The 276,345-nt window shown below is 43.8% G+C and overlaps 28 protein-coding genes, 2 long non-coding RNA genes and 1 other non-coding gene across 57 annotated transcripts in view; 10 read left to right on the top strand and 21 right to left on the bottom strand.

Moving 5' to 3' along the window:
• The window catches only part of fam91a1 (family with sequence similarity 91 member A1), a 13,956-nt gene extending 5,790 nt beyond the window's left edge, over positions 1-8,166 (bottom strand). The window contains exons 1-12 of one of the 2 annotated variants that reach the window (XM_003968935.3): positions 7,863-8,166; positions 6,776-6,860; positions 5,555-5,706; positions 4,426-4,483; positions 3,279-3,346; positions 2,792-2,905; positions 2,405-2,495; positions 1,575-1,637; positions 1,191-1,297; positions 995-1,033; positions 264-376; positions 1-78 (exon numbers count right to left, since the gene is read on the bottom strand). The exon at positions 1-78 is cut by the window's left edge and continues 32 nt beyond it. In XM_003968935.3, the coding sequence (XP_003968984.1) occupies positions 1-78; positions 264-376; positions 995-1,033; positions 1,191-1,297; positions 1,575-1,637; positions 2,405-2,495; positions 2,792-2,905; positions 3,279-3,346; positions 4,426-4,483; positions 5,555-5,706; positions 6,776-6,860; positions 7,863-7,934 (1,040 nt within the window). In that variant the 5' untranslated portion in view covers positions 7,935-8,166. The remainder of the gene's footprint in view (positions 79-263; positions 377-994; positions 1,034-1,190; positions 1,298-1,574; positions 1,638-2,404; positions 2,496-2,791; positions 2,906-3,278; positions 3,347-4,425; positions 4,484-5,554; positions 5,707-6,775; positions 6,861-7,862) is intronic. The other variant, XM_029845413.1, reaches the window with a different exon arrangement.
• Positions 8,167-10,864: 2,698 nt separating this feature from the next.
• spire1a (spire-type actin nucleation factor 1a) lies at positions 10,865-28,089 on the bottom strand. 7 transcript variants are annotated; one of them, XM_029845422.1, is made up of 19 exons: positions 27,577-28,089; positions 24,846-24,877; positions 20,952-21,212; positions 18,937-19,062; positions 17,864-17,935; positions 17,612-17,776; positions 17,428-17,514; positions 17,202-17,331; positions 15,747-15,794; positions 15,313-15,467; positions 15,085-15,145; positions 14,864-15,006; positions 14,147-14,170; positions 13,805-13,834; positions 13,171-13,308; positions 13,020-13,090; positions 12,886-12,913; positions 12,602-12,765; positions 10,865-12,528 (listed from the first exon to the last, which is right to left on the bottom strand). In XM_029845422.1, the coding sequence occupies exons 1-19, from the start codon at positions 27,920-27,922 to the stop codon at positions 12,270-12,272; spliced, it is 2,340 nt and encodes a 779-aa protein (XP_029701282.1). In that variant the 5' UTR covers positions 27,923-28,089; the 3' UTR covers positions 10,865-12,269. The 7 variants fall into 7 exon arrangements, with proteins under 7 accessions (XP_029701282.1, XP_029701279.1, XP_029701278.1 ...); XM_029845419.1 differs by having other exon boundaries at positions 17,612-17,788; XM_029845418.1 differs by having other exon boundaries at positions 20,952-21,236.
• Positions 28,090-30,480: 2,391 nt separating this feature from the next.
• On the bottom strand, positions 30,481-33,392 carry LOC115251828 (homeodomain-interacting protein kinase 2-like). The gene is made up of 9 exons (XM_029845494.1): positions 33,382-33,392; positions 32,432-32,651; positions 32,161-32,352; positions 31,892-32,073; positions 31,687-31,810; positions 31,449-31,577; positions 31,288-31,344; positions 31,027-31,163; positions 30,481-30,915 (listed from the first exon to the last, which is right to left on the bottom strand). Exons 1-9 carry the CDS (start codon positions 33,390-33,392, stop codon positions 30,543-30,545), a joined length of 1,425 nt encoding a protein of 474 aa, XP_029701354.1. The 3' UTR covers positions 30,481-30,542.
• A 5,876-nt stretch (positions 33,393-39,268) lies between these two features.
• On the bottom strand, positions 39,269-40,820 carry LOC105417138 (brain and acute leukemia cytoplasmic protein). The gene is made up of 3 exons (XM_011608979.2): positions 40,557-40,820; positions 40,243-40,367; positions 39,269-39,508 (listed from the first exon to the last, which is right to left on the bottom strand). Exons 1-3 carry the CDS (start codon positions 40,687-40,689, stop codon positions 39,392-39,394), a joined length of 375 nt encoding a protein of 124 aa, XP_011607281.1. The 5' UTR covers positions 40,690-40,820; the 3' UTR covers positions 39,269-39,391.
• A 386-nt stretch (positions 40,821-41,206) lies between these two features.
• Positions 41,207-47,104, bottom strand: LOC101076816 (V-type proton ATPase subunit C 1-A). Of its 2 annotated transcripts, XM_003968937.3 has the most exons (13): positions 46,926-47,104; positions 45,980-46,155; positions 45,836-45,903; positions 45,625-45,710; positions 45,423-45,517; positions 45,224-45,315; positions 44,914-45,012; positions 44,716-44,784; positions 43,183-43,275; positions 42,772-42,865; positions 42,579-42,676; positions 42,371-42,494; positions 41,821-41,959 (listed from the first exon to the last, which is right to left on the bottom strand). In XM_003968937.3, the coding sequence occupies exons 2-13, from the start codon at positions 46,109-46,111 to the stop codon at positions 41,861-41,863; spliced, it is 1,149 nt and encodes a 382-aa protein (XP_003968986.1). In that variant the 5' UTR covers positions 46,112-46,155; positions 46,926-47,104; the 3' UTR covers positions 41,821-41,860. The 2 variants fall into 2 exon arrangements, with proteins under 2 accessions (XP_029701326.1, XP_003968986.1); XM_029845466.1 differs by lacking the exon at positions 46,926-47,104 and having other exon boundaries at positions 41,207-41,959; positions 45,980-46,149.
• Positions 47,105-47,937: 833 nt separating this feature from the next.
• On the top strand, positions 47,938-53,917 carry azin1b (antizyme inhibitor 1b). Its single transcript, NM_001308260.2, has 11 exons — positions 47,938-48,127; positions 48,878-49,021; positions 49,431-49,621; positions 49,747-49,920; positions 50,137-50,309; positions 50,455-50,668; positions 50,779-50,853; positions 51,131-51,296; positions 51,380-51,489; positions 52,277-52,482; positions 52,571-53,917. Exons 3-11 carry the CDS (start codon positions 49,520-49,522, stop codon positions 52,644-52,646), a joined length of 1,296 nt encoding a protein of 431 aa, NP_001295189.2. The 5' UTR covers positions 47,938-48,127; positions 48,878-49,021; positions 49,431-49,519; the 3' UTR covers positions 52,647-53,917.
• A 1,437-nt stretch (positions 53,918-55,354) lies between these two features.
• On the top strand, positions 55,355-60,769 carry adnp2b (ADNP homeobox 2b). Its single transcript, XM_003968939.3, has 4 exons — positions 55,355-55,905; positions 56,688-56,810; positions 57,068-57,172; positions 57,261-60,769. Exons 2-4 carry the CDS (start codon positions 56,703-56,705, stop codon positions 59,886-59,888), a joined length of 2,841 nt encoding a protein of 946 aa, XP_003968988.2. The 5' UTR covers positions 55,355-55,905; positions 56,688-56,702; the 3' UTR covers positions 59,889-60,769.
• ggcta (gamma-glutamylcyclotransferase a) lies at positions 60,765-62,522 on the bottom strand. Of its 3 annotated transcripts, none has more exons than XM_003968940.3 (5): positions 62,347-62,522; positions 61,937-62,061; positions 61,552-61,697; positions 61,342-61,474; positions 60,765-61,269 (listed from the first exon to the last, which is right to left on the bottom strand). In XM_003968940.3, exons 2-5 carry the CDS (start codon positions 62,045-62,047, stop codon positions 61,147-61,149), a joined length of 513 nt encoding a protein of 170 aa, XP_003968989.1. In that variant the 5' UTR covers positions 62,048-62,061; positions 62,347-62,522; the 3' UTR covers positions 60,765-61,146. The 3 variants fall into 3 exon arrangements, with proteins under 3 accessions (XP_003968989.1, XP_011607282.1, XP_029700709.1); XM_011608980.2 differs by having other exon boundaries at positions 62,390-62,518; XM_029844849.1 differs by lacking the exon at positions 62,347-62,522 and having other exon boundaries at positions 61,937-62,152.
• A 435-nt stretch (positions 62,523-62,957) lies between these two features.
• snrpd1 (small nuclear ribonucleoprotein D1 polypeptide) lies at positions 62,958-65,099 on the bottom strand. The gene is made up of 4 exons (XM_003968915.3): positions 64,944-65,099; positions 64,295-64,371; positions 63,650-63,841; positions 62,958-63,196 (listed from the first exon to the last, which is right to left on the bottom strand). The coding sequence occupies exons 1-4, from the start codon at positions 64,955-64,957 to the stop codon at positions 63,120-63,122; spliced, it is 360 nt and encodes a 119-aa protein (XP_003968964.1). The 5' UTR covers positions 64,958-65,099; the 3' UTR covers positions 62,958-63,119.
• Positions 65,100-65,259: 160 nt separating this feature from the next.
• Positions 65,260-80,486, bottom strand: LOC101077719 (ankyrin repeat and IBR domain-containing protein 1-like). 5 transcript variants are annotated; one of them, XM_029844843.1, is made up of 21 exons: positions 80,278-80,486; positions 76,939-77,021; positions 76,533-76,855; positions 74,641-74,812; positions 74,397-74,528; positions 73,838-74,029; positions 73,116-73,233; positions 72,801-73,021; positions 72,097-72,330; positions 71,822-71,982; positions 71,588-71,676; positions 71,293-71,423; positions 71,031-71,165; positions 70,842-70,928; positions 70,663-70,747; positions 70,422-70,567; positions 69,958-70,136; positions 69,823-69,874; positions 69,669-69,722; positions 69,253-69,361; positions 65,260-69,140 (listed from the first exon to the last, which is right to left on the bottom strand). In XM_029844843.1, exons 3-21 carry the CDS (start codon positions 76,718-76,720, stop codon positions 67,669-67,671), a joined length of 3,957 nt encoding a protein of 1,318 aa, XP_029700703.1. In that variant the 5' UTR covers positions 76,721-76,855; positions 76,939-77,021; positions 80,278-80,486; the 3' UTR covers positions 65,260-67,668. The 5 variants fall into 5 exon arrangements, with proteins under 5 accessions (XP_029700703.1, XP_029700702.1, XP_029700701.1 ...); XM_029844842.1 differs by lacking the exon at positions 76,939-77,021 and adding an exon at positions 77,279-77,584; XM_029844841.1 differs by having other exon boundaries at positions 77,279-80,486.
• A 222-nt stretch (positions 80,487-80,708) lies between these two features.
• LOC101077947 (receptor-transporting protein 3-like) lies at positions 80,709-82,079 on the bottom strand. The gene is made up of 3 exons (XM_003968942.3): positions 81,949-82,079; positions 81,592-81,766; positions 80,709-81,157 (listed from the first exon to the last, which is right to left on the bottom strand). The coding sequence occupies exons 1-3, from the start codon at positions 81,962-81,964 to the stop codon at positions 80,806-80,808; spliced, it is 543 nt and encodes a 180-aa protein (XP_003968991.2). The 5' UTR covers positions 81,965-82,079; the 3' UTR covers positions 80,709-80,805.
• A 3,240-nt stretch (positions 82,080-85,319) lies between these two features.
• On the top strand, positions 85,320-94,378 carry fam83hb (family with sequence similarity 83 member Hb). Its single transcript, XM_003968943.3, has 8 exons — positions 85,320-85,562; positions 88,794-88,952; positions 89,045-89,371; positions 89,474-89,638; positions 89,746-89,870; positions 90,239-90,793; positions 90,895-93,223; positions 93,666-94,378. Exons 2-8 carry the CDS (start codon positions 88,830-88,832, stop codon positions 93,684-93,686), a joined length of 3,645 nt encoding a protein of 1,214 aa, XP_003968992.2. The 5' UTR covers positions 85,320-85,562; positions 88,794-88,829; the 3' UTR covers positions 93,687-94,378.
• Positions 94,379-95,201: 823 nt separating this feature from the next.
• LOC105417139 (synaptonemal complex central element protein 1) lies at positions 95,202-99,115 on the bottom strand. 3 transcript variants are annotated; one of them, XM_029844847.1, is made up of 10 exons: positions 98,338-99,115; positions 97,713-97,758; positions 97,559-97,621; positions 96,637-96,711; positions 96,503-96,550; positions 96,273-96,327; positions 95,748-95,837; positions 95,596-95,659; positions 95,457-95,523; positions 95,202-95,384 (listed from the first exon to the last, which is right to left on the bottom strand). In XM_029844847.1, the coding sequence occupies exons 1-10, from the start codon at positions 98,407-98,409 to the stop codon at positions 95,293-95,295; spliced, it is 672 nt and encodes a 223-aa protein (XP_029700707.1). In that variant the 5' UTR covers positions 98,410-99,115; the 3' UTR covers positions 95,202-95,292. The 3 variants fall into 3 exon arrangements, with proteins under 3 accessions (XP_029700707.1, XP_011607285.1, XP_029700708.1); XM_011608983.2 differs by having other exon boundaries at positions 97,713-97,757; positions 98,335-99,115; XM_029844848.1 differs by lacking the exon at positions 98,338-99,115 and adding an exon at positions 98,124-98,295 and having other exon boundaries at positions 97,713-97,757.
• On the bottom strand, positions 96,797-96,932 carry LOC115251869 (U8 small nucleolar RNA). The gene has a single exon (XR_003890383.1). It is a non-coding gene; the product is annotated as a U8 small nucleolar RNA (small nucleolar RNA).
• Positions 99,116-99,225: 110 nt separating the features above from the next.
• On the bottom strand, positions 99,226-105,876 carry grinaa (glutamate receptor, ionotropic, N-methyl D-aspartate-associated protein 1a (glutamate binding)). 4 transcript variants are annotated; one of them, XR_964933.2, is made up of 8 exons: positions 105,691-105,841; positions 102,055-102,374; positions 101,403-101,518; positions 101,017-101,217; positions 100,811-100,939; positions 100,535-100,678; positions 100,065-100,270; positions 99,226-99,503 (listed from the first exon to the last, which is right to left on the bottom strand). XR_964933.2 is itself a non-coding variant. In XM_029844846.1 (8 exons), the coding sequence occupies exons 3-8, from the start codon at positions 102,134-102,136 to the stop codon at positions 100,121-100,123; spliced, it is 822 nt and encodes a 273-aa protein (XP_029700706.1). In that variant the 5' UTR covers positions 102,137-102,233; positions 102,310-102,374; positions 105,691-105,876; the 3' UTR covers positions 99,226-100,120. The 4 variants fall into 4 exon arrangements, 3 of the variants coding, with proteins under 3 accessions (XP_029700706.1, XP_011607286.1, XP_029700704.1); XM_029844846.1 differs by having other exon boundaries at positions 99,226-100,270; positions 102,055-102,233; positions 102,310-102,374; positions 105,691-105,876; XM_011608984.2 differs by having other exon boundaries at positions 99,226-100,270.
• Positions 105,877-106,144: 268 nt separating this feature from the next.
• mapk15 (mitogen-activated protein kinase 15) lies at positions 106,145-112,269 on the bottom strand. Its single transcript, XM_011608985.2, has 14 exons — positions 111,785-112,269; positions 110,808-110,906; positions 110,530-110,559; positions 110,179-110,269; positions 109,526-109,656; positions 109,225-109,388; positions 109,002-109,141; positions 108,857-108,914; positions 108,598-108,735; positions 108,373-108,478; positions 107,984-108,269; positions 107,722-107,846; positions 107,019-107,171; positions 106,145-106,915 (listed from the first exon to the last, which is right to left on the bottom strand). Exons 1-14 carry the CDS (start codon positions 111,872-111,874, stop codon positions 106,730-106,732), a joined length of 1,797 nt encoding a protein of 598 aa, XP_011607287.1. The 5' UTR covers positions 111,875-112,269; the 3' UTR covers positions 106,145-106,729.
• A 525-nt stretch (positions 112,270-112,794) lies between these two features.
• Positions 112,795-116,479, bottom strand: vps28 (VPS28 subunit of ESCRT-I). 2 transcript variants are annotated; one of them, XM_003968917.3, is made up of 10 exons: positions 116,394-116,479; positions 115,649-115,709; positions 115,508-115,536; positions 115,325-115,362; positions 115,156-115,245; positions 114,970-115,075; positions 114,791-114,892; positions 114,410-114,463; positions 114,240-114,331; positions 112,795-113,756 (listed from the first exon to the last, which is right to left on the bottom strand). In XM_003968917.3, the coding sequence occupies exons 2-10, from the start codon at positions 115,692-115,694 to the stop codon at positions 113,636-113,638; spliced, it is 678 nt and encodes a 225-aa protein (XP_003968966.2). In that variant the 5' UTR covers positions 115,695-115,709; positions 116,394-116,479; the 3' UTR covers positions 112,795-113,635. The 2 variants fall into 2 exon arrangements, with proteins under 2 accessions (XP_003968966.2, XP_011607288.1); XM_011608986.2 differs by lacking the exon at positions 116,394-116,479 and adding an exon at positions 115,957-116,340 and having other exon boundaries at positions 113,197-113,756.
• Positions 116,480-116,641: 162 nt separating this feature from the next.
• aunip (aurora kinase A and ninein interacting protein) lies at positions 116,642-118,540 on the top strand. The gene is made up of 3 exons (XM_011608989.2): positions 116,642-117,017; positions 117,166-117,322; positions 117,410-118,540. Exons 1-3 carry the CDS (start codon positions 116,925-116,927, stop codon positions 118,303-118,305), a joined length of 1,146 nt encoding a protein of 381 aa, XP_011607291.1. The 5' UTR covers positions 116,642-116,924; the 3' UTR covers positions 118,306-118,540.
• On the bottom strand, positions 118,437-129,936 carry cap2 (cyclase associated actin cytoskeleton regulatory protein 2). Its single transcript, XM_011608987.2, has 13 exons — positions 129,377-129,936; positions 127,638-127,765; positions 127,441-127,541; positions 126,673-126,750; positions 123,480-123,623; positions 123,076-123,161; positions 122,608-122,713; positions 120,599-120,785; positions 120,324-120,487; positions 120,115-120,238; positions 119,946-120,028; positions 119,296-119,439; positions 118,437-119,219 (listed from the first exon to the last, which is right to left on the bottom strand). The coding sequence occupies exons 2-13, from the start codon at positions 127,753-127,755 to the stop codon at positions 119,136-119,138; spliced, it is 1,419 nt and encodes a 472-aa protein (XP_011607289.2). The 5' UTR covers positions 127,756-127,765; positions 129,377-129,936; the 3' UTR covers positions 118,437-119,135.
• A 939-nt stretch (positions 129,937-130,875) lies between these two features.
• On the bottom strand, positions 130,876-138,248 carry rbm24a (RNA binding motif protein 24a). The gene is made up of 4 exons (XM_003968919.3): positions 137,802-138,248; positions 136,892-137,015; positions 136,674-136,728; positions 130,876-133,456 (listed from the first exon to the last, which is right to left on the bottom strand). Exons 1-4 carry the CDS (start codon positions 137,967-137,969, stop codon positions 133,105-133,107), a joined length of 699 nt encoding a protein of 232 aa, XP_003968968.1. The 5' UTR covers positions 137,970-138,248; the 3' UTR covers positions 130,876-133,104.
• A 1,435-nt stretch (positions 138,249-139,683) lies between these two features.
• stmnd1 (stathmin domain containing 1) lies at positions 139,684-142,233 on the bottom strand. The gene is made up of 5 exons (XM_011608990.2): positions 141,817-142,233; positions 140,962-141,136; positions 140,777-140,880; positions 140,547-140,678; positions 139,684-140,476 (listed from the first exon to the last, which is right to left on the bottom strand). The coding sequence occupies exons 1-5, from the start codon at positions 141,895-141,897 to the stop codon at positions 140,141-140,143; spliced, it is 828 nt and encodes a 275-aa protein (XP_011607292.2). The 5' UTR covers positions 141,898-142,233; the 3' UTR covers positions 139,684-140,140.
• Positions 142,234-142,349: 116 nt separating this feature from the next.
• On the bottom strand, positions 142,350-153,785 carry nup153 (nucleoporin 153). 4 transcript variants are annotated; one of them, XM_029844929.1, is made up of 22 exons: positions 153,664-153,785; positions 151,033-151,258; positions 150,667-150,942; positions 150,415-150,554; positions 150,207-150,335; positions 149,885-150,001; positions 149,739-149,783; positions 149,538-149,591; positions 148,845-148,985; positions 148,694-148,746; positions 148,459-148,594; positions 148,106-148,255; positions 147,481-147,576; positions 147,309-147,387; positions 147,077-147,178; positions 146,366-146,998; positions 146,088-146,285; positions 145,088-145,996; positions 144,547-144,987; positions 144,245-144,469; positions 143,991-144,171; positions 142,350-143,898 (listed from the first exon to the last, which is right to left on the bottom strand). In XM_029844929.1, the coding sequence occupies exons 1-22, from the start codon at positions 153,739-153,741 to the stop codon at positions 143,811-143,813; spliced, it is 4,497 nt and encodes a 1,498-aa protein (XP_029700789.1). In that variant the 5' UTR covers positions 153,742-153,785; the 3' UTR covers positions 142,350-143,810. The 4 variants fall into 4 exon arrangements, with proteins under 4 accessions (XP_029700789.1, XP_029700788.1, XP_029700787.1 ...); XM_029844928.1 differs by having other exon boundaries at positions 148,106-148,258; XM_029844927.1 differs by having other exon boundaries at positions 151,033-151,261.
• A 400-nt stretch (positions 153,786-154,185) lies between these two features.
• Positions 154,186-159,335, bottom strand: ptdss1b (phosphatidylserine synthase 1b). Its single transcript, XM_003968946.3, has 13 exons — positions 158,987-159,335; positions 158,752-158,843; positions 158,355-158,399; positions 158,132-158,256; positions 157,888-158,046; positions 157,593-157,744; positions 157,323-157,464; positions 157,043-157,155; positions 156,784-156,849; positions 156,031-156,130; positions 155,891-155,950; positions 155,702-155,780; positions 154,186-155,616 (listed from the first exon to the last, which is right to left on the bottom strand). Exons 1-13 carry the CDS (start codon positions 159,163-159,165, stop codon positions 155,519-155,521), a joined length of 1,410 nt encoding a protein of 469 aa, XP_003968995.2. The 5' UTR covers positions 159,166-159,335; the 3' UTR covers positions 154,186-155,518.
• Positions 159,336-159,479: 144 nt separating this feature from the next.
• mterf3 (mitochondrial transcription termination factor 3) lies at positions 159,480-162,068 on the top strand. Of its 4 annotated transcripts, none has more exons than XM_011608993.2 (8): positions 159,480-159,573; positions 160,077-160,434; positions 160,545-160,694; positions 160,788-160,977; positions 161,106-161,253; positions 161,333-161,404; positions 161,486-161,647; positions 161,740-162,068. In XM_011608993.2, exons 2-8 carry the CDS (start codon positions 160,098-160,100, stop codon positions 161,932-161,934), a joined length of 1,254 nt encoding a protein of 417 aa, XP_011607295.2. In that variant the 5' UTR covers positions 159,480-159,573; positions 160,077-160,097; the 3' UTR covers positions 161,935-162,068. The 4 variants fall into 4 exon arrangements, with proteins under 4 accessions (XP_011607295.2, XP_003968996.2, XP_011607296.2 ...); XM_003968947.3 differs by having other exon boundaries at positions 160,091-160,434; XM_011608994.2 differs by lacking the exon at positions 159,480-159,573 and adding an exon at positions 159,601-159,684.
• A 458-nt stretch (positions 162,069-162,526) lies between these two features.
• On the top strand, positions 162,527-164,284 carry uqcrb (ubiquinol-cytochrome c reductase binding protein). The gene is made up of 4 exons (XM_003968920.3): positions 162,527-162,611; positions 163,215-163,283; positions 163,407-163,573; positions 164,073-164,284. The coding sequence occupies exons 1-4, from the start codon at positions 162,593-162,595 to the stop codon at positions 164,148-164,150; spliced, it is 333 nt and encodes a 110-aa protein (XP_003968969.1). The 5' UTR covers positions 162,527-162,592; the 3' UTR covers positions 164,151-164,284.
• Positions 164,159-166,439, bottom strand: lrrc14b (leucine rich repeat containing 14B). The gene is made up of 3 exons (XM_003968948.3): positions 166,077-166,439; positions 165,332-165,957; positions 164,159-165,244 (listed from the first exon to the last, which is right to left on the bottom strand). Exons 1-3 carry the CDS (start codon positions 166,350-166,352, stop codon positions 164,566-164,568), a joined length of 1,581 nt encoding a protein of 526 aa, XP_003968997.2. The 5' UTR covers positions 166,353-166,439; the 3' UTR covers positions 164,159-164,565.
• A 1,106-nt stretch (positions 166,440-167,545) lies between these two features.
• LOC115251741 (uncharacterized) lies at positions 167,546-172,158 on the top strand. The gene is made up of 2 exons (XM_029845182.1): positions 167,546-170,049; positions 170,467-172,158. The coding sequence occupies exons 1-2, from the start codon at positions 168,241-168,243 to the stop codon at positions 171,076-171,078; spliced, it is 2,421 nt and encodes an 806-aa protein (XP_029701042.1). The 5' UTR covers positions 167,546-168,240; the 3' UTR covers positions 171,079-172,158.
• Positions 172,159-188,351: 16,193 nt separating this feature from the next.
• Positions 188,352-191,218, top strand: LOC115251829 (homeodomain-interacting protein kinase 2-like). Its single transcript, XM_029845495.1, has 9 exons — positions 188,352-188,362; positions 189,052-189,271; positions 189,350-189,541; positions 189,629-189,810; positions 189,892-190,015; positions 190,125-190,244; positions 190,357-190,413; positions 190,539-190,675; positions 190,788-191,218. The coding sequence occupies exons 1-9, from the start codon at positions 188,352-188,354 to the stop codon at positions 191,134-191,136; spliced, it is 1,392 nt and encodes a 463-aa protein (XP_029701355.1). The 3' UTR covers positions 191,137-191,218.
• An 8,564-nt stretch (positions 191,219-199,782) lies between these two features.
• LOC115251804 (uncharacterized) lies at positions 199,783-200,964 on the top strand. The gene is made up of 3 exons (XR_003890343.1): positions 199,783-200,038; positions 200,216-200,304; positions 200,838-200,964. It is a non-coding gene; the product is annotated as an uncharacterized lncRNA (long non-coding RNA).
• An 8,991-nt stretch (positions 200,965-209,955) lies between these two features.
• On the bottom strand, positions 209,956-232,609 carry LOC101079525 (teashirt homolog 1-like). Its single transcript, XM_011608996.2, has 3 exons — positions 232,309-232,609; positions 231,520-232,138; positions 209,956-214,479 (listed from the first exon to the last, which is right to left on the bottom strand). Exons 2-3 carry the CDS (start codon positions 231,557-231,559, stop codon positions 211,145-211,147), a joined length of 3,375 nt encoding a protein of 1,124 aa, XP_011607298.1. The 5' UTR covers positions 231,560-232,138; positions 232,309-232,609; the 3' UTR covers positions 209,956-211,144.
• Positions 232,610-232,713: 104 nt separating this feature from the next.
• LOC105417142 (uncharacterized) lies at positions 232,714-235,053 on the top strand. Its single transcript, XR_964934.2, has 3 exons — positions 232,714-233,441; positions 234,661-234,728; positions 234,881-235,053. It is a non-coding gene; the product is annotated as an uncharacterized lncRNA (long non-coding RNA).
• The last annotated feature ends 41,292 nt before the right edge of the window (positions 235,054-276,345 follow it).

Here is a 276,345-nt window from a genome sequence, read left to right on the forward strand (position 1 = left end):
GTGGCTGAGGAGCCGCCTTCCATGACAGGGCTTCCCTGTTCCCAGGACAGCAGCATCTTTTGAGGGTCCATAGTGCTCCTAACCCAGGAGGTAAAACAAAAGCGGTTTCATACGGTCTGAAAATGAGTTAGCGTAAGGACAGTTCCAGGAAAAGTGTGATTGTTTCCCCCTGAGCTGAAACAAGACTGAGAATCTTTAAGTAGGACATTCAATCACGAGATGGCAGATAGCTGATGCTGGGTGCTGGAGCAGGCAGCACATACTTGAGCCTGTTGACAGATGGAGCATTCTTCCAGGTCGGGTGGAGCTGGTCTGAGCTGAACACCTGACCCTTCTTCACGGCGAAGCCGAGGCGGCAGTACATGGAGACAGCATTCTGTTCCAACACAGGAGAAACCAAGTGACTTTCACCATGGTGCTACCTGAGGCACTCCACATTTCTGTATCATAGGAAGCACAGTAAGTGACTTTCAGAAGGCCTAAAGACATTGTTACAAGAAAAAGTTCAACTCCAATCCAATGAACAATGCTCCGAGTTCCCTCACGCGTCTCAATCACCTCTGAATGCTTTCGCCTGGTGAATTATGCTTTCAGTGAGTCCTTTCAAGTGCTGCTTTTCAGTGGCAAGAATGAGACGCGGTTGAGTGAAGAGAGTTCAGCTATTTACACTGCAGGTCATAAAAGTTAGAAGGATTTTGTGTCTATGATGGAGATTTAGAAACTGCAGAAAACTGGGTCAAGCCTGAGCACCAGTTCACCAAGAACGGTACTGCTAAGCACTCTTGTGGAGCCATGGGTATAACCAGCCATGGGTGAATCTGAGCTGTGTGTGGGTGAGTGTGTGTGTGTGTGTGTGACAGAGAGAGCGTGAGAGAGAATCTACCTCTGAACACATTTTGGTCTGTGTCCTTTTTCCAGGCATTCCTCATACATTCTTTTTTTTTTTAATCAATCTTAAACTTTAGAATTGTACCTCAGTCCAATAAAGACTCACCTTCACTAAATCCAGGTCAATCTCCAGCACATTTGCAAGCTAGAAATAGGGAAAAGGGTGATAAAAATCAGGAAAAAGGACAAACAAACAACACAGGAGCTATGATGAACTAAACAACACCGTGTTTTCTAGTGTCAATAATAATCCCACAGCATTCCGGTGCAGGAGCCCATTAAGGCACATTTGTAGCACTTACCTCTGCAACATTTGTCTGCTCGTCAATAGACACGAATATTTTGTATAGAAGCGTCTCGAAGTAGTCTCCCTGCACACGGTTCATGACAAAGCCTTCCAGTGGGGGGACTGAAGGACAAAAACAATGAGGACAAACAGCAAACACTCAGAAGAGGATGCGCTTTACACTGCAATCAATTCTGTTCCCTTCTTCTAATGGAATTTTAATAACTAGATTAGGCACTGCTCCAGAACTGATCACTCTTTTTTCCCCCCCAACTAATGACGCCAGCTTGTATTTCCCCAAGTTATAATTTAGCTCCATGCAGCGTTTAATTGTTAAAGTAATAACTCTATCTACATCACACACAAACATAAACACACACACACACACACAATGATGTACCTGAGATGCAGCTATCGTCAGATATGGGAACATCCACGTAGATAAATCCTCGGTTGTACAAACCTTGGGCACAAAAGCAGGCAGATAATTAATCCCTGTCTCGGTAATCCACATAATTACTATAGCAACAAAATCCAATAGCATCACAGCGGCCATGTGGAGAAATCAAATTGTATCTTACGAAACAAACAATTTAGTTACTGAACATCTTGTTGTGCAAGACAGGAAATGTATGAGCAGCAGCAGCGGGTGGAAAAAATGAAATCAATAGACTCATTAGAACAACTTGGACTCAAATTGCTCCGAGCTGCCACTTTAACTGGTGTTTGTTCCCCCTGCAGCAGCTCCAGCTCCACAGACGGAGGTTCATCACAGTCAAACCTTCCTCTAATTAATATTTAAACTGCATGCACACAGCCTCCACCCCCCTGCTTCATCTTTCATAACGCAAGCTGATGAAAATCTATCAGCTCTGGAGTCAGCTTTGTGATTTCTTCAACTTATATCAAAATCCCTTCATTGCTGTTTAGAAATGAGAGCTTCAGACATCAGCTCAAGCCGTATAAAACTTGTGATCAAGGTGATCAAGCTACCTTACGCGCACCTGAAGTGACAGCAAAGGTTGTTCTAAGAAGCGAGAAGGTCCTCGCTATGGGTGCTTTTATTGCGTCACTTGTTGTGATGACACAATTCCACCATTTTTAAATCTAATTTATTCATCCGTATGTTGGGGGAAAACGGTAAAATAAAATAAGCGATATAATAAACTGTAATTTTAACACGCCTGTTCGTGGCTTGACACCGTCTGAGTACGTGTGACAGACACTCACTTAAGACAACGTTGTACTCCATCGATCCAGCCAGCTGGGGACCAGAATCGATCATCTTATCGATGGCTTTCTTCTCTGCCGGAGAGCAGATCTGCAGTGACACAAATCCAACGCATCAGAGCCCACATGTGGTTGATTCCGTGGATTTTAGAACAGTTAAATGATACCATAATTAGAATTTCAGTGTGTTTTGTAGCCAGTTGAATTTGACAGCTGTTTGCTGTTTGTGAGATGACGTCTGCACGTGTAGCGTAGCAGAAGCTAATGAGATGGTCAGATGTTGAGTCTGTTTGGGAACTTTGATAAAACATCTCGGCCGAATTAGATAAAATAATAACTTGAAAGTTCCTCCAATCTGAAAAGGAAGTGATCAAATGTATCACTCACCCTGATGTCATCCTCAGTTATGAAGCCTGCCTGTGCAACCCACCACGGCTCCACCGAGATTTCCACCGGTTTGGCTGGTAGAAGGTCCCTTGCTGTCTTTCTGCGGAAGAATTTCTAAGAAAGACACAAATCATCAGGGTCAACTTCATTTATTCATATCTGTCTTTTTCAATCAATATTCTCTGTTGGTGCTCTACAGAAAACCAGAAAATGAAGCCTTGAACAACCACCAGCAGCATGAAAAACTCCCTTTTAAACAGGAAGAAACCTGTTAAAAACATGAGCGGAACCTCCTGCTGATGGCTCCTGGACATAACTGTTGGATATTTATGAAAGTCACGATGGCAAAACATTCTATTAACAATTAAGGGTCGATCTCAGCAAGAGGCAGGACTGGACCCATACTCACACCCCAGAACAATTCTCTTATTTATGGCCATGAAGTTTTTAGCAAGTTGGTTGATGAGAAAAGAGAGAACTAGCTTACTTTGGAGGACCTGCACTGGTTCATCAGGTCAATATACTGGTTTCTTCCGATCCCAAGCAAGCGCAGGCCTGTAGATGTAGTGGAAATAAACAAGCCTCAGTAACTGGTCATCTATACTTAACCTCCAAAATGGTGATGAGGAGAGGGAACACTGCCTGTATGTAGTAATCAAGAGCCAAAACAATAATAAATGATCACGAAAAGTCCAATTTTAGCATCATTAGTGGAAATGTGTGAAAAATTCAGCCCCAGTTCCCACTGTGTCATCTTCTCCAGCCTGTGACTTGCAGCCATGGAGCAGACAGAGCAAAAGGTTCTGGGCTGGCAGCCAGAGCAGTCTCGGCCCAAATCGGATTTTTTTGGATTGAACGCAGCAGAGCCGTGCACGGGCAGAATACGTTTCACCGAGACATGGCGTGCAAAACATCCACCCACATAAACGCCTCTCTCACATCTACCACGCATTCAAAGCTCCGGTGGAGGAGAAAGACGTGCACCCTGCGTGCGTGCCAGCCTGCCGGCAGCCTTCTGTCCCCACAGCGTGAGGGTCCTGTACTGACTGGACACAAATATAAATATCTCATCATGAGAAATGAGAAACAGGATTCAAGGAAAAAAGCAATAAAAAGGTGATTTTCCTTATTTCCCCCCTAATAATCTGTCAAAAGTAAGATGTTTATTTAAAAACTGAAGTGGGTCCTCTGCTGTGGATGCCAGCATGTTGCTCTGCCATGTTTCTGAGGTAGCCTGGATGCAGGAGAAGCCTCACACAAGTGTTGGTAAAAGACAAATAAAGGAGAGCAGGAAAGGCTGAAGCCTTATAAAGCTTTAGATGGCTTCCCCTGTTTGTCCCACCATTAAAGTTTAGCTTGGAGGGTTTGTTTTCAGAAGGAACAGTCGCCTCTGGTGACAAACAAGGTGACTTTTTCAAACTGCTGAAAGTCTCTCGCTGCACACACGCCTGTAAAAGGCTGTGCTAATGCACCGTGTCTGTGGTGCGAGTGCAAAAATACTATCCAATTGCAATCCCATGACAAACGCACATCCACTTTTATGGTGTAAGTGTAAATGACAGTGAGCGAGAACGCCAGAGTTAGGTTACAGACAACCTCGGGGAGAGAATAGAACTGCAAGAGGTGAAACTCACAGTCAGCAGCCGTGAAGTTTGGCAGGGAGTCGTAACTCTTCTCACTGTTCATTATGTCCTGGAGGTTAAAACACACACAGATCATATCTCACATGTCACACTATATCGAATCATACACACATATTATATCACATGTCCATGAGGGAGACAGAGAAGGAAAAGGCAGAATTAACCTATTTTCTGCTTTTGCTCCTTTCTACACGCTTGCTTTTAATTTATAATAGGATTAGAGGAACTTGGCATCCAGACTGATTCCTACTCCCCGTTTTCATTAAGTGCTTAAAATGGATTAATATAACATGCAATAGCCTTCAGCAATTTAGTGGCCACAATTAAAGCTCATTCAGAGGAAAAATAAAGTGAGCTTAAAAAGCTTAAAAGAGCTCAGCATGAAGTAAAAATGGTGTTAAAATAAAACAGGATGTATGCAACAAAATTAAAAATGGAGGCTAGCAACACAACAATGTGATTTCTAAAAGTTTGGAATATGATTTTTTTTTGGCATAATCAAGCAGCAAAAGAAATGCAGCAAATGACTCATTTTTAGCAAATAAATAAATAAATGAATGAACAGATGGGCTCGGTAACATAGCTGAGTATGTCAGACGTTTGAAGAACCTCCTGCTAACGTTCAAAAAAAGAAAAGGAAAACTGACAGACTGGTTCTGCGTGAGCTCCGCTGTGTCAGCAGCAAACACACCAAGTTCATCAAACTGAGGCCAAACTGGCCACTGAGTAAGCAGCAACGCCTTTTTCTGTCCTGGGATCAGTTTCCCAGTGGAACACAGGCTTCCAAACTGCAGATCAACCTACATACAATGACTGAATATACCTATACGTTTGTTTCAAACGCCGCTGACCTTCAGTTTCTAGTGCATGACTCACTCATGCTGTTAACACTAAGCATACTGACGACATAATGACAGTACGGCTGGACAAAATGAGAGATTCACAATCATTCCATTCAGTGATACTGAATATTGATGAGCTAAAGCCCACAGCCCAATGATTAAACAGCTCAGTGGTATGAGAGCGCTATCGGTTTTTCCACTCAGGTTTATGAAAAGTTGCTTTCAGGCTTCTATTGCAAGACCTCCATCCTCATTCTGTTGTTCGATGCGGTGCTCACCTCCATTATTCCTACATAATATGAGAACGGAGTGACTCGCAGTCCTTTGACCATGATGTCAGAGAGGTGGTAGGGGTACAGCATCAGGTGGTCTCGGCTGTACTTCAGGAGCTCCTCGTAATACTTGCGCTCGTCCTTCCTCACATGGCGGACTGTTCAAGAGACACACAAAACCAGGGCAGATGTTTATGGTTTATGGTTTACATAATGGTTTACAATCCAGGTTTTTGGGGATTTTTTTTAAAGAATATTGGGTCACATGTTGACATAGTAATAATAGAATCACATTTATAGTAAATTTAGACAAGTGCCACTAGGAACAGAGTCATAAAAAATTATTTTTACGTGATTAGAGCTTAATATACCTTCTCCTTTAATGGGATAAGAGAGAAAACCAAGCCCACACAAGAACATGCAAACTCCACACTGCAAAGCAGCAAAACACTCCATATTTATGTTGCTGTTAGCTACCGCTTCTGATAAACCCAACACGACCAATTTAAAAAAAATAATCTTTAATTACCTTTAAAGGCCTCCAGGATGGGTATTAGCGACATCTAGTGGTGGGAACTGGGATTGAAAGACCTGTATATGTGACCTCAACTATTTTTTCCCCCCAATAATATCAGAGAATCTATGGCGGCTTATGGTGAAGGAAATATGTTCCTATATTTTTGATGTATACATGTTAAAGAGGTGCTCGAATTTAATTGGAGAACCTGCAGGCTGGTCAATAGCAGCATTGCCTATTTATTGAAGGAACCTCTGACACACTCCAGCAGGCATAATTAATCACCCAGGCTCCCTGCACCAACATAGGGTCTAACAGTGGGTCTGAGGAGATCATCCTGGTACCTCACCACAGTCAAGGTACCCTTTGGCATCTAAGTAGAGGTCCGTGTGGTTCTCCAAGGACAATGCCTCCCCAGATCATGGTGTGTATTGATATGCCATCCTGGAAGAGTTTCACTACTTCTGTCACTTGTGTCAGCAGCACACACTTTCTCGTGCTACCAGTGGCAAAATCCAAAATGAGGCATTCATCATCCAGAAAGGATGTGAAGGAGGTTTGTGGCAACCACCTGCAAAACGTTGTCTTGCCCCTTTTGTCACATGTTGTCTGTCCTATTTGCATAGGACCAAATGTAACCGATTCACATTCAGCAATAAAATGTTTGAGGAGTCCAATAAAAAATGTGTCTTTGAAATAACCATTCTCACCTAAGTTATTGCGGAATCGCAGCTGATTACGGATGCTGTACAACAGCACATGCTTCTCATATTCACGCTGGGAGTTTCCCAAACTCTGGAAGAAAAAAAACACAGCGTATATGAAAGGTGACAAAACTAGTGAAATTTAGATTTTAAGGAGAATCTATTTGAGTATATGCAAAAGAAACAGCAAAACTATCACATGACAATTGCACTGATGGGACCTAGATATGGGAAGGAAGACTGGGTGGGATCTGAATAAGTCAGCAAAACTGTTGAGAAACAACATTTATTTCCCAAGTTACTTCCCAAGAACACACAGCAGCTATTTCACCAGAGGTGCACCCGGTATTAGATGTGGATAATTCTCACTGTTATTAAATTAGATTTCTCTAATATCAGTTCCAATAAATTGGACTAGGGATGCAAGTCCCACATCTCTCCTCTTTCTTCTGGAATCTGCAGATACAGAACGTGTGTAAAGCGTTGGAACAGCACATGCATGACACTGAAATCAGTGTCAAGAGAAGAAAAACTACAACTTGAAGCATCATCCACCCAATGCACGACTATTTGCACAAACCAGGTGACACACAGATTCTCAGGCTTAATATGACTCCGGTCCACTGTTTTCAGTGAGGACAGGCGGGTTATTGTGCTGTATTTGCAATGACCCACGTCGGCTGCAGCACACACGCGGGGGAGGGGGGAATGGCATGACCAATTTACGCTGCAGGCTATTAAATTGGTTTGTATCTTAGGTTTCAGACCCTGCTGCATGCTCTGCTCCTGGATTTAAATGCACTATTTGAGGGGAGCATCCAGCCGCTAACATCATGTGGATGCGCCTATCGCACAATGAGTCATGTGACCGCAGTGAGGTTAGGCAGGGGCGGTATAGCTTCATGGGCTCCAACGCTGATGGTCGGTAACGACTCGAAAGCCGTTATGGCTGAAAGGTAAAATCTCTGCGACCCTGACAGCTGCCTGTCAAAGACAGACGGCACTGCGGTGACATTGACACATTCCTTCTCCGCTCCACCTCCCGGGACACAGCTGTGCCCCCCCCTGTCTGTCCCCCATTAAGCCCCCGTACCTGTTTGACATTAGCTGGGAGCTTGTTCCATGGATAATTCTGCCTGATGTGAAATTCCACGTCCGTGTTCATCGCTAGCTAGCTAGCAGGCTAAAAGCCGAATCCCTCGAGACGATCAGAAACGGGCCTGTGGGCAAGTCCTCGGTGACTTCACCCTCCCGAGACCCAACAGCGGAGAAGGGTGGCCCCTGAAACTAACGAATCTTTTCTCCGCGGATAATTTTCTTTTACAATTAACGACCACTTCCTTGTTGTATTTTCGAACCACCCGTTCGTCACGCTCGTGGCTACATTCGTCACTTCCGGCGGGGGCGTGGTCATGGATGTGAATGGAAGGTGGGCAAATGAGAAGTGATGGATTCTCATGTTGTCTCATTGTCATGGCGAATGGGGGGTTTATCATCATCTACAGCCAGCTCTGTAGACATCACCAGCCTCCTAAAATAATGGCCAGTTATTCTATTAATTAGTTTGTTATTTATTTAGGGGAGTTACACATGAGCTCTACCATAACTCTCACTCACAATTTAAGAATAAATAAATGTCACACTGGCCAATTCTGCGAATTAGTGCTTTATTTAGATGCATCGTGATCTTTTTAAAATTCTGTTGCCATATCTCTGCTACCTCATGAATACAATGCACGATATATACAGTACAATAAATATTTGAAATTATTTGGTGAATAGTTTACATAAGGGCTTCTCATTTGTTGCCTGAAATACTAACATATATAAATATTGAGCAGGCTAGTGCAAAGATAATGCTAGTATGACCATATAATAAGATTTGATATCAAGCAATATTTAAAAATGACTCAACTTTTCATTTTGGTGTGTGGTTTTGATGCAGTTTGTCATCAGAAAATCTTGATTTATTTATGATCTAATTGACTATTTATACTCTATATGAAATGTCAATCATTTCATGGCATTTCAGAACATGCAGTAGTGACTGATTGTATGCCGAGCCCCAAATTGGTTGCAAATAAGAAGCTGTCACCCGGGTGATTAGTAGACTTAGCGTTAATAATAGCTCACAGCGGGATCATTACAAAATTCAGGTGGATGTAGATTGGGGGGGGGGTACAGTGGAAAAATAACTCCAGGTGTTACCAAATGAAGCAAATGGAGAGACGAATACAGCAGCGGCGACAGAGATGTTGCTACATGTTTCCATCACGACCGCTGAGAATTTGTAAAAATAGATACTTATGAGTCATAAAACAGCTACTTAACAACAGGTGCTTTGCAAGTTTGACTTGCTTGTATAAAACTGTATCTTGTTTGAATGCAAATGAGATATGTTTTAATTTAAGTGCTATAGCTTCTGTAAGTTAGTTCCAAATCTAAGCCCATGGTCCTCAGCTGGAAAATGATGGACTACAGCACAGTAGAGACCACAGTATGTTATTATCAGAGCCTTTCCCCTATATAAAAGGCAACAAGAATCCATCTTCTCCTTGTTTTCCTGGTGTCCAGCAGGATTTTTTCCAATCGATTTCTGAAACTGGGACCTGAGGGAAGCTGAAGGAGATTGTGGACTGTGTCTCCTCAGGCTCTATTTCTGCCACCGTGGGGTCTGTCGCACTCTCTTTGAGGTCACTTCCACCTTTCCATGTTTCTCCACATCAGATATGGCGGCTGAATTTGTGGCTGTGCCCCAAAAAAATCTCCATTTTTATGACACAGTTGTGATTTTAAGGACAGCCTGGAGTTTTAATTATCCGATCACTTTGTTGACAGCAGTCGTTGTTTATGTTTAATGTTTGAAAAACCCCTCACCCTAACCCAAAGGCAAAAGGAAACCAAGAAATGCCTGTTCTCAGCTCAGGATGGAGTATTCTCACTATAGGAGTCAATTTTAGTTTTCATTATGGGGGAAATGTTATGACACTCATGGCAGATTTCACCAGTGCGCTAGAATCCATGAAGCAAGGAAACGGGTTCATCCAGAGGGGAATTTCAGCGCTCTTCATTGGTGGGTCCTGACTGTCAGTGACATATATGACACCTTATTAGCCTTCCCACACACAACTGGGACACCAGACATATTGTATAGGACCACTATGGAGACTGACACTGCCATGAGGAGAATGTATTATCTATAGTGTCATACAGTTAACCTCATAGAATATATATATATCTTTAATGTTTCTAGTATTTTAATGTTTTTTTTTTATATCTAGTCACACAGAATTGTCTGATAAATTAGCTACCTAATTAACATAGACTAGGTAAAATCTAAAACTATGTTGCAACGTGTCATAAAACTTTTGACCAATGAGAGAATATTTTATCATTACTGTACACAGGTGTGACTCAGTTACTCTGCAAGACTGGTGAAGCAAAAGCTTTTTAAAGGAGCAGCCCGTGTCCAATGTGTACTGACTGGTGTTTGCTGATTGTCTTTCCATAGAAACCAGTAAGTGAGGGTCAGAGAGGCTGCGACCAGGCCGAATTATTATTCAGCATCTATTACCAGCCTGCCCAGAGACATGGTTCATGTCAAGCTCAATATTGTATTGCACATGATTATATTTTATAATATAATCTCTCTCTCGCTCTCATATATATACTGGTATACAGTATATACAATTCTAAAATTGAAAAGTAAATTGACCTAAAAATTTTAATGAATTAAAAAAAAATTAAAACAATTTAAGTGACAGGGTTTATATTCTGTTTTTGATCACTCTCTTTTTTTAATGACTTTTTTGACAATTTAAGGTAGATCCTACAGATTGGTAGATAGTTTCAAGTACATAGTGCGCTTAGTAAAAAAAAAGTTTCATAAATTCTCAAGAAAATAAATCTAGCAATATTACTTTATATAATCTTCTTTGAAAAAAGACAGGACTGTTTAAAATGTTCTAATAACCCTAAATATCAAATATGTTTATTTACCTGTAATACACAAGTTCCTCCACACGGCGTCACTAAGAACACAAACAGCCAAACAGAAAGTCACATCTAATCTAAATCAAATAATATCAGCAAAAGTAAGAATTATGATCATTTTATTAGAATGTCTTTAAAAACAAACAGATCACAGGAAAGCATGCACACATTCCTTACAAACTGGTCATTATCAACAGGATTTCCCTGGAAACCAGGATCAGCGATCATTCGACTATCACAAAACTGTCATTAAGAATGTGCATTTGGGGATATTCATCTCATTCAAGGGAATAAACAGTTGATAAAGCCTAGTGGATAACGGCTGTATTTTAGAAATAACCCTACATTCAAGCAGTGTTTTGTTTTGGCCATATTTGTTCAATTCTCAAGACCAACCTGCAGTCATTCAGGACTATTTTCCTTTCAAAAGGTACCCTGAAAGATGGCACTATGGATGCTTCCCCTTGAAAAACAGTTACTTTCTATTATTTCTCATTAAGACAAAACCAAACATTAACAATAAATTGGTCCAACAAAAGTGCAATCTGATCTTTGAAGCACAAATTAATACTGAGGTTTTTATAAACTTTACAGAACAGAGATAAAACCATAGACAAGAAACACAACATTAATAAAAAATTTCAAATAAAGAAATTCCAGTGGCAAATATTCTCAGAACATGATAAAATAATAATATACCTCTATACTTTTAGAGAATAATTTAAATTTAGAACAATATCTGTATAATATACAGTGTGTACAGATCTGTAACCCTGTATCTGGCTGCTTTGATTGCCCATCTTAGCAAGACACCGAACACTGGATTACATTAATATGTCTTCCACTGAGTTTATTGTAAATATGTACAAGAGCTCCATAACTACGAAGGCATTCAAAGAAAGAAAATACATTTTGGCACAGGCACCGATTTAAATGTACAATAAAACTAGCCGCAGAAACCCACCCAGAAAAATAATGTGACTTCTCTCACCCCTCGGTGTTCTGTTCATGACAGAACAGAAAAATATCCATATAAAGTGGCTAAAAAGTGGAGTAAAATTTGGCTTAATCATTGCTGGAAGAGTAAGAGAGGGAAAGGAGGGATCTGCCTCTACAGACCTGACAGCAGGGACTACAGTGCATTTCTGTCAAATGATAATCCGCTGTTTGATGTTTTTCTTCCTGAGCGCTAAGTAAACAGGAACTGGAAACGCTACTAACAAGAAGTTTGGAGTTGGACAACTTATAATACCAACTGTTAGCTTACTGGACGGCCCAAGCTCTTGAAACAATAGTAATTTTGACAGTTTAACTGATCAATTCCAATTTATAGAAACATGGATCTCGGCCTCGAGTGATCCTCTTGTGCCAACTCTTCCTGAGACGAAGTGCCAGACCCTCGACTGACCGGACCGGCTCTGCCGTCCCTGCGGACCAGTCGGCGTCAAAACTAGAGTTTGCTGGGGATGTTCTTGCCTTTCACGGAAGTGCTAAACGATGGCGCTCCCTATACCTCGTTGATGGTGCGCTCAGATGGCATGAAGTTGACGGAGTGTGACGACGACATGTAGAAGGACTGGGTCTTCCGGTTGAGACGAGCGCGCTTGCTGGCTACGCACAGGCTGCGCTTGCTGGAGGAGATGATTTCTGTGATGAACTTCTTGCAGTCCACGCAGATCTCCATGGCGACCCAGTCCTCAGTCATCTCCTTGGGCAGCTCGAGCTCGTCCTGTGAACCGGCGTCCTTGCTGCCATGCTTAGACAACCTGCGGACAGAAGGGGGGGGACTCAGAACAGAATATTTGATTTTATCAGTGTATAAAAGGGGAAGGGACTTACTTGGAAACGCTTCTGCGGAGGCTGTGTCGGCTCTGAGAGGATCCAAACGGGTGCTTGTCCTGCTCGGCAGGTGCAGGTGCTCCACTCGCTCCTTCTTTAGCTGCAGTAACGGGTCCCAACGAATAAATGGGCAATGTTGAGTAGGGTTTGGACGGCAGTCGCATCTGAGGGTACACATATATGGAGCACGGTAGGGTGTTAATGGAGGAGCAGAGGGGGCGTAAGAGGCAGCAACGATCACAAAAGATGGTTTAAAAGAAGGAGTTTGGTAAACAGCCTCTTACCTTTTTCGAGCACTGGGAGCAAACAGGCCTGGAAATGATAAAAAGAAACTGCTAAGCTTAATGTTTATTAAGAGATGATACTTTAAGACATTTTAATTGAATCCCCCCCTTGAAGTCAAGCGGGTGATTTTTACCTTTTGCAGAACTGACAGGTGTACGACCAGGTGAAAAGGGAAAACTTCTTGTTTCGACATGAAAAGCAAAGCTGGAAAAGGAGAAAAGATGAGGAGGTGTCAGTCTGAATGTGAGACCGTGAGTGACAGCTGAGAATTGTCCTGACGGCACCTTTCCCTTCTTGAGCGCAGTGTAGATGTCTTTATACTGCTGAAACTTCTCCAGCTCGGCCTTGACCAGGACCTGTCTGATGTGCATCACCTCCTCCACGGTGAGAGCCAGGCACTCCACAGGGTAGCAGAACTCCTCCTGCAGGACCAACCAGCATCAACCAACTACATCTTATACTTCAGTCCAGGAAACTCAAACAGTGACAACTGCGAGAAATGAATGAGATCTGCTGCCAAGGAGACAAACACCCGGTGAATATGGTCGTGTTAAAGATTCCAAAAATACCACTAGAGAGAGATCATTGTAAAAACCAAGAGACCAAGCATGCAGAGAGGTGATGGAGGTGAAAACAGCAGCCTTTAACGTGCCATGGATGCTCTCCATCATCAGGAAGACTCCAATGGCGTTAAAATGCATGTTAATGCAACCCACCCACGCCGCTGCTGGCGCGCAGCCTTTGTTTTGGTCATTTTACTCAATTTTTCTACTAAATCGGTTCTGCGCACCAGCAGCCTGATGTTTTTGACCGGTTTAGAAATACTGAGCTGTTAGTTCTTGCAGAATATTTCTAGAGCGGTCCATTTTGAGTTTAGGATATAGTGGCTTGTTTTTACGCCCCCACAGAACGACGTACCGTTCCCCACGGACCGCTGGTGGGATCCACCTGACCAGCACACAGAAGGCAACAACGCATTCAAACGCATTCCACAAGCCAATGACACGTAGCATGTTAGCTTCACAATCATTTCTTCAGAGACTTAAAATTACAAGCATGGCATGAAATCTAATTTCACAATAGAAGAGCTCATAACAGGAAGTCCCATGACAGGGAAGCATCAGATGGCATCCTTTTCAAAAACTGCACTATGACACGGCATCCTTCATCCCGTGACTTCTGCCCACTTGGTCGCAGACACAATGGATCTTACACAGTGCCCTTATTAAATCCAGAAATGGACAGAGGGAACCACTTTACCTTGGAGCTGGGATCCGTCCTCAGCTGCAGCATTATAGAAAAACATTAAGCAGTGCAGATCAGATGCTCGATCATTGTCAGCAATAAGAAATCAACAGAAATACTGAATATAACACTTCAATTCATGTAAGAAATGAACATGAATAATGAACCCATCAGTGATATCTGTGCGCTAGTGTTACCTTTTCTGTTCTTTAAAAAGTGTAGTTTGTGAAAAATATCTAGATCTGACTCCCCTCTGGAGTGGTAATTCTGGTCCTGTCCACCATTAAGCAGGCCAGTAGTAAAAATTGACCAATTTCTTTCTGAGTCCTCCTGTCCTGTGCCTTCAATTACATCCCTCAACCTCAGTGGAATCACAGGACCGTGCAGAGCACCAGTGACCTCATGCTAAACAAATGAGCAGTCACAGGACCAGAGGACATGCTCGAGGTGTAGTGTCATCAGTCTGAAGCTTGCTGCATTCACTTTGGCATATAGAGACTTTAACATATGGTCTGATTGCTGCACTCATTCTATTCCCACCAAAATTAAATCATGCATCATTAAAGCTTGTTGTTTTCAGCTGTACTGTATCAGTGACGTTAGCACATACGAGGCGTTTCCTTGTGATTAGAGGAATGTTGACATCATCGGGTCACTCAACAGGTCTGATGTTTGGCTGTTTAACTGGTTTAAAAAGTATTTTAATAAAAATGGTTTCTCTAGTGAACATACCAAAGATTTGGAGGTTTGTCTCGATGGCCGCGAAAAGGGGAGAACAACAGTAGGGGCCTCCTTCTCGATAGAATGCCGCCTCTGTGAGGACTGACGCCTGTCTGACTGAGGTGGACCGGACATGGGCAGGAAGTTTGGAGGAGCTTGAGAGAGAAATCAAACCAAAATGAACTGCGATGGACTGCGAGTTGAGCATTCAGTGCGGGCTGGAGAGCTCTTACTTCGCTTCCCTATCATGGACTCGGGTGATGTGTCATCCCTGCTGCTCCGCGTCCCGTCCTCCTGTCAGTCAGAGCACACCCAAAATTAGCCGCACGAATCACGGCTGCTAAAAATCCCTCTGGTTCACGCCTATCAAATGGAGACTGAAGCTCCATCTCAACAAAATTAAAGATTTTACAGAAGAAAGCAAAGCTGACATCAACAGTTCTACAAGTCCCACATCTCACATCAGATTCTGAGCTGTCCAGCTCCGCCAGGGTCGGTGCTTTGAGAAGCCTCTTCCTCTGGCTCAGGGGCAGCGCGCCACCTGGACTCGGGCCCGTGGTCCCACTGGCCAAGGACTGGGTACTGACGGCCAACTTCCTGGACGCATCTGGAGTGTCTGCAGATGAAATGAATGAACTTGATCTTTCCATGGAAGGCTGGAAGGTGAGCGTACATGAAGTGAGCGAGGGCAAAACTTTCCTTCTTAGCTACATTAATTTAAAAATCTTAAGATTAACATTTGATGGTTTTTACAGCGACGTCGCAAAATATGGCGACAACATTGGGCATTCATTGATGACAATCAACACTAAGAAACATAAATGGCGGAAGGTTTTGTCGATTACAATCTTCAACTCAAAGTAAATACCCATGAGTCACTGCTCAGTGGCATTACCTGAGCTGCGGAACAGGTCCTGAGGAGTGCTGATGCTTTTTCCAGCGCCTGTAAAACAACGTAACTTGAAATAAAACCATTCACACGGATAAAACACGCCCACACACAGAAACCAATGGGAGAGTTTGACTATATGAGGCATCTGGCAGAGCAGGTGTGAGTCAAAGGAGTGATGTGCAAAAGGAAATAATTCACACATAATAATAGGAAAATGGAGGAACGCACTAAGTGAGGAGAGGAGTATTAATGCGAGGTCACGGAGATGAAGATTATTCCCCTACATCGGTCTACAGTGTGGCTGTTGTGCAAGAATGCAGAGCAACCTTTTCTTTTAGTGACATAATCATTTTTAATATTTGACGGATTATGGTGACAATGCAGGACAGACTGGCTGCAGGGATGATCGCTAATCTCACCTAAACCATAAACCTCGTCGCCATACGCTCACTGCCAGCTGCGATACCCACAAATTTATACCATTCCAATCAATCTAGACATGCAGAAAAGTGGAAAATTACAGATTAAGATAACTGTTTCACACTGTGTGAGATTCAGCGCCAGTCTGGGAACTCTTTGCCATCTTAATCTGTAAAAGTCACAGTGGTGCCTCACAAACAAAAAAACAGAGGTGTGCCTGTGTGCTTGTGCTAGCTGTAAAATAGCCGGGGATGGGAAACTGGCTACAACAACGGGAACAATGGGTGACGACAGACGTTACCTGATGAGTCAAAACTCTGCGACATGCTAAGAGGTCGCACGACTGACAGATATGCCGAAGTTTGGAGAAAAAAGAAAGAATATGTAAAAAACAAAGAGAAATATGAGGAGAAAAGAGTTAAAATGGACAGTAATGATAGGGAATAGTCCAAGGTCAGAGCTAAATAATCAGTACAAAACAATAATTTTCATGCATGATTATGAAATAACTCCTCCTTGTAACCATCATTCATTTCTATAATAATGACTGTTACAAAATGGCACCTGTAACAAGACTATAATTGAGTGTGGTGAATCAGATAACTATGCATTTCAGAGGGATTATTCCTTCATTCTTTCATTTTCTTTAGCGGAGGATGTAACCTTTCCCTTTCACCACCACCCACATTCTCACGCTCACGCTGGACTCTACCACCGTGGTGCCTGAGACAGGTCAACTGCTTCCTGTGTAACCACAGATCATTCATTTGTGGAGTGTAACTGCATTTGTTGTGGCAAACAACTGAGCACTGAGAGCTGCTCTGATAGTAATCCTTGTTCAAACATTATGACGCTTTTACGTGATTGGATCAATACAGGAAGAGGGCTGTTAGGGTAATTCTGATGGATGTGGTTGAAGGAGAGGACGTTAGTGGTTTTTGAACTCTGAAGTGCTCGGGATCATAAAGTGCAGGCGCAGGAGATAAGATTGCGTCTCTGGTAATATTGCCAGTGTAGCATTAACACCTCTGCACGTACCCAGGCGGCTCCTGCGAATCAGGTCTGGCGAGACAGGCCTCAGCTTCCTCTCGGCTTTGATGCCCTCCAGCAGGCGCTCGTGAAGGCTCTGCGGACGCGGCGGGTGGGGTTTCAGCTTACGAGCCGAGACCTGGCGGCCACAGGAGATCGTCGCCGTGAGCGAGCGAAGCCTTTTTTTTTGGCAACAATGAGAATTTCCCGCTAAATGACGGTAGCAGATACTCACGGGGTTAAGGGGCGGCCGTGATCTGATGAACTCCAGAATGATCTCATGGGCGCTTTTCTTTAACCGGGGTGGGATGTCTCCGTTCACCTGAAAGGACAACGTGCACAGCCGCCCAAAATCAAGATCTCGCTGTCACTGCAGCGAGATCAGTTGATCAGAACAGTTGATCCGGTTACATACTTACCATGACTTTTCGCAGCTTATAGCGTTTGGAGCGGATGTCGTCCATCAGCATTTCGTAGGGCGTCAGCTGGTACTCGATGGGCAGCGGGTTATACTGACGCTCCTGGACCTTCTTCAGCTTGACCCCGTCACGCAGGTTGCGCATCACCTGCACCCAGAACCTGGCCTGGGGTGGATGCTTTTATCAGCGTTATTGTAGAGATTCATCGCAGTTACAGAGCTCATTTATGTGCTCATTTAAGGTTCCTCTCACCCAGTCTGCGTTTTGAAGCTCGTCAAGATCTTTAACAGGTTCCTTCATGTCGCCTTCCATCCGACGCAGGTTCTGAAACACACACACATGAATAAGCCGGGCCAATATGACAGAATATTGTTTCTTAGGGTTAAGGTTAATTAAGGTTAATGGGAACCTGCTCACTGGACAGTGATCCAAACGGATTTTTAAACATCATGCTTTTCTGTTTATTTCCTCAGAACAAACATGAGAAGCTGAGAGGGATGTGGAAAAACGAGAACAGTGAAAGTCATTGACCGGCGTAATTTGCAAACATGTGTGCTTTACTGTGTATGGCTCCTCATTAGCAATTATCCGTAACATCGAGCGGTAGGGCCGAGCGGCCCCTACAACTGGAGGTCTCCACCCATAAGCTGCTTAAACCGCTGTAATACGCTTTTACCGCATTCTGTACATTACATAACCATCTTTGCATGAACCACGGCTGCCTGCACGCTTGCACTGGTGTGGCTGTGGTGGGATAAAGAAACGGTAACTCAGAGGCAGTAAATATAAAAAAGATGTGGCTGCATAGACTCAACTGAATTAGAGATGAAACGAGCCCAGAAAGAGTCCAAAAATATAGACCATCTAGAGGTTTTTCACCAGCTCTGCATTTTCTCTGACTGTAACTAAATATCGTACGTAATGAACCAAATAAACGAATCTTCTTGTTTGTGTGCCCCCATGTGAGCTTGTGCCCATGTAGAATATCATTTATTTGGAGTCTGATCGGTGCCGACTGCCTAACAGGCCGCGTGTGCACAGTCGCTGCAGTTCTGGACCGTTGCTAGTTTCTATAGCGCAGATTGGTTTGCATCCCCGATTTTAATCTAACTAACTGGCTATAGGACCCAAACCCAGGCTGACACTTCCTCATAGCTGCTCCGCGTCACCAAACCTTATCATTTCCTGCAAATCTCCAAATTCCTTTCATGGGTAGTTCCGTACTGATTGATCGGCCTTGTCGGCTGTGACTCTTCAGCAGGCAGTAATCGGTTACCACGGTCATTAATCACAGCCCGCTGGTGTCATATGACAGAATGTCTCACCTCTTTTGCAGTCTTGATCTTCTCTAAAAAGGTGCATAGTTCCCTGGCTTCTGCAAAGAGGGCGCGACACACAGCCTGGTAATGGTTGGGGGCGTCTGATGGGCTGGGCAGGTGTGAAGAACATATCTGAGGAAGAAGAAAGGGAGGGAACCGCCTGATATATATTATGGCTTAAATTTTAGTCAACATTGCATATAGCAGCTTCCATCTGAAACACGTGCTTGGCATATTTCAGGGAAGCTGTGTAAACCAGGATGATGAACAGCATGAACCTGATTGTCAAGTCTGAGGGACAACAGCATAACAATCCATTTAAAGCCCTGTCAACAATGGAATTTGACTACAAACCTAATAAAGCATGTCAGAGCATTAATACCATGAAAAGGAAACCAGTTGCAATTTTGCACATTCTTCTGTTGGGTTTGGGTGACACAGCAGAAATGTCACCTTCCCTGTCCGGTTTACACCTAGTAGTACATTTATGGAGCCTGAGTGTTGATATTATGGTTATTCTGCTGCCTCAGCAGTTTCCATTGTTTCTGATAAACACGAGAAAAAAGGGAAACTAGAGGATGAATTCAAGAGGGAGATCTTTGGTGGGTGGATGGCAGCTCACACGGCTTCCTCGCTTCCATCGCTCCATTTTGCACAAGTAAAGAGCAATCCCAGTCGGCACATTCAGCACCAGAACTCTGGTGCCTCGGCGACCTCAGTGAATCCGAATTCTACCCCTTAGACCTTGGTTTTCATTGGTGATGAGTGAAGGGTTGTCCCAGTTCTTCATATGGTGGAAACAAAGACAAAGCAAGACCTTACTTGAAACAAAGGGGTTGTTGCGTTTGCAAAGTAAAGGCAATACAACTTAGATTACCATTGACACACAATCGTGTGTGCCTTTTATTGAAGCCACAACAACAAGTAGTAGAAAAAATCAAATCAGAGCGGGAAAAACCACACCCCCGCCCCTCAACTCCCACGGTCCGTTAAAGGGGCCGTGCCAAATTACCCGACTTAGTTGTCGGCAAATAGTGCGAGCGAATGAGGAACTCATACATAGCAAAATGCTCAACAGGACTATGGCAATGGAACAGATATGAACAATTATGGTGAATTATGATATACAAGTGACCGCTACAGGTAGACATTTTCCCGCTACACCACAGAGAAAGCACAATTATTGATTTTCACACTAATGACACTCAAATTTCTTTCATCACATATTGAATGGTTTGCTACTGCATTTTAATATTTAGCCACGTTTTCAATTGTTCTTTCCAATGAGCTAATGCATCTGCAGCTAAATATAGCTACACCGAAGGCAAATTGACTGCAAATTCCACCAGAACCCTGGCAACTATCGCTATTGGCGACGGCATGTTGACGGTGAGGCGTCGCTTCACTACTGCGACGTAGCGGTAGTCAAGTCCCCTTTCCTGAGGGGAATGTTTTGTCCCTCAGAGTGGCACGGGGAAGGGAGGAAAACATTCAGCCTTCAGGATTCAGCCTTCATCGCCTCACCCTTATCTTAGTGACCCCCTGCAATGACCCACGTGTCCTCGGCCTGACAGCGTGGACGGAAGATCAAGGAGGTGAGTTGACCAAAAGGGCAGTGGTAGCTTGGTCTGTTGGGGACTGAGGTGAGGCGCGGAGGGTTATGGGTTCAAGCCCCAGTGCAGACAAAACACAGAAGTTGGGGGGAGGTGCCAGAACACCTTTAGAGCCCTGCTGAGGTACCCTTGACAAAGGTACCGGACCCACAAATGCTCACATAGGGCACTGCAATGAAGTGATGACTTCGCCCATATGTGCACCCCTCCAATGACCCCAAAAGGGATAAAATGGTCTAGAAGAAGACGACAAATCGGCCAATTTAACCCCATCACAGCAACAGATGCTGTTTACATTCAGCAAAGTAGAAAGGAAGGACTTTGGTCACCTTTGATGAAGAAAGTAATGCCATGAAAATACGGAGAAGGGCCTTTACAAGATGGCCTCACTTTGGTGTGGGAGCTTACCGTGAGGATGTCCCGGTAGCTGCGGACGCTGCTGACCGAGCTGCCGGTGGTGGCGAGTACAGGTTCCTCTTCCTCTTCACACTCATCCTCCTCCTCCGTGGCCTCGTAGCCTTCATCGGGGCAGGGGTCGCTCTCGGTGTCTCCGGTGTTTGTCATCAGGTCTATCAGGCGCTCCAGGGGCGGACTCAGTTCCCGCTCTTCATTTTCCTTGAGGCCGTAATCCAGAGCTTTGTAGATCATGACCCCCAGTGAGTCAATGACCTGACGGAGAGGGACAATATAAGACTGCAGATTTTTAACATTATCGTATCATGAGATAAATCCCATTCATGTGAAGGCCATAGGAAGGGCTGTATGACAAGGAACCCACGTCACAAAGCAAGAATTGCCGGGGTAAAAAACAGATGAAGTCATAGTCATGTGACCTGAGGGTAGGAAGGTCTAAGCCTACGCTGGACTTTTTTACCTTTTTAACCTTTAATGAACAGCTTTTTATTGCAATTTCACTTGGTTTCCAATAAGGCCATAGAACCTGATTATTATCATAATCGGAGGACAATTTAATTTTGTTGGCTAAATCCAATTCATTTTGGACCTGAACTTGGTGGGAAAGGTAATAAAGACGCTTTGAGCTAAAGTGGGACACAAACTAACTTCCCTCAAAGATCACACGTGTCAGCACACGGGAAGAGCACGCAAGTCTGGAACATGTAGTGCAACCTTGTTTCTGCTGCGATGAAATGATAACCTGGACGTCTCGCTACAGGTGCTGCGTATTGTGAGCCGTTACTGAACAGAGTGTTCTTATCCTGAGAGGAATGTTGAAAAAGGGAGGCGTCCAAATAAAGGGCTGATGGGCACGGCTGCCTGTGGTAAAGGAGTGGCGCCACGGGAGGCCACCTGACATCTCTGACGGAGGCTGAGTATCTCAGTGAAAAACCACCACAGACCAGCGTGACACAATCTGAAACACTGTCCTCCCATGTCCCCTCTATAGGGACCCTAAAGCACTCCTGTTCACCGTTCTGTAAGTGTCAGACACTACACCAGTCCCCCGACACTAACCCACTGCTCCTAATCTCTCATGACTGTGTGAGTGTGTGCTTGCGTGAGTTGTACCACAGTTTTGCCAGCTAACTCCGTGTGCAGTTGATAATCCCGTCCTAGGACAGAGGCGGAAAAAATCCCATTCTTCTCTCTCGTTACGTAACCTTATAATCTGTGTGAAAACACCCCACGGAGGGTGGAGAACGCTGCAGTTTCATTCATGGTGGACGTGGGTGCAAAGGTTCGCAGCCGACCATGAATATTAACAACAAAGGCATCATCACCCAGGGTCCAACCATTACTCTTCGGAAACATGGGCAAGTTGTCATTTAGCAGATTTTAATTAAGCACCTGAACATGGCATCTTCCCCCAGGGTCTGGCTCTGGTGACACTATTATGGGATGCTGTTCATTAAGGGAACATGGCCGCAGACATGTGACACCTTGTTTTGCCATCATACAAAGCTGAGAAGCAGGAATGAGGAAGGGCACAAATGCAGATAAACAGTTAAGCAAGAAGAAGATCCAGAAAATCTACCATACGTCTGGTTGGGAAAAACATTTGGTACATTACAGCTGAGCAAAACTCGGCACCGCCCATGAAATCAAACGTAGCTGCAACGGCTGACACACGTTTTCCTACACCAACGGTGGGGAAGCATCAACCTCAAATATTTTTGGGGCAGATGAATCATGTAGGTGTCAAAATATGTGTAATATGAAGTCATGCTTTTATGATTGCACCCCATCTGACCTCACAATTGGCTTTTCTCATGCCCTGCAAACAAATAGTAACACTAGGCTCTTGCCTGACATCATTTCCCAGGCCATGAAGTGCTTCAGGCGTGTTTTTTCCAACAATGGCTCCTTTCATTGTCAAGCATCTCCATCTCCCATTATGTCCAGTGACGAATAAGCAGATGAATGTGTTGCTTCTGATTGCGAATAACCTCCAGTCTCCTGCAGGAACAATGTTGTTTTATACTAAATCAAGAAACCTGCTGGACGTCCTGCTGGTCCTGCTCATGGTTTCCCCCAGTTAAAAGCATGGTTTTCCTCCTGCCATCAACTGAAAATGCTTGATTAATGAGAAAATCTCGGTTGTGACTGATGTTGTTGAGGCCTATTTATGTGTAGGCCTCACATACGGTTTGGCTCCGAATTGTGCTCATCACAGTTTTTGGCAGAGTTCAGGGCACGGCAAAATCTGTCAGCTAAACAGTCTTTCCGCATTTGCCGCAGCACATAGCACAGACTGTTACATAACTTGGGCTAAACGCTAGAGGTCTTCCAAGGCAGGATCTTTCAGAAACTCCAAGGGAAAAAAAAACCTGTGTTTTTATTTATGAGCAGTGAGCTGGAAGTGGTAGTATAAAGGTCGGTGGTGGTCAGTTGGGGACATTTCTTAAGAAAAAAAACCAAAAAAACAGCATCTCAAGATAGAAATCAAAACTGGCACAAGCTGAGACAACATGCTATATGGACCCAAGATCCCTGTTTTGCTATTTATTAGCGACCAAAGTTACTTTGCTGGGGTTTTAATGCAATAACACGCTGGAATTTCCAGCGCTCAACGACAGATTTGACAGCTGAAAGAGGAAACTCAATTCATTTGTTCGCTGATAGATTTATTCTGTGGTGTGTGTAAATGGAGCTCAATAGTCGGTGAAGTGCATTCCTGTGGATTCGCGCAGGTTGTGAAATGTGTCTGTGTCCAGAAACGGAGCCCTCAGGGGCTGCAGAACCAGACACATAGATTCTTTTAAATGAAGCCGCCACTATCAGATAGTTCAGCCGATTGACCGAATCAAAGTGGGTCAAAATTGAGTCCTCGGTGACTTTTAGGCTCGTGCAGCTGTCTACGATGACTCAATATGCTTTCCTTTGACGAGCATGACATTTCCAGACCTAACTGACACAAACGGTGCGAGCAGAGGGTGAAACTTTTGAAACAGTTAGATTCCCTCTTTAGGGAATTGGCTCGTGTGCGTGCTGGGGGAAAAAATGAGCAACTGGAACCTGAACAGAACTAACTGGAAATCTGTAATAGGATGCTACGACTAATCTCAGCGTAATCTTCACCTGCCGACAAAGTGGGTCAAGCTTATTCTGAAGGTTAAAAACAGAAGGCGAACTCCTGTTTGCAACTGCATCTCGTAAAATGAAGTTAGGAGAAGATTTAGGCTCTGACTAACAAGTTTAATGGAAAGGAACTAATTAAAATGCAGTTTGATCTCACTGACGACTAGATGGGCTTCTCTGAGGTAAACCAGAGGAAATGGGTCGACCCAAGCTGGCGATTAACGCCAAAAGGTTCAGTTGTGGAGACATATGGAGGGGAGGCTGACTGGGACACGCACTGGTGACAGTGAATAAATGGTAGCATACAAGCCTGTTAGCTCGTAGAGGTGTGGGGTGAACATGGCTCAGAGAGCGGCCATGAATCTCCATCAATGTCCAGGCTGTTTGCCGCCTGGTGCAACAAACACATGCATACTGTGCATGATCACATGAAGGGCAAAACAAACATAGGGAAGGCTCAGGCGTGCCCTGTTGACAGAGGTCTTTTTCTCTGTACACATAATAAAGCTGCACGTGCGATTACTCCTCCTAGTTTTATATAATCACCTCAGCTTTTTAAACCTCACCCCCCCCATGATCTCTTCAAGTGGTTTAATCATTATGGTGTTTGAAGTGTTGCACCATGCACTTCATCAGTCAAGGTGCAGTCCAGCTTACAGTTGTCGGAGAGTTGAAAAGGTTTGGATGCATATGCATTAAATGTCACAGAATACAAGCGGGTGGTTGATGGTTTCAAACTGAAGGAAAGGCTGGCACAAAACTCACCTCTAGTGACGTCGGCGGTGATGTGTGTGTATCTGTAGAGACAGAAGAAAGACAGAGACGGTCAGCACAGCAAACAAGATGTAGCAATGGAGGCCCAAAAGAGAGAAGACTGAAACTAAAAAGGCAGCGAAAGCATATGAGACTGTTAAAATGGCTGAAAAACACACCAGTGAATGAAATTAGTCAGCAGCTACTGCTTAAGGAAGCGATCAACACCAGCCGCTCCATAAAACCTTCCTTAACTGGAATAAAGAAGGCAACGTTTCCTTGCCTGCTGGAGCTTCCCCCACAGAGGTAAAAGTACAATCAGCCAGTGCATATAAACGGGTCCTGTAATGCTAATGCCTAGTGCTAATGCTGCACTGAGCGACACAGTTCCAGGGTCGAAACGTAATTACTCGTGGAAAAAAAAACGAAAAGCGTTTAATAGGATGTTTTCCCCAAACCCAACTTAGAAAGAGGAGGAGAAAAACATACACAGTCATCTACCAACGTTCATCAGAGAAACACTGGGCCCTCTGTTCTGTCCTGCAAAGGGGAGAAGGCTCAGTTACTTTTCTCTCCAAGGGAAAGTCTCAAGAGTGTATTTATTGATGGATTTAGAGTAAACAGCAGCCCCGCCGCTGAGAGAAATATCAACCCCCTCTGCTGCTGTTAAGGCTGCACAGACTGAGACACGTAGGACACCCGAATAAAACTCATTTTTGTATATTTTCCCACACCGCCATCCTCCAGTCCAATGCACAAAAACAGAAGGTTGTGTTCCGATTCGAGCTAATCGAATGACGTGTTAAACGGGTTAGGCTTTTTGAATAACATTACAGTTAAAAATACCAGGCGCTCTGAATTCCTCCCTACTGTAGGCATGACTCACTGAAAATCAGCCCGTCCTCCGATGCAGCATTTAGAAGCATTTAGGGGTGAGTATTGGAGGCCAGGTTGATTTAATAGCAGCATGTGCCTCACATCAGTTCGGCCGGGTTTAATTCTGTGCCCTGTGCATAACAAAATACAAATACCTGACATTCTAGAAGTAGTCAAGAGTCCACAAAGACACAAGCAGCAAAACAGGAAGAGTGTAAACGAAGGAATGTACCCACATCGTGTCTTCTCGTCCTGGACTTTTGTCTTTACTTCACGCATTAGCTCTGTGTCAGTCTTTGTCTGAGAAATGTGTATGTTTTTAAAAGAGGAAAAAAAACCTTATTTGTTGAGCTACTGTTTTCCACATGGGCTCATAGGGGTAAATATAGACAGTGTCAATCATTGGATCATTCAAAAGTGACCAGGGTATTCTGATGGGCCAAAATTTAGGGCAGTCTCCCAAAATACCCGAGTCAGTCAGGAGCATCACACTCCCCGTGACCTCCCGACAGACTTCCAGGCTCCGCGATCATCGCAGTCAGTCTATTTCTGGGATTTGAGGTGTTTTGGGTTTTTTTTAGCAACGTTGACTGAATGTGGCGTTCACACACCCAGTTAACACTTGTGTTGTAAACATAAGCCAGGATTATGGAGAAGGGCGCTGCAGGGCCGGTTTGAGACATAGATATGGAAGGAATGGCATGAAACAGGATGGAAGAGAAAGAAAGGGACCAATAAGCTGCAAGGAGGAAGAAGACAAGACCTGGAGTCATAGGGCATCCACACCAAAGCCTCCTCCTCCTCCTGCTCCTCCTCACACCCAACCTTGTCATTTAAATATCAGTGGAATGTACTGATGTCCTCTGAAAAACATTCTACAGACCTCAAAACCAGCCCTGCTGAAAACACCTCTGCATGATGAAGGCATGATAGACAACCCACTACCCACACTCTGCTATGTCCAGATCCACCCAGGTTGCCATGGAATCCTGCAGTTTCTTCAGCAGTTAAAACAGTTATGGAGTATATACGGGTCATATTAGTTGATATAAAACAGCTTTGTTTCCCAAAACACCCCCGAAATGCTCAGTATTAGTGGAATTTTGCCAAGTATTACTGTCAATCTTCTGTCGACTGAATAATCACTTAATCTATTCATCAGATCTTGGTACATATGAAACTCGGTGATGTCAAATCTCCCTCATATGTAAGCCACACGAGCACCTGCTCTCCGCCCCAGGACCCTCCACGATATAACACACGTCACACGGAGGTGAACAGCCATATCTGACCACCCTCTGGCTGTTGATTTTGCTGAGGTGGTTGGTTGCGGGTGGATTGATTTGGACCTGGTTGCCTCTCAGGTGCTCTGCAGCCTGGAGGCATCTCATGGTTTCATGTTTACTGTAGCAGGCGCGGCTGCATCATCACCATCATCATCATCATCATCATCATCATCATCATCATCATCATCACCACCATCATCATCATCTCCAGCACTCGAGAGCAGCTTTGTTAACATATGAATAAGTCCTGAAAGGTGCTTTTGGTGTAATTATAAGCGCGAACACTCCCAGACTGTAAACAACAAATAACAGCACCGGCTGCTTGGTCTGCGGTGGCCCCCCGGAGCTATGCGGGGATCTGTGATGTATTATTAATAACCGCACTGGGCGACTGTAAACAAATTCGCCACATGGCTGGAAGCAGACAGCCACAACAATATGGCCTCTATGGGGATGCTCCAAAGATTTGGCCCGTGAATGGAAGGAAAACGCTTCACAGCATAAATAAACTCCAACTAAGCTATCACACAGGATGAAAGCGTGGCTAAATCCTAAGATTTGGCCGGTGTCGGTTCATTTACCTGCGCTTCCGCTAAAGTGCAATTTGACAGTCCCGTCCCTCCAGATCATCACATCCCCGGCTCCCTCGATTCTCCGCGGGTAGTCGATCGCCGAGGCGCCGGCAGATTTCAGGCTCTTCCTCCGCTGGATCTGCGCTAAAGTCCGGCAGCACTGGTAACACACTGCCCACGCCTGCTCCTCGTTTATGGGCTGGTTGTACAGGTTCAGGATTTCTTCCAGGGAAACCGGCGCGGCTCCGTCGTCGGGTTCCATGTTGATGTCCCGGCTGTTCGACTCGGGTGCGAGATCCCGAACGACGGCGGAGGAATTCAGCATCTCGTCGTCGGTGCCCGGTCGCTTTGCCATGTTTCACCTCTCTACGAGGGCCGCATTGTGTTACGGGGGGGAAGCAAAGCAGCAACAGATTAATATTCCAGAAACAGACTCAAGGAAAGATGTTCCGCTGTCAACAGTTTGATGAGAGAAACGGGAGCAGCAGTCTGGCAGCAGGCTGCCAGCGTTGCCTACTCCTCAATAAGGAGGGTTCCTATTGGCTGCCCAAAAAAGGTAGGTCGATGACATCACATTCTAATTTGCATATTTTTCAATACGCGCGTCATAATATCGAAATAATGAGCTAGAAAAATAAACTAAAAAAACCCTACCATAAATATGTTTTGAACTGCAAATGTCTTTTTTTAGTCCATTGAAATGGGTCAATTTACAGATATAAATACTTTGTAATCCGCATAAATAATTTTTGTCCTATTTAGTTCAAGGCTAACAGCAGTTAATGAATTATATCATGACTGGGTTTGCCATTCCATGCACTTTAGCAGAGGATGGAACACTATTTTAGATGCTACAACATCCTATACAACTCACAGTATGGAATATCATGGTTTGCAGTTCATGTAAAGCACCAAGAGACAATTTTGATTGCAACAGATGCTATATAAAGACTGACTGATTGATTGATCATCGATCGATTGATTTGTAGTGATATAGAGGGCAGTTGCGGAACAGCGTAGCAGTTGTAACATAGAATGTTGCTTTGAATGAAATTTCCTTCGACCCTTGATCCTTAAAATGTCAAATTTCGTATTTTTGTGTGACATTAGGTGCGAAGGTGAAAAAATTGTGTGACCTCACGTCAGCCGTTCCAGTGATTTATAAAGACTAAAAGTGCCGAACTAGTCTTAAATTTTGATTGTTATGCTGATGAAACTCAGCTATATCTATCCATGAAACCAGAGGAGACAGAGCAGTTAGTGAAGCTTCAGACCTGTCTTAAAGACTTAACGTCTTGAATGTCTTCAAATTTCCTTCTGCTTAACACAGGAAAAACTGAGGTCATGGTGTTTGTTCCTGAACCTCTCAGGGATAGATTAGATCACATTATCACTCTAGATGGTATATCATTAGCATTTAGCCTCTCTGGGAGGAATCTTGGAGTAATTTTTGACCAGAATCTGTCCTGCTATGGAACCAGCTCCCTGTCCAGGTACGGGAGGCTGACTCTATCACTATTTTAAACATTAGGCTTAAAACCTACCTCTTTGAAAAAGCTTATTGTTACTAATTCTGTAGCTCCAGTTATTATCATAGACAGACAAATTATCATACTAATCATTAGGTTAACATCTTAGTTATGCTGTTAGAGGCAGAGGCTGCCGGGGTCCAGAAACATGATCACCTGACAGGCCTCTGTCACCCCACTGGGTCATGGTTTCCTCTCCTCTCCTCTCCTCTCCTCTCCTCTCCTCTCCTCTCCTCTCCTCTCCTCTCCTCTCCTCTCCTCTCCTCTCCTCTCCTAGTAGATCACTGATGATGTTGTTTCTTGTATAGTTTCTCTGCCCCCCCTGTGTATTCATCAATAAGTCTAGCCATCTTTATAGCTATATGCTGGCCTGACGACCTCTGACCCTGCTGACCCACTCTACTCTTATACCAGCAGCTTGTAGTATTAATGTTTCTCTATGTTCTCTACCTATTCTGTCCTCTACCTGTCCTCCTCCCTCTCCTCTCTCTCTACCCAGCCCCCCATCAGCAGGAGGGTCCCCCTACATGAGCCTGGTCCTGCTCAAGGTTTCTTCCTGTTAAAGGGGAGTTTTTCCTTGCCACTGTTGCTTGTTGCGGGTCAGGCCCTGGGATTCTGGAAAGTGCCTAGAAACAATTTTAATTGTAACAGACGCTATATAAATAAAGATTGATTGATTGATGGCAAATTTCTTCTGTGTCCATGTGAGGGTGACATTAATTGTGATAGGGACTTGTCTCACAGGGATGGAAAATGTACAGATTTTAGTTTATAGTAGCAGATGAAAAAAGAAACACTGAGAGAAGGTTGTTGATTATTTTCTCTATAATTACTGTGGTGATTTACACTGAAAACACTGGTGAGAGCAACACATACAACATCTGCTAAGGATGATTGTGTTGATGATTGTGCAGGATTAATTCAAAATAGTTGGTTACAAGTCGTTTGGGATATCCTGTGTATCTTTATCAAACATATCTTTGGCAGTTATTAGCTGTTTCCTGTCTGTTTTAGCAACTGTATACAAACTACTTATACATTAGCTATCTATCACTATTGCCCAGAAAGTTGGACTAAACATCTTTTGCATCTTAAATTATGTTAGTTTTGCAATGTTTTTTATCTTCTAGGAATAAAATATTTGAAAAAACATATTAAATATTGTTACTCCAGGTTTGTGCACAACAATAGGCAGAGTAAATGGGACAACGTAAAAATCGGTCAACTTTTCCTCAGGCACAACAAAACAAGGGAATAGGTTCCCAAAAAAATAATTATACTAATTTAAATGCACCAATTTATTGTTTGATTTTCTGTAAACACTTTATGGTCTTGAAAAAAAACCCCAGAAACTAATGTTTGAAATGAAATCAGCTTCCTTTATTGTAATTCAGGGTGAATATGTGATTGAAAGACCAGATGGGACTGTCCCCAAAACATATGTGTTCAGGGAGTCAGTTTCTCTCCTTTCCTGCCTGTGTATTTCCTTCTTCTTTTTAAAGCTTTTTGGCTGAACCTGGGCACAGCCATCGAGGTGGAGCAATGAGGCTCACCATCCTTCCCATCAGGCAGCTTCCTCTGAACGGTGAAATTATCATCATTTATCTGTGTGTCCGTCACTGGTGTCACCCTTGACTGAAATTTAGGCCGCTTGGAGTCGTGACAAGTTGGGTCGTCATCGTTAGAGTCACGATTTCTTTTCTGCCCTGTTTTTAACTGGCTCTCTTGGTTCGGCTGTCGGTTTTCACACTGCAACTGCAACGTTTGTCCATTTTCCTTGCTGGCAGTACCCTCTAGCTCTTCAGAGGTAGTCCCCACCCTTCAAGACACAAATACATGACTTAAAAAATTATCTGAGATCCTGCAATTTTTTCAAATGTATAAATCAAAGGTTTTAGGACTGAAATGAATGATCTTTGTGTAGACTTACTCAGTGTTTGTCAGAAAACCATGTTGCAATAGTTGAGCTGGGGTAATACGCGTAGCAGGATCTAGGTCAACCATTTTCTTTAGCATGTCAACAAAAAGACCAAGTCCTAGATTTTCGCTGCCTTTAGTAGGGATGTCCTGGAACAAAAAAAAAAATGATTTAAAGTAGCTAATTACCCTCTAAATACAGTATATTGTTTATGCTATAGAGAAAGGGTTGTTACATTGATGTGAAAAACAAATTAAAACTGGAAAAACATACGCTTAAAATGTCATCCAGAGAATCCAGAAAATGATATCCTGTTGTTCCGTGGCATTTCTAAACAGATAACAGAAAAGGAGTTAAGGACAACAAAATAAACCTTCCTACCTATTAATTTGGGAAAAAATTAGAGTCCGTAAGAAATATCTTAGACAAACTACCACAGACGCCTTTAGTTTCCATGATCGATTCCCTGCGCACATATATTTCTTAAAGTATTGCTTCGTATTTATTCCTCCATCCAGCATTCGATTCGGAGGTTGACCTAGTAGGTCCACAATGCTTCTCATCTGTGGGTAAAGAAAACACCACGTCACAATATTTACCAAAGAAAAGTTTGTTGCAGAAAAGTTCAAAGAAAAGAATGAAGTAAACTCTAAATACTACAAATATACTTACCATTTCATACTCATTGTCCCCATCAAACAGCGAAATCCCAAGGTGTAACTTGGCAGCCAAACAGCCCAGAGACCACATGTCGACAGCCTCTGTCAATGGAAGACCCAGAAGGACCTCTGGAGACCTATAAAAGGGTGTAAGTTTGCTTTTTACAATTGGTTATTTATAGATTTCCATGATTTTAAACATTTGTAAAAATAATTACCTGCAACAGAGGACCTGTATAACTGAGCCCTGTGGTACAGTGGAGGCAACAGTGGCAATTCCAAAGTCAATAAGTTTGACTCTGAAAGGCTGCTTTTCATGGTCCACTAACATAATATTGTCCAGCTTTATATCACAGTGAGTCAGTCCCACGCTCCTCAGCGATTGAAGTGCAATTGCAAGCTTAAAGCGAATAAAACACTTTCAGAATACTTTTTCAACATTAGATCAAAGGGCTATTAATAAAAAAGGAAGTGCAGTGAGATGTACCTGTTGGACAATAGATCTGATTGCGTTTAGAGGCAGAGGACGAAAATTGTTCTCCGCCATGTAGTCAAATAGACTTTTGTCCAGGTACTCGAAGACGAAGCAGAAATACCCTCTGTCAAAAAAGGCTGCGTGAATCTGGACAATGTTGCATTTTTCTGCATCCAGTCTTTGAAGCCTTAGCAGGGCTTGTATCTAAGGAGACAAATGTCAAGGTTCACCTTAATTAAACCACATACAGGGGCAAATAGGAACAAAAGTTGTTATTACATACTTCCTGCTCTACACAATCATAGTAATGTTCCTCTTTCTTCATGACTTTGACTGCCACAGTCTTGTTGTCTCTCAACCTTATACATTTGACTACTTTGCCAAATGCACCCTCTCCCAGAATGGACTGCACCAGATAATTGGTTTGTCTGGAATAGAGGATGCTTCCAATTTCCACTATGTTCTGCTCGTATGCGGAGGGATATGGACACCAATGTTGGTAGCTATGTTAGAAGAGAGAAGAAAAAAGATTAAGAAAAGTCTTCCTTTAAAAATCAAAATGGAGTACAGAAACTCTAGGGAAACACTGATCCCATGACAAGTTGGAGTCATTATTAAATACCAAGCATAACAGGCAATTTATTAAGGTCGTCTTCAGTATCACCTTAAGCTTCCCCTCACTGCACAGTGCCCCATTTACCAAAGGACTAAGCCACCCTAACAACTGTATCCAAAGATATACGATACCTGCTATTTCTCCCCTTACACCATTAAAATAACCCATAATTTCTAGTTTTGTCGCAGAAACTTTATGAGCCGCTTCACTCATAAAGCTGCAGTAGAACAGCAATAAAAGGGATGTACGGGACTTCCGGTTGATTTGGGGACATGGGTTACGATTACATTTTTGTAGATCTTGTCTGCCAATTTTGTCTACCTATATCTGCGGTCACTCTATTCTCAAAATAAAATTATTTCATGCTCATTTCCAAACAACAATATCAAATTTTCACCACGCTTCGTGTGTATGCATTGTCATGATTTTTTGTGCATGGAGAAGGATATATAATAAAAATATAACTTGTCCAATACTCAGACACTAAAATAATCATTACAGAGAACGTCAATCAGGTCCACCATTTTGTCAACAACCTGCAATTTCTACAAGGCCAGACATTTATTTTTAGCTAATGTAAATTTCCTTGCCAAATAATTAAATTGATCAAAACTTACCAGTGTGCCATCTTTTGTGTAGTGCTGAGTAGTATGTTTGTTATGACTCTACAAACCAGAATATTTCCAAGCAGAATAAAACAGCCAAAGTTATTCCTATCTTAAAACCTTCTGGCAAACATGTAATTCAAATTGTCGACCAGTTTCTGTATTACCCCAATCCTTACAAATACTGCATAAAAATTACCAATGTTAAACTCTGTCCTTTCATACCAAAGCTCAAAGTCTATAAAATGGGCTTTTATTAAAATATATTTGTCTCAAATATCAGACATGTTCAAAGATCAAAGACATGATATCCCTTTACCCACAACCCCTCTGTCACCCTTTGTCATTTTATAAAGTACTGGTAGGTTTAACAATAGAAAACTGTAGTTTGTGTGATAGTAGACTCTCCTCTCCTCATAGACTTCAATGGAAAATGACAAAATGGAGGGAAAATCCAAATCTCAAATCCCACTCATCTTAAACCAAGGCTGTATTGTAAATAAATGCTCCTATTTTGATTTATTGGTTGGTATTGGTTTTGGTTTTAAAGGTTTTATGGGCAAAACTTAAGGGTACATATGGGTTAAATGTAGCGTTTAATGGATCATGGTGTCATATTAACGTCAGCCGCTCAGTGGCAGGAGAGAGAGAGCAGCAACATTGTTAAGTGGAGAAGAGAGGAGCACATGCCCTTCACTGGACTGTGATTATGCAAAAACAATATCGGACTCCATAGCATTCTCTGGTCCCCTCAACTGTCTGGCCAGCAAAGAAATGTTTAGTCTCATGTCGTCACTTTGTCGCTCGCTGTCATCGTGGTGCCCCGAAAACCAGGTGGCCTTTATAGACAATTGGAACAGTTTTTGGGGAAAACCTGGTCTGATTAGGTGAGGCGGTGTCCATCCCACACGGGATGGTACCTCTCTCATTTCTAGTAACTTGGCTAATTTTATTAGACCCAAAGTGACCTGACAATCCAGGGTCCAGACCAGAATGCAGAGTTGTAGTCTTACACACCTCTCTGCTGCTTCCATAGAACCCTCATCCACCAACAATAACATATTTAACTCTATAGAGGTAGTCTCTGTTCCACGGTTAATAGTTCACCAAGCACAGAGCAGGGGAGCGGTCAATCACCAAAATCTTATTAAAATTAATACCAAAGCACAAATAGAATACACTAACAGCACAATTAAGTGTGGACTGTTAAATATTAGATTTCTTTTGTGTAAATCTCTGGTAGTGCACGACCTGATAGTGGATCATCACATTGATTTATTTTGTCTTACTGAGACCTGGCTTCAGGAGGAGGAGTATGTTAGCTTAAATGAATCTACTCCTCCTACCCATCTTAATTATCATATTCCTCGTGTTACTGGTCGAGGAGGAGGAGTGGCAGCGATCTATCACTCCAAGTTATTAATTAATCCTAGACCAAAACATGGCTCCAGTTCATTTGAAAGCCTGACTCTTGGCATCACCCATCTGAACTGGAGGACAGAAAGGCCACTTCTGTTTGTAGTTGTATATCGGCCCCCTGCTGGGCCACATTCAGAGTTCCTGTCTGAGTTCTCTGATTTCTTATCTGACTTGGTCCTCAGAACAGATAAAGTCATTATTATTGGAGACTTTAATATACATATAGACGTTATGGCTTCATTTCATTACTTGAGTCAGTTGGTTTCCTCCAGGAGATGTACCAACCAACTCATAAATTCAATCACACCCTAGATCTAGTTCTGACTTATGGTGTTGAGGTAGAACATGTGTCAGTGCTCCCTCAGAACCCACTCCTGTCTGATCATTCTTTGATCACTTTTACATTTATGATTAAGGATTCTTCTATGCTCAGAGCACAGTCTTACTATAGCAGATGTCTTTCAGATAATGCTGTAGCTAAGTTTAAGGAAGTGATCCCTGTGCTGATCCCAGGACCACTGTGTTTTTCCCCAAGGATAAATCATTATAATCTTAGCCCTGCCGAGGTCGAATCTGTGGCTGAAGGTGCAACAACCACGTATCCCTTCTTCCCTTAGTGGTGAAGACTTCATGAGCTTCTTCACTGATAAAGTTCTAGCTATCAGAGAGAAAGCTAACCAGGCCATTCCAACAACTGGACCATCACCAGATGTGCTGACTGTGGGAACATACAGGTTCTCCAACGAGCCCTTAAACTCCTTCACTCCTATATATTTTTCTGAGGCATCTTCACTAATTCATAAATCCAAGTACACCACGTGTCTTTTAGATCCCATCCCAACACACCTGTTGAAGGATATTTTACTAATTAATAGGCAGCTCTATTATGGACCAGAGCAATGGTTCTTTAGTGACAGGTTATGTACCCCGGTCCTACAAGGTGGCAGTGATTAAGCCGTTGCTTAAAAAACCATCACTGGATCCTGATGTGTTAGCAAATTATAGGCCAATATCCAACCTTCCTTTTATCTCTAAAGTTCTTGAGAAGGTTGTGGTGACTCAGTTACTGGAGCACCTGCAGAGGAACAGTCTGTTTGAGATGTTTCAGTCAGGCTTTAGAGCTCATCACAGCACAGAAACAGGACTTCTTAAAGTTACTAATGATCTTATAGCTTCAGATCATGGACTGGTCTCTATGCTGGTTCTGCTGGACCTCAGTACTGCTTTTGATACAGTGGATCACAGCATCCTGTTACAGAGACTGGAACATGTGATTGGGATTAAAGGGACAGCACTAGACTGGTTTAGATCATATTTATCTGATAGATACCAGTTTGCTCATGTCCATGGTGTTCCCTCTTCATACAGTAGGGTTAGCCATGGAGTTCCTCAAGGTTCTGTACTTGGACCAATCCTCTTCACATTGTACATGCTTCGCTTAGGGAACATTATTCGGCAGCATGGGATAAATCTTCATTGTTATGCTGATGACACTCAGCTCTATTTATCCATGAAACCCGAGGAGACAGAGAAGTTAGTGAAGCTTCAGACCTGTCTTAAAGACATAAAGTCCTGGATGTCTTCAAATTTCCTCCTCCTTAACTCAGGAAAAACTGAGGTCATGGTGTTTGGTCCTGAACCTCTCAGGGATATTTTAGATCACATTATCACTCTAGATCAGGGGTGGGCAAACATTTTGATTCGTGGGCCACAACGGGTTCTAACATTTGACAAAGGGGCCGGACCAGGAGCAGATGGATGGATGGAGTGCTTTGGTAACCTCACCTCATTGGAGAAAAAATACACATCTTGGGATATGGAGAAAACATGTGCTTTAATTTCAAATGAAAATGAAGAGAAGCATTACAACAAAATATCTGACTTTGGAATGAGTCTTAAAACACTTAAAATCAAATGAATAAAATGTGCCTTTTTAAAAAAAATTAATAACCATTTCTATTTTAAAGCACTGAAAGTTCTGTTATCCTTCAGGATATCACCATCACTCTCCTCCTGACTGTCTTTTTTCTAGTGGGAAAACACCAGAATTGCAGTGAAAATTTAACATTAACAAGGTTTATTCATTTAATTTTTCAAGTTTGGCGGGCCGGATTAAAACGTTTAACGGGCCGCGTGTGGCCCCCGGGCCTTAGTTTGCCCATGCCTGCTCTAGATGGTATCTCATTAACATCTAGTCTCTCTGCGAGGAATCTAGGAGTAACCTTTGACCAAAATCTCTCCTTCAACTCACACATTAAGTTAGTCTCTAGAAGTGCCTTTTTTCACCTGAGGAACATCGCAAAGATCAGGAAGCTGAAAAGTTAGTCCATGCTTTTGTTACTTCCAGGCTGGACTATTGTATTCCAAAATGCTGCAGCCAGAGTTCTGACAGGTATTGACAAAAGAGATCACCTAAGTCCTGTACTGGCGTCTCTTCATCGGCTGCCCATTAAATTTAGAATAATTTTTAAAACCCTTCTTTTGACCTACAAGGCCCTCAGAGGCCTAGCTCCATCCTACCTGGATGAGCTAGTGACACCTTATCAGCCCAATAGACCGCTCCGCTCTCAGTATTCTGGTCTACTTGTACTCTAATCTCCTCTCCTCTCCTCTCCTCTCCTCTCCTCTCCTCTACTCTACTCTACTCTACTCTACTCTACTCTACTCTACTCTACTCTACTCTACTCTACTCTACTCAGCCCCCCATCAGCAGGAGGGTCCCCCTACATGAGCCTGGTCCTGCTCAAGGTTTCTTCCTGTTAAAGGGGAGTTTTTCCTTGCCACTGTTGCTTGTTGGGGGTCAGGCCCTGGGATGCTGGAAAGCGCCTAGAAACAATTTTAATTGTAACAGATGCTATATAAATAAAGATTGATTGATTGATGGCAAATTTCTTCCATGTCCATGTGAGGGTGACATTAATTGTGATAGGGACTTGTCTCACAGGGATGGAAAATGTACAGATTTTAGTTTTTAGCAGTTTTTCAGTAGATGAAAAAAGAAACACTGAGAGAAGGTGGCTGATTATTTTCTGTATAATTACTATGGTGATTTACACTGAAAACACTGGTGAGAGCCAAACATACATACAGAAATAATTCATATTTTTTTATGTTTCATCTCTATGTGTTATGGCTCACACAACGGGTAAAGATTGTCAAATGCGATTGCTTATTTCAGCGTGACAGTGATAAAACAATTTAAAATAATTAGAATTTTGATTTCACTCTGAAAGGCGTAGATTCACCTTTGCGCATGAGCGGTGCATCCCTGACTGTCCGCATGTAATAATGAATATAATTCATTTATTAAATCAACTTTTTTTTTTTTAGAAAATATTTTTTTGGAAATAGCTCTACACATTACGTTTAAGGTGTTTTAAAATGGATTTGGTTTGCAGTTTCACTGTTCATAAGAAATGACAACAATCGCTCCCACAACAGTTTAATAGCAATTTTAATTCATTCAAGAAAATCGTGGCAGATCACAGGGTTTCAAATGTTTTCCACTGTAGGCTCGCTGTAACCCATTTCAACTCCTGACAAGCAACAGGTTTCACAAGCAGAAATGTGAGGTCAAACATTGCCACCAACAGCTTTGCCCTCCAATATCCGGAAGTATTCACAGGAAGTTCTTATGTTCAGTGGGTTTTTAAAGATGTTGCTGTGGTCCGTATATAAGCCCTCAATACGCCATTCATAAGGAAAATGCCGGAAAATGAATAATTAATACTGACGTATTCCATTAGTAAAGCATGTCTATGGTGCCATCTGCTGGTCAAATAATAATCTGACGTAGAACAAACCTGAATCACCTCTTGAATTTACTTTTAGTGCAGTTCATCTGTTTCGATGTGTTCCACACAGGCAATATTTATGTACGGCCATCTTCTCGCAATGTGTGGCTGGATTGTCACAAACACTAAAACAAACCCATACTGTTTTGTACATGCAAAACAACACGCGAATGAAACACCGTCCTTGTAAACTGAACATAAACATACACCATTGGAGGGTTCCGATGAAGACAAATTGTAGGCACAAGCAGGTGTGTTAAACTCTTTATCTTGCGAAGGCTGGAAAATACAGTCTTCCTGCAGCTCTTCTAGCTGCAAACCTCTAAATCTCCATTTCTAAACAGCACTTTAGGGTCTTAAAACCACACAAACTGAGGTAATTGGCTCCCGTACTAGTGATTATATACAATTGAATGCATATACAGTACTTGCACAATTATTAAGCAGGTTCATCATGGAGGGCCCACACGCGCACCACACACGCACACAGTGCAGATAATGACTCCTTCGTTTCTGCTCTTCTTAAAATTGGCATATCACAGTATAGCACATGCCGTAGGGAAAGCCCTGTGGAGTTTGAGAACACGGTTCTGGAGCCACGTTCAGCTTCAGGCATGCATTTGCAATGGCACAAAAAGATGCAGCATCCCAAGACGTTTGGGCAGGAAACATATGCAGGTGCTCGCCAAAGTCAAAAGCAAACAGCATCCACGGGTTTTTCCAGTAGATTCCCATCTTCTGCTGAACAGCGCACAGCTCTGGTCGTCTATCACCTCCTCGGCACAGTCTTGGCTTGTGTCCATCTCTGCTCAGACACATTCCATCGGTTCGGGATCTCCAGCGGCGCTCAGCCCGACGGTCTGGACGTCCTTAGACACAGCGCCAGCCTCCTTTGATGCCCTCCGTTTAGAGTCACGGGTGGTTTGCTGTGAAACGATGTGAGATTTTGCTTTTTTTGTTGTTGTTGTAACGAGTGTGTCATTTAAATGCCAGAACAGGGGACAGAGAGTGAGTGGGCAGAGGTGTCAGATGAGCCCTGACTCAGCTGAAGCTCGATTTTCAGCTCAACATTAAAAAAATAAAGCTGTATGGATGCAGGATGGAGTTGTAAAAGCCTAAAGCGAACAGGGAACAAAATGGTTTTAGACTGAATTTCACTCTTTACCCCCGAGTACGATTAACTTAAAATAAAAATCCAATTCGTTCAGAATAGTTATTTTATTTTATTCTATTTTATCTCAGAATTCTCAAAAATCTCCCAAAATCTCTAAATTCTTGTAAGTGCCAAATTTTCTCCCTTAACGGTCATGACGCCATAAATTATTCTAAAATTAAGAGGCAGAAGTGTGACCTTAATCGACCCAAAAGATCCTATATCCTAAGAACTAATAGTAGGCCATGCATTAATACATCTTTAAGACCCCTTTGACAGTAAATTTTTTTTAACATCAGATCATTTTTATTATCTAATTGGCTTAATTTTAGCTTTACAGTATATCATATGGATTGGGACTACTTTTTCCATCCGCCGCCTGTACCCTCAACTCAATTAAACCCATATTTTACTCAGTCTGACCTGTCCACCTAGAATATATAAGCATATTAATATTTCCTGCAGTATCGTGTGTAAGCACATCTCCTAAAACCTGGCTTCACCCACCTCAGTCAGAGATCGCCTTGGTCTCCTCTGGGGGTTGGAGCTGGAGGATGTGAGCGGCTGCTTCCCGCACTGGGTGCCGGTGGTCACCATCCTCTTCTCCCTCAGACTGCTCTCCAAAGCTTTACCTTATAAACCACAGTTCACCGACACTTGAAACACACACGGGCTGTTGTGCACTCTGCACTGGATGGTGATGGAGAGGACGCAGGAAGTTGACAGCTGCCTTTTCCTCTGAATATCATCGGCGTTATTTGAGCAAATCTGCAGCATCGAACGTGTGCTGCGAAAAGAAGATAAAAAAAAACAGCTCTTACCGTTTGCGAAGGATGCCTCTACGTCCGTGTTTGTGAGCCACGTCGATTCGGTTTCCCTGGTCCAGCTCTCATGGTACCTCGGCTCGATGATAGCGTCTGCCCGACTCCCTCCACAACCCATCTGGAAAAGCATCCAGGTGGAGGCAGGCGCACCTCGACACGGCTCGGTTGGGCTCCCTACAGCCGCAGCATCCTGCTCGGATCGCCGCTGCAGCTACATCCGTGTTCGCGGCTACATCCGTGTTTGCTCCAGCCCTCCGCCCCCCTCCTCCCCCCCTCCTCCCACCGCTGCTGCTGATGCTGGAGGAGGAGGAGGGAGGAAGAGGAGGCTCACAGACAACAGCTGATCTGCGCGCATCACAGACATGTGCGTCATGGGGGTGTGAAGGGGCTTCAAGGGTGGCGAACACTTTACAGCACTGTAACTTTATCTCACAAGGATTCAATTACTAATTAATGCCACATGATAATTTAGCAATGTTAGAAAGCAATAATATTGAAAGTTTATTTTAAGTATATACCAAAAGGAACTCAATATATTCATATTTCTAGATTTGATCCAATGATTCTATTTATTGACCAATAATAATCATCTCTTTACAACTCTGCTACGGGGGGTTTTTACATAACAAAGCAAAAGTCCAGCATGATTCACATAGAATATCCATTTTATTCACATTTAATTTACATAGGATGTTGTTTTCAGACAGTATTTGCACATCAACCTATTGATTTTTACGGGTTCTCTAAATATATACGAGCACAGTCAGAAGATGTATTGCTTCTTTTTGCAGTGAAATGTCGCAGTATTTCACAGCGTTACAGCTCAAGGACCTGACGCTCAACATCTACACATGGACTCTTTTATATGGAGCTAAAAATCACGTCACTTTCAAAAACGGACAAACAGAAACGTGGTCACTGATTTTCAAGGCTTTCAATAAATATTATATATAAGAAACAGATTTTTCTCCCCTTTCAATCCCAAAACTGGAACCACTTCTGTTACTTTAAATAAAGTCAAAAGGGGAAAAAAATGATAAAATGGATTTTCTTTGCAGAAAAGAATGAGCACGAGTCGTGTGTGGTGGAGAAGGAATGTGATGGATTCACATCTAAAAACACGAAGAGATCAACAACTTCATTGGTCAGGAACGTTTGTTCCCGAGGAGACAAGGATTTAAAGAGAAATGGAAAAAGGAAAACAGGAAGAAGCGGATGGTTTAAAAACAGCAGAAGTAGGGAATGGAAAAAAATAAAGCTTGGGTCTGTGAGGACGTCACGTCATCTGCAGCAGCAATCATCTAGACTTTAAAGTCCAGTAAGTTACAGTCGACCTTGTAGTAAACGTACGGGTAATACTCTTGCTGGCTCAGATTCAGTCCTGGGATGTCCATGGAGGCCTGCAGACACAAGAGAGAATTAGAATTACAACCAGTATAACCAGTGCTTTAAGAGGAAAACACTGATTATTCTACTGTTGGCAGGTAAATGAGGCAGCAGGAGGGCCGGCAGATGATTAAGTGATATATTCAAATATGAGAAATGTTGATGACTTTTTCTCGAACCGTGAACCCTTCGCTTCTCAGCCCAGTCCCCTACAGACTGGACTTTTCGAACTTCATAGAAGGTGTCTCTATAGTGAAAAACCTTGACGCACCGATTATAGTGAAAACTTTATTACCATTTGGAACCCTACAACATAGACATTGACTTTAACCTGTATCACCATCCCCCCGGCAGTGGAAGCACGAGACACGGAAGGTAATCGCAGTGTGTTCCTGCAGAACTGAGCGGTTCTGCTTCCGACTTACATCAATGATGGCAGCGCTGCTGTCCAGGTGTTTGTACAGTTCATACAGCACCTCCCTCAGCTTCTTCATGTTCTTCTTGTGGGGCTGAAGCAGCATAGCCTGGAAGTTCACTGGCAGCCCGTATCTGACACGCACAAGAAAGGAAAGCAGCGATAAATATCTTAAATGTGAGGAACACCAGCATTCTCCTCTTCCCAGGCTGGCTCACCTTAACACGGACTCGACAAAGACGCGCAGTGCTTTTATATGAATCCACGCTATGAAGGCTTCGCTGAAATTCACCTTCAACCATCGAACCAAAGGCCCCTGCAGAGACAGAAGTTTTAAAATCATTAGCAACGACTGCTGCATTCTCCTTAAAATAGGAGCTACATTTAAAACAGATTAAAAAGCACACATACAAACTGCTTCTTCTTGTCTGTGGACAAACGTGTCATCTCCTCTTTGTCTGCTTTCATCTCCACCTCATTGTACTGGAAATCACGCACCATGAACCTAGAGACAGAGATCAACAGACACGCTGAAGCACACACACATATGAAACGAGCTGTCTAAACGCGCAGACAAAGAGATCCCGCTGGAGTGCTAATTGGAGAGGCGGACAAGGGCCGGGGATATCGTGTTTATTATGGAATACTTTTCAGAGCCTAACAAGCGCGTTGCATTGTAGTTAAATCTCCAGCAGGAAGCATGCGTCAATCATTACGTGACACTGCTAATTATGGCAGGACAGGCCAACAAGACAAACAAACAGAGCAGGGAAATAAATAGCATTTCCATCCCTTTAAATATTAAATAAAATATCACTTTACTTGTTTTCTCTGGCCTGGTGCCTGAAGTCGTCTATAGCCTTCCTGAAGAGCGTGACACTGAACAGGCCGCTGTCGTTGTCTTCGAACAGCAGCCTGGTGGAGACGTGAGACCAGGCGTCAAAAACACACATTTAATGGGGACGATATGGGATGAATGTGAAACAAAGAAAAAACGAAAATCTAAAATAAGAAAGAAATTGTCTCTGGCCTTGCTGCACTGGCCAAAAATATTTCCCGCATAGAGATAATGTCCACATAATAATGTGATAATGTGACACATGAGGTCCATACGTCTGACAGAGCTACAGGTTGCTAGGCTGCCACACTGCACTGAGCAGACATCACGCCTCAACTCATCTTGTCACGTTAGTAAAAAGGTCAACTGCTTTGCATAAAGATGGGTATAATTTTCCAATCTTTTAACAGGTCAAGCATAAAGTACTTTTAATTGTAGCCACAAAGATAAGAGGAAAAAATGTCATCACGGCAAAAGAAAAAACATAGATATGCTTTTTTTAAATACATCATTTTTACCAAAACAACAGTGCTTATCAGAATATTCTCAGGGCTATTTTAGGCTGGGTCCTTTCCTTGACCTTTTAACCTTTGGATCATGAAACGTATAAACAATAGCAATGTAACATGCACAATATTCAGTGTCCACCGGTTTTATGTTGAAGAACCAATGTGTATGATTTGGCGACATCTAGTGAAATACAGATTCTAATAGTTAAATGTGCCCTGAACACCTTCCAATTTCAAGAATGGAATTTATTTGGCATTTTACATTACAAAAGTGACTGATAATAACTGAGGAGTAATATTACACACAGCTAGAGACGTCAGAGAAATCTGCTGGGACTCTGAAGTGCATGAATCTAAGTTTAAAATTTGCAACCAAGCTTTAAAGTTTCCTCTCTGGAGACTTTTATAACTTAAATTTCCTTCTTTCTGATACCACTGGCAATTTGGGAAGTCCTCCAGTGGCTCCTGCAGCAAAACACCCACTCATCACAGCGCTGCCACCCTCGTGATTCATGTTTGAAATGGTGATTTTCAGATCCAGCGAGAATGAGGAGGCTACCATCAAACTTCTGCAACAGCAGAAGCTTCTTTGTGGTTTTGGATCCCCCCCCCTCCCCCCTCTGATGGACACCCTTTTTTGTTTACAGAGCAGTGGAAAAGATATTTTAATTTAATAAGGTTACTTTAATCACAATGTCCGTAAACAGCATAAATATTATCCTTCCAAAAGAGTGGATTTATCGGCCTTCCAATACAAAGGCCCCATTCACACATGCAGCCTATCCCAGCATTTTATATGGAAAGGGTCATGTGTGAATAATAGCCATGGAAGGTTTTCTGGAAAATTTGCACTGGAAACTTCCCATGTCAAGACCGCACTACGCAGGAAAAAAACGTACAAATCAAAATGATCCTCATAACATCAGCCAAAGACTATATAACCTGAGCGCCCCCTGTATGGTTGATTAATCCTAAATGTAACAAATGTGAAGATGGAGTAATCCTTACTTAGTGGACCGTGGCACCACCATTTCTGCCAGGGTTTCATACGTCTTCTGCCAGTCCGCGTAATTTGTTCTATGGCGGAGGAATAATAAAGTTTATGATGAGTCTGATTAGTTTAGTTTATTTATTAAGAAAATACACTTCTGCTGCTGAGCTGTTGCACTATTATTAATTTGAATGTCTTTTTAAAAAACGACTTACTTTGGGACGACCACCAGCATGGTAATCAGGTACTCTGAGTCCAGCACAAAGTCCTCTTTCTTCACTATATCTGCCAAACTCCGGGTCAACAAGCTCCCCCTAAAGATACAAGTGTTCAGAGCTAGTAATGCATAAGGCCTATTTTTATAGCACATGGAGCTGCATACACCCAATATCACGCATCTATGTTCTGGAAGGAAGAATTTTCTGATGTTCTGTATTAAAATGCAAGCGAGCATACAGGAAGTAGATAAAACACAACAGATCCAAGAGATTCTATCCATCATGTGGAAGTATTCCCATAACTCACGCATTTTTCCTCTCCAGGTTCTGCAGGTTTCCCTTTAAGTTGTTGTAGGCCGAAGCTCTGGCCTTCAGGTCACAGTCGATCTGAGAGGCTTGCTAAAAAAAAGAAGAGATAACCAGATAAAATATCAATTAAAAGCAGAGAAGCCGGCGAAATAGTGGAGGAATGCATGCGTGTTTATGCATAGACATGCTATAAATACCTTGGAGATGATTTCAGAGATGTTTTTCAGTGACTGCTTAATTGGATATTTGGCCATGTCCCACTGAAATCTGGTAATATAAGTAACCAGGTCAACTGTAAACACAGACCAAGAATGCGCATTAGTATTTACGAAAGCTGTCTACACAATTAACATTGAAACTCGTAGCTTGGTAAACACAGGGAGGAATGATACTGATAACCTCCGTTAGCAAGGAGGTTCTCCTGGACTTTGTCTCGGCTGTCCTCTAGAACATCAGCCATGTACTGAGCCACTTTCTTCACCACACTGAAAAAGAAAGCAGAGTAAAGAGAGGGTTCTAGGTGCTCACGTCCCTCACGACGGACATTTTATCCCTCATAGAATCTTACAGCAACCAAATGGATGCAGATGTTGACAGTTCATAAAGTTACCTTTCCACAAATGCATCCAGTTTAGCCAGTTCATCTGAGAGCCCTACTAACACATCCAGTGTCCCAACCTAAAATGAAAACGGGACACATCAAAACATTGAGCAGGGATTCCCTGTGGTTACCATCAAACAGAGGATGATTCACCTTAAGATCAGGGATGTTGAACTTGTTGTTAACAGAAAGGTTGTTGGATCGTGTGGTGGCCATCATCAGCTTGTCCCAGGTCTGCTGACATGTCTTCTCTCCAGGAGCAGAGATTAACCAGAATTCTGTCATGGCTGCTGGGAAGAAGCTTTTTCCACTTTGATGTGAAGAAATCACTGACGGTGTGGTGACAAAAGGAGGATTGAGACGGCTGTACAGCGGCAACACAATCTTATTTAGATCTAATAACACGTGAAAACTATCCAAAAGTAAACAAAATAGAGGGCTGATTGTTATCTGACCAAAATATATCTTATATCTTCACGCTGAAATATAGACTTTAAGCACTGCTGAACAAAAGAAAATGTACTATTAAATATATGGCAAAGTTATACTTTTTCCATGTACAGATTAGTAATATGTCACTTTAATTTTAAAACCTCAAAGGCCAATAATAGAAATTATGTTGTTTTACATTAGTCAACATTGTGCATATCTAAATAAAAAAAATGAGCTACTACCAATTCCAAAAAGTTTACAGTGTTCATATTTATTTTTTACATGAGGGGTACTTTTCCCACTGAAATACCCAGTTGTCCCTTTTTCTAATTTAGACATTTCTGTATCTGTGGATGGACATTAATCATGAGTGTGGACACTCACATGTCCATGTCTGACGAATGACTGTCACATGACCAGTTTCTGTTCTCGAAAAGAATTGAATACTAAATTCTAGCTCTGCGTTCATTATTACGGACGCGGATCTACCGTGGCTTCTCGTTAGGTTTGATTTTCTTTCTGTTGACTAAAAATACGAAGAGGCAACAAAATAAACTGATTGCAACGAGTGGTTAAATTCCCTGTTAGCTTGCTTGAGACAACAGCTTGTTTGCATTGCCATCTCACAATGTCACGACTACAACAATCGGTATAATATCGTACTCACCAACGGGATTAACGACTCCGACACCTGGCAAAAGCGATTTAATTCAATTAAATATTTGCAGCATCCATTCATCTAATAATAATTTCAGTAATAGGTTGTTGGATTTTTTTTGACTCAATGGTCCTACAAACGACAGGCTAACTTGGTCAGCTGATCAGGACCTTCGTTTTGCGCATGCGCATAGTGTAATGCTGCCTTCACGGACCAATGACTGCTGGTGTATTCCAGGGCACGAAATGACTTGGACCTTACTGACAATACATATTTGCTCACCTAAATTTCAGTAATACACTGATTTTCAGACAGCTATGGAAACATTTCAGCATTTTAAATGACTGTGCTATTTTATAAAGCACTGGGTAAGGCCATATGATTTTGTTTTTTATTTACTTGACAAAATGTGGTGTGAAGATCAGTGCTTGCCTTTGCAAGCAAAACAACATGAAAGCAGTTTTCATTAAAGAAGCTGAAAATGTATTTTTCGTACACTCAAATACCTAAACTTTACAGTAAATAAAAAAGAAGAGGAATTCTGAAGTGGCAGAAAATGCATATGACCCTAAAGAGGTAAAATAAAAGCACAATTCCATAATACAAATAAACAAATGTCACAAAATACTGAGGAATGTATATCCAGCAGAAGTCAGTGTTTAATCTGTTGCAAACCCTGGCAAAATAGCTGCTTTCATGGGATTCAATCACGATCGTGGGTGTCAGTGCAGCTAACAACTTATTACCACTTCCCTGTAAGTGTACTATGTGAAATAGCCTAGAGTAACAGCTACATCTCAGCTGTCTTCTGTATGTTCTCGCTTGTGAGAGCAAGTTATCCATCAATGGAAAGTTTACGGTTACGTAACGCCAGAGACTTATCGGTCCGTCTGTGTCCACCCGGAAATACATATTTGGTGTGAGCGCACAGGATTTGTGAAAGCTCATTGGCGGAAGTAGCGACATGGCCCCGCCCACTATCCGTTGGTTGCCTTCTCCACTTCCCCTCACGGCTCAGTAGTTCTCCACCCATCAGCCGAAGAAGAAGAAGAAGAAGACGACGACGTGAATCCAGCGACACTTGTCCGCTTAACTGAACATATGGCAAAAACGGGCCGTCTTCTTTCTTATATTGTTGTCCCCACTACTCTTTAAAAATTCCGCCGAAAAAGAGAAGACGATTTTCCAAAACATTCTGGCCGTTATCTCACGTAAGTAAAACGCAATGCACGGGTCGAGTTCCTTGGGTTCAGCAGGCGGACGTAACATGGCGGGTTAGTCTTTGCCGCACATAACGGCGCGATTGAATGATTCCAGTATTTTATGACGTGCTGTTAATAAAAATATGCGCGGATTTTAAAGCTACGTGGTTGTCTCATTCTGGGGTTTACGTGCATCTTATTTTAGAGCCGAGTTTGGTGGGTTTATTATCAAAATACAGCAATGTTGCTAACGTGTTCCTTCGACATGCTACATTCGTCTTGCCTAACATTAGCTGTTCTGTGTGTGGCTACCATGGCGTTTCATATATCAATGTCCATGTTTTTTATTTTTAAATTCTTTTTACATTTAAAACACACACATTCTTACGGTGGCGTATATAGCAATGATATAACCTGTCAGCTGGAGACGTCGTTTCTACTAGAACACCTGGAAAGGTTTGTCGATATTAAGTATTAAGGTTTAAAAGAGGTACTCGTGACGTAATAGCTCAGCCATAAATCAAACAATACGTATTTAACGGCGTTTAAACTTAAGACACGTCAACAGAAGTTGCCAAACATATTGATCCATTAAAGTTTGTGCTCCGGCAGCAACTGTGTGGATGTACTTGTGTATAACTTTATAACGATGGGTTGGTAGTGACAACCTTTGACACGCTATTTGTCAGCTTGTGATCATCTATCCATATGATTTCTGTTGTTAGATAAATAATGATTTGTGTGTCTTTTGTATTTCAGGGCTCCCCAGTCTCTGCACAGGTGTATGAGCGCTATCCGGTGGGCCTAGGGGCGGCTCTTTACAGGGAGCACTTTGACTTCAACGCTGAGCCGCCTTGGGATCCTAGCTGATAGTGGGACAGGTCCATCTCCTGACTTGTCCATGTAAGTCACACAGAGTTCCTTGTGCACGGCTCGCTCTTCAGAAATGCACACAACTATGCCAAAGTCCAGGATCAGTGTTTTGGTTAACAAACTGGCGTTGTGCAACGTTGATGTGTTTTAGTACATAGGGTGTTTTCAGTGTCATTTGGGCAAATGTGCAAAATCATTTTCAATGTCTTTTTAAATTAGGAGTCAAAGTTATTGCGTTTGTAATAATATCTCTTATGTCGATTAAGAAAAGTGACATTTTGTGATGCCCCCATCTTCACGCTTTATTGAAGATGTTCAAATTTCAATTAATGTAACCAGGTTCATAATTGTATCCAAGAACAAAATGGCACTAAGTTACGTGCTCAAATCAATGTAAAATCCCTGGCAGTTAACGGCCCTTCTCTCCTCTCTTTTCCAGTTTGTTGCATACCGGCAGGACCCCTTTGGCTCAGTCGTGACTTTTGAACTCGTTCTTTATGATTGTCGGCTTAGCGGAATACGGTTGAGATGAAAGGACTCACTGACAAACCCAACTACACTATTGAACTCCTTGAGGGAGGAGTAACTCTTGAAGATGTAATTGATGGACACATCTGTGAACAGACTCTGGTCAGTTTGGCAACAACTTTTTAAAATCAGGTTCCAGTGAAATATTACCCAAATTATCTTCTCTTGATCAAATTTGGATGTACCTGTTGTTCCCCCCTGACATTTTTTCCCCCCATGCCTATCAGGTGGATAAGACTGCCTTTGTGGTGGGAGACCTGGGTGCGCTGATGCGTCAGCATGTGTGCTGGCAGAGCATCTCGCCACTGCTGCAGCCCTATTTCCCAGTCAAGTGCAACAGTAGCCCTGCTGTAATTGAGGTGCTGGCCTCCCTGGGTCTGGGCTTTGTTTGTGTCAACAAGGTACATTTTTAACTTCCTACAATCAAGTAATCATTAACACATGCTGCACAGTGCTTCATCCTGTTATGAAAGTACTTTTAGCACAATTACAGTCACTCATTTAATTGCTTTTCAGATTAACTCTTACCTTTTCCAGTTATGCAACAGATTTGTTGCTTTTTTTGTTCGCTGTGTTTCGGGGTTTAGACACTGTTAATTTCAGTTTTTTATACCTAGGCTGAAATGAGTTTGGTGCTGGAACACGGTGTTCCACCGGAAGCCATCATCTTGTCAGGTGTTTGCAAGCAGCAGGCGCACATCAAGTATGCAGCCAAGAACAACATTCAACACCTTGTGTGTGAAAACAAGGCCGAGCTGATCAAGATTTCCCGCCTGCACCCAAATGCAAAGTAAGGATTTTTGAGCGCTATTACTTTTTTTTTTTAAAGTTCTTTCACCCTGTACCTTTTGATTGCAGGTAAATTGGGTGTCTCATATCTTTGGGTAGAATGTGCCTTTAAGTTGGCGTCTCATTCCTGTTTTGATTGCTATTAGGTTACTGCTGCAGTTGTCCACCCAAGCCCATGCCGCAGAGACCAGCATGACCTTCGGCTTCTCTCTGAAGAGCGCTCGACACCTGCTTGAAGCAGCCAAGGAACTGGAACTCCAGGTGGTGGGTGTGTCCTTCCACATTCCCAGCTCCTGCCAAGACCTGCAAGAGGCCTACACCCACGTGCTGTCAGATGCTCGCTGTGTGTTTGACATGGGGGTATGTCAACAGATTGGGGTTCTAAAATTATGACTTTGTGCCAGATTTCCTTTAGGTTCATGATCTGATTGGACTTTCTTTGGGACTATTTGTTTAATGTTGCTGTTTAGGTGGATCTGGGCTTTAACATGAACCTTCTGGATATTGGTAGTGGATTTACTGGTTCAGAGTTCCAGCTCAGACAGGTATGGTTTCAGCTTGTCTTGTGGTTCTTGTATGTTTTTCCTCTGAAAGTGGTAATATCACTAACAGAGTGTCAGTTTTATTTAGCAGTTTTTTTGCATTTTATTCTCTTCTTTGATCATTAATTACGCAATGCATGACCATACATACTGGGCCTGCCTCTATTTTTGATATTTTAAGTGTAGGCTTTTATTTCAAAATAATTCAATATCTGAATATCCAAAATTGAACAGAATTTTGTTTTTAAAACATTCTAAAGCCTATTCTATGTGACCGCAGGTGGAGTCTGCACTCAAGCCTCTGCTAGACGCGTACTTCAGCCCACTGTCTGGTGTGCAGGTGTTGGCCCAACCAGGGAACTTCTACGTGGCCTCGGCTTTCTGTCTGGCCATCGCTGTCATCGGCAAAAAGATGGTGAACCACCACTGGGACAACTTGGCTCAAGGTGATTTCTCTGACTCAATGCTTTTCTTTGATCCATCACAAAATACTCCATTTCTGGATTTCTGACCTGGTGTTTTCATACAGGTGAGAACAATGAAGGTACCGAGTTCCTGTACTACATGAATGAAGGTGTTTATGGCCCATTCAGCTGCAAGCTGCTGGGAAATTCCATCTCTGCCCCATCAGTGCACAAGGTCAGTGGATCATCCCGATTCAGCCCCGTTCACACGCTCCTGAAGCATCAGATGGCGCTTCTCTTTTCAATATGGAAATGGGTCACGCATTTAGAGAAGCAGGGTCGGACTTGGGCTAGTATATGTATAATCGAGGACTGAATTTGGTTCCTGGTCTTTTCATATGCAGCCGAGGCTTTTGAAGCTGCAGGATCTTTAGGCACAGGCCGCGGGTGTCTGTTAAAATGCATTCCCTCTTAGGTTGGGCACATCTCCCCTGTCATTGAAAGACTAATAAATGAAAAGCCACCGGTATTTACATCCCACTACTGCACAGCACCTTTGCACTAAGGAACCAGGATTGTTTTTACTAATGAAATGAGCCAACTGTGATAATAGGGGAAAGTGGTGTCTTCTGTCTGCACAGCAAGAAGAGACTGAAAATCCTCGGCCATGTATGGAGACCATCGCGTTGGTAGTTGATGTACATATCAGAGCGATGCTGGTAGATTGGTAATCGTTTGTCACTGTCGGCTGATGGCGACGCCTCGGTTTGTGTTGGTGGGGCAGATCAAACTAGAGCGATGGCTTCAGGGTAAGATAGTTTAAACGGCAGCTCCCCAGGCCGGCTGGGTCCTGTGACTGCATTCCTATATTAACTTGTTGCAAAAGTGCTTTGTGGCTTCCACGTGGTTGGAGATGACTTGACGATAGAGGAAATGTCCGTGGGTGGCGTATTCCTTATTTAGCTTGCCACTGCTGTGAAGAAAAGTCCAATCAGTAACGCTTCTTTGTTTCTTCTGTCCAGCATGTGCTTTCTGCTGAGGAGGCGCTGTACCCCAGCAGCTTGTGGGGTCCATCCTTGGACCAGTTGGATCATGTGGTGGAGCGCTGCCTCCTCCCTGAGCTCAGTGTCGGAGACTGGCTTCTATTCCCAAACATGGGAGCCTGTGGCTTGGAGGATTTCAATTCCCTCCAGCTGCCCGTCTATTACACGGTCTCCACCTCTGACTGGTAGGTCTGGTCCGTGTCAGCATGCCAGCAAAGCAGATGTATGAAGAATTTGGAGAGAACTCATTCCTGTCCTTGGTGTTTCCCACAGGTTTGAGATGCAGGAGGCTGGAGTTGCACTGGATAATGCCATGAAGAATTTCTCCATGGTTCAGTATAGTGCATAACTACCTTCTGGCCCCATCCGGGCTTACATTGCACAGCTCCTCCTCGGCCTCTGCTTTCATCTGCTTTGTGAAAGGAGAGGTCAGGCGAGTTAGCCAGGACCGGGGCTTAAATGTAGTCAACATTCCAGCCGTCTTGAGAAATGCCGTGCTCAGTTATTCCTCCCAGGAATTCGATCTTTTTATACCTCTGAATTGGATATAACCCTGGCCGTCACAAAGTTACGATTGAAGGTTTTCATTTCTGCTCCTCCCTCTGGACTGTAAAAAAGAAATCTGTCAGCTATAAAAGAACTCCGGATCAAATGACATTATGCAACAAAATGGACGACTCATTGGAGATGGGCCCCCGTGTCTCGGGGGTAGTTTGTTTCCTAAATCAAATTCAGTTTACAGAAAAAGTCTAATGAAATCATTTCTTTTCGATCAGTCATCTGTCATGTAAATCCTGTGTCTTTTCACAACAAATACATTTAGTCTGTAGAGGATTTAAGTGTCATATGGAATCTGTACTTTAAACTGCTCACTGTTCATCGTTTCTAATTACAACATGATGTCACCTCGATACATTTTTATTTATTGGCCTCAGATCCTAGCGGGGCGTCTTCAGGTGGGCTCTCCCCAGGTGTTTTGCTCTGACCTGTCCAACAGTGTTTCCCTGATAACGTACTGAAGCGTTTCCTAATGCTCCACAGAAACTGTGCTGTGATTCCACTTCCTGACCTCACAGGTCTCCCAAAAAAAAGCACGATGCATCGTGGTGCACGCCCTGCTTTGAATAAAATGAAGTGAATCTGGGTTAAAAACAAAAAAACAATGTTTTGGGCAAAATAAAAACCACATTTACCAATGCAGCTCTGGATTTTGAGATCTTTGATATGTTCTTACTTTATATATATTCTAACCTGTGTTCAGTTATAATTTGGACCATTAGGAGCTTCTAAATTTCTAGAGGAAATGCTGACTTGGTTGTTTAAATAGCTCTGTATCAGCGCACACAACAGTAACAGGCCAGACTTTTCACGTCTCTGACGTTGTGAAGAGACGTAACGCAGTCGTGTACAGCAACATTTGAAGCGTCAACCAATGCAAACACCACCTAACAAAGGTGCAGTTTTTGAAGTTTTGTGCCCTTGTGTAACAAATGATTAATGTATTAATTACCTGCTTATCTAAGGCATCAATGGACCATAGCCTGTTTTTTGACTGTAAATTGTGCTTGTTAAAGTAATGAAAGTGATTAATTTAATACACTTCTGACCAAAATGCTCTTGCGTGTGTGTGTGTGTGTCTTTTTTTCTTTGCCCACGTGGTTGGTTGAATTCAACATTTTTTGATCTGAAATCAAAATTTCTTAAAGAGGCTAAACATATGTGAAAGTGTGTTCAAGTGTGAGGTTATAAGTCAAGTAACCACTTGGCGACATGACTTAACACATGATTGTGGTAATTAGGCAATTGGCCGTGTTGCTTAGCCTGAGAGGCTCTTTTAATCATAGCTGAGATGGGATATGAATGGAGGCTTTGACTGCAGATGTCTCTTTCACTCCATGTTTGAGAGCATGTTTAAAGACATGTTACATGATAGCAGTGGCAAGAAAAGCGGCCGCTACCCTTTATAGGGCAGATGTTCCTGAAAACTGTCCAGTATCAGAATCCTACAGTTGCTCCTGATGCATGGTGGTTTACAAAGTATGGTGAAGTTAGCACCAACCACCTGAGTTAGCCATCGTTAAGTTTTTAGGCCTTACTCGATTGATGTGTGAGTAATGACATTTTCTTAATCAAATATGACTAACAAAATTTAGGCCTGTGGAAATTGGACCCCTTGATCATGTTTGGCAACTGTGGATGGTCTGGGAACGTTCAGCGCTAACTCTCGCACCAAATCAAATTATATACTCCTGCAAATAAATTTATCAGAAAGTATACATAGCTGTCACTGGCAAATTTACTCACTTTCCTGAGATTAGTTGCCGTGCTAACTGTTATTCTTGGGAAAGGTCAAGGCCACAATTCCAGCACTTCCTCGCTTGAGCGTAGGTGAGATAGCATGCTAGTGCTATAAACGTTATAGCCAAGTGTACATTATTCAGTTGGAGATTTAAGATTTTAAGAAGCAATTACATATTTGATATCGCAAAACACAGAAACCAACAGTTAGCATACGCTAGAATGTGGTAGTAGCTGGTCAGTTTGTTTTTTGTTCTCTGCCATGGAGGTTATGTGGCAGTTAGTGGTTGTCTGCCTGTTAGCAACAAAAATGTTGATAATGGGCCAGAGAACAGAGGAGTTCCGTTATGGCAGTGTTCCGTGTTCCTGAGGGACAGGGACTTGTGACATTCCGAAGCCAAGTGGCTTTGATCAAAAGCAACCTTCGTAATGTTGTATTGCTACTGCCTATGTATAAATATATATACAAACTATACTACAAAACCAATACTGGTTAACTTGTAGTGATTTGTAAGTTCGACAACCTCCACAAGAGGGCGATTTAGAAGCTTCTCTCCGAGTGCTTTTCTAGTTTAAATTGCTTTAGTCTTGAACACCAAGCTAGCTAAAAGAGCAATTTTAGTTCCCCTCAATTATCAAAATGATGTCATTTTTAACTGGCTGAAAAATGTAGCATGATGTGACGTCACGACACAAGGACCGCCCATTTAGCCCATTTTTGAGACGCCTCATTGGTTAACCTTGGTCACATATCACGTGACCGTCTGGGGGCCTCGCAGTAGCCACGCCCCCATACCTAGCTATTCATTGTAGATCCCAGACGCTCTCTAAAGAACCAGTTATTGCAGGAGATTTCAAAACAGGATCATCAATTGGATCCGGCGGCACTCCGCAACCATGGATAACAGTCCTGGTAAAAGAAGAAAAACTTTTTTTCAGCTTTTAGTCACCAAAGACTCCCATTGGTCAGTTTGTGCGCTATGCAAATGAGGTCGGCTACGTCAGATCCTGAACTTAAGCGCCATTTTTTTCCTCAAAAGGGGAAGAAAGGGACAAAAGCAAGAGCAAAAAAAAAAAACCCAGAACTTCTATTGATGGCCCGCTGGTAACCGCGCACGCATTTGACAACATTCTTCACACAGCGGTGCGCAGACGGGATGTTGCCGGCGCTGGCGTGAGGATCCGCGGGCGCCACTGGGAGCGGACGCAGCTTACCGACGCACAGTTGAGGGCCGGAGGAAGTGGGGAAAACGTTGTTTGAGGGGGGGCACGGCGACGGCGAACGTTACCCGAGCTGCAGATCGGACGCGGTAAGATCCCGCGGTGCAGGTGTGCGCGGTTGGAGGCGGCGGCGACGTCGGGTTTGTCCCGGCGTTTGGCTGTCAGCATGGTGGGTGGTGGTGGTGGTGGTGGGAGGAAGGCGTTTTTAATGAGGGCAGGAGTCACAGCAACTCCCTGGGTGGCATCGGTGCCAAAGGGGCCGGGGTGTGCACGCTTTTCTTGAAACAATTCAACATCGTGCAACTCCAGAAGTTTGTGTGAGCAGGAGCTGCCGCTGACCAGAGGGTTGTTATTAACGTGCTGCACATCACTGCTGTGTTACTACATACTTACTACACAAGCCTCACTTCGCTCCCAGCAGGTTGGTTTGATGGGAAACTGGAGCCTTTCTGTTGCCTTTGGAAGAACTGCTGCTGGGTTGTTGGTGCGAACCCGCTGCACCCAGGAGGACTCAGGAGTGCTTCACTTTCTGTGTTTGATATCTGGCTCCAGCAGCCTGGTCCAGGAAGCATGTTCCCTGGGTTTGAGGAGTTATCAACCTCCTGAGTGGCACTGAAGGGGGCCTGCTGGGCGTCTGCAGCCAGAGCTGCACCCTAAAGAGCCACCTAAGAACATCAGTGCAGACTTTTCAACTAGAAATCAACAGTTTTGTCGCCTGATTCTTGGATTCGTACCAGTGCCGATGCCTTCTCCGATCCCATGAACTGGTGCCTCAGATAAACAGGATAAATGTGTTTTAAAAACTGTTTTTCATCAATCAGATCTGTCTACATTTCCAGGCAGTTTGTGGTGACTGTTGTCTTTTCTACAGGGATTTTTAATAATAATGTATCAGCTTCCTGTTGGAAACATTGAGAAGATCCGAAAGGCGCGCAAAGCTGTGAAAAACATCCTAAGCGAGATCGGTCTGGAGGACTGTCAAAACCTGCAAAAGGTACGCTGGTTTTAGAATGAGGAAGCCATTCTCTCCATTCCTCCCCATTCTGGTGATGCTGTTTGGGTCTTGGGTGGGGGGTTGGAGTCGGAACCACCTGCTGTCTGAACTCTGATACACATCCAGGCCTCCCATGAGGATCGCTGTTTTTCTACTCACGGCTAACATGCTAACAGCGTCTGCTGCTTGCCTCGTGCACGGGCGGCCGGAGGAGGCTTCCTTTCCTAACTCGACTTGCTTGTGATTTCACGCTGCAGGAACTCAAGAAAAACTTGGAGAAAATCTCGGACGAAGATGAGGCGTTCGCTGAAACCAACTGGTACGATTTCACCCATGGATATGGTGGCAGATTGCACAAAAAAGTGAGGCTTGACGTTTTACTCCCCCACGGTGATACCGAGTTGATACCGCGTTGATTAACAATCGCTGTTTTGAATGTCCTCTGTTCAGTGGCCTTATCGATCTCAGTCTCTGTGCTGCAACGTTTGCAAGTACTCCTCGCAAAGCATCCACAACTTCAGGAACCACGTCTCGCGCTGCCACGCGGACATGCACGCGCTGTGCTCGCTGGCGTCCTGCTCCCAGTGCGTCTTTATCGCCCACCCCAGGATCGTCAAGAAGCACATCTTCTTCTTCCACAGTTCGCCCGCCGTCAGCGCGCCGGCGCGGAGGGAGTGCTACAAGTGTCGAAAGTGCGCGTTCCCGAGCGCTTCTGTCTTCAACATGAAGAAGCACATCATCCTCAAACACTTGGAACATTTAGCAGAGCAGTATATCGGGTACAGACTGAACGAGCAGGGCAAAACCACCACCAAGATCTACTGCTGCAAGGTGTGCCGAGTGAACACTGGAACCCTCGACCAAATGCTGCACCACATGCTGGTCGAGCCCTCGCACTACTCGGTCAACGCGCAAGTTCAGAGTTTGATCTGCGAGAACAAGAATTACACCATCAAATCGGTGGCTAACGGGAACAACCTGTTTGTGACCTTTCCAAGCATCGCTCCGAAAACGCAGACACCTCAGATATTCAGCGGCAAGTCGTTGGTCTTGCCCAGCAACGGCCAAGCTGCGGGGACTGTTTTAGCCTTACAGCAGGTATCGGGAGCCACAAACAGCGCGACTCTCATCTGTACCCCCGGAACCAACCAAGCATTTCTTCCCCCCCAAGCATCGGCGCTGGTGCAGCTAGCCAGCGCCGAGGCTAAAGGTCTGCTCCGGCCTGGCGCCACCATCGCTCTCCAAAGTGCTTTGCCCCACGGGCCGTCCGTGGTCCAGCTTCCCACTGTGTCCAACGTGACTATAAAACAGGCGCCGGTGACCCTGACGCCGGCGCAGCCGCAGCAGACTCTGAAACCGCAGAACGTTCTCCTCCCGTCGGCGTTGCAAGCTAACGTTGCAGCTGGACCTGCAACTGTGGCGAAGCCCGGCGTGGTCGCAAACAACGCGGCCAATCTCAAAGGGACCATGCTGACTTCGCAGTCTCTGCTGAGTCACCTGATCCCGACCGGTAACAGGGTGAACGGCCTGCCCACGTACACTTTTGCACCTCTGCAAGTCGCCGTGCCTACCTCTCAGAGTCCCCCCGTCAAAGCCGCCGAGCAGGTCAACCCCAGCACACAAGCCAAGAAGTGGATTACCTGTCCTTTCTGCAACGAACTTTTCCCCTCTAACGTCTTCGACTTGCACGCAGAAGTCGCCCACCAGACAAAATCAAAAGCGTCCAGTTCGGAAAACGTGGCCGCGCGGGCGGCGTTTTTAAAGAAAATGCCCGACAAGACGATGAAATGCCTGACTTGCAAAATTCTGGTCTCGGAGAAGAGCATCTTCCAACACCTGCTGCACGGTCTGAGCTGTTTGCACTGCTCGGCTCTGTTCTTCTCAATCAAACAGCTCGTGGAGCACATAAAGCAGCACAATCCGACGAGCAAGGCGTACTGTGATTTTCTGAGGCAGAAGTACAAGATCCACTCGAAAAACGTGGGCGGGATCCTGTTCCCCCGCATCGATTTCCAGACCTCGGCGCCCAAAGAGATCCTGGGAGACGTGGAGGTCAATCTCGCCCTGGTAACCAATTCCCTGGAGCTGATGTACTTCAAGCTGCAGGCCATCGTCCAGCCGGAGATCTGCGCTGCTGCTGTCAAGATCAACAGTTCCTTCTGTCCCTTTTGTGACGAAAAGTTCCAGAACGAATCCAAACACATCGAGCACCTGAAACAGAAGCACTTCGTGGCCCCCACTATTCACGCCATCCTCAAGACCGAAGCCTTCAAATGCATATACTGCAACGGCGTGTACACGGGGAAGGTCACGCAGCAGGCCGTGATGCTCCACATTCAGCGTTGCCGTTGCTCCCCGAAGCCGTCGCAGCCGCCCAAAGTTGTCGCGGCGCCGCAGCCGCAGCTGAAACCGGTTCAGCCGCCCAGTCAGCCTTCTGGGCTTTATTTCCTCCAAGTGCCGCAAGGGATGACCGTCAAACAGACGCTGGTGTCGGCCCCCGTGATCCCAAAGGCGCAGCCCACGGAGACGGAAGCGGAGCGGCAGTCGAAGAGGAGGCTGGAGGCGGCGTTGAAGCAGGCCATCGAAGCCAACGCGCGGGAGCGAGAACACAAGGCCGCCATGCGTAAGAGGCGGGAGCAGGAGAAGGTCGGGGCTCCGCTGGAACCGGTGGTCCCCGTCGAGCCCCCGGTGAAGCTGCTGGCAGAGCCCAGCCAGCAGGACTCTCGCAGCAGTGAGGAGCGCAAAGACTTCATCTCCAAGTACTTCAACCTGAACCCGTACGTGACCCGAGTGGAGAGCGAGGAGCTGTGCAAGAGGTTGTCCCTCACCAAAGCGGAGCTGGTGGCCCTTTTCAGCAAGAAGCGCAGCAGGTGCATGAAGAGCCTCAAAAGGAACACGGCTGCCGTCCTCCTCGGCTTCAGCATGACGGAACTGGGCAGGGTCAAGCACAATCTCTTCGTCCCGGAACAGCACCCCGCTGACAGCTCGCCAACGGAACTCGCGGAGAAAGGCGGCGACGGCCCGGAACGGATGGAGAACGAAAATGAGAGGGGCGGCGAAGGGGAACAGGTGGAATGACTCCGTAGCCTCCTGAATGTAGAAGCTAAGAAAATGCAAATATTTATGTCCCCAGAATATAACGGACGTCAGATATGGCCTTTCTGTTCAGTTACTAGCAACGTTCCACCTGCGGCTCACTAAATATTCTCTAATGTACACATCAAGCGTGAGGGCAGTTTCTCCATGTAGCCTTTAGTTCATATAAGAGGTGAATAGAAAAGGTCCAGAGTTAATTTACATGTTAGCACAATGCTATGTTCTGATGCTACTTGAGAACAATATAAAGATGCAGAGTTATTGTTTCAGAAACTATGGTGTCAGACTGTTGAGGCAGGGTTGCATCTCAGTGGCTGGAGCTGCTTTCTTTCTCTTTTGCACCGTTTATTTAAACCTAACCTCCAGTTTTTGTGTATTCGGAACTGTTGCCACCTTCGCCGTTTCTTCCACAAATTGGTTTTTACACACTTGAAGCTGTTTACTTGTTTGTCATGTTTACCTGCCCACGTCACCGCTTCCTTCACAGTTCCAACTCCCGCAGTGTCACGCCTCATATTGGAAGTTTGTTTTTCTCTTTAAGCTTCAGTTGTGACATTCACATTATTTGTTTTGCAGAATTAAAAAATTTGAAACCTCTCATGTCCTTGCATGAGCCTTTATATTGTCAGATTTGTGCCATTGTGAGGTCTAAATATTCACTCTGACTCTTGGAAATTTACCCAGAGAGACCCAACATATGATATTTAGCTGACTGTACACCGTCTGTTCTCCTGACAGCTATTTGTTTTTGTACTAAACATGTATTTTCTATAATTACTAGAGGGGAAACATTTTGGGAGAAATACACATTCTAATTATGTCCAAAGCCTTTGTGTTGTACAAAATAAAGTGGTTTTCTTTTATGGCAGCGTTTCTTTTCTTCAAGGATTTATTTGATATTTGTTGAAAGTAACAGGTGTGTTTCCTGCCTTAAATTTGGAAAATGTGAAAATTATAAATAACATGCGGAAAAACGTCATTTAATCAGACCCCCGAACAAATGTGTATTAATCTAGTCACATGTTTGTCTGGGCAGTCATTAAGTGCCTGTAGTACCATAATGTGGCCACACGATGGCGCTAACCCCACCTTTCCTATTAAAACACATCATTAAACTATCTGGAATAAAATATGATTAGTAACAGGCAAGGTGATTGTGCAGTTGTGTTTAACAACTTTTTTCCAATGGTTTCAGAGGTTTCTAACAAAAAAAATACTTTGCTGGTAAAATAAACCAAAATCATGGCTTTGTTTTTAGCTGATCTAGGATGGATGGCCCGCTGTAGTTGTTGGTCTGGATCGCCTTCAGCTTCCTTAAGTACTCTGTGGGGAGTCCATTCTGCTCTGCTCCCATACACACCACCTAAATTAAAGATGCTTTTAGGCACACTCACGTTGACTTTGGTGTCTTATTTGAAAAGCAGCATTTACACACCATTTTGTAATCGGGAGAAGGGAGACAAGCGTGGAAATTGTTGATCTGATAAGTCCTGCAGACTATAATTCCTTTATCGGTTTCCACTGACACCTCCAGTGGAGAATATAGTCCCCGGTCCACACCTTCCTGGCTGAAACCACAAAAATAATCATTCAGTGTTAGTTTAAAGGAAAATATTAACATCTTCTGTCTGCTTCTCTGTCTCACTTGTCCAGGCTGGTGAGGTTTTCGTTGCTCAAAGTCCAAATGACCCCCCAAACTTCTGCCCCAGGGTGGAACTCAATGGTGGCAACTCCACCGTGCCACATGTGTTCTGCATGTTCGGCCCATAGGCCAAATTTCAGCTCATAGTCCTGCACAAACGCGCACAAAGGCTAAATGAAAACACAAAGTACTGGAACGAACCAGACTGAGGGGAAAAAAGACCAAACCATCCCTTTGATACATCTCAATATGCTTTAGGTTGTGACATCACGTTCACATCATTCATAACAATCGCATTGGAGAGTAATAGAAAAGTTTAAGAGTGGCACAAAAAGTTAAGGAATAACTACATATGCAACAACCAGTCTGAACCAGAAGAAAAAATCACCTTTAGGCGTCCGGTAGTGACAAATGATGCCGACGGGTTCGCCAATTCCAGCCTTTCCTTTAACAGGTTGCTCCCAAAAGCGAAGTACATGAAGCGGCCGCGGTCGGACATGTTGATCCGTCACTCTGCGGGAGAACAGCTGATCTTTAAACGGCCGCTTCTGAGCACGCGGAAACAGCCAGGCTACATGTCAATAAACCACGGGGATGCGCGTGCGCCCCTTTGAAGTCCGACTTCCGTCACATCTCGCGACACTAGAAGGGTTTTTGAATCACCTTTTTTCCTTTGCTCATACAAAACTGGAGAACGAGCATTAAATAAGTAGAGAAGGTGCTTTTTTCCCAACTTTTATGGAAGCGTCGTTTGAAAGTATCTCGCAACATTTGTAGCTGACGCGATATTTAACTTACCAATTAAAACAGAAACCGAAAAACGAGCGCAGGAGGGATGTACCGATGATTCCGCTTGTTCGTCCTCGACTTTGTGGAAAAATAAATCAAAGCTATTTTGAATGTGTAAACAGTGCAGGCGGGGATGAGACGCGCGCATTTCAAGTTATTGTCAAATTATCATAAATTCTCGTTTTTAACTCCACCTGCTCGCTCTTCTTCTTCTACGACAAAGAAGAATCGCGCGTGCGCCCCCAGTGGACAAACGAGGAATCGCACCAAAACAACCGCCACACTCCAGCACACGTTTGGCGTAAACGCCATATAACCATTTACACCATATCAATTCCAAAAATGAAACGATTCTTCCCCTGGTTTCTGCTTTGGTATCGGCAGCCAAACCTTTGTTTGAAATACATGAAAAACAACAAAAAGTAATTTCTGGGTCAGTAGCAACATGATTCTCCGCATCTATTTTCTTTGCTTGTGCAACAGACTTAAATGCGCATTGATGGTAAAATACCAAAACATGACCATTTATTTACATGTTTCCAAGGTCTGTATGTAGATTATTCACATTTAAAGCATTTAATTCAAATGTCTGTTACTTGAAATAAGTTCCACAAAAAACCTTTTTCTCCACATTTTTAATATAAAGATTTTGAACCATCATTAAAAAAAAAAAGTAAGCAATGCTGCAAGAGCACAGTCAAAGGACTTTAATGTCAAAAAAACAGAACAAAAAAAAATGTACAAACAATGGGAGGCGAGACAGCACAAGTGAAGCCCATCGATTATCTCCGCGGGCCTCCCCGGCCTCGACCCCTTCCTCTGCCACGACCTCTGCCTCTGCCACGCCCACGGCCAGCCACTGTCAACAGACAGGTGATTGAATTATAACAATTATAAACATTCAATTAAAAGTGTCACAATATTAACCAACTTAGTTGGCAGCATGAACCAAGCCAACCAAATCTGACATAAATCAGTGAAAGGAAGGACCAGATGCTTTTTAGGGTATTCCACCTAGCCAGTCCATCTGCTTTAAGCACAACTAAAATGCCAGTGTTTTTTGGTACTACACATCCCATCCATGAAAAGAAAAGGACCTATAAATACCAGAGCAAGCCATTCACGGTGAACACAATGTTGCATTATAATCATCTGTTTGGCTGAACATCTAACAAGGTACTTTTGTCTTGTTACAATTCCAACATTTTACATAATAGGGCCAACCATATTGACCAACACATTTATATACATATAAAATATGAACACTTTGACCAGTCATTTTGTCATTCCTCAATGCTTAGAGAATTCTTACCCGCTTCCCTCTTTTTGGACTTGACCTTTGGCTCTATGTCCACGAGCAATGTGTCCAAAGGCAGACTGTCAGGCAGGATAAAGTAGCGAATATTGTTGCCCCGGATGCTCAGGGATTCCAGCTGTGTCGGCTCCCTGTTTTTCGGGGTCATCTTCACAGCCTTCAGGTGGGTATTCATGCTTACATCGACACCTGCATGACAAGAGGTAAATGAAATGTGTCTCATTTATTCTAGAAAATGTAAAAATGTCTGAGTCCCTATGATATATAACCATTGTCAGCAAGGTCGCATCAAGATCTGGTCAATTCAATTAATTATAGATGAACGACTCAAAGTTAACTTGATTTAAAAAATAGACACCAGTAGAGTGGAGTTCCGTTTCCCCATAAATAAGCTAATTAAGTGCATCAACGCTGCAGGATGCATCAATGTTGCACAATGTAGCGGAAACTTCACATCTAGCTGTGTTTGCAACCAACTGATAAATCTAAGAACACAAAAATCATCACATTTGAGCAGAAAAGAAACACTATTTACTTGTTCCCTGTATAAAATAATCTTGGGTAAATACATATAAATAAGGAAACTTTTCATTTTAATATGCAAAAGTTTAATATTGACTTTATTAGTCGATGCAACCTTACCTGTGATTGTGCCATGGACCTGTGTGCCATTCTTCAGCTCAATAGTCACCGTCTCATGGCTGAGTTTCATCAAAAACCTGCGTAAAAAAACGAAATAGTGTGAAGCTTTTCACCTTTATCCTCACTTTGCAAAGAATTCTGTTTAACATTGTTTTGTGTTTTTAATGATCGATCCATCATCAGGCAGCTAGCTTAATCGCTTAGCTAAAGTAAGCTAGCGACTCAGCTATAACACCAAAACAACAACTACTAATATTGCTTAATGTTTGTCGTGACCGGGGACTGAGAAATAAACAAGTAAAATGTTTTATTAAATCGCTAATGGTCACCAAGAATAACTTTGTAAAGGTTAAAAAAAGCAACATATCTGGTTTCTTGTCTGTTTCTACACTCAAATGCGTATGGGAAAACCTGCAATACTATTCAATAAAGAGAAAATCTAAACTGCAAACGGTATGTATATTTAGTTATTTACGATATCTGGCGTAAAAATGATCATAAACTATTGACTCTATTCATTCATTTGGCCTCTTCCCGCCTCAACGTCCTCTCGGCGTTTTACATCTATGTCCATCCAACAGAATGGCATGGTTTTTAACCATCGCGAATTGAACGATTCAATTAATCGGTCATGTTGGCTTCTACTCACCTTACTAGTTTCATGATGGCGAGAGATTTTATGGACAAATCTTCCACCAAAGAGAAAAATTACAGCGCCCAAACAAAACCGTAGGCCGCTGTTGTATGAGAATAGTTTCTGTCGCACTGATTATACGTCATCATCTCTAGTGAGCGCTTTTACTAACAGCGCCATCTACGGCGAGGAGGCGAACAGCAGTAGCGTTTCCCTTTTGAGGGTTACCAATAACAACGCAATGTAATGAACTGGTTGAACTTTGCATCATTCAGGCATTAATACTGACATAAATCTTAAAATCAAACCTTTCAGGAAAATGTCAAAGTTGCACACTTGCAGGTCTTTTTATTTAGGGGAAACGTTGCACTGAAACTCCACTTACAGATTTGGCCACACATCAATCTTGATATGGCCCAACCAGGAATGTATCAAGTATTCTTTGCGAGAGTGCAATTACATTTCTTAAAATGCTCCAACTGTTGAGGGGCTGTTGAAATATAAATCTGATCGATGGAGTACACACTGGCAATGGACAATATTTAAATCTAGAAATAAAGTAAAAAATATTGATTTAAAACACCAGACTTAGTTCTTGAAGGACAAATGTGTGAATCACTGGGCGCAGATATACTGAACATGGTATTCAAGAAGCAACAAACTGTCCGGGATGTTCAAAGTTCCATCCGGAGACCAAAAAGGTTCATTTCAGGGCATTAAACATAAGCTTGAGAATGGTCCACGTGTCTTGTATTAAATTTAGAAATCTGAGAAATGAATAATTGATTGCACATCACATTGTGAATTATTGGCTGCTTTCGGAAAGCTAGGGGAGTCGATTCTATGACATTCCCCTTCAATAGAATAGGTTTGTGTTTGGCCTGTTATGAAGCTCTGAAGTGATTATTCTATTATTATCAATGATTATTCTCACAAAGGCCTCCCAGCAACAACACGCATGTCATAAACCAGGCAGTGTTTTAATATTATGTAAACATTACAGTTGGCCAATGTTGAAGGACAAAACCACAAAAACATTCAGAGAAAAGTACAAATGTCAGTAACTTAGACGAAGAGTAAAATAAAATGGGCATGACGTCTGGGGACAGGAAGTAAAAATAATAATAATAATGTGCATGTAGAACAAGGTAAAGTGGTGTTGTCCCTTAACTTTGACCGATAATCTTTAAAATGTTTGGAGAGTATTTAATCTTTTCATGATTTTTCAACCATGTTTGTTGCATCATCCATTAGCAGACATTGTTAGTATGTAAAAAAAAAAAAAAAAAAATCTTAAAACCAGATCATCCATGGAACATCTTGCCTAACTAAGAGTAGAATAACTAAAACCTTCCAAATATTGATTAAATGCTGTCAGTAAATTATGAATAATCATCTGCTCACTAAATAAATAATACATTTATGAAAGGCTTAATAAATACAAAACAATAAATACAAACGTGAGCAAAATAAAAAGGCACAAAGACCCGACAATTATGGCCTCGATGTTTTGAACAACGACGACAGCAGCAATCATGACCAAGGTCATGTGACTGCCAGCGTTTTGTTTTTCTGTCTGTTACCAGAATAACTCAGAAAGTTCTGACTGGATTGTAATGAAATTTTCAGGAAACGTTGATAGCGGGTCCAGGAAGTGCTCCTTACATTACAGTGATGTTCAAGATTCCACTTTGACCTTCAAGCAACCTGCTTTATTATTACCTGCTGAAAAAAACCTGTTTGGCAGAGGTCTGCACATTTGTGCATCTTTGTTGTTATTGTCATTGTTCCCATCAATTATTAGTATATCATAAGCCTTCTGTTAAATAAATGTTAAAACAAGTCTTGAGTATACCTGATAAAAAGGGAGCCAGCAGGTTTTACTGTGATTCCATCAATGTGATTGAATTTCAGTGATGGAAAAAGCCCAATCGTTCATATGAACCGTTCGGTGTTCTGCGTGTCTGGAGGTTTTTGCACATTCTAACTGAGCCGGTGCAGATCAAATGAACAAACGCTCATCCCTGAGGAAGAGAATAAGCAACAAATGAAAACCAGGAAGAGAGCAGGTCACTCGGCAACAAGCCCCCATGTTTCTCGTCGTCTCTTAGCTGGGACTGACTCAGAGAAGGTGTCTTCCTTCTTTACAGCCTGATAAAGGGGGGAAATATCAGTAGTGTTGGGCTTTAAAAAAAAAAGCAGGCACAGCATCTGTTAAGATCAATAAAAAATGTTAAATTAGGCCCTCTGATTGTACAGTACGCTAAACAAAGTTACAGATATCCCCATGTCTGTCTTTCTGTCGGTGCTAAAAATGGATTGTGTTTACTGGGTTTGGACAAATCTAGATTTTAGTGTCATCAGCACCAAAACATTCATGATGAACTGAGAAGACAAGTACAAGAGAGGGAAGACAAATGAAATAAATAAATGAAATGTGCAGCATTTTATGATATCAGTAGCTTTCCTAACAATGTACTTGATTTTGACACTCATTCGGTTGAGTTAAGATAGTTGTGTCTGTTTGCAGATCAGACGAAAGCACTTAAAATGTGTATGACATCATGTAACACACTGGACAAGAACCTGCCGTTTGTCCTCTTTAGATGCAATATACACACACAGTTAACACTTCTCCAGCTTCATCTTTCATCAAAGCATTGCTCCTCGCGCCTCAGTGCTGCAGTTCTTTTTCTTCTAATACTCTCTTGCCCCCCCCACCCTTCACCTACAGTCCCTGTCAGACCAGGTGTACTTGTTCCTCCCACTCTTCAGGGGACCGCCCCCCCTCCAGCTGAGGGTTGAATGCTAAATCTCGTTCTGTGGCGGTGGCAGTGTGCGCAGGACTGTTTCCGCAATGGGGGTGTGAATGTGTGTGTGTGTACGCTTCGTCCAGCGACAGTTCAGCAACACATCTTCCTTCTCCACCCTCTTCCACGGCCTTTTTGTTTTCCAGGTCCAGACTGCTGGGCCTTGAAGTCTTTGGACCCTCCACACCCAGAGCACCTGGACAGGGACTTGAAGACCCCGTGTCTGCTTCTGGCTCACCCTCCAGGGGCTGCCAGATTGGGACAGGGGTCACCTCCCTGGAGGCCTGGCTCTTGGACTCAGCTTCAGTGTGTGTGTCGGGGGACGAGTCGCTTTCTGTTGTGGGCGGTGAAGGGATCAGGGCAAGGCTCTGAGGGTTGTTTTGGGGGTTGATGTTGTTGTTAAACCAGGCCATGATGTTGTCCAACAGCTGGGCGCTAGCTGCGGGGTCCAAGGATTCCAAACTCTGAGGGTCATTGGGGGAGAAAGGACCCCCCCGCGGGATCACGGGTGAAAGCAGATGCTCCGGCTCGAGCTCTGGAGACAGGAGGCACAACTGGGCAGGAGGCTGTAGGTCTGGTTTGGATGGCCGTTTGAGACCGTAGGCAGCAGGACGCCCCTGAGGGTTAGAGCTACTGTGTTCCTGTAAGTGGCTGTAAGAGCTGTCTGGTTTAGCAGTCCTGTCACACACAGCTGCATGCTCCTGCATATACGAACTTGGTTGGGCTAGATTTTGATTGCGGTCCGCCTCGACCATGTAACCAGTGGCATGACGGTAACCTTGCTCTTTGCTGGAAAAGCAAGGATCGGTGATGGCGAGGTGATCGAGCGCGTAAGGACTGCTCTGTGCATTCTCTTCTGGTCTATGGCTGCAGTTGCTGTAAGCAGGTTCGATATTATAAGGGCCAGCTGGTGTGCTGTGTACGTGGTGGGAGCAGCGCTGCACTTGTGCATGTGAATCCAGGTCATTAGTAGTGGTTATGTTCCCTAATTTCATAAGGCTGTCCCCAAGCTCCAGCAGCTCTGCGCTGAGAGTGGGAGGTGGCGGTGGGAGTGAAGTGGAGCGAGGGGACTGGTAATTGGAGTCTGTTCTGTTAGGGGGTCGAGGAGGATCAGAGAGAGAGGTTGTGAAAGAGGCGCCTCTGGCTCCTGCAGGAATGTCTGTGGCGAGCGAATGCAACGGAACGTCACCCAGGTGTCCCAGGTGACCCGATCTCTCATGTCCTCGGTCCACTCCACGCTCCAGCTCCACTCTCCCCTCCAGCCCTCTAACCAGGCAGTCGTCCAGACCCTGGTCTCGGCGTGACTCCTGAAGCGACAGCTGAATGGCCAGGAGGATATTTGGATCATCTTCATCCAGTGAACCTAGTGCTCGCCTGCGGCCTTCTCCTCTCTCCGGAGCTTCTGGAATAAAAGCCCACATGTTCAGGATAATGAAGGCAATTCTCCACCTAAAATCTGATACTCCCGTGCAAACCGTTTTCTTTTGTCTGGCAGTTTTCAACATTGTCCACACCTGTGTTGTCACTCCGCCTGCTGGTCTCTGGGGTGTTGCTGCTGCTTCTAAGGCTGTGCAGACTCAGCATGTCTCCTCTGCGCCGTGGCCGGTGCCTGCGACGGTACTCCTGCATCAAAACAAGTTTGGTTACTGAGAACAGCTCATTAAAGCTGCTTTACAGGTGCGGTTGCTATCCTTTAACAACACGAAACCTTTTGTCTGCTTCACAAAGCCTGAATTTCTTTGGTGTAATGTTAGACGAAGCAGGTTAGCACCAAACAAAGCTCTGGAAGTGGAAACCTTCCCTTCTGTCTTAAGTACAACTTCACTTGTCCGCTAGATTTACTGGAATATGCTGGAATCCAGCTCCACAATCCCTGAATGAGTTTAACCATCTTGAGATTTAAGCTTCTGAAGCAACTGCAGCCTATTACCTGTGACTGCCTGTCTCTTTCTCCTGCGCCCAGTACAGAATGGCGACTTCCCATCTTAGGACACAAGCCAGAGACATGGATTAGATATGAGGTCACAACGAGGGAAATTATTATTATTGGGTTTTAAGGGTTATTACTTCTAATCGATTCTTACCTCAGGAGAGGCAAATCCCAGGTATTCCCAGTCCCATGATCCACCAGGATAACTACAGCAAAGGTCACAATGAAAAAAAGACCTTGCAGCAAAATATCTGATGTTGAAGTTCACATCAAAGTGATGTGTTCGTACTTTCTGCGTGGAGGTTCGGGAGAGTCGTTGGGAGCGACGCCACGGGCCACTGATGCTAGGAATTCCTGTCTCTTCTGTTGCACCAGGCGAGCGGCGCTGATTATCTTGTGGCACGGTGTTCTCAAGTACGGCCGGTTGACCTTCTGCGCCAGGTCCTCCACGACCATCTCTAGGTCGGTCTGTGGGAGGGAAAAAAGAGGACTGTGAATGGAAACTGAAAATGACCTGAAATTATTGTATTTACTACTAAATCCCTAAACAGTTAAGACCATTTTAGTCTGTGAAAACAAAATGGACCCGTGCAATATTTTTGCATGTTTTGGCTCTGTTCTTTGTACTTTTGGCTTTAGCTTTAGATCTGTGTGAGCTATTTAATGCTGAAGTCTCTAGATGTCACTGGGAGGGCTTGTAAGCTCTTGGTCCTGCAGAAGATTGATAAATGCCATTGATATGCACTGGATTACCTGCATTAGCTCAAATATCTCTTTCTGAGTGCTGCCTTGCTGCAAGAAGAAGCCATAGGGGTAAGAGCACTTGAGGATACGTCGCGTCTTCAGCAGCTCACAAACACCATCCTCAATAAACCGCGTGTCCGGAGGAGTAGCTTCACCTGGACCAAACAAGAGTCAAACCGCAAAGTTAGCAGAGCCAAAATGACTGTACTGTTATTAACAGGACTGTGCAGACCAGTGCTAAGCTCCGTACTGTATGTGAGAGACCTACGGCAAATGAAGGCTCTGCTCAGCTGTTCCATCTTCTCCTTGGCTGTTTTTAGCAGTTTCTGCTCCAGCTAGTTCATCAACACATGATGATCAGATATCTGGCTTTGATATGCAACTGAAAATGCTTTTCTAGAATCCAGCTGTGAAATATGGACGGAATACCTCATAACTGTGTTCATGGTTCTTGAAGCGAGTATAATAGTGCATGAAACGGTCCAGCTCCTGAAAACTTTTGTGCTTCTTTTCTGCCTATAATTACATTACAGTGTATGTATGAAAAAAACAAGTCCAGGTTAAAGTAATGACAATGTTTGTTTTTCCCCAGTGTGGTTAGGGTAATTGTGATGATACCTCTTCGGTCATCTCCTTGGATTGCTCTTCTAGCTGCTGGATGACTTCATAGCGAGTACAGCGGTAATAGCCACCTGTTGAGGAGCTATGCTTCTTCCACTCTTCCAGGCAGATCCAGCAGAAGTCATACTTGCACTGCACCGAGACAGAGCAGATTCATATCAATGAATAATGAATTAGGCCCAGGAACAGATTTTCAAAAAATAACTACTGGTACATAAATAAAACATGTAGCTAAGAGAAACTACTGGACTGTTGGTACCTTGGCACACTGCATATGGTTGCAGCCCTCATTCTTCTGAATGGGTGACTTGCAGTTGGCACATGGTTTGGAGTTGGTCAGCAGCCAGAGGCAGTTAGCTGCATCTTCATAGGCCTCGCCAACACCTGCCACTGTGGGAAAACATACAAGATAACCATCTCATAACATAATTACACACTTAACTGCCCCAGCGCATGGTTACAGTCTTTAATATCTTAAAGAAATGCTTTTAATCTAATTTACTGAGCCACAACTAGAACTAAATGGAAATAAATCAGGACAACATCAGACATACACTCCTCAGGTTTCATCTCTTTGACTTTCTGGAGCCAGTTTCTCCACGTCTGACAGTCACAAGGTTCATGGGCTTCACCAAGGCACTCCCTGGGAGGGGGAACAATTATAAAGAAAATAAGATGAACTTAGACCCTCATGCCAGTGACAGAGGCAATAAAATGTTTTACATCATCCAGCAGGAGACATAATTAACTAGCTATTAAATACAATAACAACAAATCATCAGCTGTACCAGCAGAAGAGGTGACCTTTGCCACAATCGACGGCTGGGGACGGCAGCAGGGGGAAACTCTGGGGGTCACTGTCACCAGGGCCTGGTCGGGTTAGTCGCACCGCCCGCTCACATCGTGCTGCGGGACACCATCGAATGGCAGGATTGTTCTCTACAAAAGCCTGAAAAAAGAGGAAATACAAAGAGGCAAACACAACAATTAAAACTGTACAAATTAAAAGATAAATATGGAGTTCTTTTAGCTAAAACCACCGACAGCAGCATGTGCTTTTTACCTTGATGTCAAATTGCAAATAGCGTTGGTCCATCTCTCTGGAAACCACGCTCTCAATCACGTGCACTGGCACCAACTGATAGCACTCGTAGGCTGGGCAGAAGATATTATGAGCATCACCTTCCTGAATCTTGACGTTGAGGAACCCCTCCCAGCATGCTCTGCAGAACTCGTGTCCACAGGACATGTCCACTGGATCTTCAAACACCGAGATAGAGCAGAGACAGATTCCACACTGGAGGCAGAAAAACAAATGACAGAATAGTCACAATAATCCAAATCTAATGAAACATTGATTCAGCTTTGACATTTAAAGATTGTAGATATCTTCCTATGATCTTGAGTTGATACTAAAATTGATTAGCGCTTTGCAGGCAAATGTGTATCACCCACATTACTGTGTTGTTTGACAAGAGGCATAATCAATGCAAGCAAGCTGGACTTTTAACTCAACTGTCATCCTCAAATAAGGAATTAATCCAGAAATAAAGAGATAAATCAAATGGTGATCTGTTGAACTTGCAACCAGACGTGTCTTTTTATATGAAAAGACAAACAGTCCGTGCAAAAGCAGCTAAAGGATGTGATGTTGTGAGGCAGGGCCGCAGCATCTCTGAAAGATTTAATTTCCAGATAGACAGAGGACATTTCAACTGTAATATCTAATAAAAGCTCAGAGAGGGGAATGCATCCCCAGCTCCTCACCGCGGACAGGCCTTCCTCCCCAGGTGTGAGGCAGCTGTCGGTTGGAGAAGTGAGTGTGAGAGTCAGAGGTGACCGCGGCGTCTTGGGGGTGCGAGGCGAAGGCAGCGTGTCCCAAGCGTTGTACCCGCAGGGCGGCGGGGTGGGCATCGCCACGCCTGAACGCTGGCAGCAGCCATCTGCATCCAACATCCAGGCTTCCAGGAGCTTTTCCCTGTCCCAATCTAAGAAAAAAAAGAGACACAGTTTAAGAGACTTTACAACGACAGTTAAAATAATGGTGTGAATAGCAGATTCTCTGAGCAGGCCTACACCCACCATGTGCTCGGAGCAGGGCCTCAGCAGTGAAGAGGGGCGCTTGCAGCATGTCTGCCGTCTCTACAATCAGCATGTCCTTTAGCCTGCGCAGGTCCTGAAGCTTTAGCCCCTCGTAAGGCTGAGACAGAGCGAGGTTAATGTTAGAGTGATAAGGAGCAATCATAAAATATGCAACTGGTTATCAATCAGATAATTTAAGAATGGTGACTCATACGTGGAGCCACCGTAATCAGCCAGATCCATCTAGAAAGATTACTCTGTTTAACATTTCATTCCTCATAAATATCAACACTGCTGTGTAGTAGTATTAACTCTAAATAACTCTAAATGCAAAGGGAATCCAGACAAAACTCTACCATCGACCTATTTATTCCTATCTAGTTTTTCATGCTAATGTCAATTAGCCTGCTTTATCAGTTGTTTAACCAAAAACCACACCAGGATTTTCTTGTTTCTGATGTAACTGGAAGGACCAAAACCAGTCATCCATTGCAGTGTAAACAGGCGTGACCTGGTGTAAACAGTTCATTTGGAACAACTACTGTATGGCATCACAACACCGCCAGTCAATAATAACTGCCATTACACAAAAGAAATAAAACGTTAAACGTTAAACATCTTGGAAATACCGAGATGAAGATCCCTTGAAGGACAACAACAAGCAAATAATGCAGCTTAAATGGGTCAGCAGGAAACCCCCAAATTTGTAACTGTGGTCTCACCTCCTTGTATTGCAGCAGGGTGCTTTCACTGTGTGTGTCTGCGTTTGACTGCCGACAGGATGAGGAGGAAAAAACCATCTGTGACTCCAGGCTCAGGGCCAGCTCAGTGTGGTGATGGCGTTCGGCATGGTCACACGGCGTCAGCTTTTCCTCATCCTCAACGAAAAGGTCTGCTTCGCTCTGAATCAGCAGCTAGATGGGAAGGCGGGGAATAAATGAAGTCAAGGAATGTGAGGGGAAAACCTGAAACGGGCCCTACATGCTAAGTTGTAGACAAAAAAACCCCAGGAAGCAACATTTTGTTTCATTTCCCTTCGATTCAGAAAGTCGATTTTTCTTGCAAATGCAAACACAGTAAAGGCTTCACAAGCAAAGGAGGATGGGCCGCTTAGATGTAACAGTCATCAAACACAAAACAGACACTGTTGATGCAAGAACTGGTCTGATATTGTCAGGCAGGTTTTGCTGGAAGAAACACGGTTGGCTGATCCAAATGATAAGTCTCCAGAAACAGCTCATCCCGATAGCGGAGGACACGGCTCCACGCGCTTTCTCTCACCTCCACACATATCTTCATGCCCGCGGCAGCAGCATAGTGCATGCAGGTGCTGTTGTGATTGTCGGTGGCGTTGACATTGGCCTTCTCATACTGGCCTCCCTCCAGTCTGGCACCCGTCCAGCTCAGGATCATCTGGTAATAGACAAACACCAATATACACCAATGTCAGCCTTACCAAGAACGTTGCTTCTGAGAGGAATACACCAGCTTTGGGCGTGGAGGTTCTTTCTCCGTGCGCCGGTACCTGCAGACACTCTGCACGACGCTGCTCGTCCCTCTGGGGTCGGGCCAGTCGCGGTGACAGCGCTCCTTCTGACAACAGCAGTATCTGCGGTCCTTGGCACAGCACGTGGAGGCACGTTTCGTTGTGCACATTACGCTTGTTGGGATTCCCCTCTTTACTGAACAGGAAAGACCTGTATGATGCAGATAATAAAGAAGAGGTTAACAGAATAACAACGTAAGGAGCTCAGAGTTTAAGGAGGAAATCGCATCAACAAAGAAGCTTAATTCTTAACTGCCTCTGATTGGGGCTACTGTTTGACCCATTTGCCTTGCCACGCTGAGCTCATTCTTCTGGGTGACTGTTTCGCCAAAAACCAACACATAAATATGGCGACACCTCAGGTATTTTTACAACACCGTAACATATTATTAAGAACCCCTGAAGTCTGGAGGTTCTAAACACCGGTAATGTGTTACGGTGTTGTAAAAATGTCGCGTCGTGTGTTTTTTGAAGGTTACATTTATCTTTGTAGAATAAAATCATCACCAAGACCAGGATGTAACCTTGCAGTTGCACTGATTTGCTGATATTTTGGAATATGAAAACCCCTCCTTTTCTGCTTTGGACATGGCAACAGCAGCAGCAGACAACGCTGACGTCTGAATGCCTATTGTCCATTCTTCAACCTATTCTTCCAGTGTTGTCCTGCTCTTCTGCTTTTGACCTCCTTGACAGCACAAGCCCCCCTGCAGCCTCCTACTAATGATAGTGCACAGTCAATTCCCTGGCACAGCAATAATCGCTAATTATTCCCCTTTACCACAACCCTCACTGCCACCCCCACAACACAGCCCCGTGTTCAGGATGTATTGGTTTAATATCAGCGTATAAGGAGTAAAAGGCTAATGCACGCCACATGCTTAGTGCAGCTGTACAGTTCCAAAAGCAGCTGAACCAATCCTGATGATTCACAAAGCCAGCAACCTTCAAGGAAGGATGAGTAAAATAAGCTAGTTTGAGGAGTTCGACCCAAATGAAACAAAATGTCCTGTAGCCGGAAGACAATCCACAACAGAACAGGATGTTGTTTGGAAATGTCTAGTCCTATTTAAACAGGAAATCAATTGTTCACAGCTATTTACATATTTCCCTAATTGGCTTTGTGATTTCCGTAAAGGAAGGACTGCACTTCCTGACCTGTGACAACACTGCACAAACAGACCCATTTCTGATTTCACATTAAGATGCACATTGGGAAGAGGCAGAAAACAGACTGCCTTCTGCAAGTATTTCAAGAATGTAAGGACTCTCCAACTGCTTGTGTCCAACTGAGCTGCTGGAACAAAGAAGCATTTCTTCTGATAAGTATCAGGAGCAGCAGGGCTGTCCAGCCTTCGTGGGGAAAGACATAAATAGAAAACCATTATTGACTGTTATGTTCACTCATCCTGACTCATTAGGCAGGTGAAGACAACGCCACCCCTTCCTCCAAAAAACATGAACGGGCACAGCTAAAGGGCCGACTCTTTTTTAAATACACTTCTCTGAGTCGCTGTAATACTGAGGGGGAAAAAAAAAAAATCAGGCAAATAACAGAAAATGTTGAGTCGGAGGTCGTAAAGCTAATGAGTCACCGAGTCAGCTGTCGTGGTCACGGCCAGCCACCTGATTATCCCTGCGGGGGGGAAATTACACACTCGCACTTTGATCTTTGTTCTGTCGCTCACATGATGTTAAGACTCCGGAGCTTTCCTACACTGTTAAAACGGAACGGAGGAAGGAAATGCTCGCAGGTTACAGATGGCGTACAGCTGACAACGGTAAACAACGTACCAAAAAAAGACTGAAAGGAGCCTTTGTTCACAATCGTCTTTAGCGAAAAGCCAAACTTGGAGAAGAGTGTTGTCTACCTGAGCAGACGTGTCATCGCGTGGCGGCAGATGTAGTGTAGCGCCGTGTTGTGCTGGTACTGCTCTCCGTATGATGCATTTGGGTCCAGGCCTTCCCTGAACTGTGGATTTCCTTCATACAACTGCCAGGCCAGGCCCTCGTCGCCCCCCACCAGGGCCTTACGGAATTTAGTGGCTGTGTTGCCCATGGCTTCGAGCTTGATAAAGGCAGCAGCGGTGGCCCTTCAACCCGTCAAGTCCGTGCCCCCCCCCCTTCTCCTGCTCCTCCTCGCCTGTTCACTACAGGTCACGACCTACAGCAACATGGTCCAACCTTTGCGTACCTGTAAATTATAAAAGGAGAACTTCATGTTAGAGGAAGGAAATTGGTGCATTAGAAAAGTTTCAAGAAAAAAAATAATGACACCTAATTGGAGCATTTTTAGGAATGTGAAGAAGTGCGGACGGGTGGGAAGGGGTGGAGTAAAAGAGCAGTTCAATCAATCCATCCTTCAGAGCAGTAGAAAAGGGGAAAAAGCAAGAAGAGATGATTCTAAACAAGACAGATGAGGGTATTGATGTTCAATCAATCAATCTGTGAGCCAGTTGATAAAAGCATGGTCAATATTACCACAGCCGGCCACTGGGAGTGACTTATGAGGAATTTGAATATTTTATGCTGTTTACAATCCATAGTTTGATTGTCTGCCGCAAGAGATACTCCAGATTGAGCGGATGTTAAATCACATAGCAATGAAACACTTTACCAGAGCTTCCTGACTGCTACGGGCGATGTTTGAGGGTACGTCTCTGTGGAAGGGCCGCTGATGGAGGCAGCAGATTCTGGATACAGATGGCTGAGGGCTGGACAATTAACAAAGGCCCTCTTCGGCCCACTGGAAAACGTTGGTGCTCGCCAGTATAGTCGCTGTTTTGGAAATGTTCACTGTTGTGATCACTTCTTTAGATGCGTACCCACGTGTTCAGTGCTGCCAACCACTGGCCTGGAATGTGTACTACAGTCTATGGATGGTCGGAGATCACTTTTGCTACCCGGCCGTCTGGATGGAGACCTGTTTTACAGCAAACTCTGAATAATTCTTTGTGTAAACTATGTCTCAAATCCTTAATCATCATATCGTTGTTTGATTTCTGCAGGAGGCGCTTCAACGACTACGCTTTTTAGTGCCAATGGACCTTAACCTGCAGGGCTTCCTCACAGCCGGGGCTAACCTACCAGAAAACAGCACTAAAACAATGTCCTAATTTAAGCCTCAGTTCTTAATCTCCCTTGTAAATGTCGACAAGTAGCGGTGTAATTACTTTAAGAAAAAGGAACCGATGAGTGGAATTAAAGCACAAACCTGTGAAACGTTGCACCTGAATCATCATTTGAGTTTGCCTACTTCACATGCTCCATCTGTCACCTTTCTAAGCACACATTGACATAAACACACACCATTACATGCTGTAATAAGCCTTTGTGCAGCTGCATGTGTGTGTTGGGGACTTGAGGGTGTCATTACAGTCTTCATTCTGCAGCCATCTGTCTGGCCCCTCACAAAGAGCTTCTTTTAGCCTGGCTACAGTTGGCCACTGGCTGGCCAGGCCCAGCAACATTTGAATAGCATGGCTGGCTGCCTCCCATTTCTACGTGGGGGCAGAGAGGGACATAGTCATGGAAAACGCACACACACAGAAACCTCCAGGAGCACAGAAGCTGCTACCACAGGCAAATACAAGCCAACAGCTTCTCTTTTTTTCCACCATCTCCTCCTGTGGCTATTCATCTAGTGGGACTTTGTGGTTTAAGTATATCTGAAGGGGTGGCGGCGAAGGGTTGTTTCTATAGTTAATAGGTCAGTGCGTCTGCTTGGTACTCTGTTTTATGCACACTGGCTTATTTCCAGTTCACTTCACTTCTGAGTAGCACAGCAACTCACTGTTTCTCATACTAAATAAGGACAGCAAGTTTGGACGCAGACAAACTTTGGAATTCCATGAATTGCAAGTCTTGCTATTTGTAATTCTGTGTGCCTCTGCAACACAAGGCGCACAGGATACAATCCAGTTTGCAAAGACATACACTGTTTTTGAAGGGTTTTTTTTTAACAGCTACAATTCAATATTCAGGACGGGCAAAGGTGATACAGGTTTTTCCCTTTTCCAACCATACATTTGTCCACTTGTCCCATTATATTATCCATAAATTCAACCTGGTATTGATGTAGATTCATACCACTGGTTACCATTACGTGCCTCTAGCGCTGGTATTCCCCATTTTTGGAGATGTGGCAATACTGACTCACAAGAGTGAGATGAATGTTGTCTGATGAGTCTTGGTGACAGGAATTCAGGCCGTATCATGTGATTTCCTTGCTTAGCCTTTTAGTGTAAACGTTCACATTACATTTACATCTACAGGAACAGAATGTCAGGGAACAATTCTTGTCCGATTACACCGTCTGGTTCCCCCAAGCATGAAATGCATGAGAATCTATTTGCCGAATGATGTGATTGTAATTCCAAAGCGATAAATGGTGATGGGGACCCTTCAGCATGCTAATATTTGACCTTTTCCAGTAGACCCATTATACCCCAGACCAAATGATTGCCAAAGAGGGTTGACAAACGGAAAACTGGCAGAATCTTGGCGAGCCGAGATGAGATAAGAGACGGCACCAATTGAAACACTATCAGCAGAAAGATGCATTATCGTTGCTCTTACGCTTTTCCCACCGGTCGCGGGGTTTCCATCAACCCTTTTCTCAATGAACTGCTTTTTTTTTTCTTTCTTTAAAATGGCGATACGTGTAAAAACAAGGTGGCTGCAACCCAACACTTTAACGGGCCACTACAGCATCGGCACGGCACCACGGTCAACGCTGCACACATGAAATACCCCAACTCTCGACCTTAGAGAAGCAATTTTACTGGGGTCTGGAGAGGTGAACTCAAATGTACCTTAAAATAAATCCAGGCACTCTGCACCATTTTAAACAACGTTCATCACAAAGATTAAAGGTTCCTTTTTTTTTTGGTTTCACCACTTCTGCACATGACAGAAAGCCTTTTAATGGTCCTGTGACCTGCCACATGTGCAGCACGGATCACATTCTAAAAAGAAAGAAACCCTTACAGAACTGTAGATGATTTACAACTGTGAAAATAGCCAAAGCGCTGTGGCTGATTACTTTACAGAATTGCCACTGGCTGATAGACATCAAGAAAAACCCTTCAGTCATGGTTTGGGTGGATCACATTGGTGTGTAAACAGAGAAGTCAGGTTGTCAGAAAACACAAAACTTCATGCGACCAGACAGGCAGAAGTTAGTTACTAGTGCAAAACGAGCTAGTTGACAGCAGATTAGACAAATATCCAGGTCAGAGCTCTTGTGGCTACCCCTTAAAATGTGTCAGCATGAAATGGAGCGCCAAACAAACAGCGGTCGACTTCTTTCTACACATTTCTCTCCATGCGGCCCCCCTGGTTAAAGCTCCTTTGTTTAGCACACTGACAGAATGAATACACAACCCAACTCGAAAGGGAAATATCAGTAGGTGTGCGGCTTCGCTTTCGGACGTGCTCTTTTACCTCTGATGTGACCGTGTTGCCGCGGCTGCCCGGGAGAACGTTAACACCCTTAGTTGCCTACCTTCGCCGAAGCTAGCCTGCCGACACTCTTTTAGGTTTACATCAGCGCGTTTTGTTAGCTTCAACTACCTCCCCACTAACAGAAAAACATGGAATCGCGTTTGGACTTACGCGTTCTGTTCACTTGGTCTCTTGCAACACATTGGGAAACCTTCGTAAATGGAGGGTCATCGTATCGCTGTCATTCGCATCTCTCGCCGCGGTCCAAATGAACCATTCTGCCTACCAGCAGCGCCCGGCAGGAGACGATAAAGATGTTGCTGCTGGGAGCGTAGGAGAAGCCTCAACTGTATCGCTTCATGTTGTGGCTGCCAAAGACGGACTGCGCATGCTCAGTACCAGCTCTTGCCTGATTGGTCCGACGCAAGATCGCTGCAGTCCCGAGGCGGAAGCGGATATGCGCGTTATAACATGTTTCCTCCAGTGGGTGGCGCTGTGTGGGGGCACCATCTGTGGTCCTTAATAGGCGGCCTCACGGTTGTCTGCGTCGTTTTCTTATCATATTTGAACACACGTTATTGAATAACTTTGATCCTGAAACATTTCCCAATTCCGATAAAATGTTTTTTATTCAGAAAAAAGCAATAAACAAGTAAGATAGTTCAGTTTCGCTTGCAGCAAACTCTCTTTGTTGGACAGCTAACTTTCACATTCATCATTCTGGGAGCAAATGCCCATCTTGCAGGCCTCGCACAAAGAAGATTCATGTGGTTTGCTCCACCCTCTTCCGGAGTTGTCTGAATGGCCCCCATCATCGTCATCATCATCCTCATCATAGATATTCTTCCGTATTTTGCTAAACAGCCTTTGCAAGGTGCCTCTAACCACGTCCTCAGAAAAGCCCGGTAGCTCAAAGGTATCTTGGCAACGGCGGCAAGACTGTCCTAAGGGACGCATGATGACAATTCCTCGTTCACCCCTAAGTCGGTAGTGGAACAACACCGTCACTCGTGCTGAGGGCCAAGTCTTTCTACAGGAGCCACATTCAAAGCTGAGAAAAGAGAGGACGGTAGCATTAGAGAGGAGCAGTCTGATTTACATGTGTTTGCATGCATCTCATAGGATAAATCAAGTTTTTTTTCTAAAAAGTGCCACCCACAAATTCCAATACTGCCTAGAGTGTCATTAATGTTTTTACACTGTACTGAAAATTAGTTAAAGCACTCTATTCTATCACCACACTTTCTGTTATGAAGTTGCAGTGCTTCAATACAAATATTTATCAGACTATTTTGTTTATTTGGGGGTGGGGGTGGGGGGTGAGAAATTTGCAAAATGAGTGTTAAACTGTAATTTTACAAGGCCATAAAAATGAAACAGGAAGAACTCAGAGGGCACGTAAAAGGATATGGCAACAGTGAACTCTTCAAACCTGTCCATTGCACTCTTTATCAGATATCTTCAGGAGTTTAGAAACATACATACTTTCCATATACACGGGAGCAGAATATCTTCCAGCCTCTTCGCCTCTCAGCAGAATCGAGTGTGTCTGTCAGACTTGTGTAGTTAAAGTTCAGTCTCCACTGGTCTCCATAATCCAGCTCATCATCTTGGTCTAGAAGCTCGTTAAATATGTCCAGCCACAATCCAGGAACCCAGTCTGTAGGAGTGGGGAGAATAATAAATTAGATGAATTTGTGGATCTTTCGGGAGTAGCCTACTGTCTTTAAAAACAAATAAACAAACACACACACACACACACACACCCTTCTTTCATTCCAATGCTGACAATAGTATATAAAATAACATAAAATAAATCTTCGTATTTAAAATGCATTTTACCTGAAGACCCAGTCATGTTGCTTGTTATGTTGTCAAAGAGGAATGAAAGTGGCTGAGAGAGGGACGGTGTTGTTTTGCAAGTAAATGATGTGGGGAAAACGAAACTTAAAATCGAGCCAGCGTGAGTCAGGTGATGTCACAAAATGTAGTTGTTTTATTTTTTTCGGAGGGGATTTTATTTTTTCCCCACTCTCCGGAGATGATTCTCCCAACTTGTGTACTAACCAGATGGCGGTACTAAAGAGAAGGCCAGTCTTTCAATTTCTGAAACAGCTCTTTTAATATTCATCATGGCACGTTTATATCATTATTTTAACGTAATACATGCACTGAAATGCAGAGTGCACCTCAGCCCGTTAGGGGGCAGTATAACACATCTGATGGGTCACCAAAAGTCCCAGTTTTGTTTTGTTTGTCATGCCAGTAATGAAATGATGGGAATGTGCAGCAAATCTAAATAATATGTTGTTTAACTTGTGTCACGAACAGCTAGAAGTCTTGACATAGAAGTGACAAACAGGCGTGAACAAAGGTTCAGCTGTCTTGTCAGATTTTGTCATTGGTGACATTCCTCAAAGATTTGACAAGTTGCTTTCAAAACACATCCCTTTGTCAGCTCTGAACATAGTTGAAGGGATTTTCATACAGAAAGTACCCCCCTTGTAATCATTATCGTCATTTTATGGCTGCTGTAATTATAGCATCAGAATAACACCTCCTGGCTCTGTCTCGTCACACACACACACACACACACACACACACACACACACACACACACACACACACACACACACACACACACACACACTGCTATGTGGACTTTGTTCCTGCCTGACACAGAACATTAAAGTAATACAGATTGTAGAGTCTGATGGGGTTTACATGACGCAACTATAGACTAATGAGGAAACGCACATGTTTAAGAATGCTCATACAGGTTTGTCAGGCTCCTCAGACTTTGAGAGGTGTAATTCCTTATCCAGCCACAAACCTCTAGCAACGTAATGCCATTTTGCTTATTGTACACAGATGAATACATCCCTACTTAAACAACATAATAATTTTCATTACAGTAGATTGAAGGTGGTTATGAACATATGCAGTGTTGTGTCACTTGTGGGTATGGCCACCCATGAATATACTGTATATTTCCCATACCTCCACACACACCCATGCACAACGACCTCATAACCTGGATATCGCAGGAATTTGTGTGTGTGTATTTTCTCCAGTCACAGGGGTGTAAAGATGACCTCAAAGCTCCAGGCTCTGCACAGTCACCTTATACTCAGGTGTGACATTACAGGCTGAGAAATATACGGGTGGAAAACTCCCAGTGCCACAGTAATGCAGGCTGGAAACAACCCCTATTGATCCAAATGTGGCCCTTTTGTTGAATACTTTGTACTACTGGCTTTTTGTTTATGATATTAGAAGTTATGATAGGAAATGATAATAAAGTCGACACCCAGGCATCCCCAATGTCATGACAACAGAAAAACAGCTCATTCCTTACAGTGCTTAGCAGATAACACCCAGATATGCCTTCCCTTAGGCCTTAAGATTCTACTGATGGCTACTAAGAAGCATGACTGCAAGGCTTCTGGCCTCCCTTCATGGCTTCCTGTCAAGTTCAGGATTCCACTGTTTGTTTGTATCATTTAAATCATTTAAATCTTGCACCATCATACGTGCCTGAACTCCTTCGGGTTTACACTCCAGCTGGAGCAGATAAGCTGCTCTTGGACATCCCAAACATGTTTGCCTTAAATCAGAAGGGATTTTATACAGTTGGATTGCTATATCAGTATATTTTACTGTTTTCTTGCATTGTACAGCACTTTGGTGAACTGTGTTTCTCCCTGGCACCTTAAGAGTAAACAGGTTGACTCTGCAAATACTATCCCTACGCCATTGCGGGTGCTTTCAATTCCGTGTCAATAAAGTTTTTTTTGAAGCATCGCAGGAAACTGTGAACTTCGCTGCCGGCCCCATTGAAAGGCCAGGCAACCTGAACCCTGTCTGTGCTCGTACACCTGTTTAACGGCTGCCAGGTGACTCAGAGAGGGAGGAGCCTGAGGGGGGAGAGAGAGAGGGGGAGAGAGGGAGGGCAAGCAAGAGGTAGGTAGAGAAAGAGGAACGAAAGAGGGTGTGGTGACATGCCTTCAGCGCATTCCTTGGAGCGGCCGCACCTAGAGTTTGAGTGTCTGTGTACCTGCTAATGTTTGTTGTAGGGCTTCTTTTGTATATACGAAGACATATTTTTGATTTGATACAGGTCACACACACAAACACACACAGCGTTCATATTTGTCACTGCATGGTTACGATGCGTTCAGTTACTTTTAATTTCCTGTCGCATTTAGAGTCGCACATTTGTATGATTTAGGAACTCCCGTGAGCAAATCCGGAGCTCGGGGACTTAGAGCAACAATTTTCTGGTGCACGAGCACCAGAGCACACACACTCAAACAGGAGGCACACCCTTCAGGAACAGGACTGAACACACAGACAGAAGTGTGTGCTTATGAGAGAGCTTCGATCAGAAGGTCACGAAACAGGGTGTGTGCCATCAGATAGAGACGTTCAGGACAACAGATAGAGACGTTCAGGACAAAGGGCAACGCATATAATGTGCAAACATGCATTGAGGAGGTCAAGTGACGCATAAAAATCAAAAAGATTGACTAAAAGAGGCTAAACTTGTATAAAGGCATAACCTTTAGGTTGCTCGCTTAGACTAGTGTTAAACATTTGGATTTAATGAAAAACATGCTGTGTAATGAGAGCTTGGCCTCTTGACCCTCATCTACCTGTATGGCCAACATGGAGGAGACAAGCCTGAGTCAAAATGTCAGAAGAAAGGAAACACACAGCCTCCAGCAAGGACATTTTTCCATGAAGAAAGAGAGGAAAAAGAGATGATAGTCAACAAAATGTGTTTTTCCTGGAATGGAAGGGCAGCTGACTCATTTGCACAATATTCCTGTGGGGTTTCTCCGGAGAAACCAACGTGTAATTCATGTCAATAAATCATCAACCATTGCCGGTTTCTTTTTGGGTGAACCAGTTCAAGCACAGTTGAAGAAAATTTGCGAAACGACGTGAACTTGTGCGTTCAAGGTGCCAGAAGCGCGAAGCCAAAACCAACTAAAGCTATGACAGACTCGGGCAAAACTCGCTGAAACAGCACATTTTCAATCTTAACACAAAAAAAATAAAAAACATTCTAGCACTTTTAAACTATGCCATCGGAATTCAACTACCAATGGCCTTCTCCTTGCAGTGATGAGGAGTTTTGGGAGGAGTCACAGCGGTGGGAAAGCCCTGCCCCGGAGGAGCTGCTCCGTCCGTCCGCGCAAGTTAACGCTCCGTGCTGCTCCACAGCCGCGGCTCCCGAGGTCCTCACACCGCCGACACGACCGCTCAACCCGGGCCCCGGCGTCCGTGCGCCTTCCCCGCCTTCGCTGGATCAGATCTGCGGACCCCGACCTGGAGTTTAGCGTACGCGATCCGGAGAATGTAAAAGTGCAACGGGAAGGAAGACGCACATCGGAGCTTTTTCCCCCCGTTGCTACATAAGACGAGAGCAAAGAAGGGTGGAAAGTCCGGAGGTACGGAATGGAACTACAGACCAACTTCTGCGAGTACACTTGGGAACAAAGGAACCCTTGTGCAGAGGCTCTATTCTATTCTATTCTATTCTATTCTATTCTATTCTATTAACTAAAAGTTTCCTATCTCTAAGTATTGTTTCTTAGTTTTGTGGTTAACCTTCCCCATGGAGATGTCTATTAAAAAAATTGTTCATCCAGGTGAGTGACCTGAGCAGTGCTGTTATAACAGGGTAACAAACACATGCTGAACGACACCTGCGTGGGCTGTCGCCGGCCAAATAACATTTGTCCTGAGCTGTCGCTGTGGCTGTATTGTATGAGAAACTGCAGGTGATGAATGCCGGAGGCAGGTTTACAAGCACGACTGGGTAATGCACTGGTGGAACATTGCTGTGTGTAGCGCAGACGCAGCAATTTAGAGATAATGTCTAGGAGCTTGGTCTTCTCATCAGCCTGACGCACCTGTAGCACCCAGTAGCATCAGATAAGGTTGATTTCAACAGCTAATAGCTCAGAAGCTCCACCAGTTGCAGACTTCTCCTCTGTTCCTTCAAAATGACTCACTGGGTCGAAATGGTCCAACATGTGGTTAGAATTTCAGGGGAAAGCTTGTAGTGCCAGCTTCTCTGTGCCTGTGCTTCTCATTGGAGATCCATCCTGTCACACGACCCACATGGCTGCATGGCTGCCCACGGCAGCTGCATGTACACTCCCCATGTAGGAGAGAGGGGCCGAGAAGAAACTTCACTTTGCATTTATTGCTGGGATTTCCAATGCTGGTAGGACAGATGAGGACAGAGATTGTTTTTGTTGTCTTGGTCGTGCTGCTGCGGCGCGCAAATTAACAAAACACAGTGTGAGTGGTCACATTGGGTGTCTCCCGTGCGGCATACATTAACCCGACCTTGAGATGTCTGTCGTGCCAGGCCACAGAGGGACGCGCCGTGTTTGCTCTTGTACTTGTTTGTGCATTAATCTGACAGAAGTGGTATTTAACAGTTGTGACAGGAGCAGCAGGAGATTACTGGCTCGTCTCTCCAAACCTGTTTTTAGTTTCTGTTGTCGCCACTTTATTCGTGACAATTTAAGGAAGAACGTGAAGCAAGGCAGAGGGGACCAATCATAGCCTCTTATCTAACGAGGCGCGGTCAGATGATTCCAGATTGAAGTAATCTTTGAGCTAATTTCTGGAGAATTTCATTTCAGATTCCCATGGCGAGGCAGATAGTCCTTTTACTGCCCTCGGCCCTTTCGCTATTCCTCCTCTCCGACGCGAGGGTGCAGAGGCAAAGACGCTCACATGCCTTGTGAGCAAACACTGACTACATCTGAATATTCGGAGAGGTGCACCCGATGGTTTATTGTCTCAAACTGGTTTTGCTAATTGTGAAGCTAATGCAGGATAGTTTCATGCACAAAGCCTCACGACTGATAGAGGAACCGGTCGGGGGGGGGGGGGCATGGAAAGATGGTGAAAGATCCTGGTGATCATGAGGCATCTACAGTTGGATGTGCGCTGCTGTTGCTATAACAGCAAACAAGGCAGCAGGATTTGTTTAACTATGCAACAGTCAGCGAGGCGAGCTGCAGGAAAAATGCCGCTGCCTCTTTTTCACTAACCTTCGGTTGCTCCAGCAGGCGGGCACACGTATCAGTTTACTGGCGTTCTCTGAGGTCGTCAGGTGTAAACGTTAGAAACTCATTTTGGAGCCGATCGGGCCCTGAGCTGCGAGATTTGCTTAACAAAAGAACAAAACCAAATGAGGCCGATGAAAGTACTGACGATCCACCCATTCTGTAAACCTGGCAGGATCGGGAGTATTCCACACGCGCTCTTAAATGTGGAACTTATAATTGTGAACAGTGTGCCACAGAGGCTGAGATTGCTAGAAGAAACGGCGGAAACAGGATGTCAGCCATTTTGTCAGCAGATGAATCACCACAGACCAGTATGCTGTGGGTTCTCTGCAGACTTGACCAGACTGGGTTCCCTGGTGACTCACCAGGCCTCTGCGTGCTTCTCCCAGTGAGTTGGAACTTGTACTCTTTCCTATCGGAATCAATCTCTGGGACCAAAAAAAAAAAAAACCAAACCAAAAAAACACATCACTTTTCTTCAGGTACAACCTTGCAGACACACCCACACAGAATTCCGTTGTGACACCACACACACGCAGAGACACACACACCCCGATCATGAAATCATAAAATCGATCAAATAAATTACGTAAGACTGGCTGATAAGGGTGGAAAAGCCACACAATTATTATACCACATTGTGCAAACGGAGCCTTCAATGCGTCAGAGAATCCATCCTGTCGTCCTCTGTGGGGATTGTAACGAAAACTGAGCGAATCTGCTGCGAAATGGAACCCACCCCGGGGGCGTTTGATCTCCGCAGCGATAGCCTGCCTGGATGTCACAAAATCATGAAAGGGTTCCAACCCCTCATTGTCCGGTGAACAGAATGGACTGCTGTGTTTCTATCTTACAAATATTCCTTTTTTTTAAAAAAAAAAGAATGCGTTAATGAGTAATTAATGATAGAAACGCTAGCAAAGAACACAATGATTCCATGTCAGGTTTTGTCTTTCAACTGAAATGAAACTTGGTGTGTAAATATTTACTTTACATCAATCTTTGCTCATAATTGACATCGGCATACGTCTATATACAAAAACCCTGTTCTGTTGTCCTTTTGCTCTACATCTGTCTACATTCTTTTTCACATGTTTCTGCATCTTAAGCAGCGCTGATAGAACTATTGCCTAGAAGGGAATTCTTTTTAGGCGGGTGGAACTGTTATATCTGTGCAGACTTCTCCATTAGGAGGAGAAGTGAGCTTGTAAAACTCACTATGCAGACTTTGACCCGACAACAATAAAGCCTTTGTTGTCGCTCTTCGCTCTTCCTCTCACCACCCTGAAGAACACTCAGCCAAGACACAATAGAGTAGCAGTTTCCTATTTAGTTGTACTTATAGAACAATATGACAAGTGTAGGATTAGTAGAGTAGGACAGACAGGCTTGCTTGCATCCACACGGATTTCTCACATGCTCTGACATGCGTGTGCACCCGGGCCGGCTATGAAAACACAGAACAGTACACACAGTCGTTAGACTTGACTTCCAACTCAACCACAGCTCGCTGCTGTTTACAGAGACGTCGAGAATTTATAACCTTTTCCCCGTTCACTCAACTCGTCTCCCTGATACCCCTTTTCACAGATTAGGCTGGATTTCTGACTCCACACCTCTGCAAACATGGCACATCGATCGCAGTCCTCTTCCATCGGCGACAACCCCCTCGACCCCAACTACCTCCCCCCGCATTACCGCGAGGAGTACCGCCTCGCTATCGACGCGTTGATAGAAAATGACACACAGGTAACTGTTTCAAGTCCGCTTTATGCTTGTGTGATTTGTTCACATAGGTTTTATACGTTATGTTAATTCTGGCATGTCTTCCTCCACACCAGGGCTACTATGAATTCCTCCAGACTGAAGATGTGGTTAGTTTTCTGGCGCAGCCTGAGATTGAGTTGATCAAAAACACAATTCAGACGCCCAGCCTGTCGTCCAGCATGCCAGAGCTGACATATAACGACATGGGTCAGGAGGAAGACGGCTCCTCTGATACGTATTGGCCCATTCAGTCTGACCTGGCTGCCCCGGGACTTGACCTGGGGTGGCCACAGCACAGCTTTATAGGGAGCACAGAGGTCACCACACTGGTGAACCCGTCTGAACCAGAGATGCCGAGCATCAAGGAGCAGGCCAGGAGACTCATCAAGAGTGCATGCCAAGTAAGTGGGGCATCAGAGTAGCGATTAAACGCAAACGGATTAGAGTGTGGTGCATTGTGTGCTAATTTCTCCTCAATCTTTCGTGTTTGGTCTCTTGGTCAGGTCATTGCTGTGGTAATGGACACGTTCACAGATGTTGACATTTTTGCCGATCTCTTGGATGCAGCAAGACGTCACGTGCCGGTTTACATTCTCCTGGACGAGCAGGATTCCTATCACTTTGTTTCTATGGTTCTCAACTGTAAAGTCAACTTAGACTCGATTCCTGTGAGTTGTCTTGCCACCTGTCCATCTACAGCTCGAGCTATTGCCCAAGCGATCTGTCCTCTAGTTGTACCACACTAACTGCACGGCTTTGGGATTTTATTTTACAGATGATGCGTGTCAGGACCGTGGCAGGAATAACTTATTATTCTCGGACAGGGAAATCGTTCAAAGGGCAGGTGAAAGACCGTTTCCTCTTGACTGACTGCAGGGCTGTACTCAGTGGCAACTACAGGTGAGACTTTGAATTCTGATCAGTAAAAACGCCAAGACCTTTCTGTCATTTCTGCTGTCAGCGTGAGTGCTTTAAAGTTGCTTTTGTAAACTATGCACAAAGTTACAGCACAGACCTCTGTATAGTGTTAAATAAGACATAATAATAAAACTAGAATAATGAGTTTAACATAATCTGAACACAGATTTTTATCTTCTGGGATTAGCCGTAATAACGCCATCTCTAAGGCCTATTTGGGGTCGAACGGCTTTTCTTTGCCTTCTGTGTCACTGCATTCTCATAGTCAGTCTGATCCCAGCTCGATTGTGTGGTACCTGTCTAATATTTACCATAAATTATATTCACCATTTTCCCCCATTTTCTTATAGTTTCATGTGGTCCTACGAGAAGATCCATCGCTGCATTGCCCACCTTTTCCTCGGGGAGCTGGTTACATCCTTTGATGAAGAGTTTCGAATTCTCTATGCTCAGTCAGAGCCCCTAGTGATCGATCCGTCTGGTGCACTTGCTATTGTTGACAACCACGGCTCCAATAACAGCTATGGCAGCCAGTTTGGTTTGAAGAGGACCCAGTCATTGCGTAACCCACTAGGATACCGCAGGCCGCATGAGATTACTTCCACCCTTTCCTTTGGAGACCCCGAGCGCAACCGTGCCCTGCCTTTTCGGCGGAATGACCCGTTTCGTCAGACCATTGAACCGGTATCTGGGCTCATGATTGGAAAGTATTCCCAGCAGCAGTTTCGGGTGCAGCAGTCTTACCTGGAACAGGGGCGATCGATAGTTTCCAGGCAGATGGAGCTGAGCTCCAGTGCCTACAAGCGACACAGCTACGCGGAGGGAACTCAAGAAAGTTATGCATCTTCAAGGCAATACATGAAGTGCAGGGTCATGAATAATCTGGATGAGACAGACTTCCAAAGGTAATCGACTCCTCAATACATCCAGATCTGTAGCTTATTCTCAGCATCTCGTTTCACCACATCTTTACAGGTAACATATAAACACTGTATTTTCATTACAGGGACCAGACCCAAAGTAGTCTTTACTACAATGAAGACCCTGTCTCAGGTTTGGGCCATGGACAGTATGACAGACATCGGGGTCTTCCCCCACATCTCACCACTGACCAGTATTCAGAGTCCAGTTTTCGCTCAGATCCAGAGCCTCTACCTGGAAGTTATGGAAGGGACTACTTTTCATCACAGGACCTGGGAGGACCTGAAGGGCATCGTGGACCTCCATTAGCTGGGAGATATGGAGGAGGATCCTCCCACAAGAGGCCAAGCATAGGTCAACCTTATGCCTGTCAGAGCTCACCTACGCAGCCCCACTCTCCGGAGAAGAAACAGTTTCTTAAAGAATGTGATCAAGGCAATGATCAGGATGCAGATCTGAGGCACGGCCTAAGAAACTGGAGAATCCACTCCTATCTCAGCACTTATGAGGACAGTGGAGACGAAGGTCTGCCTCAACCGATGGGCCCTGATGCCTTTGAGGATCCTCCAGTGTCTCAGCCAGTGAATACTACTGACAATTTAGGACTCAACTTTGTCGTGAATGAGCCACCGACTGTGCCTCCCAAACCCAGACCAGATGTTCTGAGACCACGTTTCGGGAAGCCTGTATTGTCTGAGAACAAAAGTAGAAACTCTCCTCCAACAACCATGGATGTGCATCCAACAGGCGGTGACTTGAAGCCATTCGTACCTGAGAAAAGAGAGAGGGAATGGATGAGGGAAATTGATAGAGAAAAAGAGAGGAGTAGAGGAAAGGATGTGGGTTTGCACATGGAGGTGAAAGAGGCTCCCGATCTCCTCTTGTCCAAGCACGAGTCGTTCCGAACGCGCCTTAATCCGCTCCTTCAACGTAGCTCCCGCTTGCGATCTTCACTTATTTTCTCATCCTCCAAGGCGGAGATGCACAACAGCGGCCTGGGCCTAAAGCCTGCCTCGGAGGAAGATGAACAGTTAGACTCGGTGCGCACGTCTTCGATCGTAGCCCAAATTCTAGAGAAGCGCAGGGTTCGTGAGCCCTTTGAGTGGAGGAAGAGGGCTGAGGAAAAGAACAAGGAGCATGTCCAGGAGAAAGATGAAAAAGAAGAGAGGGAACCACAGCGAGAGAAAAATGAAGCCCAGTTTAAAGATGAGAATAAAACCAAAGAGGAGCCTCAAAAAACTCGGACCGAGATTCAATCAACCTTAGAGAAACCTGAAGACACCACCCCGTCGTCTCTCAGCAAGACTGACTCCACCCCTCAACAGTATATCAAAGATCTGATTGCCAAGAGAAAAGCCTCAAAAATGGAGGCAGAATCCTTAATGAAAGCTCCAGAACCTGCGGAAAAAAAGCCAGACATGACAAATAAACCTCTCTTGAAGTCGGGGGTGACTCCAAGCACCCCAAGTGTATCCATTCCTTCAGGAGATACTGAACCAAAGAAGGTAGACGTCTCTGCAAAACTGTCGGAGCTTGCTCAAAGACATTCGGTTAGTTCTTCAAAACCGCCCATGACCACTCCAAAACCTTCTGCGAGCTACCTGAAACCTGTAGAGACGACTCAACCCAGCAAAGAAGAGACTTCATCCGAAGGCCAAAAGAAGGATATATTCAAGTCCCTGAAGCCACTTTCTTCACCCAAGATCTTCAAGAAGGCCCCCTTGAAGCTGAAAGCGCTGCATCCACGTCACGTTTCCTGTGGTGAGGAGATCCTGACCACAGACGCAACAGATGCAGAGAAGAGCGAACTTAAAAAGAACCGCACGCAAAGTTCTTCGACTTTGCCACGTGACGACTATAAGGAAGCGCACAAAATGATGGGTTCCAATACATCTATCAACACGTTGGGTGAGGGAAAGGCTGAGGGTAAGAAGCACTGGCTGAAGGGAATCTTGGGCTCCAAGGATAAAGACAAAAAATCTTCGGCAGATGATAAAGCCAGGAACATAGTTATAGAAGTCACTGATGAAACAGGCAAAAGCCAGGGTCCATCGGCTAAAGAAGCAGGATCCACCATCACTGACCAAACTACTACTAACAAGACTTCGATGGGTGTGTCCGGCACCAGTCGGTACCAGTCGGCCACCAGCTCGATCATATTCAGCAGTAACCTCAGAGATGACACCAAAGTCATCCTAGAGCAGATCTCCGCTCACGGCCAGAAGAACCGAGCAGAGCTGGCAGAAACTGCCGAGGACAGAGGTGGCGACAGCGTGGGAAAAGCGTTTGAAAGGAACAACTCCATGAAAGTGAGCAGGTTTCTGCGGCCGCAGGGCAACATCCAGGAGCGGGAGGGGCTGCTGAAGAGGATCGAGAGTCTGAGAAAGGAGAAGAAAGTCTACAGCCGCTTTGAGGTAGTCTGTTGCTCTAATGAATATTTAAAATCAGTAAAAGCGGTTACTTTTGGAATAAAAATGACATGAGTATAGAAATAACCCAACAGTTTTTGATATGGTCACATAGGAGTTGGGTTTAGACCCAAAATGTGACAGAACTGTAGTCTCCTGTACAGTTACAGGAATAAAATAAGGATCTGCACACCTCCGAGGCTTAAAAACAAGTTAGATTCGCCCCCCCCCCCTTTTTTGTTGTAATAATCTCCTACAGTCTTGTTTCTCATCTTTGAAAATAACATTTTAATGACAAGCTGTACACAAATATGCTAATATGTAACCAGTTGTCATTTTAAATACCTTTTATGTCGATTACATCTTGGCGCTTTTACCAGTTAAAGTGTCGTACTGGCCTCAAAATTTCAAGATATTTCACACCGGTGTTGTCTTATTGTGTTGACAGATGGGCAATAACCTCGGCTAAAGAAGGATGGCGGAGCGACCTTTCACGCAGGAAATGATCAAAAAAAGACTCAGTGTGCCAACACCATCAAAGTACCTCCTAGGCTCCACAAGTCGGCCTTTCCTGGATTTTCTCACCAAGAAGTCAAACTTGAAAACACATTTAAAAATATTGAGAACTTTTTAGTCAACGGCTTTAGAATGTTGCTGTTGCCAAGACCTGGTACAACTTTTACGGTGACTTGAACGAAGAAGAGCGACTCCGCTGGTTTTATGGACATGTTTTGAGACTAGGTAGGGCCACTTGCCTATGAACAGGCTGGGGTGCACGTGACTGAACAGGAATTAGAAAGACTATAAGAAACTTGGTGGATTTTGAGAGAAAGAGATGATTGTGATTGAACGTGACGGTATGTGGCATTGTTAGAACAGTGCTGTTAATGTCCTGGCCTGTGAGTGCGTGGCTGGAACTTGCCTGAAACTGAATCTTTGTGAATTCGCTGTGTGCCAATGTTCTCCCAGAGATTTGCCAAAGCTGGAAAATGACTATTCTTCAAAAGAGAACATTATGCACCTTTCTAAAGGTGTGAACACCCTTCTCAGGGCAGAAAATGTCAATAGGCATTCCAATTCCACAGATAAAAGAATGGTGTTATAAAAACAATCCTAATCTTTGTATCATGTCATGTAAATAAAAGGTGTAAATAACAACAAACACAAGCTATTTTTCTCCACTGTAAGGAGTCGTACCTACAGGAAACGTCCTCGGGCTTTTCTACTCTGGGGCACCGGAGAAGAGCCTTGCCTCCTCACATAACTGCAGAGATCTACCTACCCTGTGCAGGCCTTCTGCCTACTGTGTAAACACAATCAAATCAAAGATTTAGCGATGCGATTGTGCAAAACACATCCCAAGCTGCTTCACAGCACGGTTGGATATCAAAGTGCTGTTTCTACAGCATAAATCAAAGAGATAACGTATCATTTTACCTCAGGGTTTGTCCTTTTTCTGTACATGCAAACATCTCGGTGGTCCTCTAAAGCAGGTTGTGATCACTTTACTGTTAATGTGTATTATTGAATGTAAATATGTGTTCATAACTAAAATGCCTAATTGGTATTAATTAGAAGGGGACTAATCACAGGGTTGTCGTAATATTTTTATTTTAGTATCAAATTTTGTTTGAAATACTTTCAGTGTTCTCTTGAAACGTACAACAAATACACATTGTGTGTGTATTGTGCAGTTATTGTACTTTCCCCCATTACTGCATCTTTAAAATTGACGAGTAAAACTCATTTGAAAATATAACACAAATAATTTTATTTGTAGTGACTATAAACATTTGCATCATGCTCGATCAACAGATTCACTACGTTGATCTACAGAACTCTTAACTGACTAAACAAGTCACAAAATCTAAAATATTCTGGAGAATTGCATCAAGCAAGGCTTGTTTTGCAAAGAAAAACTGTATTCCAACTCACAGAACTCAACAATAGAACAAAAACAGTAATAACACCGGAAAGACAAGTCACAACCATAAAATACTGATTTTATCTGAACCAGTCTGACATACTTGACCTATCACCTCTGATTTGAGGACCTCCAGCTAAAGAGATGCAGTTTATTCCTCCTGAGTCTTAGCAGTTGCTTCCAGCTGCTTCACCTGTTCCAGCTCCTCATTAAGTTGGCACAACCGGGCGATTTTTGCCTGTTCTATAAACATGAGCCACAAATAATCACATATTCATGAATAAGCAAACTCTTCAAACACTTTAATGGACTTACCGACTGATAACAGCTGATTGTTTGTAGTCTCAGCACGGTTTATTTCATTTGGGAGGTTTTTTAAAGACTAGAAAAAAAGATCCATATATTTAAAGTTAAATAATACTGGGAATATTGTTATATTCATGATACAACATACAAACATGGACTCCAAAAACTTATGCTGCTCTATCAGGTCAAGAAGTTGATTTTCAAGCTTCACTCTGCAAATTAAAAAAGGCACAAAGACACAAAATTGTGTGACGTTTATAAGGTTACACTCCGAAATCTAATCCACAACAATAAAAATACCGTTGTTTCTGTAATTTTAGATGTAATTCCTGGATTTCACACTTGTACTGTTCCAGGACATCACAGTGCAACTTGCTCACGTTCATCTGCCTGAAAAATATGCTCCTGTCAGTATCAATAAAATATTAAATTTAAAAGTACCACCTAATGGTCATAATACTTGGGCAAATCAAGGCATACACTATAAGTAATTTACAAGCAGTTTATTATGTTGTATACATCAACATGCCTATGAGGTAAATAATTAAAGATAAATAAGATTGAATAAACAACATATATCAGCTTAAATATATTCCAACATTGAGTCGCCAAGGTTCTGTTTCTGTATAATTTCTGCCTTCCCAGGGTGGCAACACCATAATGATAAACCCATCAACCTTAAATATTTATTATTCTGTGGATAGGATAGGGCGAAATAAAGGAATACAGCGAAATGCTGCCACCTAGTGTTGGATATAAGAAACACTTGAAAAGTCTTGAGCTCGCTTTGGTTCTCTGTAAATAAGTGGGGGGAATCTAACTTACTTGGCACAATCCTGCCCGGTCTCTTCACATTGGAACTCTATCTTTTTGAACAGCTCTAAAGACAAAATTCAGTTATTACATCATCATTACATCATATATATCAGCTATGTTATGATAGAGATGATGACTGTGTTGTGATATAGTCACATAATCTAGACAGTCAGTCTGTGCTGTTTGTTGCTTGTAGCCCAAAGCAACCCAATTTGTGTTGTAAGCAACTATGCATGTACCTTCTTTTTGCTTATGGATTTCTTCTAGTTGGTGAACTTTTATTTCCACTGTAAAAAATAAATAAATGAGTAACTAAACTTATTGACAACAATTCTAAGGAGAGACAATGATTATACTTGGATTTATGACTTACACGTGTGCAACTCCTCTTGCAGAGAGTCACAAGTAGAAGTAAGCTCAGAAATTTCTTTATCAAGATTGCTTTCACCTGAAACACAAATCAGATAAAAATGGCAAAGAGATCCACACTGCTAATTGACTGATCTATCCAGATATTGTTAGTCACACGTTTGATCAGAATGGGTCATGAAGGGTGTTGCTGTTCCCAACATGACAGAGGACATATAATCATTCCTCATGCTGCCTCCATTCATCATTTTCTGCAACTTCATTTCTGAAGTAACAGGTAAGGATATACCTCACTGAAGATAGAGAATCCTTCCGCGGGAAACGCTTATTCACATTGGGACCAGCTAGTTAAGTAATGGTTTTACATCCAGCTAATAGTGACTTACATAAACGCATATGTTGTTTAAAAGGAGAGTGTTAGGAATTCAATATTGTCTATTCTATTCGAATCTGACGCAATTCTCTCTCATTATTCCCAATTAACTCGTACGGAAGTGCGTCTTTATTAGCATATTACAGGACTATGAGTCTTTCCATTGGTTGATTCCCTAAACTGTTTCTATCGATCTTTAAATTACAATATTTGAAAGGTTGTTACATTGTGCGTATACAGTGGATCTTTAAGAACAAATGCATATATTTTCTGAGATTATTTCTGGCAAATAATGTAAGATTACAAAATGAAAACACGTTACGACCGGAAGCGGAACAGTGTCGCACTAATTTCCCTCCTACTCTAGCCGTACTCTCTTGACATTCGTTCCTGTACAAAGTGTGACGTCACTTAATAAACTTGAAGACATACGCGTACTTTTCCATCATGAAATAATTATTCCTCTTTTCCCTCACGGTTTCATATGAATATATTTCGCTGTTGAATGGGACTCGATGATTTAACATTTAACACAAAAAAATTCAAACATTACCTTTTTGTAGAGATCTTAATGTACACATCAATTCTTCGACTTTGGGTGCTTTATCAGTTCCATCTGACAGCAGAGTAGAATTTATTCGAGCCGTAATTTGGGGTTTTCCTTATTTGTTTCATTTGTGGTTATTGAAATAGTGACTCAAACTAACCTTCATTAAGACGGAGAATGCTTACCAGGTCTTCCATGTTGAATTCTGTTACAGAAATTAAAACGGTCACTTATTTTTGACCTCCCAAACGGAATCGCAGATTTTTAACGTGTTAGCAAATTAGGTTATGGTGTATATTTAAGTTAACCCAATTGTTTAAATTGCAGGAATAGTTTATAATTTTTTTTGCAATAAATATAAATAGAAGTTTAATATGTTGATCACTAAAGCCAAAAGTTTCCAACATAAAAGCTATGTACTCTACTGAAACCTATGCTAGCTGGCTAATATTTGAGATAACAAAACGATTCTAAAATTAACTGTCAAATCTCTCAAATTTACTAACAAATTAAAGGTGAAGTATGAGGCAACACATTAGATGTAAAAACAGACATTTTAAGGACTTATTACCAAATATGCGTACTCTTAACTTCTTCAGCTAATGGGTTGTCATTACTACTGGAATGACGTTTTTTGGGTTTTTTTAAAATTTATTTTAAAATAGCCTACATATAAAACAAAGCGCTATCTAAGAAAAATATCCTAATATGTAGTACACCTACACTATCAAAGAAAGATTTATTAAACGTTTGCAGATAAGAATTTATTTACAAATTATTACCCTGTTAATGCTTGACGACGGGGTAGATGCGGTCAACGACTGGCGAAATAAAAGTGCGCAACAGATGAATTTCATCACATATATGTATACATTTCTAATGAAGTCGGGCGTCGCATACGTTTTTAACGCATTTACAACGTAATCAGCCGAACCATAAATAAACAAAACGCCAAGATACTTTTAAACGTGTCATCTTTAATGTAATGCAAAAAGCAGAGTAGGGGCATGTAGTTGCAGTTAATGCAAATGTGCAATGCAAACAGACCTACGACGCCCCAAGAATTACTTAAATAATCATCAAACTACTAAAGTGTTCTATACACACATACCCGTTAGAACACAATAGTTAAAAAAGATAATCTAAATACCGTTTCTCTCCAGAACTAGAACACAGGTACAGTGTGTATTAACAGTACATACAAATAAACTGGGTCATGCAAAGTGAAAACAATTGAAACAATAGTTTTTCAGTAACAATGCTTAGAGTTCGTTTTAATTCAAGTTTTGTGTCTGCTGATTTAAAACACTAACCCCTTGATATTATTTGACACTTCTGCATGAAATTTCCAAAATAACTCAAACTCAATAAATATTTAAATTAAATATTCACCATTTCCTTCACATATAAGCCTATCCATTCACAAGTTGAAACACATGGACCAAAAAAAAAAAAAGCATTAGAAACTTCTTCACATGTTCTAAAGAAAATAAATACAACTTAGCAGTAATATCATGATGGAAAAAAAATTACAAGGATAAAAAGAAAAGGGGAATATCTTCCTCTTGAGATGTGTGTGTGTGTGTGTGTGTGTGGAGAGAGAGAGAGAGAGAGAGAGAGAGAACATATATAAACATGAATCAATACTTGTAATTTATACATACAACATTCAGTTTTCCATCAAAATGTCTTTATTAAGTTACTGGAAAAGCAAACTTCTGTCATCAGAGAATATCCTTTCCCAAGCTATGCAGCTGAATTTAAAAAATAATTAAAAAAATCACTCCAGCATGCCTTTCAATGGTCTGTGGCGTACTGTGTTGTATACAGTAAACATGTAACTAGTTACAGCTGTCAAAAGCAGGCAAGAATTACTGACGGTTCTAAATATGCATCACAGCAGAAGGTGGGTGTCCAGTGTTGCCATGCACACTTGCTTAACGCCAGTCAGCTGAAGAGAAAAGACGCATTTGTAGAAAGAAACAGGCGGACTGAAGGAGGTGGTTAATTTCACTCACTAGTTTTATCATCACTACAGGAACAGGTTTCCTTGGATATTGACTACAACCGTTTCACAATCTCTGCAGCAGTGAAAGGCTGATTCTCACCCAGAGCCAAACACCTTTTAAACCACATGCTGACCCAAACTGAAAGCTAGTTATTTATACTGTTTAACCATTTGTGTTAATAGAAGCAGAAAGTTAGATTAAGCAGAGTAAATTACATATTTACATCATCTAGTCAGCAGTAGGTCTGGGTAAATTTCCTGTTTAATTTGATCAATTCAATTTTATTTACACAGCGTCCGTTACAATTAAAATTGCCTCCAGGTGATTTAGAGAAACCCAGAGACTGACCCCCAACAAGCAGCTTTAGCAAGAAGCCCTCCCTTTAACAGGAAGAAGAACCGCAGGAGACCATCCTGCTGATGGCTGGCTGGGTAAAGGAGAAGGGGGGGAAACAGAAAAGGGGAAGGAAAGATGACCAAAGGTATAGCAAAAGGGAACTTTACCATCACAACCAAATGAGGCGATTGCTTTCCCATTTTGTTGTCTTGAAGTTGCACCTTTATTCCCGGGAGCGTCCCACAATAGACAGGATGTAGATGAAAATTTGGATGATATCAGTATACAGGTTGAGGGCAGCAAAAATGTATTCCTCTGGACTCAGGGACAGGTTCTTGTTGCCCAGGAGAAGCTGGGTGTCAACAGCCAAAAACTGCAAATGAAAGAAAAGCAAGAATAGGGTTGGCATATCTATAAATGTATACATAGGTGGTCTTATAATATGACGTGTCCATATTCTTTCCTTTGGTCATTTAATAAATTAAACAATATAATTAAGTATTTTTAAGTCTCTTTGAAGGGCTTATTCCTTAAAGAGAGACAGTGCAGCACAAGCATGAAAAATAAAGCTACTCAAAAGAACAGCTGTGGTGACACCTGGTGAACCTGCAAGGAGGACAACGCCTCTGAAACTCACACAGGTGAAAAGCAGGGCCCCCAAGGATGCGTAGACAAGGTGGAGGATCTTGTTGCGGAAAAAGATGCAGAGGATCGAGAAGAGGAACAGAACAATCAGGCACACAAAAAGTACGCCGTGGCAGGATGTGAAGTCATATTTGCTCTGTGGTTAAAAGACAAAAAAGTATTTTAACCAAATGCAATCTTCAAAAGTTTAAAAAGCATGAACAAAGAGCATGTGCATCCCTCAATATACAATATAACTTAATTATTTAAGTTGGTTGTGGGTGCTGACCTGAAGTGAGAAGATGACAACAGTGAAGCAGACCACTGCTGTGATGCCCACCGCCATGACGACGGTGTCTGTGTCGTAGAAGCTGGCGATCATGCCCACCATGTAGGAGAGGCTCAGCGTTAAGATGGACTGCAAGGCACAGAAACCGGTACGTGTGTGAAGTGACGCTGATGTAAATGCTGCTTGTCGTTTGCTCAAACCCTTACCAGTGCAATCAAGTTCCACGGGTGCTTACGGCGGAAGTCTCCACAGCAGCTGAGGACTATCAGAGCGACGAAGAAGACTGCATAGGAAACATAATACAGGTACGGATACTGCCGAACAAATCTCTTGGCATCGTCCACGAAGGTGAAGATGGCAACGAAGGAGAATGTGACCAGAAGCTGCACTGTGAGCACCAAGAACACCTGAGGGAACGCAAGATATACTGCATAAGAACCAGTTTCAATCAATGTTCAACCAGCTAAACACGTTTTAGAAACAAGATCTTATTGACCAGCATTATAGTGACAATCATCAAATTACTAGTTTTATGCAAATATTGCATTTATGACACATTTTGCATCAATGTGCAGCTAAACAAACAACATACTTTTCTGATAAAGGCTTGCCGGATGCTTTTGTCTTCAAAACCAGAGTTGGTGAACTCGTCGTTATCATAGTAATTCGGAGGCACGTCTCCATGGTAACCAGGGCTGCCAATATTTCCTGAACAAAAGGCAATAACAGAACAACAGATGCGTTTCAACTGCAGGAACTTTGGGGAAATTTACTCAGTTTTAATCAACACAGAAATGTAGACAGGTACAGCTTACAGCGATAGATCAGGGGGAAAAAATGTCATGTAGGCAGAACTCCATAACTGCACGGAGGTGTAGGAAATCATATTCTCTTAGAATATTTCAGTGCCTCAGCCCCTTCCATGTTCACCTCCTTCCTCATTGCCATTGTGATTTTTTTCTATTGGTGGCTTGCCTGGATAACGTCATGGTCAAAACTGTCATGTGACAATTACACGTAGAAGGAAACTCATGACGTCGCCGCGGGGTCCTACCCCACAGTGGAGACATGACCATCAAGAGGGCCAAGTGAGATGTTTCTGTTAAGTTTCTGCCCCCAGTATTTACCAGAAACTTCCGCAGTGGAAAAGCAGCTGAAGGTTTATGTTCATTTCTGTCCACCCTGATGGCCAAACTCTGTTGCAACTTTTTTGTGTATGAAGCCACCCTGACATCATAACTCACCCATAGGGTCGCTGGCAAAGCCTTGCTGTCCAGGTCCATGCTGGTAAGGGCCCTGAGGGTAGGGTCCCTGTGGGTAGGGCATCTGAGGGTAGGGGCCAGGTGCATAACCTGGGCCCACAGGAGGGAAGCCTGGCTGTCCATAGTCGGCTGCTGGTTGGTAAGGACCTCCGGGGCCTTGGCTGTAGTTGGGAGGAGGCACAACGAAACCTGGCTGAGGAGGACCGTAAACACTTTGATGAAGTGGGTTGGTCTCACCCATGATTGGGTATGTGTTCTTGTCCTGGGCCATGGTGCAATCCAAGGCTCAAACTGCTAACAATCTGTGAGAAGATGATAATCAGAATTTAGACTGAATTTCACAAACACACAGTCAAATTATCAGTAAAACATTTTGCACTGCAATGAGTTTAAATGATTATTCTGGAACGCTATAAAATTTTAATTGAAGATGCAAAGAAGAATGGGATTGTGGGAGAGAAATCTTGGACAATCAGGCCGCAGGGGATCAGCGGCATAAAATATAAGGCACTGCAGGATATTACTGCTGGATCAGCCACCGCTCTATACTGAAGAGGCAATGACAGAGCCTTAACGTAGTGGAAGAGTTTAAATATCTAGGAGTGGTTGTTGACACTAATTTATCATTTAAAGCACACATTTTTCAAATAAAATCACAAATATTAAATTGAAAATTTTTATCACATTAAATCTGGTACATGTACAGGACTACAAAGTCCTCCAGGTTGGAAGGGATAACAGAGGTGACATCATCATTTGAAAAAATGACACAAGAACAATATTGAAAATGAAGGTAGGACTGCCAACTGGAAAACTTTGTTCATAGTGGTGGTGTGGAGTTTTTGGGCAGGGAAGGCTGGTGGGGCAGATCGGAGGAGTTAGTAAATACTGGGTACCTGAGCATAGTTGCCGTAGAAATATGCAGACAAATTGGATATAAACACATGTCAAAGTTGTTCACATTTCTATTGATGATAAAGCAACTGTTAGAGGCACATCTAGCAGCTAGTTGAATCGTGCTTCACTTACTGCTGCCTCAAGAATAAGGTTTCAACCATTCTTTAAATGTCCAAATTTGGACATTTATGTGTTGGGAATTATGGATTTACAAACACAGTTTTTCGTACTTTGTATTTCTTCCTATAGTTGCTGAGAGAGTTAATTAATTAATTAATTAATCGATGTTAGTCACAGAATGCAGCCTTAATACCATGCATGTAAAAAAATGTAATAAATATGTAAAGCACCCTGAATCAAAGCTCCTGATGCTTTTATCTTCAGAGTTGTTTCAACAATAGATCCAGCAATGGGTCGAGCTGCCTTGGCCACATGGCCACGCTAAAGCTAATGACTTCCCACACCTGGACATCTGCAAAGCATGACTCCACACTCACAGAAGCAAGAAACATTCCCTAATTAACGTAAAAGGTGTGGAAGGCAAATGCTCAGTTGCCTTTTTTTAAATTTCCATGAATTCCTGTGCATCCATTTGTTGACAGGTTGGATAAAATCTTTTGCAGACTGTGTGTAGCCCTACCCTTATTCTCCACCCCATTGGATTAGTTATGCAACACTGCCACTGTGTATAAAACACTGGCAAACACACACTCCAGTGTGCGATCCTGTGTGTCCTGATCCTGTCCGTCCATCATAAGGAGGATGCAGTGAAAGGACAGACATTAGATTTGGCTCTGCTTCACACTAAAAAGATAACGATCATAACAGAAAACAACCCAATCCCCTCACAGCTTTCTGAACAAAAATGATTGTGCAATGGGAGCAGAGAGGACAGTTTTTGTGAACTGCGGTTTGTGAACTGAAAATTAGTTTCTCTTTTGGGACGTTTTCAGCATAATCAGCACAGGTTTATCATGTGAGCTGACATGAACCAGATCAATAGTTCTGCAGCCATAGCTTCACAAACAAGTCTGACCCCCGAGTGTGACAGAAACAGTGAATGCATGTGATCCCCTCCCTGTCTAATGTCCATATAAATGATCTAAGCCTGACATTCAGGAAGTATATCATGCAGAAAATGCAATCAAGCTGACCTAAACTGTGAAATGGATTCAAAGTAGGTATTGCTAAACTGTTGAAAAATACTCGGTGTTTCTATAAATGAAACAAAAAATGAAGAGGATTCAAGTTTGCGTTCTAATTGAATATTAAACATCATTCGGCAATAAAATCTGTTAAGAAAAATTTGGAAAGGAGTAAATATTAGTATTCAAAGGTGTTTACTTATTTTTTGATTGTTGTCCAGCTCTTGTGTAATATACTGTTAACACAACAACAAAACTACTTATTTTACCCCCTTAAAGGCCTTAAAAAGCAGTGCTCCAGCCTCAGTGCACCTTTCGATGAATTCTGGTGGTATTTATCACTAAAGGATTTGAGCTCCCTGAGCTAACCAGAGGGCCATGTAACACAACTAGGCAAGCACAATACCTTGACCAACCCATTTGCATCACACTCTGTGCATGCCTGAGCAACATTGGAAAACACCGTGACACCACAGGAACATCCGGACAAAGCAGGGAGGCCTATACCAGTGAGAGCAAACTTGAGGCCTCAAAACAACAGCGACAAACAGTTGACGCTTCTAGCGGAGATTCAAATGGTCTGTTGAAAGAAACTGGCAGATGTTTCACCTCCCATTCCAGAACTATAGATAACCAACTACACAAATATCTCATTCATAGTCTGCTACAGTCGGCAGTTTCAGCTAAATGAAAGTCTAAACACAAGTATAAGCACAGCAGATTCACCTGCTGGGTTCAACAAAAAGTGCTTTTTGTACGATGTGGCATAACAGATTCCTATTAAAAATATTTTTTCTTTGCATTGCCGCTTCTGTCCTTGTGTTTTTTTAATATTGGCCCCTTGTTATGATTCAGAAAGGACTGTCAGGCCTGACTATCTTGCAGGGGTTGTTATTTCCATGGCTGCAACAAATGCAATATAAATGCAATACAAATGCAATATAAATAGAAATTCAACAAGCTTGGACACAGTCTGCCTATATGTGTTACAATGAATGACAAGTTAAAAGCTCTACATGGAATAAAATTAAAAACAGCGATCCGGTCTTAACACAATCGATTTCTGGTTAGAGGTGATGCACAGCAAGAAACCAACGCAGAACCACGAATCCCACACCCATACGCCCGCAGCGGGCCTCGGCTCCACGGTCCTACCCCGGCGGACAGACCCCCATCTAGGCCTCGCCAGCGCAGAAATACGGCCATCTGTTATTTTACCACAGCACCGAATAAAAGCCGATACTGCCAGCATGATGACGATCGACGATGCTGAACGCAGCCTGATGGACGATGGATGCTGAGTTAAATTGATCAATTATGGATAAAGCTCACCCGCCCACAAGCCGACTCTAACAGCCGCGCCCCCCCTCCCCGAACGCATTTATTTATCCACCTAAAGCTCACTGCACCACGCCACGGAATGTTCCGCTCACGCTGCCATGTTTTCGCATTTCAATTGTACGATTGCGCGTGGCGTGGTAGCCGCGATAGAAGCGAGCCGGCTGGGCGCGCGCCTACAGCACAGATGAATAAACGGACGAGTTCAAACGCGCCGTCGGCGCGCGCTGACACTTGCCTGGTTCCGAGCAGCTGCCGACAGAAGCTCTTCGTCGTTATCCTCCTCCTCCTCCTCTCGAAACGTCTGAGCCGGGTCGACTCGCGAGCGGATGACGACACCGCCACCGGTCGTCACGTGACGAGCGCGAGTCCCCGTTCTGTCAGCGTTTCGCGCAAACAAACAGCGACACGTCTCAGGTATCGCTCATCGCTCCTGCAGAACAACTACGTCATTAAACCTGCTCCTTTATAAGCGTTATAAAAGAGTCTTAAACTGACGTCACATCGACCGCTCGTGAGTGTGATGACGCCTATAGCTCAGATTTCTCTGGTTAATCTACGTATATAACATTAAAGGGGAAAAAGGATTAAGGGAATACGTTTAAAATTGAGGGAAAGAGGTTTAAAATTTTTAAAAATAATCCATGCACAAATAAAGGTCCGGCCCTTATTTAAACCAAATATTTAAAGTGTTGACATGACAAGACAAGCCAGTCTGGCCAGCTTAACTTTATTATACATGAAAGACCTACATTAAAACACGTATCTAGTTCTCCATAGAGCTAAACTCAAATGACCTCGGGTAAAAAACTTTAACATTTGACCATTTAATGTCACTGTCTGATCCCACTCCCCTAAGTTTCCCAATGCATACTCAGTATTGCATGACTGTTTTGTTATGCTATCTATGTCTTGAAATCTTGAAACATTTGGGGAAAAAAATACCATATGACTAACATATAAACATAAAAATACATATGATTTATAAATTGTAGATGACTCTTAAAAGGCTTTAATTTCCAGGTTTATAACCATTGAGGTAATTTATCTGAAAAATAAAAAACAAAAAAGTGCTATGCTACATTCTACTTGATGTTGCATCAGTACATTATGAAGTTATATAAATGACAATTTTTACAAATATAAATAAATTGTCATTGTCAACAGCTATGATCTACATAGTTTCACAAACAGTCACTTGTCTTCCAGTGTGAAATTCCCCGGTCACAGGAGGAAAATATGTATTTTAAATGCCCAATGTTGTCACATGGCAGCAACTACTGGCGGTAAGGCTGGCTCCGCAGCAGATTGTCCAGGTCACTCTTGTTGATAGTGCCATAAGCTTGTGTGTAGCTGCCCAGTTTGGCTCGAGGGTCACCTGCAGCTGCCACGTTACAGTTGCTCTGGAAAACCTTCTTGCTAAACCTTACTGTTGGCCGAACTTGCGAGTTGGAACGTTGGTTCTGCAAGGGGGGGAGAAACAGTGATATCCTTATATTCGATTTCTAAAAAATAATCAAAAAATCGGTATTTCACCCTGCATGTTCTGTGTTGGGGCGCACTCACCAGCTGTGCAGATGTGACCTGTATCCCGGAGGTCAGGGGTGTCTCATCTTTGCGAACCAGTGGGTTGTTTTGGGTTTGGTTTAGGGCCGACGAGAAGGCACGGTTGTGGGAGGCGGGTGCCGATCGACCACGTTGCAGGATCTGGTCCATAGACTTGTGTAAAACGGAATTTTAAAAAAAACCAGGTTGAAAATCACACGCATGACAAGGAACTATCAAAGTATGTCTTTTCAAAGGGATTTTTTTTTTTTACACAAACATGAATTAAAAGGGGGGCGGCACGGTGGTGTGGTGGTTAGCACTGTTGCCTCACAGCAAGAAGGCCCCGGGTTCGATCCCCGGTTGGGATTGATTGGGGTCTTTCTGTGTGGAGTTTGCATGTTCTCCCTGTGCCTGCGTGGGTTCTCTCCGGTACTCCGGCTTCCTCCCACAGTTCAAAGACATGCATGATTGGGGATTAGGCTAATTGGAAACTCTAAAATTGCCCATAGGTGTGAGTGTGAGAGTGAATGGTTGTGTGTCTATATGTGTCAGCCCTGCGATTGACTGGCGTCCAGTCCAGGCTGTACCCTGCCTCCGCCCATTGTGCTGGGATAGGCTCCAGTCCCCCCGCGACCCTCAGTGGAGGAACAAGCGGTAGAAAATGAGTGAGTGAGAGTGAATTAAAAGGACATTAGTCAGCACGCATTAGCGTGTTGCTTACACCAGTGGCGCCCTCTGTCGGTGATGATGTTGCATTTCTATTACTGTTCTGCTCCGTTAGTCTACCATTGGCTGCAGTCGAGTTGCAGTGATGAGCTGGACCAACTGGACTCCGAACAAAGCCATCTGAATGGAAGATTAAAGATATTACTATTTAAAAAAAAATCCTTAATCAAAAAATTCTGATTTAAATAAGGCAGAATCCAATAAATGACAATTTAAAAAGCATATTTTTTAGGTTAGCGGTGCAGATTATCACGCACTTGGGGCGTGTGTGATGGGATTGTATGTGAGTTTTCCAAGGCCAGGGCCAACTAACGGACTCATCCTCTCCACAGCAGGCGGGGTTGACACGTGCATGGGTCCAGCTTTAGGGATGGACGTATGTTTGTGATGTACTTTCTCTTCAAGGTCATTGTCAATGTTCCCATTTGCTGCCTCTGAACCATTTCCTTCCTTGTCTGTGGCACTGGGGTTCTCCCCACTGCTGCTGTCTTTTTTCTGGATTAGTTTGAGCATGCTCTGATTAGTCCTTCTCTCCAACATCATCTGCAAAGAATGAAAAAATAATAATAAAAAAAAAAAATCATTATAAATAAATATAATCATTATAAAACATGTTTTTCAAACTAGGTCAGGGCTCTGTTTGTACCTCATAAAGCTTGTTGCGGTACTGAACAACAGATAATTGTACAGCATCGTCCACTGGCAGTATTACGTCATAGTTAAGAGCTGGCTCTTTGGCTGGATTGTGAAACCTTCAGGGACAAGAAAATGCATTCATGAATTAATGGCACATCTTCATAATGATCTTATGGGTTATCAAAACCTTGTTAGTAACATCCATATAATTGTTTTGGTTTTTAATCATCGATACCTCGACACATATGGGTGCTGAAGAGCTTGCTCAGCTGTCAGCCGCTTGTCTGGGTTGAAAACAAGCAAACCTTTCAAAAGGTCCAGAGCATCCGGGGGAACAGATGGTTGGAGAAGATCCTGTAAAGGCACTTGTGGTCTGGTGAAAGAAGAGAGATTTTTAAATAGAGCTCCAGCGCGTCAACATTTCTAGTTTAATCACTTGTGAGATCTTAAATGGCTCTTAAGGCAACACAGATGTGTAATCCATCCTTTCTTACTTCAATAACATCCTCTGAATCAGCGAGGAGCCATATTCAGATCTGATTGCCATAATGTCTGAAAAATAAACATAAATTAATAAAATCACATGAAAGCTCTGTACTCAAATGAAAAGGTCAGTTGTTTTTGACTGCATCTTGTCACCTTCTGGGCTTGGGTGAGGTATGGCACTCATGATCTTTTCGATTTGGTTGATAGTGGAAGTCCCAGGAAACAGAGCTTTACCCTGAAGCATCTCTCCCAGGATGCAGCCCAGACTCCACATGTCCACACCTTTAGTGTACCTTTGGACAACAGATACTGACTCACAATTGACTTGGAAAACACCATCATCAGCCGTTTTGGATGTAACAAATGGCGACGGCACCTCGCGGATCCCAGCAGAATCTCGGGAGCTCGGTACCAGCGAGTGGCCACGTACTCCGTCAGTGCTGGATTACAGCTGTCCTCTTGGAATTGTTTAAGTGATCTGGCTAGACCAAAATCACAGAGCTTGACTACACAGTCGGTGTCTAACAGCACGTTGGATGGCTGTTTGGAATACATGAGAAAAGGATACTTATCACCGGGCTGGACAGCTGAAATCTCACAGCAAGCGGCAGCTTGTTGCCTTTTAGCACGAATATTCCAAAAATATTTCAAGACTACATCTGTCTCTGCTGATGTACCTTTTGGTCCCTGTGGATAACATTTCCTGAATGCAGGTATTTAAGAGCTTTTAAAAGTTGGTACATCACATAACGTTTGTGAATGTCTTTCAGTAAAGTGCCCTTCTTTATCACGGCATGCAGGTCCGTATCTGAAAAGGAAATTAAAACAAAAATACACCACTTACATCAAGACCTATACCATAATCTAAACAAGCCCTAACATACATAATAAACTGTTGCAATTGAACAGAATGTAGTATAATAAACTCCTCACTTTGTCAACAAAGAAATCAACCTGTCTCAAGGGTCACTGTCAATACACTTCTAAACATCCAAATCTTATGTCGACAGTTATATTTAATAATATCTTTAATATCATTTAAGTGGTTGTAAAAAGGGAACCAGGAACTCGACGGGTAAGGAACCTCTGCAGTAAGAGGACTACCAAGCAAAGCTCCTCAACATACTGCAACACATTTCCTCATGCACTTAATTACTGCTTGTACAAAGGTGGAATTTGCTGCAAAGTAAAAGAGGCCAAGTGGCTGAGCAAGTTGGCAATGTAGCCAACACACACTCACAGACACACACTCACTGCCAATTCAAGTAAGACTGCAGTCACTGTTGCCTTTACTCACCCATTTGAAGTCTGAGCATTAAACAACACTCACCCATATACTCAAAAATGAGGTAAATATCTTTATCATTCTGGGCTCTGATGACATTTAGGAGTTTGACAATGTTGGGATGATCTCCAAATTCCTGCCGGCAAAAAGATCACGTTTAGTATCAGAAACTCAAGAAAGCCCTGTCTGGTCAGGAATTTCTAGTGTTGGGTCAACACTGGGAAACAACCAGGTAAAGATTTTAACAGTGGTTATGCAAGCATGTGTGGCAGCAGAGTGCACAGAGCGCCACGTGAATGTAGGTCAGCAACAGGGAGGTGCTGCAGAAATTCAGTGGAACAAACTTATCAAGGAAAGGAGTTAACTGTTGTGTTCTTATGGAGGGAATAAACTTACCTGGAGGAACATGATTTCCCTGAAGGTCCTCTGAAATATGAAGGAAAATAGCGGACGAATAAGAGAAACAAGCTGCCATAAAACAGGTAAATGCCACAGTCATGTCCAGTTAAACCAGTCAAAATATAAATACATATTTGCTTGAAGTCGTGTATTTAGAGGAGGTTGCAAGTTAAAATCCTTTCAAACCGGATGTTCACGCAAGAAAAGGAAAAGGGGAAAATAATGACTAAGACTTTATTAAGTAAATGAATGACTTGGCTGTATTAAACACACACCTGAGCATCAGTCCTGTTCCTGAAAGCATCAAAGATCTTCTTCACAGCCACAATCTCACCGGTCTTTCTATCAATCGCCTTCCAAACAATGCCGTAAGCCTGAAACAGATGGAACACTGGTGTCAAAACACCATTTTGACTGAACTCCATTAAAAATGAGGCAGTGTTGGAACACTGGTGGGATTCATTATAACATCTCAAATGTCTGGACACCTCTATGCATACTGGTAGATGCCTTTTTGGTAACCGTTCACGTTTGAAAAATCTGTCCCTCTAATCCTGATTTTCCATTGTTATCCCTCCAAGGGTCTAAAGTCCTGACTATAAATATAAAGAGGTTGCTGATGGAAGCTGTGAAATCAAGCATAACATGAGGCATCAGAGCACACTGTTATTGTTGATAGAGCATTACTGTCACTGGAGCCAGTGTATCAGGTGCACAATGTCCTGGCATCCCTGCAGCTGTCGTCTAAGAGAAAACCCTCCAAACTTGACACGTCACTTTAAAAGAAAGAGGATGTGGCTTTTTCCGGAGCTATAAAAGTAGTTTCTGAGCTGCCGAGGGACTTGGGTCAGGTGTTTTATTTTCCTCCCTCAAGCATCTCTCCTGTCCCAAAAGGCGAGTGTAAACAGGTTCTGCAGCAGTGCAACACATATCTCTGCGGACAACAGGTTAGTTAAGTCTGACATGAGAGCACGGACAGAGAGCACAAATGTTCTTCGCATGAGCAGATTGTGGTGCCAAAGTAAATAAACCCTGCAAAAAAAACAACAAAAAAACCCCTAACAAACACTTAATGCTAATTGAATTTGGTCCGTTGGAGGACTAAAGTCGCCATTAATGTTTGTATAGTTAAAGGAAGGGGCTGGGATGACATTGGTAGAGTTTTTCCGATGGCAGCATGTTTTAATTCATACCCGAAGCTTGGAAAGGGTTAGGCATAAATCCGGAGTAATTCAGGCCAACCGGGACTCACCCCTTTTCCTAATCTTTTCTTGATTTCATACTTGAGGGAAATGTGCTCCTCCACCTCTGACACTTTCGCCGATTCGTATTTGTCGCTCATTTTCCTAAATGGTTGGCACTTGTGTTCACACTGGAAGCCTCATCATCTTGAGAAGTTCCTCCGACTGTGAGTGGACCCGATCCTGCAGCGAGGTCGCGTGAAGCGGAAGTTTTCTTCTTCTTCTTTTCTTATTATTAGCGGGAGTCGTTACTCGGTGTGTGTCCAGAAGCAGCGGGATCCGTTTTCATCCAATATTTTCGCCTGTAGTCAGGTGACAGAGCCCGGCGCTCTCCCCTGAGGTTGCTCTCTGTGTCCCGGTCCTTGAATCCGACAGCAAACACAGCTTCCATAGAGTTTCACAATTTCCGTTGTCATGGCAACGAATACGCTTCCTGCCTGTTCTTAAAGGGCCGCCGCACCAACGCTGCCATAAAGGCCCACACTTGTTGTTAGACGGAGGTTAAACAACCGATTACACCTGCTAATAATTGAAAGTTCTACTTTCAGTTATTACCTTAGATCACCAATAGCCAGTCAAGTGACACATATAAAACAGTGTTTTTCCTGAATTTTTCAATCTGACTAAAGGGTACATGCTAAAATACTCTGATAATCGGACATAGCTAAGAACCTACAGGTCATATAAGTTAAATTATTAGCTGTCAGTAAATGTCTGAACTGAGTTTTAAACTTTTGTTTAGTAGTTTACTGTATCTTTCTAAACAGAATGACATCCCATTGACATCGTAGTTCTATACAAATGAAATGTGAATAAAGTGATTTCATGGGTCACAGCCCTCAAACACAAGGGTCATGAGACAGGTGGTCAGGCTGATACAGTTACTCAGCTAATGCAAACAATTCCATTTAAAAACCGTTGCTACGCCCAATATTATACTCCAGATGAAACACATATGAAACTTTTTTTTTCTGGAGATACAAATACTGCATTTTGTAAAAGACAGGCAGTACAGATGTATCTGGAGGCAGATTTTTTATTTTATTTCTAAAAAGGTGTTCCATGCTCTTGTCTAAAAATCCTATTATATACAACAATAAACTCTAATATGTTTTCCCTAATGGTATGTCTGAGATGAGAGATGTTTAGCTAGTAAAATAAGGACAGGGTATTTGCACTTCCATCCTGATCACTCACAACAGCAAAACCCTCAAGGAAACATTGATTTGGTACAAATTCTTTCTCAATACCATGCATTACCATTACTGGATCCAAATGATTTTTATAGCATTTATTCTGATTAGAGTGGCTAACATTCACCTACTCATAGCCTACAATTTATCAATACACATTCTACAGTACAAGTGTGTTTCAAAATTAACAGCTGGAACAATGAACAACAAATATTCATCTCACACCAAGAACAGGTAGTTACTGAATATATTTTGGGTATGAAAAAGAAAGAAAATCTATATTTATTTCAAAAATACAAAGGCTTTGGGTGAACTGGTCATTGCCAGGTATAACAATTGTATCCTGCGTCATTATAGTTGCTTTGCCCAACATAAATATAAAATTAGAACTTTTTTGATACCCTATTACAAAGTTAGAAATACACCATTTCGTCAAGAGTAAACAACCAATGATAAAGGGGACTTATCACATAGGTTTGGATAGAAATGGAGTGCCAGAACATCTCACAGCACCAGAGAGACTGACGTGGAAGGCGGCAGGCGGACTATCAAAGTGGACACACGGAGCACAGAACTGTCTCCCTTCCAACAGCCACAGAGAAAAATCAGAGTTGTCATTATAACTTAATATATATAAGAATCAGATGAGTTCCTTGTTGCACTAATGCTTTAGGAGGAGTGGAGGAAGCGGTTGAAGGCATTGTAGGCGGACTCCAGATCAAAGAGCATCTGGCGTACCTGACTGTCATCCAGCTCATCAGAGGCCGACATGCTGCTGAGGGTGGTCAACCTGGACGAATGAACAGCAGGGGCAAAATGACCGGACAAAAAGGTGTTAAAGATACTTTAGCAAAATCTATATAACAAAACAGTCTTTGTTTGGGAAATAAAGTGAGGCTTGAAAGTAAGAGAATCAGTATCCTTAACAATAATGTGACAATTGCTAATATTTTGATCTCAATTATTTATCCCAACAGTCTTTTATGGAGCTGTGCAAATATTGGCTCACGAACTGTAAATGTACCTCAGTCACAGTTACATTTTAGTTACCAGTTTACCAGGTCTGTCTTGAATCACTCCCATTAAAATTCTGAGAATTATCTTCAATACAAATCTTTTTTAATCAGAAGTCAAGTGAACAGTAAATATTTCAGCATTCACTGAATGAGTATAATTCACTGGAAGGTATAACTGCTTACAAATTGCATGCATAGCACTGGGCACCTGGAGAGCAACAATAAAACACTGAACTGGATGGCAAAATGTAACGAACCAGAGGCTGACTTTGTCCTTTGCTTCAGAATCTGGAGGCATGTTGCTCATTCTGTTCATGGTCTCCATCAGTTCCCGCAGGTCCGGTTGGATCTGGACATTAAAACCAATGTGACAACTGGATATTATTATCTGTTTAAACTTCAGCATGTGCAGTGGATTGAATGTTACCTCATCCATGGCCCTTATCTCCAGTCTCAGCTTGTCCATCACAGTAATGAACAGCTGAGAGCCACAAAAGGGGAGAGAGAATGTGAGATAAGGTTCAGATAAATATTTTCCAAATTCCACTCTGAGCAGCAAGAGACAGCGTTTCTGTGTCAACGAAAAGAACTGGCAGTCCTTGGCCTGCAATGTTGGCAGTGAACCCAGCTGGCAACGTGCTGTCACTTCGCTGACCAGAGGTCAAACCAAATTAAATGAAACTGCTAAAACCACTTACTGCTTGCACTGAACACACAAATCACTTTTAGAAAAGAAATTGCTGCAACAATTTCATTATTATTCTGGCAGCAGGAAAGACATGGGGTAAAATAAAATAAAGTTACATACGGAAACTATATCAGCAATGCAGCGGTTTAGGTTGCCTTTGTCGTCCTTTATGGTGATTGGTCGATCCTCCTTGATCCTCTCCATAGCTAAAGGACAGTCAAGCTGTGAAGCAAAAAGAAAAGATGCTCTAAACCCAAACCCATAAGGGTGTAAAATCAGAGCTCCATTTTATAACTCACTCGATACTTCCTGCAAAAATCATCTATGGAGCCCACATCAGATCCCTGCACCTGTTTGAACGCAGCCTTGTACTGTACCAAGAGTCTGGAACAGGAAGCAGTGTACCTGAAAGACACGTCACATAATTCCATCTGGAGCATTAGTATTAATTTAAAACATACAATAAAAATATAATTGCAACCTACTCATTTGGTGTGACACAGTCTTTGATATAAGCTTTCTCCAGAGCCTGAAGGGTCTTGACAACAGCAAATAACTCCGCCATGTTATCGTACCTTGGGAAAATTCAGTTCTGGTGTTAACATCTCAAATGCTGATTGTATGCAATTAAAAATGATGTAGGCTGTCACTTACTTTTCTCGTTCTCTTGCATTTTTGTATAATTTCACTTCCTAAAAGAGTTAATGATCATTCATGGTGAAATAATAGCACTTCATGCATGTCTACTTTAATCAGAAGTCTAATTTTCAATGCGAACATAAAACCCAACATAAAATCAAAGAAATAATTTAAAATAACGTACAAAACACTACTTACCTCATATAATTCAGGTTTATTAGGGGCGGCTGTGAGAGACAATGACAGCCTTTAAGAAAGCCTTATTATCTTTTACTGTTAAAAGAATTCTGCACAAATTCAATACATGAATGCAGATATTTATTGAATTTGATGTCTTACCTCCTCCCACTCCTGCAGCTGGTATCCCATGAAACATTATGTTCATATATTAGTGCTTGATCTGAAAAACAAGTGATATCCGAATAATTTGACAAAAACAAATGACATGATCATTTCTTAGTCACAAAAAATAATTTAGTAATACCTTTGAAACTGAATTTTCGTACACCAATTAAATTTACAATGACTGCAAATTGCTTCTACTCTACATATATGGTAACTAGATCATATGACAATAATAATAGTAATGACAATACTGGTGCTTATAGTAATAAATGTAATACACGTTGAAGAACAATCACCCTCACCACAAGGACGATCTTACTCAGTTAATCCCAGGTTTAATGTATATAGGCCATAAGAAAGATTTCAGGTTCAGTTGCGTCACTACATTTTAGCGAAAGCAAGTTTGTCAGTTGTTTAGGGGTAACGGGTAGTGACATTCCTAGGTGCCCGAAACAAATTTACAACTGACTTTCTTTTCAGTCCAGTCTTAAGTAAAACGTTTATTTTTTTCCCCCTCTGTCTATGCTTAGTCTCTTAAGACATGTCAGCTACAACGAAATTAGCTATCAAAGCTAGCCCATAAGCGTTTCCTCCTTCGTATATGAAAACTGGGCTGGACCGGTGGGTTTATACCCGCTACATTTTATATTATTCACAATTAGCGCGGAAATACATGTGCTAAAACCCACGTTACTTAATAATCTGTCGTTAATAGGAAAAATAATAGGAGTTTTCTTACCCTCTCGGCAAATGAGATCTGACGTCAATGTAAACACTCCCTTCCGTGAGGACCAAAATACGTCAAAATATTGGTGCCCTTCATGCCTAAATGAAAAGAATAAAACACAAAATAAAGTATGTTGCTTGTATCGATACGCCAAACACGACAAGTGTTAGCGTTTCATGTTGTATTAGCTACATTGATATTCATTCTGAATCTTAAAATATGCCATATTAATTATTTCTACAGGCATATATCAGAGGCAGCGCTCTTGTTTGGCTCATCCGTCAAGGCGCCAGACTCAAACAATTGCCAATATTATGGCGAACATCTGAAGAAAAGCTCTATTTAACATAACATTTACGCTCATGTAGGTTAAAGAAGAGCTGAAAACCTTAGGAATCTTCATTTGACCTGTTCAGAAATTTACATTTAAAAAAAAAGAAGGAAATTGCAGTTATCAAACAAACAATATACGGCAAGTGCCGATGTTTTTGTTATCTAATAATTGTTGTTAGGTTTTCCTACATCAACCTTTTAATCTCCACCATGAAAACCTCCAAACCAACACAGAAGAAATCTGATCAAGAAAAATGTGGCGTTTGGCTTGACGCTGCGGAGCTGAAAGGAAAAGCTAAACAGGTCAGTCAATTGTCACGAATATAGCATCATATCATGTGTGTTATGGTTTGTCTGGTCGTTAAACAACAAAAATATATTAACATCTTCATATTAGTGTTTCTGAGACTGTCAAAACGGTCCTACAATAATGATATTTTTCTGCATCCAGAAACGACTTGCTCGTCCCATTTCCAAACTGTTAAACCCTTTCCTTGGAGGTGGCGGATACAATGTCGCTGTGGCTCTTAACTTCACTCAAACCAAACTTGAAATGCCAAAAACCAGACAAAGCTCTATATCATCCTACTTCTCCCCCCAGCACAAAGGTATGTTGCATACATTTCCCATTGTGATTGTTCTCCGCAGTTAACAATTTAGGTGTAAATAACACTTTTATGGAATCATCCCAAAAGTTGTCAAGAAGATCTCCACTTCCGAGGAGGTGGTGACACCCCCAGCTTCGGCTTCAAATGCACATTCGACTGCAACGCGTGGGACAAAAAGGAGTCGTGAAATTGATCTGGAGGCCAAGAACTGTGACCCTGCGTGGCTTCATACCCTGGAAGGTAAAAGTGTTGATGAAGCAGAGGTGTGGCAGGAGCAGACAGGAAATGCTCAAAACAAGAACAATGACAGGCACTTAAAAATGATCCAGTCACCACAAAGTAAGCAAAGAGTTTCCATCAATTCCTTGTTGCTGGATGAGAAAGAACCTCCGCTAAGAGCATGGAGTCAGGACCCTCTTTTCACCTTCAGTGAGTGTTCGCAAGGGGAATCATATCTAAAAGAACAGAACAACATTACAGAAAAGGACCTTAGCCCATCAGAGGCCTGGGATGCTCATCTGGATGGAGTAGCAACCACCTCCACCCAGAAATCTTTAAAACACAGCCAACCCTCTCCGCTGGATGACGACAAAGAAAACATGTTTGCCCCTTTTAGCTCCCCAAATAAACACTCAACTTATTCTTCAAATCGTAAATTTGCACCTACACCGTATATTCCAGTACACCCACAGGAGACGGTTGACTCCCAGTTCACGTGGACAAAACCCAGAAGCTCTCCTATCAAAAGAACCCATCTGTCCTGCAAAGTGATGGACGAGGACAGTCTGGCCATGCTGTTCACCCAAGACTCTGAAGGTTTCAGAGTGATGGCGCATAGAAGTACACAAGAACGGAGTCCGCTTAAGGATCAGAGTAACATCAACCCTGGGATGTCAAGAATGAGCAGTTGCAAATCCCTGCTGGAGGAGGAGGAGATGCTTTTTACTCAAGACTCTCAGGGAAATCTGGTGATCAAACACTGACAGGAACTGTGCAAGCATCTTCATCCAGCGCTACAACAGTGTAACTGATTTACATGTAGCTATTTTTCACCCATAGAGCTGTTCAGTTGTATATATTTATTATAAAAAAGACAATAATGCACAACACGTTCTACCTGATTGTCAGCGTCTAACAAGCAAGAATTATTTTAATTTTAAGTGGAAAATACAAGTTGTATTGTTCAAAATGAAGATTAAAGTTTTGTAAGGCGATAAATTGTGAATACAATCTTATTGCTGGTGACACATGCTACATAATACAAAGAAATACAGGGTGACAGGTACAGGAAGAGCTCAGAAAATTAGGGCTGTCATTAACATTTTAACATGTATCAATATAGTGAGATACTGGATTAGAAGCATTCACAGAAATGAGTAGCCATTTAAAAAAAACCCTAATTAGTTGGTTATCTAGAGCTCCATGTATAGTATAACATGATTTATTCTTTGACATTACTGAGTGAAATACAATTTATGCTACAAGTGCTTTAGGAGGTAACTACAATATATAAAAATACACAGAAATGCTATACTTAACACTGTAATCTGGAAAGGAACATTCCTGTGTGGTCTCGAAATCATTAAAAATCCATCAATGACCAAATAGAATTAAAATGTATGAAGAAAACTGAAAAACATTGGGTCAGTGTGATGTATCCTGAGATCTTCATGGGATTTTGCTTCAAAGTGCTAAAAGGATCAATCAGGACCGACTACAGCAACAACAACACCTACTGCTACTCCCCTCAGAACCTGCATACGTCTCATTTATCCTAATGAAAGCCAGGTGGAACTATGGTGTGATAGAACAATTAGCCCGCTATCTCCGTGGGTTCTGTCACCAGTTTGGAGCCGTTCCAGACGGTCTTGAATTGTTCCGGTACAGGAAACTCTTTCTGTAGAAAAGAGGAAATAATTTTCACTGGTAAAAGTATCTGGAAAACAAAAGACTGAGCTCACTCCAACACTCACAAATTCATCATCTTCTTGTGGTACGAGGATGTTCATCTCAGAGCTCTTGGCGCTGACGATGTCACAGTGGAGGGACTCCTTGCTCAGGTAGACCTGGCAGCCCTCGGACTTGTTGATGGAAATGGTGGGAACTTTTCCCAAAACCTTCAGGAAAACATTCAGCAAAAAAGGTCAGGTACGCATCGCAGTCTGCACACGTTCAAAACATTCAGAAACAATCTCAAAGAACATTTCACAATTTTAAAAAAAGTCCAGGAATTTGAAACCTTAATTAATATTTTCATATCTAATGTAGGTTTTACTAGATGTGTAAAACTTTTATACACTTAGCAAACATGTATATCGTCTTAAATTACTAAAAGTCAATTTAGGAAAGTGGCGGAAAAGGACTACACTACCCAGAATCCCCAAGTATTACAGCTTCTAATTGACAGAGCCTGTTGGAATCCTGTGCAGTCAGTATTTGTAGTAATATGTACACGTACAATAAAAAACTGCACTATCTGGAATCACAAAGCATTGTTGGAATTATAATTGTGATTCCAGATCAACCTCATTAAGCTGTGTAAAATATTTATCAGTTAAAGCAACTGCAGTTGCAGTTTGCATCCATGGCAGTCTTAATTCTAATAACAGAGTCTTTTTCTCACCTGTAACTGAACCGACTTTGAATTTATAATCTCCACAATCCCAACCACGTTCTCAAACACCAGTCCCAGCTTCTTACAGTTATCTAAAACACGTGACAGGATGCAAAGGAACATCAGAATTGGGAATCGCGGCGACATTTCTTTTGGTGTATTTTACGAGGGAGCTCACCTACAATGATGGAATTAATTTTCCCTTTAATCTGCAGGGTGCAGCTATTACAGCTAAAGATGTAAGCTACTTGTTTCAGCTCTGTCTCCTCGATCAGCAGGTCATGTTTCTGCTCAAAGTTCTCCTGCAACCAGAAGAGATGACCGATCACCCACAACAATCTGCAGAGTGTTGTCGCTCCTCTGTATTCCTGTTGACATTTCACACACCACTCTCCACTTCTTCCCCTCAAGCTCCAGCAAAGCGGGTCTTTTCTGGGTAACTGGTCGGGGAGTATTCGCAGTCTTAGGGGTCTTTGTCTTGATGGGTGTTGCTTGCACACGTAGATTGGGATTCTTGTGGGTCTTTCGGTCATCTGATATATGCTTCAGGCCTTGCGATGAAAAACACCAAACAAAAAGTTATCAGAAACATCAAATTGCATTAATCTAATTTGCTACATTCACACTATGTTTTCATCTTATTCTTATTCCTTATCTCCTACCTTTAGTGATATCCATGCCCTGGTTTAGCTGGGCAAACAGAGCTGAATGCTGGGCCCCAGCACTGCCCATCTGGGACTGGGACTCTTCGTTAGTGAAGACAGGAGGAGGACCAGGTGGAGGAGGTGGGGGACAGGGAGTACTAGGGGCAGTGGTGATATCACACAGAAAAGGAGGTGCAAGAGGACCCTGGAAAGCCAAAGAATGTTAAATGTAAATTTAACAGTGTGCTGTGATTTGCTGCTGTGGACAAACAGCACTACTAGCTAATCGTGTAGTACCCAGAACGTCCAGCAGGGGGTAGTACTGCGTCTATAATAACTAACCTCAAAATAAAGAAGTAGTTTACATTCCGTCAAGGGCGATTCAAGGACTTACCTTTAGAATTGACTTTGTATTGTTCCACCTAATATATACCTTGTTTAATGGTAACTTCACTCTAATAATCATTTTTGGACATGGTTGCATTAAACCCGTGAATAAAACGTTTCTTTTAAATGCATGCTCAACACATGCTGTTTCAGAAGGGTCTCTATGTACAGAAGACCTCTATCTTTGACACACAAGTGTGTATTCAACTGATGAACCAGAGACAACTGATGAACCATGCAGAGACATTAATCCACCCCCACCTCTCTGTACACTGTACACACACGCACATGATCTGAAGTCTGCAACAGTTGCCAGACACACTTCTCATGGGGGCTAAACTGTCATTTTATGCACTTCTGGATACAGCTGATACGACTTGACCTTTGACATGATGCACATGTGCTGTGGATATAAATTAACAGTCCAGAGTGGTGATCTGTCACACTAAAAACATTTCACTGGACCACGAGCGACTGTAAAACTGACTGTTTGAACCGTCTGGCTCAATCCGGAATATTTACCAGTAATTGTATTTAATTTAAACTCCAGTTCCAGCACCTTAGCTATAAGTATTGGCTATTTATGTCATGGACATCTAGGTGAAGGTTGGACATTAAAATTTAAAAAAAAGTTTAAATGAAAAGAAGGACGGACAGTAAGAATTGAGGGGTGATGGCATAAAATAATGCTTCTGGGGTTCCAATTCAGTATGTGCCTCCACATTTCAGTCATCATATGTCAGAGCGTGTCACCAAATCCTGATCTGAGCAGCAGATGATGGTTCAGAATGAGGGACCAGTCCTGCCGTTTAGGTTACGGTGCAGTGTGTGTGTGTGTGTGTGTACAGAGCCTTTGTGGGGTTTTTTTCCAAAGAAAACCTCTATTCAAGACCCCCTGAGTACCACCTGTTAGTACCGCACACTCCTGGCCTTGTACGCGTACAGTTGTGCTCAGCCGTTCGACAGCTGGGACAACAGCTGACACGCGCGGCTGCTTCTCCCTCTTATGTTTCTGCGTTTAGAAAACAGCTGTCCAACATCCGTTTTTCCTTACGCAGTTTAAAGTCACAAATTTGTTGGCCGAAATCATTAAAAACTGGGGGTCATTCACTTATAATTTTATTTCAATGTACTTCAATTTATGTGAATTGGGGACATTTAGGTGTGAAAAGTAGTGCTGCAAAGCTGATTTTTCCTGTAGCTTTATGCTGCCTCTGCTGTGAGCTAACAAATCGAACTGATAACATGACAAAATGCTAACACAGCCAGAAAGACATTGCACCACATGACTGGGAGAGACTTTTTTGTGCTAAGGAACTGAGTCAGCATTCCTTCACCGAATAAAACCTTTTGCTATCAAGAAAGGGGTTCAAGTGTGTGTTGATGGATGTGGTTTCCAGTTATCATAGTGGAATCTATTCATTCACTCATTCATGCTCTTAGGGAGTTTGTCTAACCACTCTACCACTAAAAATGGAAAAATAACATACTGTACAAATAGTCCAAATAAAAACAGTTAAATCAATAAATCGTATTGAGAGCTGTCTGAAATCTGATAAGAAAAGGGGGTGAATGACTGCTTAAAATACAAACACTGTTGGGGTTTAGCCTCTTCTTTCAGGAAGCACAATCATACTCACTGTCTTGCTCCACATCAGTCCTGTAGTGTGGTGCTCTTTGATAAACGCCTGCAACTCTGTCCAGACTGACAGGTAGGAACTCACCCAGTCTACATGGCGCCTGTCACTGGGACAAAACAGATCATTAAGATGAGAATAAATCAACCTTTAAATAATCTAAACAAATCCTCAATCTATACAGGCTTCCTAAACAGAAGTAGAGAGAAAAGGTTGTTTTACTAAATTTGGCAAACTGCTTTTGTACTTTTATTCAACTTTGCGCTATGGATATGAAGTTAAGCAGTAGGGCACCATGGGAGTTGTAGTCTCATCACTAAAGACCCACAACTGAAAGTGAAAAGATGGTGCAGTTTTCAATGTGAAGACAATCTGCGCCTTTAGATACATGATTATAATTGCACAGCTTTAAAAGTAACCTTGAAGGATAATCTAATTCATCTGTGACATGTTTAATCTTTGTGAACATACGTTTCTTTATAGTCTTTCAACACTCTGTTGGTGTAAAAAGTGGCGGCATCTTTCATCTCCTTCACATAAGGACCCGGCTTTTGATTCTGCCAAAAAACAAAATGAAAGTTTATAAGTAGGCACTGATTTTAACTTAGGTGGGACAGAAACACTGTGTAGCCATGTGCCTCCCTGACAGCACTGAGAAAACCCAGAGAGGAAAATCTGTAATCTTTATCTAAATGGTCTTCAGACATAAACTTAAGGAAAGAGATCAGGTTTGATTTGGTGATGAGAAGAAACAGAAACAGATGGAGGGAGATGTCAACACTGGAGTGTGGAAGACGTCTGTGTTTCATTTATCAGTGTGTGAGATCTGGTTGCATCTCTTGTCTATTGGTGTGAACGCTTGCATTCTTCCTCACCACAGCCACCCAGCCCAGAGCTGGGATACTCTCACTGATGGCTGAAAGGTGGTTAAAGAGGCTACTGCCGCGATTCCTTTCTCTGAAGTTCTGGATCTCCTGGATATGATCCGAAATCGGCTTCAGCAAATCGTGAAGCTCCATCTGCGTGTGAAGGGGAAGAAGGAGTTAGTGTAGGAGAACAGCTGATGGAGCAACATTCTATAGGCAAAGATTGACTGGAGGGGATGACCGTTTGGGACAATCCCAGCCCGCCCCTCCTGCCAGTCCCCAGCCCATTCTAGTGGAACCTCCAGTGCTCAGCTTTAGCTCTTCTCCTGTTTCCCCTCCCCATCGTTCCATTCCTACAAACATTCCTGGGTTCACGGGGAGATCCCTCTGTCCATGTAAAGGCATATGGCTTCTCCAGTGTTTACACTTCACCTATCCCAACCCCGTGTGCATGTATCCAGGAACACGGCGTCTCATCTGCGAACCTCTGTCCAAGTTTTGTGTCCAGTGCTGAAGTTAGCGCTGCGGAACATGTTTTGAGTTATCTTGATTAGCACCAAGAGCGTAAAATCATGCTCTATGGCTCATTACATGTTTTATTTAATATAGGCTCCTGCAGTTAAGAATCGGTAGGCATACAGAAATCCTCCACGGCACCATAAAAACACACTTGCTAATGAAGCTTCTGGGTTGGATTCTGGGGTTTCTGAGAGTGAACTTGTGCACGGTGTGACCTTGAACACTCAACTGATGAGAGCTTAAATTTGACTGCAGAAAATGAAAAATAGTTTGGAACTTTTCCATCCTGACGCACAGTGAAGACAGACGCATAAACTGTTGGTGGCGAGACAGAGAAAAGTGCAGATAAGAAGGAAACCTTGTGAGCATGTTCAAAAAGAAAAATTGGCAGTGGACCCTCAAATCTAATCTATAAATATTTACGAATCGAGAAGGGGGACCAATTTTTCCATGTAGCTTTCAGCGTATTTCAAACACCAAAGCTATATTTCTGCTGCTGACAGCAGCGCTAGACTTGCGCTTATATATGGACATGACATAGACTGCAACTGTCGGCTAATACGGTTAGCATGCTACTTGTTACTGTCGCTACTGGGGTTAAAAAGTTGCTGCTCTGAAGTGAGCCGAGTTAAACCGGCTCAGCCAAACAGCTTCTGGGAGCAAATGTTTGACTATATAGATAATAAATGGACTGAGGCAGACACACATAGAATGAGTTCACAAAAGGATCAAAAGTGTCTGCTCGCATTATTTGATGGGCAGCGAATGTGCTCAGTGTGCTACAATAGCATTCACCTCCTATACAAGCAGCGGATCAAAGAGAGGGAACTGTGATGATGTGACAGGTCTTCTACTGGAATCTGGATGAAAAGTGGGAAAAGTCTGCGCTGCAAAGTGCGTTAAAAGAGCAAAAACCAAGAGCACAGAGGCACAGGCTGAGAGTTTCTCTCTCTCTTTCTCTCTCTCTCTCTCACACACACACACACATAAACACACACACTTGCACACTGACAACAGGCTCAAATATAGAACATGCCCATAAAAAGTCAAAGAGCACAACAGAGCTGTGTTGCAGAGAAAGACCAGAAGTTTGTGTGCTTAAACACAATCTCTCTCTCTTTCTCTACGTGTGTTTGCATGTGTGTATGTGTACTGCTGGTCAGACTCACACACACTCTTATGTCTGATTTGTATTAAGGACTACAGATAAGGAAAGTCAGGAGTGCGTCTCTGTGTTGTTTGTGTCTGTGTGTTGTTCACAGAGGTCCATACTTTGTGTATGTATGTATGTGTGTGTGTGTGTGTGTGTATGTGTGTGTGGTGTGCGCATGTGTGTCTTGACCCACACGCTGTACCTTACTGAAAATACAAAAGCTCTGATTGCATTAGCTTTGGCGTGACAATGCCGGCCCTCACCAAAAGTTTATTTTTAAAGTTCTCCTTCCGAGTTTATTGGTTGGCATAGCAACTACAAATCCCACAAGTCCTGAACAGCTCCACCAGGACCAAAAATCCACATCGGCCAGTTTTTGTTGAATTAATCTAATTTTGTAGTGTCCAGTGAATTGGCACAGTATACACAGACTGCAGGGAGGAGGAAAAACATGAAATCTCCCAGTCCCATCCCATAATCACTGTAAGTAAAATACATTGCTTTCTAAGGCAAGTTGCAAACAGCACTATGCGCTAAAAAGATATTTTCAGACGGGCCGACTGCAAAAACCTGCGCTCTTGCATTCCTGACAAAACCTGAGGGCTCTTGTCGTCACCTCTCAACCAATGACCTGAAAAACAGAGAGTAATCACTTCCTGACACACACACACACGCACGCACACACACAAAGAAGGCCAACGGGATGATATCAGCTCTCTCTCCCTCTCCCTCACACACAAACACACACTCGCAGATTTCCTCCCACCCCTGTGTCTCTATACGTGAACATGCTGAGAATGTGTTGTATTAGCGTTTTCGCAGTCAAAGAGCGATGTAATCCCTCCATGAACAGCCCATCCTGCAGGGGAACACAGGAGGGGAGGCTACAGGCCGACACGCTGGACTCAGATGCCCTTTTCCATCTTCTCCTGCCGTTTGTGTCTACATAGGTTTTATTTTTCTTGTGAATAGAATCAAACCCGAATGCAAACAACATGAGCAGCTGTATGATAAATATTTTGATGTGTAACTGTGCTAAACTGGCGGCTTTAAGAAGAAAATCTAAAATGGCGGCAGGGAAAGAAGGTTCTGCTTAAGTTGTTGCGATTGGAGTTGTCCTCATGTAGTGTTCTGAGGAAGGGCCCTCACCACTGAGCTCTCGGTCCCCTTGGGAGGCTACTAGCAGCCCATTAAAGGAAACACTTCTAGTGCACAAAGCCAAGCCAAGAGGCTGGCCAGGAGGCTGATGTTTTCTCCATTTTTCTGGGGAAATCGGAGAACAAATCCGTAAAGAGCCGTAACAGAGACTGAGACAGGAAGAGACGGCAGCTAGTGGTGGCTCCGCAACATGAACTGGGCTGGAAACTGGAGCTGCATGCATGAAGGCCAGTGGCTGCTTTGGCAACAGGTAAAGTGGTAAAAATCACTCAATGGAACAATGTGTGACTCTCAGGTGAGACAAACAGCAGAAAAGCTACATTTAATCCCTATAATCTTCAAAAAAAAACTGTGTATGCCAGCATGTCATACCTGTGCAGGTTCCTGGTGCGTTGTAACCATCTTTAGGAACCTTCTCTGGGTATGAAGGGCATTGCTCACCATCTCAGCCTGTGCATCACATAATAAACAGCAGTCATACAGGAGAAGTTGAGAGGATTCCTCTCAGTTTCTTTTTGATGGGAGTTTTCTGTGTTCTCTCATTCTTCTCACACTGCGTTGGCAGTGAATCTGTCATAAAAGTGAAAGTATGCACGCACGCACGCACACACCCACACACACAGGGTTATTCCCAGCCAGCTGTGTGTTTGCAGGGCCAGGGGAACCACCACGGCAGCTCATTGTCCATACAAGGAGCACTTGTGCTTTTAAAAAAAAAAAAAAAAGACCTGTGTCTCTCTAACACACACTCCTCTGACATTTCATCCTATGCTGGAGATCTTTTCTCACTGCACAAAAAAGTGACACAATATGGTTTTGCTAATGTTTCTTAAAATCTGCTCTTTTGTAAGGAGCTGTCAATAACAGTCAGATCATTCAGTCCCGGTGTTGAGTCTTTGCTAAATGGAGGTTCTCCACTTTCCTGAACCAGTGTCAGATAATTCTGTCTTTCGAGAAGAGAGGAGAGCGCATTATTGATCTTAATGTGTTTTACAGAATATATCTGAAGGTATGTATTTGTAGGCTTTCGCTCTCTGAACGGCAGCTTGTAAAAAATCACAACCTGTGACTCTATCAACATTTCAACTCCCCTCCTTCTCGCTGTTGAGCTGAAAGATCAACAAATCTAACACAACTTACATGTTTCTCCACCTCGTCTCCGATGGCTTGGCTGATCTTCAGGTACTCCGTCAGGGGTCCGTTCAGGATGAGGTCGAACGCCTCCATAGCCTGGGAAAAATCTTTACACACACACACAGGGACAAACTTGCAGCGTGACTCAAACGATAGCGGGATTCGGTTCTCTCTGCTCTTTTCATTTCTGAACGGAGACTTGCCTCCATCAACGCCGTTCACGCAGCCTCCGTTCGCCACGCCGCTGGACTCCTGCATGGTGACGGATAACTTTTCCAGGCGCGTCACAGTTCGCTCCAAGCGCTCCATCAAACCTTCCATGTTTACGGACCTAAAAACAAAAGCAGACGTGGTCTCTCTGCCTTTAAGCATCTTGAGCGAACAAACGTTTATTACAACATATAAGGTTCACTGTAATGAATCCCACCAAATACTGCAAAGCATGTCATACATTCCACTAGTCATGTACAATGCTCGATATAATCATTTAATTATATCAGACTTCAGATGTTGCTAATTAAATTACAAACACAACTGACATATATATTAGAAATAAACTGACAGCACCCATAAGTAGCCATAGTGACCAGTTATATGCTTTACTGAGGCAACACAGGCTCATTTCCAAATTACGTGTCAACAGACTGGAATTCAATCCAGCAACCACCACACACTTACTCGCGCTAGGTCTCACACACTTGCTAATCTGACACCCCACACCTCATGTTCAACACACAATCCAGGACTGTGAGTAATCATTCGTTTAATAAAAACAAAAAAAATCCCAAGATGTCTCCCTGTCGGAAGGTCGTCTTTGGTGCCTGTGTATGATCTAAATAACTGTGTCTGTTGTGTTATGAGCTGCGAGCTGTAAACATGTCCTGATAGCTGTCATGGAGTCACCTCCCTGGAGAAACGGCTCCCAGCTGCCAGAATCCTGCTGCAGGACTCAGCTGCTATTTCTGCTCTCCAGGTCAGACCTGTTCTTAAAAAAGAACCTGGTTCCTGGACAGATGATCATGCATATAAAACAAGGAGGTCTGCATGACGTAACCTCTATCCCTTCAGTTATCATTTCCCTAGATCTTATCTCTAAACGATAATCACGGGAAGAAAATCCTGAGACAGTGCTGGCTGTAATCTCCTTGACAACATGAGCGTGCCGCCAACCGCTTTTCACAAGTATCAGAGAAAGGAAACCACCAGATCAAGATAAGCCAGGGCAAAAACATCAACAAGAAGACCACATCATTTATCTTTAAAAAAGAAATTTCCTGTCTGATGGACTGAATAGATACTAATAGACTTTGAGGGGACGTCCCTCCCCAGTCGCTGCAGACAGACGGTCACTGTCGTCCACTACCTCGAAACCCCCACCAACAGCTGAGGAAACACACGTGTTGCTGCAGTGGAGAGATACCACTGACCAGTGTGTGTCTGCTCAACTTTCTCTCCTGGTATCTGATCTTTGGGGGCTATATTGAGCTGGAGCCTGCCAGCTGCTGCTATGGGCCTGTTGAAAGTAGACACAATCCTGACATAATGATACAATCAGTGCATATTGAGCATGAAAATCATCTGTCTCTGTCTGTCACAATGACTTGATCAGAATCTAGAACTTGTCCTTATAGGCTCTTGCAGGCTGCAGGTGTCCTCGCACAGGTTCTCACGGATGAGCTGACTTCAACAACATGGCGTGACAGCTGACAGAACTTTCCCCCTCAAATCTGTTCGTGCTCCGTCACCCCAGAAACAAACACAGACATATCAGGAGTTAGCAAAAAGCCAAACGGTGCGTTCACGTCCCTGCTAAAGAATCCATGCAGCACCGGAAGCAGGTGACGCACATACGCGATCTCCGCAACCGTCTCCTCCACCGCCGCACATTCAAAACTATACGTTTAGAATTTAATCAGCGAGCTATGGAGGAGAAATAACTCACCCTTTTCTGTCTTTTTTGTCGATATTTGGACTCTTGTTGTGAGTATCCCCTCGGATGGAGTCTGCGTCCAGCTGCCTTGCGGTCCCGTCCTGCCTCCTCACGCCGTCACCAGCGACACTCTTCCGCCATGTCCTAATTAAGCAACTCGGGTGAAACGGAGCCTCAAAGCAACCAGAGACAGCGACCCGGTGTCGCAGTATGTCCTCTGAGACCGACGGGCAGTTATAGACAAAATGGCAGCCCCGGAGAGCCTAAAAATAAATGAGCATTTGACGCTGTCTTGTTGGATATGTGGGTGTATCCGATCCGAACCTGTCCCATCAGATAAACTCCCCAGGCTGAGGTTAAAAGCCTCCTTCCCATCTAAACTAAAAAAGGATAGAGTAAACGTAACATCTAATCTAATCTAGATTTAAATTACAAATACAAACTGTGAACTAAATTTTATATTTTCTCACACTTGAACTAATTTACGAAACTACGCAAGTGATCTCATGAACCTTAGCCGCCATTTTTTTAAAGGCCGAAAGACACAATTTACGTTTTTACATTTGTAAAGAAGAAAGTGGAGAGTGTAACTGATGTTTAATGACATGTTTACTTGTAAAATATACTGTATGTCAAATCCAGGCAATTATATACATATATAACGCAGAGGAAGGCAGATTTCAAACAAGTGCTAACTGCAGCCATGAAGGCTAATGGTGTAATAATTAGAATCCTATTTTTAAGACATGTACTAACATTGCTTGTACAATATGAGGCATTGTTTTGTTGTTTCTGTCTACAGTGTGACTATTATGATTAAGATTAAAGTTCTTATTTACACTTCCTGTTTTATGTTATGTCTGTTGCTTAGGTGCTCCTCCAAGACACTCAAGAGTTGAGAAAACAGAGAAATCTTAACATTCTTCATACCATAACTTTTTTAATTATTGCCAGCATTAATCATTGATGAAATGGGCCCCAGGAAACTTTATTTGCCTGAATTGTATGAGCTGTGGGTTTTGGCTGTAAGGTGAGAGGCCATTCTGTGTTCGATGAGTCATGGAAGAATGCCATTCATCATATGGCACATGTGACAGACAAGAGATAGGAAAGCTCTAAATTCTATATGATTTAATGATTTAAATGGACCCTTTTGTGATAACAGCACATTTTATACCAGAACTGTTTCATTGTGTTTCCTGACAACCGCAGCAGATGTCTTTGTATTCAAGATAGGAAGTTTAACAGTGGCTGTGCAGGTAAACATCAGACAATCCATGAAGCAATCATCTCGATGAAGCCTGTAAAACAATGATCTTTTCTATATCTTATGCCTGTTTTTCAGAGCCAAGCAACAAAATATAAATAACTGACTTCAGCCTGATGATTTTTGAAGCTCGTGTCCATTCCTATCAATCCATGTTTGGATAGCATATAAATGGACTAAACCATTGTAAGAAAACCTGCAGTCTGTGGCAGGATTAACCTTCGAGAAAACAAATGTCACAGAGTCATATAGAACGTTTTATTTCATATTTGAATAAATGATTATGAAATTCTGAAGGTTTATTATCAACAGGACCTTTGCATTTATTTCATAACAATTTACATGCCTTCATCTAGCGACAATGAAAAGCTTCCTTAGAAATATTTTTGTCTTTTTTTTTTCATATTTCCCTTGTAAGAAATAATTCAAGTATAAAACAGTCCCAACAGTGTAAAATAGCCCATCTGATGAATATTAAGCAGACAAAGAACAACTACGGAAACCTTGATGACGACTATACATTCTATTGGAGAAAGCAGCATTCTTCCTTGTTTTTTATGACATTTATTATCATTGTTTTCCTCTCTTCTAAACACAGAAGAGGCAGAGTACAACCTGCAAACATGGCTGCATTTAAAGTCTCCCCTATAAAAAGCATGAAGGCATTAAGCAAATATGTAATGTCGAAAATGTAGAAATAAAGAAAAGTACAGTGCACATAACATAATCTTAAATAACAACATTGTTGGTTGAGTATGTTAATGATAATCATAATAAAATAATAATATAACTACTAAAGCTAATCAATAACTTATATATGCCTTGAGATGAGTACATAATATTAATACAGTACCGCCACTAAGTCTCTACTCTCAGAGCGTCAACATGGTCAACCCTCAAAAATAAATATCTTAAATAGATTTCTCTCTTTTTTTCTTTTTTTTCTCCCTATTTAAATAGCAGTATAATTGAAAGGCACACAGACCAACATAACATCAAGAGTCAACCCCCCCTCGGCTCTCTCTCTCCACCCCACCTGTTGGTCTTGACAGACATGAGGCAGGCCAGTTGTTGGGGTGGCTTAGTGTGTGTGTGTGTGTGTGTGTGTACCTGACACCAGACTAGAACAGTACAAAGGTGGAAGTGCTGACAGCTGCAGGCCTGAATGGCTGCAGGGGTGTGTGTGTTTGGGGGGGGGGGGTCCCTCTGCCATGGGGCTCTGTGTAAGTCAGTTCCCAAATGGGCCCAGCCAGGGATTAAAATGTGACAGCTCAACAAACGAGCACGAGCGATGCGTTCTTTCCAGAGTGATCTGTCTGTGTGGTGCTCTGGAGCAGCTCTGTCCCCCCCCCCCCCCCCCCCCCCAACAGCAGCTGTTCGTGCTTTCTTTCTCTCTTTTTTTCTGTCCATCCCGGAGCCACAGAGAAACACAAGTGTGCTGCTTTTGTGTTTGACTGCTAAATGTGCAACTCTGGACGCATGTGTCGCACATGCGAGCGAAGCGACGTGGCAAAGCAGTTTCTCATTGTCTGGAGCCATTTTCACCCCCACCCCTCCCTCCTTTTATCAGTGCATTTGTTTTGTTTGCCAAGTCCCTCTTTAGTCCAAGGTTCGAGTCAGACTGAATAACATTGTCAGTTTTTTTTTGTTTCTTTTCTCTGTCCCGGTGAGTTGCGAGCTTTGCACAGGTCAAGAGGTCGAGACACAGCATAAAAAGAGGGGACATTCAGCATCAGGAAGGTTAAAAAAAAGTAGTACTTCAAATATGTGTGACATGACGAGTTGCAACTCTGACTTCCTGACAGAGGTCACATAGCTAACACTTTGGAAAGGTTCCATTTCCCTGATCGTCAGAAAATATTCCAAAAGATGCACTTGAAAAGACAAAAAGAGCCCCGAAAATGTAACAGAAACAATAATAAATATTAATATTATAAGGTCATCAAAGAACCCCAAATGCTTGTAGAAAACCACAAGTTAAAAAATGAAACAAACAAAAAAAAAGAACATTTCCTAAATACAGCAATATGACTCAAAAGTCTTAGTTGAACATCTACAGCAAACACAGGGATTAGTTCCTGCATTTTGTCTCTAAAAATAATAACTATACTACAATAATAATATAATAATTAATAATAGTATAAAGTTATAACAAGAGGAAATCACTTTCATTATTTGTTCTGTGAATTTTTTATATTTTCTAGCTTTTTGGTTGAAGCACAGCAAGTTGGAAAGTTACTGTAAAAGTTTCCAACCTCACCATCATCATCACAACCACCACCACCACCACCACCATCATCATCATCATCATCATCATCATCACCTCTTTAAAGGTACTCTGCCTCTGAGCTGCTGACACACCCATCCATACGGATCCTCTCTCTTCTTTCTTTCCTTTCACTGTTCACGACCGGACGCCGCGGCCAGGCTCGGCCCTCTGGGGCGCCGCGTGTCCGGGCTGGTGCAGCGGCTGCTATTGCATGCGGTCAGTCTGCAGCTGCTGCGGCTGGTACTGACCGAAGGCTGCCGCTGCGGCCGCGGCCGAACCCGGAGCAGCTGTGGCTAAAGGCTGCTGGACCGCATAGCCGTAGCCAGTCGCGGCCACATAGCCGGTAGCGGCGGGGGATGCGGCGTAGGGGTACTGCTCATAAGCAGCAGCGGCTGCAGCACTCGCGGCGGCTGCGGAATACTGAGCGTATGCAGCCCCGGTGTAGTCGATGTAGGGGGAGGAGGCCGTGGCGGGTGCAGTGGGCGCAGGTTGCACATGAGGGATGACCACGCTGGGCTGTACGAAGGCTTGAGGGTACACATAGTGGGCTGGGATGCTGCAAAACACACATATGAGAAGTTAGTTCCATTCAGACCCTCCAAAAATTCAAATCTATCGCTTTCAAGGTCCCGTCCTCACGGCCCGAGACTGACGCCCCACTGAAGAAGACAGGAAGTGCCTACTGGTGCTGACCAGACCAACATAGGGTTGCCAAAATAGAAATATTACAGTGAAAATAAAACTGGAAAATAGTCGAACGGAACGGAATATGCACCCAAATGCTTTGCTTTGATGACGGGTGACTGCTTCATGGATACTGATCTGCTTTTGACTTGATTGTTCAGTCTAAATGGGGGGGGGGGCAGTAAAAGAGAGGTGGCAGGGGCCTGTAACCTGCTATTGGTTTTGATGGTTACACGTGGATGTGGCAACAACGCCATCCTGCTCGCTGCTGTGGAGCGAGAGGCATGGGGAGGAGTCGGCGAGGCTTACAGTGTCCGTGTTGGGGGGGGGGGACATGAGCCAAGGGAAGCATTGTGAAAATGTCACGGCCACTTTGACAGCTGGACAGTTTTCAAAAAGCGACACTGCTGGCCACTTCCCCCTCTGTGTCGGCACAATGAGCCAGGGAGGTAGAGCGGGAGGGGGTGGGGGGGACTAGGCTCCGCAGCCAGAGGGATGTTTTCATTAAATAAACAATTATGAACAATGAGCACATTCTGCCCTGCATGACATAGCCTTACACCCCCCCCCCCCCTTCCCCACAGACTCTATAAGGTCTGGAAACAGCAAGCATCAGGGGATTTTCTTCTTTTTTAAATGTCGCCCCGCTGATTTAGAAGAACCTTCCCGGCTTTAGGTCTCTGGAGTGTCTGATTAACCCTCCCCCCACTCTAGAGACAAAAGCTGAGTCTGATGAGGCCTGATTGGAACATACAGGTGTTGAAAAATCTAAATAAATTAAAACAACTGAAATATACATAAAGGACTGTGAGAGCGGAGGTGCAGAAATTGTGAAAGCCGGGATCTATCGTGGCAACCCTATTGTGAGCACTCCATTGTCCAATCCAACCCCACATTTCAACCCAAAACAGTGCACAAGAAAAACAAACAAGAGCAAGCCACCAGAGAGGAAGAAATATATTTTAAAATAATGATGACTGGTTACAAAAGAAGCAACAGGAGAACGACAAAAAAGGACAAAACGCACACACAAACACACTCGCGCGCACACATGCACAGGGGAGACAAATTTCAAATTGAATGTTGTTTTCTCTAAGAGTTTTTCCCAACGGTGATGGGAAACTCCCCGTCCAGACGCTCTTGGCTGAGACAACACAGCTGAAGCCAGCACGGATTCGAAGTACGCCACCTCCGAATGTGGATGGAGAAGAATCCCCCAAACGACATCATGCACGTGGCAAAAACGTGCAAACGCAATAATAAATGCATTAATCCGTCCATGTATGTGGAAAGTATTTTTAAAAGTAAATTTGACTGTATCCAACGCTCTCGATGGTCCTTTCTTAATTCTTAATAGTGGGTATAACTAGGCTGTTATCAACCACACACACACACACACACACGCACACTAGGTGACCTAGAATCATAAAATCTGCCTCTCTTTAGCCCCGATCCTCTGAGAGAAGGGGAGATCTGGCCTCTCCGCCACTTGTTATCTGAATCCTGGAATGTTGTGTTCACACAGTCCAGTGGTCAGTGAAGTTCAGGGCTAAATAAAGGTTCCTCTCCATCGTGTGACATGTCTGCAAAGTCCAACGGCAGGAAGACGTGTGAAATCAACCGGCCTTTGATGGAGTTTCTGTTTTGTTTCCTAGTCATCATTAAAGGACAGTTTGCCCAGAAATCACCTCAAAACTCTACGATCTACAACTACGAGTTCATGAAAACACATTTTAGGTTGGAATCCACAGCTAAACTGGAGAGCATCAGTGACGTGTGAAGCTACACAAAATAGCATTATTGCCCTGTTCTTGTATTTTGTTAAGACTCAATCAGAACTATATAACTGGACAGTATTAGTGATAAACTGACAACATTAAGCTTTTTCACTGCTACTTGTATAGAATGAAGAATGAGACTAGTTCAAATATACGTCTGTTCATGCAGCTCTAACCCTGATTACATGGCCCCTGCTCTTACATGACAGATAGAGATGGTCCTCTCACGAGACCCCCGTCCTGCCCCCACAGCTCACCAGTGTTGCCTGCGACTGCAGTGTCAGCATTCAGGGCTTTGTGCGGCACAATGGGGGCAATTGTTTCCCCTAACACCTCGAGCCCATGTGACGAAAGCACATAGAGAATGGGAGCGAGACAGACATCCTGACATCTGCCTGTGTCGCCTCAGAGACATGCAAACAGACAAACACTGTAGGGACACGGGATCGCTCCACAAATCGAAGTCCGCTCGCAGGGATGCACGTGTGTGACTGACGGTACATGATTTCACACATAATTGTAAAATAGTCACTTTACTAATGCTGAGAGCGTGGGCGGTTATTTTGCAGCGATAAAATAAGAAAATGGGGTAAAGGTGAGGTGTTGGGAGGGGAGCAAAATAAAGTCACACAGAAAATTCACCACTCACTCCAACAAGACAGGCCAGGAAAAGAAACGAAACAAACAAAAATTTGCTCCTTTCTTAGAAAAGTTAATTATCTTCTCAGCAAAGGGAAATAAAAAAAAGAAAAAAAAACACCTCAAAATTTCAATCAATTAGCTTTTTTTCTTTGGTCATTAGAGTAAGAAAGCACACGGTTTAGCTAACAACACCACTTCATAACCACACAAAGCTCTAAACTCTATTAAAGTACAATAAAACAAAATCAAACCCCACGTACATGCTTCTATAATCACCATTTTGAGAGCTTGTATGTGTGTGCGAGTCTACAGGTAATTCCTTTCTCTGATCTGTGACTATGTTCGCGGAGCTACTCCACCAACCAGCACTGTTAGCTTAACCGAGAGCGAGCCTGTCGAACCAGAGAAAGATAGACAACATTGAGTCAGACTGGAAGGTTCCATCATTGTCCACTTAGCACAAACACACAAATAACTATAAACACTCGCGCACGCACTGCCATCAACTAGCGAGCCTAGACAGGGCAGTTTGACTGGCTGCGGTGGACAACGCTGCACACAACCTAACGTCCACCTGCTATCAGCCGTTATCTATGTTAAAGCAGCTGAACTCTAAACTGAAAAAAAAAAAAACCTGAACGATACAGAAATGTCACTAACGGTACTTACCCATAAGGCCTCTGGATGAAAGCAGGGTGAATCTGGGGAATGCCGAAGGTAAAACCTGCAAATAAGGAAAAGGTTGAAGTCAGATCTTTCATTCGTGACCTCCAACCATATTCTTAGGTCACGATACAAACAAACCAGAATTAATGGAGCATACTCATACTCTTATGGTTTGGCAGGGGTGGCTGCATTAGTGCTTTTATAAAGGACCTTGTCTTTACCTGGCTGCATCACCCGCGGCTTGGCCCCCAGGTAGGCCAGGTTGACGTTGGCCTTCCGGCCGTCAATGATCGGGTTTGGGTCTTTGCAGGCGCGGTCGGCGGCCGAGCGGTCTGCCATTGTCACCTGAGAGAGGCGAAGGAACGCAGAGTGAGACCCCTGTAGTTAGACAGTTTGAAGAATGGAAGTGTGACACGTGGTGGCGTTTCAGGCTTTTCTCGCTCCTTTTACAGACTTCCCTCTGAGCGTTGGCCCAGATCTCAGTTTACATATCAGAAAGAGCTTTACATCATCTGTTGACAATGTGTCACAGTTAACTTTGAGGAGGTCATCGGGGCCTCTTTAGCCGTTGCTGCCATGTCAGCTCATCCAAAACTGTTACTGATACAAGTTAAAACACGTTGACAGATACTGAGAGAATTGTATGCAACTAATGTCAAAACCAAGAAAAGATGAATGAGTGTTTAAACATTATACTGCTAAAGAAAAGCTTTCTTTGGGGGAAAAAGAAACAGAATCTGTGTTTCATGCTGATTTGCAGCAACCAGCTGAAGCTGTTAACAGCTTTTGGCTAAACAAAACCAATGAAACCAGTGTAGAAAACCCACTGGTGAGGTTTTTTCTTTCAGCCCACCAGACCTGTCAATGCGAGTGAGGTCAGCGCACAATCAAACGTGTCAGGGCGCATACCAGACGTTATATGTCGGCGGGGTAGCGGCAGGGCTAAATGAGGCTTGACTAAACGCCAGCATCCCGAGATTGCAGAGAAAATTCAATTAATCGTGATGGTGGAAGGGCGAACGGGGCTTTAACAGAAGGCGCGTGGTTCCAGGGTTTCCGCCTACACGTGCGTAAAAAAAAGCGCTTTCTGCGTAAAAGCGGGAGACTCGGCGTTCAGCGCAGGGTACTTACGAAGCCGTAACCCCTCGACTTGCCGGTCTGTCTGTCGGTGATGACCACCGCTTCTTCAATCTCACCAAACACCTCAAAATATTTCCTGAGACTTGAATCTGTGGTGTGGTAAGGAAGACCCCCGACAAAGATCTTGGTGTAGGTCGTGTCCTTCTGCGTGGTGTGCATCGTTAGTGCAAATCACAATAAACAACGTGGAAAAAAAGAGGAATAGTGCAATGTCTCCTTATCAGTGGATACTTTGGATGAAGGGAGCGGAGCTGGCTCTGGAACTTTTCCCAGAAGAAACAGAACAAAAACTCGACAAGAAAAATGAAGCCTTGAGGTAGATGGATCTTCCGACACTTTAGAGGAGAGTCTGGAGCGGATTTTTCCCAGAGCGACCATCAGGTGTTCCCAGCTCTTCTTGGTGAGTCTGCTCTCTAACTAAAATAGATTTGGGGTCCCATTCCTTAAAGCCATTCGTTTAACTCCACCCAGTTGTTCAGTCCACCTCTGCTCCGCCCACCGGCGCGCAAACAGCTGGAAAAGCTGCAGCTACAGTGTGAAACCCTAGAGATCCCCAGGAAGGTCCAGCTTTAGACGGGTAGACTGGTCTCCAAATAAACCCCCTGAAATGATTCCTTTTTAAACAAATAGCAACATATTAAGATTTTTTTTTTTTACATTGTGTAAGAATACGCGTATTTATTGACCATACGAATATATTTAACGTATTGTACAATAGTTTTGTTGTACTTAACAGTGCGCATCAACTTCTTTTTGAATAAAAATGTCCTTGAGCATTAGTGTGACGTGTTAGACTTAAAACAACGCATTCCTATACATCGCAAATACGATTCCATACATTCACAGTACAAAGCAGAGTAAATCTGCATTTTTACTGCACATCAAGCATGATTTCAGAGTTACACAGCTGGTTCTTGTCTCAGCCCAATGACAGACGTGCACCAGCAGCAGTGAGCAGACAGACAGACAGACAAGACAGACAAGACAGACAGACAGGTGCAGCTCTCAGACAGGCAGTAGTCCACCCATAGAGGACGCGGCGGGAGTTGGACACGTTCCTCTCGGCGTGCCCGCACATAAGGCGAATGAATTAAACTCCAAATTTAACAACGTGAATCTCCTAATTTCTTTCTGTGGCCACCAATATGCCTCGATTAAATACTGTGAATTACAAATGCGCCGTGCGTAAAGATTTACGCGCGGCGAAGATGAAACCCATCAACTCCCCAAGACACTGTCTCTGAACATCTAATATTCTATAGTAATGCCTCTTTTCACCTGGCTGACTGATGAGTTGAGGCCCCACCTGACAGGTCGGTGAGTGTTTGACCTCCAGAAAGATGAAAAGTACCTGGACTCACTCTTGGCGACTCCAGATCCATCTGTGTGCCAGCGTTGCCCCACGTGAGCGCACGCCATTTTTCAGAGAGGCAAGACATCCATGCAGCTCAAAGCACCCCCCCCCCCCCCCCCCCCCCCCCCACCCAGCACTTTCCATGATCTGATGTTCTTGTAAACGAGCAGCAGAGGAATCACAAAGAAACGCAACCCGATAGAATCGCCTTTCTGTTTTATTCATGCCGGCACACGCGCCTTTAAGTCGGTCTGTCTGGCCACAAAAAGGTGCGTGTTATCGAATTTCCAAGGCTCAACAATAAGGATCAGCTCAGGTTGCCCTTCTGCTCACCAACAGGCTGACTGATCTTATTTCTATATATTAATGGCTGAACTTGGGCCGTGGATTACACACGAATGGGTCCAATCCGGATCCTATGGAATTTGGGCATATTTATCAGTAACAAAAAGTCTGAGAGCTTGTAAATCGCAACCTTGCACCTGACAGAAAGAGAAAAGGGCCAATGTTTGACTGTGGAACAGCTTAACACACAGCTCTGTCGCACGTTCCACCGATCATATAGATGCGTGCATGGATCAAATCAATGAAATCAAAGAGGATAAATGGTTTAGGTGCTAGTAAATGACAAAGCAGAAGGAGATCGAACAGGTAATGAACTTTATTGGTCAAATAATGACCTTTTTTATAGGGCTCAGTGCCGTCTGAAAGTGATCAGTTCAATAACGCTGAAACAGCGCCATCTACCGACCATAATAGATATACCTCTAAGAGATCAGTTAAAATAGTATTGACCTATTTAAAAAAAATACGTTTTTACCCATTAACACACACCTATATAAATCGAACTCCAAGCAATGAAGCATTTAATGCATTATCGTGATGTATGTTGAACAACTTCACTGTCTGCTGTAAATAATTTACTTTCTCTTGTCTGTCATGATTAGATGTTAAACTGTTTCTTTGTCCTCTGGACTCAGACATCATTCATCAGCTCCACCACCTGGGTCAACTCTTCCTCCTCTCCATCACTATCCTCACTCCCTCCCTGAGACCTTCCCATCTCTCCCTGCTCTTTACGCTCTCTGACATCGGGTGAACTCCCTCCCACGCGCTCCTCGCCCTCGGCCTCTTCGCGTTCGATCTGGCTGAAGGACGTTACGTCTAAAAGGTCCGGAGAGATGCGCTCGTCTGTCCATGCCACAGGCGCGTTGGTCGCGTCCTCATCAGCGTCAGAGATGATGGTGGGGGCGAGGACACGCACACGGGCTGACTTGGCCCTTAGACGGGTCTTTATCTCATTTTCTCTTAACTACGAGAGAGAAACAGAAAGATGAAAACAAGTCGATTCCAGAGCGGGTGCACACAAGCGCACGCAATACCTTGCGTCTCTCCTCCACAAGTCTCATCTTTTCCTCGCACTTTTCTCTGCTGGGGAGGCTTTGTTTTCTGGCGGCCTTCAGGGACTCCAGTCTTGCTGGAGGTCTTCGTCTGACCGCCTCTCCGTCATCTAACTAAGGCAGGACAAAACAACATAAAGAGCCACAATCTTAAACACTTCAACGATAGCTAATATATTTGTAGGTTCCAGCTTTGTGTAGCAGGTACCTACCATGATACTGTAGGCCTCTCCTGCAACACTGTCCCTCTGTCCCACTGGTATGATCCCCTCGTTCTCCAGCTCCTCCAGGATCTCACTGGACTGCAGCTGGATGTCTGAACAATAGACAAAAGCATAAACTTTGAGTGCACTACATTTTTCATTTTTTAACTTTTATTCGGGGCGAATAAACTCACCATCTTGCCTGTTTCTGTCGAGCACGCCGTCCGTGACACTTGTTAAATTAGGTTTTCCTGGGACTACTCCAGGTAACGCCGAGACGTGTCCATCCTCTATCACCACCCCGCTGTCCGCTGTGCCCTTTGAGACGGCCGAATCCCCGCGGCCGTCGAGTTTAAATCCTGTCTCATCCTAACAAACTTGCAGCATTAATACAGCAACACTGTATAACGTATAACTCTATAATGCCATGGTGATATCTTTGTTGTTATCAACTCAGTAGCTCAGTAACAATAATCACTGACAACAAGACAAAGATTATACATTAAAGTGTATTAACATTTTAACAATGTACTTACAATAAGAATGTTTGCAATAATCTTTACTTGATTGAGTTTTTACTGTTACATTTTTGTAGAAATATTAAGATTGTGGATGTTAATTTGAAATCAACTGTTGTTAATTAAAACGTTTCAGTAAACGGAAGTAACACAGTCATAGGTGACTGCACCGGAAGTGACAAAATATTTAAAATTCTGACCAAAAGTAAGATAAATTCGCTGTTTTTGTATAAAACTGTAATTGCATGTTCAAATATTTCTACCGTGGTGACATAGTGTATTTTGATTGAAAATTCTTTAAAAAGATTCGCAAAAAAACAACTTCTGGAGGGGACTAATTGTGAAGGTGACACAGATTCCACTTGGAACAACTCTTCTAAATGTTTAAATCAAGATTAAAGCGTTATTATAAATGTATTGTATTGTTTGTTTGTTTTTTAAACTGTCGAGCCGAATAGACTGCATTTATTTCCAGCTGACTTGTTTTTAAAGGCCCCAATATTTCATGATTTTAGCTGTGTCAGCGCCTACCTCGGCCCCCTTCACGTCCGCGGCTCTCAGAGCTTGTACGGAAGTCTCGGAGGACCAGCTGCACCCCATGTCCGCTAGCATTAACGTCGTCAAAGTCCATAAAAGTCACACATATATCCGAATCAATCACACGTCTGCGAAATTATTCCAAGGTATCTAGTGAGGCCCGCATTCCTTTAAAGGCAGTTTCTACGGAGCCGGTGCGTAGCTAAGGCCCGTTGCTACAATAAATCTGACCCGGTCAGAGATGACAGGCCGGAACAAGTGGCGAGGGACGGATAACACAAACTTCACCCCGCACCGCTCCGTTTAAGTCATTACGGGAACACTAAATCACATCAGGGTAGTTTTGGAGTTTTTCAAGACAATTATTGGATGTCACTTCCCTTTTATGTCATTAGTTGGTAGATTTGAGATGAACTGAATTCCAATTGAATGCAACTTTATTTATACAGCGTGCGATTACAATCGAATTCGCCTAGAGGTGAACACAAATCCAATTAATGAAGCTGACAGAACAAGTGGAAGGTTTATTTGTTTTTATAGTTTTATTGATGTAATTACCCATGGTATTTATTTTATCACTCATCCAATAATCATGGCTTTAAAATTAAACTGACTTCCTCAACATCCAAAGTCACCCTTGTCCATTTAAACACGCAATAGAAAAATATATACTTATTACTTTGTACAATACTGGTTTTGGTCCAAACAAAAGTGGATCAGAAAAGCCAATATACCTTTAGTCATTAAAGGCTCTCCAATTTGCATTTAAGCTACTTTTAAATGGATTTGGGCAACTTTGAATATAGGAACTTACATAATAAATTCTAAAGAGAAAAATGCTGAATGCAGAGTTGGTAACACAAAAATTCAACTGCACAGATTAAAAAAAAAAAAAAAAAAATCACTATTTACAGGTTTTTGTGATAATATTGAAAGGCCAATTAAGAGAGCGATAAAGAGAAAGAGGCAAAGAGAGGTAAAGAGAGGAGAGTATAAGGTCTGCAGAGGAGAGAGGGAAGAAGAGAGAGAGACAACAGGGCACAGAAGCAGTAGTGGAACGAATCAGAGGGCAAAACATGTAACAGTTTGAACATTAGAATTTACAAAGTCCTATTGGGAGATGAACAAGGGCGTCCATCCTCCGCAGTGCACCGATACGTTTTTTCCCCTCTCCCATTCCCACCCTCTTTCCTTCCTCCCTAGGGGTTTTTTTTGTTTGTTTTAAACATTCATTTGCTCGCTGGCCTGTGGTGGTGCCAGTTAGCATCCCAGTCGTTCACTTTCCATACAGGCGACACACGACCTCAGCATGTACAAAGTTCCAAACACACCTTAAGTCTGTACATAAGAGGAGAAAAAGAAAAAAAACATCACAAGCACGCTGCATTCACCACAGACCGTTGCACGCTCACCTCTGTACATACAGCAAACCGCACAGACACCGTGGATACATCTCCAGTCCCGTTTTCAGGATGAACACTGGAGATCTGCCGCCCCATCTCACACAGACGCTCTGCATAAACTGCTCACCCACACTATTAAGATTTTGTGTACACACGCATCCTCAGTTTTGCCTTTTTATTACAAAAAAGTCATGCCTCGCTTCTACTAGACATCTGCCGGTGTGAAAAATAGATCTGACTGCCCTGCTTGCTGCCCATGGTGTTCTTCTGAGGGTCCATATTTGTGATTCAGCTAGTTGTTATTCAGTTTGGTCTTTCAAATTTATTTTCATGGAAACGTCCAGTGGGGTGTTATCATACATGAACGACTTGAGTCAATGTGAAAAACTCTGAATATTCAGTAAAGCTAACAGCTAAAACAAGCCCAGCTCTTCACCGTGAACATAAGGTGGTCTCCACCCTAGAGCCTCCTTTACATGTCCAAATATTTCTTTGTCTATTTGTCCAGTTGACACCTTCGGAGGACGTCTTCAGGGAGAGATAAGTCACAATCGAGTCCGTTATTTCAGTCTGCTACACACAGTGTTACTTCCGCCGTCTCACAGCCATCTTGTACTTGCGCCCAGCTATCGCTTGCTGTCCAGCTGGAGGGGCAGTAAAAGACTTTGTCGAACTGGAAGAAAGAAGTTCGCCATCATTACAGTCACGGAGTGCTGAAAAACTTGCTAACAATGCAGCAAAAGTGCACAAATATGCCCAACCTACCCGATATTGAAGGAGGGGGCTTGTGCAAAGTTGAATCCAGGCCCAGCGGCTCCAGTCTGGGGTGGGATGGCTGGGTTGGCAGGGGGGGCAGGAGATGCAGCTGCTCCCGCACCGAAAGTAAAAACACCTGAAGTGTTGTTCGTGGCTCCAAATCCACTGGCTCCAAACTGGAAGCCTCCGCCTGTTGAACACAACACATCGATGTCTAAACAAGGATGCAGATGAAAATAAATGCAACTGTGACAGATGCCCACCTGCTGATGAATTAGCATTTGCCCCAAATGCAGGGGTGGAGTTGGCCTGCTGTCCAAAGACAGGAGTGGGATTGGGATTAGGATTGGCTCCAAAAGTGGGGGGGGATTGGGAAGGCGGTGCTGTGAAAGGAGATCCAAATGAGCCGAAAGAAGGAGCCTGACTGGCCCCGAATCCACCAGATGGCGCTGAACTGAATGTAAATGGGGATGAAGCTGCAGATGGAGCTGAAAGAGGAAACAAAAGGTGTAAATACCAAAGAGGCGACAGCGGAATGACTCTTCAAACGCTTCGGACTGCAAACCTGAGGATGAGGTCACAGAGGGAGCAACTGCTCCGAAGCCAAAAGCTGGAGCAGCAGCAGGAGGAGCAGCAGCAGCGTTGGCAGAAGCACCAAACATGAAGGGCTGCGCCGGAGCCGGAGACGCCGTAGAATTGGGTGGAGCGGCAGATGGAGCTGAAGGCTGGCTGTCCTGACTCTTGCCAAAGACGAAGGCGGTCTTTGCTGGAGGACCGTCGCCGGAGCTCGTCGCCGTCTGACCAAACATGAAGGTGCTGGAAGCTGCCGATGGAGCTGGAGCCTGACTGGAGGCGGTGCTGCTACCAAACAGACTCGGGGTTGTGATGGAGGAAGAGGACGCCGCGGCGGCGGCGGCAGCAGCGGTGGTGGTGGCGGCGGCGGCGACCGAGTTTGTCGGATTACCAAACACAAAAGAAAATGCTGGTTTTGGAGCAGTCGAAGAATCTGTTGGGGGAGGGGAGGTTACAACATTTGATTATGGTGCGTTCAGCAGCCTAACAATACATGTGCAAAAATGAGAACAGAGCCAGAAATGTTCTCCCACCTGGGGCACTTTGTCCAAAGGTAAAGGCAGCTTTTGGAGGTTCCGTGGCGGTCGTTTCACTCGTGTCTGCCGCCTTGCCAAATGAAAAAACGGGCGGAGGTTGTTCCGCTGGAGCACTGGGCTTCCCGAAGGTAAAACCTCCTTTAGCGGCCGGTGCTGGTGCTGCGTTCACATCTTTGTTAGCGCCGCCGAAAACAAAACCCGATGGAGCCGGGGACTGGGCGGCCTCCTTTTCCTCTGGCTTCCCAAAGGTAAAGGTGGGAGCGGCTGGCTCCTTCGTCGGTAACGACCCAAAAACAGAGCTCGCCTGTGGGGCTGGAGCTGCTGGTGACTCGCCCAATCTGGCAAACACGGAGGCTTTGGTGGCCGCTGTGGTGGTGGCGGCGGCAGTTGCATTGGCATCTGACACGTCATTTGTTGTCACACCGTCGCTCTTTTCTTGAGGTGCAGCAGCAGCAGGAGCTGCACTGGTCGATGACGTGGTGGCGTGTGGGGGTTTGTTGTCAGGTTTAGTCGCTCCGAAGCTGAAGCCGCTCTTAATTTCCGCGTTCGATGAGCCTGTTCCAAACATGATTCCACCGCTATTTCCAAACTTGAACCCAGAGGCTGCGGCCGGTTCGGATGTTTTGTCATCGCTTGAGGCAGTTCCGAATTTAAAGCCCTCGGACGAGCCGGCAAATTTGAACCCCGAAGAGGCAGCGCTGTCTTGAGAAGCGGTTTCTGATGAAGCGCTTCCGAAGGGTACTCCAAATTTGAATCCCGTCGGTGCTGCAGAGGAGTCTCCGAATGATCCCCCGAACTTGAAACCTTCAGACGCTGAACCAGTGATGATCTCTGTTGTTCCAAATTTAAAACCTCCAGAGTTTGAGGTAGAGGAGCCAAAAGTGGAGGATGATGAAGCCCCACCAGCTGGTAAAACACACAAAAACAAGAAACAAATAAATGATTAGGTCAGTCTAAGGCACTAGCTCGGCCTAACGCTGCTATTACGGGACTTTACTTTTCCCTTTGGGATCCACTTGAGCTCCAGGTTTGGGTGTCTGACAGGCGACACACTCCACATCAGCAGCCTTGTTCTGCACAAGACAGACGTCACAATCCCAGGAACCCTCTGGCTTCTTGAATGCCTCCCCGAACCCCAAAACCGGAGCACTGCTGGCTGGCGTCGAGGCCCCCGCTGCGGCCTCTGTGGTCGCCCCTGTTTCAGAAATGATAGGAAGCAAATGGGAGTACATCTTGTTGAAACACAGCCTCAACACCACAAAGATGAGCCATTACCTGGTTTAGTGTTCATGCAGGCCACACACTTTGTGGCCTCTGCTTTGTTTTCCACCATACACGTGTCACATTCCCATGCACCTTCGGCCTTTTTGAACTTGTCTCCAAATCCCGCAAAGCCTGTGGAAACGGGGGGTGCAGGGGCGGCTTCAGCTTTAATGGCTGAGAAGGCAGACGGGATAGTCAGTGAGGTTTTCAGCCCCGTTCCTGGTTTGGCCGTTTCACAGGCCACACATTTTACTGCATCAGCTTTATTCCTAACTAGACATGTGTCACAGTCCCAGGTCCCCACAGGTTTGGCGAACACTGCGGCGAATCCTGCGGTTGTTGTTGAGGTCGTGCTGCTGCTCTCCAGCCCGACTGAGGTGGCGGTTGATGGTTTATTGTCCAGTTGTGTGGATGAGGAATTAGGCTGAGGAGTCATACAGCAAACACACTTTTTGTCTGATGGTTTGTTCTGCACTAAGCAGGCGTCGCAGGTCCACCCTGGGGGTGGTTTGAACAGATCACCGAACCCTGCTGAAGAACTGAGGGCAGAGGTGGTTGTGATGGCGGTGGTGGGGGGCGGCGAGGCAGTGGTCTGCTGTGGAGCGTCGTCCGGGCAAGGGCCTGTCTGAACCGCAGAGGTGAAGCCTGCACGGACAACAGAGAACCAATTTTAAATAAAGGAGGATCAAAATAACATCAATATGTCGTTTTACTGCATCTAACCAGGTGTTTTAAGAAGATCCAGCACGCTGCCCTGCTTCAGGGTCTTGGCTGGTTTAAAAAGACCATCAGATTCTTCTGTGCTTTTGCAGGGCGCTGACTTCACTGGAAAAATCCCAAAACAAAACAGGCTTTTTAAGACCACAAGACTGCAGAACTGTTATTTCTGATCATATAAATCTCACAGAATTTTACTTTAACTTGAGGCTAATAGGGAATTGATGAGAAGTATCACCTGCCACTTTGGAATTGGCCAGTTTTCCATTAGACATGGAAGGACCCTTTGCTACAGGTGCACTAAAGGTAAATCCAGCCTACATAGGAAACAAAATCGTTATGTATGTTAATATTGTGAAGACAATCCCACATTATCACTTGGCGTAACCCACAGGTACGTGTGCACTTACGGACGGAGAAATAGGAGTGCTAGCAGGAGCTGCTTTCACAATCGGAGAAGAGAATGTAAAAGGTACAGAGGGAGAAGATGAAGCTGCAGGTGTCTCCTGAAGAAGAATGGGAACGACAGTCAGACCGGTGAGAGTATCGGCATCAAAGGAGCATTCTAAAAGCTTCTAATCACTGAATCAGTGCTCAACATTTTAAGCAATAACTGAAGAAGCATATGTACATACAAGCTTTGCACCGGCGCTGCAATGAATGACACAATTCAACTGAACACATGTGCTCGACATAGACCTCCAGCTATCGGAAGACTTAAACATAATAAATGTACGCACCGTCAAACAATATGTGACATTTCTTCAAGTGATGGCTGCTCCCAGTACGAGCATTATTACATCTCACTGTTATTACTTAATCAAAGTTTCTTGTTACATGCAACGCCAGGTTCTGCCAGTCTCCCTCAAGTTCTTATGTCAAACCTATTCTGTAATGCAGATGAGGATGGTGGTACTACCGCTTAACACCAGAAGAGGGCAGCAGAATTTCAGGGCTGATATGCAGACACCTGCTGTACGTCTTTAACAAGATAGTGACCTAATTCAGAGAATTAACAAGAAGGTGAACACAGACCATTGCAGTGAGCACGTCCTTTCCAGGAGTAACTGTGATGCTTGAGGAGTTGCCGATGACCGAAGCTGGTAGAGGGGAGGTGAAGCTGAAGGTGGGCAAAGCGGAGGTGCTGATGGGAAGGGAAATGGTTGGAAGGTCCGGCAACTCGGGCTGCTGAAATCGATATCAAGACGGGTTTACTCTCAAGTCCCAGGCAACAAAACCTAATAAATACCTCTGAACATGATTTTTCTCCTGATCCTGAGACAATACTTAAATGCATCACTACATATTTCTTTCCACTATTTTTATTCAAAGGTGTTTATATGTATTTTTTGTAATCAAAGTTTTTTTTTGAGATGCGGAAACTTCACCCCGTCTTCTTCGTGCCGTTTCATGGACACGCGTGCAGAGGATCGCTCTCGTTTCATCTTGCCACCTCCGAAAGTCACGCTGTTGGCGGCAGGCGTGCTGGATAAAGGATAGGCCGGGGCGCTGTACCCCATTGTGCTGCCACAGGAGATTAAAATATAGTTTGTTACTCAATAAAACTGGTGGTGAAAATCCAAACTGAACATTTCTGACACCTCACTAACATAACCCTCTCACCTTTGAGATGGTCGAGGGGACATTTCAGGTAGTTGTGGTGATTGTCTTGTAGGCTAAAAAGGATGGTAAGGAAGACATCGGGTCAGTGTGAAGCTCCACCTCAGTGTGTTGTAGTTAAGGAACGACGCTATAAGAGCACCGTGTTTCTAACCGTCTCCGCTGGGGCCTTGTCCAGAGGCCTGCCTCCTCCTCCAGGAGTCAAAGTGGGTCTAAAGGACATGGAGCGGTTTCTTGCCGTGGCTGCTACAGAAGGAACTAGCAATTTTTGAACAGGTGGGAGGTTGGTGTCCATCTGATGTTTAAGAAAACAAACACATCAGAATCCACAAAGTCAACAGCTGCATACAAGCAAAGACCAAACGCTCACATCCACAGAACAAGCAACATGTTCTTTCCCTGCTGGATAAAACAGAGAAAACCCTCATTTGGAGACAGCTGCATCCACCACAACTGCACCTGTCCCACACATCACGGGCCAGTGGCCAGGACGTTGGGACACGCTCAGTTCCCACTCAACTGTAACCTAAACGTGTGTCCTGTCCATAACCTTCCCCCCATTTCACCAAGTCTTAACCTGGAAACAGACCTTTGAAGGGTCTGTCCTCACTTTTCTAGCAAAATTCACTTTGGTTCTCGCTGGGTAGCATGTACCAGAACAAACAGGAACACACTTAAACAAACACACACACACACACACACACTGACAGGAAGATAAGCCACAACAAATGCTGCTGGGCTTGCACAAAGACATGACTGTAATACCGATGGCCTCTACCCAGTGAGGGAGGTGTGGACTTCTGTTAACGTGGACGCTTTGTGAAAAGACTTGCACATCGGTACTCACGCGTTTCTTTTTTGCCTGTGAACGGGGCACATCTGGAATCATGCTGTCTAACGTCTGCAAGGGGAAAAAGTGATGTGAGACGCCGCCGTTATCGCAATCAAGATGTGCTACGCAAGATTCTCTCTGTCATTGTGTAGTTAGTGAATACTGCCATGTTTGTGATGCGATTACATGCGATTATATTGGAAAATGAGCTCTTACTGTGGACAGAGGAGATGAAGCAGATGCTGGGATTCTCCTGGCATCCTGCAGAAGAAAAACGCAGTTTTCATTTAAGCAGACAAGTCAGCGGCAAATCTAAAAGAAATATAGGACAGAGTGGTGTGTGTGTGTGTGTGTGTGCTCACAGCAAGAGGACTTGACATGCGCTCCAAAGACTGGAGGATGCGTCTGGCTGTGGCACTGGTCACTCCACAGGGCTGAACACCAGCAGGCTTGGCCTTGATCTGTCTCCTCACTGGGGGCTAAAGGTCAGAATAAACCTTAATTCAGCGCTGTGCCATCTGAACGGGTCATTTCTTTAAAGGATACCACACAAGACGAGATAACCAGTGGGCTCCGGACCGGTTATAGCCATAATATTAACATAGTGCACATATCCACACTTGAGATCATGCTGTTGGCTCACGCTGCAGGTGCTTTCAAGAATTTAGAACAGTTTAAAAATACCTGGTATGGTGTTCCAGGGCGATTACGGGAGCTCCTGGCTGCAGCGGCGCCGCCGTATGTCGTCTTCCCTGGGTAGAAGGATGAATCTCCCAGCTGACTGGAGTTCAGCACCGTGTTGTTAAAGGATGTCTAAACACCAAACGGGAAGAAAAGTTTTAGCAACTCAAAACAACAGACTTGCACACGTGTGAGCTACACTCTTCCTTACATTAGAGGATGTTCCAAACACTGACAGGTTGAAAGAAGGCCTTTTCAGACTGGACTGGGATGGCTGAGGCCCAGTGTGGCTTCTGTCCATCTCTGGAGACCAAAGCTGGGGAAGTGATGCAGTCTTTGATGTGGGAACATCTACAGGAAAGAGAATTAACCAGAAATAGGATGAAAAATGCAAACGAGACTAAAATTCTAAGAAGGGGTCACATAGAAATGTGGCAATAAGGTTAGGGCAAACTTTAATGACCTTTGTCAGATGCTCGGGAGGAGAAGCCACTAGTTGTGGAGATGTTATCGTCTTCATGCTGTGAGAGGTTGTCCTTGATTTCTTTGATCAAGGAGAAGCCTGTTGTGAACGGGCCAGGAGCTGAGGAGGTGGAGGGCGGTGAGAAGAGGCTGTTGGAAGGGCCCAGGCTCGGGGATGCCGCATCCAGCGGGGTCAAGTGGAGGTGGGAGCGATTCAACGGAGGGCGGGAGAGAACAAACTCATGAAAATTCAGGGAGGCTCGGCTGGTTGTGGGTTCTAGGGTGGATACAAATTGGTGTTTAGAGCAATGCAGGTATATAGATGATTTAACCCTTCACATTTCTGATTACACCAAACATTATTCACCTGTGTTACTGGTGCTTGGCTCTGGGGAGTCGCGTCCATCAACAGGGGGGGCTTCTTCATTCCCATTAGGAGGCTGCGGTGGTGATGGTGAGAGCTGGCAGTTTTGATCTCTTCCCTCTTCAGTCCCTCCTCCTTCGGGACCGTCTTCATTCTTAAAGTATTTTTGTAGCCAGGAAGGAACGATGCTCTTAACTGTGTCCGTCACTCGACTGATGAGGCCAGACTGCTGCTGGGGGAAGACAGAACAGGAAGGATAAAGTGACTAAACTCACAGCAAGAACACGTGACCTGATGAGACATTCCCCACCACCTTTAAACAGACAGAAAGACTTCATACCAATATGCAAACACGCATCACTTTAAAAACGTTTACATGCAGACCTGAAATATTCCTAGAACAGACTCACAGTTCACTCACTGCTGCACAAAGCATTTGTTCTTCAACTGCAACACAAACACACCCCCAGCCAAGACAAAACAGAACTGGGTCATAGGCTGCGTTTGCAGCCTGTGAAGCAGAGCAACTGGCCCGCTCCGCTGTTAGCTTTCAACTGGTGGAACATGGGAAATTCACGCACCATGAAAGTGTAGAACAAAATCAGAAGGGATGCAAAAAAGCCTCTATTTCTAAAACCTGTGAGCGCCTGTGGAAAAGAACACGGTTAATGTTTATGCTTCTTGCAGCTCCACCTGCAGGATTCTCCATAAGCAACGTTCTTCAGAACATGCTAACAGATGTTAGCATTAAGACCAAGCACAGGCCTGGAAGGTTTTCTTTAGCGTTGAAATATTTAAGGAAATCGAAGAACTGCAGATTGTCAAATCATTTACTTTTCTCCTCTTTAACTTCTTCCGAATGATTGTTTAACATTAAGCCTAGGTTTTGGGTTTGAGGCTAAATTACATCTTGTTATTAAAATAAAAACTAGCCTTGTAGCATTTTAAAGAGGGAAAGCAAACACCTCAGAGGGTTTTAACCACTGCTAAACTTAAACGGGTCGTTTAACGTTAACCAACCAAGATGTGCAGCACTATGTTGTCAAGAGCAACCATCCCAACCACCACAGTCTGGGCTCTTCCATGAGAGTAGAATGAATTCACTGGTGGTCCAATACACCATGAATGAATGGACCCAACACTTAATGTGATCATACATGGCGCGTCAGAGGATCACACGACTGGAAAGGCCTAATCATTCAACCTGCCTTTACCACTGGAACGCCCTAAGCTGAAAAACAAGTGGACAGAAGTCATTTAAACCTTTCACCCGCTCCATAAATGAAGAGCTGCTTGATTGCAGGCGGATGTGGAGTGGAAGCACGGCACAAGAACGCCATCCAACCCATTCAGAGGAATGGAGGACAAATCTCTCAACAACAGGATTAAGAAGCTATTAAGATCTGACAAACAGCATGTTCACTGGCTTCAATCAAATGAAGTGCTTGAATACCAGAGACACTTGCTGTTTCCCCCCTTTGTGCTCACCTCCAACCAGCAAAACACTCAAGACGTATATTTTGATTGGCCCTTTTGCTTTCATGTCCAGATCACCCACAAAATATCCACCAACAAAATGCAGTTTTTTTTAAAAAAAAAAAGAATGGGATCACAATGTAATATGCAGTATTAGTTTGCAAACTCGGGTAATCAGCATTCCTTGAAAATATGGCAAAATATCTCACATTTATGCATATATATTCATCTAAAAGTCAAGCTGTGGCAGTGCAAATGTTCCAGAGTGATGTGGGTGGAAATCTAAGCAATTTACCCGCAGTTCCTAATGGAAATGACAAGAAATTGCCTCATTTAATCTATCTACAAGTGTCAAATCTCGTCCTAAAACCATTCCCATCGACCTCTATGACAATTAAAAACGATGCTGAATAAAAGGGTGCGATTTTATGTGACCAAGACACGTCTTGGCAATTGCTGAGATAATGGATTCATCTTGAAGTTAAGTGTTAGTTAAATAGCAAGAGGGAGCCAGGCAACCATGTGGGTTCCCTACAGGCAATGTTTCCTGCGCAATCCAACTGGCCGCGATTTGGCTAACGTGGGGCTAGACTAAGGTCGCTAATAATTCCACCCATCAAGACAACAGGACAAAAATATTAAATTGATGGCACTATCGCGTATGACACGGACGAAATACAGGAGCAGGTGATCATGTCACCTTAGTCGAAGCCAGTGTAATACCTTCAAAGTTCAGACAACAATGAGTTGATCCACACTGCTAGCCTTTCAGTAAGCTTTAGCTGTGTGAGCTAACACTCATTAGCTTTCCGCTAAGTGGCTAACAGCTAAAGGGTTACTAATGTGGCTCATGTTTACCATTTCAAGGTGTCCTGCGTACTTCTATCGATAATTCAATAGGGGTTAACTAGTAAAATCGACTTGTTGTGCTCTCATATGACCTGTCAAGTTCGTTAAATTCCACTAAGTTATATGCTAGGTTGCTTGTTCACTACCATTTTAAAAACAAGCTAGTCGCGCGTGGAGGCCACGAGCGCTAACGGCAGGCCATGAAATGTCTTCAACAAAGCAAAAACAACGACGAAGCGATTGTGGCATTTTATCCAACGTAACTCCATCGACTCGTACTTAAGTCATAAAATCTGCTAGTGAATTTACCTGTTTATTCTTGGCGTAAGGTTTAGTAGCGATATGATATCTCCTGCTTCTGATTTTCCCTCCACCCGTGGCCGCCATCGCGCTTTCATCTGAGTGTCTGTCGGGTTTCAGCGCCGGATAGCTGTCATCCAAGACAGCGGCAGTCGCCGAGGGATCATGGGAAATGTAGTTTCTTACCGCAACAAAGGCAGGAGGCTGGACCCGGGTACAGAAGAGAGTAGGTCTTACTTTCTGTTTAGTACATTGTGCTTTCTTGAGGACCTCTTAATAAACATTTGGTAACCTGCGTGTTTTACTCTAACGTCAAAATTATTTAATTTTGAAATTTGGGACGCAAAAGCTATGATTTCACCATTTTATTGCTTTTAAGGTCCGAGATAAGGCCCGACACCATCCTATTATCTATCAGGCACAAAGCAATAGATTAGTACCGTAGTTATTTAGATAACAGGACAAGATAGATGTGTCCAATATATTCATTACAATTTTTGTGTAAGTAATTTAAATGAAAAACAAACAAAATTTAAGTCCCTATGCAAACATCTTTATTAAGTATACAAAAACAAGCAAACTAAAACACATAAAATCACACAGTAAAATTAGTATTGCATTAAAGGCTACAATTGATTTTTAAAAAGTGTTTGTAGTCTGACATTTCAAGCATAGCAAAGAATGAAAACAATTACATTTTTGAGCAAGGAAAGTATTAAAGCATCCTTATAAATGAACTGGCAACAACATAAGATTGGTCGACACAACAAAAACATCAACCTAAATTAAATGGAATTTAATTGCCACAACCCCAAAAAAATGATTATCTTCCATGTTTGAATGAATAATAGCAGAGTTGTACACAGCACACCTCTTATTACAATGACAAAAACGATGTGCATTTCAAGAATGTCCAAACTAAGACTTAAACATCAAGGCTCAGCAATCTAGTGTGTCTCTGTGGAAACATGATCAGGCAATAAGGTTTGACAACAACAAAAAGAATTTGGGAGTGTACCGGTACATAAAAATGTAATCACTGACCTTCACTTCACCTGCTTGGTGTTTTAGGTCAGTAAGTGTCACCCTTTTAAAAATCAAAAATTGAAAGATGGAACAACACTACATTTTTATTTGTATTTACCTTCAGTATCTCCACAGTTGCTTTTCTGTTGTGGGATTTATTTCCGTCTTGTCCACCCAAACACGTTTGGCTCTTCCCCTCCTGAGCTGTATGGCAACCTCCCAGTCCCAGTGTTTACTGTATATCATACATACCTGACACAGGTGAGTTTGCATTTTAGGCACCTTCCCCCCACACCCACCCCCACTTATGTGCAGTGCCAAATGTATCGTTATAAAAAAATAAAACTTGAGGGTGTAGTGTTGAGCACACAATGTTCGGTCGTGCAGTGCAAAAACATGTTAGTATAAATATATCAAAAGGTGATGAGGACTGTAAATCCAACTACAGTGCAAGGTCTTAAAATTATTAAAAACACAGGGTGAGTTACAATGCTGGGGCTAGCGGGCCAGCTTTTACAGTGCAAACGTTGCCATCTCTCCAAATTCTAATGCAAAGTTCTCACCTGTTTAGTTGTCACTTTAAAGTTGACAATATTCAGAAGACAATTTATACACTTGTTATGCAGCATTTAAAAAAAAAAATCAGATAATTCTTCAAAGAATCCGTACCCACGTTATTAAAGCCTATTTGTGCTTTGCTTCAGACTCTGACAGACAATAGGTCAGTTTGAGAGGCGTAATATAACTAATTATGTCTGTGTTCTGCTTTCAAACACCAATTATTCTGTAGAAGAAAGCAGCATATACTATTGTTGTTATGGAGGCTGATAGAGGTTACTCAGTTTGTTGACTGACGCTTCTCCCCACAGCTTAAAGCAGATCTGTTCCTCCTCCTATTTTTTGTGGGCTGGACGTTGCTCTCCGAATCCTGCTGAGCTATGGAGGAAAAAAAAAATACCACATTGATGTTAAACAGAGAGCAGCATTTACAGGAAGCTCTCCAGCTTGTCTTGACACGAACCTGCAACGTATTTCCTGGCAACTCTACATGAGGCGACAACACTGTGGTCATCACAGTCCTCGCTTTGGGCGTAACAGGTCTGCAAACACACAGATTTTTCAATGCCTGCTTTTTCCCTATAAAAACAATTTAAGTGCAGCATTTTTTTGGACTGACTATTAAAACACAAATAAAGTAACAGCGACTTACCTTCATTTTGTTTTGCTCATACCACACCATTCCATATAAACATAGAAGTGTGATGAGTGCCTAAAATGTAATCCACAATATGATACCCATTATTTTGTGAACATAGAGATTTCATGTAGATGAGGCAATTTTCTACTTACGAGGCAGAGCAGCCACAGGAGGACGGAGCGAATTTGAGTCTTGGAAAATAAATCGTGACCAAATTTCACACAAGCAAGAGCCTCAAGGAAAGCAATGGCCCTGAAATGTAAAATTACAAGAGATCAATTAGTGGATGGAATGAATTGTTTGGTAGTAGTTTATTTGGTAGTGGCGCCCCCTAAAGGAAAACCGGGGGTCACTGCAACGGGCTTCTCCATCGATTCATTCTATTTTATGCAGTTCATATGTTCTCATCTTTACTGGAAATCAGGCTCATTATTCTGCTACGACGGGTGTGTTCATGGTTTAAAGGGTAAATACAAAGGTTAGATTTAAGAACAGACTTGGTGTCTGTACCTCTGACTCGTTACCATGGAAACTGAAGCAGACCCAGCACATTGGCAGTTTTAGGTATGAGATTAGGTCAGTAGGACCATGTGAATCCAATTTTGAATTTTATAAACCACTTTACATTCATCGATAAATATAGACTTATACCTGTATTTGGGCCATTTCTTTAAATATTTTTGGGCTAAATGTACAATGTTATTTGAACTAGCATGATGCTGTTTTTGTTTCAGTTTCATCACAAATATGTTTGTGTTTGGGGGATAAGAGCAAATACAATATATATTAAACATATATAACATAAAACATATAAAAAAGTTATTTAAAAATGCAATAGATAACTATTATAATGCTAATAAAACAGGTTGTGGACCAGGTATAAATCACAGATGTCACAAACTTACCCAAACACCCAGCACTGTGTCCCCACTCGTTTACACTGAGTGTCTGTAAGGTACGCATAATATTGTCTGGAATGGGATGAACAAAGAAATATGCACTAGTCACACAAAATCTTCACATTCTGAACAGACTTAAATGCCAAACAAATTTCAAAACAGCATCCAAAACAATGGAATAAATGATACCTTACAATAATGGCACTGTATGTATATCAAGTATACCACCTTCATTGGGAATAAGTATGGCGTAAATTTGGCATACCGTACAGTTGGTGCTGTAATGACTCCAATGAGCAGGATACGACACCAGCTGAGAGGGTGAGAGGCCTGGAAGATGAAGATGTGCTTCAGGAAGAATGTGTTCAACTCAGTCAGCTGAAAAAATGAAGCATAAAATACAGACAGAAATAAAATAATGTCTTGGGCAACAGATATAATTTCATTCACTGTCTTAAAGATAACAATATATTAACAATATATTTTGTTACAATCCTATAAATTGTGTGTGTGTGTGTGTGTGTGTGTGTGTAGCAATACAATACCTGCCAAAGGATCATAAAGAGATAGATCCCAGCTACCCTCTGAGAGGAGGACTTTGGATCCAACCAGCGCACATACGTCCAGCTTGCTGGCGTGAACTGGAGCACGACTCGCTTTATTTTTCCTGTTGTGGAATGGATTTCCCTGGGGAGAGCATGCACACTTTTGAGGATTGTCCAAAAGAGAAACTACAGGAGTACCCAGAAACATGCTTCTCTATAACATAAAAGAGCCCGAAAAGAAAATTTATGTTAAAAGTGAGTCTCACTGACTTAATGCTTGCCCAGCTGTAGGTTCTCATCTCCAGGAATCGACAGACGGTCATGCCCAGCCAGATGCCACCTCCATTACACAACAGTATATCCAATATTACCTGATCCCACCAGCACTCTGCAAAGTTTGGCAGCAGGTGCATGAAGAACAACTGTGAAAACAAAGGAAATGCATGGGTTCCAAGTGGTATGTCACCAAATGGCAGAAATCGAAAGAAAAAGCTTTCAGATCAATTTAAGCAGATTGTTTGGACTAAATTTCTCAACAACTTCTTGTCTCAAACATGCATAATACCTCAGTGAGTTCCCATGTGATGCTGATAGTCCAGCAGAGGCCGTAGCTACGAATGAGCAGAGCCTTCATGGCCCAGCCTCCAAAGTGGCCGAAGGCAAATATGTCAAAATGGCTCAAGATCCGCTCCCATGTTATCACTGTGCAGTTTACAGCATATTCCTGGAAAATTGAAGGTTGATTGGTGCCTAAAATGTTGACTGGTGAGTTAGAAAATCAAGCAGAACAAAGAGAGAGCCATTCTGACCATCACATCAGCTTCTCTTGTAGCGTAGCGCAAAGTTGGGTCCAACCAGTACATCAGAGTCTTTACTTGGTCCCAGTTGAGAAAAATGAGAAAGACAAGAAATAAGAAGTACATGACACTCAGTCCTAGGAGGAGAAAGCAAAGAAAGTGACGTTAAAAAAAAGAATTAATGCAGTTTATTTCACTATCAATTCAAAGTTCCAAGTTGTAATTGAACACTCACCAAACACCATTCTCCACACAGCAGGATGAGGTCTGGTAAATGGTCCTGATGAGGGCACAATGAATGAATTTGTACTACATTGATAGTGAAAAGAGCTAAATTTAATGACACCAACATTCATGAAGTTTAAACTCACTCTAACTACCGGAAAATGTTAGAAACATCACACTTTCCTTAATCCTACAAATAAAAGCTGTTTTTTTTTTTGTATAATCACCCAAATAATAATTTGCCAATGTGACTAATTACTTTGTCGAAAGAATGAAACGGGAACCATCAAAGAAAACCGCTCGCACATCTTTGCATTAAGTCTCAGAATATTTGCTTCAGCTGCTTTAACTTGAATAAACACGATGACAGTGATCATGATAGCAGCACCTCCAATTCTTTCTCTTACCATTCGGAAAAGCCAGGACACTGATGACCAAAAAGAAGGAGACAACCACCAAAAGACCAACTCGGAGGTTATTGTCAGAGTTCTCATCATTCCTGCAATATTAAAAACAATGGAGAGCTTGTATTCCCAACTACTGACCTCCGAGTTTCCTATTCAGTGGGTAACATGGCACTTCAATACTTTCAACTTTTAAAGTGTGTGGAATTCATTACTTTGAGAGGAAACAGTAATTTACCTGGCAAAGGCAAAGTACATGAGGCTGAGCACGGTCACTGTCAGGAGCGTGATAGTGTGAGGTTTGTAGAAGAACTCGATACTGATGTCGTCCACTTGTTGCTCGTTTATCATTCGGAAGTGTAACTTGTGGCTGACAATATCCTTCCTAGATGTTGAAGGACTCGCTGTAGCTGCCATGTCACCCCTGGAGGAAACCTTCCTGATTTAAACTAAAAATATTAAAACGTAAAATTGTCAAAAAGGGGAAAATGATGCAGGGAGTTCACCGGGAACGAAACCTGGAAGGTGGACTAAACCATAGCGCTAATGGTCAACGTTCCATTTTTGAAAATACATTCTATTTTTTCCCAAAAATAACAACACAAATCCTCAGTAAGTATAAATCTATCTTTTTAACGTATCATAATATGGATGTTTTGAATACGAATAAATATGTATTTTGGACGAGTGACCCCCATAAAATGTCTTACTGTGGTACCGCCCGTAGTAGCACTTCCGCTAAGTCCCTCCATTAATACACACGTGAAGCAGATTGACATTGATGACAGCGAGGTCTTGAGAATTAATTGATTTGATCAACCAGTTGTGAGTATCGAATAAACGTCAAACGTAATATAATAACTCTAACATTTATGCCGGATAACGTTTTCTATTGTTAACGCATGATATAGCAAAGCAACTCAAGCTAGCCTCCAAGTGAGCACTGTCAACTATCTGCATTATTTTGTATCATTACAGTGATACAGAGGTCATATTGTTCTACACACAATTAACTAAATTAGCTAGAAGATAATATGTTGATATATTATTACCCCACAAAATTACTGTAAACGAAAGCTATGTAGTGTATTGTGTGTACTTCATATATAAGTCTAATTTATAGTAACTCATTCATTATTTGCCAACAAACATCCTTAGAAACATCAACAGATAAACTTGAGCTTATATTGGTAACATTGTGACTCCAGTTGTGTTGATAATGTCAGTTGTTTTGATGATTTTAGTAATCTAAAGAGAAGCTATTGTTTACATCAGATTGTGAATCTTTTTAAATTGAAAATAATATGCAATTTCTCTGAAATCTCAAGAATCTTTCTCACAGAATCAGCATGGCTTCACCCTGCATGCAGCTCTGTTTGCAGTGCAGAAGATTTCTCCTCTCAAAGCCGGTGGCCAGTGGCTGGCTCTATCACACCACAGTTTCAAATTCCTCTGCAAAAGTCCTTCATGGATCCCTGGTTGTCAGGTGGACTCACAAAACAACTCAGACACGACATCAATGGATGCAACAGATTCTATGTTTCAGTGGTTTTGCTGTCAGACATCTATCAACGGATACTAAAGGGAAGGAAGGTGTTGAAGAATTGTCAATAACTGATTTTGTATCATACAAGAGTCCTCTGTTACCAGTCAGAGATGCTGTTCCTGTTAGCCAGGTGCCTTTAGGTAAGTATTGGTCTGGTGTTTACCATAAAGAAAGTAATTAGAATTCAGATTTAAATTATTACTAGTGAGTTAAACAAATAATACATCTATATTTGCATTTTTCTTACCAGATCTGGATACACCAGAATATTCTGCATTAGAAGTTATTGATGATGATGAGGCACTCGGTATAACTGTTCCTCCTCCCTTGCCTCCATCCTCCACCTCTCTTCGAGACTATGTTGACCATTCTGAAACGCTCAGCAAACTGGTAGAACTGGGTAATAATACTGTATATTAAGCTGAATCGTCGTATATCATGGCCTGATGATGCTTTTTGGATTTGTACATTAGTGATCATTCTCTTAATGCAGGTGTAAATCTGTGGAAACTAGAGCAAAGGCCCAATGTGGGTTCCATGTTGCTGAAGCTCAATTTTGACACAGATGTGGCTCCGAAGCTATTATTTCTCAAAGACATTGGAGTGGATGGATCCCGATTTGGCTATATCATCACACACAATCCTTTCCTTCTGACGGAGAACCTGGTTAATCTGCAGGCCAGGTAAATGTTAGATGGCTATATTTTATTATAATTTAGGCTAAAAAAAACCCACAAAACAACATACCGGTACACTGATAATGGCCATTAGCTTTCTTCTAACAATGTTCTCTTCATTGTTCTTTGCAAAGGGTGAACTATCTCAAGTCAAAGAATTTCAGTGCTGAGATTGTTGCCTCCATGGTGTCCAGAGCTCCATATCTGCTTAACTTCAGTGTGAAGAGGCTGGACAACAGACTTGGCTTCTTTCAGAATCAGCTCAGCCTGAGTGCCTTGAATGTAAATGACTCTTACCCCACATTGTGAGTCCTTCAATTAAGGAAAAACAAACAAAAAACTAAAAGTTTTATCTTGTCAGACACGGGACGTTGTAAGTCGTCTGCCCAGACTACTGTGTGGAAGTTTGGAGCCCATTAAGGAAAATCTAAAGGTAGGAGACGCCAGAAAATAGAGTTAAAAATAGAGGAGAAGGCATTTAGCGCATTTCTTTTTTGGTAAATGTCATTCACAGGTGTGTGAAATAGAGTTTGGCTTCAAGAAAAATGAGATCCAACACATGGTCACTGTTGTCCCAAAGGTGCTAACTGCTAATAAAAGGAAGCTGACACAGATATTTGACTACATCCACAATACCATGAAAGTTCCCCACCACTTAATTGCCAAGTTCCCGCAGGTATCTTTATTTAAAAAAAATAAATATTTAATTTGCACTCAATCTGAGCATATTGTGTATCTAAATATTTTCTATACTATTTACTCCTACAGGTCCTAAATTCCAAGTTCTTGCGTATCAGAGAGCGACACTTGTTCCTCGAGTACCTTAGAAAGGCTCAATATGATCCTGCCCTGCCCAACTACATCTCTCTGGACCGTTTAGTGTCTTTGCCTGATGAGACTTTTTGTACAGATGTGGCCTCGGCCACAGTGGAAGATTTTTATTTGTTCCAAAAAACGCTTTGATTCACAGTGAAAATTAGAAACCTTGGCCTCAGTTGGTCAAAAACATACACATAAATGTACATATATTTGCAAATGTGTCATTACTGTTGTAAATGTGATGTTTTAATAAAAATAAAACATGTAATGTATATCAATAATTTGTATGGATTTCTATATTTCCTGTTGATAGGTCTGCACTGGTTAACAAATATTAAAGCTGTGCACTGAATTAACTTATCATGCAATAAGTGGTGTATATAAAATGTGTTGGAAAATAATGATAAACTAAGAATTGTCTGGATTCTAGTAAGACTTTTAAAATTGTATTTTTACAACCCACCAAGTTTTGTGTCACTGAACTCAACATTGGTAGCAATTGAGCATCTCGACATACAAAAAAGATATCACTCCACAGCAAGGCTTGTAATGTTCAAAATAATCGAAAGTTACCGAAAAGCCGATTAATAAATGAATGGAGGGTATCTAACTGCATTATTTAAATGTACTGGAGGCAAGAGTAAAAAGATTTAATGTCTGATCGTTGGTTGTAAATACGCATTTTTGACGTTTTGATGAGAAAAAAAACCAACTTAATATTTACAATAATTAAGGGTGGAATTACGCAACTCCAGCCTTCAAGTCGTCTACCCACAATGCATCACGGTCGTTCCCAGTAAAGATGGCGTCGAGGGCACCGGGTAACTGAATAATGCTCTTTTCTAATATTTCCTGTATATTTAGATAGTGAACATGATTCTGACGGCTAATGAGTTACATTTTTAAACAACAATATACTTGATATCGTGGCTTATTGATATTTGTCCGGCTGATTGCACTTTTCTAAACCTGACTTGTGTGTCCTTTAATGTCCCTGTGCTAACCAATGCTAAAGGTAGTTAGCGTCAACATTCTGACATGTCATTCGCTTTTCTGCTGTTCACACTTTGTTAAATGGTTAAATATTGGACGTTACCTTAATGATGTTTGGCTCTTATACACGTAACCTGACAGTAATGTCTCATGTGAATAACAGAATATGTCAGGTGAGGACAAATGCATTTAAAATCCTATCGTGTCATATTAAACAACAACATATTTCGCATACACATATTCTCTTTCTGAAATGGGACTGAAGGTACATGAATTCAGCTGATTTTCAGAGATTTTCATGTTGTCTGTAGTTATTTGGTCAACTGCATGAGGAATTGTTTATGTATCTTTTCCCCAACTCAGTTGCAGATAATCTCGATGCTCCCAAGAAGAGTTTTTAATGCATTTTTCTTCTCTTGTCGTGTTTACAGTTGCGTCAGGCCGACTCCTGCTTGGATTCCGCAAATGGTATTACAACATGTGCGGCTTCAATAAACTTGGTAAGCTCCAACAATAATTATGTGTTGACAACAAAGGGTCAGGCCTTTTGAAACGACTGCTTAAAAGATCCCCAAAATGGAAGCGTCTTCCAATCCCTCACTGTTGTGCGTGTTTTTGTTAAGGTCTGATGCGAGATGACACAGTTTATGAAGATGCCGATGTAAAGGAGGCCCTGAGAAGGCTTCCAGAAGACCAGTTCAATGACAGGTTGTTCAGGATCCAGAGATCCCTGGATCTTTCCATGAAGCAACAGATTCTGCCCAAAGACCAGTGGACAAAATATGAAGAGGTTTGATATTGCTGTTGGACTATTTTCTAATTATAAACCTCTTTACTTTATAACCTGCTGTGTATCATCATGTATATCATCTTGAGATTAATTTTATAAATATCCTGTATACTATGTTATTCATAACAAACAAATTTTCTTTGGCTCTCGCCAGTCTAATCTGAATCATCCAACAGTTAAGCAAAGGTCATGCAAAGAGTTTGGAATTTGCACTTGATTTAACTAATTAGCATTTGTATATCACCTCCTTCTGCATCCTTCAAAATGCCGATAACTCGGTCCAACATTTTATGCTTACGCTGTCGGAGGCATTTTGTGTAAACAGTTAGGATGAATTTTAACTGATTTATTTATTCAAATTTTAAGGCAAATGTAAAATTAAATACACAACTATTGTTTAGCACTAAAATCAACCTGTCTACCTCAAGGAATCTAGAATAATCTTAATTGTCTCTCTGTTCAGTTGATAAATCCCAATTTTCTTCCATGTTTTTGCCAGGACGTCCGCTACCTGTCACCATACCTGGATGAGGTCATCCGAGAGAGAAAAGAGAAAGAGGAGTGGATGAAGAAATAGATTATTCCTAATCAAAAGTGTTGGTCCTTGTGTTTGGTGGTGCATGGACGAAACCATGTTGTAATATTTAAAAATAATAATGTGATCCGTTTAACACCGTGCCCAATAAACAAATGTAAATTTTGGAAAACCTGTAAGTGTGTCCCTTTTTAAGTGTGATGAAATGGCCATCTTTTATCAATCAGTTTTATTGTAATTGTATAATTCAAAGCTTTACAAAGCTTCTGTGATACCTTCATGGTTATTTGGAACATTTTGAATATAGGCACAATAGCACTTACTATCTTGTTTATAAAGTTATAGTATCTTTACTGACAACCTGTTCAGCTTATGTAGCAAACTCCAAAAATAGGTTAATAGATACATTAAGCTCTTTGATGAATTCATCCACTTGATGCAGCAACAGGAAGTCGTGTTAGCTATCTTTACGAGCCTGTGACCTCCTGTTGTCCACATCTGTGATGGTTTCTATCAAGCCACCAACAACGCTGTTAAATGCTTTCAGCATCGACACTCCCAGTTCATTGCTGGTTTCATTGATGTCGGGGTCATATGCTCCTGTGAGTGGTGTGCACACCTCCACCCTCCCTCTTCCAGCTCCCTCCAGGATGCCCTTGAGCTGCTCTCTGACCTCCTCAAACAGCTCCCTGTTGTACTGCAGGAGCACAGAATCCTCCAGTGGGTAAGTGACATCCTCGGAGTAGCACTCGGGAGGAACTGGTACCTCTACGTGCTTCAGCTTCGGAAAGCCTGCGGACAGTACGGAGAATAACCTCCTCAGGGCTGCTGAGCTCAGCGGGTTTCCCAGGAGTTTCAGCTCCTCAAGCCCCTGACAGAAACTCAGGGCACTAATGAAGGCGTCCATGTTCTCGTCCTTTATGTTGCACTCTTCAAGAGTCAGGCCGGCCAGCGTGGACGAGCAACGGCTGAGCAGCTTGTGGAAACAGGTGGCGAAGGAGCCGAAGATGTCGTGGCCGCTGATGTCCAAGCGGACCAGAGCCTCGCTGTGGAGGCTGTTGGAGAGGTAGGTCATGTCAAGACGGTTCAGGCGACAGTTGGCCAGCTCCAAGCACTCCAGCGCAGTGTTAAGAGGACTGGGTAAGGAAAACAAAGGAAGGAAGATACGTTATGTGCTGAAAAACACCTGTAGGAAGTTGTAATCTGAGCGTGTAGCTACTCGCCTCAGCAGTCTGCGCAACTGTCCAGTTAGAGTGGAGAAACCAATATAGAGCTCTGTTAGGTTGCTGAGTCGGGCTAGCAGATTTCCAATGGTGACCAGCAGATCATCATCTGAACCCAGCCTCCTCACATCCAGGGCTCCAGCCGGCAGGGTCAAAGACCGCAACGCGGGGAAGTCCACCCGGGAGAGCAGCACCTCCAGGTGTGCCGCTTCCAGGGGGACGTTGTGCACCACCTCCAGCTTCGAAATTGATTCAGGTTTTGCCAGACGCAGAATGTAGAACAGGTTCTTGAGAGCGAGCGAGTCGGCGCGGAAACCGATGAAGCGAAGCTTCAGTGGACAGTAGGGCATGAGGAGGAAGACCTGAGCCACCAGGTCATAGTTACGACCTGTGATGAAGCCGTTGAACCGGACATCGATAGCCGTTTCAAAGGCGGACTCAGACACTTCGCTGGCTTGCATGGCCGCGACGGTCTCATAGCACATTTGGGTCAGGAACTGGGTCCTCCCCCAGCGACCTAGGGTCGACTGGCATGGGCAGACTTGGTGCTCGATATCCTTCAGAGTGGTCAGGTCCACCACATGCAGGCACTTGGCATAGGTCCATGGAGGAGACAACACATAATCCTTTAGAAGACAAGATGAAATTAGTTTAAGGTGCTCGGATAGTTCTGATCATAGTAAACAAAGAAAGTAATGGATGCTGCTGCTGATTAAGAAGGCCTTTTTTTAGACATTTAAAGTACCTTTAAGCCAGTCAAAATGGCTGTCAGACACAGCCGGCAGGTACGGGAGGTCAGATCCATGTGACAATCTGATGTCTCTCCCAGGAGATTCTGAAGGTTCAGCTCAGGTAGAGGCCAAGCCTGGACCAGGTCATGCAGCAAGTTAGTCTGCTCGTGGAGGTAGCAGGCCTTGAAGAGAAGTGGGTAGAGATTAAATGACACCCAGTGGAGATTCTCCCGAGCACTGGTGCCAGATTGGACGAAGCCCTCGGCAGCAAGGAATCGCAGCGACTTCATGTTTCCGTCAGCTTGGAGTAGCGTGAGTCCCGCATCTGCTCTCTGTTTGCCTCAGTCAAGCCTGCTGCAGGGTACAGGAGGTCTCTGGTAGGTACGAGTTAGAAGGTTATTTATAGAAACAGCTGTCTCACACCCTTCGTCCAGGACAGTTTCTATTTACAAACACTGCCTGAGATTATTGGGGACATTTTGTATTTCAGCACCAGGAAAACCTGGCAACATGCAGAGGCCTCTTGAGGTCTCTGTGCAGGAACTGTTTCTACAGCATAGAGTTTAACGCCAATTTCTATAGGAAATATCTAAAAAAGCCAATGGGAGACACGCATTTGAAACAACTTTATGCACAAAGTGGAATAGACACTTCTTACAGGCTTTTGTGAACCTCCTAACAACCCAAACCAAATTAAACTACCAATCCATATAGATTCAATAATAAAATTATTATCTGGGCCTAATACATTGCAGTTAATTATTTCTACCAATAGATGGCGCCCAATGACAACAATAGATAACCAGATGAGCCGTTTGGTTACTACAGCACTTCCATCTGGTTGGCTATTTTGTAGCATGCTGAGGTTTATCAGATCTTCCCAACCAAAAATTCATTCAAACATTTTCTGAAAAATCTACCAAAAGACATAAAGCTCCGCATGGTAATGAAGCCTCTTCCCCATAATCATGAACAGTCATTGACTTGTGGGTGTTTCTGAGACATTATCATGTGTGGAAAATCTCCAATTTGGTGAAACGGGAGCCACGGGCAATGATTCTAATGTGCTGTGCAGATAAGATGTGGCATACGGACCAGTAGGGGGGGGGGCACGAAAATCATTTTGTTCTGATATTTTCACGACAGTCAGCTCCTGAATGGACCTGACCTTCTGAGGTCGTTGGAAGATAAGAAAATAAACACTGACTAAAGGTTGTAGCAACTAACCCTCTTCCCCATAATCATGAAACGGTTATTGACTTGCTTGACTTGTGGTGAAATATCGTTAATTGCATTATTATGTTATTGCTATTCTAATAAAAGTAGAAGAGAGTAGTTTCGTATGTAATACAAGAAGGATTAAAAGTGGGAAAGTGGAGAGTGGGAACGGGTCTGTGTGTGAGCATGTTCAGTAAGGAGGACAAAACAATAATGTGTAATATCTGCTTAGGTTTGGCTAATCACGCCTGTGCGCCTCTGAGTATGCTGAGAACCGCTCCAAGGTAGTCAAAGAAGCCTCAGCATCCACATGGCCTTGGACATGTGTGATACGGTACCGTGGTAAAAAAAATGTGTAGCCAAAACATGAGCAATGTGACTCGGGGAGCATAAACTGGCCCCCGCCTGTGTGAGTAGTGTAGCTGATGCCGTCTATGTAACTAAGATACGCCTCCTGCTGTGTAACCATGTCTGTATTTTAATAAAAAGAGACAACGCAGGGGTAGAGTGGGAGTCTCCGGGTCAGATCGGAGGGCGACTCTCCAAGGTGAAAAGGTACTTTGAAGACTGGTCTCAACTTGTGTGGTGAACTTTGTTGGTGCGCCTGCCTGAATACACTTCTGAGGACTCGAGTAAGGATTCGACGACAATTTGGTGACCCCCGACGTGATCTGCTCCAGACGAGAGTAGGACAGGCGCACACGTCAAAGGTCCGGATCGACCGGTCCTCGGCATCATTCTGAAAGGGCCCGACTAAAGGTGAGCACTGCCTGTCAAATCGAAAGTGCTGGATGATGTCAAGTGAACCGCGTTGATCGCTAAAATTTGAAAACGAGTAAAGAGAGGCGTTTGGCCGTTTTGAACAAAAAGTAACCACAAGTTGACAAAATTTGGTGGACCGACAGATAGCGGTCTGAAAACAAGGTAGACGTTGCATCCGCCGTGGTGAACGGTCGAATCATGGCTGAGATACAGCAGAATGGGGGCGAGGGGCCCCATGATGGTTGGCTCTCAAAACTGTTTAAACGACAGATGGCCACAACAACGGCTGGTGATAAGGAGGACATGGTAAAAAAGCAAAAAAAGTTTCAGGACAAGTACGGAGTCAGATTCGCAGGGCAAGGAGATGAGGGAAAGGCCTTACAAATAATGTTGAATATCGTAGCTGAAAATAAAAGGGAGAATGACAAGTATGACGCGGAATTGGCGAGTGCAAGTATGTGGAAAAAGCGGAATTTAAGGGATAAAATGAAAGACGCGGATGAAATGAAGTGCATGGCGCAACACCTACGTGATGCTGCAGTTTATGAAACGCACCCTCACAATCAACAGACTATGAGCGCTAAGAAAGAGGAAACGAACGCACCAAGCGCACCTCCACGTTATGACGTAGGGGCGCAAGCACTGTACCCGGTGTTGGCAGGAGCAAATATCGTCTTGGTCGGAGGAGAGTTGGAGTTTGAAGAAGGAGCAGTAGGTGGCGGCAGAGGACCGGGGATAGAAAAGGCAATGGCCAAGTTGATGGTGAGAGAATCGGGACAGGCTGCGGCCTGGTCTCCACATAACCCGTTCGCACTGCGCCCCCTGCAGGATGGTGGACAGGGCGACGGTTGGCTGGCTGCGCAGTGGAGGATGGTAGATGAACAACAAAAACTGCCGGGCATGGTGGAAGACATGAACCGTCGGTTAGCTAGGATTGAGAACATGTTGGTGAGGACCAGGGACGAGGGCGGAGCTAAGACACGGAGGAAACTCAGGTGTAGATGTAGGGAGGAGGATGATAGTGAGGATGAGGAAGAAGGCACTGGAGGCAGAGTGAAGGCATGTGACGGGCTGACGCTCAACTGGGAGCCGCCCCCACGGCAGGCGGCCCCCACACTAACACTGGCGCCACTTTCGTGGAACCCCCCACAGGATAAGGCCACGAGTCAATCAGAAGCTCCAGCCCCTCCCCCCCAGGGAGTTGGACCTGTAACCAGGTCACGAACGGAAGGAGCTGTCGGAGGACAGTATTCCCCGGTGGCCGCGCCAGGAGGGGGAGCCCCTCAGTATATACCATGGAAACTATATGATTTAACGGCCCTGCGGAACGAGCTGCCTCCGCTTCCCGATGGAGCATCGCCGTGGATAGCAGCCTTCAAGGCACTGACAATGGGCGTGCCCTTGGCACTGGGGTATGTCCGCATGGTTGTAGATGCATGTGTTGGATTAGAGAAGCTTGCCTTAGTGGAGCAGACGGCGGGCACTGCCGTGCGAGGGGGCAACAGAGCACCAGACAATGCACCATTCCCAGACCACGCCAGCGCTTTCTGCGATGCTATGAGATTACACTTCCCAATTAGCACGGCTGCCATCGAAGGTTTTGGCCATCGCTGGAGGAATGATGGTTCCATGACTCCAGAGTCTTGGCTGCATGAGGCCCACCAGAAATGGTTAAAGATGACGGGTGAGGCCCCAGTTGATGGTACCCCTGTGATGATGATGCTCAAAGACAAACTATTGAATAACGTCCCACGACCAGTAAAAGAAAAACTTTTAGATAATCCTCTAGTGGCTGGTGCACCGTGGCCCCAGTGGTCACAGTGTCTGATCACCCTGCTACAGAAACACTGGGAAAAGACACAGCAGCAGGTGCAATCACAACAAGCATCGGCTAACACCTTAGTGCAGATTCAGCTAGAACAGGCTAAAAAAACAGGCAAAAAGAACCCAGGAAGTGAGAAGCCTATAACTCAGGCCTCACTAAGGGTGGCCCTCCAGGATGTGGTGCAGCAGGCCCCACCCTCAAACAATCAATGGGGACAAAACCGTGGGAGGCGACGGGGAGGACGAGGAGGCCCACGTCCGGGTGACAGGTGTAACAGCTGCGGTAGGTTCGGGCACTGGGCGAGGGAGTGCAGGGTTCGTGGGAGTCCCGGGAGTGGGGGTCCAAGAGACTCACAGGGGGAAAGGATGGTACTACGTTATTACAGTATCAGTCTTGACAGGAGCAGAAATAATTATGAGTTTTACTGATATGGGAGACCGGGCAATGGGCAAGTGCTACTTATTGGTCATAGTAGACGCCTGCTCTGGATGGCCCGAGGCGTATCCTCGGAGGATGCGGCAGCAGTAAAGAAAGCATTGGTGAACCATTTCATACCAACACACGGGTTCCCTAGAACAATTCGGTCCGACAATGGATCTCATTTTAAGAACAAACACCTTAGAGAAGTAGAGACTGCAATGGGAATCAAACACAAATTTGGCACGGTTTACCACCCTCAATCACAAGGGAAGGTGGAACGAATGAACTCTAGCATCAAGACCATCATGAAGGAAATGGGACTAAACTGGGTGGAAGCCCTCCTGTTGGCCCTCATGACAATTAGGCACACTGTAAATAGTTCCACCGGGTTTACACCGTTTGAACTCCACCATGGAAGGCCCTTCCCAAGACCAGGACACCCCATGACTGGAGGAGCGGCGGTACACCCCAAGGTAATGTTTAAAATACTTAACTACATGTGTTCAAGCTTTTCTCTCCAGATCCCGCCAGAACCGCAGGAGAGACCAGACCTCGCAGGGGAGGAGTACCTGCTAGTGAAGGTCCTTAAGAGGAAGTGGCAGGAACCGAGGTGGACGGGCCCACATCGAGTGACAGCGCGCACTGACACAGCGGTCCGGTTTGAAGGAAGGGGCGACACCTGGTACCACCTCTCGCAGTGTGCCAAGGTACCGAAAACCGCAGACGTGAAAGGGAGCAGCAAGGGGTCTGCGACGTCAGAAACCCCCAACGCGCAACAGGTGAAGTGCTAGTAACCTCTCCCTGCAACGGCAACGATGGACGCGATGGTGCTGGAACCCCGCTGGAAGAGGAGGAGGTGGAGGAACATCTGGACCCAGAATCAACATCGGGACGACGCTCATCGGGACGAACGCCGAAGTGGAGACGACCGTCTCGCGGATGCTGGTCGAATGGTTTATGGACAATATGCATGTCTGCTTTGCTTTGGTTTGCTTTGGTTTGGGCTGTTGCAATCTTTGCATCTATAGTGATATATGTAGCTGTGCATAAGTGTGGAATGCTAACTCAGAAGAACAGATCATTGATGGAAAGGGTTGATTTTTTCTATACTTACTTCCTTAGCTGTTTTACGGCTATTATTGTTACGTGTGGCTGCTGTTGTATCCCATGTATCCGAGCTTTGTGTGTACGCTTTATTACTGCTACTGTAGAAAAGGGATCCACCGATCCCAAGACGATAATGCCTCTCCTGTTGGCCTCTGAAGAAGGAGAAGAAGAGGACGGACAACGAGAAGAATGGATGTGATCTCTACTTAGAGATCAACGGGGGGAATGTGGTGAAATATCATTAATTGCATTATTATATTATTGCTATTCTAATAAAAGTAGAAGAGAGTAGTTTTGTATGTAATACGAGAAGGATTAAAAGTGGGAAAAGTGGAAAGTGGGAATGTGGAAAGTGGGAACGGGTCTGTGTGTGAGCATGTTTAGTAAGGAGGACAGAAACAATAATGTGTGATGTCTGCTTCGGTTAGGCTAGTCAGGCCTGTGAGTATGCTGAGAATGTAGTCAAAGAAGCCTCAGCATCCACATGGCCTTGGACATGTGTGATATGGTACCGTGGTAAAAAAAATGTGTAGCCAAAACATGAGCAATGTGACTCAGGGAGCATAAACTGGCCCCCGCCTGTGTGAGTAGTGTAGCTGATGCCGTCTATGTAACTAAGATACGCCTCCTGCTGTGTAACCATGTCTGTATTTTAATAAAAAGAGACAACGCAGGGGTAGAGTGGGAGTCTCCGGGTCAGCGCGGCAGAGTACGTGTTTGATCGGAGGGCGACTCTCCCTTGCAAGGTGAAAAGGTACTTTGAAGTCTGGTCTCAACTTGTGGTGAACTTTGTTGGTGCGCCTGCCTGAATACACTTCTGAGGACTCGAGTAAGGATTCGACGACAGAGACACACATTTGAATCAACTTTGTGCACAAAGTGGAATAGACACTTCTGACAGGCTTTTGTGAGCCTCCTAACAACCCAAACCAAATTAAACTACCAAGCCATATAAATTCAATAATAAAATTATTATCTGGGCCTAATACATTGCAGTTAACTATTTCTACCAATAGATGGCGCCCAATGACAACAATAGATAACCAGATGAGCCGTTTGGTTACTACAGCACTTCCATCTGGTTGGCTATTTTGTAGCATGCTGAGGTTTATCAGATCTTCCCAACCAAAAATTCATTCAAACATTTTCTGAAAAATCTACCAAAAGACATAAAGCTCCGCATGGTAATGAAGCCTCTTCCCCATAATCATGAAACAGTCATTGACTTGCGGGCGTTACTAAGACATTATCATGTGTGGAAAATCTCCAATTTGGTGAAACGGGAGCCACGGGCAATGATTCTAATGTGCTGTGCAGATAAGATGTGGCATACGGACCAGTGGGGGGGGAGCCATGAAAATCATTTTGTTCTGATATTTTCATGACAGTCAGCTCCTGAATGGACCTGACCTTCTGAGGTCGTTGGAAGATAAGAAAATAAACACTGACTAAAGGTTGTAGCAACTTGTTGTCCAGCACACCAGCGAAGCCGGGGTCCTTGTGCAAGCATGTGCGCGCTGCTGCGGCTGTATGTCCTTGTCACAACATGTTTGTCATGCGCCCTGTTATGTTCTGGTGCAGTGACAGCATCAGTTAGCTGCCTGAGAGACATCAGGGATCATGTTTGCAGCGCCACCAGCGAGAGGGGCCCAAGACACGGAGCCAGCCACGGGGCTCCGGGAGGAGATACTGTCAGGGAGTTTAGGGTGGCAACATATGGTTTCTGACAGAGGAGCGCCTGACTGTGGCCAGGCGGGAGGCAGAGAAGGACTGGTTCCTGATTGGAGTGACAACTGTCAGTGTGTGTGTGTTTGTGTGTGTGTTGGTCGGGTTTAACTGTGTATGTGAAGTCATTTGAGGTTTTCATCACATTGTGGGCCCAATCACGATGACAGCCACAGAAGGAAAATTTCAGTATAACCTGAGGTCGATTTAGTTAAAGTAGATTGATTTCAGTGTGCAGAAAACTCTGTGTGTGTGTGTGTGTTTTGTTAAACAGTCCATATCGGATACCAAACTACATATTCTCCAAGCAAAGTGAGGACATTTTTTGAACTGGAGGAAATTTGTCGAGTCTTCTTAACCTCAAATAACCTTTGAGGATCAAGAGGTTTTAAGGTTGAGGTTAGAATTGGGTTTTTACACAGGTTTAAGGGTCATGGAGAATGCATTAGGTTATTACAGTAGGTCTATGAAAGTCTTCACAATGATAGAGGTACAAGAATGTGTGTGTGTGTGTGTGTGTGTATTTGCTCCATATTGAGCACCCAAATATTCTACTAAATTGAGGACATTTTTCCCCAAGTGGGGCCATTTTGCTGGTCCTCATAACTTCAAAGGATTGTTTAAGGATTAAGTCCTGTTTTAAAGTTCAGGTTAGAATTGGGTTGAGTGGACGGTTATGTTTAAGGAATTATTTAGGTTTAGGTTAGGGAACTGGGTAATGTTTATGAAAGTCAAGGATGTGTGTGCAAAACCACTCTCTTTGAGACAGACAAAACACAAAAAGAAGAGGGACTGAACTTGCAAATGAGAGAAAATCAAAGCTATTAGGTATTTATTTTACATCCACTTTTACAACACTTTCAACATTTTAGGAGTAACTTGTAATTTCATTTTCATAGAAAATTAAATACAAGCAAATGAATCAGGAGTGAATAATGAACAATATCATGGAATGATGCTGTAAAACTTTTTAGTGCCTTTCACAAGTTGACGATTCTTTGACCCGACCTTTAACTGTAAAGTTTGTGGTTATTTCATACAAACATGCATCTTTTTCATGCTTGTAGAAAGAGGTGGCTGGATCAGTCGCTGAGGCAGAACTCTTGAAAATGAAATAAAAGTCACAAGGCTCCCAGCATGGAAACAGACAGCCGACAGCTGCGGCACAATGTTTTCCTATTTACAGTTACAGACATTTAATTTATTGTTTTTTAGCATGTTGCGTTGCAGACTTCTCAGCGCTGTCTCCAACAGGTAGAGCCTGGTGATAATAGCCACACATTTACAAGTCAAAATATTTGATTCCATGAATTTATATATGCAACAGAAAAAAAGAAAAGAAAAAAGATATTTGTCTCATCTTTCAGTCTGTTGGAGCAATAGTTAAACTTTCAGTTCAAGGCCAAAGGTTTTTTTTTTCTTTCTTTAGAATCATCATCACAGCCTGCTTTAAAGATGAAATGTGACATCTGAGGCGAAGGCGCACACAGGAAGAAAAAGACACATCCATCAAATTAACACACAGTAATGTCTTCCTGGTCTGGTTCCCAGCATCAGTGATTTATCAATGCAAAGCTAATAGCATCAATATGAATCTAACTAAAAATCAATATTTCATTACCTAATTGTTAGTGGGAATGAAGAAGGATGATTGTGAGGAGACGGCGGTGGAGAGCATCTGGAGTTCACAGAGACATCTGGAGGACAAACTCAAACAGGAAGTGCACGCTGGGTGACACCAGCGAGGAAGAAACGAGCACGTGTGCGCTGAAGGCAGGAGCGCCGCTGCTTCCACTTGAAATTCCCCTTCGATTTTTAAATCCAATCAGATCAGACGCGCAGTTCCCTGAACCGTCTCTGGGAAAGATTTCTTTACGTTCCCAACACAGGAATTAAGAAATCAGTGTTTTATAAAAAAACAGAGGAAATAACAGACAGACAGGTATTAAAAACAGGTCCCCCGTCGTAACCCATCTAAAGGAAATATGAAACAAGGAAGCTAAGAGCAATTTTGAACAAAGTAAAATAAAAAAAAACAAAAAACACACAATGCTACACGACTTTCTACAAATATGTGTCAGACTTCAGCTTCAGTAGGCGACGGATGCTCAAATAGAAAGTTTACGTGTTATTTCCTGAGCTGAACCGTGTTACCAGGGTTGTGTGTGTGTGTGTGTGTGTGTGTGTGGGTATTCTTTATGTCCCTGCGTCAAAGGAAATGAATTAAGCGGAGGTATGAATGCTTCTGCTCAACACATCAGTCAGGAGGAGGCATCTTTGCTTTATGGTGCAAAGAGAGCAAGCTCAGCAGCTTCAGCGGAAAACAGCAACGAAAACTCATACATCTGCTCGCAAATTTGTAAAGACGCCTCTTTGCTGTGCCCGGTGCATGAAAATACATCAGCGGCTTTGATTTGTTTTAGATATCAATGTAATTATTTAAGAAAAGAATGAGAACAGTGAGCCGATGGTGGGAATTCAGTGTGATCTTGAACTGCGATTTTGTCTAATTCAGCATCTTCCTGCATTAAAAAAGGGCTTATTGTGCTTCCTTCAGCAGTTCCTGTGAAGGTGAGGAAGATTCCTGCTGTGATGAGTTCTTAAAGTCAGGGACACATAATGGAGGCAGTGACATTAAAGAAAGTATCAGAGCATCCTTCTCTGGTCTCTAAAACATATTCCGGAACTATAAATAGACTTAAAGGGACGGACCTTCCCTCTGAAAACGCTCACGCTTGGGTTCAGAGGACGAGGAGAATTCATTGTAGAACTCACTCCCACGTACTCCCCGAGCTTCTCTTCTCCTGGTAAACATGAAAATGAACAAGCTGCGGTACCTTTCAACACATCTTTGTGCAAAAGATTCAAAATGGATTCCACAGGGGGAAGAAATGGTTGCCAAAACCGCCTGACCGAGATGGAGCCTGATTCTAAGTAACAACATGAAAGGTTCTCCACATTACTCTCTGTCTCCCAAGTGTCATCAAGTTCACGTCGAAACCATAAACGCCCCGAACAGTTCCGGGCCAGCAGGGCAGCAGTGGTGACAAGATGTAAGTTCAAGGCACGTCTGACTCTTCTGGCTCTCAGATGTTCGCATTCCACCACGGTAGGAGTAAGTATAACACAAGTTGCATGTAAAAGTTGCCTCTAACTGGGGGTTTGTGTTCCGCTGCCGGCTTTTCAAGCTAAATATTCCTACTTTTCAGCCGTTTCTATACGAGCGAGGCCACGGCTTCGCGTCAAATGTTGAATTGATAACGATATATGTGAGATGTGAGCAGGTTCCCGGTTCATTTCTGGGCTCTGATGACCAGTCGAGCTGCTGAGCTGGGCTCCAGAACCACCACGACCCTAATTAGGATTAATCGGCAGTGAAAACACAATGAATGAACGGAGTTAATAAGATAAGCCCGAGTTAACAGTAACCAATCACAATCCTGTCGGGTTTGATGTCCCCAAATTTAGTTAGAAAGTTCCTCGCTGACATTACAGAGCCCCTGCTGCAGAACCCACCACCCTATGCAGCAGTTGGAGAGAAGACTCTTAGGTAAGGTCTTATTTCCTGTCAAAGGTCTCATGGCGCGCTGACACCCGTTAATGTTTGTGTAATTAATGAAATGGCTCTTTACGGGCTTTGACTCAGCAGTGGCGAGCATTAAAGAGGGGTTTGGGTTTAATTACTGCAGAGCAGAGAACATGGAAACAAGGTCCAGGAACTGGGAAGAAGCCAGACTGCTCCACCGTGGAGCACTAATAACACATCACGCTGACAGAGACGAGCCTCCTCTCTACCTTGTTGTATCGATCTCCCATCTCACTGTTAATAGTGCTGTTAAACAGCTCTCGGCTCTTTACTGTCTCCAGGCCCACTTAACAATAAAGCTCCCTCTTATCTTTTCAAAAGCCTCAGAGGTGTTCAGACGGCCGAGAGGGGCGTAAACTGCTGCCGCTGGAGTTATAGAGTCACCCGTCTGCCTTTAAAGCCTCTATGAAAAACATTTTTTTTTCTCCTGTGGGGGTCAATGAAAATGTTCTGATATTATAAAGCTTGGTTTATATTTTAAGGAATTACTGCGATAAATAAAGTGGGTTCGCGTGACTTGAATGGATCAAAACCTGCCCTTTGTATGCGGCACCACTCAGGAAAGAACTGGGAGAACTGGGAGTAATTTGCCACAATTTTTAGAGTCTTGTCGCAAAGCTGAAAGGCGCTGCGTCTGCCTGCCCCGAGCATGCTGGGATATGAAAGAGAAAAGCTGTTTTTTGTTATTACAGGAGGGCGTTTTTGAAACTGACTTGATAGTCTGAGCGTGGCTCCTCTTTTTTCCTTTCCTGGGCAGGAAAAACAACATTTGAGGAACCAAACAAGAGTGTAAACGTGATGTTTGCTGCGTTTGATTCCGCCGACGCCTCAGGAAGGATTCTCTGTCTTTGGTGGTGTGGCTTTGAGAAGAGACTTCTCAAAGGCCTGCGCTGTTTTTTTTCCCTCTCCCGCTTTCCTTTCTTGTCGCAATACAACATTTTATTTCTACTGATATTAGTCGGTTTGAAGACGTAGACGCTCGCTTCACGCCAGAAGACGCATTTCAGGCTGTTTCGCTGCTCACTGCCAGACTAATTTACTGCAGTTGTTGTTAAACCCAGTTTGGATGGTTGCAGGTCGCTTTTTTAATATCTGTTTTTCCCCCTGCTGTCCACTGAATAAATATTTGTCTGCAGTAGATGTGCTAAAAACTACTTTTTGGTCTGTATTATAATGACTGAAAAAAACACAATAACAACTTTTTTGTGGGTCAATTTTTCCAGCTTAACTCAAAATCTGATGTGAAAGCTGTGTTAGTGCTGCTCATGTCCTGCCTGTTAGCCACCATTAACAAATAGTATTAACCATGTTTAATTGCAGTACTATTATTAATCTCATGTATTTATTTTTTGCTTCAGGACGATATTGACACCATTTTTAATGTTTCGGGATACTGTCTCACTGGACAAACTTACTCTTGCAACCCCTCTTCAGCCTCATTGAGAAACACCAAACCCTTCATTCATTCATTCATTCATTCATTCATTCATTCATTCATTCATTCATTCATTCATTCATTCATTCATTCAAAGTAAGCGTTTCAGTCCTGCACAGTGATCTATCCTGTCTACTGGTATGAAATACCTTGAACTGGCTTTGGTTCAACCTACATGGACCAACCAGTAAATTTAACCAATGAATTATGTGATATAAAATGTTAACACAATTATAGAAGTCAGATCTACAGCGTTCGCTCGAGTCCAGTGTGTAAAACAATATTTCTGGCCCAGCTGGGCTGTGCTGCTGAACTGGTTTTCAGGTGTTCCACCATAAAATGACACCCCCCCCCCCCCCCCCCACACACACACACACACACCCCCCCCCCCCCCCACCCCGATGTACGTTATTTATCACCCCGGCGAGTTCCGGCTGTGAAACGCAGGTGCTCCGACTGTGCTCGTGCAGTGTTTCCAAATGATTCATAATCTCTGCTGAGTCGGCGCTTTACCTGAACACGAACATTTTTCACCAGAAATGTGCAGGATAACGGCTCTGTCCTGAATCAGGGCTTTGCTGAAAGTGGCAATCACGTTGCAGGATTAGTCCTCCTAATTTGCAGAAGGACATGAGTCCTCCTTAAGCAGGAGAACGGTGCATTTATGGAATCTTCTCATTTCTTTGGATTTGACTGAGTCTTAATTAAAAGAGCAGAAGATCTGAAAATCTGCGCAAAACTTCACCTCTTCACGACTGTTTTGATGAAAGGTGCTCATTCACATTTCTTGTGCAACAATTCCAGGTTCTCCTGATCGTGCACACACGTGACGCCGGTGCTGATGTAAAAACGACGCCGTCACAGGTTGTTTCCATGTCACCCTCAGATCAGATCACTACCACCACTTCGCCGGTGGGCTGCAGCGGCAGGGCTACCAGTAGGCTTACTGGCTTAACAGCAGGGACCAGCATCAGGAAATCAGATTACCAAAGTGTGTAACTGATTCGTAACTGTCTTTTGTCAAGGGTGTAATAAATAAGCCATGCAGCCCCATAAACGCAACTATATTCTTACCTTGTGTCATAAGCTCAACTATATTCCAGGATATGGAGGAGGACACCAAGAAATACTCTGCGTCCGTAAAGCTTTGCTGTTGTTGCAGCATTCATGGATGAGAGTTTTGTGTCCTGAAGCCATGGCAACGTGTCCTAACATCCATACTCATCCTGCCATCAAGAAAGGAAACACTGGTGCCAAGCCAGCTTACAATCACAATACGATGCACAACGAACACAGAAAAGCCTCGGGGAGGCGGAAGAAATCTTCAAAATGATAGTTTAGCTGATGTAGCTACTGGGGTAGCACAGATACAGTACTTGCAAGTCAATACATACACTTTTTTTTATTTTTTGCTATTTATCAAACTTTTAAATTCAGCATGGACTCCACAAGGTGCTGATTATCTTCAGAGTTTCACCTACACCTGAAAGTAGTGTTGACATGTAGTTTCATGTCAAATTCTTCACATATAACGACGGTAAAGATGTAAATTGGGACTATCAAATGCATCATTTTCTCAAAGCTTTAAAAGTGGAATTGCACATTCAGTTATTTTGAGTGATTTTTTTTTTTTGGCGGGTTATTAATATTCTTTTTATCCATGTCTCCATCCCGCAATCTAAAATGTAAAAAGTGCAGATCAAAAGATGGCCTGACAAGTCTCCCGCTAGCTTCCTGTGTCTATCAACAACAACAAAAACAGGATACATAAAAAATTATCTAGACTGCCTTCATTCTGTGCACTCGAATTAATACTTGATCCCTTCAAATATATATATATATAAAAACACCACAAAAACAGTGGTGAGCCTGTAAGAGGTGACTGATATTCAAATGTTTAGACTGCTAAACAAAGATGAGTATGCTCTTTGATCAAGATGCCCGGATGCACATTTGTGAACAGAGCGTTGTTTTAATGCACCATTCATCAGAGTCCCCCGATGATGACTGGCGTCCATCTGTCGTAGTGATTCCGGCTGTAAAATCCCACATGACCTCACGTCCTGTGGAGCACATAGTCATACAGGGACTCAGCACATTACAGTCAAATGATATTTACAGTCTGCTTTATGTCCTGCGCTGGTTCCAATCTCTCTGCAGCCTCCTTTCAATTGTCTCCAGCTTAATTGCTTTACTGCCCCCCGAATATCCTCCTCTCCAACTCTCCCATTCTCTCTCTCACTCTCTCTGTCACACACACACACACAGACACACACACACGGTATCTGGCCTTGAGTTAGGCAGGGCAGCTGCAAAAGGCCTCACTGACGCATCCTGACGAGAAGTGACAGCTCTCTGTATCACTCGCTGACAATGACAGCTGACAGATGGATACCTCACACACACACACACACACACACACACACACACACACACACACACACCATTGCAGGGAGAGAGGGAGAGGAAGAGAGAGGGGGAGGGACAGAGGAAAAGATGATTCTCCTGCATTATCCTCTCGCTGCGGCGTGAGCACGCAGTAGAAGGAGCTCGTGTCATGCCAACGCACAGCTCTCATGATCTCAGACACAATCAGATGTATGCAAACACCCACGCACGGCGAGAATAAACTGGAGTCATGACAATCAGAGGCAAAAGGCCAAAGGAATGACCTCGATATTGGAGAATAAGCTTGTGTTTTTACTGATCCCTGTGGGTGGTGACTGCTAAAGGAATCGGACGAGCTTTGCCCACTGTACTGCTTTTACGATGCTTTAATGTGTTTGGAACAACTCAAAAGACCAAATGAACAAAGGCGAAAGCATGCTCTTCCTCTTCCTTCACGCTTTTACCAGCTTTTTTCCCACATCGTCTCCAACGTGACTTGTGAATGTAAAGATATACAGTATATCGGTGTCAGCTCAGTGGAGTCAGAAGCATTGGCAAGTTGCCTTTCAAGAATGCTGTCAAGCTGCGTGAGGTTGACATGTTCTTCTGCATTAATGTTGTTTTTTAAAAAAAAAAATTAAGTAAATTGCGCTCGCTGCTTTAAATGTTTTATTGTCATCAGTAGAACAGTCTTTTGCAGTAATTTGTGATTTTAAATAGTGGAAATCAAATTTTTTATTATTTACTGATTCACAATCACAACAAACACACATTGTCAGAGATGAGGACTAATCTACATTTCCTTATGGGTCTTCATGAAATCATAGTTACCAAGCCTCTCCTCTCCTCTCCTCCCCTCTCCTCTCCTCTCCTCTCCTCTCCTCTCCTCTCCTCTCCTCTTCTCTTCTCTTCTCTTCTCTTCTCTTCTCTTCTCTTCTCTTCTCTTCTCTTCTCTTCCCTCCTCTCCTCTCCTCTCCTCTCCTCTCCTCTCCTCTCCTCTCTTCAGTTTGTAAGTCATTGTTTGATGTCATTAACACCTTTTTCCTTGTATAATTCTGTGCCCCCCCTCTCTTTCTGTCTCTCTCCCTGTATCTACCTACAGGTATCTCTGACCCCACTAAACAGCACAGTCTTCTTCACAAAGGATAAAAAATGTGCATGAATGATGTATGTGTCTGTTCTTGCCCTCTTTTTTCCATACATCCAGCACTAGGGACCCCCCTCAAATATGAGCCTGGTCCTGCTGGAGGTTTCTTCGTGTTTAAAGGGGAATTTTTTCTGTCACTCTTGCTTGTTTGAGGGTTGTTTGGGTTTCTGTAAAGCAACTACAGACAATGTTGATTTTAAGAGACAGTCTATAGATAAAGATGAACTGAATTTATTAACATTGAGAATTTGTTAGTAATTCAAAAAAGTTCAATAAAAAAACTTAAAATCTTCATGTTTGGATCTAAATTCCTTTGGAATTTTACTGAAAACTCATAAGTTGATAATCATGTCTTAAATATAGAAGATGAAGCATTTGATCTCTGAACTCTACCACCAATTAGACTGGATTTTTGTCTATGAGTGCAGCAGCAGGCTGCTGGTAAGTTCCCCGGTTTAACAGCAGGAACCGCGATTATTAAATAAATAGTGGAGATGAAAGAAAACACCGTGACAGTAAAGAATCACCAGAGAAAGCCAGGAGAGCAGGGAAAAACCAAAATGGACACCTGGAGAATGCATGGCAAGAGCAGGCGCTTGTTCTTCAATCTGAAGAAAAAAGGCACACCTTAAAAGTGCCCTGCTCTCCCTTCACAGCATCACGTGAAATTAAAAGTTTAAATCTGCCAGCGTGACTGCTGTAGACTCCCGTGTACTTTGCAAAATCAAATTTCACACCCCTCTAAGAGGCGCGTGGGGAGACGTTGGTGTTCAGGAGCAACATTTGATTGTAAGTTGGCACACTGGGAACATCTGTGCTGAGTCTGATTGAACTAATAAGCCCATGCCTGAAACCTTAAGTGACACTCTAAAATAGCAACAGTGTCAACACTCAAATGGCTGCCTCCACACCAAGGCGATGATGACATGAGTATTGTGTATAAGAGGTGAAGAGTATGGTAATGTTGTCAGTGTAGCCTGAGGCCTCTGAGCCATCATACAGCCAAAACAAGAACCCTGGTAATGCGCTGTCTCGTTACTGGCTGCCACGTATTCTGTCAGTCTTCCTAATGCCAGGCTGCTGCTCTGATTACTTCCTCTCCACTTCTTGCATCCCTCGCAGACTGTTTGACCTTTTAGAATTATGAAAAGTGATATTTATTTGTTTTTTCTAAAACAAACAAACCTAAAATCTTAAAACTCAGAGAAAGTGACAGCTGGACTCTCTTGTGATCATCATAATGGCAGATTCTCATTTACACGGTTGCTAAAGGCAATACATTTTTATCAGAGGACCAAGTGTGATGGGTTCGAATGCCAGCCAGGAGGACCTAAAGCCTCGCAACTATCTGCATCCACAAAGAGGCTCTCATGTGCGATCACATTAGAGGCTCAGCTCTGTGAAACCTGTTTTGACTGTCACCACAAAGGATGCAAGAACACACGAGCTGGAACTGAGCTCACAATTATGTTCATATTATCATACAAGATACAGTGTAGTCTCTCTCCAACTAGTGAACTAATGCTCTTCATCCTTGGTATTGGCTGTTGTCGCAGCATTGGTCAACTTTGTATAATATTATCCATTCTCATGTACTTACTTCTTATCTATAACATTTAATCATGAAATGGAGCATATGTGATACAGTTTTAAGTGGGTGGTGGTGTGCAACTCCATGCCAATTTAACATCCGACACAAAAAACTGCAGTTTTCATGGATGTGGTACAATGGGGGATGCATGCAATTACCTGACTTGGTCCTCACCCCCATTAAAGGCTGCGCCACTGATTCACTATAACATCCCACATTTTGGGATGAAAGGGCCGGACCACTTCTCTAGATAGGACAGGGAGGTCAACCCACACTAAATCACCTGGCTTATTCACTGTAGGATTCATACTAGTGCTTTCACTATGTGCTGGCTACCTCAATGTTATGTAAAACAGACTGAACCACAGCACAGTTTCCTGTAATACTAAACTAACATCGTCACCTGGAGTACCAGGAGGGGCATAATAGCCAACAAGAGAGTTTCATTCTTTCATTTCGGAGAATGATGGCCCACTGTCAGTCAACACCAAGTGACCCGAGAGTATTTGCAACTCGGGGTCAGCGTTTTAAGCTTGGATGGCAAACACATCCGACCTGATTGGTTGCACCCCCTGGGTGGTGTGGTGTTGGTGTCTTCAGCTGCCTCAGGATGGCAGGAAATGGAGTCAGTGTTGGCATGTTTTGGTCCTTGTCTATATTCCAATGTTCAGTCACAGGGATCAATCTCCATTGCCCTCCTGGCTCTATGATTTCAAATCAAATCATATCAAATCAAATCAATCTTTATTCATATAGCGTCTGTTACAATCAAATTGTTTCTAGGCGCTTTACAGAATCCCAGGGCCTAACCCCCAAGGGGGAGGAGGACAGGTAGAGGAGAGAATAGGTAGAGAACATAGAGATACATTAATACTACAAGCTGCTGGTATAAGAGTACAGTAGAGTGGGTCAGCAGGGTCAGAGGTCGGCAGGCCAGCATACAGCTATAAAGATGGCTAGACTTATTGATGAATACACAGGGGGGGCAGAGAAACTATACAAGAAACAACATCATCAGTGATCTACTAGGAGAGGAGAGGAGAGGAGAGGAGAGGAGAGGAGAGGAGAGGAGAGGAAGCCATGACCCAGTGGGATGACAGAGGACTGTCAGGTGATCATCTTTCTGGACCCCGGCAGCCTCTGCCTATAGCAACATAACTAAGATGTTAACCTAATAATTAGATGACTCCCTAATTATGATAATTTGTCTGTCTATGATAATAACTGGAACTACAGAATTAGTGATAATAAGCTTTTTCAAAGAGAAAGGTTTTAAGTCTAATATTAAAAGTAAAGATGGAGTCAGCCTCCCATACTTGCACAGGGAGCTGGTTCCACAGCAGGGTGGCCTGGTAGCTAAATGCTCGGCCCCCCATTCTACCTTTAAAGTTTCCGGGGGCCACAAGTAAACCAGCATTCTGAGAGCGGAGCGGTGAAGAGACGCCAGTACAGGAGTTATGTGATCTCTTTGGTCAATACCTGTCAGAACTCTAGCTGCAGCATTTTGGATCAGCTGGAGGCTTTTTACAGTTTTTTTAGACACCCCTGAAAATAAAGAATTACAATAGTCCAGCCTGGAAGTAACAAATGCATGGACTGACTTTTCAGCATTATGCCACCTTAATAGCTTCTTGATCTTTGTGATGTTTCTCAGGTGAAAAAAGGCACTTCTAGAGACTTTTTTAAAGTGTTAGTTAAAGGACAGATTTTGGTCAAAAGTAACTCCAAGATTCCTCCCAGAGAGGCTAGATGCTAATGAGATACCATCTAGAGTGATAATGTGATCTAATCTATCCCTGAGAGGTTCAGGAACAAACACCATGACCTCAGTTTTTCCTGAGTTAAGGAGAAGGAAATTTGAAGACATCCAAGACGTTAAGTCTTTAAGACAGGTCTGAAGCTTCACTAACTTCTCTGTCTCCTCTGGTTTCATGGATAAACACTGTATAGCTGAGTATCATCAGCATAACAATGAAAATTTATTCCATGCTGCATAAAAATGTTCCCTAAGGGAAGCATGTACAAGGTGAAGAGGATTGGTCCAAGTACAGAACCTTGAGGAACTCCATGGCTCACCCTACTGTATGAAGAGGGAACACCATGGACATGAGCAAACTGGTATCTATCAGATAAATATGATCTAAACCAGTCTAGTGCTGTCCCTTTAATCCCAATCACATGTTCCAGTCTCTGTAACAGGATGCTGTGACCAACTGTATCAAAAGCAGTACTGAGGTCCAGCAGAACCAGCATAGAGACCAGTCCATGATCTGAAGCTATAAGAAGATCATTAGTAACTTTAAGAAGTCCTGTTTCTGTGTTGTGATGAGCTCTAAAGCCTGACTGAAACATCTCAAACAGGCTGTTTCTCTGCAGGTGCTCCAGTAACTGAGCCACCACCACCTTCTCAAGAATTGTAGAGATAAAAGCAAGGTTGGATATTGGCCTATAGTTTGCTAACACATCAGGATCCAGCGATGTTTTTTTAAGCAACGGTTCGCTGCCACCAACCTGTCACAATTGATCTGGTCCAGGATAGAACTGCCTATCATTGGTAAAATATCCTTCAACAGGTATGTTGGGATGGGATCTAAAAGACACGTGGTGGACTTGGATTTTGGAATTAGCGAAGACGCCTCAGAAAAATATATAGGAGTGAAGGAGATTAAGGGCTTGTTGGAGAACCTGTATGTTCCCACAGTCAGCACATCTGGTGATGGTCCAGTTGTTGGGATGGCCTGGTTAGCTTTTTCTCTGATAGCTAGAACTTTGTCAGTGAAGAAGCTCATGAAGTCTTCACCACTAAGGGAAGAAGGGATACGTGGATCTAAAACACTGTGATTCTTGGTTAATTTGGTCACAGTGCTGAAAAGAAACCTGGGGTTATTCTGGTTTTCTTCAATTAAAGAAGAATAATAAGCTGTTCCAGCCTTACGGAGGGCCTTTTGTAAACTACCAGTCTTTTCAGCCTACATGATTGCTATCTATTTTACAAGAATACCACTTCCTTTCTAGTCTTTGCTCTTTCTGCTTGAGGGTCATAGTGTGTGAATTATACCAGGGGGCGCACCTCCTATGATTTACTATTTTCTTTTTCAGGGGATCAACAGAATCAAGTGTGATTCTCACTGAGGCTGCTGCACCTTCAGCAAGAGATTCGACCTCGGCAGGGCTAAGATTATAATGATTGATCCCTGGAGAAGCACACGGTGGTCCTGGGATCAGCAGAGGGATCGCTTCCTTAAACCTAGCTACAGCATTATCTGAAAGACATCTGCTATAGTAAGACTGTGTTCTGAGCATAGAAGAATCCTTAATCATAAGTGTAAAAGTGATCAAAGAGTGATCTGACAGGAGTGGGTTCTGAGGGAACACTGACACATGTTCTACCTCAAAACCGTAAGTCAGAACTAGATCTAGGGTGTGGTTGAAGCTATGAGTTGATTGGTTTATCTGCTGGAGAAAACCAACTGACTCAAGTAATGAAATGAAGCCATAACGTCTATATGTATATTAAAGTCTCCAATAATAATGATTTTATCTGTTCTGAGGACCAAGTCAGATAAGAAGTCAGAGAACTCAGACAGGAACTCTGAATGTGGCCCAGGAGGGGGCCGATATACAACTACAAACAGAAGTGGCTTTTCTGTCCTCCAGTTCAGATGGGTGATGCCAAGAGTCAGGCTTTCAAATGAACTGGAGCCATGTTTTGGTCTAGGATTAATTAATAACTTGGAGTGATAGATTGCTGCCACTCCTTGACCAGTAACACGAGGAATATGATAATTAAGATGGGTAGGAGGAGTAGTTTTGTTTAAGCTAACATACTCCTCCTCCTGAAGCCAGGTCTCAGTAAGACAGAATAAATCAATGTGATGACCCTCTATCAGGTCGTGCACTACCAGAGATTTACACAAAAGAGATCTAATATTTAACAGTCCACATTGAATTGTGCTGTTAGTGTATTCTGTTTGTGCTTTGGTATTATTTTAAAAAGTTTATGGTGATTGACCGCTCCCCTGCTCTGTGCTTGGTGAACTTTTAATCGTGGAACACAGACTACCTCTATAGAGTTAAATGTGTTATTGTTGGTGGATGAGGGTTCTATGGAAACAGCAGAGAGGTGTGTAAGACCACAACTCTGTATCCTGGTCTGGCCGATGGTTTGTCAGGTCACTTTGGGGTCTAATAAATTTGGTCCAGTTACTAGAAATGAGAAAGGCACCGTGGGATGGACACCGTCTCTCCTAATCAGACCAGGTTTTCCCCAAAAACTGTTCCAATTGTCTATAAAGGCCACCTGGTTTTCGAGGCACCACGATGACAGCGAGCGACAAAGCGACGACATGAGACTAAACATTTCATTGCTGGCCAGACAGTTGAAGGGACCAGAGAATGCTACGGAGTCCGACATTGTTTTTGCGTAATCACAGTCCAGTGGAGGGCATATGTTCCTCTCTTCTCCACTTAACAATGTTGCTGCTCTCTCTCTCCTGCCACTGAGCGGCTGACGTTAATACAACACCTCGATGAGCAGTCCTTTAAACTCTACCCTAACGTTTGCCCATAAAACCCTTAAAATCAAAACCAATACTAACCAATAAATTAAAATAAGAGCATTTGTTTTCAATACAGCCTCGGTTTAAGATGAGTGGGCTTTGAGATTTGGATTTTCCCTCCATTTTGTCATTTTCCATTTAAGTCGATGGGGGAGAGGAGAGTCTACTATCACACAAACTACAGTTTTCTATTGTTAAACCTACCAGTACTTTATAGAATGACAAAGGGTGACAGAGGGGTTGGGTTAACATATCTTTGGTCTTTGAACATAATAGACAGACAAATATATTTTCATAAAAGACAACTTTATAGACTTTGAGCTTTGGTATGAAAGGACAGAGTTTAACATTGGTAATTTTTATCCAGTATTTGTAAGGATTGGGATAATAGAGAAACCGGTCTACAATTTGAATTACATGTTTGCCACGAGGTTTTAAGATAGGAATAACTTTGGCTGTTATTCTGCTTGGAAATATTCTGGTTTGTAAAATCCTAACAAACAAACTACTCAGCACTACACAAAAGATGGCACACAGGTAAGTTTTGATCAATTCAATTCAATTTCGCATGAACATTTACATTAGCTAAAAATAAAATGTCTGGCCTTGAGATTGCAGGCTTTTGACAAAATGGTGGACCTGATTGACTTTCTCTGTAATGATTATTTTAGTGTCTGAGCATTGGACAAGCTATGTTTTTATTATATACCTTACCCACCCTTACCCCCCCGTGGTGAAAAATTTGATATTATTGTTTGGAAATGAACATGAAATAATTTTATTTTGAGAATAGAGTGACAGCAGATATTGGTAGACAAAACTGATCTACAAAAATGTTCCCAAATCAACCAGAAGTCCTGTATATCCCTATTATTGCTGTTCTACTGCAGCTTTATGAGTGAAGCGGCTCATAAAGTTTCTGCAACGAAACTAGAAATTATGGGTTATTTTAATGGTGTAAGGGGAGAAATATCAGGCATTGTATATCTTTGGATACAGTTGTTAGGGTGGCTTAGTCCTTTGGTAAATGGGGCACTGTGCAGTGAGGAGAAGCTTAAGGTGATCAATGATACTGAAGACGACCTTAATAAATTGCCTGTTATGCTTTATAATTAATAATGACTACAACTTGTCATGAGATAAGTGTTTCCCTAGAGTTTCTGTACTCTATTTTGATTTAAAGGGAGACGTCTCTTAATCTTTTTTCTTCTCTCTTCTAACATCAGCTACCGACATTTGAGTCCATATCCATCCGCAGACGAGCAGAACATAGTGGAAATTGGAAGCATCCTCTATTCAAGACAAACCAATTATCAGGTGCAGTCCATTCTGGGAGAAGGTGTATTTGGCAAAGTAGTCAAATGTATAAGGCTGAAAGACAAGAAGACTGTGGCAGTCAAAGTCATAAAGAAAGAAGGAAATTACTATAATTGTGCAGAAAAGGAAGTATGTACAACAACTTTTGTTCCTATTTGCCATTGTGTGTGGTTTGATTAAGGTGAACCTTGACATTTGTCTCCTTAGATACAAGCCCTGCTAAAGCTTAAAAGCCTGGATCCAGAAATATGCAACATTGTCCAAATTCATGCAGCCTTTTTTGACAGAGGATATTTCTGCTTCGTCTTCGAGTACCTGGACAAAAGTCTCTCTGACTTCATGAAGGAGAACAATTTTTGTCCTCTGCCTCTAAACGCAATCAGATATATTGTCCAACAGGTACGTCTCACTGCACTTCCTTTTTCATTAATAGCCCTTTGATCTAATGTTGACAAAGTATTCTGAAAGTGTTTTATTCGCTTTAAGCTTGCAATTGCACTTCAATCGCTGAGGAGCGTGGGACTGACTCACTGTGATATAAAGCTGGACAATATTATGTTCGTGGACCATGAAAAGCAGCCTTTCAGAGTCAAACTTATTGACTTTGGCCTTGCCAGGGTGGCATCCACTATACCACAGGGCTCAGTTATACAGGCCCGCTGTTACAGGTAATTATTTTTTACAAATGTTTAAATCATGGAAATCTATAAATAACCAACTGTAAAAAGCAAATTAACATCCTTTTATAGGTCTCCAGAGGTCCTTTTGGGTCTTCCGTTGACAGAGGCTGTTGACATGTGGTCTCTGGGCTGTTTGGTTGGAAGATTACACCTTGGGTATCGGCTATTTGATGGGAACAATGAGTATGACATGGTAAGTATATTTGTAGTATTTGTAGTTTACTTCATTCATTTCTTTAAACTTTTCTGCAACAAAGTTTTTTTTGGTGAATATTGTGACGTGGTGTTTTCTTTACCCACAGATGAGGAGCATTGTGGAGCTACTAGGTCAACCTCCGAATAGTATGCTGGATGCAGGAATAAATACAAAGCAATACTTTAAGAAAAGCTTGTGGGCATGGAATCGATCATGGAAACTAAAGGTATCTGTGGTAGTTTGTCTAAGATATTTCTTACGGGCTCTAATTTTTCCCAAATTAATAGGTAGGAATGTTTATTTTGTTGTCCTAAACTCATTTTCTGTTATCTTTTTAGACAGGCTATGGAAGAACAAGACATACACTTCTGGATTCTCTGGATGACATTTTAAGTGTACGTTTTTCCAGTTTTAATTTGTTTTCACATCAATGTAACAACGGTTACTCTGTAGCGTAAAGAATATATTTAATATTGAATATATGTAATTAGCTACTTTAAATCAATTTTTATTGTTCCAGGCCTTCCCTACTAAAGACAGTGAAAATCCAGGACTTGGTCTTTTTGTTGACATGTTGAAGAAAATGGTTGACCTAGATCCTGCTACGCGCATTACCCCAGCTCAACTATTGCAACATGGTTTTCTGACAAACACTGAGTAAGTCTACACAAAGATCATTCATTTCAGTCCTAAAACCTTTGATTTATACATTTGAAAAAATTGAAGGATCTCAGATAATTATTTAAGTCAAGTATTTGTTGTCTTGAAGGGTGGGGACTACCTCTGAAGAGCTAGAGGTTACTGGCTGGCAGACTTTACAGTTGCAGTGTGAAACCCCCCAGAAGAACCAAGAGAGCCAGTTAAAAACAGGGCAGAAAAGAAATCGTGACTCTAAAGATGACATCCCAACTTGTCACGACTCCAAGCGGCCTAAATTTCAGTCAAGGGTGACACCAATGACGGACACACAGATAAATGCTGATAATTCCACCGTTCAGAGGAAGCTGCCTGATGGGAAGGATGGTGGGCCTCATTGCTCCAACTCGATGGCCGTGCCCAGCCAAAAAGCTTTGAAAAGAAGAAGCAAATACACAGGCAGGAAAAGAGAGAAAAAGTAACTGACTCCCTGAACACAATGTATGTTTGGGGGACAGTCCCATCTGGTCTTTCAATCACATATTCACCCTGAATTACAATAAAGGAAGCTGATTTCATTATTTTAAACATTAGTTTCTGTTTTTTTTAAGACCATAAAGTGTTTACAGAAAATCAAACAACAAATTGGTGCATTCAAAATAATATAATTATTATTTGGGAACCTATTCCTGCTTTGTTGTACCTGAGGAAAAGTTGACCGATTTTTACGTTGTCCCATTTGCCTATTGTTGCGCACAAACTTGGAGTAACAATATTTAATATGTTTTTTCAAATATTTTATTCTTAGAAGATAAAAACATTGCAAAACTAACATAATTTAAGAGGCATAAGATGTTTTAGTCCAACTTTCTGGGCAATAGTGATATAGCTGATGTATAAGTAGTTTGTATACAGTTGCTAAAACAGACAGGAAACAGCTAATAACTGCCAAAGATATGTTTGATAAAGATACACAGGATATCCCAAACGACTTGTAACCAACTATTTTGAATTAATCCTGCACAATCATCAACACAATCATCCTTAGCAGATGTTGTATGTGTTGCTCTCACCAGTGTTTTCAGTGTAAATCACCACAGTAATTATAGAGAAAATAATCAACAACCTTCTCTCAGTGTTTCTTTTTTCATCTGCTACTATAAACTAAAATCTGTACATTTTCCATCCCTGTGAGACAAGTCCCTATCACAATTAATGTCACCCTCATGTGGACACGGAAGAAATTTGCCATGGAACCTAATCACAAAATGTCATGTTGGTGAGTGAAGAACAGATTAAATTAGCATAGTAGAAGATACGGAAACTGATTTCTGTCAAATCACAGTGTTTCACAATTATAATATGTTAATAAGTCCTTTCATTAAGGAAGCTGATTGCAGTTCACAGATGAAATCATCCGATGAGAGACACCTGGGAAAATGGTGATAAAACTCAAAATCAAAAGTTGTGCATTTGCTCCGAGCTTTATCTTCAGTTTGGCTTTTTTTTCCATTTTAATTCTCATTTGCTACTTTAACAGGAAGATGATGAGTACTTTAAAGTCATGTGGTCTTTAAAAACTGTTCAAAGCAAAATTGAACAGGCCCAACAAATGCAACCACTTTTTATGGAGCAGCAGAAAAAGTTTCCGTACTTTTGCCATATGGAATTTGTATGAGTGAGGAAAGACAGCAGATTATGACAGATTTATCCCTGATTTCTTTATTTTGAAATAGAGCAACTAATACTGCAGAACCGATAATCGCAGTTTAATAAGGCTGGAAAAAATCTTGTACACAGGTGAAGCTGTGTGGGATTTCACTATTTGTAATGATTCAGGAACAAAACACACTCAGACGGCACAGTCACAACACGCGTAAACTGGGCAGTACGGTGTGGAACGTTATCGCACCTGTTAGAATTTGCATGATAAAGCCCATTTCTGAAAGAATCGGGCTGATACATCAGAGTAAAAGCAGAAATGCCGAGTGTAAAAAACCTTCTAGCAAAATTGTGTCTCTATTTGATTCATATTTACATCTAATTGATATAATTAGACCTGTGTGGGTAGAATCTCCTCTGCAGTGCATTTTCCTCACCCCTCCGTGATGAGTGACACACGGGGAAGAAAAGCAGACGTAGGTGTGAGCAGAACAAAGATTGTTTGCATAATCGTGCTGCCATGGACAAATCAGTTTCACCTCAAGGTGAAACTGATTTCAGTACGGTGAAACTGATTTGTACATCAGCGTTTTATATGTATCTCAAACTGTAATCGTGTGGTTTAAGGGTGAGTTTAGAATAATCATTTCATCACCATTTTCAATCATCAGTTTTAAAATGTATGATCCAATTTACACTAATAAACACATTTTGACTGTCAGTTTCTCCATTTGCCTTCTAAAATCTTCAGTACTTGAGAACTTTGTCAGCTAGTATTTCTAGGAATGGGCGGCTTCTTTATATTTTGCCAAATAGGAGAGAGTTCTGGTGTAATTTATTATTTTGTCAATGACCCCACAAAGTTTAAGCCGATCCAAAAAGCTCCCAGCCTGATTGAAAGACTGGCAGTTACCGAAAAGGGCTGCGGCGATGATGGCGATGTTAAATGGCACTTGACTGTGACAAGAAGCAAATGGAGGGGATTAACATGAGCCAGTGAGCTACAGAATGAATATATGTTCAAACCTCATTTGAAGTGGCATCTGTGACATTGCCATGCCAATTTAGAGAGAATTCAATCTGCCCGGCATCAACTCGCTGAAACCGTGATTGGACTTTTGAAGAGACCAATTTGTGAGTGCAGTCGGGCCTCTTTGTGATTATGATCCCATATCTGTATTTATTCTCAAGCTTCGGCCGTATTCTCAACTCCATCAGCACTCAAATTAGCCTTTCTTATCAAGTATTTGAGGGAAGATTAGAATATAATACAGTCTATCACTTTGAGAGGCAGGGTTAATGTTTGCCAGGATGTTTGAGAGGTTATCAGCTGTCGGTACAAATTGCTAGAAAGTTGATGAAGTCTGTGTTTCATTTGTGACCAGCAGTTAATCCAATGTACCAGATTTGTATTCTGGAATGAATTATTTTTGATAAGCCTGCCAACCCTTCTTCATCGGTTTCATGCACGTTTTCACAGTCCATAAATGTCATCGTCTTTTTTCCGTAGCGCAGATAGTTTCCAACGTCCAAACCTACCAGAGTATTTACAGTTCGTTCATCGAGAAACCCTCAGGCTTCTAAATAAAAGCTACCTTACGGACAATCCATTACTTAATGCGTTTGAGTATAACTCCTTCCTCAGCTAGCTAAATTAGCCGAGCACAGTTGGAAAGCGCTAGAGACAGATGATTATCATGGTATGTTAATGGTACGTACATTATGACCACTGACAAGTGGATAACACTGATTACCTCATCATCACAGCGCCTGGAATTTATGAGGCAACAAATGAAGATTTTGTCCTCAGAGCTGATGTGTTAGAACTAGTGGCCAGGTTGTGTTGGCTTGACAACTAAGTAAGGTCATCTTTAAACTCATGAACCAGTGGAGGGGTCACGGGCGACTGAGGCTGTTTGTTGCATGTGGGGGCTGGGCGGGGCCGACTGGTCCCATCCAGTCACTGCTGGTTTTGATAGAAAGGCGTCAGAATACAAAGTGCATCAAAATCTGTTGCGTACGAAACTGATGAATCACATTTTCTAAGCAGCTGAAGCCACAGTGTTCAGGAAGTGCAGCCATGTTATCTGCTTGTAATTCCCTGAAACTACCCAGGAGTCAGATACAGCATCAACTCCTTGTGTTTGACCAAGTACAGACAGATTTCGCCATCAAACTTAAGCCTTGGGATAATGCCAGCTAAGCTAATATCTGCATGCCAATATATATCCACTTTCTACTTTCATTTCTAAATTCATGTGTGTTGGCCTTAACAAGAGAAATAGGACCATTATTTGTGTTTGTATTGGTAAGGTTTCTAGATGATGAGGGGGAAAAAGTAAAGGTTGTTAAGTTGAAAATACTTTGGATGAGTTTCATCAGACGTGGCATGAAGTCCTGTGTCGTTGTCTCGTGCTTTGATTATTATGATGAATGATTATCATCTTTCTTGCTCTCACAGGGTGGCAGAGTCCAGAGCTTTTTTTTTTTTTTTTTTGGGAGGACTATTATCTCTCATCTGTTTGTGCAAATGGCACTTTAATGCTTCAGAAGAGATGCATCTGAATAACATTAGAATAACTGGACGTGAAAGAGGGGATTCAGTCTGGTGGGGGCACCATGTTAAAACCAGTGTGTGTGTGTGTGTGTGTGTGCGCAAGTGTGTGATGCGTGCAGGAGAGCTTGTGTATATCCTGTCATATGATAAATGTTCTCTCTCTTATAATCTATGTGCTTCAAAATATGATGTATGTGAGGATGAACTTTGAATTATAACCTAAAGAGTGACTCATTAATCTTCTGACTTTGGTGGGGAGCGGACCAGAGGAATCATTCTGCGTGTTTATGTTTTATGAATAATGCAATATTGTGACTGGTCAGGTGAATCTGGGCACACAAGCCAACAACAAACAGCTCTGTTCTCTGGAGCTAAACGTGAGGATGTAAGACAGTGGACATGGATTGTGTCTCAGAGCTGATCTCAGAGCTCTGCTGTTAAGTGCTATATTTTACTGATAAAGTACAGTAGAACTCATTGCTTGCAAGTCATCTGGCACCACAGTGATGTTATTAAATGCAGATTCATGAATTAAATGGATGAGTAGAGATGAAATGATATTCCCTTAGCGTGCCTCCGGTACCTTCTTCAGTGAAACCACCAATTGCGTCCAACTACCTTCAAGAGATTTTATCAAACCTACAACATTCTATAGAAATATACACAGAAATTAACAGGAAAAACATAAAGATACACTATTTATTGTCGATATCTAGAGACTAGTAAAAGTGCACGCTTCAGCACTAAGTAAAGGAGTCTAACAAAAATCTAAATTATTGCATGTTCCTAATGCCAAATAGTAGCATAGTAAATGAGCAAAAGCAATACTATCTTATCTCTTCTATATTGCTTAAAATATTAAAAATATGTAACATGTTAGTTCTTCAGATAAGGTCATTCAACCAAAGTTAAACAACAAGGTTTTTTTTTAAAATTTGAAAATCAAAGTAGATTTTCTCTTATTTCACTCATGCGGTGTGCAACTAAATGCCTTCATCGCAGTGAAGCGCTGCTGTTACAGTCATTGCGAACAAAAAACGCGCCTCATTAAAATTTTACAGTCATTTATGCATCTTCTGCATCAATTATTGTTTCCCGCCGGGAGCATGCGAAAAGACGGGTGGTGGTCTACTGCAGCAGTTTGGAATAGTCATTTAGGTCCGGAGGCCCCAGCGGTGTCCTCAACCTGAGTGACAAAATCCTTTTCAAAGGGAAATGTGAAGGCGTACCAAGTTATCAGGTGAGCGCAGACGCGGCGTAAGAGGTGATTTACTGAGCAGGCTACGTGTCACCGGGGCTTTCTTTGTTTCCCCGAGGTCTGATTTGAACTTAAATTGCTTCTGTGAGGACTCGACTCAGCTTCTCATTATGTTGCCCCTCCTACATCTGGAACAATAAGGCGCCTCGTGTACTGTGCTCTACTGTATCCTCAAATGTTAATGCCCTCATTCTTCACCTTGTGACCGCATATGTCAAAGCATTTCATTAGGACCATAAAGCAGAGGAGAAAACATTCACACAAATCAAGTAGATTTTAGTCTGCGTACAAGTCACAGATGGCTCCTGCTATGCAAAATCCTACCTGAGGTACACACTCTTGCCGTGTTCCCACACAGTTAGTCAATTCCTCTCCTCTTTCTGTCCTTTCTCTGCTCTATCCCTCTTCCTCCTGGCTACTCATCAATACGGTCCCCTATTGGAGCTTGATCCTGCCCAGCAATTCTTCCTCTTAAAGGGAGGTTTTCCTGCTACTGTTGAATGTTAGCCTAACTAAAGGGCCTATTCACTTTCCCAATTATGAATCTACACTATATATGAGACAGGACACGTGCTATGACATCAGTGTGTGAAGTCTAAAGCAGTTCCTAAGCAGGTTTTTACTATTTCAGGAGCTGCCACAGAGCTCTGGCACAAAAAGGCAAAGGTGGATTTGCACAATCAATATTAAATGAACCTTTGTGCCTCACGATTTCTACTCGTGCTGTCGCTGTGTGTGGGGTGTAACATGGCAGCGTTGTTTTTCCGCTGTGCAGTGTTTGCGATGGGTATGAGATGGGGTGATAATGATGTTGCCATTTAACTCTGCAGGGAAGAGAACAAATGCGTTTCTAAAATTATTACAGCAACTTCGTCTGAAAATACAAAGTGACACGTAAAAAGATGGAAAACTGAAAATACCAGAAACGGCCAGATGGTAAAAATAAAGCAAAAATATCTCTAAAGATGATTTTTGCTGAGTCTGAAACCAATGCATCAAGGATCCCCCTGGTGGTAGGTTGCGATATTACTCCTTATACCTCCCTGGTGACAGTGTGGAGGTATCACTGTCTATTTCTACAGATTACCCAGCTCCTTACCCTAACCCTAACCACCCCAACAAACTCCCCAACCTTAACCTAAACCCATCATACCCTTGAAATTAAAATCTGGTTCTAACCCTCAAACAGTCCCTTGAAACAGCAAAATGTACCCACATTAATCACATGTCCCCAGTTTGCAAGTAGAATGATGCTGAATGGTGGCCAATATGTAGTAAATGTGAGAACACACACACACACACACACATACACAACAACGTGCAGTCTGGTGACCCACTGCTATCATGTGAAACGAGATAGAGAGGGATAAAGCAGGATGGAAAGTATACATTAACAAACTTGTAACTGCTAGCCGAATGCCTCTCGCCCTGCACGCGAGCAGCCAGACAGCCATAACCAGATACATCAAGCACACATTACATCCCTATACCCTGAGTATTTACTCTGCCATCCCGGCAGAAAGATTAGTTTAGCTGGAGAGTTGATTTATGGACGACAGAAAGTAATCCCTTCTTGTCCTGCCTGCTGTAGCCGTGCCTCCTCCTTCGCCACAGCGCTGAGCTTACACAGTCTGAAAGCCCTTGATACCGTGTTCGCCCTAAGGTGTAATGTTTGATAATATAACTACTGCTTCTGTCACCCGGACCCCCCACCCCATATGCACCCGCAGCCAAGCCTCCACCCCCCACAAATACATTACAGCTGTACAATGCTTTGAGATTTATGAGGAGGCAGTGGCGCAGGAGGGAGAGAGTTAGAGTGAGAATATGCATTGATTGAAAGCCCCAGATAGTCCCATCCAATCCTGCCCCAAAGAACATCAGTTATTTTGCATCCTGACACAGCGATTGATAACTCGTAAATGTGTGTGGGGATGACAAATGCAGATGGAAACCGACTCTGACAAAAATGATAACTGCATCGGTCTCGAGGGGGTGACGGAGGTGGAGGCGGGATGCTGCTTAAAATATTTAATAATTGATATGGAGGCAGCGAGATGCTGTTTGACCCTGGAGGAGTGTGAATGTCATCAGAAAATTGGCAAGACTTTGAAGTGAAATGCATTAATGATGCATGTGTGCGCGTGTGCACGCGTGTGTGTTTGTGTTTGCAGAGGAGGCTGAGAGGTTCGACTCTGTAATGGTCACTTTGCTCTGTTTGTCTTCGGGATTATGAATATTTTTTTTCAACTCCCCCCCAAGGCTGTGAAGTGTTCAAACAAGTTTCATGTATGCAGCCATGTTTTTGCCCTGATTTAACAACACGGAAACTGTCTCCTCGATCGAACTATGGTGTGGCGACAGTCCTCACATCCTCATAGAAATCTATCATTTTTGATTAAAAAAAAAAAAGAGGCTCAACAGTGTTTTTTTTAATCATTACCAATGGAATGCAAAAATACGAGTGTCTGGCATTTGTCCAGCACTGTTTGTGTCATCATACTCACAAAAGAGCTTCAATGCTGGTCCTGAAACCACTTTAGAGCAGCATGATACCCCCCTTTGAGCTGAGAAGGTGACAGAGAAAGAATTTCAGCCAGGTGGAGGTATTTTAAAATAAACAAAGGTGACAAAAGTGAAGCCAGCCTTAAAATATCTGCCGCAAAAGTGTCAGGCGGAGACCTGAAAACCAATGAAAGCACTTTGTTGGTCCATAGGAAAGGACGAGATTTTTCTCTGAGTGGTCATAAATGGTCAGTATGTTTAGTCAGGCCACATTTTTAGCTTCGACTCGTTTAACTGGACTGTTTTCTTTGGACATTACAGGGCTCAACAATAGTCAATAGCAAGCTAGCAAGTTAGCAACCCACATGTAATCTGGCAAGACAATGGGCAAAGTTGCAAATTTGTATTCAACACAATTTCTCTCTGCTGTTTTCACTGTTTCCACGCTCTGACTCAGGATTGGGCGCATTATAATAATTCTTCTTTTTTATGTGTCATGTAAGCCTACTGAATGTACAAAATGTAACAATTTTACATTATCTGTGCGATGTAAGTTTATCACATCGAACATTATCAAAGTCCCTCACTTAAAAGGTTGCCTTAATGTTGATATAAAGGCGCCCCCTGTTAATACGCTTCATATCACACTGTGATACCTGACATGTGAATTTGTCTCCATATGGTGCACGGTGCACCCCTGCGGTGGACACAGTGGGACGCCGGACCTTTTTAAAGCTCCTGATCACCTCTCAAACCTTCAGCAGAATGGCCCCTCAAAAGAGTCTAATGTCTCGTTTTTGGCATTAGGACAAATCAGTTTCAGGAGTTCAGTCCTGAAGCATTTCAATCCTCTTACGTGAGTCTGATGTCTGATAAGAAACAGACAGTTAAGACGCTCCAATCAACAAAGTGCAGGAGATTACAGGGCTGTACAAAATGTCTATTCAAGGATACATTTTCACTCTATGCATTCACAGATATTGCAGCCCCACAGCTGCGGACCTCTGACCCCACTGACCCGCTTAGTTCTAGTTTTGATATCTCAGTGTAATTAATGTATTTGCATGATATATGTCTTTTCCTCTCTCTACCTGTCCTCCCCCTTCTGCTGCTTTTCTGCCCAGTGGCCATCAGCAGGAGGGTCCGCCGTATGATCCTGGTCCTGCTCAAGGTTTCTTCATGTTAAAAGTTTTTCCTTTGCACGGGTTCTTGTTGGGTGTCAGGCGCTGGATTTCTGTAAAGCACCTAGAAACAATTTTGATTTTAACAACCTAGTTATGAGCCAGTGTCTTGGTCAGGGGTTCAAAGTGGGTCTCAGCTAGTATGTTTGTGTTAAGGGGAAACTGGAGAAAACACATTCAGGCACGAGAAGAGCTTCCATCCAACTTCTGGGATTTACGAGGTAAGAACTGCGCTGTCATAGACTCCAGATGGAAATGATCACTATGTCCTTCTGGAGAAAGAAGGAACTAAATACGTTCACTTGATAATGAGATCACTTGCAAAAAATTCTGATTAAAGCTGGACTGATGTTCCTCAGAAGTTACTTCAAGCTTTCTTTCCTAATGTGTCTGACAAGGCCTCCTACCCCCAGAAGAAGGGGTGAAGAAGCAGAGGAGAGGGAGCCGTCGGGGATGCGACGAGACGTTAAAACATTTCAAATGAAAGGTGCGTCAGAAGAGCTTGTCAGTGCATTAACGCCAAGATTAAAGGGGTCTCGGTGTCTTCTGTCGGGTTCAAGGGAGACTGCACGAGGATTTGCTCAGGCTTTTAAATACCTCTGTCGACTAAGATTCAAACAAACATTTCCACAATAATTACAAGTTGACTTTTCTTCCTCCTGGAGCAGAAGGTAAAACAGTCTCAAGTCAAACCGCCACATTGTCAGCATAAGTACCCGGTGCTGTTTATTAAAAATAAAATGGAGACCATTATTCGCTCATTAGGACACATGGCATTGAACACATAATGCTAGCATATTAATGTCCCCTCTGAGTGGAAGACGAATAAGGTATTTAGTTCAGGTATTAGTTTTGAAATGAGTGCGCCATTGCTTGTAATCCAGAATAGGCAGCCATGCCAAAGTTGGTTCTCGAAGGTATGCTGCTTATAGAGTTGACGTTTTGTACTCAATTTGCACTTGTAAGACTAAAAGTGTACTTGAAAAGTTACTTCTTGTACTTATTTCGTTTTTATTGTAGCTTTTTTTCTCTTTCTTAATTGTATGGGAGCCATCAGCTGTCATCTCTGTCTCCATCTCCGAGTCAGGCGCACAGAAACAGGAAGTCAGACGGCCTCCAGGCTCCACATTCTTCTGTTTATAAGTAAGTCCATAGTTCTAACGGTGCCAATAAATGTGGTATTTGTCTACAAATAAACGAAATAAGTAAGGTATGGATTACAGGTTAATAGAACTGGTGTAATAATGAATGTAAATACACTTAAAATATTGCTTTGGTTAATGTTTGTTGTCAGATGTAGTTTTGAACCTTTGTACAAAGTGAATTAACATTCACTTTGAAAAGCTTCAGCCTCTGGAAACGTTAGCATACAAATTTATACTTTTCATCTTCTTTATTTGAACATTTTGCCCACATATTCCATGTAAGTATATGATTTATGGCCTGCATGGAGTCAGAAATGTAGATTATTGCTCCACAAGGCATATATAGAAACCTTTGAGTTATATTTTGTTTTGTTTTCTTTGTCAACCAGGAGAATAACAATATTAATGTTATGTTTCAGGAAAATAAAAGTGCATATTGGGATATATCACTTGCTTTCACAGCATTTACATGAATGAAAGCAAAAAAATAAACACCAACCAAACACACGGACATATCTTTCCTGCAGTAAATAAAGAAAAGGCATGAGGAAATAACCCAGATGATGCTAAGCTACTTACTGTAAACACTGCCCCCCCCTTTGTTGACCGACACAAGGACGTACACACGTTGTGAGGACGAGGACAAAGACAATGAATCAAGAGTGCACAGAAAGAAACCAAAATGGCTGAAAATTGATTTCAAGTTCTGTCAGGAGCACTGCAGAAAAAAACCACACACACAAACACACACACACACACACACACATACAAAACAACACCTCTCACAAGCTGCCTGGAGAAAACAAAACTGTGCCATTAAAAATATAATAGGATTATCGTTTCTGTTTGTTTGTCACGGTGGATCAAGAAAATTACAGTTAAGAGAAGAGCTTAGAGCCACATTGTTATCGCCGCTTCAGAAAGCGAGGCCCAGACACGGACCATTTACATATTCATTTGCTGCTTTTGAAATTCACCTTTATAATTAGTCACCGCACAGCGCTCTCTTAGTATCAGCAAACACCTTGACACCCTGACACATCAGCTGCTGCACACTTAACACGGGCTCATCAAACAGCAGGAAAGTTACACAACAGCGATGCGTGTCGGAGTGACGTCTGAGTGGGAGGAAGAGAGATGAAAGGGAGAGGAGCACCCGGGAAGGCTAGCAGTGGCTCCCCAGGTTGTGGGAGCTCTGTTTGTTAGGTTTGTTTATTTGTTAGCATGAGGAATGAGGGGGGGAAAGACAGACAAGCTGCTGCAGCGCTGGTTTAGATCCAATAATGTGTGGCTTTGTCGGGTCTTTACGGTTCACGCTGGCTTCAGAGGAAAGGCAGAACAGCTTACAGTGACACCACGGTGATGCAGTGAAAAATGCAGATTGAAATGTATATAATGCTACATTAGCCTGAGCCTGGAATCTATCTCTAAATAAGGTCAAAACCTCTTCAAAAGCATAAATCCCCCACTTAGTTACCAATATTATAATTATCAAGTCCACTCAAATGGTGGCGGATAACTATGCACATTAATGATGCACACATGCATCATTAATGCATTTCACTTCAAAGTCTTGCCAATTTTCTGATGACACTAGTCAATTAATATGCAATTTTAATCTTAATTAAGGTAAGTTAACACATGCATTTAGTGACAGTCTCACTAACTAGTGAAGCTCAGGACCATCAAGATAAACCACTTTATGTAAATCATTGGCCCCCTTGTTGGGAGGTTTGAGTTTAAGAGGACGCATAAGCAACAAACAACCAATATAAAGTTGTTTCTTCATATTTCACCTTGTGTCATGAGTGTTTTTGGCCCTGACAAAAGGAGAGCATTAGTACTTCACTGTGATTAATCTGATTTCAACACTTGAATCATCGGAAAACTCCGCATTAATCCAAATCTATGGAGTCCCGAAGCATGATCCTTGAGGTGCCCCTTTTGGCATCCGATTTTGACGTTGGAAACGCGGCTGGTTCATATTGAGTAAGCCTGCGTTTGGCGAGTCTCATCTGAATTTCACAGTAAAGTGCTCTGACGCACGACATGTGGGGCTTTCTAGCTCCAACCGTAGACTATATATACACCCAACATATGCATACATTAGCGAGGTGTCAGGCCTGGCATTGATATTTATTGAACCGTTCTCACATGGAGGGACAGTACATGAGGAACGGTACCTGTCACGTCAGCTGTGTGATAAGCTGGAGGCAGAACCAGAGGGAGCGTCTTTACTGACGGCGGGAACATGTGGCGTTTTACTGCCACGCCGCCCTGTTAGAGGTCAAGGTGCAGAACATTGATTTTGTGTGTAAAATCCCTGTGAAGGAATGTTTATGTCATCCAGCGCTGAGATAAAATTTAAAAGCACTCTTTCGGGGATACGGTCACATCTGGCGGAGGCTGACAGCTGCCGCTCAAACCGCCTCCGACGGCGAGCTGCAGAGCTGACTTCCTCCGTTATGTTCCGATGATGCTCGCAGACGTGGAGCTAATGAGCGGAAGCGGCAGAAAGACACATGGCGCCAGTGTCCTCATGTCGACACGGGTCACGGTGACGCGGCGCTGATGAAGCCCGCGGCTGAAGCGGAGTTGCACAAAGTAGCTGCAGTTGGATGTGCGGCTCTGCAGCCGAACGCCGGCTGCGGGATGGAAAAGATTAAGTACGAGCAGCTGAGCGTGAAGACTTTCAGGGCTTCCTATTGTTACCAGCAGCATCTTTTTTAATGGTAAATTTACATTCATTTGTGGAACAATAGTGTAAATCTGTGCTTTCTTCGCTGATATTCACACTTATGTAAGAGTGTGAAGCAGGGTGTCCTCGCTCTTTTAATGCACCAATAAATTTCATTTTCGTCCTGTAATTCCCTCATCAAAGGGGCGATTTCAGTTTATTTATAACACCCCCGCGTCAGGGACACCAACAGATGTGGACACTGTTTCAGCAGACTTTCCTTTCTGCAGCTTTGCACAGGTTGGACTTGTTATGTAATCTATCTAAAATAGATTGCACAGATTTGGTTAATCACACATTCTGTTATGAATGAATTTTAAACACATAAAAAAAGACCAATATCTCAAGTTGTAACCATTTCCAGCACATGACATCATTATGTATTGATGTCATACATATTATTGATGAAAATCCAGTTTATTCAAAGGATCTAAATGACTAATGAATCAAGATGTTAACACTTTGACTTTGTTTATCTCATTTGGACTTAAAACAGTAATTGGCTGCATTTAATGTAACTTTGCTCAAAGGCCAAAACCCAAACGCTCGGAACCTGGTTGCTGGCCGTAGCGGTGCGTGAACCGAGCACTGTTCTGACATCGCATCTCAAGTCGAACCGAAAATACCTCCAATTCTATCAGCTGTCAGCCAACAAACGTGGCGCCACCTGTTCCAAGAGATTTAGCTGGGATGTCCCTGCAGTGGAAAACAGCCACTTCACCGTGAAACCAAACTTGTTTTATTCTTAGGGTCTGCACTTTCTGACATGTTTGATGTGTTTGTGCGTCTCGCTCCGGTGTGCACGTACGTTGCTAATACACCTGTGTGTGTGTGTGTACAGTAAGGGGGGGATCTCTCTGTGGTGTTGTCGTGTTGCTACATTTCTTGCTGACAGGTCTGATCAGAAAGTGATGACAGCCTATGATTGTCAAAACGCCTGCCAGTGAGTGGCAGATCAGCTTTGGCTCGGCCTTATTTTCCACTTCCCTTCCCCCTGGTTCTGTCACGTCTCTTTTCCCAGCGGCGGGGTTGGTGTGACGCGGAGAGAAGGTAAGGAGAGCGCTGTAGAGGTGGCGCGCGGAGCTCAATCACAGCGTGCCGTGTTCGGGCCGCTGTGGATGTCACGCAATAATACTCCCACGATGTGGAGAAGCGAGCCAGAGAGTGACAGTGTGGGAGTTAAACCGGGAGTTGCAGCGCTGAGTTTTGGCGAGCGCCTTGACAAACAAAGCTCTTTGCATTGTGCGCTGGACAGGTATGACAGGAGCAATATGTGAAGTTTGACTTAAAGAAGGCTGGAAAAGGTGCACAGCAGACAGGACACCTTTTATTTACAGCTTAAATTTTGCTTAAAATCAGCAAAATCTCTAGTTTAACCCAAAATATGAGGAGGTAATTGCTGTTTTTTTCCCCTCGTTTCACCTCCATCCAGAGATCATGCTTTTAAACTAAATATAGAGGCTAAACAGATGGCAGGTTTTAATGAGAGGAAAAACTTTGGATATGTTTTTGCATTGGAAGCAAATTTCTCTAACTGACCAGTTCATTAAGCTCATCATCAATGATGGGACACAACTTGCCACCAAAACCAAAATCGGCCCGGCATCCGCTCTCTCCAGATGTGAGCAGCCTCGTGTATGATCGCATCTGTCGGGCCGTGCTTGCCTCATCAAGCTAACTCATCACATTAACGCAGTTTAGTAGAAAGTCCACACTCGTCTCCGTTCTGCTGCTCCTCCACCGCCCTCCCGCCATTCTCTCATCACTCATTTGTGGCTGCGATCATGATGGTTGGATAACCGCTAATTAAAGACATGTCAGATGTGCGTCAGCGAGAGCGAGAAAAATAAAATCTTCATCGCAGGAGAGCCAGCGAGCGAGCTTGTGTTGCAGATCCGGGACGCAACTTACCCTCGGTGGAAATGTTAAGCAAGGCAAAAGTGACAGGCCAACATCCATCCGCCTCCTCAACTTGTCTATTTATATGTGCATTCATATTCATGAGCTATTGGACCATGTGCCATTGGATGCATTTAGCGTTATTGGAGAAACAGAATCTCAGTCCTCTTCCTGGCAACTGACAGAGAAAGATTGCAGTGCCCAAGTGACAAAGGACTGGCAGGGCTGGTACTAAATCACTGCGGTGACGCGGGCAATGAAAGCTGGATCTCATCCTTGGACTTGTAAAAATGACTTTACCCTTCACTCTGGGCATTAAGTGGATTGCTGATTCCTCTATAAACACATTCCTTAACGGTGCGTTCGAGGGGCCGTCGGAAGCAGAAGAACAGATTACGTGACGATTAGGAAGAGCACGGCTAACTTACAGGCTAACCTTTATGCGCAGAGCTGTGCGTGTTTGCAGCCTGTTGTGTGCTGGAGTTTCGGTCCTTTACCTGTGAATTAGCTCGTGTTGAATGAAGCTAAAATCGAAATGCAACGAATCCATCTGCACATGGAAGAACAGGAAGCAAACACCAGTAAATTGATGACGTTGCCCTGGATTGACAGCAATATTTTCAAAAATGTCAAGAGTTGCAGCTTCTAATCCAGGCGTGCACACGTGTTTTTCGAGCCCACGGCGCTCTCGCAGTTTATCACACTAATTCTGAAGCCAGGGTGATTCACAGAAATGCCAGAGGTAGAGGTTAAGTAAAAATACCCCCATTATAGCCAACGCTGAGGAAATTGCGACGCTTTAAGGTGAATTCATTTGTTGGACGGGATTCATTTATAAAATGCTTGATTTATCAGATCAGAAAACCCTCTTCGGGACTAGAATTCCAATTTTCTGCTTTTCTTTCGGTCTTTCCCTCCCCTCTCTCATGCCCCCAGGCCTCTCCGTGCACGCCTTTTCGTCGGTTCCTCCCTCCAGCCGCTGACAGTGGCGCTGCCTCTGCATAATGCGGATGCGGCTGCTGTAGGTCGAATGAAGCTTCCTTCGACATGTGTCAGCAGCTCGCCGAGTAGGTTTGGACTAATGATGGCGCGGCGGCCGGCCCACTGCCCCTCAGCATATGCCCACTCTCTCACATGTGTGTCAACGCGTGCGTGTGCGCGCGCAAGGGGTGGCAGGGTTCGTCATGCTGATTAAAAGAACCCCCCCTCCTCTTCATCACAAAGCCCCTCTGAAAAAGACAGCGGGGAACATGAACCACTGTCAGGTTGGCCCAGATGAGGACACAAGATCCGTGTCACCTGAATTTACCGGCCTAATATGACAGCCCAGTGGTGATCTCTTGTCTGGGACGTGTCACATTCGCAGACTTTGGGCTTATTCTCATGCAAATGATGTCAGGACTGGAGAGAATGTGAATGAGACTCGTCACATCGTCCGACGGGCTAAACCCAAGCACATGACGGTGGCTCCTCCGGGTGAAATCAACACGGATTTTTGACATTCGCACCTGGCCACCGACACTGGGAATAGTTCCAAATAATGAGGGATTTGTGCACTGCTGGTACAACATATTTACCCTTTCTGAGGACCTAAATAGCACAAACTCCAGTGGGACTATACAGCCTGTTATTAAACACCTCCCCACAACAGCTACTGAGAGCGCCGTCATTGTCATTCATTCTTCATCAAAATACACACATTAGCCACCCAAACAAATCCCTGTAGAACAATTAAAACTCAAAGAAACAAGCTGCCTTTCTACATCAATTTATTAAACAAAAAACCCGAATGATTACAGCGTCCGTTATTGAATTACGCACTCGAATCTTTCATTATTCGCGATGCTGCTGTCGCACACTTGACAGCACACCTGTGGGCTTCACGGCAATATCTAAAAAAAAGTTCGATAGATCCTTAAAGACACTTCATCTGCTCAGCAGTTTGACAGCCGTCATCATTCTCGAAAGAGCCCGCTTTGTCACTTCTCCATTCTTCAAGAGCCTCTCGCTCGGCCTGATAAATTATGTCGTCTGTATCTTCCAAAACAAGGCTCGTTCCTGACAGGTACACGATGCTCCACCGCAATGGTTTCTGACGCCTGTGGATCTCAGCGGGGACAGACGCATCAACGAGCGATCGGATTGAACTCTCTGTCCATGACGAGGGATCCCAGGAGAGCTGATACCTTCAGCTTTTCTCTCGTATGAAGCCACGAGTTGAGATACCGTCAAAAATCAAGTGTATGATAAACATTTTTTCTCTTTCTAAAGTCCCTTGCAGCGCTGCTGACAGCAGCCCTGTGTATCAATAAGACAAACACTGGGGCGAGGACTATATTTTCCTGGAGAAATGAAAGTTTGGAGCTGATATTTTGCTGCAGACACAACCAGAAATACTCATGAAACATGGTGGAACATTGTTGGCAGTAGCAAAACAAGAGGTTGAGGCCAAAGGTGATGCCGCACAGTCAATTTATGTTGTGTTTGCTTGAAAGCCAATGAGTTTGAGAGAACAAGCCAAAACATTGTCTGCCTGACAAATTCATATGTGTAACCTTTGTATCCATGGTGACAACGACACTTAAAAAAGTACCAGATTCCTAATAGAGACTATTTTTAAAAGTAATTAATAAGCAGTTATTTAAGTATTATATTTTTTATATTTTATATGTACACACTTGCTTCACTGCAACTTAAAGCATCTCAGTACAATCTGGTTGAATCTTAAAAGAAATACACTGTAAAAAACAATTAAAAAAGCCTATAACCTAAAGCTGCAGTGTGGGATTTCTGTCGCCCTCTCCTGGCAGCGACAGTAATTGCACACCCATAGTGCTGCCATGCCTGTCGCCCAGATTTGTTGCTATGGTTGCGCCATATTTCTGCGCTGGCTCCCAGCCCGTCCCAAAATAAGAGCCACTGTTGTATATTCTTCCATTTGTCTTCTTTTTGGTGCACATATTGCTCAACTTTCTGAGTCTTGCGCTCCCGCATGTGGTCGCCTGTCACGTGACTTTATTTAACGTGACTCTTCTGTGCATTTCTAATGGCTCTTTATTCTTCTCTGCCAAACTGAGCACACTGTGCAGCCCTGGAACTCCATTGTTTCTTGGGGAAAATGCCTCAGGCTAACGTTCAAGAGATGCGTGGGGTGGGAGCATGTCGACTTAAATACCTTCAGTGGAGACATGCCATGGCCTCTTTTATCAGGTGTCTCACTAGCAGAACTATAAAGCTTAGCTCTCCGTTAAACCAAAGTCAAATCATGCTCTTTTTTTTTTGACGCTGTTGTATTAAGTTTTCATCCTGCCCTGGATTATGTCTCTACTTGAAATACCCTCACCCACTTGGAGTTGGTCGCCTTTCTGAATTGAGAATTTAACTTAATTTACCAGCATATGTGCCAACATGTACTATTAAGGCGCAAGAATAGAAACCTTCAGTCATTTATCAATGCAGCAGGTGCTCCTTGTATAGCAATTTGGAAATTTAATCAGATTTCCAAAGTCACAATTTTGATAACAAAACATATATTAGCAGGAAAAGAACTGGACTAATTCCCATAAAAATAATTGATTGTTTACGCAGATGTTGGTACAAGTTTAATATAGGAACTTTTCATCATTTGAATGATGTGGTTGACGCACGGAAAAATTTTATTTTTAATGGTGATCTTTGGAAATGGGTCGGTCAATGTGGGGCATCCTAAATGTATCCAGAATGCCTTTTGGCTGTAGTTAATACCAATGTGATAACATGTGATTGAGAGCTAAAATAACCACACATAGCATTGAATCCTTTCTCAAAGTTGAGTCCTCTCCATGCTCACGATGACACGATCCTCTCGAGGATGTGGATTCTCAGCTAAACAACTAGCAGTGTGGCTAACTCTATGAGTAGCTCCAACTTATCCTAGTTACCCCCTGAGCAGAAGGTGCCAAAAAACATGCTATTGTTAGCTTAGCATAAGATGCCTGGGAAAGCAAGGCCAATCTTCTGCAAATTGCCCAGATTGCTAATGTCTGTGGCTCATGGCAAGAAACTCACAATGTTCTCTCAGTGGGTTCTGGACACGGTCCAGCGTGAGCTGCAGCACGTTAAGAAGGGGAGAAATTCATGGAGATTTTAACAGGCCTGTCGTGTCCCAATTTGGCCAGCCTGAAAAATAAAGTGGTTGTGCTGGTAAAACTTGCGTAGCCTCGACGAGAAGAGAAACGTCTCCTAAAATCCAAATAAAAATGCCACTACTGGAAAAGGGAAAAATCACTGTAATACAGAGCACAGAATGCGATATTGTTATCTTTCTTTTTGTGCATTTGACTCAATTTCACACACAGAATTGCTCAGACAACACCAGTTTGTTCCAAGACATGGAGTTTATTTTACAACTGATAATAAAAGAATGCCATTTTTAATCCTGATGGAAACAAAAAACAAAACTGGAATCCATCGCTGTGTGAGAATTTCTTTTTCTCCCCCCACTGTTATGTACAGCACCTCACATCAGAGCAGATACCAGTAAAGTTCTGTCATTTGATGTAAACCACATTGAAGGACCCACTTTTCACTGAAAAATGACACTGTGGTCCAACAAGAATCTTATGTACATTTCAGCCCCGCCCCGACAGCTTTTGTCTACAAAATAACATCATATAAATGCACACAGTACAAATATGTTAAACTGTTAAGAGCCAGATATGCTGACATACATGTATACATACCTGCTGATTATTGATACAATTAATCTTAAACTTCATTTTACAACTGTAGCTTCACAATAATAAAATTGGCAGGCTACTAACAGAAATACTATACATGTTGAATGGACCAAGAAATTAGATTTTACTTCAGAAAGAAATATTCTAGATATTTTGTGACATTTTCTTTCTTTTTTTTTTGTTTTAATGGAAAATACAAAACAGTATCATATGGAGAGCTGCATACTGCCATGTTGATTAGAACTCAATAGGGTGATGTTTTCACTTTTACCCCATTTATGTCTTCATCAATGTACACTTATTTAAAGTGCTAAACTCATCTTAAACTTTTCTTCACATGGCAAACAATATACAAACATCTATGTCCATAACTTGTTAAACAGGGATACAAGCTCACTGTTTGTTTTTTTTTATAAAAAGAAACATGCACAAACTCATAAATAATAAGCAACGGGTGTTGAAATATAGTCCTTAAAAAAAATCTGTGATCAAAATAAAAGCATAGTCCAGTTTTAAAACAACAAATGGACTTTTCCCAAAGGCTCAGATAAGTTGCAGTGCATTAGGAAAGCAACAATCAATGACTACAAAGTGCCACGGCAGCTGCACCCCATGTGGCACTTTAGTCACCGAAAATATGAGTTAATAATGTAGCTAGAAGCTTCTGCAATGTGAGGACACGTCCTCTCTATATATGGTATGTAGTATGTATGTAGTATCAAAGCTACCATGTTGTGTGCTAACAACACTGGTGGCCCTGTCTCTAATGACAGATTGCAGCTTAGAGTTATAGTGCAACGGTAACCTGTCCTGCTTTCAGCGTTTTCTTCATTGTTTGTCAAATTCTTTCACAAAGATAAGATGGTCCTCTGGGGACTTGCCGTGTGTCTTGCAAAGGTGCAGTTTGATTGCATGTTTGCTGACAAATGTCCGATTGCACAGTCTGCACTGATGGATCGAGCCGGTGTCTTCTTCCGTCAGTCCAGAGGAGCCGAGAGTCCTATCCTCCATTCTGCCGACTGCCTGCTGCTCTAATATATCTATGGAAAGCTTTGAAAGGTCCTTCAGGGTGAACCCAAGGTGGGACTCCAAATGATGGATGTAGGAAGAGGGAGTCCTGAACTGGGAAGCACAGTCACTGCACAAAAACAGAGGTTGGCCAGAGTCAATATTTTTTAGGAATTTAGTCCCCCCTGTCCTCTTTAACTGGTACTTGACATTGGCCAGCCAATGTGAGATAGTAGTCATGGACAGACCAGTGAATTTACATATGTGGACCCTCTCTTGAGGTCCCAAGTCACTAATCACAAACTTTCCATCTGGAGTCTCCTTCAGACTCGAGGCAAACTGGGCCTGCAGTATTAGAAGGTGTTGGGGATTCCAGTTTGACTGTCTGCCTTTCCGTCTCTGAATGGGAGACAGTTCCTCCAAACTGTCATCTAAAGTACAGCCGTCCAGGTCCGATTTTTCAGAGATGGAAGAAGGAGTTGTTGACTTTGGTGTCAAACGGCCAGTTAGATTTTTGACCATGTCGGAAATATCCATCAAAGCGTTTTCCCGCAGAGCCGGAGACGACGTCTGTGAATTTTTGCAAACTGCTTTGCTGTTGTTGACTCTGTCGTTGCTGTTTGGAACAGAAACAGCCCTGGTTGTACTTGAATCTGAGTTTCTGGATTTGGTCAAATCCATGGGCTGGTCATCGTCGTCCTGGTTCTGGCTCAAAGTCTCTGCTGACTTCATGTGCACAGAGTTGGCGTTCATCTTGTAAAGCATTGCGAAGGGGTCTATGAAAGGGGTGGTCACCTTTGCAGCTTTACCCAAGTGGCTGTTCATTATGGACTGCAGGGCACTGAGAGGGCTGACAAGTGGTTGTTCGGTTGAGTGATCAGTAATGATGCTCAGGTTACTGCATCCATTGCTCAGAGGGCTTTTTGGTGACTTGGCTTCGCTCTTCATCAGGGTTTCTGATTTGCTCTCTGTCTGCTCTCCTTCTCTGCCTCTTGACTCACTCTTGATATCGACTACAGAATTTTTCGCCACCTTTGAGAGGTTTTCTAGATCGGGTGAAGACCGTCTGTCCTTTGGATTCGGCAAAGGAGATTTTGCCAATTTGCATTTGTTGTCTGGGAATTTGTCATCCTTTTCATTCTTTGCTGAAGTTTTCCCTGTCACCTTCTCCACTAGCTCTTCCATGGCCAGAACATTGCTCCTATGGCTTGGGGGTGGGGAGGGACTGGTTGGCGAATGGATCAGAGTGCTTAAATCAGCAGACAGGACCTTTAGACTGTTGCTGCTGAACAAAGGTTGAACCTGTGCACCTGAGGGCAAGATGGACTTCAAGGATCCGTGGAGCTGATAGGCAGCGTGGATGCTGGGATATCCACCCCAGGTTGGTGTGCCTGTTTGAGCCTTGCTGATTGCACTTGAAACAGTGTTCTCTAAAGACTTTAAGATGTCCAAGCCCCCTTTGGGAGTTTCTTCCAAGTCTTCCTCTCTCAAGTATTGGTAAGATTTGGTCTTGTGTTGTTTATCAGGCTTTTCAGTTGGATCTTCTTTCTCCTCTTTTATATTTTTCTGAGGTTCCTTGGTCTCCATTTTCTCCTCCACTGCTTCTTCATTTTTCTTTTTTTCACTCTCCTCATCGGGACTGGAAGGCTGCCCTGGGGAGTTGGGCTGTGACTTCCCATTGCTTGCTGGGAGTCGTGTCGTAGTTGGTGGAAGAGGAATTGATTGGAATTTCTCCTCAATAACTGAATCGAAAACCAACTGTTTACCCTTTTTAGAGGCTGAATTGGTCACCTTAAGGAAGTGTCCTGTGACCATCATGTGCGCTGTGAGTTGCTGCAGAGTGTCGTGTGAACTTCCGCATTCCATGCATTTGAGAATTTGTGCCTTGCGTGCTTCAAACTGCCACGTGTAACTGGCACCATTCTGGTAACCGTATCGATTGTTTGGCGTGACATAAGGATTGGCCACTTTTTGGTCTTTAGGAGGTTCTCCTAAGAGTATGCCAGAGGAGATAGACTCTGGTGAGCTCGGAGACATCATGTCTTGGAATGCTCTTTTTTTGGTTGTAGGTACCAGCTTGGAGGTGAGCGCTGGCATTGGTTCTTTTAGAGGCACTTTCTGATAGTGTTTTGTTTTGATCATGTGAACACTGAGGTCTTGCAGCGATTCGAAAGAGTGCCCACAGTACATGCATTTGAGGACTTTCTGGGCATCTTCTTTGCCCTCCATCTCCATCAGGGACCTCTTCCGTGGCTTGGACCACTTCTTGCTTCTGTCATCATCAGCATCCTTGTTGTCATCGCGGTAGTGGCCCGTCTCATTCATATGCACTGTGAGGCCTACCAAAGTGTCGTAGGCTGCGCTACAGTCCTTACACCTAAACTTGCTGGCCCCTGTAAACACAGGGCCGTACAGCTTATTATTTTGCCTGTAAAGCTGGACAGTGCTGAAAAGGCTAGGCTCTGGAAGGAGTTGGTATGTGGTCTGCTGTAAGGTTTTTGCCAATGCTGCCTGGTGCCAGTCATAAGCCAGTCCGCCCGCGCTGCTAGAGCTTACACTTGTACCACTGGTGCTGTTGCTGGACACTGTTCTAGTGGTAGTACTGCTGGTGCTAATAATATTAGTGCTTGAGGCATTGGAAGTGTTGCATCTGCTCTTCAGATGAATGTTGCCTGGGCTGTGGCTGTTCAGGAAGCCATTACGAGCTTTATGATTGGTAACGTTGCCATTGCTAGCGGCATCATTGTGCCCCTGCTTATGCTTAAGCATGTCCACAGCCATGCTGGACCAGGAGGCATCAGAGATCAGGCTTGCATAGACAGCTTTCATTTGTGCCAGACTGTCTTGCACAGAGAGGCCATTGATGGACTCTGTGCTTGCCCCTAACGTCTCCTTTATCTTTTCTTGGTCGCTAATGGAGGAAGCTGCCTTAAGATCCAGCATTTGATCGCTGGTCGTACTGAGCGGGGAGGCATAGCCAGCATCGGGGTTCGTCCCATTGCTGAGGGGAGAGTTCTGGCAGCTGTAATGATCTTTTGCATCCTCTTCATCATTGAAAAGAAAATCTGCGTCTTGACCATCCAGCGAGAGGCCGTCATCTTGCAGAGGTTCCTCTTCATCAATCTTATCTTTGAAATTGTCCTCAGGTCCATAGGCTGCAAGAAAAACAGAGGAGGGAAACGGTGGCGTTAGATGAGTTGATGATTGTATTTTCTGGTACTTTAGAATGAAACCCGTCGTGCATTCACCACAGTTACTATGTAAACAATCCTACAGCATTGTGATAAGTACCAAACATTCATATATTTGAACTGGCAGTCCCCCTTAGTGCAATGAATGAAAGCATCAATTCTTAAACCAAGGTAAATAAGAGAAAAAGATGGGGGAAAAAGGCTTCCATATGAGAGAGAGAGAACGCAGAATCCTGCATGTAGCTGCAGTATCTGTTCTCCCATGGTATACAAAGCCCAGATATATTACTGACTTTGATTTGCTCAATAAGTCCAGCATGTCACATATAATATGGATTCACAAGTAAGAGATAGTGGTAGAGAGATGCCAGCTGCCTCGGGCTTGCCAAGCCACAGTTGGCTGGAGTCAACTTGGCATCGACTGTGGAAGTTCTCACAGCGTGACGCTAGGAAATGGCCAGTGGACATGACAAGCTGTGTTGTTACTGCTTACGCTCCCCGAGTACTCCCGGCTTCAAATGTGCCATTTTAAACGAACACGTGGCGTTTTACAGTATAGCGGTGGAAAATGGCCGCCGTTCCTTCTTGTCATTTTTCCGTTCACTTCAATAATTAAATTTATCCCCCGATGACAAAATAAATCACAGAATAAGAAAATGACTGGAAAAAATAGACTACACTGGAAATATTTAAAGGTTTACACCCGAGCCGGGGAAGCAGATTAATAGGGAATATTAGAGGCAGCTTCCCCTTTTCAGTCCTCCAAAGATGCATGTCTAAAGTGCCAGAATCAGTCTCCACCGAGGAGGCAGATGTGCTGTCAGCTTCAAACAGCATGTAGCTCTCCATCCCATAATCGGAATGGACGTGATACCTGATGTTTGCGAGGTGCCAGTTACTACTGCCTGGGAAACGCTGAAGGTTCAGCAGCTGCAGCCCTCTGCTTTGTGTGCATTTAAAGGCATATTTGTGTGAGGAAAAAACAAAAAATACCCCCCCCCCCCCCCGCAAGCACTCAAAATAAAACCTTACCCTTTCTAATTAAACCCTTCTGAAGCTTTTAATTACACAAGATGAAAACATTCACTCTACTCGACCACTAAATTAGTAGATGTTAACCCTTTTGCGACTGCAGCTGCACGGTTTCTTTCAACCTGCCCATCAAGACGAAGCTCACTGTATTGAAATAAATGCAAGACTAAACCTATTCAGAGTCAATGTGGTGGAGTTTAAGACAAAGCAGCTTAGCTGACGACGTGAGGGAAACCTGACAGCAGTACAAACGCGCGCGCGTGCACGGGTTCACGCGCCGAGACTAACACTAAATTCCCGTCCTTCCCCGCCAGCCTCCGTATGTTGCCTTGACAGGCGTCAGTGTCAGGAGTGTGTCAGTGTCAGCCCGCGGTGTCAGTGTCCACGCAAACAAGCAGCGAGAGCGGCGGGAGGGAGGGGAAGTAACAACAACAAACACAAGTCAGCTCCCCCACTCCTGGCCGAGCCTCCTCCTCTTCCTCCTTCACCATCTGTGTCAGAAAAGCTGCGGGTGCCACCGCCGGCTAATAAGGCAATCAGAGATGGAAAAGATGCTGACACGGCGGCTTTCGAGCGTCACTCAGAACAAAAGAGGAAGAGGAGAGGGAGGCAGAGAGGGATGGGGAGGGGATTAAACCGGGGTGGAGGGGGTGGGGGTGGGGGAGTGGAGGTGTCTGTTGTGGTTGTCAGTCAAAAACATAAGCCCACTTTGTGTTGTCAAGCAGCACGGGCAATAGAGAAGTTCCGAAAAGACGCGGAAAAGAGGCGCCGTCGGTGCGCCTCAGCCCGGAACACGTGAGAGAGAAGTTACAGGGCGACAAAACCGAGATCTCAGGTGAAAAAGAGAGAGAGAGTCAGGAATTCCACATTAGACATAGGTGTGGCCGATCGCTCGTGTCGGGTATCTGTCGGGGGGGGGAGGGGGGGGGGGGAGCCATCTGCGTGGGGAGAGGAGCCTGTCACCATTGTTGTGCCCAGAGTCCAGGATTTCCTGCTGCAGACAGGTGACACCACAGTGGGAGTCCCTGACAACACACACACACACACACACAAACACACACACACACACGCACAAACACACTTAACAAAACAATTGGGAGATCTTCTTGATGGTAAAAAGGCACAGAAATGTGACAATATTGATCTAAATATTGTGCTAAGCTGAACCCTGACTGACTACTGGACTGGTCATTTGCATATGAAGGCCTGAGTTTTAGCATCAGACGACACCAATAACTGATCCAACAACAATAAATGAAATAAACTAGCATCTAAGAGGCTCTGTGAGTGAAGATAGATGGCATCTACTGGGATGTGTATGAACTTAAAACACAATAAAAAGGAAAGCCAATGAAATGAAACAGCAAAGAATCCCAATATTTTTGAATGGAACCAGTCCAAACAAATAATCCAAGTCAGATCAGTTGAGTTGCTTCCTGCAAACCCCAAACACCCCCCCCCTTCCAACCCTTCTTCATTTATTCATGTTGTCTCGTTGAAGAGGGCAATCCTGCCTCTCATTTGCGGCGCTAATGTCCAATTCCGCCAGCTTTCACCCAGCTGATTTACCCGGCGTGTCCGGCCGCTGCCTCTGGAGCCGGGCGCCCGGAGAAGGCTCCCTCACACCGTTTAGCGACCCTTCAAAACTGGAGCTCCGGCGTGGCAGTCTTATTTCTTTCCCCCGTTTCGCTTTGTCACCGGCCCCTCTATTCCCTGCCACTCACCTCTGATGGCTTTGGACAGGCCTGATCAGTGTGTGTCATTGACCTGTACGGTGTGCATGAGTGTGTGCGCGTTTCAGCAGAGAGAAGGCTGTAAATAAAATGACATTATTATTTCCTCTGTCCTATCATGTAGAAAAGCCAATTATGGTGATGCTTAGTATGTCAGGCAATCTATGTCTCTCCTTGCTCCCCCCTGTCCTCTTCATTCTTGCCATTTTTCCCCCTCTTTCTTGTTGCCCTGGTTTCGAGGGACCTGACAATCTCTTTAGACTTCTCTGTGGACATGGCGAGGCGCTCGTCTTTAGCCTCGACACAACTTTTCTGATTAACACATCTTTATACTTTCTTCTTTAGCGACGCCCAAAATGAAGCCACTGCCACTAGTTACTTAATTGACGGTTTCTGTAGTTTTGCAGAAATCCAAACCATTAAAATCTCATTGCTGTTTATAAAATGACTTGGATGCAACTCTGCACTTTGCCTCATTTAGCACGCACGATCTGAGCGTTCTAATTGAGAGCTAATGCTAATTTAACTACTGCTAATTTAAACATGCCCCCAATTCACTGCTCTGACCCGTGTCTACAGCTGGAGCTTACCTGCTCTGTCACTGTTTGATACTGCACATTAACGAGTTGTAATAATGAAGAAATTTGAGTCAGACAGTTTTAGACTTTGATGCTCCAAAACAGGAAGAGGGACCTGCAGGAGAGGAGCCAATTCTGGTGCCATCTTCCACCCCTCTGGTTCCCCAGACGTCATGACAACTACATTTAGCCAAAAAAGATGAGGAACTCTAGAATTTTGGCTTCACTTTCGATTACTTCTTGAATTGTTACCACAGAAACCTCCTGTAATTCATAATATAACCCACATCTTATTTGGCCAGGCAAAAAAAAAGCCCACCTAGCATCCCCCTGCCATGGCCCCCACCCTTCTCTAGCCCACATAGAACAGAGCACCATATGGCACAATAGCTCCAGGGCTTCTGAAAGCTTGTGTGTTGTACAAATCCACCTTCTCAGCTTCCACGATGCTTTCCGGTCGAGGAAATCAAAACAGGAGTTTGCTCCTCATGCTAGCAGCTAGCAGAGTTGGCTTTTTAAGTCCTATTTCCTGTTCATGCACAGAATTTGTGTTCCTGTCTGGATTCAATAAAGAAGACACATTAAATTAAATTACCTTTTCCTCAACTTTCGGACAGTCCTGAGGGCTTTCAAACATGTTCCAAGTAATTTGCAATTACTTGAACTCATATTATGCTAATAGCCTTTTTAAATGGGTCACATAGGCAATGCATTTTACCCCTGGCTAAGCTTCATTAGGCCACTCTGAGTACAGTATGTGTTCAACAGAGAGGGAGCAAATGATAACTGCTCGCCGAACAGATTAGAGATGAAACCAACAGCTAAAGAAAATAATTTCCAGATATCGTTCGAATTGCTTTGCAGTGGCCGTTCCTGTTTTATTTTTTTGTTTCCCCCCTGCCTCTTTTGCCCATTTCCTCATATCTCCCAGAGCCAGTTTTGACACGCCATGACAGTGACTGCGGTCTATAAATCACCCTTTTCCCTGAACTGTCAGTGCCTGCTTGCTCTGAGATGAAACAACAGCCATTAGCTCATCGGCACTACCGACTCCAGCCCCCTTTTCTGCTTGGCTTTCCTGCCAAAGCCCCCACACCCAGCAATCGAACGCAGTTCAGTGCTTTTCAAACCATCTGGTTTGTTTTCAGGCAAAGTACGATATAGAATCGCTAACGCTAATTAAAGATGATATGAGTGAGATTTACGCAACCAATGCCAGGCTCTGATTCAAGGCAAACTCCATCAGGCATTTGTTAAATAGAGCCAAGCCAATATGATCACATCTTTTCATTTCATTCTGTTTTTTTAAAAGCATTCCGTCAGTTTTCCGTTTAAAGACAATTTAATGTATTTAATAACGTTCTTCGCGACATTCCCAGGAAGAGACAAGAGGTGTCACCTAAATTGAAAGAATTTTAAAGGGTCCAGGCTACCAAAGTAACATTTCTTCCCTTTATAGATGCCATCTATTGAGTTCACCTGCATTGCCACTGACAGTGGAGCTTCCTCTGACTAAACAACAGCTGCTCCCATTGCCTAGCAACAACCAGTTGATGGATGACCCCAAAGATGGATAATTACCATAAATCACTATGGTTGTGTGGAGAATAGAAGCAGAAAATCATTGAAGGCAAAAACAAGCGACAGTTTAAACCGGGATGCGTGGTGATTTGGTTAACTTTGCAGAAAAGAGTCGGTTCCGTGGCTGGAAAGAGCTGGTGGGCGACCGCTAAATTCAGCAGATTTGTCTATTAGGAACGTTTTTCTTTTTTTTTTTGTTGCCTTTTTCTTTCCGAGGTTCTCTCTCGCGTTTCAGGCAGAATGAATGGGGGCTGTTAAATGAAACCTGATGAACTGACTAATGGGACAAAACCTGTCCTAAAGAAGCAAAGTGGGCAGCGGAAGGAAGAAAGGAAGCAGCAGAGAATGAATGACGGCAACAATGATGAGTTCAGCGCTGCGAGGAAACCGGGAAGAGGGGCCACAAAGGAAGCGTGTTTACCGTCTGAACGTACATGTATGGCGTGTACTTGTGTGTCTCTGTTTGTATACCAGTAACAAAGGGTAGGTAGGAAGAGAAAACAGCGCTGGGAATAAATAAAATGTCAGAAAAGAAGAAGACCCTGGGCCAATATGGGGTCATAACCCGAACAGCTCTGTCCAACAAAGTCTAGTTGCACAATACACTATCAATCAACCCACTCCATGCTGTCAGACCTCCCCTCAATTCAACAAGACCATCCATTTTGGGGCGAAACACCGAACAGGAAACTCGAGGACAGACAGAAAAATAGAGAGTAGCCATTAGACACAGATGTTGTGTTAACCCAATGCTAATACTTCCATAGCATGGTTACCTTTTACAGTAGGTATGAAATTCATTATCAAGTGAATCCACATTTGGGTTAAAGGTTTAAATGTATTTGTTTGTGTTTTTGGTGTCATCAGATTGTAGATTTAGTCCTAAACGTCTGCTGTATTTGTGACAAGCTTGTCACAGCTGCACGCAGCTTCAGGAAGTCCCCGCCTGGGGCGATTAGCTCAGCGCTGCAGACTGACATAGCTTCAGTCACATAAAGACTTCCTACGTACTCTCCACAGAGTGGAGCGCCCGCTCCTGGGACGCTCCCAGTGCACGCTCCCAGTGCACGCTGCGATGCTGCAGCTGGAGAAACACATCGAACACAATCGGGGTAGATTAGCTGCTGCTAATGCATCCTGTGGCATTTTGGGGTTGAAGGTCAGCGGCCGGGGCGACTTTATTTTGTCGAATTCAAACGTCAAAATTGACCAAAAGTGGAAGTGAAACTTTTGTGCGGGGTCACATGGTCACCTGAGAGCAAATCGAATGACTGGCATCCCTGTGAGGTTTATCTAGACTGTCCAAGGCGAAAGCACAAGCACGCTCATGCATGCTTGAAAAAACAAGCCAAGAACCAGATATGCATCACGGGACTGAAAAAATAAAAAAGCAGGGACTCGACTTGATGAGCACAGGTCCTCGGAGACCTGACTCACATCCCTCCCCCAACATAAACAATGACAGACAAAGAAATTAGAACTTTAAAAACCATAAAGTCACTTCAGGGAAATTAATTAGATTCACAAAGCCTCCAGGCACAGGGCTGCTCAGGACAACAAAAATGTCCCTGAACATTTTAGTGCTTTTAACCGCACGCGTCTTCGGGGAAATACCGGCGGGCCATTATACTTTATGCATCGCCACATTCTCTCTCTCGTTCTGCCCGTTCCTGTGACGAGTGAGCGCCGCAGTCTGGACAGCGTCGCGCCGCTCCGTTTCAACCCTCGTTTGGCATTAAAAGCGTGATTAGCGGCATGGTGGGACAACAAAAACAAAACCAAAAATCCATGCAACACAAGCATAGCTTGCAGCACTACTCTCTGGTGTTTCCATCTGCGCTTGCGAGGAGTTCTTTTTCCACCCTTTTTCCCAACGACTGTGGTGATAAAGCGACAAAAGAAGAAATGATAGGAGGGAGGAGGGATTAGTGGCTGAAAAAGAGTCCCTGGAGAAAGTCAGTAAATTATGTGTTCTCAAAGTGGACGAGTATCAGTAACCATCTCGCTCTAATTGCAACTGTGTGTGACTATGCACGCCTGTGTGTGTGTGTGTGTGCGTGAGGGTGCACAATGGCTATGAACAGCTTCACAGTCAGAGGGAGAGAGACAGGAAGAGAGGAAGCAATCCTTCAACAGAGCACAATATCAGACTGCGGACAGACAACTAACGGCTGGAAGGTTCTGGAAAAAAAAAAGAAAAGAAAAAAAAAAGAGAAAAGGCCTGCCTCCCTCACATTTCAGCTCCCGGTGCCGCCTCCTAAAGTGCCCTCCATCTCACACTTACACACATAAATGGCACCATAACTCCATATCCGCAATCAATCTGGGCTATGAAGACGCATCCATCTTCAGTAATGTTAATGGGAGGGTTCGGAGGGGTTGGCGGCGGAGGTGGGGGGGTGGAGGACGGGGGTAAACCAGAGGGTACGTGACTGCAGAGCTGACCTCGCAGCACTGTGAGCTAATCCGGCCTGCGCGCGCAATAAAACAGCACAGGGGTAAATGAATAAAAAGCAGGAACAGAGTTATGCCGCTGCGTGTGCTCGCGTTGACGCGCTTCGCCTCTGCGTCGGGGGGTCAGGTGTGTGTGTGTGTGTGCGGGGGGGGGGGGGGTGAGAGACTGATGGCTGTCAGCTTTCATCTGGCAGAGAAAATAAATTAGGCTTATGAAGACAAATGAACGGAGGGAGTGAATGGGGGTGGAGTGGAGAGAGGAAAAGGGGGATGTTGTGAGTATGTGGCTGCGTGGATTTGGCTGTTGCCAAGAAAGAGAGTTTCTTCTCTTTATTAAAAAGGACGGGCACATAGACGGGCCCGCTGCTGGCAACAGGAGACGCTTTGGCTCCATGTACCCCCCCACCCCCCCCACTCTTTCCTTTCTTTGAACTTTCTTTACAGCTTTGGCGTCGCTTCGTTTGGTTTGTTTCCTCCGCCCGTGTGTCGGCGTCAGCGTGTATCCATGTGTGTTCTATCTCTGCAGATTTGTCAGTGTCTATCCCGTGACACGCTCCCCTCGCTGCGAGTGGAGGGGCGCTCTCCGGGGGCTTTGTCACGCGGTGGTCTGTTCTGTTCCTGAGGCCTGGCGCCCCTCGTTTGATAAATGACACATGTCATTCTGTCAGCCCCTGCCATCCGGGCTGGGAGGCCCCGAGCTGATGTATGGCCGCCCAGGCTAAAGGAAATCAGGGTGTTTTGGCAGCCTACTGAGAACATGGCCCTTATAAAGGGAATGTGTGTGTGTGTGTGTGTGTGTGTGCGTGTGTGTGCCTGTCTGTCCGTCATACTGACTGAATGTTTAATTGTGTGTATATGCGACTATTAGTGAGTGTCCGTGTCTTGCCGAGCGAGTATTTGTGCGTGCGTGTGCATGCTCTCAACCTGTCAAGCGGACGGGCAGAGGGAGACAAATCATCGCCATGGCCGCCCCAGCTGTTCCCCAAATTTGGTGCGAGGAGGAGAACGAAGGGGGGGGGGGGGGGGCTTGTCGTTTGAGTTTTAAACGGCTGATGCTTCCCAGAAACGGGAATGAGTGAGAGGACAAGTGGAGCTCAGCAAACACACACACACACACACACACACACACACACACATGCGCCCGTGTGCTGAAGCAAATGTGTAATGTTGCAGTAGGAACCGGGCCAGCACCAGAAGGAAGCGACAGAAAACCAGAGTGGTTTTCGTGTAAACAAGCATCAGGCGTGGGGATGAAGCGTTCACACCTGAGCTCAGTAAAACGCAAAAGGCTGGCTGTGTTTTCCGACTTTACGAGAGGCGCCGCTCCTCGCAAATGTGCTGAACGTGCACGCTCCTGAAGGCCTGGATCCAGCCACGGCGGTCCCGCTAACCGTCCTGTCCAGCTGTAGCGCCGGCCCAGCCCGACGGGCTCCTTAAAAAGTGAATTTTTGCGAAGCGACTCGTCGGAACAGGACCGCTCCAGACCTCCGGAGGAATCGCCCTCATCTCTCCTTGTCCTCCTGCACACGGAGGTTTCCTCGTCCCACCTGAATGATATGAACTCTGTTTGACCCCCTTTGATTGGATGCTGGCTGAAACACCCCCCTCCAGCCTCTCCCACGGAAAAGAAGCGGGAAAAGGGGAAAAAAATAGCGTCATTAAGCTGTGAGTGATGAGTGGCAGCCATGGGTGACATCCCCCCCTTTCGTTCTTCCCCCACTAACTGCTTTCACTGTCTCTCTTTTTTCTCCCCCTTTGCCTTGGTGTTCTCTCCCTTTTTCATGTCTCTCTCCATCCCTCAACCCCTCTAGTCATTTCTCTTTCACCCCTCTGTTGTTTTGCCTCCTCTTTTTCCACTCCCCCCCTTCTTTTTTCTTCCCTGGCTCTTTTTTGTCTGCTGTCACTCTTTTTCTCCTCCTTTTTTTTCCAGCCTCTTACGCCCCTCCTCGCGCGCACACACAATAGCTCCTCGCTCGGCCCTGTCTAGCTCTCTTGCCTCGGCCGTGAAGACGCGCCGTCCCTCCATACAAAATAGATTCCAACGATCATGAGGAGGGGCTCCACGTTTTCATCTGGTCACGATTGCGGGGCTGGTGCTGCAGGCGCTACGCTAAAGTGTTAGCTTCCATCAAGACTTTTTTTAGATGGCTCATTCAAGTCGTTTGAGGACAGTCCAGCGGTGGGTGGATAAATGAACAACTCCACCTCTGCCAGCTAACTCAGACAGCTTCTCCCGGGTCACGTAGAGTAATGGTGCTGATTTTTTGGTGGAATCTGAGTGGGGGTTGATAATGGGCTTGAGAATGGGCAGCTGTATGAAAATCCGAGACAGTCCTCATTGTAGCAGTTGCTGTACACATAAAGTTGAATAGCAATTTGCTAATTGGTAAAATGAAGCAGAAGCGCTTCTGGGTCAGTGGAAACTTGTTCCTGTTTTGCCTCTGTGCTGTTTCCACACCCACAAAAAACAACCAAAAATGTGACCATATTAAAATTACATATAAATAAGTGTTGACCTATAGTTTGAGACACCAAAGACGAGTAGCAGATGCTCAGGTGGGCTGCAGGTCCCCAAATACCCTGCAGCTCACATGTTGAAGCTAGCGTGTAACCGGAGTTTATTCAGCCAGAATCACAGACTCGGTGAGCTGTGTGAGTGATGTGGGAGACATTCGGGTGTACAAGAGACCCCCTGCTGTCGTCCTGGAGACAGACGACTTATAGAAAGCTTAGCCCGTACCCCCTCCCAGGGACTGTCAGTGTCTGAGACGAAACGACGGCTCAAGAAAGATTTAGGGGAATTTTTTTTTCTTGCCAGGGCAGCATGTGGTGCTGCTAAATGGATCGGCATCCCGAGACATTATATCCTCTTTCAACTGCCCATCACGCCGACAACTGTTGCGTGTGTGTTTACCCCCGAGCGGATGATGGCCGGTGGGCTCCTTTTGAATGAAAGGCTCCAACAGAACCCAGCAACAAAATGCGCTTTGATTCTCCTCCTGGTCAGCTAGCTTTATGGCTAACTGATGGCTCTTGGAAATTACATGACAGTCATGTGTTTCGACTTCAAAGAGGGTGATAGGAAACCGAAAATTTCTGTGACCTTTCGAATTTTTAAATAAGCTAGAAGGGTGACTGCAGGAGGGGGTTAAAACCAGACTACTGAACACACAAAAGAAGAGGAATAGGAGAACAAGGCCAGCAGTCCTGACAGGGAATTACACTCTTTTCCAGACACCGAGTTCATGTTCTTGTAACCAGTTCACTGGCTCCTGAGCATCCGGCGAGGAAGAGCGATAGATGAGGGCAAGAGACAGGGAGGAAGATGAAAGCAAACATGAGCAGGCTGCAGGAGAATTGAGTCGGTACCAAAGAGATTGATGACAGATAGGACAATGAGAAAAGGCTTATGGAGGACGCGAAGAGGGGCCCGAAAACCATACGAGGGGGCCAAGATAAAAATGAAGAGGTGAGGGGAGGAAAGAGAGATGGCACGCCGTGCCGCTGCGGCGCGACCTTCCCCGCCGTCCACCTCCAAGGACAAAGTGTCATCTGTTAACTGTATCTATTCCCCCATGACTCATCTGCAGCGAGAAAGCATCCAAAAAAGATATTCATTGCTTCTCAGCCCACCTTATCAGTTAAACAAACACTCCTTTGGGGAAGGAAATTTCTGCCAGACTTTTGTCTAATTGCACGGTTTGGATGTGCTGAGGCCAGCAATTATCCCTCGCAATGTAGCATAAAAGAAGCTGCTTTTTTTACTCGAGTGCTGATAAAGTGAAATACTTCTGGGTACCGCTAGGAATACACACTCATTCTTCGAGCAATCGAAAATAGAATAAAATGATGCAAGTGTCCATTACAGAACTCATTCTTCTGTTGTGAACCTAAATGACTTTGCTGTTATAATATTCACTCACAACATCCTGCAGCAGTCAGAGGCTCTGATTTCTCTTTTTGTCAAGCCTTCCTGCAAAATGCCGGTATTATTATTCCCTCCCGAGATAAACAGGAGGCAACGGTGAGACCTGAGCTCAGGTTACGTTACACGGCTCCAAATTTCAATGTAATATGTCAATATGAGTCCACTCAGATTCCCGTTTACACAAGAAAAACCTGCTGGAAAATGTATCGCTTTTCACTGTTTTCGAGAAGTAAGGCTTTCAGACGGGAATATTTTGAAAATGAGTGATGTGAACACTCGAACGCTGTAGTTTCCCTGCCAGGCCACTAGTTGGCAGTGTGTTTTGTGCCTGTGCAGGTAACCAAGCGTCACAAAACTTTTGGTTTCTCCATTTACGGGGACTGAAAACACTATTTCTGCGTAAAGGGACGGTCGATACTTGAGATATTTGCTGTTTCCACCTGAAAATGTAAAGACTGAAAGAGAACACCCTGATTTAATGTGGATCTTCAATGTGTTTCCAACTTAATTAGGTCATTATAGGCAGTGGTAGGGATCAGATGTGTACATCTTTAGCTAAAGTGTCTCGTGTCGTTTTAATTAGTAACCCGTTATGTTGAGGTACAAAACGGGAAGGAAAATTCTTTAATTTTCCACAAGCACAATGTTGTTATATGAGACTGAATCCTAATTGACCTCCAGCATTGTCTCTTTTTTGTGTTCACCTGGCAACACAGCAGCTTTACGTGCTGGCGTGTCTGCACCATAGGCACATGGAATTAGCAGCTAATACCACGAGGGTGAGATTAGCTGCCCTGCTGTGAATCAATGGGCAAAATAATTGCTAATATGCTAAATATTGATTAGCCCTCCTGCCGTGCTCTCATTTTGTGGCCACGATAGAGCCGCAGCAAGGGTAAAGTGTTACTTCTCAAAAGACACACGGACAGAACAGCAGGGTTGGGGGAGGGGGGCTCAGCAGCTATTCTTAATTGACACCTGTCAGCACAATGGCAACAATCACAGCTGCTGCTGAAGAACGTCCATCCAAGGCTTGTTCATCTGTCACTTCTGATATCGCTTCTTCACGCCGCTCCTTGCCGTCTACTTCTGCTCGTCCACACTGAGGCGTCCAGAGGAAACGCAACTTTGAAGACTAGTTTGGGCCTGGAAACGCAAACGTTGCAGCTTTGGGCAAGTCTGATGGCAGCTGCAGCATCTGTCCTTAGTAGCTACAGTGCAACAATCGCAGACAGACCCTGAGTCAAGCCAGTTGGAAATCCAAGATGGCCGCACGGCGTGTCGACTGTTGGCCAATTCATCTCATTTTTGTGTAATAAAATGAGTCGCACCAGCTGTATTTGGCAACTTCTACCAGTAGGCACCTTCAACTCGAACAAATTCCTCTTCAAGAATGAATAAAGGCATCATAAGATTAAAAAAATAGCAAAGCTTATTTTAAATTGTGGTTTTAGGCTAATTTGTAGATTTGTCACGTGTAATGTGACACACGCACGCACACAAAAGAAAGCAATTGTGCATGGTCTGGGTTTGTGGATTGTTGGTCAGCCCACCAGTGCTCGAACCCCCCTCAAGGCCATTAAAATCAACGGTTTCATTGTTATTATTCCTGTTTTTATTACGCAGGCATGTCGTACATTACAGCTTTTGTTGTGCAGCTGGTTTGAAATGAAGCCAAGGTTGGAAAAAAAAGAAAGAAACCCAGACACGACAAACAGGAGCAGGATGTGTTTATGAGCGTGGATGCTCATCAGCTCCATTCCCATCAAAACGACCTTGTTTTCGTTGCGTCGCCGAGGCTCCTTGCGCCACGCCCGAGTGAAACCCCAGGTTTTCCCGCTTCCTCTGATCCTCATTAGGCTCTCGGACAGTTATCCCTTGCGGCTGCGGCGCCGAACGCCTTTACATCATCAGCCGGGCCTAATTCTCTCATATTTTCAATCCGAGCCTCTCGATTCCGTAAGAGCAGTCATCGATCTTCATTTGTCACTTAACCTCTACGAAGACGAGGACGCGGAATGTTAGCCGGGCGGGAGTGCGTATTAGTGCGTGTCTTTGATTTCCTGGAGGCCTCCCGCCTGCGACGCCACATGCAAATGAAACGGCGGGGGAAGCGGAGTGTGGGATCGCGAATGCATCCACGCGCTCCTTCAGTCAATGTCACCTGTTAATGACGCTTTCCACGCGCTGCCTTATCACACCATCAGCGTCACACACGGCCGGGTTGCACAAACCCCTCGCCTCTGCAGACACACATGCGGGACTTTTCACTTCTAATAACGCCTTTTCCCTGCACACGGCTCAACTGCGGCTCCTGGCGAAGGTCTTTCAACGCGAAGTTTGGCGAGCGGCTGACGTGCCCCATATCTGCAGCACAGTTACAGCCAGCGCCGCTTCTAGAAGTGTCCCTTTTTCTTTACCTATTAAGAAAACTAGCCGCGCTGCACGTGGAACTGTGGAGAGCGCGAGCACACACCCACGCTCAGACTCCAAACCTTGTTACGGGGGTGTTTGTGTCCAGCACAACATCGCTTCACATCTGTCAACCTCTGCTGTTGACTCTACACCAGAACAACCGGGGCTTCGCCTGTGAGAGGTGGCTAACACTGACTTGATTATATCGAGGCGGCTCGCAGACTTGACACCTCGCTGAATTTGTAAGCATTAATCGGAAGGGCCCTGTCACTGATCCGTCAGCTACCTGGATAATTAGGTACCGTGGCTAACGATGCTGTCGCGGAGAGGGGAAGCTCAACTTCTCCTTCCTTCAAGTCATAATTAAGAGGCTCCGTTAGCAACGAGGCAGCCATAGCAGCGGTACAGTGCTGGTGTTTGTGAGGTGTGGGTGGAGTTCAGTAAAGGCTCCCAACACAAAAGCCAGATGATTAAAATGTGGGAAACCCAAACATTTCTTTAATATGTAATATCATTTGAAGCATCTCTCAAACGACATCTGCACATCCTCCCTCCGTGGCCTGCGCTAATTCTGCCAGTCCAGATGCTGCTCTAAACGCTGTCAGGGGAGATGAGAATCCAGCAGTGGATCAAATGTTTCAGAAACTTTTAGACATCGGAGAGCGCTACCCTGCCTAATTCAACCTAACTAGCTACACAAGGACAAAGATGCTAATTCAAAACACCGCTTCATCCCCCTGTCGGGCTGCGCCTGCTCCTCCCTGTCAGTTGTGTTTAATAGCAAAGGGGTTTTATTTTCTACATATCCATATTTTTGCAGCTAGGCCTTTATAAATCCTGTGGAGTAAATTTCACATAGCATCGCCCCATAATCACGCTGACATGTTGACTGATTAGTTGACAGATTCATTACTAAGTGTGTCAGTGTTTGATTTAAGATAGCGCGGCTGTCAAACTAAAAGCAGGAATAGAAACGCAGCAATGCGATTAATTATCCACCGGCGACCAAAAGTGAGACCTCGGTGTCAAAGCAAATGCAGAATTATGGCTTCTTTGTTTATCGCACACACAATATCTCACATTGCTGGTTAGCTTAGCTGTCATATGTATGTTTCTGTGTTGTTTTCTTCACATGGGGACAAGAATAGCTGCGTTTCTTTTTGTTCCGCGGCTTCTGTCAGACAGTAAAGCTGGTAAAAACTCAACTGGAAGCCTTCAAGCAAAATAGTAATCAATGAATAGTGAAAAAATTGTTGCAGACACATGTCGTCTCTATTATAACCTCATGACCTCCCACGCTCTTCGTCCTCTTCTACTTGATGTCAACCCGCTGTTTACCTTTCGGGGAACTACTCGAACACCTCTCCACGCAAGGCCGAAAAGAAAAGACGACAAATGACTGCAGCAAAATGCCGCCGCCGCTGCTCAGATTACACCGCGCCGAACTCAACGGCCAAGACTAACAGACGCGCTAATGAAGTTCCGAACGAAGGAACACTGACGTATTGTCACTGGTCATAAAGCAGATAGGCTGCAGCACCATTACAGGGTCTAAAATCATCACTGTGACTGATGAAACAGAGCCTGTTTCAAATGGCGTACAAAGAGCTATTGAAGCATCCCTCTCTCTCTCTCTCTCTTTTCTTTCAGTGCAACTCCAAAGTGACAAATCAAGGTTGGTGGAAATATCTGGAAATGCATGTAAAAATAGCCTTCCGTTTATAGGTGTGTGCGCCATTTCACAGAGGAAGCAGCCTCGAGCGCACACACACACACACACACACACACACACACGCGCGCGCGAGCAGAAGTGTTAAGGCGTGTGGATCGCCTTTATGTCAGGAAGTGGAAACAATGAAACTGCTGTTGAGTTTGTCACAAAAACAGAAAATCTAATTAATACCAGCGTGCAAGCGAAACAGGCTGCAAAAACAGAGAGAAACAGCCCCCCCCCTCCAAACTTCTGATGCTCATTTCTCGGCCTTCACGCACGTTTCCCTCCATCCTTCACCGAAGCCTCGTGTCAATTCCGAATTACAGCCCCGCCGAGTTCAAAGTCTCTCTGTCACAACCTTGATTAGGTCTGCTTAACCTCACATTTCCATCGCCTGCTTAACATTCTACAGCTGTTTTATTCAGCTTTGGTCATTACTGTGCCAACTTCAAAGCCCCCCCGTCACTGGAAAACGCACGACAATCACGCACATCTCCTCGGACGTCAGGCGGACGTTCGATTCTGGACAAAAAAACCAGATCGTTTCTGGCTTTTTGCTTTCATGACTGCCGCTTTTGTGGCAGCTCGACTGGGTTCGGACCGGCATTTCCAGTGACCCAGTAGTGACTTTAGGTTTTATTTACTTGTTTATTACGCCTGAATCCCTGCCAAGGCTTCGGAATGCAAACATTTACTTCCTCCTCCCGAGAGGTCAAACAGGAGGGACCATCAAAGGTCGGCGCTCCACTTCACCCTGCAGCCGCCTGCTTCTGAGGGAGATGCCTCCCTGTGATCTCGCCATGCCCCAGCACCTTCTCCCCCTCCCCCTCCTCTCCCCTTCCTCCTCCCCCCGACGGGTATTAATCGCAAACTATTTATCCTGCTTTAGAACTTTTCTTTCAATTTGTCTTTTCTTTGCTCCTGGGCAGGGGCAAAAAGTTATTCTTTGAGGGAGTCCGGCTGACGGGCGCATGCGTGTCTCCATGGTGAATGATTTACTGATGCTTATCTGGAATGAATAGATCAAAGGCAGTCACATGACAGGCGATCAATCAAGCATCAAATCAAAGATGGCAATCCCGGAGCGGAACGCAAGCTGAAAATATGCCACTTTTCTTTCTTTTCTCCCCCTTTCGTTTTTTTTCCAAGCCGGCACCAGCACATCAAACACTTTAGCCTGTAAAAATGAGATAAGATGAGCTTTGTGTGGAGAACATGGAAGCTGGCAACTACAGCGGATGATCAGCTTTAAAGCGCTGCGGCTGAAGCGCATCTGAGCGCATTCATCTCTCACAGGCGGAATTGGCACCGATGCGTGACCGCGTAGAAAAACAATGATGCTGCCAGTCGAACGTGGCTCAGGCGAGCAGAAAAGCAACTTATTATGCGCCGCTGGAGAGTTGGGGAAAGTACGCGCAGCGGCGGAACCGCTGACATTATCGTCGCCGCGCGTCGAATGCGCAAAACTTCTGTTTGCGTGCACACCGTTGTTGTGTTTTCAGTTGGGGGAGGGGGTGGGGGTGTGTGTGTTTGTGTATGTGTGTGTTTATAGGGAGGGCCGGGGCTTACCTGATGACCGCCGCGGCGCTTGCTGCTTTCTCCTCGGCATGCTGCTGCAAGAGTTTCCACTTGACTTTTCATGCAGAGAACAAAATAGCGGACGAGCCGCGGAGGAACCGATGCAAGCAGATCAAATCACAGCCAGCAGCGTGTCCTCGGCTCTTCGGGCTGCTGCTTTAAAGTGTAGATCCCTGGCGAGGGTGGGAAAGTCTTTTTATTTTTGAAGCGACGTGGAAGTGGAGCGTTGGGATCAGTCACTGCTGGTCATCTTAAAATCAGTGTCCCGGTCAGAGAAAAATAAATAAATTGCGGTTCATTTAAAGCAAAAGGAGCTCGCCCGTTAACTTCTGCCGAGCACACAAACTCATCGCAGCTCGGGTCGGCGTGAAACTGGCGGAAAATCTGTGCGCAGATCTACCGAGGAGGGAGATCGGGAGAGTCGGGGCTCCTCGCCGCGTTTCCAGCAGAAAATATTTCACCAGCACTTCTTTTCCGTAGCTCTGTTCAAAGCCAAAGTCGACAAATCGGTGCTTTCCGCGTTGCACAAGAAGAAAATAATGAAAATTGAGTCCGAACTGCGCTCGGCGGCTCCAGGTGGCGGCTCCGCTCTCCGAGGCTCCGCTACGGTCTTTCGGGAGGAAATCAGGAAAAAAGAAAGGAAAGAGTGACACGTTAGTCGAGCTGGGTGTGAGTGTGTGTCAGTCTGTCAAGTGTGTGCGTGGAGAAAAGCCCGCAGCTCGCACACACACCCCGTCGCTTCCCCCCTGAAAACACCCCCGCGGATAATGAAATACTCACAGAGACGCCGTCCGTCCGATTGTCAACACGGACACTTGACGAATTTCACTGAAAGTCATCTGAAATCAGAGCCAGCGGGCCCGCCCTCTCAGCCGCAGTCTGCGGGGTATTGTTGTCCTGCTTGTCTTTTATTTATTGTTATTAGTATTTTTTTCTGTTATTCTAAGGAGCGCATCTAACGTCCTCGGGAATTCTCCGCAGTGAAATGTGCGCACGTCGGTGATGCGCCGTGCGTTCAGACAGCTTCCCCACTGATAGACAGACACATCCAGCTGCCTCTCCGGCCTCTCCTTTACTCCACCCCTCCACAAGCGTCACCCTGACAGTCAGAGCCCACCTGTCAATCTGCCGCTCTAATTGTTCGCCGCGGTGGCGCTCGTTGGAACGTGACGCGTAAAGTGCGCGTCGCCGCGATTTGCCAAACGGGATTAGACAGGTGTCTGGAAAAGTTTGCGAGTATTGTTTGCCAACGGAGGAGGTTTTAATGAGCTCTGGATTAAAACAAGTCTGCTAAATATTCGTTCCCTCCTAAATTAAAGCAAAAATACTCCACAAACTGGAACATGCAGGCTGATTGTGTCGATTTTAATAAACAGCGTAAAGTCTAAAACTAATCTGATAGCTGCGCACAGAGGATATATTCGTTTTAATAAACCCAAATTTTGCCCGGATCTCAGCTGCACTTGTGCCGACTGCCTCCAGCCAGCGTGCGGATCAGTTTTTCAGTCGGACTGAAAGTTTGCTCAGACGGGGATCTTTTCGGTGACCTCCTGAGCGGGACAAAGCAGGCTGCAGATCGATTCGTTACACCTTTTTAGTGAGCCTTCTGGTGAAGGGGAGGGGCTCTGCATGCACAAGAGGCTCCATTAATAGCTGCTCCATCCGAACTATTATCCACCCATAAAGTGTGCATATAGGACACACAACAATGTTGCCTCAAATCAGGCGAGAACCTTCTTTACTGCTCAGGAGAGCATTGGAGGAGGGACAAAAGGAGAATTTGGGTGACGTTGATTCCGAAAATGAGAGCCTTCGTCGGACTTTAGGACACCGTTCAGCGAGCTGCAGCGCGTCCCCGTCGGGCTTCGACTGCGTCTACACGATGGATTACAAACTTTGTGCCACCTTATCTGGTGAGTCCCCGCATTTACTTATTTTTTCTCGGCTGGAAAAAGTCGCTTTTACGCGCCCCCAGAAAAGACTGGCGCGTTTTCGGGCGCGGCATTTTAAACCCGCGGCGCAGACTGAGCAGAAAAGGTGCATGAGGTCGCCTGATACGCGTTAAAGGAAACAGCAAGTACCGCCCCAACATCTGTCGATCCCCGTCCGTCAGAGCGGCCTGCCCGCTGATTGATGGAACCCACTTACGTCACCGATACTTCCGAATCCTGCGTCTGCAGCCAGACGGAAGAGTTGTTCTTCACCACCAGGAACGGGCATCACGAAAACGTGCCGAAAGCACAAGATCCCCATTCCTTCAAACACATTTTGTGTATTCTATATTATATTTTTAGTGTTCGTGGGTTGGTAGAAGACACGCACGACGCGCTGAAGGGGAAGTGATTTGGTCTTAAGGTCTCATTAAAATGAATTCAGCGTCTGTTAGAAAGTCTAACAGACGATTCTGGCAGGAATCCTAATGTTTGGATCTGTAGGTCCGCGAGTAGAGTCGCTTCTCTCTGAAGGCTGAGCGGCCTCAGCACAGCCGAGGAGCCGGTGCAGGGTCTGATCCCGGGCCAGCAGGGGGGGACATGCACAGCACCGGCAGATCAGCGCGCACACACACACATTACTCCTTTAGTCTCTGTTAATACTGTATTCATTTTCCCTAAGAACTACAAAAATCTACCAAAAAAACCGAAGAATTTCTTTCTTTCTTTCTTTCTTTCTTTCTTTCTTTCTTTCTTTCTTTCTTTCCATAATTCCTATCTCTATATGTCAGAAATGCCAACGATCAGTCATAGATTAACAAAGAAAGGGATGACTCCATAAAAGTCACTTATTTTTATTAAATCTAAACTTTGCAGCCATGTTTATTCTATTTCTTATGTCATAACTGATCAGGATGCTTCCATCATAATATGGTTAATGTTCAAGGACTTGCCATCGCAGCACAAAGATCCCGACCGCCTCTGGGGCAGATGCGCTCCGTGTCCGTGTGCACAGGCAACATCTCCCCCGCCACCCTCAGCTTGTCGCCCCTCTCCCGTGCAACAGCGGCAGCGCCGCGCTGACACGCCGTCCTGTTTTCCTCGTCGTTCTGTGATGCGTGTGAGAACATCCATGTCGACGTCCAGAGTGTTTACAGATGTTTTTCTTAACTTTTCTTGGTTTTTCTTTATTTCTTTGCAGGGTCGACATCACAATCTGGGGAGAGTTCTTAAGGAGACCAACTGGATGATGGTGCAGTGTCAGCAGAGGTGAGGGACTTTATTGCACATGTCACAAATATCCTTCTCATTTCATTTGCTAAATATTCTAACTGTGATTATTTATATTTTCTATGGTTTACATATAATTATTGGAATGTGTGTGCCACTAATACTCATTTATACATTGCACATTAATGTAGCTGGATAAATTCAATAGTGGGACACAATTACAAATGTATAAAATGTTCCCTCGTGCGTGACTCAGCTGTAATACAATACTGGAAATTTCAAATTCCTGTTGAAACCCAGAAAACATTGTAAAATCCCAATAGAAGCTCTTAAAATGAATAAAACGGATTTGATGGCAGCCTCATAATTGTGTTTTGTTGAAATCCATGAGACAACTTTCTACATTAACCCTCCAAATATCCTCTGACACTAGCATGTAGCTATTGCATTAGCTTCCGTCCTCTTTCCTGTCCTCTTCAGGTGTCAGATCAGGCACATTTATCCAGATTTAATACTCAAAAATGATTTAATACCGCAAAAATACCCAGATCACACAACATCGATTCTTATAACACAACAGCTGATAGTAGTCACAAATGCACATGAGCTGCAGCCCAGACCTCTCTCGAGGGTCTGTGGTGTTTCCTCTACCATCGGTCGCGTTGGATTCTGCCACAGACTCCTGAACTTGTCTGCAAGTTCACATCTGGCGCGACGAGAGCTCCCAGCTTATGACGGCACCCCCCTTCGAGTAATCTTCAATCGATGATGGCTGCTATCGGATTCTAATCGACAGCCTGAATATAAGAATATATAATAAAGAATTAATAAAGGCCGGGCTCTAACTTTGACACGAGCTCCATCTCCACATCTATCAGATAAGGCTGCATAATTAAAATGCCAAGTGAGCTCGGAAGGAGCGGGAAAATGGCTTTTCCCACGTTTTAAAGAGATTTACTTTTCCGTGACGTGTTTAATGTGCGGACTTTTTCGAAAAAGGTACGTTGCTGTACTTCTGACAATGCAATTAAAGCTTTGTATTCCCCGACGCATTATTTTAGAGCGGCGAGACAGAGCGGAGGAAGCGGCGTGGGCTTGTTTATACGGACCACGTAGAGCAGAACGTGGAGCATCAGGGAGCGTCTCCTCGGTCTAAACACGAGACGGAGCCTGAAAAAAATCCCCCACCAGCTCGAACGTGACACATTTCACGTTTCCAAATACCAACCCGGCTGACACGCGCGCGCCTGCCCTCTCCTCTTTTGCTTTGCCTTTTGTTTTCTTTGACACGTGCCCTCCAATTAGCATTTTTCAGCCATTACGGAGGAAAGAGAGGCAGTTTGTCTCATCAAGATCCCCAATTTTTAGATTTATTTTTATACTTCCATCGACATTCTTGAGCCTCCTGTTGAAAATGTAGCAATAATCATCGAATGGGAAACGTTCATAGTTCAGACAGTCGCAGTATTTTCCTCGATGCTAACAGGATCTTCACATCACAATTACCAGGAGCTTCATCTGGCGTTCGCCAGTTGTTGTCAGAATGAATTTGGAGCAATTAAAAAGTATCAAATTTCCCTTTTTTCATGAGCGCGCCCAAGCCGTGAGGGTTATTTCCTTTGTCTGCGACATCCTGTAATCAGTTCAACATTTTCATTTTGCGAACGTTTCCATCACTTAATCACAGAAACGCGTTTCCAGGCGCACTTAACCGCGAGGACTTTGCCAGTTCTGGCGATTAATTGCGCGTCCCTGGAAGATGGTGTGCAAAATCTGTCTCAAAAGAGGTCCGGGGAGACTTCAGTGGCTCCTGCGACAGCGTCAAATTCCTAATCTTCTGCTTTTGTTCTAAATACACCCCCTCTCTCCCCCTCCCTTCCTCCACCACCACCTAAATCTGCAACTCTTAAATTGCCCAGATCTGCTGCAGGAAAAATCTGTCAGCGCCGCTGGTGTGCCGCGCAATAAAGGCGAAAACGCTTTTTAAAAAGGTGCTTCGGTGACATTAAAATGACTTGTGTGCACAGCGCATGTCTGTCTGTGCAGTTTGAGGCGTATATTTATGAATAGGAACCTTTAATTAGGGCCTGTGTTTCCTCCCTAGTCACATTGAGGGATGGTCCTCACCGACATTCATTAATGATAATCACCAAGAGCGATGGCGTAGCTACAGGCCACGTCTCTGGGGACCCAACACTTGAAAAGAAGCATTAAATTACACAGAGGGACTCTTTAATTGCAAAAAGGAAAATATATAGCCATCATTGTTAAATATGATCTTCTGTAAGCCTTTACTGGTTCAAGGATTTGTCTTTATCCTCAGACTTCCAAAGGAATCTCTCGGCAGATTTCTGCCATCGTTTTACCCTTTTTATCCCGAGCCCAAGCACAAATATTTGACGTGTTTGGAAAATTGCATTTTCCAGTAAATTCTGTTTTTGACGAGCTGCATTTCGAGGTTTTCGTCCCTTCTTCAGGAAAAATGCGAGGGAGGTGTAAACCAAGGTAACCAAATTTAACTTGACTGTTAGCGAAACCTAAATCTGACAGAAGCGTGTGCACGCGTGGGTCATAAAGGTCACCTTCACTAGGTTCTGTTCTTTTTTTTCAGCCATTTTTGGACCATTTCAGAGGAAATCAAAGTTAATTAAAGTAAAAAGCAGTTTTAACTGATATTATTACTTGCGTCATCTGTAAATTATGTTTAAACTTTCACTTTAGTACCATTTCTTGCCGTATGTCTGAAATTTTGCTAGACAATTTGGGCCAAATGATATAAATTCATTGAAAAAGCAAAATAAAATGCATGAAAATTACTCATCACAATAATTCGTGTTTAGATGAAAGATCAGCACTTGTAAAAGTAAAACTCCCCTCTAAACACCCGCATGACCTCATCTTGTCTGTTAAACTTCCCACACTCTGGTTTATTGCAGATTATAATTCCAAATTTATAGCAGCATGCAACTGGGATAAATGGGAGTAGGAGGGCCACATTTGAAGAGACCACCCAACGAGAAGTTTTTATCTAGTGCTGAGCAATAATCTGTCCAATTATGATTTACAAAGTAAGCAAAGATGTCAAGTGTAAAAGAATTTTCGGCCAAATGTTTCAAATTGAGTTGGTCTCTTAAAGAAAACCTCAATATTTGTCATTTAAAACTCTTTAGATTAAGCAAAGCCTTCTGCATCGCTCATCCTTAATGCCGACACACTGTTGCAAAAATTAGACGCAAATCTAAGGAACCAAGTTGCTCCCGTCAATCTTTGAGTGGTGTAACTGGGCTCACTGGCCGTGATCTCACTGTGTTCATTAATCTGTGTTGTGGCTGCAGCAGTGTTGGTTCGAATCCAGGTCATGGCAGCCTGTTTGTGGCTTAAACCTTGGCCCTTCCTCCAGGGTCTCCACTTTCTCCCTCAAAATAGCTGTTATTATATTTATTTCATCCCAATTAAACAGCAGTAATAATGTTTATAGACCGTTCATTTCAACAACTACTGTCTATGATGGTTGGAATCAAAGCTAAAACTGAGCCAACTTAAATGGACCCTCTCTCCTGCTAACACATTTGGATATATACATGGTGAAATCAATTTAAAAATCACTTTAAAATATGATCCATTGGGAATTGGGATCTGCCCTGAGCAGATCACGCAGACAGGAAGTGGCTGAATAGGTCCCATCATAAATCTGATCAAATTTCAAAATAAGACAAAAAGACAAAAAGAAAAAAACCCAAACAAAGCAAAGCATTCATTTGCTCTTCAAATAAAAAAAGGGGGTTGATAAAAGGTCAAATACGAAACTTTGGAGTAAAAAAAAAAGAAAATACTTGATGCTGTTGGCAGTGGATTGGACAGCAGAGCAAGTTCCCAGCATCCCTCTCTTCTTTCATCGGTTATCCTCCCTTTCCTTCCTTACTTCCTCTCCACCTTGGAACCAAACCCAGAGCTGTAACTCGGCCCCACGTCTATTTTTATATATTATTTGGGAGAGAGGGACTTCGCGGAGGTGAGAGTGGGCATGCTGGGATAGAAGGAGGGTTAGGGGCGGGGTCACGATGCTCCATTAATCAAAAAGAATGACACCCGTGTCGTCCCTGACAACCATCCTGACTGCTCCCCTCCTCCATCCCACTCAAACAGGACAACTTTAGTGATGAGGAGGGTGAAGTCAGGGGAGGCGGCGCAGGGGGTTTTATTAATCAAGTGTCTCAGATTAATTGTTATGAAGTGTCACCTATAAATTCTCCATTTGGATTTAATAATCTTGGAGGTAGACTTAACAATCTCTGTCGTGATTTGAGTTTTATTGAAGAGTCTGTAGAGGGAGGGCGGCGGCGGCGTGCGTGTGTGTGGGGGGGTGTGTGCAGTGACACAAATAGCTTCTCAGCGGACAGTCCCTCTCAGCATGACAGTTATGAAATACAATTATCAGCAAGATCTGCTTAAGAATTCATCAACTGCACCTCTGCCTTCCAAGGAGAGGAGGTGAAAAAAAACCTCCTACACAACGAGCAAAGTCTTCAGTGGGGGGGCTTCTCGCAACCATCACTTCGGTTTGTGTTCGACACCCCGTTAAAAACAGCGAAGGCACGCGCGTTGCTTTGAGAGGCCCCACGCGTGACGTCTCCTGAAAAATCAGGAAGCAATCGGGGAATATGGTAAATGACAAATGCAAATCAGGGAGCGAGCGAGGAGCTTGTCTGAGACGTATCGCCCGTTGGTTTGCATCAGGGTCAGTAATAGCTGTTAATCTCCCCCCGCGCAGTGAAAATATACTGTCACCCAATCGTGCAAACACCCCGTCGGCTCTCGCATGCCACCGAATCATAAAACGCAAACGGTTTCAATCAATTGTCATCTAATTGCAGTCATATGTAGTGAAAGGAACAAAGGACGGCCACAGTGTAGGTTGACAGTATGCATGAAATTAGCATAGTTTTGCATATTGCAATGACATTAATGTTAGTTTTATTGGAGGCTTATGTTGTATATATGTGCTCGCTCGCGCACGTGGGGATTTGCACTAGAAAGGACGCAGAAAGCAGCGCGTGGTTGTTGTGGAATCGGTTCCCACCACCAACGATGCTAATTTCTGGCTGCCAATGCACCGCGTGCGATTGTACCTGTGGACATTTTTGTCTTTGCAAGCTGTTCAGTTAAGAAAAATAATCACCTCAGGCGCCACAAACCATCTCAGGAAAAGGTAACATCATTTATTTATTTATTTATTCTGGAAACGCTTGTTAAACATGTGCTTTTAACCACACGTTCACCTCCAGCAGATATGGCTGTGATCAACGGCAGGAGCCGGATGGGCTGTAAACGTTTTAACCATGGTCCCGCATCAGGCAGCGGCTCGGACCATCCCTCACCGGCGCCCCAGCTCCTGCTTTAATCCCAGCCCATCTTCCTCCATCGGTAATTGCAGATGTCTGCTGGTGATGGGCGGCTTCTGAGGGGCTCCTTTTGGTTTGAAGCCCGTCTGTTTCTGCCGGCCGCGATCGCTAATTCAATGAGATGGTGGAGAAATGTTCAAATAATGTTGTGACACAGGGGCACCGCAGGGGGCCGCACTGCCGGCAACCCCTCGCTGTATTTACACACAGTATAATGTGATTAAGTCAAGAGGAGGGGAGCCAAGGACTGCATCACATATGTTAATTCTTTGACTTCCATGAGCTGAACGATGACTTTAAGAGGAAAGTGTAACACTTCATTAACTGCGCTTTTGATTCTTAAATCACGCTTGGCTTTTGAGTGAAAGGAAAATAGTTCATTTGAGTTGTGTGTTTTGACATTTCTGTAAATTCCGCCACACTTTAAAGATGTAACGAGTCGAGTCGTCAGATAAGCAAATTACTTTAAACGATATCTGCTTAAATCAACAGCAATTTGGGGTGTTTATGTCCATTTTCACTCTATTCATGTAAAAATATTACACATTTCTTCATGAAAATCAATAAAATGCTGACAATGAAGGCTTTATAATCTCCTGCGATGGTGAAAATATGATGCGACCCATTTTAAAAGGGATTAAAGGTGACAGACACAAATTCTTATAACAGAAATGGTTCATTTTCTTTTAGAACATTGGTCATATTTACGAAGTAACCGCATCATTGCTTCGGCCTCCGACCCAGAAAGCACCGACAAATAACTTGCCACGATCTGTCTGGGAAAAGTTGATTGGTATTAACGTTGTCACGGCAACAACCTGCTTCCGCCATGACAGGAGCGACGGAGGAATCGTGATCACTGTTAATGCACCTACTGAGTAACAGTATGACACACTTATTGTACTGATTTAAAAAAAAGATTGCCAATCCGCCCCTCCTTCCACCTCCCACCCCTCCCTTCTTCTCTGGCTCCTTCTGTTCATTGCATCTGCCCCTGTGGTCAAGGACACCCGTATCAGTGGACGCCAGGGGAGGCCACATCCATCAGAGCACCATGGGTAATGGAATCAACCGGTGACAATGATCATCAGCACCGCAAACAATGGCCCATAAACATCCTGTGACAAGTGGTCAAATGTGGGGTGGGGGGCTGGGGGATGGTGTATGTGTGTGTGTGTGTGTGTTCATATGTGTCCTCGGGTGTGAGTTGTTCGGACAGAGGGAGGCGGTAACGCGAGGTGAAGCGGCGCCGCAGAGAAATAGCAAAGAAGATATCTCCCCCGGGGATGATGCAGCGGGCTGCTTCTGAAAACAAACATCTCCCCTGGGTCAGAGTTCCAACATGCCTGGACTCACTTTCAGAGTTCAATTCCTTTTCCCACATTACCGTCTATTATCGCTCTCTTTCAACAGTCTCCACGGACAACTGAGATGGCCGTAAGTCACACCGTACGATCCCACAGTGATCAGGACGCTCGTCAGTTGTTATCGTTCACAAGTAGCCCAGTAAGCATCCTCATGGGCATCAGGGATGAGCGGTGCAACACAGAACCTTCACACAAGAATCCCCCACCCCCACAAACACACACACGCACACACACACAGCTGATATGATATAATAATAAGCATATAATGCTTTTCTTAATGGGTATGTGGGCCATCTCTTTCATACAGCTGAGGTTATGATCACACACACACACACACACACACACACACACACACACACACACACACACACACACACAACCAATTAGAGAACAGTTGAACACAACCACTGACTACATTTTTCCTACTCTTTAAACTCGGCGTTGTTGCTAGCTGTCCGAAGTGTGTCTTGCAAGCTAGTAATGCACACATGCACGTGCGCGCGCACACACCTACACACACACATGCACAGACTTTAATTAGCCATCATTTGTCTCAGCTTTCCCTCTTTCCCACTGTTTATCGAAACATCAGCTTTGACATCGACCAATTAGTGCAATGAAATAGTTTAAACCTCTAGAACAGTTGAAACAATACGAATAGGGAACGATGTTTGCAGAGGGTTCAAGGACTGGTGTGTGCGTTTGCGTGTGCGTGTGTGTCTGTATGTTTTGAGTTAAAAGGAATATCTTCCTTTGTACTCAAACAAAGAAGCATAGGAAGGACCGACAAAGCACAACACACATTTGCTAAACACATTTTATGTTTTCATCTATTGTTCCTTCAGTGTTATTTGTAATTTTATGGCCACACGGTTGTTTTCACATAAAATATGATAGCATCGTAAGCGAGGGTTGTTATGTTCTGTTTTTTGTCGATTGGAGGATAAATAAACCTGCGACCGGTGTCACCACATTAACAATGCAGTAGTCCGGGGCAACAGCGGGACGATCGCTGCTGCAGCCTTTTAATAATTGTCTCCAGATTCCAAATGAATAATCAGCCAACCTTTAGTGGAAGTACTCTTTGCCGTTGACTTGTGTAAAAAAAGAAAAAGAAAAATGCAGCTGAGAAGATATCATTAACAGTCTCTCCAAATTGAAACAGTCATCAAGAGCGCCTTTAAACATCTCCGGGAGCTTTTTGTTGAGTGCAAATGACATCTCGCTCATTTTGCTGGTGGCTACATGACTGATGTGCCGAATAAGAAAGTCCGTTTTGACGCTTTTGAAGGCTGCCGGTTTGAAGTATATGATTCTGAAGTGCCAGCATATGCTTAGCGAGATAAGTCATTTGACACACAGACATCACAGCCTGCAAATCTTTCGTCTGGCTGCCTGGAGTGTCCGTGCTGGCCGCCTTTTCAAGAACACTTTACAACTGTCACAACTGACTGTCAGCACGCAAATGACGCACGCAAACGAGCTCGTCACAGATTAAGACAGCTGTCATATAAAAAAATAGAAATTCATCTGCACTAAAAATACCACTAATGTTATTTTTTTTTAATGTTGGGCAATTTGAAAATTAATTTGCTATTTAAGAACCAAAGAAACCCCCCATGTATGAGTTGGTTTTATTCATAAGAGTAATTAAATTAAGTGCTCATCCTCAGGAGAGAAGCTAGATTTGAAGCCGGGATCATTGAAAGCAGCACGGCAATAACAGCTGACACGACAGCGTAGCTCCTCCTGATGCTTTGAATAAGATGGAAATACAACCACATGGGCACAACGGTGACACGGCGTGTGCCTGCTTACACGTAAACACCATAAGGAGGAAGAGGAGGAAGAGGTCAGCGCGGCAGAGGAAGTCACAGACATCGTGGCACTTCTTTGGCAGCGTCACGCCGGTGTATCTGCCATCTCACACACACCCTCGTCTTTGTACATTTGCGTGCCATTTACAGACATCATACCTTACCAGCCCCACCAAATCCCTGAGCCCGACCTTCACTTATAACCAATTCTAACCTCAACCTCAAACCATTTGCTAGTAAAATAAAGCTTTTGGCACTCAATATGTAGCAAATATAAGAAAAGACACATGTTACATGAGTTTCTGTCCTCCCTGTTTCCATAGGAAGATTCTGAAGATTCCGATGGAGAAGTCCATCACAGCAGCACTGTCTCATCCCGAATCACATCTTATTACAGAAGTTACCACTGCCTGTCTGATCCTGCAGCTGGAATTTTTTCCTACATGCGTTTGCTTTAAGACATAATGGATGAAACATTTGTAATGGAACTAAGAATAGCCGCCCCACTAAACAGCGTTATCAGGTGAAATATCTGCTGTTACAAGCTCACAGCGAGGGATGTTTGCACTGGAGCAGCAGAACGCACGACGCCCAGCTGAGGTCGAGACGTCAGGGTCACAGCTGCTGCCATCAGCGATCACCCTGAACAAACTTGACACACTTTTCTGTGACGAGCATCTGTGAGTCAAATAAAATCCGCTCTGTTACAACATTGTTAATAACATGACTTGTTTCTGTGACACTCACACCATGAATATTGCATTAAACACATCAGACACAACAGCTGAGCTAGATCAGTTAACACTGGGCTCGTGTTAACAGTTGTCAGTTAAGATAACTTCATACTTTGTTAGCTAACAGCAGTAATCAGATTATGGGCAATATCTTATTCCACTTTCTTCTGCAAAAAAATCATAAAATCGTAAGTGACATAGTAGCAACATGAGAGTATGACAAATGTTAACAAGCAAGGCAGCCCGCAGATGAAAGTTGACCAAGAGCCACTTGTGGCCCCTCTCCTCCGCTTGAGTCTAACATCGCTACTTTATGTCACTAAGGGATCCAATAAGCTGTCAAACAGGTTTCCTGATGAGCACATTTCTGAAGGGCATTTAAACATGTCACATTGGAGCATTGCAATCATGAGATCATTCCACTGCTGAGAAAAGCTTGAGGAAAAATGATAAGCGGAACATTAACTCCCCCGTCAAGTTACTGAGACCTCCTTCGTTCTAAGTGAATATATGAAACAACACCTCATTTAAACGCACGTTAAATATTGTACGCAGTGATGGCGCCAGCTTGTTGTAGCCACGCAGATGGTTGACGGTTCGGATCTAAGGCCTGTTTTTGTACAGCCTGACCTCCTCAGAATCAAGTGGTGAGCAGACTGGGAACAGCCTGAGTTTATCGCGCCAGCTGATTCGTGGGTGTGAAATCCAGCTGGTGCGAGATATGAGAAACATACACCCAGGAAACAGAACAATCATAAATATAAACAACGAGCTGGACACACGTAAGTAGCGCGAATAGAGCAAACGAGACTAATCTTTTTAATTCATGGTTTAAGATGTTCTTTAATTGACATGATGCAGTTCCCGAATGTTCCTCCAATTTAAAACTGGCAAATGAGTACTTGAACATTATTAGGGGCATATGAGGGGGTGGACATCGCATCAATTTTTTAAGGTCCTGTCGATTTAAAGTCCTATTAACATATGCCGGTCTTAATAAATTATCTCTGTACTATTGTAAAAAAAAATTAAGCACAATTCTCCAACTTTATGAGCCTCTAAAGGTGAAGGCCACGCATATTAAATCGTTCATGCACCATGAACTTTTGAGGTACGCTACAATAGGTTATATAATTAATTTCGGCTGTGATCTTCAAGTCGTATATTCTCAACACGAGGACGGTCGTCCTTTGGCTGAGGAGGTTGTAAAACTGTAGGGAAACTTACAACGAGGTTCAGAGTTCAACTTTGCTGAAGCCACGTCTGAAACAGAAGAAGGAATAAAGAAGTGGGGGGGGGGGGGGGGGGGGGTGAAAGGGGTGTTGTCTCATTATCAGCCACTTACATTATTAATTCATAAATTTAGTCAGTAGGTCAGACAAAAAGTTCCTGTGCTTCTTTAATGGTTGAAAGAGATCATATAGGTAATCATCTAGTCTACAGTAGATACACTCAACATGACACTTTTGGATTGGTCCTTTTTTTCTTAGAATATTAATGTATTATTTCCTAAAACACTCCATGATTCCATCCAAAAACTTTTCCCCAACCCCAAACTACCCTAGAAAGTAGTGGCCAGTTTGGGGGTGGGTAGGACTTTTCAGATTCCTTGGTATTCTTAAGGGGCGGAAATGAGCAAGATTTTGGGATGTTTAGGGTCCACAACAGCCACCAAGGCTGTTGAATGAAAACACATCTCCCTCCTGCACCCTCAGGACCTTTGACATGTAATGAAAAGGAAAAATCACACAGATTACCATGATTTTATTTACCCTTGTAAATAAATTTATAGTATTTACAAAAATAAATCAGGAAGGGATTTGAACATGATCCGACTCCAGTGGAATCACTGAATCAACACTTGTCCCTGTTGCCTCTCAGCACGTGACCGACACCCAACAGACACCGCAAGGAGGTTCGGTTCTTTTTCTCAGTCTTTCTTGTGCCTTTTTACAAGATTTATAAAAACAACCGAGTCTAACTCACATGTACTGTATGTGTGTGTGTGTTGATGCAGAGGGGGCCATGACATGCAACAATAGCATCCACCAATAGCACTGTCAAAGGACGCCATCTCTCTCGGATGTTAAAAGCTTTAAGAGCTGAGGCCTTGGTGACATCCGTAGCCTCTGGATGTCAAAGATGGTTGAAGACTTGAGAGGAGGCCTCTGTTTTAAAAATACTCTGTGTGGGTGTGAGTGTGCGCACGTCTCCGTGCAGCAAAAGTGACATTTGAGGGGCACTTTACAGAAACCAGCGGTTGCTAGGGATCTTCTATATCACCTAAAGAGCCTTTGTCAGTCATTGGAAAGCTGTCACCTTTCGGGGGGCAGATACGGTAGGGGGAGCCGGCTGACAGGTAGGAATTAATGAGAGGTGTATGACAGCGGACCCTCAGCGCTCTTGTGTATGTGTGTGTGTGTCTTTCAGAGTGCGTCCATGCGCCTGCGACTGAGGTCCTTTGTCTCAAGAGGATAAACCGATTTCTTTGTCGGCCTGATGCAGAGGAACAGTCAACGTTAGAGAGGCGGCAAAAAAGGCCCCAGAGGTTGCACGGTAACAGATAAAGCTTCGGATTTTAGTTTTGCATCCACCGCTCTCCCGTCTAAGTGTGCGGTTCATTGACATGACGACAGCGGCGGACAGCCTCAGCATGTTGTAGCTCTACCGACGTCCCTGGACACCCACGAGCGAGGGACATATTTACACTTGAATGTCTGACTGCGTGAGACAACAAGTGCATATTCTGGCAGAACAAGTGCGGAATGGCGAGAATGGGTGTGTGTGTGTTCACACACTGTTGGATCATGTGTTGCACATCAGAGTCCTGTCAGTGGTTCTCCATCTCTGCAGCCTAACATCACTCAAGTGTCACTTTAGCATCAAGTGTGTTTAAATTAAGTGTATTTCCTCAATATGTCGGGATTATTATTCATTATACAATACATGCAGTCATGTAGCTCATGATAGCATTTAGCTACACTCCCTATGCTACTGGTGGTGCTTCCTGTTTGTGTGGAGCAGACCTGAGAGACCATCCTTTCATCTAAATCACACATTTGACATTTTCTTCCCGATTAAAAAGTCACAGCTGCTCTGATAATTAGCGCTAAATGCAAGTAATTTGGCTTCTTTGCTTCCTCTTAACCATGGTGGCGGGTAAATATCATGATATGATGGATCTTTTTTAAAAAACACCACAACCGGATAATTATTTTACTCCAACATTAACGATCAGCAATCCAACGCTCTCTATGTGCCGTTCTCGGGTCAGAGGCCTCAAAACCAATGAGAGAGGAAAATGTTTAAAAAAAGGGATTGAAAACTACAGCTCCTTTGAAATACAACACAACAGTTTCTGTTTAGCATTTTAAAATATTTAAATTGCAACAAGACTTGGCAGAACGCGGGGAGTTAAAGGAAAGCTTCTTTTCCATAACTTTAACTCTATTTTTGCTCTTATTCTCAGACAGAAGATGAGAAAAAAAACATTACGAATCAACATCTCTTTCAGAGAAACCGCGTGCGCGTATATATATATGTGTGTGTTTTCATTCGAGTCAGTAATTTCTGATTTTGATTTAAATAACCGAGCTCTCTGAGGAGCTGACATAAAACTGGAAAAAGAAGAAAGAGATGGAAGGGAAAAAAAGAAAAACAGCCTTCACCGAGTGAGTTTATCAGCTTGGCACCTGCTACTGGAACATTCTTGATGAACCAAAGGTTGTCTTCATTAAGCGCATTAATATTCATGACGCATGGTAATTTTGACACAGAAAAGGTCTTGGTAACCTTTTCTCGTGTGAGGAAATTCTTTTACTTCTCAAGGAAATTACAGTCCGGCAATGACTTAATTAATGCTCGCTTTCTTGGCCGCGGTTTGAGGGCCTGTCAGTTTGGCGCGGCGCTGGCTGTCAGGCACGCCGAGGGCGCCGGGAGAGACGGATTGAAGGCGGGCAAAAGACAGGAGAGGAGAAAAGATCGCAGGGAGACGGAGTCAACACGCTCTAACCCACAGAACACGGTAATAGGTTAGCATTTTGCTTTTATTTTTCAAATCTCATGCTGAAGTCTGACCTTTTTGACCTTTTGGGCTGTTGGACTTTTTGATTTATGGGGACCAGCAGTTGACCCAAAAAGATTAGACACACATTTATTTGTGGCTTTGAAATCCAGATTAAACACATTCCACAGACAGCAGAGATGTTATTTGCAACTGAGATTAATCTATCATTCCTCCCCCCCAACACTAATTTAAACCAACCGTGCGAGGCTTACAGTCCTCGTTATTATCGCTAACACGATTCGAAGATCTACCGAATCGCCTCTTCCGAGCTGCTCAAACATTTGACAATTTTACAACAATGCTCCCGCTCGTTGTTTCCCTTTCAGCCACGTAACAACAGCCGCTAGACAGACCGCGGCAGTTTCCAATATGGTGAATCACCGCATGTCCTGCTGTAACGCCGGGCAGTAAAAAATGTGAACATAAGGCAGCATTTCCTTTATCATGTCCCATAAAAATAGCAATTTGCCCAAGCCCTTGTAGCACAATGTGGAAGGCGGTGTGTTTGGATGATAATGTTGAGATGACAGATCGTTCCATACAGGGAGGTTTCTCCGCTGTCGGCCTGCCCCGCGCAATAAATCGCAAAGGAGGACCAAAAGAGGGAGAAAAAGGAGGGAGTCGCTGGAAATGAAAGAGGAGGGAGGGCGAGGGGAGCGTCAACGAGGAATGACGATCTGGGGTCAGCGGTGTTGCTGGCTGCATTAGGCTACGGAACATAAATACTGTCAGGGCGTACGCGTCTAAAAAGAAAAAATGCACTTGATTCTGGGAATTTGTTGCTTTCAACAAAAAGACTCCAAATTGCTCCTATGTGGGAGAGATGGATGGATGGATGGATGGATGTGTGAATGGATGGATGGATGGATGAAAGGATGGATGGATGGATGGATGTGTGAATGGAGGGATGGAGGGATGGATGTGTGAATGGATGGATGTGTGGATGGATGGATGGATGGATGGATGTGTGAATGGATGGATGTGTGGATGGATGGATTGATGATGGATGTGTGAATGGATGGATGGACGGATGATGGATGGATGACATTAGAACTTAAACAGCTCCATAATGCAGTTTGTTTACCTTCCATGAATCTATCGTCAGGTAAACATTTCACTAGTCACTTAATAGATTAATATATATGTTGAAACCAATACTGCTCATGGATCTGCAGGGCAACAGTTGAAAATGTAGATGTCATTGAGTGGGATACTGAAGTCGTGTTGTCAAAGTGTGTGTGTGTGTGTGTGTGTGTGTGTGTGTGTGTGTGTGTGTGTGTGCACGCGCGCTTTGTTGCTTTGGTCGCATTCACCGATGCTCTGGTCCGTCTCAACGGCGTCCATCAGCAGTTTATTCCCGTCAGTTCTCTCACCTGGGCCACTGTGGTCTAATCACAGCGTGGAATGATGTCTAATAAGATATTCCTGTGCCTTTGGCTGCAGGAAACGTGTGTGTGTGTGTGTGTGTGTGTGTGTGTGTGTGTGTGTGATGGGCCCAGACTGACATTTCCTCAGCATCAGAATCCCTGTGTGAACCAAGGTGCCCGAGCTGCTTGGGTATTAGGAACTCCAAACGTTTGGCCTGCGACCAACATCTTGACCTCCTTGGCTGCCTTCTTTTCTATCTCGTGACCCTTGGAAGCACATTTTGTGTGTTCAGATCGTCCCGAACATTGCTGTGCCTATTTCAGGGAGTGGGCTGTAATTTTCTAACAGATACAAATAAAAAACCCTTTAACTCACCTCATGAGTGTGAGTCCATTCTTTCATAGATTATCTCATCTATTTTTTTCCTCTCCTTGTTTTCCTTTGTTTAGTTCATTTCCTGTTTTACTTTGATAGTCCTGCCCTCTTGTTGTGTGTCTATACTTACTTCCTCCCTTCTTCTTTTCCCACTTAATTTAATTTCCCTTATGTGTCTCACCTGTGTCTGGTTGTTGCTCCACCCTCTTGTGTATAAAAGCCCCTAGTGGTGGCTGCATGTAAATATTACTTGTTGGATGAAAAAAATAGAAAGAAAAGCTTTACTGTAGCTGATCATTGTTTTAAGTTACCCTCCTATAAACAAAAGAAAAATCCATCATTAGGAATAACCAAATTATGTTAGTTTGATGAAAACACAAGTTCAAAAGTAAATGTAAACCTGTTAGTTCAACTAAAATGGGAGTTCTTAAGGTCAAAACAAACCCAGATATCGCTGTTAGAAGCAGATCAACTCCAGCATGTTTACATCCCAGTCTGACTGAAACAGGACGAGATGTTCTGCGCTGCTCCTCTGTGACTGGGGAGCTTCTAAAAAGGTCGCGGTCTTTGGGGTCAGAGGTCAGCTGAAAATGACCCAACACTAAGAGTGCATATTTATACTGGTAAAAGTATCGCAAAAGCGTTTACCAAAGACCTTCATTTGGCCGATGACGCTCACCTGTAGTGAAAAATGAACGTGGCATCTTCCTTTTGTGCCTTTTCCTGCCATCATCTGTCCTTCCGGCTGTCTTCCTCCCTCTTCATCTCTCTGCCCCCCTCCCTCCCTTCCGCCTTGTATCTGTCTGCCATTAGGCAGATAGTTGCTAGTCTCATCTGTATCGTGTCTACGGCCGTCCCCACAGGAGCACCTCGCAGTTGCTCGCTTAAGGATTCAGGAGCCACAGCCCCGTCCCACTCGCCGGTCCCATGGATCAAACTGACACTTGGTCAGCATCAGCACATTATGAACTATGGCCACCTGCCACTGCAGACACATTGTTCCCTCTGTAGTAATGTGGGGAATATAGAGGGACCTGGCCGACTCAACCTGCTGACAGCTTATTCTCGCTCTTATCTCCTCCTCGGTGCACGCGCCTCGGAGAGTGGATGGTAGGCCTGCGTTAAGATGCCTGCATCCTGACCTTTACCCGGGATTCAAATAGATGTGGGCGTAGTTTTGCTGAGGTGAGGTTGACTGGCGATGGTGGTCATCGTAGAGGAAAGTCAAGGTCGTGTCATATCTGGAATTTTAAGTTTGTCTCTTCCACGCCGTATGAAAGCCTCCACCAGTCACTTTGCTTTATGTACGATTAGATTTAGCAAAGGCGCTGATCCAGATTCAGACCCGACTGGCATCTGGCTGCCCCGAATTATTCAACCGGCCATAAAGCAGGCTGTCGGATAGCTGCGCCCTACAATGCACGTGAGCACAATTTATTTGGGTTTTCATCATAATGATGCAATCTCCAGTGAAGGAGATTAAAAAAAATGACCTAATTTCCCAAGATGAATCAGAGCAACACAGACGCAATCCATTTCTTTTATTCCCTATCTTTTAAAAAAAGCACACACGCGGGGTGAGGGAGACAAATGCACTTCTGCCTCGACCGCGAAGAAAAAAAAAGGAAAATCTCGGAACTGGACTTGCTAACGGATCCTGCCGTTAGCGCCCTCAGCCCTCTCAGGACCCCAGATCCCATTGACACCTTTCATGTATGACCAGGTGGAACTTCTCCCACTGAATAATGAAACAGGTGATTAAAGTGACTGATGTGTGGCCATTTATTCTCCCAGGCCTCCTGTTTAATGCTGCCATTAGGTTCTTGTGTCCAAACTTAGCTCATCAAATGGCCTCATTTAGGGTGAACTGGCGCTGTGCAGTATATTGAGGGGAAATTGAGGGGCACTTCACATCATCCACATTTGGCTTTAAACATTTAAATTAACTGTAACACGGACAGGATGATACGCAGAAGAGAAATTGAACTCTATTCCTTCAAACATTTTTCTATAATAATGCTAATAATAATAATAATGAATTATCTCCACAGCTCATGGCTGTCAGTCCTGTCTACCAAAAGTGGAGCCTAAGTGGACGAGAGACCCCAACGTGTCACTAAGATTTGGCTACTACCAGCAGCTAAATGTGCTAATGGCCTTGCTAATGCATTAGTATTCACTGGTGGCTTGAGTGCACGTACGTGCAGCCGCGCGTGTCAATGGAGCGCCCCCAGCATGCCATTCAGGCGTGTCAGTAAATCAGACATTTTAGATTCCATCATTTGACAGTTCTACAACATAACTTCGAGTTTTACAGCCTTCCATTTGCTGCCTTACTCTACTGTAATTGATCCCAAAACATCTTGATTTTCAGGTGTTCTCCTCATATCCATCTCCTCCTATAGCCCAAATGGATGACCTGCCCAGGGTGTATCCTGTGTGTCCGTGCAGTAGGGATCATCCGTAACTTACTTGTTGGCTCCCACTGCGGTGGCTCTATATTCAGCTCATTGTCAGCCGGTAAAATGACGAAGAATTTCACAGCTGGGTTCTAAAGCCAAAGACCTGACATCCTACCTCTGGCGTCTCTCAGTGGGACACAGTACACTCTTGTGGAAAGATGGAGAAACCTGACGCAAGGCTTTGAAAGCAGCAATTAGCACTCCTGGTGGTCTGCACGCCACTTTTTTTTTTTTTACTTTGCCCATTCTCTTCTTCCACTTCCTCTTGGGAACAGCTGTTAAGGGATACAATTAATTTTTTGACACAAAAATGAAAGCGTTAATTCACCTGTGATAATTAGAGCTATTCTTACCGCATGTTGATGAACGTAAAAATGCAGTGTTTATTTATTAATTAATTTCCGCCCCGCCGTCGGAGCGGAGCTCCCATAATTGTGTGATCTCGACTTAAGACAGAAGTCTCAAAGGGACTAGATTATAGACCTGCCTGGCAGTAATGAAACATTGTCACAAAAAATGTTCTGAAAAGTTTCAGCATCTTCACTTTGAGGGTTCTTTTTAAAATAAAATGGGTCTGAAGTGTTTGATGGTAAAGGCCTGTGCTGGGAAGAAAAAAAGATCTTCAGAATCCAACAACATGCTGATGGGATGTATAATCTTTTACATCCTGAGCTGATTGAAAACGCATCGCTCTGTTGTAACACCATCTTCCTGTTTGCAGGATGAAAGGATGACGCTTGTATCGGGAGGGGAAAAACAAAGGGAGAATATGTTGGAATGTGCTTTTGCCATTACTGTAATTATCCGCCGCAACTGCCCGCATAAATAAGTAAATAATGTAAAGATGAAATGCACCGAGGACGCATTATGACCCAATCTGTCAGGCTGGTTTGATTGGTGGTCGGGGACGTATAACACCAACGTGTCCTCCAGCCAATAACCACATAACTCATGTGCCACCCAGAGGCTCGCCTCCTTCATTAGCATCCCTGGTGACACTCTCATTACGGTGCATTGTTGGATTGAGTTTGGACCAGTACACACATGTCAGGGCACCGTCAAGAAATTAGGCCTTCTTAAACTAGAATCGATAGTTAAACTACGGCGGGAAGCGTTGTCGCCACATTTTCGGGTGCAAACCGAGGCACTAATGAAAGGACAGTTGGACTGGGATGGACAGGACAGATGAGTGATGAGGCCACATGTTGAACGGTCCACTCGCCCAGAACCAGCCAGAGATATGAGGCACTCATCCACCCGCTGTTTCTTATAGGCAAGAGGAACACAAAAGCAACAGCCTGCCGTAAAAACAGTCTGGCGGTGAGCCGTCACCGTCACCGAGAAGTGGTCTCCAAGCACTTCTGATTCAGTCAGCCAACACAATCACTGTCCAGCCTTGCCCGTCCCGTTCCATCTTGTCCGGCGGACGCATAAAGGCAGCCATCTTAAATCATGTCTCGCGGCGCACATCTAATGAGTACTGAGCCTCTGCATATTTCAACATTAATTCATTAGAGGCGGGGATTGTGAGGAGCGGCGGGTCGGGGTGGGGGGGGGGGGGGGGGTCGAATTTAGCAGCAGCCGGGAGAATCCTCGGTGCACTCTGATTAAGGCCGTTATGTTTTATAGAAGCCATTTTTCAATGCCTCCTCTGACAGCACTTGAGGTTATTAAATTGCAGGCTTCAAGGAAAGAGTGAGAGAGCGAGACAACATACGGCAGGAAGGGGAGAGAGAGAGAGAGGGGGGAATGAGAGATCATGGGTGGAAAGACAGATAGACTGTGGAGAGAGAAAAAGAACGATTAACAATAGCGAGGAGACAGGTTGCCAGGTCCTCTTTGCCTACTGATAAAATGAACTTCTTGTGATTTGTTTGTGTGTTTGTGTGTTACCTGTGCTTTCTGGGGTTATCTGTATCCGAGGGGACAGGAGTGTGTGTGCGTGCGCGCACGTGTTGTACTGTAGAACTGAAGATGGCTATTTCCTCCCTTGTCAGTTGTGATACAGGGATTGGATGAAGATTACTCGTAGAAGACACGATTATGTCCACTGAACGACCTTGAATCAGATCTCTCAGGGGTAATACGTCACATTCACGCGCCGACAAATTTGCACAATTTACACAGGTTTATGGAGAAGAATCAGGTAGCTGCTGGAAGTGCATTTGTGTGTGAGATTACCCGTAACAAGCTAAAGAAAGGTTTATTTCGGAGTAAAAATAGCATTTTTTCCCCTGCTGCGCTGCTTTAATGTTCCTCAGAAGACAATCTGAGGATCAACCTGGACGTGACTATCTTGCTGCTTCTCTGCCGTCTGTGCTGCCAAAACTGTCCCGCAGTTTTATTCTTTCCAACAAATATGCCACTCAGGTGTTGTACCTCGGTGCCCCCGCAGGTTAGGGTTACAGTTGGGACAACAGAGCGTCTGGGGTTTTATTCACAGTCAGCAGGTTTAATTTATGTTACACTTCACATGATTCCAAACTCTTTTTGTAGCCATTCCAAGGCCTTTTCAAGGCCCTGCTTGTCATTCCATCCACATCTCTCCCTGCTTACAGAACATTAAAATCACTGACCAGTTTGCTCACAGTCATGGTCGCTACCCTGGTCATGTGATAAAATAGGGCTGCTGTTGTAGCGTACCTCAGTTTTCATTGAGTCCTGGAGGAAAAACTCCTCAGCAAGTGTTGAGTGATGTTGATCAGGAGGAAAAAAGGTCCTTTGTTTAATAACCTCCGTGGTACCACGCTAATCTGGAGTTTGCGCCTTGAGGAGACGAGCGTACGGGTTGTGAAAAGAGGAAGAAAGAGACCGGAGGAACATGTTCTGGAAGTGGCGGTACACTGCTCCAGAGATGTTCCACGGGCAGAAGCCTGATGTAGTTCCATTAACACACTAATCAACACAGTACGCAACCAGTCACAAATCTTCATGCAAGTCCTCATTCCAACATGCGCTCGGCCGGAGATGAAATGATGACCTGAACAATGAATGCTTGAGTTAATACACAGTGGCAGTTCGTCTCGGCCTGGATCTCTTTCAGGCTCCAAAAACCAAGGCTGCTCAGTGCCAGGCAGGTCCGCAGATTGAGTCATCAAGTCCGGACTGCTGTTGCTTTACACCCACACACTCGCAGCTCAGGGCTATTTGAGTCTCTAATCGAGCTGGTGTTCATGTTTTTGAACTGTGGGGAGGAAACATGAGAAAAGACCCAGGACCGATGAGACCACGGTGCCGCCCAGGTATTAATCGCCAAAGAATATCTGTCCTACTCATCTTAATCAGTTGTAAAAATCAATCATGAGCAGCCGCGTTGTATTTGGCAATGCATCATTGTCCAAAACGGCACAAAAAAAGATTAAAAACTGATCAATACGAGGCTCCGGGAGGTGAGCAGGTTGGAGATGGAATGAAGGAGACCAATTTGGGTGGGATCAAAGTGATGAGACAGAATGTTTGTAGTGTTCAGAAGCAGAGAGGATGGGAGGAGACGAGGAAAGGGGAAATAAAAGACAGTGCGGAGTGTCAGGTATAGAGAAAGGCTCTCACAGGCTAAATGACGCTTGATTCCCTGGATATTTGGGCTCTCCCCGGGGACTCAGTGCTCGTTGCTCGGCAGTGACGATTTGAGACGCTCCCCGAGGGAAACAACAACCGAACGAGGCAGATGAGCTTTTACAGCGTTTGAGACTGACAGACGGTCGGTGTCGCGCGTTCCCCTGAACTCAGCATTTGAAGTCAGCGCGCTGCCAGACTCACGTTACAAACAATAAGATCAGATTTTTTAATCAGCCAGATTTCAATTTTGGAGCGCCTCGATTCTCATGTTGGGGGGCCTCCAAAATAGCAACAGACGTAGCAGAATAGAAAATAGTGCAACGGCTGGAAAAAAAAGAGATTTTTTTTAAATTTTATTTTGAAGTGACAATGCCAATTCATCTCCTCTGCTCCAAATTTCTGAAGGACAGAACATCTCATGTCCATCCACGCTCTTGTTTGCCAGGCAGCATGGCTGGAAAACTGCCTGTCACATTCTAGTTGGAAATTATGATTTAAACTTTAAAAAAATAAATACCCCCCCCCCCCCCACAAAAAAAACAAACCCTCAATATGTGCAAATTAGCGATGCAGATTCGTTCTGATTTTAGAAAACTGAATTCAAAGATAGGAAGTAAAAAGCAGCGAGCTCTCTGGCAGCGGCTGATGCATTTCCAAGTCTCACTGATGGTGGAGAAGATCAAAAGAAAGAGCCAAACAGAGCGACATACACACGGAGAGTAATAAAAATTCATTGAATCTCTCTCTAGCTAAAATGGATGGTGGCAGCGGGGTCATATTGCATCTGTGCAGATGGGGTCAGAGGTCATGTAAAGTTGTATGAGAAGACAGTGTGCTTTCATGCATCATGTAGCAGATAAAGATTTTTGGGGTCGAGACAGAGCGGTGGTTATGGCCGCCGTTAAGCAAACAGCGGCGTTAAGGATGGATCTCTGGAGCCCCCATCTGATTTGCTAAAACCAGCGAGAGACGTTGTAACACAAAAGAAATAATATGGCATCTAAATTTCTCCCCCCTCCTCATATTCCATAAAAGTATGCAGTAACATCAAATTTCTTATAGAAATAGAGCGCATATAGCAAAGAACACAGGCCAACTGTGTGAACAGATGTCCCACTCACCTCTAACAAAGCTTATTATTAATAAAACGTGGAAGCTAACGCTAACATCTGTAAGATCTGGGCAGCTTTTATCCATCCAGCTCACTAGCTACCCTCCCACCCAGTGATAACTGGCATTTCTGTGTGTTTAAATGAGGGAAAGAGACAAAGAGATTGCATTTGTAAGATTTCAAAGACCTTCCGCCCACTTTTGTACTGGCCCATCCACCCTGCCGCAGCAGTGAAACTGATATCTGATTGACAGTATTTTGTAAATCACTGTTATTATCGTCGCCGTACCGCCGGCAATTTTTAGAAATAAAAGCGTCGGTGCTGGAGAGGTGGTATCTGTGAGCAGCGCGTTAGCGTGATGGGAGAGAATGATAGAAAAGGGGAAACATTGTGGAGCAACAAGAGTTAGAAAGCCATTCATTTCATGTCTTCACATTGTATTCAAATAGACCTGACCTATTTCTTGTTTGATGCCAGACCCTATTTCACATGATCCACCAACAAGCCCAGAGCGATTACTCCAACACAAGTGGCATGAACTTGACATGGGGCCCGAAAGCGTTCATATACCTCCCTGGCCTGGGGCCGCAGTTTGTCATAACACAGGGAATTATGTATTATGCCTGCGCCTGGTGATGACATCACAATAGCAGGATGAAATATAAGCTCTGATATGGCTTGCTGATTGTGGGGAGCTGCGAGGGCTTTCATTAAAAACAGCATATCGCTCATAAAAAGATTAGAGCTGGACAGCTGTTTCCTGATAGCATGAGGCTTCTGTAGTGGCCCTGTGTAAACAGGAACACCTGAAAAAATATAGAAAATGTTCCAGCGCTTGTGTTGTACAGCTGTGCAGTTTCTACAGCAACTTCTATTAGCAGTTATTTATTAATACAAGTGACTGCAATGTTTAACATTCTCTGTAAATTAAGCAACAGAATCAACCGTACTGTCATGAATATACGTGAATGTTTACATCGCTGAAATGCACGTAACAGTAGCTGAATGTGAGACTGGATGTGGATGATTCTTTTGTTCAAAGCTGATTTTGAAATTTCCAAGCGCCTTTTTTGATCCTCTTAATCCCTAAACATATCATGGCCTATATCACCTTCTCCTGGCTGTTCCACACACGACAACGGTTTTTAAAAGTGTGTCACCTAAATTAAAGATGTCATCAACTTTTAATTTTAATGGCAAGGGTGTTAATATTTTCAAACAGTGACTAAAATATGAGTTGCGAGGTTGAGGGCATTTTAGCGTGCTGCAGAAATAATTCAGAGGTAACACAATGTTAGCTCAGTGTTCATGGTTTCTTTGTGTTCATTCACAATATTGAACATTACGTACAACCCCATTACGTACTAGTGAACAATATTATGTTTACTTCAGGAAAAGACTCCAAATACCCGCAAATAATCAATCCTGCATGAAAGACAGACGCCATGATTTTTACATCCCGTTTACACAAGAACAACTTATAACAAGAAGTGACAAACGAAACATTAAAAGTGCTGTCATTTGCATGCCAGGCCACTAGCTGGCAGTGTGCTTTGTGTGAGGCGACAGACACCACAATGTACACGCACACCTAAAAAGTATTGACTACAACCGTGAAGGCTCCAAAATTGTTTGTACAGAAGTGGAGCCTATTTTGGCACCTTCAGGGTCCACAAACGTTGTTTCGGTCTAAACAGCCAGTCGAGACATGACAACAGTGTACCATATCCAGCTAAAAACATTGTCATGGAAACCGTGCCATAGCTGGATCGCACTTGGTTCCCTTAATCAACCTGAATAATTAGTATTTTTAGGCTTTATTTATTTATTTAGAATTTGGAGCTGCTTTTCTCTTTTCCAGCCTGATCTCATTCCTCTGCAACCCCCACGCTGAGCCGCAAATAATGGAAAAAATATGTTCTGCAGCAGACAAACAAAAGGAAAACATGATATCCTGATTGTTTAAGAATAAGGGGGGTGTACAGGTGCCATTTCTAATTTGGAGGGAGAGGCCGTAGGAGGACGGCCTTGAAAAGCAGCTGGAATCAGCCTGATACACTCGAGCAGCATCAAAGTCTCTTTAGCTTGTTGTTTCATCAAAGGTGTTGTCGTCGCTCGGCTCCGGCTGTCTGCGAGTGCGCTGCGAGGGTGTCACTCCCGCTATAAGTTTCAGCAAATCGTGGCATGAAAGAAAAATATACCCCTGCATCGCACACTTCCTCGAACGTCGCAATGTTTGCGCAAGGAAATGAAAAGTGAAAGAAGGCAGTCACACAGCGTTTTATTATTTCTGCCTCTGTCAGTGGGACGGGTGCAGAATGTGACATTTAAATAGCGGTTTGAACCGACGCTTCGGTCCGCGACGCTGCCGCTTCGGTAAATCGGCTCCATTTGCTCACTGTTTGAGTTCAGAGCCTCCAAAAACAACAGCATCACCGAAACACTGTAAAGGGAAGACGTGCAGGATGTACGTTAAGGCAGCAACATGTCCTCCTGCCAAGGGGTCCCGCATATCAATAAATAGAAAATGTACTTTTTCTATTTTTTAAAAGAACCCTTTACAAAAGTGTTGTAATGGATGGGCTGAACTGACGAGTGTAGGAACACGATCATTGCATTCCTTTTTTATTGGAACCGATTTAATTGTAACACAGAGGGTAGAAAAATAAGTTTATTGATAAAATTGTCCTTTTTTATTGCGTTGAATGCTTCTAAAGCACCAATTTAAGTCGTATCCCAGATGTCTTGGCTTTATTCTAGTGAAACTGGACATCGTGTCTACTCTTATGTCGATGACACTTTGTTATAATGTGTTTTTAAATTTTTTTTATTTACTCCTGAGGACGATTACACTTCATACCACAGATTCTTAAACCCGACAAACACCTCATATCAAACCCTATAACACAAATATTCTGGAGTTCTCCTGTTTATTTCTAATATGTTTCCTTCAGCCATCAACAAACCTTTCCAAACCCGCTATCGCGAAGCTCCACAACGACAACGGGAGGCCAGAAAAAATAAATTGCCCATGTAGATAGTGGGGAAACTGTCCAAAATTGAGAACAAAGATAACACTGCAAAATAAAGAGAGAAAAAAGAAAGGACAGAGGGAGACGTGGCCATTACAGGAGCACCTCATCACCGATGGTTGCATGTGTCGGGAAGAGAAAGGAAAGGCCCGGCCGGAAGACAATGGCTTTGGACAGGCACACAATAGCTTCATTAGCGGGTTCACATTATCAGGTCATTGGAGATAGAGGGGAAATATCAGAGCGGACACATTCAAACGATGCCCATCGCGGCTGCCTGCCAACCTGGTGAGCGCTAGCTTCAGGTGTTTGCATTCGGCAACGCTTTAAGTTGGCAGTGATGGGAAATAATTGTATGGTGGAGATGTGAGAATGGATGTTTATAGCCATGTTCTTCCTTGTCGTCCTCACTATCAGCTTCTAGATGGAAGGTTACAGGTTGTTAACAACATGGCAGCCATCTGGACCCCTTTGCCAGCAGGGGTTGCATAAATAATAACTTCTTACGGCTTATTTGTCTGCTGTTGTGCGCGTTCATGCATGCGTGAGTGTGTGGCCTGCAACTGAATATATTAGCAACAACGCTGTTTTTGACAGCACGGTGGTGCAGCGTGTTCCAGTCCAGGTTGGGTCCGTTTGAGAAAGACCAAAGTTCGTTTCTGTTCTTTCAGCAGATGTGAGATCTCATCTGAAGAAACAAGCGGACTCCTGACCACCTGAAATATGTGGGTTTAGGGACAGGAAGTGAACCAGACTGAGGAAGTGAACCAAAGAGAGGAAGTGAACCAGATTGAGGAAGTGAACTAAAGAGAGGAAGTGAACCAGACTGAGGAAGTGAACCAAAGAGAGGAAGTGAACCAGACTGAGGAAGTGAACTAAAGAGAGGAAGTGAACCAGACTGAGGAAGTGAACCAAAGAGAGGAAGTGAACCAGATTGAGGAAGTGAACTAAAGAGAGGAAGTGAACCAGACTGAGGAAGTGAGCTAAAGAGAGGAAGTGAACCAGATTGAGGAAGTGAACTAAACAGAGGAAGTGAACCAGACTGAGGAAGTGAACCAAAGAGAGGAAGTGAACCAGACTGAGGAAGTGAACCAAAGAGAGGAAGTGAACCAGACTGAGGAAGTGAGCTAAAGAGAGGAAGTGAACCAGATTGAGGAAGTGAACTAAAGAGAGGAAGTGAACCAGACTGAGGAAGTGAACCAAAGAGAGGAAGTCAACTAAAGAGAGGAAGTGAACGAGACTGAGGAAGTGAACCAGAATGAGGAAGTGAACCAAAGAGAGGAAGTGGACCAGACTGAGGAAGTGAACTAGAGCAACAACAGTACACATCTGAAGGAGCAACTAGCACAGGCAACAAAAGTGGGAGAATGCCAATTCTTCCTCTGGCTTTTTCCAATTTAATCATTGCCAATTTTGAACAGGACTGTGTGAGTGTGTGCTCTGTGATGACTGATGACTTGTCCCAGATTTGTTCCTGATTCTTGCCCAGTGACTGCTGGGATAGATTCCAGCACCCCATGACCCTGATTAGGAGTATGTGGTGGTTAACTGGATGGATGGATGGATGGATGGATGGATGGATGGATGGATGGATGGATGGATGGATGGATGGATGGATGGACGGACGGACGGACGGATGGACGGACGGACGGATGGATGACATCAGACTTACACATCAGTCCTCTCTTTGCAGTGAATACCTCCGTGCGACATCCTTCTGGGGCACCGAGCAGCTTCTCGATCAGATTGATCAATCACGGCTCGGCAGGCCGGCCTCTGAGTTCCCCCTCCACACATGTTCTCCAGCATCAGGGGAGCTGTCATACAACACTTAAAATCAATTACCCTAATTAGCCCCGCAGCCCCCATGTGGCACTCCCCACTGTACTCAAACCCACAAATGATGCAGCATGTGAAGGAAAGCAGTTCGACTCCTGCCAGGCTAATTAAAAAAGGGAAGCTGACATTTTTAAAGATTAACACAGCTTCATCTGCAGACAATGGCAGAAACAAGTCCTGACAAATATAGTTATCCCAACACAGATGATTATGGGTTCACGTAAGACAATTTTTACGTAAATCTGCTCAAAATCCAAACCTGATTACTTTGTTAAGAGCAGTAGTAATTAATATATTTACCTTTTTCTTTCTGTTCTTGCTCCTAAAGGACAGACAAGAACATGTTTGAAACAAAATTAACTATTCACTGTGAAAATTAACCACTCTAAAGTGCACGTTGGCTAATAAACACAACCATAAGTGTGCCCACTGACTCTTCCTGTTCAGTGACGTGTGATCTATCAGGTAATAATGACACTTTCAGACTGAGATCACACCTGCCGTCTCGGTTCTGGTCTCTGCAGTTTTGACCTTTTTTCCTTGTTTGCAGCGACATTCGTGCACTCTCGCTCAAGAGAGGTGTAATGGCTGCTACATTTTCACCGTGTCGACGGTGCATAAATGGGGTGTGACACTCCGCCGCGTGCTATTGTGGACGCTTGCTGTGTTCAATGCAAATGAGTCATTATCAGAAACCACACACACACACACACGCACGCACACACACACACACACACGCACCATTTGACCAGCAGTCCAATCAGAAATACCTTTGTCGATTTTCTTGTTTCATGTAACTGACATGATATAATCTAAAATCAAAAACAGGGACTAAACCAAACCAACTTTTTGCTGCAATTTTTCTCAGAACATATGAATTTCTTTATTGACATTGTCCAACTATAGTAAAGAGAGGCGTTTTAGACAGAACAGAGGGGGCCTTTTAGACAAATATAAAGACACAGTTTCTAACGTGCAAAGTTGTTTTATTCAGTTTTAGTGGAGGCAGCATGAGTTCAACAAGAAATTGTGCCCGGATACTGGGAAAAAGACAACAAATAAATAATACAAACAAAAAATAAATATGTGCACATACAATATCCCTTTCTACAGTATGTCTACTCACATACAGTAACAGATTTACTTACAGTAGCTCATATTACGGCACCAAATCTCCATAAATGGCCTATAATCAATAAAATCAAAACTATTATGCAACCTTGCACTCAGTAACCGCAACTAATAAATGTTAAAACATCACATCGCAGTGTCGGCACATATGGAACTGTGTTTTGTGCTTTTGCCAGTAACAATGAGCTCTGTCCCCAGGTAGAGTCACGTGACACCGTGCTAATGGAATTATGAGCCGAGTTTTAATCAGAGCCATTACGCTGATTGCACGATGCCTGAGAGACTGGAGCAAAACAGTTACATGCTAGTCTTAAATTCCTTGAGTGAGTCCATCAGTGGAGTTTATCATTCAGACAGCCTAATGCACAAAGGCTTTTGCCATTTACTGTTTTTGTCATTGGTGATATTCATCTGGTTATAAATGGAGCTGTCAACGTAATGCTAGGAAGGATCACGCTAACCCCCATTTACCAATCTCTTCGTCAAGTCCCAAAGGGTGGAGCTTTGATTACTCTCGCAATTAGCGGTGTCAACCTTCCCTGTGAATTAAGTATTCAGGTTTGTGTTTTCAAACCAATTAGCCCACTCTCTGCTGTGACTTGTTGATTAATTATAGATATTTAGTTAGAAAACGGGAACATTAATTATTAATAAAACATTGAATTACGTGGCATAATTACGCACAGGATTTTTTCCCCTTTCTTTTCCACATCTTCGTTCCCATATTGACAATCTCCGACTGTTTCTGACACGTGACAGAGCTGAAAGAACGTGACCTTGGCTCACGTGAAAAAGGCATTGAAATCATTACCAAGGGTCTTCGGAGAAAGTGTTTGTTCTGTCAGCAAGTTGCCGTTAAGTGCTGAACGTTAATACACACTCAAAATCCAAAATCAATGGGCTCTTTGAAACCTGTTGTACTGATGCTCTGAGAAGACTCTATTCATCACTCATTTATGGCTACATGCTATGAAATGAGGTAATGGCATTTATGGGTATTTACAGATGACATGTTGAGTCCTTAAATAATATTTATTGCGTCCGCCACTCCGCTGCTATTGCAGCCAGTGTCCTTGCTCAGATGATAAAGCAGACATGTGGTCATATATCCAAGGAAAAGCGTAATTTATTGCAAGGTCAAGGAGGTTATAGCACGTTTTAGCGCCAGAAAAAACTGAATGCACAAGCCTGCGAAAGAGACTTTCCATTCTTCAATGCGGAAGACTGAAGTCTTTTTGAAAAGAATGTTGCTGACTGTTGTTGGGGAATGGAATTGTGGTTACTGCTATCATTTTGGCAGGTCTGCGAAGAGTGAGAAGCTACGCTAATCCAAATATTTGTCTTTGCCGAGGCCGCGTCAGTTGGACGCTGAAATCAAGTGTGAAACAAAGCTTCCGCTTTCTTCTGTATCTGGGGGGGGGGGGGGGGGGGGGGGGACTGCATTCTTAGCAGAACTCAGCTGGGTGATTGATGCGGTGGGTGTACTGCACTTCCACGCCATCAGCGTAACATCTTGAGGGAAACGAGAGGGACAAAGACTGAGGCGTCAGTTGCTGTTTCGCTCATTTTGCTTGGTGTTTATTGATGCATTTCACAGCACATTTCAGTAACCAAAGAGACCGAGATGAGATAAGGAGATTACTGCACTTATTATAATCATCACTGAACGGCTCCAAATTTGCATCGGCGTGCAGTTTATCGCCCTGGGATGAGGCTTACAATAGCACGTTAGCTCATAACCACAGGTAAATCTGAGTGACAGCTGTAAAATGTAGCAGCTAATGGAATGCTAAACTCAGGCAAAATGCCCGAGGAAATGCAGCTTCACCGGGATCCTTTACTTAATAAACAAAATATTTAAAGAGCTTAGAGATAAGACTACCCCAACAAAACACCGCGTTAAACTAGCACCTTCACATTCAATTTGGAATATCAAATATTGACAACAAATTGCGTTAAAGTGTGTATAAAGACCAAATAAACGAAATGCTTGTTCTCTAAATGCACCTTTTATGATCAATTTGATTTTCTGTTTAACCAGGACAATAAATAATGTTTATTTATGCTGTTTGTCAGTCCAGAAAATGAAGCCTCAGGCTTCACACATGATAGATGAATATCAATGAATATTAATGTCAGTCCTAACATGTCCATAATGCATGCACACATAGGCTGGCCTCAACTGGGTTTAAAAGGAAGGGCGTCAACGTGTCATTAAAGATTCATCTAAAGTTTGGCTTTTTCTTGTGAAATTCAACTAATACTCTAAATGAAACGGGGATCGTTTGTCAGATGCTTTTGGGTCTCAACAAGCTTGATTTGATGAGCCCGGACAGAGGACGGGTTGACATAATGCAGAACCACACAGGTCAAAATATCACCTTCATGAAAACATTAAATGTGCTGCAAAGATGGCAACGATTTATGGCTGTGAGTTCGCTTACATCACTGAGAGCCTTTCAAAGACAGATATTGTATTTCTCCACTTGTTCCATTTCCATTTATTTCAGGCATAAAATGGGAATAAATCAGCCCCCCCCCCTCTTCTCTTATAAAGCACAATAATTCCTGAAAAGACCAAGTTTGGGCTTTGTAACTGTCAGGGAGATATACCTCCGCTAATGAAAATGTTCGGTCAAGCCAATTAAAGTCGAGCCATTTTGTCTTTGTGTCTTCCCCTTTCTCCACAATTAATTAAATGTGGTTATAAAAAGAATATTCATGTGGTCTGAATGCCTGCAGAAGACCTCGCTGCTCACGAACTACGGTTGAATTACTCTGATGTCAATGAGGCTGATGTGTGAGGTTTAGGTGTGAGATTGCCCTTTTTTTAAAAAATAAAAAAAAAAAAGAGAAAAAAAAAAAACCTCTGTGGTTTAATACAATTACCAATGCTGCATGAACGTGAATGACTTCGGCAAATGTCGCATGTTGTGGATATGAATAATATAGGAACCTAATCACCTGTCGTCGCATGTTTCTAATTGTCCTTACAGAGATCCACTCGGTTCTCAGCATTAATCAAACTCAAACCTTTGTTCTTTCAAGGGCCGGTTGGAAATGAAAATGAATAAATCCCCAATTAGGTAGTAATTCAATGTCAGTACTTGTGTACAGTGCGATGTGCATGAAAACAATGAATACAAGTCAAGTGAAATATCCTTAAAAAGCCAGTTGTCTGTCCATTCATCACATATTCTTCAGGATCCGCTTCTACAAAAGGCCCTGCAGGTGAAACCATACTTCGGACTCGTCTTCAGTGACGACTAAAAACATCCTCCCACAAACACAGTGTAGTCAGGACTTTGAAAAGGCTTGAGGCTGAAGTTAGCCTTCGATTTGTAGCTTCCTATTCGGCAGTTAAGGAGGACGTTAAGGGGAAATAATCCAGGAAATCTATATTTAAATCCTTTTAAATGGTTGGATCACTGGGCACTTATACATCATTGTAACAATCTGATCACGAGTGATCAGGTTATTCAAGTCGTTGCATAAACAGCACTACTGCCATAAACTTCAGCAGATATCTGATTAAGAGAAATCAGACTGATGCTCATTCACCAGTTTTACATCAATATTGTGCCCTAATTGAAATCTGATAAATGGACTGAAACGTGTCGACCAGGGCGACAAAATAAAGCTACAGGTCGTCCAGTGTTTCCCGGTCGTCACCTGGTTAGGATGACACTTCAAACACGAGGCTTCTTATTTTAATAAGCAGCATCAGGTGCCCAGTATGGACAGTACAGAGCTCCCAGTCTCACCACAGGGCTATTTAATATTATTAAGATCATTTGTCTGGATCTCTCCTGCTTCAACGGACGCTGTGAGGATGACATATTAATAAATGACCCCGAGTGTCTCTTTGGCACAGGCTTGTTCCTCATCTGCCCCCTCAGCCTCATCAGCAATTCACGTGCACAGACTTGCGTCCAATCCCCAAAAGGGATGGGGGGGACCGCGATTTATTTCCCTGCAGGTCCGTACTCTGTCTGCGGTTGTTTGCACTGTAGGGGACAAATTCAATTCATTCCTGCGACAAGGAAGCCGTGATACCTGAAAATAAAGAGAGTGGGAGGAGAGGAGGTGGGGGAGATAAGAAAGTGATGCTATCCAGAAGAAGACAAAGAAATAAAGAGGAAAACAAAGGTTTTCTTATGGGTCGGGGGGAAATATCAGTGATATAGGAACAGAGAGCAGAGAAATATGTTCTTGCTCCCATGGAGCTGAGAAATTTGGAGCGGTTCACGCAGAAAAGCTGAGATGTCGTCATCCCTGCTAGCATAAAGAGTGAACAGCGATGGCTCCTTCTGAGGGGCGGTTATATTCACATATATACATGTTAATGGCTTGATTTTCTTGGCAAGAGGTAGCCTGGACACAATGTGTGACGTGGCTGTAATGAGGGCTTTGTGAGGACTTCCCAGGAGTTCTACACAAAAAGTGGTATGAAACCTCCTAAATTTGCTCTTGCAACAGCGCTAACAGCTGCGCCGCTGCGCACTTTGTGCAGTGTCTAACAACCTTAAACTTGTGTCTAAAGTGTGGACACAATGGTTGTCAGAGGTTCCTGCGGCCAAGGGTAAACCCAATCCCCGCCCACCACCCAGTCCCGCACCTCTCTGCAACACAACCTCCTTCTCCTCCATCGGATGCCTCACCGATGAGCTGTCACGTTAATAACACCGTGCTCGTATTCAAAAGTTCTGTCAAGAGCTAAAGAAAGATTGAGCGCTCTCGCCACGGTGAGGCTAAGATTAAAGACGCGTACCGCTGACATTGTTAAAAGTTTATGAAAATATATGAATCCTCAAATGTCATTGGCTGCCGGGCCTCCCGACTCCCGCACAGTTCCGGGACAAAAATCAGTGCTTTAATCAAAATGATTGAATACGGCGAGCCGAATTCTGGGATGTGAAGAAGAGCAGGTGAGGGTTGACGAAGACGTGTCTCCCATGTGTATGAGTCTGTCCAAGTCAGGGGTCTGAGTTCATTCTTAGTGCACATGCAGGGAGCAATTCATCAAATCAAGGTACGTCACGGCTTCACCCGGATACACAGGATTCAACCGTGACTCCGAAATATTCACAAACACAGAATAGAGGAAACTCATCTCCCGTTTATCCAGTTTTTGACGAGTCTATTGTCAGATATCAAACCTAACGGGCTTTATTTATTAGCATTAGCATGCTAATGTGAGCATGCTGTGTTTTCCATTAGTTAGTACAAAAATTAGATAAATATTGACATGGGTCTCCTCCAGAATGAACTATGGTTCCTCACGCTGGAAACATGAGAACTCATTGGGAAGTTTTAATCCTAATTTCCTAATATAACTAGATAATCAGAGAACCTCTGGAAACTCTGGAGTGGAAACAGCTGTTTCCTCAACACTCATCCTTTTAAAACATCATCATATCTGACTAAATTCAATAGATTTGCTCAGATTTCTGGTGAAAACTGGCTTTCTTTGATACAAATGTTCTCGTCCAGAGTGGAAGTACACATCCAAGGTGAGGTTAGCAGGTGGACTCATTCTCACAGGCAGACTGTTGAGAGCTGGGGGGATTCGGACCTGGGACGAGGTGAATGATTGAGCGCCGTGGGCCAGCAGCGGTCGTCCCGTCTGCTCTATCCCGCGCTATTCCATCATCGACACATTTAGGCTTTAGGGAGTCTTTACAGAAGGAGCACACGGATCTGCTGCACCTGTTCCCCCCGATGGGTGCTGCTCTGTCCCTGACCTGGGAGGTTGGTGGGCTTTTTTCCCCTCTTTTTTGGTCATTTTCATGGTCACCAGTCTATGTGACAGGGTTTCATGTACATTTGGCCATATCAAACCTGCCATGTTGATCACGTGGAGATTTTTTTGTTATTTTTTTACATTTTTCTCTTCACCAAAACCGTAATGTGGCCAGATTATTTCAATAGCAGTGTTCTTTTCACTCTGCCTCCCGTCTGGCTGCCAGACTTCACAAATCAAGAGAATTGTCAGTGATAACAGGGAATATAATAGCCATCTTTTCCCATCATTTATAAATACATTAAAATGTAGAATTATTTTTTCCTGCAATAAGAACTATCCTCATTTACATGTAATGCTCCTCCGCACTCCCAATTAGGGCAACAAAGAAAGTGGTAATTGCAGATTAAAAACTAGAATGCTATATGTAATCGCATGGATCAAAACACAATTAAAACTTCATCTCAACCTGTTATAGCTCGCTGATGAGGCCAACCTCCCCTCCCTGATCTTAATACTTTAAATCATATAAGGGAGGGTCGCTTGCCGACGGACAGATGAAAACACCTCTTGCACCCAACAGTAAATTAATCGCGCCAATTATTCACCACCAAGAGACATTTAATGCAAGCCTTTAGAGAAACGAAAGCCGGGCACTCAAATCCTCTCATTTGTAATTGGCTGTCTACTTCAATAATTGATTGGAACAAATGTGAAATGGATGAGAGGGTCTAAGTGTTCTCCATCACACGCTTTCTGGTTCAGCAAGTTCACAGACGACTGCTCAAAAGGAGTCCCACTGCACAGATTTGGCTGATTTTTACACCATCTGATTGCTGCGGATGAGGAAGGAAGAGGAGGCAGCCATTAATATGATAAGAGGGTCCAGTGGATCGTCTGGATCTGCGCACAGCTGAAAGTCAACAATTCAGACTCAATTAAATCGTGTGTTACCGTGGCGCCACGGATTGTGAAGAGGCGTGTTTAAACACATGTTCAAGCTCCAACTCGACCAGAGGACGGAGCAGAACATCAGCTGGTGATACGGACGTGAGGATCTGACCCGATTGCTTCCAAATGCTGTTTTGTTTTCGTCTCTTGGATCGATAATCCTTAAACACGAGGGTCATTCCATCACTCTGAGGACCTCTTCACTTTGATTCGCTTCTTATGGGTTTTATAAACGCTGAGATTGAGCATGTGCATACTCTGAAAAAGTCACAGGAAGAATCCGTCAATAGTCGTTAGTAAATTTCTAATTTGTGCATCTGTGAAAGTCAAGATGTTCTGAGATGGTGAAGTCAAATTAAATCCAACATCCTAGGTGTTTATTTTATTTTTACACCAAATGGGATGTAAAAGGACAGAAATCTTAAAAGGACAGAAATCTAAAGGCCTAAATAAATGTGTAATTCTGCTCATTTAATTCAATCTGTGCTACAACAAAATTAAAAATATAAAAATAATAAGTAAAAATAATGTAGAGTCAGTTGAGAGGTCTTCCTGAATGTTGCCAGGTCACATGACCTACCAGGAAGTCATCTGCAAAGATGCAGCCTATTTTACATCCACAAATATCAATTAGCCTTTCAAACGTAAGAAGTATTGGACATGCACGATTGTAGTCTTCTTAAAATGCATCTGAGCAGGAGAAAACTCAGTTTAATCTGAGTGAATTCAAACACTGTAGTGTTTTATTGATGTAGAAAAGTAACAGCTGTCCCAGAAGGTGTCATGGTTGGTTCAAAAGTTAGCGAAACACAAACAAGGGACTGCTGTGGTGCACCGGTCCTCTAAAAACAGGTTCAACCTCCTGAATCACAGAGGTGCTCGCGGCGAAACGACCGGACTCAAAGGCAAAGAGAGTAGTTTACACTTTAAAAAGGACAGAAAGGAACCGCGACACTTTGTCTTCCATTTGGCCCTTAACTGGAGCGTCACGTCGCTAAAATTTTAATGCTCTTCTTTCTCATCTACTGTGCTGTCACTGCAGAAGAAGATCCTCGCTCAGTAATGCATGATGGGAAAGAGAAAGCAGGTGCTGAAATGATCCCCTTTCATGTTGAATAATTGCGGCGACACCCCTCCACCCTCCCACCCACAGTTGCTTAGCAAATCCTCCCCACAATCCTCCCTGGTGCCGCCGCCGTGCTTCCCATCCACCTGCCAGGGGCTAAACACAAGTCCATCCATCACGGCACCACTTGACAAATACATTCCATAATAGAAGTTTATTTTTTATGGGAGGCTGAATCAGAGGCCTTCCCATGCATACGAAAATGTGTCAGAGTTATTTATGAGACCTGCTGAAAAGCACAATATGTCATATCAAACTCCTATTTTCCCGCTCCCGCCTCGACGTCGCCTGTCAATATCGCTGCAGCTATCAATAATGTGGAACACCGGCAGAGATAAAGCCCTGCGGAGCTGTGGGTCAGACGGAAGAACGTCCTCTGCTGCCGCTCGGAAAACACACACACACACACGCACACACACACGCAGAGATAAGTCCTCACACACACAGACAAGCAGAGCAAGCATAAATATTTCCAAAAGAAACTCGTTCCTTCCTCTTTTTACGCACAATACAGCCATCATCAGGCTCCGTTACTTATGGAAACTTTTCCTGTTACGCCATGTTTGCAAGGATGTTCGCTGTTCACCTGTGGGTGCAACGGTTGCCCGAATGGAATTCAATGCATTGACGGCCTCATCTGTCTCAGGGTGTCCACTTAAATGAATTCGCCGATGCGCCCTTTAATTCCATCCTCAAATCCAAGTCGAGCAACATATTAATTGAAATCGAACACCGAGGCCGCAGTTCACCTTGGACGCTCCGTGTGGAGGCGCGCTCCGATAGCGTCACTTCGTTAATGATCCTGCGAGATCTTTGTGCCCCAGTGAGGGATGCCAGGTGTAAACTTTACATTCTCGGGTGCTCAGAAAAGTAAAGGAATGTAAAATAACTGACGTGTGCACTAAAAATAAGTAGTTCTACATGGTATCCAAGGTAGTTTTCTCTGTCAACTGGACTGGGTTTCTTCTCTTGAAGACGTTTCGCCTTCTATCCAGAAGGCTTCTTCAGTTCTGAAATCGCTGGGGAGAGAGCTTGAGAATATATAGCCCCTGGACCATTTGCATGCTAATGATCTGGGTGGTCACCTGAGAGTCGTTAGCAGGGTCGTTGGTCGGGTCGTTGACCTAGTTTCTGTTGAGATGTCTCCCCTTTGTCTGCTGGGTCACATGGTGATGAGTCACTGGGTCTCTTGGAATGGTGTGAATGTTTGTTTTGCTGTTGGAAGGAGTGGAGGACTGCATTGTATGTGGGTGATAGGAAGTGCCTCAGGCCACCACCCCTGTTTAAGGATGGTTTCTCCAATTTAACATGGATAGCTTCCTTGACCCCCCTTTCGAACCAGCGGTCTTCTCTGGCCAGTATCCGTACTTGGCTGTCCTCGAAGGAGTGCCCACTCTCCTTTAAGTGTAAGTGGACTGCTGAATCCTGACCCGAAGAGGTGGCACGTCTGTGTTGTGCCATTCTTCTGTGTAGAGGTTGTTTGGTTTCCCCAATGTACAGTTCCTTGCATTTCTCCTGGCACTGTACAGCATAAACAACATTACTTTGTTTGGGTCTTGGTGTCTTGTCCTTTGGGTGTACTAACCTCTGTCTGAGAGTGTTGCTGGGTTTGAAATGAACCGGTATGTCGTGTTTCTGGAGGATCCTCCTAAACTTCTCCGAGACTCCAGACAGGTAGGGGATGGAAACGCTGCGGCGTTTGTTTCTCTCCTCCTCTCCTTTGCTGAGGTCTTGCTTTCTTGAGGTTTTGGTGAAGGCCCAGTCTGGGTAGCCACATGTTTTGAGAGCTGTCTTAATGTGGTTCTGTTCCTTCTTTCTGCCTTGGGATGTGGTGGGTATTTCCCTGGCCCGGTGTTGGAGAGTTCTGATCACTCCCAACTTGTGTTCCAGTGGGTGGTGAGAGTCAAACTGGAGGTACTGGTCGGTATGTGTAGGTTTTCTGTAGACTTCGATGGTGAGATTTCTGTCCTCAGTGATCTTGACTGCGCAGTCCAGAAAGGCCAGACTGTTTCCTTTTACCTCTTCCCGGGTGAATTTTACATGCTCGTCTGTTTTGTTGAGGTGATCGGAGAACGCTTCCAATTCTTGTATTTGAATTTTGAATTTTGACCCAGGTGTCATCCACATACCTGAACCAGTGGCTTGGCGCAGTTCCTGTGAAGGATGTCAGGGCCTGGGATTCCACCTTCTCCATGTATAGATTGGCAACTATAGGGGATACTGGTGAGCCCATGGCACAGCCATGTTTCTGCCTGTAGAAGCCTTCTCTGTACTGGAAATAGGTGGTGTTCAAACACAGGTCCAGCATGGTGCAGATTTGGGCCGGTGTTAAGGTTGTTCTTTCTGTAAGATTCTTGTCCAATAGAAGGTGCTTGTGGATGGTGTCTATGGCGCTGGCGGTGGGGATGCACGTGAAGAGTGACGTGACATCATAAGATACCATAGTCTCTTCTGGAAGTAGTGTGAGTCCAACGACTTTTTGGGCAAAGTCTTGGGAGTTTTTGATGTGGTGTGGGGTGTTGCCAACCATGGGCGACAAGATGGAGGCCAAGTATTTGGAAATGTTGTAGGTTACCGAATTGATGCTGCTTACTATGGGTCTGAGAGGGGTCCCTGGTTTGTGGATCTTGGGCAATCCATAAATGCAAGGGATAGTTTCTCCTGGATATAGACGGTAGTATTGTGGTCTGTCAATGGCTTTATCCTTTTCCAGTTTCTGTAGTAAGTCTACCACCTTCTTCTTGTATGAGCTGGTGGGGTCCCGGGAGGATCCTCCAGAAACACGACATACCGGTTCATTTCAAACCCAGCAACACTCTCAGACAGAGGTTAGTACACCCAAAGGACAAGACACCAAGACCCAAACAAAGTAATGTTGTTTATGCTGTACAGTGCCAGGAGAAATGCAAGGAACTGTACATTGGGGAAACCAAACAACCTCTACACAGAAGAATGGCACAACACAGACGTGCCACCTCTTCGGGTCAGGATTCAGCAGTCCACTTACACTTAAAGGAGAGTGGGCACTCCTTCGAGGACAGCCAAGTACGGATACTGGCCAGAGAAGACCGCTGGTTCGAAAGGGGGGTCAAGGAAGCTATCCATGTTAAATTGGAGAAACCATCCTTAAACAGGGGTGGTGGCCTGAGGCACTTCCTATCACCCACATACAATGCAGTCCTCCACTCCTTCCAACAGCAAAACAAACATTCACACCATTCCAAGAGACCCAGTGACTCATCACCATGTGACCCAGCAGACAAAGGGGAGACATCTCAACAGAAACTAGGTCAACGACCCGACCAACGACCCTGCTAACGACTCTCAGGTGACCACCCAGATCATTAGCATGCAAATGGTCCAGGGGCTATATATTCTCAAGCTCTCTCCCCAGCGATTTCAGAACTGAAGAAGCCTTCTGGATAGAAGGCGAAACGTCTTCAAGAGAAGAAACCCAGTCCAGTTGACAGAGAAAACTACCTTGGATACAATGACCTGGATGACTGAGAATTTACACAGACTTCTACATGGTAGTTCTCAAGCAAGCTCAAGCAGGATTTCGTTAAATTCTCCTAATTATCTGAGTCTGTCCCAGAAATTTGCTTCAAATTTACAAAGTTGCCTCTTGTGGATGATTACAAGCGTAAACACGACCAGGTGACTCTTTGTTTTAAACAAATCAGGAGGCGAAGGCGTTCAGCCCGCTGCAGTATGTGGGAAATGGAACTCTTCCCAAAGTGTGTGTATTCAGAAAGACGTTTGTCCCGTCCCGCTTTGCTGAAATTAAAATGATCTCTGCTGAGCTTTGTGAGGCTGTGCCATTAAAGTGATACGCCCCGATATGCAAGAGTGAACTGAAGCAAACAGGAAGGGGCGAACTCGGGGGCCAACGCTGCTAATCATAAAAGACGGCTGCTAATGACAAAATGTAAAACATCAAATGGCCAAAGTTTCCCAGCCCCTTGACTAAGTTAGCCAGCGGGGGGGCTGCAGCTCTCTCCCTAAAGCTGCGTGTTAGCGGGCGGCTCATATAATGATGCACAAATCCCCCCACAGTGTGGATGACAGGCCTTTAGTTCCTTTTATGTGTTAATCCTTACAACATACTTGAGAAACACACACAAAGCATCTGATGCTGATGGGGCCGAGTCAACTTTTCCTCTGATTATAGCAGCGCTCAAATGTGAGTGAGTGAGCGTGTGAGCGAGCGGGCGAGGGGGTAAACTCGGACGCTCCGCAACAGCTTGACCCGAACTGGGTTGCAGCATTACGGAGCCGTGCTGGAGGGAGAGGAGCGCACGTCGGGCTCACTTGGCTCATGTGTATCTGCAGTGACAGTCAAACGGCTCCAGCGTTGAGGCCCTGACCGGTGATGTGTTCTGCCATTTGCCTCATTCATAACTCACGATATTACCCGTGTTAATGGCTCGGGCCCTTTAGCCAAACATAATGAGACACGATGAGTAAAAGGAACCTCAGACTTGGCCGCTGCGTCTGTCTCAGCGAATACATTTTAAGGGAATTGCTACAACTCAGACGTCCTCCACCTCTGAGTGGGTTCCGTCTGATCAGAACACGCCTCCGCTCTACGTTTTAAGTTTTAATAGCAAACGTTTTCACCCCATTTGTGTTTTCCAGATTCTGCTTTGCCTCCCGAGGGTCCCCACACACGAGTCTGGTCCTGCTCAAGGTTTCTTTCTGTAAAAAAAGGGAGTTTTTCCTGCAACTGCTTGTTTGGGGGCAGGTGTGCGTTTCTGTAAAGTGCCCTGAGACCAGCGCATCAGACGCTGTACAAAGAAAGTGAACTGGGCAAATTAGCAACGATTCGGTTTTCTGCTAAGCTAAAATACGTTGAGAACCCAACAAAGCGATTCAACACATCCAGCTGTTGGTCAGACAACCTGAGTGAGCGCTGACAACGTTCCCAATCGAATTTATTGTGCGAGATGAATCACAAGAACAAGGTTTAGTGCCGTTCGTAGCTAGCATCGGTTTTGAGGAACAAAAGAACACCGCGTAGATCGTCACTTTTTTAAGATCAAAGCAACAGGACAGCAGAAATGAATTTTCAGGCAAGAAAAGTGGACGCACAATTAATATTGTTTCATGATTTAAAAGCATAAAGTTGCACATTTCATGGCTGACGCTTGGCTGCTGTCGTGTCCTGAAGCGTTATGCTGTATTTCATTGCTACAATTACTTTGATGTTGACCTCATTGCAGCTGTTTATGTTTACAAGCTCTTTCACAAACACTTTTTACAACACGCTTAATTTACTGCCGCTACAGCAGGTTTAATGTACATTGTCTCGTAAAAAACACACACTAAAGGCAGCCGCATATTAACCGTTCCTCTCGGGCGGCCATTGTGTCTCGACAAAGGAGCAGTTTATTCTCTGTTGCACCAAGGTGTCCTCACACCTACGCTGATGATATCAAAGCCTGCAATTTCTACTTACTTAAGCTTTTGTAGCCCCCCCCCCGTTTTACATCATAGAACCTTTTCCTTCAGTTATTACTTTAACTTCTCTGACACTTATTTGTGACATCACAGCGATGTGAAATTGTACTCGT

Source organism: Takifugu rubripes, chromosome 12 (assembly GCF_901000725.2).
Source record: "Takifugu rubripes chromosome 12, fTakRub1.2, whole genome shotgun sequence".
Lineage (NCBI taxonomy): Eukaryota > Metazoa > Chordata > Actinopteri > Tetraodontiformes > Tetraodontidae > Takifugu > Takifugu rubripes.

Bases quoted from the DNA above. Each gene is read 5' to 3' on its own strand.
- spire1a (XM_029845417.1), bottom strand. From the start codon at position 27,922: ATGGCAAAGCGACCGGGCACCGACGACGAGATGCTGAATTCCTCCGCC. The intron at 21,237-24,845 runs GTGAGTTTTGTG...AAAAATCTGCAG, and splicing joins CACCGCCGACGTCACTAGAG to TCTTATATTGTCCCTCTCCG. The intron at 12,914-13,019 runs GTAAAAATCACC...TATCATTTCCAG, and splicing joins ACCTGTCAGTTCTGCAAAAG to GCCTGTTTGCTCCCAGTGCT.
- LOC115251828 (XM_029845494.1), bottom strand. The intron at 32,353-32,431 runs GTATGTAATAAC...TTGTCTCCTTAG, and splicing joins ATGATTGTGTAGAGCAGGAA to ATACAAGCCCTGCTAAGGCT. The intron at 31,811-31,891 runs GTAATTATTTTT...ACCCTTTTATAG, and splicing joins ATACAGGTCCTCTGTTGCAG to GTCTCCAGAGGTCCTTCTGG.
- LOC105417138 (XM_011608979.2), bottom strand. From the start codon at position 40,689: ATGCTTTTCCAGATGGGTTGTGGAGGGAGTCGGGCAGACGCTATCATC. The intron at 40,368-40,556 runs GTAAGAGCTGTT...GTGGTTTATAAG, and splicing joins AGAGGCATCCTTCGCAAACG to GTAAAGCTTTGGAGAGCAGT. The intron at 39,509-40,242 runs GTGGGTGAAGCC...ATCGTTTCACAG, and splicing joins CAAGGCGATCTCTGACTGAG to CAAACCACCCGTGACTCTAA.
- LOC101076816 (XM_029845466.1), bottom strand. From the start codon at position 46,111: ATGACAGAATTCTGGTTAATCTCTGCTCCTGGAGAGAAGACATGTCAG. The intron at 45,013-45,223 runs GTGAGTTATGGG...TTGTATCTTTAG, and splicing joins AACCTGGAGAGGAAAAATGC to GGGGAGCTTGTTGACCCGGA. The intron at 41,960-42,370 runs GTAAGTCGGAAG...TTGTGTCTGCAG, and splicing joins GCAGCGCTGCCATCATTGAT to GCCTCCATGGACATCCCAGG.
- azin1b (NM_001308260.2), top strand. From the start codon at position 49,520: ATGAAAGGACTCACTGACAAACCCAACTACACTATTGAACTCCTTGAG. The intron at 50,310-50,454 runs GTAAGGATTTTT...GATTGCTATTAG, and splicing joins CGCCTGCACCCAAATGCAAA to GTTACTGCTGCAGTTGTCCA. The intron at 50,669-50,778 runs GTATGTCAACAG...GTTGCTGTTTAG, and splicing joins GCTGTGTGTTTGACATGGGG to GTGGATCTGGGCTTTAACAT.
- adnp2b (XM_003968939.3), top strand. From the start codon at position 56,703: ATGTATCAGCTTCCTGTTGGAAACATTGAGAAGATCCGAAAGGCGCGC. The intron at 56,811-57,067 runs GTACGCTGGTTT...TTCACGCTGCAG, and splicing joins ACTGTCAAAACCTGCAAAAG to GAACTCAAGAAAAACTTGGA. The intron at 57,173-57,260 runs GTGAGGCTTGAC...TCCTCTGTTCAG, and splicing joins GTGGCAGATTGCACAAAAAA to TGGCCTTATCGATCTCAGTC.
- ggcta (XM_003968940.3), bottom strand. From the start codon at position 62,047: ATGTCCGACCGCGGCCGCTTCATGTACTTCGCTTTTGGGAGCAACCTG. The intron at 61,698-61,936 runs GTGATTTTTTCT...GCGTTTGTGCAG, and splicing joins TCACTACCGGACGCCTAAAG to GACTATGAGCTGAAATTTGG. The intron at 61,270-61,341 runs GTGTGTAAATGC...TCTTTAATTTAG, and splicing joins CTTCTCCCGATTACAAAATG to GTGGTGTGTATGGGAGCAGA.
- snrpd1 (XM_003968915.3), bottom strand. The intron at 63,842-64,294 runs GTAAGGTTGCAT...CTTGTCATGCAG, and splicing joins GGTCCATGGCACAATCACAG to GTGTCGATGTAAGCATGAAT. The intron at 63,197-63,649 runs GTAAGAATTCTC...GTCTGTTGACAG, and splicing joins GTCCAAAAAGAGGGAAGCGG to TGGCTGGCCGTGGGCGTGGC.
- LOC101077719 (XM_029844840.1), bottom strand. From the start codon at position 76,720: ATGGGCAACACAGCCACTAAATTCCGTAAGGCCCTGGTGGGGGGCGAC. The intron at 71,677-71,821 runs GTACAGCTGATG...TCCCCCTCCCAG, and splicing joins AAAGGTCACCTCTTCTGCTG to GGAGTGCCTTGGTGAAGCCC. The intron at 70,748-70,841 runs GTATTCCGTCCA...TTGATGAACTAG, and splicing joins ACCATGAACACAGTTATGAG to CTGGAGCAGAAACTGCTAAA.
- LOC101077947 (XM_003968942.3), bottom strand. The intron at 81,158-81,591 runs GTATGTATGTTT...CTCTTTTCTCAG, and splicing joins TGCTCCCGTGTATATGGAAA to CTTTGAATGTGGCTCCTGTA.
- fam83hb (XM_003968943.3), top strand. From the start codon at position 88,830: ATGGCACATCGATCGCAGTCCTCTTCCATCGGCGACAACCCCCTCGAC. The intron at 89,639-89,745 runs GTGAGTTGTCTT...TTTATTTTACAG, and splicing joins TCAACTTAGACTCGATTCCT to ATGATGCGTGTCAGGACCGT. The intron at 89,871-90,238 runs GTGAGACTTTGA...ATTTTCTTATAG, and splicing joins GTACTCAGTGGCAACTACAG to TTTCATGTGGTCCTACGAGA.
- LOC105417139 (XM_029844847.1), bottom strand. From the start codon at position 98,409: ATGAAATTCATCTGTTGCGCACTTTTATTTCGCCAGTCGTTGACCGCA. The intron at 97,622-97,712 runs GTTAGTTTGAGT...CTCTGCTGTCAG, and splicing joins CATTCTCCGTCTTAATGAAG to ATGGAACTGATAAAGCACCC. The intron at 95,838-96,272 runs GTAAGTTAGATT...CATATTTTTCAG, and splicing joins ACCGGGCAGGATTGTGCCAA to GCAGATGAACGTGAGCAAGT.
- grinaa (XM_011608984.2), bottom strand. From the start codon at position 102,343: ATGGCCCAGGACAAGAACACATACCCAATCATGGGTGAGACCAACCCA. The intron at 101,218-101,402 runs GTATGTTGTTTG...GCGTTCCCTCAG, and splicing joins GGCAAGCCTTTATCAGAAAA to GTGTTCTTGGTGCTCACAGT. The intron at 100,271-100,534 runs GTGAGTTTCAGA...TTTCATTTGCAG, and splicing joins GGGCCCTGCTTTTCACCTGT to TTTTTGGCTGTTGACACCCA.
- mapk15 (XM_011608985.2), bottom strand. From the start codon at position 111,874: ATGAGCGACAAATACGAATCGGCGAAAGTGTCAGAGGTGGAGGAGCAC. The intron at 110,907-111,784 runs GTGAGTCCCGGT...CATCTGTTTCAG, and splicing joins AGAAAAGATTAGGAAAAGGG to GCTTACGGCATTGTTTGGAA. The intron at 110,270-110,529 runs GTAAGTTTATTC...TTTTGCCGGCAG, and splicing joins GGGAAATCATGTTCCTCCAG to GAATTTGGAGATCATCCCAA.
- vps28 (XM_003968917.3), bottom strand. From the start codon at position 115,694: ATGAACATAATGTTTCATGGGATACCAGCTGCAGGAGTGGGAGGAG. The intron at 115,537-115,648 runs GTAAGACATCAA...TGTCTCTCACAG, and splicing joins AGCTGCAGGAGTGGGAGGAG to CCGCCCCTAATAAACCTGAA. The intron at 115,076-115,155 runs GTAGGTTGCAAT...CGTGTCTTTCAG, and splicing joins GACTGTGTCACACCAAATGA to GTACACTGCTTCCTGTTCCA.
- aunip (XM_011608989.2), top strand. From the start codon at position 116,925: ATGAAAACCTCCAAACCAACACAGAAGAAATCTGATCAAGAAAAATGT. The intron at 117,018-117,165 runs GTCAGTCAATTG...TTCTGCATCCAG, and splicing joins TGAAAGGAAAAGCTAAACAG to AAACGACTTGCTCGTCCCAT. The intron at 117,323-117,409 runs GTATGTTGCATA...TCATCCCAAAAG, and splicing joins CTTCTCCCCCCAGCACAAAG to TTGTCAAGAAGATCTCCACT.
- cap2 (XM_011608987.2), bottom strand. From the start codon at position 127,755: ATGGAAGGTTTGATGGAGCGCTTGGAGCGAACTGTGACGCGCCTGGAA. The intron at 123,624-126,672 runs GTATGACATGCT...CTTCACACGCAG, and splicing joins CGCACCAGGAACCTGCACAG to ATGGAGCTTCACGATTTGCT. The intron at 120,029-120,114 runs GTGAGCTCCCTC...CACGTGTTTTAG, and splicing joins AATTAATTCCATCATTGTAG to ATAACTGTAAGAAGCTGGGA.
- rbm24a (XM_003968919.3), bottom strand. From the start codon at position 137,969: ATGCACACCACGCAGAAGGACACGACCTACACCAAGATCTTTGTCGGG. The intron at 137,016-137,801 runs GTAAGTACCCTG...CGCCTCTCTCAG, and splicing joins AGTCGAGGGGTTACGGCTTC to GTGACAATGGCAGACCGCTC. The intron at 136,729-136,891 runs GTAAAGACAAGG...CCTTATTTGCAG, and splicing joins GCCGCGGGTGATGCAGCCAG to GTTTTACCTTCGGCATTCCC.
- stmnd1 (XM_011608990.2), bottom strand. From the start codon at position 141,897: ATGCTAGCGGACATGGGGTGCAGCTGGTCCTCCGAGACTTCCGTACAA. The intron at 140,679-140,776 runs GTAGGTACCTGC...GTCCTGCCTTAG, and splicing joins GAGAGGCCTACAGTATCATG to TTAGATGACGGAGAGGCGGT. The intron at 140,477-140,546 runs GTATTGCGTGCG...TCTCTCTCGTAG, and splicing joins TTGTGGAGGAGAGACGCAAG to TTAAGAGAAAATGAGATAAA.
- nup153 (XM_011608991.2), bottom strand. From the start codon at position 153,741: ATGGCGGCCACGGGTGGAGGGAAAATCAGAAGCAGGAGATATCATATC. The intron at 151,262-153,663 runs GTAAATTCACTA...GTCTTCCCCCAG, and splicing joins CTTACGCCAAGAATAAACAG to CAGCAGTCTGGCCTCATCAG. The intron at 149,784-149,884 runs GTGAGCACACAC...TTTCTTCTGCAG, and splicing joins GCATGTCAAGTCCTCTTGCT to GATGCCAGGAGAATCCCAGC.
- ptdss1b (XM_003968946.3), bottom strand. From the start codon at position 159,165: ATGGCAGCTACAGCGAGTCCTTCAACATCTAGGAAGGATATTGTCAGC. The intron at 158,844-158,986 runs GTAAATTACTGT...TTAATATTGCAG, and splicing joins ATGTACTTTGCCTTTGCCAG to GAATGATGAGAACTCTGACA. The intron at 156,850-157,042 runs GTATGCCAAATT...ATCCCATTCCAG, and splicing joins ATTACAGCACCAACTGTACG to ACAATATTATGCGTACCTTA.
- mterf3 (XM_011608993.2), top strand. From the start codon at position 160,098: ATGGCTTCACCCTGCATGCAGCTCTGTTTGCAGTGCAGAAGATTTCTC. The intron at 160,435-160,544 runs GTAAGTATTGGT...TTTTCTTACCAG, and splicing joins TGTTAGCCAGGTGCCTTTAG to ATCTGGATACACCAGAATAT. The intron at 161,648-161,739 runs GTATCTTTATTT...TTACTCCTACAG, and splicing joins TAATTGCCAAGTTCCCGCAG to GTCCTAAATTCCAAGTTCTT.
- uqcrb (XM_003968920.3), top strand. The intron at 163,284-163,406 runs GTAAGCTCCAAC...GTTTTTGTTAAG, and splicing joins GTGCGGCTTCAATAAACTTG to GTCTGATGCGAGATGACACA. The intron at 163,574-164,072 runs GTTTGATATTGC...TGTTTTTGCCAG, and splicing joins AGTGGACAAAATATGAAGAG to GACGTCCGCTACCTGTCACC.
- lrrc14b (XM_003968948.3), bottom strand. From the start codon at position 166,352: ATGAAGTCGCTGCGATTCCTTGCTGCCGAGGGCTTCGTCCAATCTGGC. The intron at 165,958-166,076 runs GTACTTTAAATG...TGTCTTCTAAAG, and splicing joins CCATTTTGACTGGCTTAAAG to GATTATGTGTTGTCTCCTCC. The intron at 165,245-165,331 runs GCGAGTAGCTAC...TTCCTTACCCAG, and splicing joins CAGTTGCGCAGACTGCTGAG to TCCTCTTAACACTGCGCTGG.
- LOC115251741 (XM_029845182.1), top strand. From the start codon at position 168,241: ATGGCTGAGATACAGCAGAATGGGGGCGAGGGGCCCCATGATGGTTGG. The intron at 170,050-170,466 runs CAGCAGGCCCCA...GACAATGGATCT, and splicing joins TGGCCCTCCAGGATGTGGTG to CATTTTAAGAACAAACACCT.
- LOC115251829 (XM_029845495.1), top strand. The intron at 190,016-190,124 runs GTAAGTATATTT...CTTTACCCACAG, and splicing joins GGAACAATGAGTATGACATG to ATGAGGAGCATTGTGGAGCT. The intron at 190,245-190,356 runs GTATCTGTGGTA...TTATCTTTTTAG, and splicing joins ATCGATCATGGAAACTAAAG to ACAGGCTATGGAAGAACAAG.
- LOC101079525 (XM_011608996.2), bottom strand. From the start codon at position 231,559: ATGCCGAGGAGAAAGCAGCAAGCGCCGCGGCGGTCATCAG. The intron at 214,480-231,519 runs GTAAGCCCCGGC...TTTTTCTTGCAG, and splicing joins AGCGCCGCGGCGGTCATCAG to CCTATGGACCTGAGGACAAT.